At 44.2% G+C, this 270,334-nt stretch overlaps 2 protein-coding genes and 1 long non-coding RNA gene across 5 annotated transcripts; 2 read left to right on the top strand and 1 right to left on the bottom strand.

Annotated features, from left to right (window-relative positions):
• The first annotated feature begins 40,862 nt into the window (after positions 1 to 40,862).
• Positions 40,863 to 213,187, top strand: LOC125078876 (uncharacterized). 3 transcript variants are annotated; one of them, XM_047692105.1, is made up of 3 exons: positions 40,863 to 41,011; positions 125,289 to 125,534; positions 212,748 to 213,187. In XM_047692105.1, exons 2-3 carry the CDS (start codon positions 125,317 to 125,319, stop codon positions 213,130 to 213,132), a joined length of 603 nt encoding a protein of 200 aa, XP_047548061.1. In that variant the 5' UTR covers positions 40,863 to 41,011; positions 125,289 to 125,316; the 3' UTR covers positions 213,133 to 213,187. The 3 variants fall into 3 exon arrangements, with proteins under 3 accessions (XP_047548061.1, XP_047548062.1, XP_047548063.1); XM_047692106.1 differs by lacking the exon at positions 40,863 to 41,011 and adding an exon at positions 57,232 to 57,343; XM_047692107.1 differs by lacking the exon at positions 40,863 to 41,011 and adding an exon at positions 71,316 to 71,336.
• Positions 213,188 to 218,071: 4,884 nt separating this feature from the next.
• RCN1 (reticulocalbin 1) lies at positions 218,072 to 230,617 on the bottom strand. Its single transcript, XM_047692104.1, has 6 exons — positions 230,182 to 230,617; positions 225,990 to 226,183; positions 224,712 to 224,890; positions 222,964 to 223,024; positions 220,061 to 220,260; positions 218,072 to 219,249 (listed from the first exon to the last, which is right to left on the bottom strand). The coding sequence occupies exons 1-6, from the start codon at positions 230,433 to 230,435 to the stop codon at positions 219,142 to 219,144; spliced, it is 996 nt and encodes a 331-aa protein (XP_047548060.1). The 5' UTR covers positions 230,436 to 230,617; the 3' UTR covers positions 218,072 to 219,141.
• Positions 230,618 to 242,291: 11,674 nt separating this feature from the next.
• Positions 242,292 to 248,694, top strand: LOC125078877 (uncharacterized). Its single transcript, XR_007120994.1, has 3 exons — positions 242,292 to 242,585; positions 246,861 to 247,012; positions 248,346 to 248,694. It is a non-coding gene; the product is annotated as an uncharacterized LOC125078877 (long non-coding RNA).
• Positions 248,695 to 270,334: the final 21,640 nt, after the last annotated feature.

Below are 270,334 nucleotides of genomic sequence, written 5' to 3'. Positions count from 1 at the left end.
ACGTCCAAGGGAATGGGCTGAGGAGGAAGCTGTTGGTTTCTGGCGATGGTTGGGGAGAGGGAGTCCTGTGGATGTGTCCCGTACATAGGACTGTCCCCACATCTCAGCAGGCAGCCTCCATTTTTCTAAGATGTCATTGGGTCCTTACTATCCAAATGAAGAGGGCCAGGGACACTGTCATAGATGCCTCTTAGACCAATTTTTCCGAGGTCTAAAAATATAACGACCGATGTCCCTGGCCTCAATTTGGGACACAGCTTTCCTTCCAGCCTCAACCCTAGCAAACCTCTCCCCTAGCCAGGGAGGAAGGGCACGGCGATGCTTGGTCAGAGTTTGTGGAGATCTTATGGGGGAAGATAATCAAGTGGGGCTGCGTGATAAAGATGCCTTTGAATTCACTGTGTGGATAACACAAAATTCATTCTGAGTAAGTTTCCTGATGCTGCCTTCTGGAAACAAGCTGCCACCACTTTTCGACAGGGACCCCGAGCCCTCAGAAGAGGCAGCTGAAGAGATGTGAATTTTGAAAGACTCCTCCATTCCCTAAGTGTTCTAGCAACATCCAACACTAGAGGCAAGACAGAATGGTTCTGTTTGCTGATCCAGCCACTCACCTCTGATGAGAGCAGCCCAGAAAGGCCCAGAGCAGAGGATGAGGGCTGTTGAAGCAGACCGTGGGGTGAACATGTCCTCCAGCAGGCAGGAACATTCCAGCAGCATGACACAGCCGCTAAGAGCACAGGCTCTGCCTTCACACCTGTGAGACATCAAACACCTTCTGAACCTCCTGCAGGTTTGCCAGAAGACAGAAGGTGACCTTATAGGTGCTTAGCCCAACTACCCTCAGTCAGAGGCAGCCAGGTCTCTGGCTGTTCATCAAACAGGCTCTGGGGTACCCCCACCAGCAAGTTATGGTCCCGCCCCACTGCACAGAAGAGGGGGGGCTGCCCTGGGAGAAGCTGGCCAAATTCCTCTTATCACACAATTGTCTCCATTTTCCTTGTGTGATCCATGAAACTCAGGAGGTTGAAGGGACTGGTGATGTAAGGTCACTTCCCCACCTGTCAGTCACCTCAGAGAGGAGGGTGTGGGCAGGTGGGACTGGGCAGGACCTACCCTCATCATCAAGGGTCCTGTGGCATCCTTTGTATAAAGGTCCTCTCTGAACCCATCGAAGTGCTTTCTGCAGGTTCAGCTTCCCAAATGAAAGGGGAAAAGTATTCAGAAGACTTCAACACAGGTGTGTGTGGGCAAGTGCGACAATATCAAGGAATTGGAAACTCTATGGGTTTGCAGGCCAGTTGGGGGCCTCGGAGACAACTTGCCATCTAAGTTGCTGGCTGCATTGCTTGGTAGGTGCCCAGATGAGCAGAGCAGTAGCTCAAATAACCAAAATCAAATAACCAAATAACCAAAATCATCAGTGATTAAAAAGCTCTGGAACTGGGTTCTGGGATGAATTTATGGCATGTGTGTGTTTAATCCATAATGGTAGATTCAGCTCTCAAATTATGGTCATCTCCATGACGCTACCAAACCTGGATGAAATGGGGCACCTGGGTGGCTCAGTTGGTTAAGCGTCTGACGTTTCAGCTCAGGTCAGGTTAGGCTCCAGTCTCAGTGGGGAGTGTGCTTGATATTTTTCTCTCTCCCTCTCCCTCTGCTCCTCCCCCTGCTTGTGTGTGCTCTCTCTCTCTCTCAAATAAGTAAAATCCACACACACAAAAAAAGAACCTGGATGAAACTGAAAAATTTACTCATTTATCTGACCATCCACTGCCAAATCACCAGAAACCTCATTTCATTTTGCCCACTTTCCTCCACACTTGTCTTTTAGGCTCTGTGAATAGATGACACATGGTTTCATTCCCCAGATCTGTCACTTACCAGCTCTGTGACTCTGGACAGGTTGACTTAACCTTTTCTTTGTTCATCTGTAAGGTGGGACTATAGCATTGCCCTCATAGGACAGTTGGATGGGTTACATTGGGCCAAGTGCCCGTGTGGTGCTCGGCCCATAGTAGGAACTTAATATACAGCAGCGTTTGCTCTTGTTTTATCTTCGATACCGCGGGCACCCCCTGGGTTTCTGGCTATCGGTCTGGCTTGACGTGCTGGGGGAAACCTCTTGGCTTTTCTCGGCACTGCCCCCCAGTTGGAAATTAAAAAGTGGGCCAGAATGACGGCTAGACGGGCCAGTATAGACAGGGCACTCAGTCCTGGGTGAGTCTCAGCCCTTGTCCTGCGGCAGGCATTCCAGCCTACAGCTCTGGGAGATGGAATGCAAACACCAGGCGAGTTCGGTACCATGCCCCAGACTGCCAGGATGCACTCCCAGAAGCAGATATGTGCAGGCTTCCCCACCCCCACCCCCACCGCGCCCCCTGACGCCCCCCACCTCCCATCAGAAGAACTCATTAGGACGGTCTGTGATAGGGTGCTGAAACTGGAGGCTCGTTCCGGCGGGCCAGGCATGGGGAAGTCTCGTCCCTGCTGAGCCTCTACAGCTGATAAAGGCAGCCTCTGCTGGCAGATTTCATTTTTCACCCGGCCATCTGCATCCAGTCAAGGGTAGCTTGTCTTTCCGAAAAACCTCCTCATCAGCGTCAACCCTGCACAACCTCTCCCCTGGGTTAGCCGCCACTCCTGGTGCCCCAGGGGGCACGGGGACGGTGTGGTGTCAACGAACCAGCGTCGCCAGACGGTGCACAGAAGCAATGACATGGACGGGCTGTTTCTATGGCGGATGCCCTGCCGCTTTTCACCAGGCTGAGTTATTGCCGAGTTAGCGCTGTGTTAGCTGCTCTAGAAATCTCCAGAGCAGTGTTTTCATTTTTTCACTTTATCGTTGCTGGGATGCACTGTTATCACTGGTGCATGGAGAGAACGCTGCTACTCTCTCCTGTCACTCTTCTTCCTTTCTCTCTTGCTCTTCCCCTTTCCATTTCTTCCTTCAACTTCCCTCTGGCAGGTTGGAAGTTCCCAGTTTGAGATCGTCAGTCTGAGATCACCCTGCCCTCTGATGCTGGGCTTCTCATGGCAGTCCTGAGGGGACACCCTGCATGACACTCCCCCGCAGTGGGGTCCCTATAGAAGCCTCTTAGGTTTGAGGGGAGGGTACTTAAGAGAAGGACCAACTTTGAGCCTTAACGCCTCCTACCTTTTTTTTTTTTTTTTTTGGTTCACCCTGGGTCTTCCCAGAATATCCCTTCAGAGCTGGGATGGGCCACTGTCACCCAATGACTATCGTTACAACAGCTTTCATGGACCTTCTGGAGAAACAGACATTCTTTTTTTTTTTTTTTAATCCTTTCCTTTTTATTTTATTTTTTTTTATTAAATTTTTTTTTATTTATTTATTTTTTATTTATTTTTTTTTTAAAAGATTTTATTTATCCACTTGACAGAGAGAAATCACAAGTAAGCATAGAGGCAGGCAGAGAGAGAGGAGGAAGCAGGCTCCCTGCTGAGCAGAAAGCCCTATGTGGGGCTCGAACCCAGGACCTGGGATCATGACCTGAGCCGAAGGCAGCGGCTTAACCCACTGAGCCACCCAGGCGCCCCAAATTTTTTTATTTTTTCAGCATAACAGTATTCATTATTTTTGCACCACACCCAGTGCTCCATGCAATCCGTGCCCTCTACAATACCCACCACCTGGTGCCCCCAACCTCCCACCCCCCACCCCTTCAAAATTCTCAGATCGTTTTTCAGAGTCCATAGTCTCTCATGGTTCACAGTCATGTCACTCACTGCTGAATATGAAACCAGAGAGAAGTTTATAATTTTATTCACTTAGCAAACACATATCGTGAACCTTCTATGTGTCTGACCCCTAGTTCAGAGATGAAGCAAGGATGGCCTTCTCCCCAAGAGCCTCATGGTCTAGTGGGAGAAGCAGGAACTTAAACAGATGGTCCAAGCATGGGCAAAAGATCAAGAATGAGCTTTGCTTAAAGAGCTTTGGGAAGGTTTAACAGAGTGTTTTTCAGCCTGGTCTTAAAGGATGCATAGGAGTTTCTGAGAAGGAAGAGAAGGGAAGAACATTCCAGGTTCCAGGCAGAAGGAACTGCAAAATTAAAAAGACAGGGAATATCTTAGTATACCTAAAGCCATAGTGGGGAAGTGGGGGGGCAACTGGGCCATTGTCCAAAAACACTGCTGCTTTCTCAAGATGGCGCACCCTTGGATCTGGTTACACAGTGGTGTGTAAAGCTGGCTTCCACTGGCTTGTGAGCCAGGAGTAAATATTTAGAATTTTGTTGGGCACCTGTGTGGCTCTGTTAGTTAAGCAACCAACTCTTGACCTCAGCTCCATTCTTGATCTCAGGGTTGAGTTAAAGCCCTGCATTGGGCTCCATGCTGGGTGTGGAACCTACTTAAAAAAAAAAAAAAAAAAGATTAGACTTTTGCAAGACAGTTGTTAAAACATTAGTCGCTTGGGTTGGGAGTATTTATACCATAGAAATTGGCAGGTGCTACAAAGCGGAACTGCTTTTGTTAGTTTGTTTTCTGGAGAGCCATCTTACAGCACCAAGTGTATTTGTCCTCGGTTCAGTTATTCCCTTTTCCCAGGAAGGCCCCACTTTGGTTCTTTGTAAGCTTCTGGCCTTCAAAGACGGGGTCAAAGACAAGTAGAACAGCACTCTGCTTCTCTCTGTTTTGAAGAGGGCTTGGTGTGTGCAGGCCTTGTGCCTGCCTCATACCATATTCTTTGGCTTCCTCCAACGGGCCTATTCTAAAGCCTCACTGGGGCCCAACCTAAAGTCAGCCCCGATGGGACCGTTGTCACAGCCCCGGGTTCCTCCCCCATGGGCGCAGCCGCCCTTGCCCAGAAAGAGCTCCTGCTGGGATTCGGGGCCTCGGACCCACGCAGGAGATCGCAGCTCAGCCAATGTCAAGGAAGGACCGACTTTTTAAAGAAACACTTTTTTTCTTCCTTTGCACCAAAAGGACCAGTTATTTCATTGTCGGTGGACACAGCCTTGGCCTTGATAAGTCTATGTATGATTGCTCAGGGACTGAAATCTCTGCCTCCCAAATGTCCTCCCACTGCAGTGTGATAGAAGGAGCAAAACAAAACACATTCCGAACGCGACTTAGCTGCTGGCCGGTGGTGTGTACAAGTGTGTACACGTTTCTTAACCTCTCCGAACCTCATCGTCCTCATCTGCATAATGGGAACGGCAAGCTCACCTCCTGTGGTAGCTGGAAGGATTTAACTCGACCATGTGCCTAACGGACCCGGCTGTGCCATTTCGTCTCTTTCCTCCACTTCAGTTCTCACCACCTCCCGGACTACTTCCACCCATTGCCTTATCCTCAGTTAGCTAGCGGAGTCTGATGCTGACTTTTTCTTGTTTAAATCAATGATGGCTCTAATTTCACATTTCTTCTGCTGGACCCTATTTGGAACGTATTCATTTGGTTGGGAAAAAAATCAGTGACCCAACTGGGGAGACAACTTGTGGCTATGGCTTTATTACTTCCAGGTTCAAACCCCTCTGAACCTGTAAAATGTGAGTTTTTCTAGGTTTATTTATTTATTTATTTATTTATTTATTTATTTGTGTTTTAAAAGATTTTATTTATTTATTTGACAGAGAGAGATCACAAGCTGGCGGTGGGTGGCGGGGGGAGCAGGCTCCCCACTGCGCAGAGAGCCCGATGCGGGACTCCATCCCAGGACGCTGAGATCATGACCCAAGGAAAGTCAGAGGCTTAACCCACTGAGCCACCCAGGTGCCCCATAGGTTTATTTATTTAATTTTAAAGATTTTATTTATTAGGAAGAGAGAGAGAAGCAGAAGCAGGCTCCCTGCTCAGCAGGGAGACTGATGTGGGGCTTGATCCCAGGACCCTGTGTTCATGACCCGAGCTGAAGGCAGACGCTTAACCGACTGAGCCACCCAGGCGCCCCTACCTTATGGGTTTATAGTGAGAATCAAATGAGACAATGCATTTAAGGCAGTTGGCGGTTTGGCAGGTGCCCCGTGAGCCGTCAGTGATGGGAGCTGCCAGGGTTTCACTTGCTACGACTAAATGGAGTTGAAAGGAGTCTGTGTGTCAAAGAACCATAGAACTGGAAGGAAGCTTAGAATCCAGTCCTTTCATTTACAATGACTTGAAGGGCCACAGAATGAGTGGCAAAGCCAGGACTCAAATCTAGGGATCCTAACTCACAGGTCAGAGTTCACCATGTCTCATCAGCAGGAAATGGTTAATCCTCACACAGGACTTTTTTTCCCTACTGAAGTTGGAAGACCAGAACAACCCTTGAGGAAGATCATTAATATTGGGATTTGTTATTTTGAGGGTAATTAGGACTCACATTGTTGTGATCCCCAAGGGAGAAACTGTAAGAGGAACCTGGGGCCTCATTTCTAGGAATATGGAAGCTGTTACATGTTCCCTCTGAGCGCCCTGGTGGGGACCTGCGCCCCTGATTGCTGAATGGACATACATCATCCAGAAACCTGGATGCTCTGAGCCAAATAAGAGTACAGGCAAGACCCTCAAACTGGGATTTTAGTTGTCTCTTTAGGGAAATGAGGCATTTTATCAGATTAAGACAAAACTGGGAAAATTGGCAAAAATCAAATATCAGTCTCATAATAAGTGTATTTGGAAAGATATTGACCACATGTAATATGCGTGAAAGTGATTTTTAAATACATTTCTTTTTCTTTTTTCTTTTCCTTCATGTTTATATTGGCCCTTCATTTGAGATGACCATTGACATTCATCACTGTTGGAAACCTTCCTCTAAGAGCCGGCCTTTTTTTTTTTCTTTTGCATTTTTGGCCCCTGTTTTAGTCTGAATACTCAAGACATAAAAGCATGGGAAAGGAGGGCTGAGGGGAGGTCAGCCCATCTCTCTCCCCCATGTGATGTCTTTACACCAATCCCTAGTTAGTTCAGCAGAGGGGTAGAAATTGAAGGCTTTGGAACCAACGGGCCTGGGTTTGCGTCCAGCTCTGCTGCATTCCTCACATGTTCCAAGGAAGTCATTTTGCCTCTGCTCATCGCATTCTCTTATCTCTAAGAAGGAAATAATAGCGGTACTTGCCTATATCAGTCTGGGTCCAAGCAGGAGGCAGAAACCACACAGTGACTTGAACAGAAGTGGTTTAATCTAAAGAAGTATTAAGCGTGGAGAGGTCAATAAGTAGAAAGATGTGAAGAGAATTCTAGAGGGTACACCAGAGCTGAGGGAAGGTACCCAAGGGAAGGACGATCTTGGAGTGGGGAGGCCTTCCTGAGGCTGGGGTTCAGACTCACTTGGAGGTCGTAGCCCACCAGATGGCAGAGACATTTGCTGGGCTGTTTGGCCCAGAGCTGGTATACGGTGGCCAGAGACAGGTGAGCCCAGGTGGGTGGGCAAAGGGAAGTAGGATGCTGGGAGTCTTCTTCCTGGCAGGTGAAACTTGGCCTAGGATTTGTGGTGTCGGTGTTGGGAGGGCCATGAGAGACCATCCTCCAGGGCACAGACAAACCTGGTCTGGTGAGCAGGTGCATAGGGGAGCTAGGGAGCCTCAGGGAGGCCTAAGTGTTTGCAGCAGGAAAGACACAGCGAGGTGGTCACTGGGCTCTGGGCAGGGGTTGTGAGGCTGCTTAGGGACTGGGTACCCTGGGTAGAGCAGAGCACCCCTGGATGGCCCCCACATGGGGAGGGGTGTAATGCCTGGAGCAGCGGCAGCCAGCAGAAGCCAAGAAGCACAGCACAACCAGGAAGAGATGCTTCTTCCTCCCATCACGTTCCTCCATTGCCCTCTACTGACGGAGTTTCACACAGTGGTCACAGTGAAGAAGACAGGCTCAGAGTCCCGTCAGTCATTGCAAGGCAGGTACTGAAGGGTGAGTTTGGAGCTGAGTGGCAATACACTGATTGACTGGCACACAGGTTCAAAGAGTTTTTTGAGGGACAAAATGAAAGAGGTCACAGAGGATCCTTACCACAATGCCTGGTAACTTTCAGTAAATGGAATCTGTTCACTTGATTTCTGCTGGGGGGTATCAATCCACATTTCCCAAAATGTGTACCAAGGTCTTCAATTTATATGGTAATAAACTCCATTGTTAAAAAGAAGCCAGCTCAGAAGAATAGCTTGAATAACCAATAAAAGCTCCAGCCGAAAGTCATCCCAGAGGCCAGAGGCTTTGAATGGTGAGAATTAGCAGGCAAAACCTTTAGATCTGCTCTCTGGGCACCTGCAGCCTGGGCACCCAGGGATAGGACTGCACCTGTCCCCCATCCACCAAGATTCACGGTGAGGCTGGGGTGCCCCCCAACAATGCTACCCGTTTGTGTCCTTATATCCTCTTCCCATCTCTGGCATGGTTTCCTGATGGTTCTTTCCCACATTTCCCTGCATGTAAGCAACTCCATTGGGTCCCCAAATCTTGTGAATGGCTTCATTAAAAGAGACTTTAGAGGTCACCTGAACTGACTTCATTTTCCTGATGAGGCATAGAAAGGTAAAGTAGATTTTCCCAGGTCATTCAGCTCCAGGCAAGACAGGGACTGGAATGTTGGTCTTCTGAGTGTGAGGCCCGTGTTTTATAACCGCAAATGGTGTTTCCAAAGGTGTGTCAATATAGGGGTGTGTATCGGCTTGGATAGTGGCCCCCAAAAGTCGTGTCCTCCCTGGAACCGCAGAATGTGACTTTATTTGAAAATAGCCTCATGGGGGATGTAAAGTTTGTTAAGACGAGGTTATACTGGAGTAGGTGGGTCCTTAACCCAATAGGATTCCTGTGCTCATCAGAAGAAAAGGAAAAGAAAAAGAGAGAAGAAAAGATGGAGACAGAGACAGAGACACAGAACGTCACATGGAGACAGAACAGAGATTGGAGTCATGACAATCCAAAGGACGTCAAGCATTGCTGGCATCTGCGAGAAGCTAGGAGATAGGCATGACAGATTCTCCCTCTGAGCCCCCAACTGGTCCTTCTGGCACCTTCATTTCAGACTTCTGGCCTCCTGAACTGTGAGATAAATTTCTATTGTTTTAAGCCCCTCCATGGTGGGAACCTTAATCCCATGTTCAAAGACGAATGTCCAGTGGTTTAGTGTGTCAACCCGCAGTTGCTTGTCACATTTCACAGAAAACTTTATCTTAAGTCATCAGTCTTGCCATCAGGATTTACCGGGTGTCTGTCCTCCATCCATCCCTTTGCTCTGGGATGAAGGAGAGGTGAAGCTGAAGCATAGAGAGGTGGAGAAATTTGCCAGGTCCGAAGGCCGGTGAGCAGCCTGCTGGCATTTGGAGCTGTTCTCTTTGCATCCCAAGCCACTGCTCTTTCTACGTCACCATAAATAATCCTTTTTATTACACAAGGTCTTCCAAAATATCAGAGGTGGGCCTGTTAACTGAAGCTATTCTATGAATTGAATTTGGTTTTGATCTTTAAATTGAGAAGGACACAGCCCCACCTTGACCCTGTTCCCCCTACCACCAAACAATTTCAACTAATTTTACATGGGAAAAGATGCAAAAGCGGTATATCAAATTGTGTCTGTGAGAATAAACAGCACATATGAAAAGAATTGTCCGCTATGTAAGACGAAATTTAATCTAGGAATAGAAGATGTGATTTGTAGAAACTATCAACAGTTTCCTATTTAACAAGAAAAATAAATATCTTCATAAATTCAAATGCCTTAATAAAGAGTCTATCATTTTCCTTGGTCATACTTAAAAATTTGATAGGAAGACTTTCTTGACACACGCACATACACACTCACATACTTACACTTGCAGATTAATCTCAAACAATTGAGATGCCATTTCACATTGGCTAAAACAGTGAAAAAAACCCTAACAATGCCAAATACTGACAGAGATGTGGAACATCTGGAATTCTCATACACTGCTAGTAAGAGTTTAAAATGGTAAAGTCATTTTGGAAAACTTTTTGGCAGTTCCTTATAAAGTCAAATATACACCTATTCTCTGACCCAACAATTCCACCCCTTAGTATCCACTCAAAAGAAATGAAAACATGCATCACCAGGAAGAATTACACGAGAATGTTTATATCACCTATAATCACAATAGTGAAAAATTAGAAACAACGCAAATGTCCATCGACAGGAAAATGAGTCAATAAATGGTGGCAAATTCATATAAGGGAATACTAGTCAGCAATAAAAAGGAATGAATGACTAATCAATGCAACCATCCAGATGAATCTCAAAAGCAATTTGAGTAAAAGAAACCAGACACAAAAGAGAACATACTGAATGATTCCTTTTTTTTTTTTAAGATTTTTTTTTTTTTTTTTGACAGAGACACAGTGAGAGAGGGAACACAAGCAGAAGGAGTGGGAGAGGGAGAAGCAGGCTCCCTGCAGAGCAGGGAGCCCAATGCGGGGCTCGATCCCAGGACTCTGAGATCATAACAGGACCCTGGGATCATGACCTGAGCTGAAGGCAGACGCTTAATGACTGAGTCACCCAGACACCCCAGAATGATTCCTTTTATATGAAGCTCAAGAAAAGGCAAAATAACTCTATGGTGATAGAAATCAGAACCGTGGTTGTCTATGGAGAGAGGAGATTAGCTGGAGGTGGGCATAAGGGAATTTTCTAGATTGATGGAAATGTTCTGTATCTTGATTGAGGTTTTGATTACTTACTTGTATACATTTATCAAAAATCATCAAATTTTTCCCTTAAAAATCTGTACATCTCATTGATTTTACCCTAGTTTAAAAAAAATCCTCATGTCTGCGTCATTATCCTTGAGGAGGAGGGAGGGAATAGAACATTTGAGATAGAGTCAGTAAATAAAACAAGAACAGAAAAATGTTAAAAATTGTTGAGGTTGGGTGTTGAGTACAGGGTGGTTTAGGATCCCTTTCTCTCTACCTTTGTGCATGTTGAAACTTTCCACAAGAAAAAGTTTTTTAAAAATTAAATGCAAAACCCAAGCCATCCTTCATGTAGAAGGACTGAAGCAATTCTTCTTGAAAATGAAAGCGGACAAAGATGTCTCTTGCTATAATCTCTGTTTCACAGGGATTAGGATCCCCTGGCATGATCTATTCGCACGGCACCTTAAAAAAAAATTGCAAAACCAACCTGTCAACTCTAATAGACCACGTTTTCTTAAATTTTACACTTAAAGTCCCAAAACATGTACTGATGTCTTAATACAAAAATGTTAATATTTTTGCTTGTTTGTTGAATTCCCTTGCCATCTCTATGCTTCTGTATGAAAAATCCTCCAGGTTTCAGAATTAAGGAAACTTTTACCACCTGAAGAAACAACTTCATTACTCCCAAACATTTTTGGGGTTACCTTTGGTAGGGTTGATAGAGTCTGGATGCTGACTACGGGACTGTCCACTGGACTGATGGGATTCACCAAGCTTTATCTCTGGTCCTGTATCTCAGTGTCTCCCCATGCAAGTTACAATTCCCAACTGTTCTCTGTACACACAGAATTCTGCACACCTCCCAGCCAACTACTTCATCACTTGACTGGATTTTGCATTTCTTTGATTCTTGAGATATTTAAATGTCTCTGCTCTAGTTTGAAAGACTTTTAAACTTGGTAGAATCCTTCATTCTTTGAATATTTTTCCAGTCTTGGAGCCCAGCAACACATGAAATCCACGAAAACAACAACCAACTGGATTCTGGATATTTCTCATTGCATTGCCTGACCTTGTACTCACAACTTCGAAAGTTATCCTAGTGACAGTGAAGGCAGGCCAGGAATTTGAAATGCTGTCACTATTTAGAGGTTAATGTTCCTTGAATTCCATTTTTCTCTTACGAAGTTGCTACTTTCATAATGGTAATACTTAAAGGAAATAAATTTCCTCCAGTAGCTCATAGATCATACAGTGTTTCCTTGTACCAAATGGTACTTTTGCCCAGAAAAATTAATTCCTCTCTCTGAGGGGCAAGTACTAATTAATTGCTCTCTGTGAGGGGGAAGTATGAATATTAAACTACTGGGAGAAATTGCCTCAGTCTTCTTACAAGTGCCTGTGTGCCCAGATGTGCAGACAGAGCTCTCTTTGATGGCAATGCTGGGTCAAAATCAGAACTAAGAGGAGAATCAACTCATGGCTGCCATTGCTGATGCTGCTCCCCCCTGCCCCCCAACAGTTTCCAGTTAAAAACCAACCAACCTGGACTTCATCTTAGTGATCAGCTTGAGGAGCTTCCCTTCCAATTCCTCCAGGGACCATCGTGCACTCAGGGTAGTTTTGTTTTCTCTGTATTTGGCTAATGCTAATTGATGCCCCAACTTCAGCGGGCAAACTGTCTACCTTTTCTCTCTTAATCGATGGCACTCAGAGTGAGAGCATGGACATGCATGCAGCGGCAGAATCACCCTTGTCCCTGATCTCCTGCATTTACTTGCTTTCCTTTTATCCCCGTCCCCTGCCCCCAGTGGCTCTCAGGGCATGGTTTACTGAAGCACAGCCCAGAACTGGATATAAAAGTAATAATACTAATCCCTCACATTTACTGAGCGTGTACTTTGTGCCAGCCACTGGGCTAAATGCACTCCATGGACATTTCATTTACTCTTCACACGGACACAATGACACCTCTGTAGCCAACTGCTTCCCAGGCATCTCCACTTGGTTCTCCCACAGGTACCAGCAAGTCAACATGTTCAAAATGGAACCCATCATTTTCTTCCTCAAGCCTCCTCCTCCTCCCTCAGTGGCTCCAGCTAGAAACCTGGGAGTCATCCTGGTCTCCTCCTTCTTCCTTATGCCTTCACCCAACATCCAATCAATCACCAAGCCCTGACAGTCCTAAATCTAAATCTTTCTACACTGTCTCCACTTGTCTAGGGAACCCCACCCCCATCATCTGTCTCTGGATTATTGTAACAACCTCCTAACTGTTCTCTCCACTACCAGTCCTGCCCATTCCCATCTATACCAGCACAGCAGCCACCCATGAAGAACTTCTCTAAAATGCAGGTCATCTCGTCTCACTGCCCTTTGCCCTGATGATAAAGCCTAGACATTCCGGGGGGTTACCAGGCCTTTGAACACCTGACCCCTACCTTGCAGCCTCGCTCAACAACTCACAGCTCCAAAGATCGACTTCATTTTCTACCACCTTTTAGCCTTTGCTCTAAACTTTGTCTGGATCCCTCCTTCTGTAGCTTCCTCTTCCCATTCTCCCAAATCTCTCTTATTCATCCTCCAGGTCCCAACCTAAACAGAGAAGCATTTCCTGAACTCCCAATCTGCCATCCCTGAGATGTTTCTCCTATAATCGCCCCTACCACAGCAACTCCAGACTCTTACCTCCTATTGCAGGCAGAGTAATGGCTCCCCAGATCTCCCCCTGGAGCTTTCATGGGAATGCAGCTCAGATGATACACCTTGATTTTAGTCTAGTGAGAACCACTTTGGACTGCTGATCTTCAGAATTGTAATGTAATACGTTTTTGTTGTTTTAAGTCACTGAGCTTGTGGAAATTTGTTATAGCAGCAATAGAAAACTAATACAAGCTCTATGTAGATTTTGTTTGTCTCTGTATCCCTAGCACCCAGAGCAATGACTGGCCCACAGTGTGTGCTCAACAATATGTTGGCCGGAGATACCGCTTTGGAAATATTATCCTTTTTATTTTTCTCCAAGCATTCTGCTCTCCCTCTCCCGACTCTAGTTGCTAGTTCCTGGCTTCCTTTCCTCAGGGAATAGGTATGATAGGAAGAGATGGCTGGCTGGTAACTTCTTTGAGTTTTTATGTATTTTTGTATTTGTATTTGCTATGGAGTGAAAGAAATCATGGAGAGAATGACTTAGAAAAGAAATCACCACAATTTAAAAGAAAGAAGGATTTCTTCTGAAGATCAGTAAGTCATTCCTTTAGGCAGGAGGAGGAACTTGGGAAGGGAGATGGCAAGACTCCAGAAAGAGATGGCTAAGTGGTATGTCTTGGGTAGACAGAGTGGTAGGGCGCCATAGACGCCCCAGCTGAATGTCTAGTGCCCTCCAGGCCCGAAGGGGACAGGCAGACAGGGGAAGTGTCTCAGTAAATACTTGTGTGCAAGGATTGTTGGAACAGCAAAAAGACAATATTCCAGGCTTTGGCAGTGAGTCTCCTGAAACTTGCACTAGCCCTGTTAATATTAAACAAGATTGTACCCCAGGGACATGGGACTTTGACATAGGAATTAAGTTCCATTCTAGGAAAATCAAGTTATATTAGTTCTCATGCTCTTGGGTGTGGATTTCAGTTCAGCTCCCCCCCCTCCACGTATCCATACTCCCAAAAGTCAACTCTGTCACTTTAGTAACTGTCTGACCACGACTCACAAGTCTTTCTTAGCTGTGGAAGGAAAGATATGTTAATAACCCAGACCACAGCAAGTGTTTTAAGTCGATCTGGATTTTTGAAATGAAAATTTGGATCTCTGAGGCTTCTATTTTTGTGTGTCCACTCATTGCATACATTCAAATAGTAAGATCACCCAGGACAGTGCTTCAGGGCAAGCACTCTGCTGGGTTCAAGCTCCCTGCTCAGTGACTTGCTAGTTGTGACCCTTGGTCAACTCTCTTAACCTCTTTACAAGAAGCTTGTGAGTTAAGCTAACCCATAACCTCTTATCAAGATTACTTGAATGAGGGGCACCTGGGTGGCTCAGTGGGTTAAAGCCTCTGCCTTCGGCTCAGGATATAAAATACTTCTATTTGGGTGTGATGCCTAATTTACTTTGTGTTGAACTTTTTTTTAACCTGATAAATGCATACAGATTGAACTAATGTCCCTTGCTGTAATTGGAAAAGGAGATGAATTCTTCATACAAAAGCACCCCTCTGGCACTCAGGCAGGCATGTAAGGGCTAGTTGTTATTAGCCGATGCAAGCCCTGTTCTAGGTCCTGGAATGTCAATGGATAAAACCAAAATTCTGCTCCCACGGAGCTTCCACTCATTGGGGGAAACAGACAAAAACAATAACAACAAAATCAAATGAATATTTATTAGACCAGCTGAAGAACAATAAACAAGGATAAAGGGGATGGGAACTCCATTTTAAATAGGATCATTATATGGTTAGAGACCCAAAGTAAGTCAGGGAGGAGTGAAGAGGGAGCATCCCCGTACAACAGTCGAGTGCAGGAGCCCAAGGTGGGGCATCGCAGCATAGGAGGTCAGGAGGAGGCTGGTGTGCTGGGGCCAATGGGCAAGTAATAGGTGAGTTCAGAGAGGTTGCACGATCTACCTTGTAGGGAATTGTAAAGACTTTTGTTTTTATTCTGGGGTGGGAAACTGCTGGAGGCTTTTGAGCAGAAGAGTAACTTGATCTGACTCAAAGATGAAAAAGATCATGTCCCAGCAATTCCAATCCTAGGTAAGTTCCTCAAGTATTGAAAACAGGTAGTCAATGAGAATGTTCACAGAAGCACTGTTCACAACAGTCAAAAGGTAGAAACAACCAAAGGTCTGTCAGCCGATAACGGGATAAATTAAATGTGGTATAGCCACACAATGGGATATTATTCAGCCATAAAAAACAATGAAGTACGGATATACACTATGAATGAATGAGACATGAATACACGGCAAGCGAGAGAAGCCAGACTAAAATGGTCTCATATTGTATGAGTCCATTGTATGAGTGTCTGTGGGCAAATCCATAGAGACAGAAAGCAGACTCATGGTTGCCAGGGGCAAGGGAAGGTGGAGAGTGGGCAGAGGTGGCTTTAGGGGTACCGGCTTCCTTTGGGATGATGAAAGTGTTTTGGATCTAGACAGAGGTGATGGTTACACAGCCTTGAGAATGGACTAAAAGCCACTGGATTACATACTGTAAAATATTTAATTTTATGCTATATGATTACTACCTCAGTAAAGAAATAAATGGAAGGATCCTTCAGGCTGCTATGTGGGAACAGGCTGAAGTGGGTGAGGACAAAGACCGGCGGGATGGTTCTTGCAATAATCCAACTGAGGCATGATGGCGGCTGGGACAGGAGGTGGTGAGAAGTGGAGAGATTCCTGATATAGAATTTAAAAGAAAAGTGCCTCCATGTCCTCTCTGAGGCTCAGTGCTCAGGGGACCCCATGTGTTCGACACCTCCTATGGCCGTCGTGATTACTCTCGGCTCTGAGTAGGACAGGATTTAGGAAGCCTGGGTATTCTCCATCCTAAGGCCAATACTGAGCCTGAGGATGACCACAGGGAATGGGGTGTTGTGGGCCACGGAGACAATTTGCCTGGGACAGTGTGTTGTGATTCACACGACCCCCATTGAAGGATTACACTCCACTTAAGAGTGGATAGCATGTTAAACCTCTCTATAAACTGTTTTCTTCCTTCCCATCAATAAACATTGCTTGAGAGAGAGCCAAATGCACTTACAGGTCTTAATTGTTCAGAACAGTGACTAAGCCCCACTTGGTCAAGATTTTCTTGACTTAGCAGCTGTCCAGAAAGTGACAAATTTATGATTTGAGAGCAATTTCAGTTTTTTTCCCCCCTGAATCACACAATAATTTGTGGGAATTAGCCACCTGATAAGATAAGGGGTGGGGGTGGAGAGGAGGGAGGGGAGGGGAGAGGGCATTCAATGCCTCTCAGTGTTCCAGGGAGGGCTGTGGAATTTTCAGAGTGGCCAGGACGCACTGCAGGGACCATTAAAGGATTAACGGGCCCTGGTCGGCGGCTGCATAGCGGTGAGGTTAGTAAATCATGGGAGGCCCGGTCATTATCCTGGGAATTAGTTCAAGTTGTATTCGCCGAGACAACAGCTATCAATCGGAGTCTCCAAGGAGAACACCAAAACCCGAAGCTGAACTCTGGGACTCGAGGGGCCAAGATTTCCAGGTCACAGGCAATCCGGCTCGCTTTCCCTTTCTGGAACAAACCTCCCAAACCTTCAATTCCTCCGTCACTATCAGCACATTTTTGAGGGGGGCAATCTGTTGCAAGTGTATTTCCCTCCACCAAATTGTATTTGCTTTGCGCTGAGTTGCTTTAGGGGAAAAAAGAGATTGTTGAAACATGAGAAAAAGCATTCATTGCATAAAAAGAAAGTTTCTTCCACATTTCTTCCAGTGTTTGTCAGCAATGGAGGCTTAGGTTTTTGCTTTTTCTCCTTCTTTGTAGTTTTTCTTTTTAGTCAGTGGAGGTGGGAGGGGGAGATGTATTTCACGTAAACATGGAATTGTTTTAAAAAAGAAACCAACCCACCCATAATCCATCTGGCCTATGGAATATGGAGGTTCTTGACAAAGGCAATAAGTGGAAATAAAAAATGTACTTGAATTGCTTGCGTTTCACTCCCCAGATGCCCAGCAAAACGGCAGCAAATCTTTCCCCCGACCCTCCTCGGGACATTTATTAATTATGCTGCCGAGTGAGACTCTGTTTGAGGAATCTGTCTCTGCGTCCTCGTGGAGTTCCCCGCCATCTGAAAGAGCAATTTTGCAGAAAGAAGGGATTTTATGTTGCTGGTTTAAGGGCTCTTAGACCCCTAATGCGCCATCGCTGAAGTGCTGTTAACAGACAAGGTGGAAGTATTTGGCTTGATTCAATCAACTAACCCGCTACCAAGCAAAAGTTCTGGTGTCAGGACTTGGGGTGGGGGCCGGATAAATGAACCAAGGAACAAGCCCGCTGGGGGAAGGCGGCAGGCGCGGTGCCTGAGAATCCGGACCTCTACAGGGTCGCAGCCTGGGCGATGAAGTCTTGGCGTGACCACTTTCTGTCTGTGACAAGACACTGGATGCTCCCTGAGCCTCAGTTTCTTCATTCGTAACATGAATAATGGTACCTTCCACGTAGGGCTCTTGTGAGAATCAGGAGATAATATTTATGAAGTGTCTGACATAGAGTGAGAGTTAAGAACATGGTAGCTAGTTATTATTTATTTTTGTTTTGGGGGGGTAAAAGATTGCTTCTTTTGCTGGGTCCAAGAAAAACAGAGCTCATGCCCTGGGATTCTCACTGGTTGGACTGTGCTTTGTGGTTACTTGCCTAACCTAAGCTAGTAGAGGGGAAGGAACACTGGACGTGGGGTCAGAAGACCTGGCTTCAAGCACCTTCTCTTCTTCTATTGAGATGATTAGACCTGGGAAGAATTCCTTATTTGCTACAAGCCTCACTTTTCTAATCTGTCAAGTGGGCCCACTCCTCTGGGCTTTGCTGATATATCGTAAAGATCAAAATAGAGAACTAATTCACGTGGTTCTGTTGCATGGCCAGAAAGCACACTGTGAGTATAAGATGATGGCAGCTACAGTGGCTAATAATGAAGTCATGTGGGTTGTTAATGTTGTGGGCTGTCCTGGAACCCTGTGATGGTCTTGGTCTCAAGATAGGTGAGGTCAAAATGATCTCAACCGTGAACATGCTTTTACTCCCTGGAGGTGGGACGGAAGTGTCACTTCCACCCACAGAAGCCAAGGTCTTCGCAGGGCCAGTCTCTGTCCTCGAGTATCACTAAAATCATGTTAATAATAGCTAACTTAACCACTGCATTCTCCTACCTCCCCGAAAGAGCTATTTTGAAGTGTGGCAATCAGCCCTGCCCAGCACAAGCTCAAGAGGACTGGCCAAGGGCACAGTAGATGGAATGACTCCAGGAAATGAAACGGGCCTCCATTCCCCACGGCTGGGAGAAGTGGAGCAAAAGTTGGCCCAAGGCTTTTCTCAACATCGTTGGTTTCATGGGGGGAGGAAAGCAGCAAAGACAGGCCAGGATTTAGTGCAGAAGAGAAAGAAACCAAAGTCTCTTTCTTCCCTGCATGGCAAGCCCCCTTTAGTATACCATGTGATGGACGAAGCTCTATGGTTTTGTAAAAATCTACCCTTAGAGCCGTAAATGATTCCTGAACGCAAGGTGCTTTACTTAGTACTTTTCTATGTTCTACTTGCTACCTTAGCAGGGAGTACAGATGGGAAGGGTGTCATGATCTGAAACATGATAGACCGAATTTCTACACTTCCTTATTGGGATCCCAGTGTGCATCACCAAATACCCTCAAATGTTAGCTTTCCCAGTGATCCGGGCCCTGGTATGGAACTGTGGGAGTTGAGGTTATCGCTCCCCTTGCTTATTTCGGGTTTGCTCCTTTCGGATGAGGACTCAGCAGAAGACTGGCACCGATTTCCAGGAATAGAGATCTTTGATCCTAATGCTTTATGTGGTAGACCTCTCCAATGTAACCTAAAACGATTTGAGGAGATTATTCGAGACTAATTTGCTCTTTCCTCATTGGGGACAAGTTCTTTCAGAAATACATTTCTAGGACATCTGGGTGGCTCAGTCGGTTAAGCATCTGCCTTCAGCTCAGGTCATGATCCCAGGGTCCTGGGATCGAGTGCCGCATTGGGCTCCTGGCTCAGCAGGGAGTTTGCTTCTCCCTCTCCTGCTCCCCCTGCTTATGCTTTCTCTCGCTCTCTCTGTCAAATAAATAAATAAAATCTTAAAATAAAAAGAAATTCATTTTTAAATTATTCCATTTGCTACCCATTTGAATCTTTAAGTCCAGCAAACTTACATCTAAAAGGCCCTGAGATAGACCTTCCGCATAACCTTGTATTCAGCCCCTTATATTCTGGTCTACACTAGAGCCTTCTGGAAGCATTGGTTTCAGTCAAGATCAATCTCCCAGGAAGGATAACTGCACTGTCTGACTCGTGGTCATGATTTCTATTTTTTGAAGGCTTAATTTTTTAAAAAAATATTTTATTTATTTATTTATTTGATAGAGATCACAAGTAGGCAGAGAGGCGGGCAGAGAGAGAGAAGGGGGGAAGCAGGCTCCCTGCTGAGCAGAGAGCCCCATGCGGGGCTCGATCCCAGGACCCTGAGATCATGACCTGAGCTGAAGGCAGAGGCTTAACCCACTGAGCCACCCAGGTGCCCCTGAAGGCTTAATTTTTAAGAAGATTACTACCAAAATAATATGTTTGCTGTATAAAATAATTCAAAATGAGGTATGCAAAAAAAAGGGTAAAAAGTAAACTTTTCACTTGATGCCACTCCCTGCAGATATCAAAGTTCATTTATACATAACATTTAAAAGAAAAATGGAATCATGCTGAATATACTGTCTGCAACTTATTTTTTTGCACTTAAAAATATCTTGGACATCTTTCCATGAATATAAATTTTAGAGCAGGAAACTAGGGTCCATGGATCCCCTGGGAGATCCATGGATGAACTTCAAGAGTTCATGGACCCTGAAATTTTATGTGAACGCAGATGTGTGCATTTTCGGGTTCACAGTGTTCCATAGGTCTTGGGGAGTTCTATCACCCACAAAGCATAGAAGCAAAATCACCCCAATCCTATGTTTAAGGCTTTTCTGTACTTGCTGCTCCAAAAATCACATTTAAAACCTTTAGACGTCATTGTTGAATTGCCATTGTGATATATGAGTCTAATGGTGACTTTATGAAATTGCCTTTAAATGCTAAGTATCTTCAAGCATAGAAACTCACTCTAACTCAGTAACTTGCTCAGTAGACCACATTGTACCTCTCCTTGCTCTGTAAATTTTGCAGCAGCCTCAAGCCAAAAACAATAAAATTTGACCTGGACAAATCCATGTGGTAACAACCATGCTATTAATGGGGTCCCTGTGCTGTAGGGCTGTGCAACGTTCTATCCCAACCAAATGGAAACTGAAAAGAGGACAACGCAGTCCTTCGTCAGGTAACCATTTTGGAAGAGGAACGATTAAGGAACTGGAAGCCGAGATTGCAAATCAATATCTAATTCTTTGCTTTCTCCAACCACGGTAAAGGTTAATGATCGTTCGAAATGCTCCAACCCACCTCCAACCCTGCTTCGTCACGTGCAGGAATTACCTGAATTTGTATGTTTCCTTGTTTATTATCTGTCTCCTTTGACACCCCCCAGAATGGAAGTTCCGTCATCAGTCTCGGTATATCTTCAGCTGCCTAAGGCAGTGTCTGGCAAAGAGCATTTAATCAAATCACTTAAATGAATGAATAAATTGATAAATCGGTGTGTGGACGCTACACTGTGAACCCTTGGACACGCAGGTTGGCGTGTGCGCACACTTCCTAACTTCCCAAAGCTGTGTGAGGCACAGGCCCGGGTTCCTAAAGGAGGAACCAAGCTAGAAAGATGCCCATTGGAATTCCTAACCCAGGCCTGCAGCCTCTCAGCTCTCAGCAAGTCATTAATTCCCATTGTGGAGAGGATAACAAAGACAAACATCTTTTCCATTCGCCGATTACAGAATGGGAGAATGCTGCTTTTTAAAAAATTTTTAACCTCGTCTTCAGTTTTAGGATGACAAAATGCACCAGCATGTACCATGCAATGATTTCACCCTCTAACACAAGCCGAAGGGTCGAGTGCAGACATGAAGCAGCTGCTGGGCTATTCCCTGGCATTCTGACCCTGTTCCGACCCAGGACGGGCAGCAGCCTGTCCTCTCGGCCTGCCCTGCAGCCCGAAGCTCGGAAAGGCAGCCAAGGCTCTGGAGGGAGACGAGGCCACCCCCTGCCCCCCGCCGCCCCCTCTCTAGCACAGCCTTGTCGTTTCTTGGACTCATAAATCCTGAGCCAGTATTTGATCCCACAAAGCAAGATTGCGGTTATCTGGGTGGATGGGCCTGTCATGGGGCCTGTAGACAAACCCCAGCCAGGCTGGGCCGTGCAGCATCATTAGTCACCAGGACAGAAGTTCTGCACTGGGTCAACCCCAGGGCCAGTCCAGCTCTGGCCTCAGACAAGGCCCCAGGAGGACAGCTCATTATTGTTCTCAGGAACTCACAGTCAAGCCTTCCCGTTCTTTTTGGGGGGGGGGGGGTAGGTGAGTAAATAAATCTCTTGCATCTGTGTGCAGTGCCTCTTAGACCCCAGTGTACCTGGGAATTCTCCTACAGAGGGTGTTATAAAAGCAGGTTACCCAGAGATTCTGATTTGGTAGGCCTAGTTCTAACATCGACCCATGACCACCTTGTGACTGTGTGAGCTGCATCCCTGACATGGGTTTCATGCTCTCTAGGCAATGCTCCCCTGAATCCTTCCCAGCAGCCACTGTGCAGGAGGCTAGAGGCCAGGGAGAAGGTCTCTGGGTTTCTGGAACAATTCAGTACTCACCTTGTTGCTTCAGGGACAGAAGGTGACGAGCACTGAGCAGCACTGGGACGAAGGAGCAAGAGAGCAGAGCCTGGAACGCCCCCCTCATCCCCTCCCCCAGCACTGGGAGACAGGTCAGCCTGTCAAGTGACAAGACTATGGATAATAGTCACGGTGGTCACCATTAACCGAGCACTTCCGCACGCCGAGTACTGTGCTGACCGGTTTCTCTGCCCCCTCTCTTTCATAAGGAAAAACCCTATGTGATGGCTTCCATCTTTATGTCCATTTTACAGATGAGGTACTGAGAGGTTAAGTGACTTTCCGACCTCAGCAATAGGCCTATGGAGACTGTTCAGTGTGGACTGAGACCTAGCACCAACGATGTCTGTGATGGTTTTAAAAACACGGTCACAAATGTGTTGATTCTCTTCCTCTCAAGTTGGTAGAGTTTCATTCCTCTCACCTTCTGTGTGGCCTTCTGACCAATAGAACATGGCAGGTGGGATGGCGTGTCACTTCTGGGGTTATGTGTGAAAAGACTGTGGTTTCCGTCTCGGGTGAAGGAAAATCCCAGGTAAGCAGCCCTCTGGAGAGGCCCACGCCGTGGAGGACAGGAGCCTCCTGCAACAGGACCCAACCGGGACACTCCTGGAAGCCAAGGGCCTGGGCCCTTCAGAGACTGCAGCCCACCCTACAGCTTGCTTGTCACTTGATGAGAGAACTCATGCCGGAATCTTCTGGCAAGGCTACTCCCAGATGCCTGACCCTCAAACACAGTGTGAGACTATAAATCGTTGTGGTTTCGCACTGCTAAGTTTTGTGGTAATTTGTTATGCAGCAATAGATAACTAACGTGGTTATCATCTGGGAGCTTTTTAGAAATGCAGGCCTGAAGCCTCACCCCAGATGTACCGATTCAGAAGGTGGGCGTTCGCAGACTCCCCCAGGTGATTCACAGGCCCGTTAAGTTTGAGAAACAGGAAGCCACTCCATTCTTGGTCAAGAATGCAGATATACATACAAGTGTCTATCTCCCAGGGCAAGCCTTTTATGTTAGCTCATCTGTGTCTTTCCTTTCCCCCTCCGTCTTTTTCCCTCCACCGAGGAAACCAGAGCTTCTGCCCATCGCCCCACCCTGGAGGCCATGTTGGACATTGTTCCGCTTTGCCCCAGACCCACAGGTGACAGGCCTCCTTGTCTGAAGATATCAGTAATGGCTTATGGGAAACAACTTGAGGGAGTGCTTTTGCTGAGAACCCATGGAGAGGGGAGTAGGGAGAGAGTGGAAGGGGTGTTTTGGTTTCAAGTTATGAACAGAGGGTCACCAAGAGAACCCACATTTGGATGAGGATTGTTTTTTTTGTGTCATGATTTACGCAGTGTGCCTGCTCCAGGTTTGGGGCCACAGACACTTCCTAGGGGACTGAAACTGGCTGGGGGCCTTCAGACTCTGGAGGCAGCCTCGCTAGCTAGCGGTGGGAATCGAGGGAGGAACCTTTGCAGTTTCTCAGTCCCCAGATGGTGGCACACGTGGCAAGGGACTGTTACTCTTTGAAATAATTCTTCCTGACCTTGTTGGTCAGGCCACCCTGCCAGGATTCTTGGGAGTATTTCGTTCAGGTCAGAAACACCACGGAATAGTTCGAGCAGGGAGGTGATATGTGGCTGCAGGTAATCTTTTTTAGCCGTATTTCTGGCCCGTCTCCATCATGGCTGTTTTTACTCCAGCCAAACAGAACACGTTCTATTCTGCAGAAGCACTCTGGGTTTCACACCTAGACCTTTGGATATATTACTCCCTCTGCTTTGCAGTCTCTTCCTTCTTTTCCTACGGGAAACTTCTACTCATCCTTCAGTGCCTGACAGAAGTGTCACCTCCTGGGGGAGGCCACCCTAGATTCCTCCAGGTCTGGTTTCTATCCTACGTGCTTGGATAGTCCCGTGCTCAGTCCTTCCTCCTACCGTTTATCACTCTGTAATGGCTGATTTCCTCCTCCCCCCTATGCAACTGGAAACTCGGTGAGTGACCATGCCTCATTCATCGTTCTATTTATCCCAGTGTCTGGCACAGGGTAAGGGTTCAATATTTACTGTTGTATGAATGAACGAAGGAATATTAGCTGTGCCGAGAATGGCCCCTGGTACATGTTCAGTGAAGGTGTTTGGGATGACTTGGTGTCTGGCAATTGCTTCTCTGGAGAGGTTAGAAAGGTGGCTGAGCTCTTGAAGACAGAACCCACATCCCCCCCTTGGAAGCCCCCAGAAACTCATGCAAACCAGGAGATGCTCTGCCTCATCCCTCTGTCTTCTAGGAGGGCTAAAGTTTTGGCCTCCACCTCAGCTTAGCCAATGCCCTGCTTTCATTAGTGCCTCTGCTTCTCTCCCTTCTCTTGACTTGATAAATAGAATTGAACTTTCTGGTCTGAAAGGTGCTGCCTTATTGATTCAAAAGCTGGCAACAGTGACCCCAGCCCAGAAACATTTCCTGGGGATCAAATAACCAGTTCCTCTCAGCCCTCATCAATCTGCAGCCAGGCTACATGTCCACTTACTCTAGGACTTACTACCTGAACCCTAACCCTAAGTCCCCCAGGCCAGGGGATGGCCCAGATAATTTACTATCATCTTGATTTCCCAGGGTTGTAATTTAGAAGGGTTTGCTGTCTGAGGCAAAACAAAGCTATACTTCGGTTCACTCGGGGTTCGGAGGGATGCTACTTCCCTGGGTTTAGATAATCCCGAGTCAGAAATACTTTGTACACAAATTTTCTTGCCTGGGTTATATAAAAAGCTAGAGATAATCATTAATATCTCCAGTTCATAAATAAGGAAATAAGCTAATAGAAGTTGAATAAGATGGTCCTCTGGCCAGAGATATAATAATATTCTTAGTGATACTGATAAATAAAATAATAACAGTTATTTCTTTAGTGTTTAGTATGTGTCATTTAATACTTCATATAGATCATCTGATTAAATGTTCACACTGATGTTATAGATTATGTATTACTATTAAAATTTTGGGGGGGTGAAAAAGGGGATTAAGAGTACCCTGGTCATATGAACAGACATTTCTGCAAAGAAGACATCCAGATAGCCAACAGACACATGAAAAAGTGCTCCACATCACTTGGCATCAGGGAAATACAAACCAAAACCACAATGAGATATCACCTCACACCAGTCAGAATGGCTAAAATTAACAAGTCAGGAAATGACAGATGCTGGCGAGGATGTGGAGAAAGGGGAACCCTCCTACACTGTTGGTGGGAATGCAAGCTGGTGCAACCACTCTGGAAAACAGCATGGAGGTTCCTCAAAAAGTTGAAAATAGAACTACCCTATCACCCAGCAATAACACTACTGGGTATTTACCCCAAAGATACAAACGTAGTGATCCGAAGGGGCACGTGCATGCAAATGTTTGTAGCAGCAATGTCTACAATAGCCACTATGGAAAGAACCTAGATGTCCATCAACAGATGAATGGATAAAGAAGATGTGGTATATATACACAATGGAATACTATGCAGCCATCAAAAGAAATGAAATCTTGCCATTTGCAACGACGTGGTTGGAACTAGAGGGTATCATGCTTAGTGAAATAAGTCAATCAGAGAAAGACAACTGTCATATGATCTCCCTGATATGAGGAAGTGGAGATGCAACGTGGGGGGTTAGGGAGGTAGGAGAAGAATAAATGAAACAAGATGGGATTGGGAGGGAGACAAAGCATAAGTGACTCTTAATCTCACAAAACAAACTGAGGGTTGCTGAGGGGAGGAGGGTCTGGAGAGGGGGGTGGGGTTATGGACATTGGGGAGGGTATGTGCTATGGTGAGTGCTGTCAAGTGTGTACACCTGGCGATTCACAGACCTGTACCCCTGGGGATAAGAATACATTATATGTTTATAAAAAAATTTAAAAAAATAAAAAAAATTGACTATAAAAAAAAAAAGAATACCCTGGTCATGATGAGCACTGAATGGCATATAGACTTGTTAAATCACTATGTTGTACACCTGTGAAACCAATATAACACTATTTGCTAACAATACTGGGACTAAAAAAAAAACCCTTAATTAAAAAAATAAATTAAAAACACCTTCACAGCAAAAGTGAAAAATTTTTTTGAGTATAGTTGACACAGAAATTATGTGTTGTTGTGATTTTCATCGGACACTTGCAGATACTGGATCTTAGACAAGTTAAGTTGACCACCCAGGATCCTAAAGCCCATCAGTGGTAGCACCTATGGTCTACCTCTGGTCAACGCAGCTCCTGAACCTGTTCTCTGAGTCATTTCTCTGTGAACCCCACTAGGACAGGGATCGCCGAGCCCTCCACTGTGTCCTCACTACCAGCCAGAGCCAGCACATGGTAGGGCGTAAGTGCCTGCTACCTCTCCTTCCAAATCGAATGTTCTAGGCAGACCTGTGCCGTGTGTTGGGAGGCTAGTCAGGCCCATTTCCCATCTGTCCCATTTCATCCTCTGAGCCTCAGTGAGCTCAAAGTCAGAAGGGTCCTAAGCAGAGCCCCCATGTATCAAGTATGAGGCACATCCTCAGCACATCCTTGCCCCTCTGTGGGCAAGCTCGGATCCGGTCCTCTGCCCCGCCCCGCAAGGGAAACTGGATTATTTCTGAGAGAGGTCGCTTGTGATTCAGACAGTTGTACAGTAACAAAGTGGTGGAGCTGAGTAGATGTGGAACCCACATCCAGGCCAAAGATAGACTCCACGATGTTATCTCTCTTTTTAAAAACAGTTCTATTGAGATATAAGAAACCATCCAGTAGGCCTATATATTAAAATGCACTGGCTTTTAGTATAGTCACAGAGCTGTGTGTAACCATCACCACACTTGGTTTGGGAATATTTTCTTTACTCCCACTTTGGCTCTCTACCACCCCAACCCCATCATTCTCTTTCAGCACTAGGCAACCACCAATCTACTCTCTGCCCCTATAGATTTGCCTGTTCTGGGCATTTCATAGAAAGGGAATCATACGATATATGGTCCTTTGGGACTGATTTCTTTTTCTTAGTCTAATGCTGTCAAGGTTCGTCCCTATCGTGGCACGTTTCAGGCCTTCGTTCCTTTTTTACTGCTCCGTGATATTCAGTTGTATGGTTATATCACACTGTACTTCTCCATTCATCAGTTAATGGACATGGCGGCTGTTTCCGATCTTATCTCTCTTACCTGACCCAGTTGCCTTCCAGGGATGTCCTGAGGACCAAATAAAAATTAGACAAGAAAGCATTTTCTAACTCCCAAGTAGGAGGCAACCATTTTTATTGGGCTGATGGAAACAAATGAGGGCGAGTTGGCTTATGGTTGTTTATTTGTTTCCAATGAAGCACAGAGAGAGCATCCTGCCTCGGGAGTTGGAAATCGAGCACTGGTACGAGAGCTGTTTGTGTTCTTATTGCTAGTGCTTCTTCGGCATGCTGTTTGGTGATAATGTTTTCTATCTTGACTTTTATTTTTTACTGTAAAACAAATGAGAGCAAGTGGCTCTTTAAGGGAAGGGTTTTTATTTGGAGTGATTCAAAAGTCTGGCATCTAACTTTAATGGAAAACAGATCTATCTTCTGCCACTAAACTAGGGAATTGTTGACTGGAAATAATCTTACTAAACCAATTAAAAAAAAAACTCTTCACGGATCTTTCTCATCAGCAGTTCAGGAATTCATATATCTTTCAGATATCAGAAGGGGCTAATCTTGTGTGTGTTACTAAGGAATCCAATGAGTCTATTTTGTAAACACACTTAGATGAATCCAAGAAGAAAACCAGGACAGTTAGGAAACTTGCATCCTCTTCTCTTCCTTATCCTGGGGTGAAATGAAACAGAAGTGGGAGATTATGTTCTCTTCCCCATCTTAATTTAGCAAACCAGGAATTGTTTCAACCAAGTCCTATAAAGGTTGCGTGCACAGATAGTCCTCGTGTACAACACACTTTGGGGATAGGTGTTTCAGCCGCCAATCTGAACGCAGTATGCAGATATCCATGTAGAATCCTTCCTATTTGCAGCAAAAGAGTGCGTCCATTCTTTTTAAAAGGGGCTCTACACCATTCAACAGATTTATTGATTGCTGACTGCATCTGGCAAAGGACACAGAGACAGGCATACAAGAGGTACCAGCCAGACAATGAGAAAGGTGATCACCCAGACGGGAAGGAAGGACCTGAGTAGGGCTGGCGTTGCAGGGAACGGGTCTGTGGTGGCACAGCAAGTAGAAGGGCCAAGATGGGCAGGAAACACTACGAGCTAATATTTTTGTTTGACATTTACTGTTTGCTAGACACAGTGCTAAACACTTAACCCATATTTTCTTACCCAATCACTGCAATTTAATAGTGTTATGCCCCCACAAATGGGTAACACGGTGGGTTTCACTATTAACCCACCCCCCCTTTAAGGTGGAGACTGACTTACCCAAGTTATACCCTTAGTAAGTGAAGGAATTCAGGCCAAGTTTCTAACCACTGCCCAAAGCTCCTCTCAAGCAAACAGAAACCAGTCTATTCAGGATGCCTCATATCAGAAAGTAGATAATTATTTTTTAAAAGGAAAATGAAATAAATTTTCTCACTACAAGTTATGCAACTTAGTTCTGAAATCCAAGTGTTGAATATGAAAAGATCAGAGTTTTACTTTTTTTTTTTTTTTAACCATCTGAGCATTTTGGGACTGAACATGTCATTTCGGTGGCCCCAGGCAAGCCTGGGAACAGGATTACTTCTCTCTCTGATACTTCTACACCTCACCCCTTCCCCAACATGCAGGCCCCTTCTGTATCACCTTTCAAGTTACCATCTGGCTGCCTGTTCCATCCACGCTGTCCTACGTCCCAAATCTGATATTCGTTTTCTTAGATAAAGCCAGAAGGAGGCTCTAGAGCTGGAAAAGACTGGGAGACGTGATCTGGTCTCTCTCCCATTTTGTGGAAATCTGGAGCCCAGAGAAGTGAATCACCCCAACTCACAGAGGTGGATAATAGGTCTCTGGTGAATTGCAACAATTCTTATGTGCCACTGTGTTGGTTTTTGGAGAAACATGAAAGGGACCCACAGAATTCCCCAGAGCCTGGGATGAAGACCATGGGTGGTTCCATAGATAATTTAGATGATGTTCAATAGCTCTTAACTTCTCTGCCAATCCTTCTGGTTTAGGTCAAGGAGACAATTTCCATTTGGCCCTGTCTTTAACACCTAACACCTGGTAATCTCTCTTTTTAACAAAAAAGAGAACAAAGCTGAGGCACAGAGTCTTTGACAGACTACTAGCTAGCTAGCACCTAATAACATTGTTTTGTTTTCATGGTGTTTATTATTATGCCTCTATTTTTCACAAATGACACTGACTTTCCATTTATACTATTGATGCAAACTTTTCCCTAAAACATATCTGTCTTTAAAAATAGATATAAATTATTAAGCTAATAATATTGCAGATGGTTCACAAATATGACAAAAATCTTCACGATGGAAAGCAAATGCCTTAAAAGCAAGAGATGTTGTTGTAAGCCATTTGAACGGCAAAGAGCAATGATTTGGAGCCCCTATGCACGTCCCTGAGGTAAACATATCTCAGATCACACTGCCCTAGCCCCTGGCCTATTTTGAGAAGGGTAATTTTTGCTTGAGGATTGGGGATAAATGGATGAATCACTTAGCATCGTCCATCCCCCGCCCCATGATGTTGTCATTCCCACAGCCTGACTTCTCCATGGTATGCTCATCTGTTCCCCTGCCCCCTCACTCCCCACGTCTCCCTCCAGTCCTGCAATGGCCTCCAAATTTCCCTCACTTCTCCCCATAGACACTGACACTAAAGATGGCAGACAGCTCACAGGGAATTACTGAACGTTGAGGAACAGTGGTTCACTGTGGCATCCTTGAGCACGCTTGGGTGAATGAAAAAAATGCTGTGTGCCAAGGTAAAACCATGCTGGTGTGGGGGTTCCCGGGTACTTAATGGGCCTTATATGGCAAGTTGCTCTGTCTCTCGGCCTCATTTTCCTTTCTTAGCAGCCGCTGTCCCATCAGCCCTAAAATTCCGAGTTCCAACAATCTGCCCCCCATTTACTTTACCTCTCTGCCTGCAGGACGGTGGGTTGAAGAAAGGAGGATGAAGGAGAAAGGATGTGGTGAGGACAACGGAGTTTCCTGACCTGTGAAATGAGAGAGCTGTGTGTAGCCTGTTAGAAGTCCAAATGCACAGAGTTGTTGTGAGGATTAATTAAGATATCGTCTGAAAATGTCTTACCACAATATTCAGTGCACAGTATTATGTCATGGTAGTTAGTCTTACTGTCATGGGTTTGCTGAGGAGGTGAGTCAGCTTCTAGAGAGAGTGGAGGCCCCTGAGGGGCATCAGGCTTCACCCAGGGACGTTGTATGATGGAGGAGTCACTCCGTAGGCCTTGCTCGCCTCTCCCAGGGCTGGACTGGGAAATAGGCCTATTCCCTTCCACTGGGTCTGAGGCACAGTCAGAAAATCACAAAACAAAACAGGGACAAATGGCACAGTCAGAAAAAAATAACACCAGGGAGAGAGTAAGGGAAATAGAGGCCCCTGCATAGAGGGGAAAAAAAAATGACAAGGAACCAGTCAAAGGTCAGGAAATCAATTTTTTTCTCCTTACAGATCTATAAGTTTAGAGGCTTGTAAAGGTCAATGTTGTCCTTTTAAAGTACCTCCAGGATTTACATCCTGAGTAACACTTGGTTTCCTCCATGGTAAACATGAAGATCCAATTAGTTTTCCCTATAATTCAAAGAGATCCGAGAAACAGGGACCTTTCCGGTTGGGAGTCAGTTTGGCTATAAAGTTTCTTGCTACACTATTCTGAGGATGAACTTTAATCCATATCTTATCTCCTGTTTGAAAATGAACATCCCTTCTCTTCTTATCATAATGTTTCTGCTTTCTTTTTCACTTTTTTTCCCCCTTTCCTGAGGAGCCTTGGACATATTCCTTTTTGGCAATTAGAGTAAATTCTTCATACATGGTTATTTGCTGCACTCAGTTACCTTAAGAATTTTTCTCCCTGACTTGACTCCAGAAGGCATTTTAAGGTCCTGTCAAAGCAGAATGTTGCTGGAACCCAAGCTTTCTGGGCCCTGATTCTAAGTCTTTTACAGCGATGTGGAATGGGGATCACTGAATATTTCTCTTTTTTATGGCATCCCTGACCAGGGATGAAATCACCAAAGCAGCCGTTCCAGGAACCTTGTTTACAGAGGCTGCTTCTCAGTGTCCAGGTTTCTCCCTCTCCCTCTGGATCTACGAATCCATCCTGGTCTTTCCCCGGCGGACTAAGGGGTCAGGGGGCAGCAACAGCCAAATATAAACATGCCCCAAGCTGGACTTTCTTCTCACGCAGGGCGTGGTGCTGGTGTGCTGTCAGGCTGGTTCTGGATTCCCAGGGTAAGAGGATAGATACAGTGGGGGAGAACCCCCTTTTCACAGAGAGTAAGAATCAATAGCATTTAAGTGCTCCGGGTCCTTCTGAAAGGCAGGAGTGAGCTTTGATTAAGAGATCTGTGTGTCGGGGCGCCTGGGTGGCTCAGTGGGTTAAAGCCTCTGCCTTCGGCTCAGGTCATGATCCCAGGGTCCTGGGATGGAGCCCCACATCAGGCTCTCTGCTCAGCAGGGAGCCTGCTTCCTCCTCTCTCTCTGCCTGCCTCTCTGCCTACTTGTGATCTCTCTCTGTCAAATAAATTAAAAAAAAAAAAAAAAGATCTGTGTGTGAGCTAAGGAGTTGTGGGGCCTCTTTAGAAATCCGAAGGATGGGGCTCCTGGGTGGCTCAGTGGGTTAAAGCCTCTGCCTTCGGCCCGGGTCGTGATCCCAGGGTCCTGGGATCAAGCCCCACATCAGGCTCTCTGCTCTGCGGAGAGCCTGCTTCCTCCTCTCTCTCTGCCTGCGTCTCTGCCTACTTGTGATCTCTGTCTGTCAAATTAAAAAAAAAAAAAAAGAAAGAAAAGAAATCTGAAGGAATCTGATTTTGCTCTCTTTTGACTGAAAGAAGAGGAATGAACTCTTCAACAAGATGATATCTTGTTCAAAGATCATTGGGAATATTGGGCAGGAGATATTGGTCTCCTCAGGGCAATCCCTAGTTGACAGAGGATTCGTGATCATCATCATAATCAACATCTACTGAGAGTCGATTATGAACAGGCCCTGTCAGAGGCACTTGACATGCATTCCCACATTTAGCCCCCAAGCCTCTCTATGAGACGGGTACCATTATTGCCTCCATTTTACCTGTACAGACACCAAGACAGACAGGCTAATTATTTGCTAAAGCCCTACAGAGTAAGTGGCATGTGACATTACATGGGACAACTTGATGTGTCGTATTTTTCTCCAGCTTTGGTGAGTGAAAAAAAGGACGAGTGACCATACATCTACCTAATATGGTGGAGATATGGAGGGATGCTTTCACTTTTGCTTCTTAAAATGCCTCCATTTGGTATTTCTTCTTTGTTGCCCATCTGTCCAGATAGGAGATGTGTCAAATCAGAATGAGAACAGAAAATGCAACTCAAACTGACTTTAATAAAGGAGAGTCATGAGCTCATGTAGTGGTAAAACCAGGGTGATCTGGCACCTCAAGGACATTATCATGGACTCAGTTTCTTTTCATCTTTCTGTTTTGCCTTCTGTTTGCATTCCAGGCTTCATATGTGAGTAGTTCAGAAGGTAAGAGACCACTCCTTTCCTAGCATTCCAAATACAAACCCAAAGTTCTCCCCAGTTGGACAACTTAAGTTGCATCTAATCCTTGAATCAATCACGACTCAAAGCCAGGGGCGTGGAATTTGTTGATTGACTTAAGTCAACCAATGATCGCCTCTGGATGTGGGGACAGAATCTGTATCCACTGGCTACATGAAATACATAAGAAGACTGGATACCCAAATAAAAACCCAGGTAGCATCAGAAAAGGGAGAGCAGGGGCGCCTGGGTGGCTCAGTGGGTTAAAGCCTCTGCTTTCGGCTCAGATCATGATCCCAGGGTCTTGGGATTGAGCCCCGCATCGGGCTCTCTGCTTGGCAGGGAGCCTGCTTCCTCCTCTCTCTCTCTGCCTGCCTCTCTGCCTACCTGTGATCTCTGTCTGTCAAATGAAATGAATAAAATTAAAAAAAAAAAAGAAGAGAAAAGAAAAGGGAGAGGAGAGGATGCTTAGCAGGTAAATAATTTATATCCCTGAATAATTTAAAGATAATGGGGAGCCTGGATGGCTGAGTTGGTTAAGCATCTGATTCTTGATTTTAGATCAGTTCATGGTCTCGTGGTTGTAAGATTGAGCCCCGAGTTGAACCCCATGTAGAGATCTGTGCTGTATGTGGAGCCTGCTTAAGATTCTCTCCCTCTGCCTCCCCTCCTCCATGCTCTCTCTCTCTCTCTTTCAAAAAAAAAAAAAAAAGATAATTATGTCTTTGGTTAAAAGTAATAGAATGTCCGCTGGCTGAAGTGTAGATTACTAGTCACACTTAGTATGAAATGTGCCATTCTAATTGGTATTGTGGCTCAAAGATGGCCCCAGGGACCTGGGCTTTTTCTGCTTTATCATCCTCAGTGTTTCAGCAATGGTTACCAATGGCTGCTAAAGCTCCAGGTGTTACATTCTCAAATGTGACCCACAAAGAAGGGAGCAGGAAGGACGGACACAAAAGAGCTCTCTTCCCATGCATCTTGTCTTACTGAGATAGGAAAATCTTTCCCCAAACCCTCTGTCTTTCTCTTCCATCTAAATGGCCTCAACTGGATCATATGGCCATCTAGCTACAGAGGAGGCTGGGAAAATAAATACACGGAATTTTCAGTCTCTGTAGTGAGAAACTGGTGAGGAGGAAGTGGATTGAGAATGGCCTTGAGCAGTCATCCAATAATGTCTTGTTTGGGTAATTTTGTGCTAATGAAGTAGAGGCCATGTTCTAAGATTTTGCTAGTGCCCATTATGGAGAATATTACCAGGATCTTTTTAGTAAAACTCAGACTCCTAGGTAGTTAGCTTTCATCCATATTACCTTCAAATACAAAATTCAATATAACCTTAGGTATACAAGTGTTGACATCCCTGAAACGTTTACCAGAACCAAATTTCGACAGTAGCCTACTTCACATTGTCAGCAGTAAATGAACGCTGCACACCTAATTAAAATTCAGATGTCTAAAGTAGCCTTATAAAAACTGGAAATCCCAATATAGACAGTTAATTATTCTGAAATTGTTTTTTTTTCTTTAGATGGCAAAAATATTTCTCTGCTAATTAATTGCCTAATCTTTGGGGCTATAAACTCAGTCTCAAAGTACGTTACAAATATCCTATCACTCAATAAATTGCAGCTAGTATCAGAAAAACATTTTTGGCTTATTGGAGGACTAGAGCAACAAGGCCAAGAAAGTGACTCAATAGATTAGGGAAACGGTAGAGTGAAAGATGCTGAGAACAATCTGATTACACACACACATACATCCATTATGTTTTCAGTTTCAAACCATTCCAACTTTGGACATTTTTCCCCCCCTTCTAACTTCCTTTGAAAAATGACATGAACAAATTTTTCACTGCAGTTGGAAGCAGACTCTAGGAGAAGAAAGAGGCCAATATTCGGGGAAATGGTGACAAATGAATCTGCTAGGAGGAAAGAAAAACTTAAAACATTCAGAGAGCTAAAGATCCAGGAGTAATTGCAGTTTGGCTGGGCAGGGCCGATGCAGACTTACATTTCATACTGACTCACAATCTACATCTCATGGTGCTTTTAGCATTTATGAGGCATTTTTACTTATACTGCCAATTGGCCCACGCTCTAATAAATCTCCTCTAGAGCATATTTGGTATGTACAATTACACAGGGATGTAATAGGTTTTATTTTGGCACCCCAGTAGTTTATTCCCCATCTTTCCCTTTTCTGGCAGCCAATTCAAGGCTGGCTTATCACAGTATCCATTCACCTGAACCGCTGGAGGACCAATCTGGGTCTTCCCCTGGGATGTGGATGTAGAACCGGTCAAGTTATCCACCCACCCCATCGGCACCCTAAGTGGCAAAGCTCCAAGGGTTAGACTAGAGCTGCAGAGGGGAGCCATGGAGATGGAGAGCACTTAGCACCACTTCTGGACCCAGGATCCATCTTTGCTGGAAGTTGCTGGATGTCCTAGTTGGGTGGACCCAAAAAATCTACTTTCAGCTTAGCTGGTTTGGTTGAGTATCTGTCACTTGCATAGAATCCTGATCAATACCACCATCTACACAAGCTACCATCCATCTTGACAGGTTCAGCTTGAATTGAGCCTCTTGGATGGAGCCTTCCCCAGGGACGGCCCCCTGCCCATCACTCTTTCCAGGTGTCACCCCATTCACTGACTCTTACCAAACAATTGGCATGGTGTTGAGCACAATCACAAAACCCTCCAATTTTTCAAATGCTTTTTCAGCTGTATTGTAAAATCTTATGGGAATGGATAATATGGTCCCCAGTAAATAAACAGAAGTTCTGAAAGTCTTTTTTTTTTTGGAAGTTGTTTGGTTAGGAGCTACACATCTCTGGAGAAGTAATATAAGCAATGGTTGCGTTCCCAGGTTAGCTTGCAAAAGCTCATCTTATGAAAATGTGCGTACAGTGGAAGAGAACGATAGAGGAGTCATGCAGAAAACCGCTGCTTGAAAAAAAGTGAGTTCGATTTGAGAAAATAAGGAGAAACAGACTTTTCTGGATCATCTAGAGGAGTTTCAGAATTGCGTTTGTCTTTTTTTGGTCTGGTTTTTTTTTTTTTTTTTTTTTTTTTTTTTTAAATTTTTACCTAACTTCCATGCCCATGTGGTTTGAAGAGTCAAATAGTTCAACAAGGCTTATCACAAAAAATAGCAGTTTCCAAACCACTCTGCCTCCTTAGTTTTCTGCTTTTTTAGAGACAACTGCTTTAAAATCTTTTAGTTGTTTATTTTGGTACTTAACATATGTGTCTAAGCCACTTTTTGGTTTTTCTTTCATAAGTATTATCGACTGATTCCTAAGAATTTGGTTTTCGTGATTATTTGCCCACCCTGTTACACACCACTCATCTTCTCAAAGAAGTTCTATCATAATTGTGATTGGATCAGTGTTCCGAGGTCAACATCTTGTGATGAGATACATGCAATTCATAGCTGAGCCACATAGTATGAGTACCAAGATCATTTTTAATTTCTGTGCCAATTTGAGGTTTTCCCAGAAATGACGATCATCTTGTTTGTTTGCTTAGGTTTTCATGTCCTTGTAATGTAGCCTCCAATTATCTCCCAGTTAGTTATATAAGTTCAATAGACATTCTGTTTTTCATTGATTCCTCTTTTTAGAGATGTCACTCCTAGAACCTTCTGACCTGCTGCATTGTGGAATGTTGTTCTCTGTGCCTCCTGGACAGCTGCTATCCTTGGACCTCCCTCCATCGTTATCCTGGGGATCCTTCTGCCCTGCTCTTGAGTTAGATTTCTTGCTTCCTGTATCCCAACTTTTCTCTTTCTTGTTCCACTCCCTCATTTGGATGGTGTACCTTCTCCTCTAGTAGCTTTTTTTTTTCCTTTTGGTAAACATAATCTAAAATTTACCATTCTAACCATTTTTCAGTGTATAATTCAAAGCATTAAGCATATTCACATTATTGTGCAACCATCATGACCATCCATCTCCAGGACTCTTTCCATCTTCCCAAGGTGAAATTCTGTACCCATTAACCAACTCCTTATTCTCACCTCTCTGCACACCCTGTAACCAATGTTCTATGTTCTATCTCTGTGCATTTGACTATTCTTGGTACCTCATATAGTTGGGATCATATATTTGTCCTTAAGAAAGGGTACGCGAAAGGTAGATTTTTAAAAAAAACATGCATGTCTAAAAATATCTTTATTTCTCACTTACTGATAATTTGGCTGGATGTATAATTTTGTGTTGATGTACTTTTCATGTCTAATTTCGAAAGCACTGTTTCAGTATATCAATGAGATCTCAGGCTTTGGAGCCAGACAGCCTGGATTCAATCCTAGCGCTTACCATTTATTACCTAGGTCATTCCGGCAAGTTTGTAGTTTGTTCCTTTGTACCTCAGATTTCTCACCTGTAAAATGGAGATAAGAAAAGCACCTATTTCATAAGGTTGTGGTAAGGATGACTTGTAAAACACTCACTATAGTCCAATAGAGCTAAAGTTAAGTCTATAATATTAGCTACCATTGTCTTCCAACTTCTAGTGTTGTTGTCAAGAAGTCTGAAGTTGTTTTTGATTCTTGATCCTTTCTAGGTCACTCATTTTTTTTTCTTTAGATGTGGTCCAAATCTATTTGTACTACTATTCTGAAATTTCATAGCGATGTTCCTTTGTCTAGGATTATTTTAAACCATTTTTTCTGAGCACTCAAGATGTCCTTTCCATCAGGAAACTCATGGCCTTCAGTGGGAATCCTACTGATTAAATAATTAATTATTTAATGATAGCCTCCCCTCTATTGTTTTCAATCCTCTCTCCCTGGAATACCTATTGTTTAGTTGATCTGGTCTTTCCTTTATTTTCACTTATATCTGTTATGCCTTATTATTTTCATATATATAATGTTGAAGAGCTCTGTCTTTTCTTAGTTCCCTTGTCTTTTAAACAGACTGTTCTTGTTTATAGACTTATATCTTCTTTTATCTCTCTGAGAATCGTAATTTTAAAAAAGCGTTTTTCTTTTTCTTTAAAGATTTTATTTATTTATTTGACAGACAGAGATCACAAGTAGGCAGAGAGGCAGGCAGAGAGAGAGGAGGAAGTAGGCTCCCTGAGAGCCTGATGTGGGGCTCCATCCCAGGACCCTGGGATCATGCCCTGAGCCAAAGGCAGAGGCTTTAACCCACTGGGCCACCCAGGTGCCTTCTTTTGCATAGTCTTCATTTCTTTCTGTTTGCTCTTACCACTTCTTTGACATTAGCATTTTCCTTCTAATATCTGGTGATTCTTGGTATCTGCCAAGTGGGCAGAGAAACTCTGATTAGAAGCTTCACGTGTGTGGATGGGTTTTGTCAATTGTGGGCTTCACCAGAGAGCAGTTTTATGGGATCTGATCAGGAACCCTTCATGACATAGAGAAGAAATCTTGCAATCCCTTCTCTGGAGGATGCATGTCAAGCTTCCAGCTTGCTGGGGAAGAGGGCTACGGTAATATTTAAATTTTCATCGAATCCTCTTGTTTTTGATACACTCACCCTCTCCAGAGAATAAACCTTCAGGGTTTTGCTGCTGTGGGGGGCAGCAGATGACCGGAGAGCCTATCTAATTGATTCTTCAGTAGATTTAAAACTAAAGCTCTGTTTTCGGCTCTGTTTCCCAGGTCTGCAGTTCAAAATCGGGATTCTTTTCCATGTTCGCAATCCCCCCCTTAGGAGTTTGCTTTTGCGGGTCTTATGTCAGTTAGCACTAGACTTTTTTTTTTTTTTTTTAAACAAGAAGGGAGCAATTGTTCATGTTGCCTTCTCACTTTACTCAACAAGATCTTTCCAGGTCAATAAATAATCTCTAAACTCTGTTAATAGTCGTCTTGTATTCCTTCATATAGATGTGCCCTCATTTATTTAACCAACTTTCTACTGCTGGCCAAATTTGGGTTATTTCCAATTCTTAATACTGCAAGCAAGAAGGTGTTAAATATTTTTTTTAAAGATTTTATTTACTTATTTGACAGACAGAGATCACAAGCAGGCAGAGAGGCAGGCAGAGAGAGAGAGAGAGAGAGAGAAGAGGAGGAAGCAGGGCCCCTGCTGAGGGGAGAGCCCGATGTGGGGCTCGATCCCAGGACCCTGGGATCATGACCCGAGCTGAAGGCAGAGGCTTTAACCCACTGAGCCACCCAGGCGCCCCAGTGTTAAATATTTTTGTTGCAAAAATTCTGTTTACCCCCTTAATTATTTCCTCAACTTTAATGCACTGCTCTTTCTGACAGTACCACTTGTGATAACTCATTAATTCCATGAGATGCTTTGTAAAATAAATTTTCTGCAAACAAATATGTTTGGGATTACTGACATTCTGTGTGGGTCAGTAGTCTAAGAAGCTCCACAGATGACTTTATTGCACAGTGCAATTTGGAAACTGCCGTGATCACAGGCTCAGCTTCCATTTTATCAGGAAGGCTGTGCTGATTGAGGCCCGAGTGAAACAGAAGAAAAACCAGCAGGTGTCTTAGCCCATTTGGGCTTGTTAGGACAGAATACCATAGACTCAGTAGCTTATAAACAACAGAAATTCCTCACAGTTCTGGAAGCTAGGATAACACTGGCAGATTCGGTGTCTGGTGGGAGCCCATTTTCTGGTTCAGCCATTCATCCACGAGCTGTGTCTTACATGGCAGGAGGGTAAAGCAGCTTTCCCAAGCCTCTTACAAAGTCCTGAATCCCAGTAGGGTCATCTGACCTGATCATCTTCCAAAGGCCCCACCTCCAAATACCATTAGGCTGGGGATGAGGTCTCACCATGAATTTTAGGGGACGCAAGCATTCAGTCAATAGCAGCAGGACAGGAGTGGGTCGGGCTGAGAATGACAAACAGCCCAACATTAGTAGAAGGCACTCAGCATCATCCACTTACCTAGTGTTTTTTTTTTTTTAATTATTAGGATGTGCTCAGAGCCCTAGACAGTGGGAAGTAAGGCTTTGACATATTTCTTTCTTTTTTTTTTAAATTCATGAAATAAGGAACAGTTTGTTTGGAAGCCAAATTTTGTGGCCTACAGAAGAAGAAGAAAAAAGGAAGAAGAAGAAGGAGAAGGAGCAGAAGAAGGAGAAGAAGGAGAAGAAGAATGTTTAACACTGTTGAGAGTTTTGAGGCAGTGCTCCACATGGAAAAACAAGCACCATTTCAGCGGTGTCAAGTAAAGGGCCAAGTCCAGTAATTCTCAAACCATACTGAGCAGAAACCTTGAAAGACAAGCTTCCAAAGATGCAGATTCCTGGGCCTCATCATTCTGAATCTAATTCATTAGCTATAGTGTAGGCCCTAAATCCTGAATCTCTACCAAGGATCCCAGGATGTAGGTGGTCCCTGGACCACGATTTGAGAAACTGGCTTTAGATAATGTTTTACCAGAAATTACTAGGGTTGCTTCAGTCTGGAAACTTCTCTAGAATTCCCTTTGTTGGCTGTCACAGGATCTTGGGGTTGGGGCCGAGAATACTTTTCCCCATCAAACAGGGCACCACGCCCAGAAGATATGCTGGGGTGACCCGATTTGGAGTTTTCATGGGACCAAATGTGCAGGCCAACACTTGGGATGGGAGGCCTTCTCACCGTCTTGTCTGGCTGGCGGTTTCCTGGGGTTACTGAAAATTCATGCAGGGCTGTCGGAACCGAAGCTATACAGAGCCTAGTTAACGCGCTCTTAAAAGCAGTAGAGAAAAAGAAAGAAAGAGAAAATGTCGGTTTGTTGTTTGGTCCAAGGAATAGTAAGTGGCTGCTCTTACAGGCCGTTCCCTGTTCTCTGCCCCTTAACCGTTTGTAACCCAATAATGCTCCTTTTTTCTCGTCCCGCGGTCTCCACTTTGAATAGCTCTAGGGTCTGATGAAAGCGCCCGCACTCAAATCTCTGACCCCCACAAGTAACCAACGCCGTCATCCCAGAGGCTGGGCCCCAAGTGGGGATCCCGGCCCAGCAGGACCAAGGTTTCCCAAGCTCTCTCAGGAGTTTCCCTGCCCGCTCAGGAGGGGGCGCGGTGTTGTCCTCCCAGGCCCGACCGCCGGTCAAAGGTCGCGGGCAGAGAGGCCCGCAGGCACCCCGCGCCGCGTTGCCCCGAGTGCGGCGACCCCAGCTCCCAGCGCGCCGGCCGCCCCGTCCCGCGCCACCTCGCCCCACCCCGCGCGCCCGGCCGGGACCCTGGACACGTGAGCGCCACCGGCCAGTCGACGGTAAGCGCCGCGCGATCCGCGCGAGTTCCGGCAGCAGACGGCGGCCGAGCTCCGCGGGTCGGGGGCTCGGCCGGCCTCTCCGCGCGCCCGGCTCTCACGCTCCGATCTGCGGTGGCCCCGCTGCCGCCCTCCCGCTCTTCTCGGCCCCCGCGGGCCGAGCTGTGGTTCTGGGGCTTCCCCCGCGCGCCGACCACACTCCCGGCGGCGGGGGCGCAGTGTCCGTGTCCCCGGCTCACTTGGTGCCCCTGCACACTTGGCCCTGGCGCAGCCAGGCCGCGCGCGGGTCCGTCTCGACCACACGCCCGGTTTGTCCGCCCCGCAGGAGTTGCCAGCTTTCTCTTTGCTCAGCTCTCGAATCCCTTCTAGAAAACACACCGGAAGGGGGAGCTTTGGGCCAAGCGAAGCCTTTTCTGTGCAAAACGCCCTCCTCCCGCGCACCTGGTTTTAATAAGGGCCTGGGGGGAAATACGGGATCCCGAAGGATCCCCAAGAAGTTCCGTCCACGGATGCACAGGGATTGTACGTGAGCCGACGCAGTCACTGTACGAGGGTTTGTAAAAACCTCTTGCACGTCTCAACTTTATTTGTAGCTGGGAGAGGTTGTCAGTGGCGGTGATGTTGGAAATGGGACATAAACAGCAGTTAAAAACACATTTATTCACATTGAAGACAAGAAAATTGCACAGTTAGGCACAATGTATCTTTTCCCCCCAGTTTTAATAATAACAAAGGAATATTGAAAAACAACCGCCACCCCTTCCTAGTCTCCCATCATCTTAATCCTTGTGCACACACATTTTTTTTTTTTTTTTACATAGTTGCAATTAGGGGTACGTGGTATTCTTATTTCAAAATCTGGAACAAGGGAGGTAAATTACATCCGGACAGAACGGATGTCCTCATTAGTTCTAGGAGAAAGATCTTTCAGTGCTTGAGCTGGAAGAGAAAGATTGTATCATGCTTTCAACCTATATTACAAAAGTTTAAAGGATAAAGGACATGAAAGGCTTTTTAAAAAGATCCTTGTGAGACATATAAATGTAAATATATATTCACAGACATTCTTTTTGCATCTTCATTTAAAGCCAAGGACAAATTTCTTTCCAACACGGCACTTTGATCTTTATGCTCTTAAGGAAATAACTCTACCCTGTACTAGAATTTTGAGAGCACTAGTTTTTCATCAAACATTTTTTTAAACCCCTAATCAGCGTTTAATCAGAGGCCTCAGGGTCTTGCACTTCTGTTCTCTCTGCCTGGAATGCTTTTCCCTTGCCTTTGCTTTGCTACCTCCTCCTTTAGATCTTAGTTCATATTCATTTCCCTGTCCACCCCCATGGGACAAAGATATTTTATTTTCTTCAAAGCACTAATCACGGTCCGAAATTATTAGTTTGATTACTGCTGTCCCTCCCCCACCTCAATAACGTAGGGGACTTTTGCCGTTATATCCTAGAACCGTACCTCCAATCCCAGTATCTCAGGGCTGGTATTGAGTAAGTAACTTTACTGAAAAGCCAATCTTCGGGATACGATTATAGCCTCGGGAGCACTCGCTGAATGTGACCCTGGAGGAAAGATCTTTCTTTAGTATCCTGTCCCCCACCCCTTGCTTCTTTCTCTTAGTGGCTCTGGTGCAGCTGCTTTCAGATCTGCTGGGCCTTCTTAGGGCCCCACCCACTGTGACCCAGGTCAGCCCCAGGAAGTAGGCCCTGGAGGCAGCTGGGGCCTCAGGCAGTTATTCTGGGGGCAGATTTTGGACTAGAAAGTGCCCGGGATTCTCCCCCAGAGGCCTGGGACTGTTGGCCGTGCGAACCCCCGACCCTTTAGCACTTCTCAGTGCTGGGCTGCATGCATGAGGCTGCAAGGTTCATGGTGGGAGCTGCTTGTGAAAAACGCTCTGTTATTGTTGGACTCCAGGCACAGAGAATAATTAGGGGAGTGACATGCGCTAAAGTTGAGGCCTTTCCTTGTGGGCTGGGCCACGAGGCCGTAACTGGCCTGCTTGCTGGCAGAGGCTGTGGATTCCTGCGCAGTCCTACGTGGTTCACATCTCAGAGGAAGCCTTGATGAGGAAGAGGCCGGGAGTGGGGGCAGAAAGTTTGGAATTTCCCGTGATTCCTTGGGGATTGATTGTTGTCGAGACCCACCCTGGCCAACACCAAGGTGAAGTGGCTGGGCCTGCTCGCCTGTCCTCAAGGCCACACACAGCTCGAGGGCGCTTCTAGGCTGCCTGGGCCTGTGAGAGAGCTGGAGTCAGCACCTGTGGAAGGAACCAGTGTTCTGGGAACTGTCAGGTGCCGGAGAGGAAGAAGCTTTTCCTTAAACTCTGCAGTGCCTAGTCCAGTGCCTGGCACATGGTGGGTGTTAAGTCAGTGTCTGTTCATGGAGGGAGTGTGAGAGTGCCCTTAACACTGTGTGTCAAGCCTGGGTGTGTGGGAGAACAGGGACTCTGGAGGCCCACTGCGTGGGTTCAAATGCTGGCAGCTCCATGTACAAACTGCCTGGGAGCATGCTGTCACAGTTCCTTGTGCCCCACGCTCTGCATCTGTAGATTGCCAACGAGAATGCTGTCCACTTCATGGGGCTGTGGGGAGGGTGAGAGGTGGACATTTTGGAAGGCACTTTGGACAGAACCTGGCACATAGTAATAGGGTAAGTGCTAAACAAAAATTAAAAATAAAGTATGGCAAAGGTCTGTTCCCTCATAGGGGAGGACAGGGAACGGGATCAGGGAGGGGTGCACTGGGCATTTCAACAGTAATTGCCAGTTGGGAACACAAGTTCCCTTATACTGCTATTCTTTATGCGTTACACATATAAATGTTTTAATAACGATTGAGTATATAATAAAACATTAAAACTGCACACCTCAGTGTATTCTATACCACATTTTAACACACTGAAGACTATTGGGGCATACATTTGTCCAACACTATCTTGCTCTTGTATAGCCTTATGAGGGAAGAACCATTATTATTTCCAGTTTTCAGATGCAGAAACTGAGGCCCAATAACTTGCTTAAGGTCTGCATTGTTAAACAGAGGGGAGCCAGGGTTGGGAGCAGACTCTGGGTTCTTTTTTTTTTTTTTTAAAGATTTTATTTATTTATTTGACAGAGAGAGATCACAAGTAGATGGAGAGGCAGGCAGAGAGAGAGAGAGGGAAGCAGGCTCCCTGCTGAGCAGAGAGCCCGATGCGGGACTCGATCCCAGGACCCTGAGATCATGACCTGAGCCGAAGGCAGCGGCTTAAACCACTGAGCCACCCAGGCGCCCAGACTCTGGGTTCTTAATTGCTGTGTATGGCTTTCTTAATGTGTCACAGATCTAGCAGGTTGTATCTGAGCTTTAAAAAAATAGAATGCGTTACCCTGCCGATGTCCACTCACATGAAGTTGCTCACTGTGACTTAGTGATGTGAGTCAGGATTTTCTGAATCATGTGAAACCAATCAAAACCCAGAAATAAGCTGGCCGTGGAAATGGCCGAGTGCAAATCACTACTCGTAACCCTCTACTTCACATTTTATATTCATCGAAACAGCCTGCTATTCTCATAGCTCACTTAATAATAGGAAATGCTATAAATTTTAACTTAAAATAAATGTACATAAAGTGAGATGCCACTTATATGTGCTTTACTCTGTATATAGAACACATATAAAATCTTCCCGTGAGACATATATTGGGATTCCATCTAAGATTTCATTAGGAAAAACGTCTGTGATGTAAGAAAGAAAAAAGAGCAAGATCACTGGCTTAAGGATATAATTGAGGTTTAGGAATTTGATGATGTGTGTTAAATATTATTCAACAGACATTAAATGTTTTTTATGTATAAAGCATCACGTTAAGCATTTGGGGAAAGTAAGAGATGATAGCACAGTTTTATATTCAAACTTGTTTGTGGTCCTCCAATATGGAATACTTTAATATGTAGTTGACTTTTGAACTATACAGGTTTGAACTGTGTGGGTTAACTTAAATGTGGATTTTTAAAAATAAATATGGTACAGTACTGTAAATGTATTTTCTCTTCCTTAAGATTTCTTTTAAAGATTTATTTTTTTGAGTGAGTGAGAGAGAGGTAGAGAGCATGCATGCTCGCAAGTGCATGGAGGGGAGGGGCAGAGGGAGCGAGAACACCCAAGCAGACTCTGTGCTGAGTGTGGAGCCTGGCCTGGGGTTTGCTCCCACAACCCCGAGATCACTACCTGAGCTGAAACCAAGAGGTGGAGGCTCAACCAACTGAGCCACCCCGCTGCCCCCGCTGATGATTTTCTTAATAATGTTTTCTCTAGCTTGTTTTAATGTAAGAACACAGTATATAATACATGTACCATACAAAATATGTGTTTATAGACTAGTAAAGCTTATATGGATTTTCGACTGTGCAGGGGGTCGGTACCCTTAACCCCTGTGTTGTTCAAGGGTCAACTTACGGTTGACTATTTTGAAACTTAGGACACTAAGCCAAGCTGAGTATATTATGAACTATGAGATTCCTACTGTTGAAGTGTCTGGGAGAATTCAAAGAAAAGATCAATGATTTCACAAAGTCCCCGCATTTAAGCCAGACTTCAAAGATAGAGGAAGACAAGGAGAGGCATGCGTGGGTGGCTCGGTTGGTTGAGCGTAGGACTCTTGGTTTTGGTTCAGGTCATGATCTCAGGGTTGTAAGGTCAAGCCCCGAGTCAGGCTCTGTACTCAGCAGGGAGTTTCTTGAGATTCTCTCTCTCCTTGTCCCTCTGCTCCTCCCCCTACTCTCGAGTGCTCCCCGCTCCCAGGTTAAATAAATAAATCATTTTTTTTTTTTTTAAAGACAAGGAGAAAAGGAGGGGGTTCAAAACTGATTGAGGATGAGCAAGTGGCTGGTGGCAAGGGAGGACGGGGTGTGATGGGAAACCTTGAGATCCATTCAGGGAATGGAGAATTTTTGACTTGACTGTAGGGTTAGTTTCCCTGTGGTGGGAGACATGGCTAGGAGGGCAGTTTGGAGTGAGAACCACAAAGAATCTCACATGCCAGACTAAGGGGTCTGGTCTTTTTTATCCAGTGGGTAAAGGGGAGCCACTGAAGTTTTTTAGGCATAGTTGTGACATGCTCAGCACAGTGATCTGGAACATTCTTCCGACGCAGGCTGTAAAGATGGAAGAAAACAGATAGGAAGACTAGGGAGGAGGCTACTGAGATAGTTATAAGGACATAAACTAGTATGATGGCTGGGGACAGGGGAAAAAAGGGGAAAAAAAGAGATATTGTTAGAGCTGAATTTAGAGTTTGATGACTAATGGAATGTGTTGATGAAAGGAGAAATAAAAAAGACTAAAGATTTGAGATTGGATGCTACTTATAAAATAGAGAAATCAAGAGGGGGAGGAGCTAGGCATATTTTAAAAATGATCAATGGGTGAGGATTTGCAGAATTCAAATTTCTGTCTTACAGGACTCCTCTGAGCCTTTAGAGAGAAGGTATCCTCCAGAATTTCCCAGGTTATCCCCAGAGACCCCTTCTCCTCCACCCCAAACTTCAAGCCTTAGACCTTTAGCAACATCAGTCCTACGTGATAACAAGGAAACGTCTCGCAGGAAGCCTTACTCCCAGGACACTGTGTTCTAGTACCCGGGTGGGTTTGCATTTGCCCGTCTCTTCAAGCAGTCCTTCTAGGGCCTATTTTGTCAAACCTAGGATTTGCAGCATTGGGGAAGTGCATTATCGATTTTGAGAGGGAAAGGAGTGAGGATTTCACACTTGTGTCTGAAGGGTTGGAAACTGTGGAGGAAATTGGAATTTTCTTAGGAAAAAGGCCGGGAGGAGGTGGAAGCTCTTTTCTATTCTCCATGCTGCTACCGTTCTCCTTTAGACATTGTTTCCTTTGGAATAGGCCTTTGGCTTTTGAAACATCCTTTGTGGATTTAACACCAGGTCCTCCAAATGGACTTATCTCTAGATCTGCTACAAGCTGTTCAAGTGACATTGAAGGACACCATTCCAGTTAAATCAGTCTTCCCTTAGCAGAAAGCCATCACTGTGATTTTTTAAAAAATCAAATTATATACCTAACCTAAAATTTATCATTTTAATTTTTAAGTGTACAATTCAGTGGCCTTAAATACATTGACCCTGTTGTTTAACCATTCTCCAGAACTTTTTCATCTTCCCAAACCGAAACCCCGTATCCACTAAACAATAACTCTGCACTCCTCACTCCCCACTGGCTCCTGGTGACCTCTATTCTCTTTTCTCTCTGTGAATTTGACCACTCTAGGGACCTCATTTAAGTAGAATCACACAGTATTTGTCCTTTTGTGACTAGCTTTCTTCACTTAGCATAATGTCTTCCAGGTTCATCCATATTGTAGCATGGGTCAGAATTTCCTTTCTTTTTTTTTTTTATTTTTTATTTTAAAGATTTTATTTATTTATTTGAGAGAGAGACAGTGAGAGAGAGCATGAGCGAGGAGAAGGTCAGAGAGAGAAGCAGACTCCCCATGGAGCTGGGAGCCCGATGCGGGACTCGATTCTGGGACTCCCAGGATCATGACCTGAGCCGAAGGCAGTCGTCTCTTTTTAAGGCTGGATAAGACACCATTGTATGGCTCGATAGACCACACTTGTCTGTTCATTTGGACCTTTGTGTTGTTTCCACTTCTCTGTGATCTCCAGGGACTTCTTTAAGCAGTCTCTGCATGGAACTTCCCTCCCCACAAGTTGGAGATGCCTTTTGAGTTTGTTTTAGTATTCTATTAGATTAGTATTCTATTAGAATAGTGTTCTAACGTATTCTATTATCAATTACCTAATTGATAATAGAAAATCACAAGCCATCACATTAAATCAAGATGTGAGACTGAGCTCATTAAACTTTAGGGAAAAATACTCCTTAATCTAGACTTCAAGTGGATTTGGATAGCAATAGTTCTATACTTGTTGGGGGGAGTGAGGGGCTTGGTCCCAGGAGCTCACCAGGGAATGATGAGGGCCAACTCAGTTAGCAGTTGAGTCTCTCTCTGCTCTCCTACATCTTTGTGCTGTGGGGCCTGCTGTGCTCTCCTACATCTTTGTAAACCCTCAGACTTTGGGGTGGAGGGGCGGAAAAGTGAGTAGGTTGGTTGGAGATCCTAGACACCACAGAAAAGAATTTGGGTGTTTCCCAGGAATATGCTGCTTTGGAGATTGCTGTAGTTCTTAGTTTTGAGTAGGAGAATCATGGGCAGAGGAATTTGGTGAAACAGGGATGTAGAGAAACCACCAGAATCCAGCGCTCAGCCCAGCTTCCCACACCATCCTTTTCTCCTTCCCCGAAGACTTCAGTTTAGAGAAAACAAAAATTGTATTGATTGAGTTATTAGTTTGGAATAACTTCAAGTCTAGTTTAATGAGTTTCTCCTCCTTTGCCAACCTTACAGGGAATCAGTTTTATCGTTTGAATTTATTGGTTCCCAAAATGTGTGCCATGGCGCCCAGGGGCGCTGGAGTAAACACGCATGGATACCGTGAGATAAATTAAATTTTTAGGGGACACACAACTATACTGGGTGGTTGTGGGATGCCCAAGAACTATGAGTTCAAGGTGCTCATAGTTTCAACATTAGGTCGCACTGCATTCCTTCCAAGATAGTGCCCTATCTTTGTGAAGATGGATGTTAGGTGGTTGTAAGCTGTGCTAAAAACTGAGTACCTAATGAAAATCAGTGTGGAGTAGGGGATGAGAGTGCCAGTGTCCAATCTGGTTCCAAAGTTTAAGAAGTTGTATGGTGCCCAAGAGGGGTACATTGTCCATTAATAAGTAATTATGGCCATTTAAGGATGAAATAAAAATACATTTTTTCAATTTATGTGTATTATTCTTTCAAATGGCCACGAAATTGTTAGGACATAAATACTTGGTAAGTTGTTTGGATTTTGACACTTAAGAAATGGAACTGTTAAGTATTTCTTTCATTCAAGGGGTGCCATAAAAAAATTACTGAGACACTAAGGGCCCCATGTGCCAAGAGAATTTGGGATTCTTTGCTTTAATTCATCAGAAAATTCCTAAAATATTTACTTTTAAATACATCAAACATGGGGCTGGAGGTGAGGTAACAGAGAGAAATAAAATAAACGCTTTGCTTGAAGATTTCTTAAAGGAAATGGCTTTATTTTAATGATTATAAAATTTAATATGTATTGTTTATTTTAAAAAACCCAAAAGGTTCAGAATAGAAAATAAAACCTCCATACTCCCATTCTCTATTCCTCCCCCGCTTCCCAGAGATGACCGCTGTTAACATTTTGGTGGATATTCTTCCAGACTTTTATTTCTCTCACGTGTATTTAAGATTAGATGTTATACAAAAATTAGATCATAGACATTCTATTTTGCTTATTCCTTTTTAAAATTCACTATATCACAGCTATCTTTCCATGTCAACATGAATAGATTTGTAATCATACATAATGCAAATAAATTTAAACAGATTTACAAATAGACCTTCAAGAGAAAAAAAACCTTTCAATTCTAAAACCTAATTTATTAGTAACTCTAGGAGGATTCCACTGTTACAGTGGCTCAATCGTGCCCCCTTGTGGCTTGGCATGATATGTAACATTTTTCTTCAAAGATTTGCGTGTAGGGCCTTGTATTCTGACATGGAAGATACAAAAGTGAATGAAATTGGATCTGTTTTAGAAACTCACAGTCCCTAAGGGGAGATGAAATGTATAGCTAAATAACTATAGGAGTCAATAAGAAGTAATTAGGCACATCATAAGAGAGCTACAGTTAAATATCCCATAGGAGCAAGGGGTTAGTCCATCTGTAAAGATTAAGGACTTCATGGCACACTCACAGGGGCAGCGGTAACCACAACAATAACAGAAAATGTTTAATGAGTGCTTTTAAGCCAGGCACTGCTCTTTGCACTTTTTATAGCAAAGATGGAATTCCTCTCTTCTAAGCTTTACCCATGGGAAGGATTTCGACTCCTTGGGGTGATGATGAGGAGATGGAATGAAGGCAGGGGATAGTACCCTAGGTGAGGGAGCTGCAGGAGCAAATGCAGTCTGTACAGAGAGGATTGGGCCTTGCAGACTGCCGGGAATGAAGTGGGAAGGGACATCAGAGAGAGGAGAGTGCCTCAAACCCTAGGCTAAGGACTGTGACCTGAATTCTGCGGACAGGCAATGGTAACCAATGATACAAGTTTTGTGATCAGGGGAGCCATTTTATTGGAGCTGGACTTTTGGAAGATTAACTTTTCAGCAGTGTAAAGATGAGAGGCTACTGCAACAGTCCAGGCAAGATATAATGTTGCTCAGAAGAGGTGCAGCAGAAAATGGAATGGAGACATGAATCTGAGCTTGGTTAGGATGGCGGCAATGACAGTGTCTCTTTCTTGAATTTCAGTCTAATTACTGATGTAAAGCCACAGTAACATTTGGTGAACTTTGAATGGAGGTCTTCATACCCCATGGTTCATAGATTGATTTGCCAGGCCTCACATGCTGATTTCCTCCTTCTCCTCCAAACTAGTTATTTTAGGGACACCAGCTAGAACGCATTATTCAGCCCCTCATTTGGTCATTTTGACAGAGCTCAGGTCCTCTGGTAGGGCGTATGTACTATTCCTAGCCATTTGCTTAATATGGGATCGTGGCATGGTATGTGGAGAATGGTGTTACAATATGTTTCTCTTTTCCAATGAATGTGACAGCAGAGGGAATTTGCTGAACCTGAGCAAACAGGGTTTGGACTAGGCCTGAGGAGCTGATTCTAAGGATGGAAGATAACTGGAGAGAACTGGAATTGCAGCGGTCAAGTGCAATTTTGTGGCCATTTAAAAAGATGAGACCGTCAAATGAGATGATGGGAGTTTAGTTTGCCTGCCAAAATAATCTATTTGATTTTTCTTATAAATGGTTATCTAAGAAATCCAGATCCTGCCTTTAATATTATAAGCACGCAGGGCGGTAATCTCAAAGCAAGGCCACCAGCTCAGTGGTGAGCCATCAGGATCTTCTTGACGGGCTCAAGCGTATCCCATAAATGGACAGGGTGCTATTTTATAATAAAAAGTAAGGCGCATCAGCTCACATTTATCTCTAATAAAGCTATAACAGATGATTCAGATCGCTTCCTCCCAGTTTTTGCTCCTCTCGGGCTTTCCCATGCCGATGTGGGAGTGTCCCTTACACAGCTCGGGGCTCGCTCATGTGGAAAGAAGTGACCATATTGGTTGCTCTTCCCGCATTTTCCCAGTAACTGGTGAACTCCTCTGCACTTCACGGGTCCTCTGGAATATTGTTCCTTGAGAAACTGTCTTGCGTTGGATCACATTTGCAAGATAAGTAAGTTGAATGAGGGAAAGTTATGTCAGGGGTTCCTAGGTTATCCAGCACCTAGAATTCACAAAGCTTCATCTGGCTCTCCTTTCTGACTATGAGGGGATATGCTTTTGCCGGTGGGTAAAGAGGTGTGACCGAATAGAAATATATAACAGAACATAATGCAGTTCTAGAATTTGTGGGTCACTAATTAACATGCTTGAGCCGTTTCAGACTTCGCTGGAGTCATAATTCAAAACTGGTTTGTCATCGGTGTCCAGCAGTATCATATTTCAAACCCTATCAGATTATACTTGTGTACTTTATCACTTTTTAACCATTTAAATTACATTCCTGTTAATGGGATCTATGTTTTAACATCAACAGGCGGACTGGTGGTTTGCATGGTTCATGTCTAGTTGAGTTTTTATGGCTAATTGGGCACATATGTACTAAACTAACCCCTCTCTTCAGAAGTGAAGGATTTTACTAAAAATGAGCACATTTTTATTACAGACAGTTTAGTTTCATCTGCTTAAGTAGTTTTTTAAACATGAACCATTTTTCAGTACAAGTGTGCTTAATGTGTTAACTATATTTTTTAAATGCAGATTTCTTTCACTAACTTAATGGGAATTCACAGAAATCATAGCCTTTTAATTAAAGCCAATCTGTTTCAGTGCCAGACATTCTGAAAGATTCCAGTGAACCAAAAAAGAACACATTTCTGCACTGGAAGTGTGCATATGGGACCCTTCAGAAGCTTGACAGCAATGCCCGATGGAAGGATTTGAAACAGGAAAAAGATTAATAAAAAGAATGTCAGAGTAGTTTTCAGAATAGCTTAAATAATGTGTGTATTGAAATAATTTTCTACACCAAAGGATGACTTGATGGAAAAACTGTGACTCTTGCATGATCTTAATGCTGTAAAGCCTAAATCTCACTTCAGAATGTTTATAGGAAAAAAAGAGCCCACAATGGCAATATTTTTCAAACCTAAAATTGATATAAGTGACTGTATTTTCAGAACTGATTCAAGCAGTCTGACAAGTCCAATTTGGAAGACAAAGGAACAGAATATTTAAAATAGAAAGGATCCTGGAAAATCTGGAATGTACAGTCATTGTAATGGCGGTTGTAAGGAAATCAGGATACATTGGGTACAGTTTGGTCAAAAAGAAAGAGCCAGGGACCAGAAGTCAGAGGCACTTAACTAGCTATGAGAGTGGACAAGTCCCTTAACTTTGCTGTATTTCTATTTTCTCTGTTGTAAACAGTGATTATATCTACCTTAACCATTATTGTGAGGATCCTAGTGAACTATTGGGTGTAAAAGCTTCTGGAAAAGTAAAGCTGAAGTGTTATACAAGTGGAATTGTTTCTGTGGTTTTGAGTAACCATGGCCAGGCAGGGGACATGTTTTATTTGCCATGGCCTCAAGCAAGTGCCTGGTGTAAGGAAAGGCTCCTTACTGAAGGATGGAGCTGAAGGATGGACGGAAGGAGGGACGGAGAGACAGAGGGATGGAGGGAGGGAGCGAGGGGAGAAGGAAGGAAGGAAGGAAAAAAAGAAGGAAGGGTTCTCGTTGCTCTTGTTTTATTCTCTCCCTCAGAGACCTGGGCCAAAAAAAATAAAAGTAAATGTGTGGTTTGGGATTCTTCAGAGTTTTCCGCAGGTGCGCTGTGCTGGTACCCATCCAAGTCTGAACCACATGTATAAATAGAGATAGAGTCTGGTAGATATCCTAGTCGTACATGTGTACAGGATATTTGGTGGGATTTCTGTCTGTGGTACTAGAAGCATGGTCACAGATGCAACATTTTAAGGAAAGTCAATGATAACGTGCCCCCTTCTCCTTCCTTTCTGCATCCCTTACCTTCCACCCTACTGTGGGGGCAGCCTGCTACATCGTCCTACCTCTCGTCATTGACTCAAGCCTTCTCTCATCCCGAAGGCCTTTCATGGAGGTTCTGGGGGAAGGAAGAGAGGGGAGAGTCTTGTTGGCTGTAGCCTTTTGGAGCAAGAGTGATCATCATTTCCCCCCTTTTCTATGAGGGAGCGGCAGAGGCTGGGGGTAATTCCTTCAACAAATTGAGGGGAGAAATTCCCTTTTGCTTGCAAGAAGGGAAAATTGGCTTTAGATGACCCGTTGGACACCCGCTTGGGTAGCAGCAGCCTTGCAGACTTGTCCCCTGGCCTGCTCAGCAGAGGAGACGACCAGAGACGGACGGCATGAGGCTTCAGGGCTGGCCGCCAGGCAGCCTGGTCGTGTGCTAGGTGAGGTGGCAAGGATGCCTGAGTTGATTGTGGTCAGGTGCACGCTATGGGGCAGGGCTGTTGGGTTTGACTCTCTTGCTGGTTTTCTGGCCCCGAAGAGCAGCCTGCTGGGTGAGGAAGGTTGCTGAAGACCGCCCTGCAGGGGAGGGAGGTGATGAGATTTAAATTGAGTCACACCGACATTTGAGACTGAACAAGCGCTAAGTGACAGTGACCCAGGAGATGACAGAGCTTGCTTGAGACCCACTACTCCAATGGTGAAGGGCAATTTGACAGGACACAATAGAAAGCAGAGATTAGAAGATAAACAGAAAACAACGCCAAACCCAAACGTTCAATGTTGTGCATCACTGAGCAGAGACGTTCATGGAGTTATTACATTAATTAGAAACTGTCCTCATGGGGTTTGACTCCAGTTCCTTAATCACAGAACCAGACTCCAAGCAGATAAGACCTTAAAGATGATTCCTTCTAGGCTAGTAGATTTCAAGATGCTGTTCCAGGAAGTCCGGGGTGGGGGTGGCGGCCTTCAGAGGTTGCCCAGGACCCCTGGGGAAGGGATGAGGGTGGGTGTAGACAGAGGCGGTGAGGAAGGGAGGGAGATACGCTGAGAAGGTGGGACTTCTGGTCTCTCTCCTTTTAGCTAGAAAAAGTTTGCTTTTATCTGCTCTATACTTCAGGCTTCGTTGCAAGATTACTTTTGTCCAGAGGGTTCCCCGGTTTAAAGAAAAAGCGCCCTTATAATCTAGCCCTCTTAATTCTGAGATTAATAAATTGAAGTTCAGTCTGGGGAAGTGACAAGCCCCAGGCCACGGAGCCGTGAGCGGCAGTCAGGATCATTGGCCATTTGGTTCTGAGCCCTGTCCCGAACCAAAGGGTGACACTAGCCTCATGAATTCAAGGCACATTTATTAAGCAGCTACTAGACAGTCATGCGGTAGGCTTTTTTTTTTTTTTTTTTAAATTTCTCCTTCCTAAAAGATTAATGCAGTTACTGCATCCATTTGGTGCCTTTACTGCCGGAAAAATAACAGCCAGCAGGGGCTTTCTTGGGTTACCTTGGTAAGAGATCTCTGCAAGTCAAACACTATTAACTTTAATGAAGCGGCTTTGATGGTGGGGAAGAGACAGCTGACACCACATTTCCCTAACAATAAACCACTCTGACAGATAAAAACAAACAAGCTCCAGATAACATATAGCATTTCGGAGAACAGGGCCAATAATGAATGTAGACGGATGTGAGCCGGGCTTTCAGGCTTTCGTCTAAAGCTGTGTCCCTCCATCTGTTGTGGAAACTTCTAAAAGGCCAGGCACGATGATCTAATCCGGCTTTTTACAGAAACCACTGCCTGGGTTATTATAAGGATGGCCCTGGAGGGAAAGAAAACCTAGTAGTAAAAAAGTAGTAGTAGTAGTAGAAAACCTAGTAGTGGAAAACCTTCGTAAAGAAACCTAGTAGTATGCTGGGCTGTTTCTGAAGACCCGTTCTGCTCTGTGTTTGGTATCACACCTGAGCACTGATGGTTGGCTTGGCCAGAGCTAGCCGCTGTGGTAATTCTCTTCTCCACCTTCCTGGCCCTGGCGTGGCCTCACCCACAGATGTCCTCTCCACGGGGCGTGCTCTCAGCCTCCAGGAGCGAACCCGAGATCCGCAACCACTAACAGAGGGGCCTGCCGGGGCTTTCCTCCGTCTTGGCAAATCCCAGGAGAGAACTTGGCTTAAAACAGCAACAGCAAACAGCCATAAAAACCAGCGAGCGGTGGACCAGGTTTGGTGTTAATGCCTGTTGGAGTCCACAAAGAGGGAAATGGTGTATGGTTTGGAGCTTGGTCATGATGTGGTCGTTAGTCATTAAACCCAGATTTCAGTTAGACTAGGATGAATAACACATATTACTTTACAAAAGGCTTATTTCAGTTCCCTCACTGGGCTGTGCCTTAACAAAATACCCTATGGCATGGCTTGTCATTGGGGGCAGCTTGTATGTGTGCAGTGGGGGGGGGGGGATCGTTATGATTGTACTTGTGAATTTTTAAGTCATCTTCTCCATGTATTTTGTCATTTGGTCTTTACAACCTTCCTAGGAAGGTAGATTTTTTTTTTTGACAGACAGAGATCACAAGGAGGCAGAGAGAGAGAGAGAGGAGGAAGCAGGCTCCCCGCCAAGCAGAGAGCCCGATGTGGGGCTCGATCCCAGGACCCTGGGATCATGACCTGAGCCGAAAGCAGAGGCTTTAACCCACTGAGCCACCCAGGCGCCCCGGAAGGTAGATTTTTGATAGTCCCTCTGATTTGCCCAGGGACATACAGGGAGTACACAGATGAGTCAGCCCTGGAGAAATTTCAAGGCATGTTCATCTCAGATGGAAAGCTCGGAGAGTTCTCTCTCTTTCTGTCTGTTGGAGGTGGGGTGAGGGGTAATGGCTAGCAAGCAAAGAGCCCACTCTGAATTACTACTGGAATTCACTGATCATTCCAGAGCCCTGGGGTACTCTTAAAAACCATGCTCTTTCCTTGGGAGTATCTTTACTAACACAGCAAGTTGCCCAGGTACCTGCTTTCATAATGGCAATAATTATTAATGGGTCTCTAACTCAAAGTTTGCAAATAAGAGAAAATTCCCATTGCCTCTTCCCACATCCTTGGCTGAGATCAGATTTCTGTCTGTTAGCCACACCAGACATGGGTTAGTGAGGACCCTTCCTGCAGAAGTGGGTGATGGGATGTAATTCGCTTGAGCCCTTGTGTTCGGGTCCTCCGACCTGTGACAGGGGCTGCAAAGGGACTTAGGGTCCCACAAAGACATTCTCTTGTCTTCCAGCTTGAGAAAGCCTCTCAGAGGCCAAAGAGACTGGGTTTTGTGGAAGCCCTCAGTGGGCTCCAGTCAGCCAACGACTGATTCAGGGTTGCTCCAAGAATTTCTCCTGGCTCCTTTTCTCTGCATCACAGCAGCTCTAAGGGTGCTCCCTTCATCTTTGACTCTGGTTGCTGCAGGCTAACAGCCCAACAGAAGACGGAGAGTTTTCAGAGGGGGCTGAAAATAAGGGATGCTTTGGGCCCAGAGTTGATTTGCCGCCTCTTCTCACTCAATATTATTATTATTATTATTATTATTTTTTCTTACGTAGGCTTGCTGCCAGTTGTGGGGCTTGAACTCACTACCCCGAGACCAAGTGTCTCATGCTCCACCGACTGAGCCAGCCAGACCCCCTCACCCAGGATTTCCTATGCCGATGAAATCATAGTAAGATGAACATCAGGGGCTTGGTCAAGGGAAGGACTACAGTGAAAGTAGCCTCAGGTGCGGGAGTGGAGCGTGCGGTTTAGGAGACAAGGACGAAGCTGGCTGGCTGGCTGGCTGAGCCGTTGCTCCGTCTTGGTCCCTTTCACTTGGAGCGCCCCCTTCTGGGCGACTCGGTGTCAGGCGGTTTTGAGCTCCCCGCTGCCACCGCCGGGTTTCCTTCTCCCAGGGGAATAAGGGCCCTTCGGAGGTCTTGGCGGGCTTCGCGGTTAGTCATTTCCGAACATCACAAAGCTCTGCCCTCTAGTGGTTCTTTGGGAAACATTCACAATCTCTTTAAAAAAATAAATAAATAAAAGAAGAAACAAAACAAGACGGCGTTTAATGCTCGCTGTATTTGAAACAGAATGGCCAGAGAGCAAGAAGACTGGAGAGAGCAGAGTCAGCTCCCCAGCTGAAACCCCTTTCTGCTTTCTGTTGTCACTCCTTGGCCATTGGTAAGTTTAGGAGCCATCCAGATCCATTTAGACTGTTTTAGAGAAAAAAATGAAGCAACACGTCCCTGAAAACAAGGCTCGGTTTGGATTCCTCGGTCTCGCTCAGGACAGTGCCTCCTGAGCCCTTTCACGTGTGGTGCCGTTTGTTTACATTACTGACCACAAGAGAGTCGGTTCTGGGATTGCATCAGCCTCCCCTCTGTTTCTTTATGAAGTATCCCTTTGGCATTTCTCACCCTCTAACAAGTATTCCGGTTTTCTTGCATGTGGGGAAGAAAACGCCTTTAGTAACGCAGCCTTTCTCATATTCAGTTTTCTCCGTTTCTTTAAAGTGAGGACAGATCTTAATTTATATGGCAAGCTGAACTGTGTGCTCTCTTCCGAAAGTTTTTAACTTTACCCTGAAGTTGACTCTTGCTTACTCGGTGACCTTGCACCCTAATTTTCCCGTTTACTTCCTGTACTGCATTTGAAGTGCCTATAAATCACCTCTTGGGTCAGCCCTTTCCTTAACATGAATAATATTTGTATTCTCGCTGTGCAACACAATTTTACAACAATGCCAATTTATTTTTTTTGGCAGTCTAGACTTTCTTTTTTCTTTCCTTTTTCAAAGCCCTATTGAATTTCAAGCCTCTCTCTTAGCTCTTGTGGTGATTACTGCTTTAAGGCACTAACTTTTCACCTCTCAAGGCATATCTGGAAAATGTCACGTGTGAGGTTCTAGGTGGGCTGACCCAATTTGATGTGGGTGTAAAAGCAGAACTGGGCCCAGTCAGGCTGTGACGTGGAGGTAGACTGGGAAGGCGGGATGGTGAGAAAGGCCCAGGTGAGTCTCACCCAGTGCTTGGGTTGACCACTAGCAGACTTATTGCCCCTCTCCTCTCCCCTTCTACATGGGACCCTCCTTTAATTAAAATAACATACTTTAATGATCTCGTAATCATTGGTTTGTTTCCAGAAGCTATCAGGTTGTGTGTGGAAAAGTCAGTGGAGCAGAAACAAGATCCACTGACCTCATCTCCCAGGCTACAGAGGAGGGAATTTCAGCATTTTGGCACAGGGAGGGTAGAACCAGATAGAATGTTTATCCCCATCATATCTTCCACGAGCCTAGCTGTTTATGATAAACTCTGGCCATTTCCCTTCTTACCATTCCTCCCCCTTGTGAAAATCACTCAACTGCAGTTTGTACCCATTTTTTGTGTGTTTCCTTATACTGTGTGTGTGTGTTGAACATTCTCTGTTGGAGGGCTTAGAATTCTCAATTCTTTATGCCATTACACAGGGTAAAATGCATGGGGCACCTGCCCAGGCCGTCAGCAGTATCTACAAATCTCTGGGCACTCAGAACTGCAGAGTGTCGTCCCCTGGCATATAATTAGTATTCTGGCCCAGCTTGTCTTTCTGGTACATGTAGCAAAATGTGAAGCAGTCAAGGAGACTTCCCCGTGTGATGGTGGGTACCTCATATCTCCTTTCTAAGCCTCATTGTTTTCACCTGTAAGATGGGAGTAAGAGGAACAGAGGTGAAGAATAAATGACAAGTTTCATATAAAGCACTTAGCAGCACGTGGAATTCAATAATATTAGTTATTATAATTACAAAGCTGGAAGATCTTTTTTTTTTTTAAGATTTTATTTATTTATTTGACAGATGAGATCACAAGTAGGCAGAGAGGCAGGCAGAGAGAGGAAGGGAAGCAGGATCCCTGCTGATCAGAGAGCCTGATGCGGGTTCAATCCCAGGACCCTGGGATCATGACCTGAGCCAAAGGCAGAGGCTTTAACTCACTAAGCCACCCAGGCACCCTGGAAGATCTTTATAGGGGATCAGTTTGTATGGTATAGATCTGGACTTGTGGGGTCAGAAAGGCCTGAGTTTGGGTTCCTAACTCATCAGCATTAGCGCAGTGACCCTGGACCCTTATCTAACCACATGAGCCTGTGTGTTCTCCTTCATGAGTTGATGACCGTATCTGTTCCCCCCAGGCCTATTGTGATACAGGATGTACGTGCGTGGCCGATCTCCTGTTCTCCACGTCTTCTGAGATGTTGTGTGTTGTCTCCAGTAGGCATTTCAACCCTCGTTCCACTTGATATGAGTCAGAGATAAAGAAAAAGGGATCTCTTAGAATGACACCACCCCCACCCCATATTAAAAACAACCATTTAATACTTTCTTTCCAATATCTTAAAAAACCCAGGATTCTTCGGTTCCGCAATTTAAAACACTAACTCAGCTGCAACAAGTATTGCCATTCTGCTAAAATTAAATGAATGCAACTGTTGTAACAGAACAATGGGTTGAAAGTTCTCCTCATCATTCTGTAGGAGAACACAACTCCCTGATGGGGAAGGGTACATGGTGCCACCGAAGGTCCTCGGGGCGCCGAGTGCTTTGGATGGATGTTTACAGTCTGGTTGGAAAGAGGTCACGGCATGTACCTTCTGAGTGCCTGAGTCTCCTGGCTTGTGCCTACGGACGTAGCTCTGGGCAGAATGTTTGCTTGAGTGTCCCAAAGAATTTTTTTCTTTTGTAAATAAAGTATTCCGTTTATAATCTGTGCTTTCTGGGGTTGCAGAGGTGAGAGAAGAGGTCGTCCATGGACATGGGAGATATACGTGAAAGCATCGTTCTGCTCTGCTCAGACATGGGGCCTGTCGGCTGCACGGGCAAGTCCATGAAAAACAGCAACACCCACTTTGGTGTGAGCAGTCCATTTTCTGCTTACATATACAGACTTGATTTATAATCCCAGTCCGGACAGCATCTGAGTCTAATTACCTGGGTCTATGAAAGTTCGGGAGATCTCAACTAAGTTTGCAATTCAGGGATGCGCTTTACCAGAAGCAGATGGAAAAAATAAAACACTTTAGTTTATGACTATTTTTCTATTTGGGGGAAGGAGAAAGAACAAAAAGGGTTGCCAAATTGATCCTTGTCAAGCACTAATTAAATATTATTCATGATTAATTCTGATGTTGATGTATTCAGTGTTTTAGCGGTGTCATAAATATCTGGAGGAATGAAATAACTCACTTTGTGTAGCTCTAACAAATCATGCATACCACAGTTCCCATGTGGCTTCGTGAGCCTGCCCCTTATTATTATTATTTTTAATGCATACACTTGTTAGTGACTTTTATGGAATATTATTAGAGATGTGAGGCAATCATTACCTAATTATACCTTGCATTTGCCACGTCATTCAGTTAGCAAATACTTTTAAAATTATGAAGAATGAACAGTTTCTATTGTTTAGAGATAGATACTGAAATATTTACAGATGAAATGTCTGGTGTCTGCTTAAAAAAAAAATACATGTTGTCTGAAAGGGGGGGTGAGTGGGTAGGAATATAGATGAAGCAAGAGTAGCCATGAATGGATAATTCTTGAAGCTTAGAGATGGTACATGGGGGTTCATTATAATATTTTCTATTTTTGGGTATTGGAGGAATTTTCCATAATGAAATATCTGAGTGATTTTTTTTCCTTGGGAAGACACTCAAGTTTATTTCTCAAGGAAAATTAGACTCATCAGTTTTTGTTTAAGCGTATGTTCCTTAAATTACAAATCATGGATCAGAAATTGTTGTAAATTCTGTTTGGGGCTGATAGACTGATGATGATGATGAGGAGGAGGAGTAGGAGGAGGAGGAGAAGGAAAATCCCAGTTGTGGCATCTACTTCATTGAACATCAGCTGTGTGCTGGTCATGGGGCTGTGTGCTTTACACCTTTCTTTCATCATCAAGATAGCGATGCTTGAGATTGTGATCTTGTAAAGCTCACATGCTCTAATGACAGAAATGAGGTATCCAGGTTCCCAAAGCAAATTCTTTCTTTCTCTTTTTAATTTTTAAGGAGACCGTACTTGGTGACACAGTTGAGCTGGAACTATGAATTTAAGTAATTTGAGCAGGAGGGGACCTTAGAGATGCTTTCTTTGGAGATGGCAAACAGATGACATGCTGAGTCCCTGCTCCTGGGCCCGTGGTAGCGGACATGGCTAATGAATGGATTGTGGCTCAGAATCCCACTCAACACAGTGTCCCAAACAGGTCAAGAGGCTCAGAGTTGGCAATTATTTTAGAAACCTATTCATCACCTCTCATTCATCTGACCACCTTACTGGATGAGAAAACTGAGGTGTGGGGAGAGGCAGGATTTGCTCAAAATTTCCCGGACTTCATTTCTCCTGGCATGGGTCCAAGGCTCTTCCCCCACAGTAGCTGAGGGTCCTCCCAGGTCCAACTTTCTATGATTCTACATGTGTGCATACATGGAAACTGCTTAGAACAGTGCCTGGTACATGCTAAGGACTGGATCAATACTGGTTGTTATTATTATTATTATTATTATTATCATTATTTGTTTTAAGGAGGCAAAATATAAAATACACCAGCTCTCAGGTATAAGAATGGTGACTAGGGGGCACCTGGGTGGCTCAGTGGGTTAAGCCTCTGCCTTTGGCTCAGGTCATGATCTCAGGATCCTAGGATCGAGTCCTGCATTGGGCTCTCTGCTCAGCGGGGGGCCTGCTCCCCCCCCCCCTCTGCCTGCCTCTCTGCCTACTTGTGATCTCTCTCCATCAAATAAATAAAATCTCAAAAAAAAAAAAAAAAAAAAGAAACCAAACCCAAAAAAACGGTGACTAAAACCAGGTCAGTTTGCAAAAGCATCTGCTAGTTTCCTAAAATGGTAATAGAGCCCCAGGCGGAAGCCAGCCACAGAGCTGCAGCCCCAGGCACCTCCCCCTCCCCCTCCGCCAACACAGACATGCTTGGCCTTCTGTCCCCAGTCACTGCTCCTCAGGAATGTGTGAGGAGAGCACTGTTTTGAGGGCTCCGTTTGGGGTAGATTGATGATGCAAAGCAGCAGACCTTAGCATTGCATTTGAATGGTGCCAGCAACAACCCCCCCCCCCTTCCCCGCCTCACCTCTTCTGGGCCTGGCCGGTCCATAAACCACGCGGCTGGCTCCATGAGGCCCTGTTCTGACATGGCACCCAGATCTGGGCTCAGCTCATAATCGCGGGTCTCCCCCTCCGCCCCTGAAGACTTTTGAATCGTTCAATGACTCTGACCAACATTCCTTCCGCCATCCATGGCAGAATTTTCGTATAGACAGAAAATGTCCTGCTGCCATAGTCTTTATTCTTGGGTGGTTTCGTGGGTTGGTTCTGCTTTCCCCAGGAGCTTAGGAATGATGCAGGTATTGTGAATAGAATTTTTTTTTTTTTAATCTGTGAATTAAACAGCTAAGAAGCCCATGTAATTTGTGTGACAAGTGACAGCGTGTGTGAAAATAACTTACCCATATCCTGTTACACATTTGCATCCATTATGCTGGGTAAAGCCGTATGTCACTGGTAGACCATTAAGTCGTAGTCACCAGTGTTTTCCTAGGTGAAAGGGTAATTATTTTTGCTGTTTGTTCATATTTATTAATAGTCAGTGAAGAACATTAGGGTAAAGGATTATTTCAAACAAAGTGACAGATCAAATGTGTGGAAAGCATAGTGATCTAGCGGTTGATAAGAAAAGCTATTAGCGTAAAGATAAGCTTTCGGTTGGGATCTGCATTTGCTACTACTGACTGGCATTTCAGATAAAATAGTTGCCTCCGGAAGATTGAATAGAAACTTATGGAGAATACCAGTAAATGGGTTTGCTTTGGATGGAATCAGCTGTGTTGTAGAATAAGAGCAAATTCCCTATAATGTTATATGCATGCTGGAGGTAGTTTGCAGAGTGATTTTAAGTGGCACATGAATATTTGTTCTTTTAATAGTTATTATTTATCTTTTATGTGCCAGGAGAATGGTGTAACTTATAAAACACATATTTCTTGGATTATTTATTATTTATTTAAATAAGATATTAAAAAATGAGTTAAAGAAAAGGGAGTCAAAGAAAAGAAATAAGTGAATATTAGTAGAGGTGGTGGTCAAATCTGACAACAATTGAAATAATGATACGTGAATAAGTGATGTTTAAAGAACATTGGACTAAAGACTGGTTGGAACTTTGGGATTAGCTTTTGCTCATTGGGGATGGCCCCATGCCTCGACATAACATGTCTTATGGAGAAACCATCTGGAGCTCTTACAATATTCCACCTATGATTTAAATTTTCAGCCTAATATTATACTTTAACTTGGGAAGCAAAAAGCAAAACAAAGCATGGAATGTGAATCAGAGCAGGTGGTGGGAGGAATCTTTCTTCTGAGTGTGAGATGAAAAAAGATGAAAGTCTTAAGTGTGTCCTTGGCTTAAAGAAAAACTGAGGTCTTGCACAAACTCTGTCCCTCACTTCCTACTTGATCTCTGGGATGACCTCAACTTTTCCTGGACCTCAGTTTCCACATCTGTAAAAAGAGGACTTGAACTGATCTCCAGGTTACCTCCTGGCCCTGAGTTTTTGACTCATTCAGAATTCTGAGAAGTGGGAAAAGTGAAGCCACCCTTAGTGGCCTGATGTCCTGGGAAATTTAATGTATTCCTTAGCCATTGAAGAAGGGGCTACTAACATCAGAAACTCAGTTGCTCTCTTCAAGTGGACTAAATAACTTCTTTAAAGAGGACAGCACTCATCTGGAATATAAATTTGAGTGTGCTTGTTAAAGTGAAACGCAGTCCTACTTCTTCATCATCACATGCGGGAGCCTTCTGGTAATTGGTGTCCCCAACCGGGCTCAGGGACAGGGTCAATGAAGATTTCCCAAGCGAGCAGAACTCTAAAGCTGATTCTTATAAACAGAGAGGAAGTTAGAGGAATGGGAAAGACAGCTCAATCAGAGAGGGTAGTTTGAACCAAGACCTGGAGAAGGAAAAGAACACAGTTCACTTAGGAAAATGCAAGTACTCATGGATACAGCATGTGATCGTTGTGGCACTGACCTCCCCTGCCCCAACCATGCCAGGCATGTGACAAGTGACCAGGACAGATGGTTGCTTGGCTAGGCTGCTGTGCTTGGTGGCAGCTGTGGGGGAAGAAATGAGACGTTGGTGAGTGGGACTGTCTCCTGAAGGGGCTCCTGAAGGACTTCTGAGGCCTTGCTGAGGAGTGAAGGGTTTGCTACTGCTACTGCCCACCATTAAGGAGGCAATGGTTAAGGGACACCTGGCTGGCACAGCTGGAAGAGCACGTGACTCTTGATCTCAAGGTTGTGAGTTCGAGCCCCAAGTTCAGTGTAGAGATTACTTAAAAATGGAGTTTTAAAAGAACAAACAAAAACCTTAAAAAAAGAAAAAAAAGAAAGAAAGAAAGAAAGAAAGAAAGAAAGAAAGAAAGAAAGAAAGAAAGAAAGAAAAGGGACATCTGGTTGGCTCAGTTGGTTAAGCATCTGCCTTCCATCATGATCCCAGAGTCCTAGGATCAGGCCCCTGGCCATGAAGCCTGGTTCTCTCTCTGTCTCTCTCTGTCTCTCTCTCAAATAAATAAATAAAACTTTAAAAAAGAAGAAGAAGGCTTTGAGATCAGGAGCATTATGGGAAGGATAGAGGCTTTAGGATGTACGTGCCCTCCTCCAACAGCTTAGTCTCTGTTGGGGCCTTTCCTGTGAGGGAGTCTTGTCACTTGAACGCCCCCTTGAGGCTCTAATGATAAACGTCCTTCCCCCTCTAGTCGGAGGCCCTTGGAGCGCCAGTGACTGTGCCTAGCAAGGGTCCCACAGAGGTCTCAGACGCTGATTCACAAATCCCCCCCCACCCCTTCTTTTTTGGTGAAAGCAGAGTCTTCCCTTTGAGCTTCTTGATTGGACAAGGACGCACAATCTCAGGAGATATTTCTGTGGATTAAGAAACATGGACATGTTTCTTCTTGTAGAAATTCTTCACTTTGTAGCTAATTTGCACAGAATGTGTAAGTGCCATTCCAGAGTCACGTTGCTTGTTCCCTTCTGCTGATTTCAGACACAAGCAGCCTGTTCCTTCCTAACAAGCAGATCTGGGGAAGCCACCGCCAATTTGGTCACAGTACCGCGTTGGAGCCCAGGAGACTCAGTGCTGAGCCAGGCACGCAGGGGTGGGCGTGGGCTTTCTCGTTAGCTCCGATGCAGAGAGAGGAGATGCAGCCTCTGAACCGGCCCCATCTCGCATGGAGTCGCACAAGCTATTTGAAACTACAGTAAAGAGAAGCACCTCCCCAGACACGCCAAAACATAAAGAGTTCCACCACCCCTCTTCATTTTAAGCTTTGCATTTGATGTCTATTCATTTGAGGATAGACTGGCAGACTCGTTGGACTGCTGAAGGTCAAAATCTGTCCCTGCTGCTTGCTAGCTGTGGGGCCCAGTGCAAACGGAACAATAACATGCCTTCTTTAGAAGACTTCGGGGTGGGGGGAATGTAAGGAGCTTGGCCAGGCTCTTGGGAGGTGTTCCATGAATGGTAGCTCTTGTTATTACCTGACAGACATTGTCGTTTTTCTGGTAACGATCACCTTTCCCCAGACGCTGAACCCCGTAGTAACCATTAACAACTTACACGCATGGAGTATAGAGTTTAGCAAAGTTTCTATGTTTTTTACAAATAGGCATTCAACTGAGCTGAACAGTAAGTAGGGCAACTGTTCCTTCCTTTGTGTGGGGGAGTAAACAACAACTGGAGCAGTTAACGGATATGACCGAATTCCTGGAGTGAATAAAAGATGAATCAGCACACAGATTCAGTCTTCTGATTGAAGTCCTGCGCTTTTTATTGTGCCACAGTTTCACTCTTACGCCAAGAATGTCTCCTCGCTCCTGTAAGTGAACCACCGTTGCTCTTAGGTCTCAGAACACCACGAGACGGCTGTGCCCTGATGTGACACACTCATCTGCTTTCCCGGTTTCAGCGGCAGGCAGGGTGGGGACGGGGGGGGGGAGAGAAGTCAGCAGGGACTTGGCTGTTACAATCATGCCTGTGACAAATCTTAAAAACCCAAACCCATGGGGCACCTGGGTTGCTCAGTGGGTTGAGGCCTCTGCCTTAGGCTCAGGTCATGATCCCAGGGTCCTGGGATTGAGCCCTGCATCGGGCTCTCTGATCAGCAGGGAGTCTGCTTCCCTTCCTCTCTCTGCCTGCTCTCTGCCTACTTGTGATCTCTCTATCTGCCAAATATATAAATAAAATCTTTAAAACAAACAAACCAACCAAGAAACCCCAAACCCAGTATTCCATTCCATTTGCATGCAGGAGGGGCTCCTTGCTGCTTTGTGGCTGCCTTGGGAAAACGTACAGGTGACATCAGCTTGGACAGTGAATGTGATTCAGCCTTTGCAGGGGCAGCAACAGTTCCAGTGATGCCCCCTAACCACCCCCTGTGTAATTTACAGTGGACATTGGGTTTGGGTCTGAGAGTATAATACTCACCTCTCTCAGAAGGCTCCAATTCAATCCGCACCCCCCAGCATCATTTTTTGTTGGTTCATTGTGGTTTGTGGAACCAGGTCACCTGTACATTGTAGATCCTAGTCCTTCAGGTTCTTTCTCGTTAGAATGCGTCTTGGATTCCATAGTTTTGTGTTATTGCTTAAATGCCATTTCTTCGCATCTGCAGAGACTAATTTCACTGCAACTGAAGACTTCAGTGTGAGCTCTTCTTGACGTCAGAGAGCGGGCAGGACTGGGAGCACCCCTGCCTGGGTCCTCATCTGGGTCAGCTTGCCGGGTGGGAAGGATCCTTCATCTCCGAGGCTGACGTTTCATCTTGTCTATGATGGGAGAGTTGACTCTTATCCAAATCTTCAGCTTTTAGAGTCTGTGATGTTTAAGCAGTGGTTTAGGAACAATTTAGAAGAATTGATTGGAACACCTCACTAAAACTGACAATTGCTGAGTTGTGGAGACATGAATATTTGTATTCTTTTAAAAATTTGGCTTGTAGCTGCACCAGGGATTCAAAAATTATATTATTAAGCAGTTTCTATGTATTGCCTTTGCATGGAAGCTAAAGGCTTTTTTTTTTTTTTTCAATTAAAAAGGGTGTTATTCTTATTTCCTTCAAAAATATCTTAAGAGGGATTGTCCTCCCATCCAGAAGTTCCTATGCTTGGTTTATGGTCAGAAACATGGAGGACATATTTAAAAGGTGCAGGATTCCTAGGTATCTGCCAGACCCATGGAATTTGAATCTCTGCATTGGAAAGCCCAGCAGTCTATATTTCAAAACAAGCAGAGACACACACAAACTTTCTGGGTGATTCTGATGAACAGCCAGGTCTGGGAAATCACTGCTGAGTCGGCTGACGTTGTGTGATTTCGGTGGAGTCGGTTTCTGATTCCTGACTCTGCCTTTCTCCTTCTGATAGTTTTGGCATGCTCAGGGTGAGCTGCAGGAATGCTCTGGGTTACTGATTGGTTGGTGTGTATGAGCGGAGCAAGGCCTGTGCGGACTGATCATTTGGCTGCATAGCACACCCTGTCTTTGGTGCCCTCTCCCCAGGGACTTCCGACTCCCACACGTGCCCCTGATCCAAAGCAGTTCCCTCCTCATACACGTCAATAATCCCATCCTGCTTGGATTGCTTTCTTTCATTTTGGGATAACCGTCTCATTGCGGTGTCACTGACATTTCATACAGTCCACCATTTAAAGTGGGTCGTACTGGTTTTTAGCATATCACAAATAAATGCAATCATCTCTTTTTGAAGAGAGCCTGTACCCTCGAGCTACCATTCTTCCATTGCCTGCCACATCCCCCAGCACCAGGCAGCCACTGATCTGCTTTCTGTCGCAACAGATTTGCCTCCTCTAGATGTGTTCTATAAATGGTGTCATAGACTATGTGGCCTTTTGTGACTCCGTTCACTTAGCATGTTTCCAAGGTTCATCCATGTAGCAGTGTGTATCCAGCCCTTCATTGCTTTAGTTGGTCAAATAACATTCCACCGTATGACTAGCCTGCATTTGATTGATCTGTTTGTCCACAGGTGGACATTTGGGTTGTTTCCACGTTTTGGCTATTATGAATAATGCTGGGTGAACACCTGTGTACAGATTTTTACGTGGCTCTATGTTTTCGTTTCTCTAAAATATATACTGAGGTAGGATGTTGTGGGCCAGATGGTAACTTAATGTCAAACTTGGACTGTTTTCCAAAGTGGCCACACCATTTTACATTCCTTGCCAGCAGGATAGGAGGGTCCAGTTTCTCCTAGTCCTTGTCAACACTTGTTATTGTTATTGCCACTTGAATGATAGTGGAGTGATATCTCATTTCTTCCTTTTTTTTTTTTTTTAAAGATTTTATTTATTTATTTGACAGAGAGAAATCACAAGTAGGCAGAGAGGCAGGCAGAGAGAGAGGAGGAAGCAGGCTCCCTGCTGAGCAGAAAGCCAGATGTGGGGCTCGAACCCAGGACCTGGGATCATGACCTGAGCCGAAGGCAGCGGCTTAACCCACTGAGCCACCCAGGCGCCCCATCTCATTTCTTCCTTTTTAAAGGGGATTCCTGCCAAATAGAATTTATTTAATCCATCTACAAAAGGTCTTTTTAAAATCAAAATTAACTTTTAATTGTTCACTGTTAAAACAAAAACAAAAAACAAACAAACAAAAAAACAAACCCTAGAAAATACAGATAAACAAATAAGCAGAAAACCCCAATCACAATCCTACCACCTAGGGAAAACCAGTGTTACACAATGGAGCATCTCCTCTTAGATTTCTTTTTTATGTAGTATTCACTCTTTAGAGGAGAATTTGGTAGACTCGGTGAAACCAATTGGTAGGATTACAGGGGAGTTTTTTTTTTTTTTAAGATTTTATTTATTTCTTTGACAGAGACAGATCACAAGTAGACAGAGAGGCAGGCAGAGAGAGAGGAGGAGGCAGGCTCCCTGCTGAGCAGAGAGCCCGATGCAGGACTCGATCCCAGGACCCTGAGATCATGACCTGAGCTTAAGGCAGAGGCTTTAACCCACTGAGCCACCCAGGTGCCCCTTTAAAGGTTTTATTTATTTATTTGTCAGAGAGAGAGAGAGAGAGAGAGAGAGAGAGAGAGAGAGAGTATGTGTGTGTGTGTGTGTGTGTGTGTATGAGCACAAGCAAGGGGAGCGGCAGGCAGAGGGAGAAGCAGGCTCCCAGCTGGGCGAGGACCCTGATGCAGGACTTGATCCCAGGACCCTGGGATCACGACCTGAGCCAAAGGCAGCTGCTTAACCAACTGAGCCAGCCATGTGTCCCACAGGGGAGATATTTTTGAGCAAGAAGAACCCTGACCTTTCCCCTTCCCCCCTGAGATGAGAACAGGGTTGGGCCCCTTGGCTGTAGCCCCTCGAAGGTTCTGACTTATGTGGAAAATGGAAGAAATAGTCTTTCTGACCCCCACGGTCTGTTGAGAAATGTATCTAACTTTTAGCAATATAGCTGTTAGCAGTTGCTGAAATGAAAGTCCCTAATGCCACTTAGACTTTGAATATGGCCTTGGGGTGTGGGTTGGGGGTGGCGAGGTTCTCTAACACCCTGACCCTAAGAAACTTTTGACACATGCTGTGAGAGGCCTACTTTCTTTTTTAAACATTAATCACATCGGACTCACTGGATAAAGGAAAAGATCATGTGTGTTGCAACCCTGTCTTTGATACATGACCCACATGTTGGTATTGATTTTAAAAAGGCAATCTTTTTCTAGCTGATTAAGAGTTCAGTGGTAACTTCTTATTTTCATAACAACTGAAGTTGTCAAGAGTTCATTTAGGGGTGCTTGGGTGGTTCAGTTGGTTGGGCATCTGACTTCTGCTCAGGTCACGATCTCAGAGTCCTGGAATAGAGCCCCGCATTGGCTCCTCACTTGGTGGGGAGTCTGCTTGTCCCGCTGCCCCCTCCCACTCATTCTCTCTCTGTCCCTGTCTCTTTCTTTCTCAAATGAATAAATAAAATCTTAGGAAAAAAAAAGAGTTCATTGTAAATCTGTGATTTTTACCTTAGAATATATTCTCCCTTATCAGCAGTGGTGTTCTAACTGGCAGCCAGGTGCCAAGGCTAACGCAATCTATTTTATATTTTAGCTCCAATAATAAAAACTAAATATTGTGGAGCCCTTACTGTATGTTGGGTGCCCTCCAGTCTTTTACACAGATTATTTCACTTCATCTGCACAGCCACCTTATGAGAGACGATTAATCACTCTCCCTGTATTATGGATAAGAAAGCTGAGGCTACATGACTTGGCTTGGACAAGCAGTCTGCCTGTGCTCTCATTCCAGAAAATGGCCCTTGTCTAAAACTCAGAATGAAACAAAACAGGAAAACAGTACGATCAAAGACAGGTTTGCTTGTCTGGACTGCCTACACCACTCCCTGAATGTAAGGCTCCTTCTTCTGTTTTTCTGTTGGGTGTCGCACACTGGGCGACCTCAGGGGAGGGTTCCCTCTGTCCTACGCCTACTGCTTGGAAAGGAGGTCTAGAATTAAGTGAGGTAAACCTCTCTTGGAGGGGCCACCACTCGAACTATATAGTTTTGGCCAATTAAGCCCTTTTTCTGGGAATGCATTTGAGGAGTGAGAAGAACCTAGAATTGGTTCAACTTCTTTTTGTTGATTTCACCATCCTGAGACACCAGGTCATGAGAGGGATGAGAGCTGTGCTCTGGGAGCCTTAGGAGGGTGGGGTGGTAGCTCGGGCATGGGAGCCCTGGGAAGGGCCTTGTTGGGGAACTGGAGCTCTGTGAGTGGTCCAGGGCATGGGGGCCGGAAGGCAGCGTTAACCGCCAGCCCGCCGTGAGCCAGGTGCTGGCCTGGGCTCTTCTTGGAGATTGTGTCATAACAAGCACCATTGTCATAAATAGCTAATAAAATTCTATTTCATTCGGACCACCGCTCAGTGAAGTAGGTGTTATCAGCTGCCTGAAACCCTTTTGGAATAGAGCTGGTGTGAACAGTTAAGACTGTCATCCCTGTTGAATGGACACGGTTTGTAGGCTCAGAGAGTTGAAATAATGGGATTCCCCATCCCCGGATGACAGAGTCAGCACTCCAGTTCTGCTGTGACTCCAGAGGCCCCGTGAGTATATGGTTAGTTAATTTTCTGGAGCCTATGAATCTAAGTCCTGAGCGCTCGGGTGGGACCAAGGGGTGGGGCTGAGCGAGCGGTCCTCTAGCTTGGTGGGAAGGAGGCCAGGAGTCCGTGATTGCTGAGTTCCTGTCCCACCTTTTACCCAGAACTAATTGGAATGAGTTGGGAGTTTTAAGCAGTGTTTCTAAAGCCATTAGTGGTTAGGGACTCAGGATCAGGGTCCAACCTGGGTTGGAATTCAGACCTTGGGCTACTTATATATACTCCGTTTGCTTTTATTTGTGAGGAGGGGATAAGACTGCCAATTTAGCAGAGTCGTTGGGATGATAATGCTTGGTACCTGGTAAACGGTCAAGAAACATTAGCTGTCACTGTTGTTACCTCCGGATGCCCTTCGTACTCTGGATGCCCTTTGTACTCCCCTGATGCTTTCTTTCTTTCTTTCTTTCTTTTTTTTTTTAAAGATTTATTTATTTATTTATTTGATGGGGGCAGAGAGAGAGAGAGTCTTAATCAGACCCTGCGCTGGGCGTGAAGCCCATGGGGGGGCTCGATCTCACGACCCTGGATCGCAACTCGAGCAGAAACCAAGAGTTGGCTGCTTCACCAACTGTACCACCCAGGCGCCCCTCCCACCACTTTCTTATGGTCCCCGGAGGGGCCTCCTGGACGCCCTCTACCATCCACGTCCACTGAGACCCACAAGATTCAGTGATTTTATGGAAAGTTATTTGGGAATTCCATTGATTCTGCCTTTGTTTGGAGTTTGCTCTTGGATGCCTTCAGGCTCTGGGAGACTCATTTGCTGCACTGGGTCTCCCAAGGCTGTGTGTAGCTGCTATATTGACACCTATCTGGGGCCAGAGCTTCTCTATCAATTCTTTATTAAGACCAGTTATTTTTTATTTATGATGCTTGCGTGTTCATTAAAAATGGCACTCCCTGTTGGGGATACCATAAAGGCTTTTAGCCAGTTTTTATCAGGTTGTTAGAGTAGATATGAATATTTTAATAGAGAGAAAGAGCAAAGCCTTCAACAAACTTAATTTGTTCTGGAATCTAAGTGACAGGCTTAACAGGGGTGCCAAGTAATTCAGTATAATCAGCCCAGATAGTGGAATAAGAAACACAATTAAATGGACCAGGGAGCTTCTCCAGAGAGGCCATGAGGGGGTTTTCCACCCCTGAGTGGCTGTAAATCACTGTATCCTGCACCCTCTGAGTCCAGGTAAGATCTTGCATAGCCACAGGCAGCTTCTAGCCCCCGTCAAGTTCCCAGGAAGCCAGGGGGAGTGTTTTTGCAGATTCCATTTTATAGAGTTCTTTTCCCAGGGTGCTGATCTTATTAAATTATGTACAAAATGATGGATAAGTCAGGTCAGCGTTGCCCATTAAAAGCATATTTGGGGACTCAGTCTCGATTGCCATCCTAGATACCCTGGCTGGTTTCTTGGTGTAGTTTAAAGATTATCCACTTGGGGGAGCTTTATGATTGAATTTTAAAATCCATATCAGATTTTTATATGCGATGTGAGATCCCGATGAATACCACCCCCCCACCCACTCCAGTGACAAGCTACTGAAGCAAGCAATGGTTGCAGAAATACAATGATAAATCAATGTGAGTGGTTTTACTTTATTGGCAATTTCTCCCTCTGGATTTTGAAGTTATTCTTGATTTTTAAAAAGCTTCCCTTTCAAACTGAAATAGTTTAAAGATAAAATAAAGAGCAGCAGTACTTTCTGCTGTTTCTCGGGTGAGTGTTCCGCGTATGTGTGCAGACATCAATGCATACTTAAATAAATGCTTGTCCCAGTTAATTTGAAATAGCCAAAGGACCAGAAAAATCTTCTTTGAAGTTTTATGAACATGGTCAATTGCAGAGAAGATGAAATCATGTAGCCAAATGTCTGAGCAGGGAATGCTGCTTTCCAGAGTATTCTCCTCCCAACTCTCCATCACTCTGTCTCTCTTTCACGTAGGTGGGACATGGAGAGGTCTAATGAAGGACAGTCCCTTGCTGCCCGGGCATATGTCCAGGTTCCAGATGGTCTTTGGGGTCTACCCAGATTTGGATAGTTTTGAAATAATGGAAAGCTAGTTAGGGTTCCTAATTAGGACATTTGCTAGAGAATGTTGTCACAATATGGACGCACTATTAACCCATTTTGCTATGGAATAAAATGAAACCAATTATAAACCCACATATACAAGTGTGACTCTATGTGCCCACCTACCCGCACAGAGGGAGCGGGAAAGTGTTTCTCAGAGGGGGGTGGCTTGCTCATTGTCTGAAGCTCAGTGTTGTTTTGTTCCCTTCTTTTTTCCTCTTTGTCTTCTTTTGAGTTGTCAAGGCATTTATAGATTCTCCCCTCATTTACTTAGGGTTCTATTATTATATTAACATGGCTCTGCTATTTTGACAAAGCCTCTTTCTCATTTTTCCTTTTCTCTCTCCGGAAGAGGAAGGGAGGAATGCCAGAGGAAGGTCACCTTTCAGCCTTTTGTCCCTCCGGTGAAGGGCATCTCTGACTCCGAGCAGCTGCTGCTGGCCCAGCCTTCTCTTCCTTCGCTGCTCCCTCACCCCAGCGCGCTCAGGCTCACCTTCTCCTCCTCCCCTCACTGGGCAGCCTGGCCTGTCTCCACACGAGCATCAGAGCATCCTGCTTTGTGGTCTGCGAGGACAAGTCTCAGGTACCTGCTCTAGTGGGGACCCCGCTCTCCTCCTCCCCTAAGTCACTTGTTCACCATCGTCATTGGTCACATGGATATGACTTCCACGGTCTGCTCAGTGGAGGAGAAATCTCGCTTCCTCAGGAACCCTGTTGCTCCCACCAGGAAGACTTTTCTCCAGGAGGAAAAAACAATTGCTGCCCACTCCTATTTTTATTTTCTGGTCTTTGGCTTTAGCAGAGTGGGTTTCAAACTTTTCTTTGTTAACCATGGACTTTTTTTTTTTTTTACATAAATCATACACAGAAGCCCAGACCAGCCTTTGCTGGACTTCCGAGAGCTCTGTGGAAGGTTGTTTTCTGAGGCAGCTGAAACCATTTCTGCTGCCGTCTTGTGCAGTTGGCCTCTGCTGCTTCTCCCATTCGGGGGTGGAATCAGTTTTTCCTCCCCCTGAATCTGGTGGCCCTTTCACTTGCTAAGACCATCAGAATGGGGCGATGGGGTAGAAGCGGTGCTGACCAGGTCCCAGCCCAGCTTTGAGCGGCCTCGCAGCTCCCACTTTCATTTTCACGGGTCCTTGCCCTAAGACAACCAGGTGAAGAAACTGCCCCTTCTGTCCTCTTGGGTCCTTCCCCTCAGCACACCAGGGGAAGAGGCTGCTCTGCTCTGCCAGAGGACGAGAGCCAGTGGGGAAGAGAGCTCCTGAGTGCTGGACACACAAGGAAGCATCTCGAACCCTCTGGTCCAGGTGACTCCCCAGCTGATGGCAGGAGGATGAGTGAGCCCACCAGAAAAGCAGAGGAACCACCCAGCCAAGTGCAGAATCAAGAGAAATAGTCAATTCTTAGGATTTTAAGGCACTAAATTTGGGCTTAAATAGATGACTGAACTAGCCATAGAAATAGATGGCTGAAAGAGGCGCCCTTCAAGAAAATCATATGTGAAGTCTGCAGTGTGTGTATAAGCCAGCTTATTTTTAATTATGAAATCAGTTTCTGCACTATGACAGTGGAAACGGAGAAGAGACGGCTTCCAGCGGCCCCGTGTTGCTGCCCCCCCTTCTCCCTGCATGCCACACCACATCAAGGCTCAGCTTATTGTGTATGTGTCTACACCGTGAGCATTTTATAGATGCTTTGTGGAGGGCTTCACATAAAATTGGGCTTATGTTTACAAAGTCTTAATATCTCTTTCATCTCTTACATTAGCCAAGAGATCCTTGTATCTAAGGGCACAGAAAGGTCCGTCTGCTCTGATGGCATCAGGGTGAGGATCTGGGCCCCCACAGCCCAGCCTAACCCCCCTCCCTTGCGGCTGGGAAGGCTGCTGGCTGAGCACACTCCAGTGCCTGTTGGAAAACTCAAGAGTCATGAAGATCAGCCAAACAGACTAGGTAGATGCAAGGTACATATGGTACTTTTCTACTGCAAGTGTGTGATTTTTTTAAATTCTAAGGAGATAGCTGCTAGGGCTACCGTTGCACATTAACTTATCCTTGAACGTTGGACTTGGTGTCCATTTTGCTAGTACTGCCTGGGTAATAATTGCCATATTCCGACTCCTTACTGTGTGTTGGGCTTTGTGCTAAGCACTTCACATACATTGTCTCGTTGAGTTTTCCTACCTGTGAGGCAGGTAAAGCAGTGAGGACTCACAGCCCAGAGACTTACCCAGCAGGGCTGGGGCACCGCACAACTCCAGGGGGCATCATTCACATGGTTGTCTGTGCATGCGGTTCACATGGTGGCCCAACCCGAGGTAGCAGCCAAGGGGGTGCAGAGCTGGGATTTCAGACTCCCAAACCTGAGCACTTCATTTTATGTGACTTCACTAAAACTTTTCACTTCTCTAGGCTACTTTATTTCTTCTATCTCTAGCTCTGTGTCCCAGTGTCAGTCTGTCCAGCCATCAATCCATCGATGACCCATCCATTCATCCATCCGTCCTCTCACCCATCTGTGCCTCCTTCTTTCTGTCTACCACTCACCCAGTCGTCTGTTGAGTTGTGTCAGTGAAGATAGTGAGTGTCAACAATTAAGGTCTGAATTTCCAGTATCTTGAAATATACATGGACACGTAAATTCTCTAATGTGCCTTCTTATTTTTAAGTTCATTTGAAAGGCAAACATTACTGAATGTTTAAAACAACCAGGAAAGAAAATCATTTTCTAGAAACCCATGTGTCCACAATACAGATTTCATATTGTGCCATATTTGCTTCAGATTTCTTTTGTCTGTTTTAAAAATGAACATAGAGTGGGGCGCCTGAGTGGCTCAGTGGGTTAAAGCCTCTGCCTTCGGCTCAGGTCATGATCCTGGGGTCCTGGGATCGAGCCCTGCATCGGGCTCTCTGCTCAGTGGGGAGTCTACTTCCTCCTCTCTCTATGCCTGCCTCTCTGCCTACTTGTGATCTCAGTCTGTCAAATAAATAAAGTCTTAAAAAAAAAAAGAATAGATGAACATTTAAAAAAAAATGAACATAGAGTAATGAGAGTCAAAGCTCTGCCCCCCTCTTTCACTCCTTTCCCTTGCTTAAAGATGGCATGTCATACCTATGTCACACTCCCAGGCGTGATCCTGTGTATTTACCGCATCTGTGTGTGTCTGTAAATAATATTTAGTATTATTTTGAATTTTATAGTTTGCATTTACCATGGATATGCTTTTGCCCTTCAACACTGTGTTTTTTGAGATTTATTCATTTTGACATGTATACATCTAACTGATGAGCCGTTAAGTTGTTTTACTTCTTTTGCTATTACGAATGATGCTTTCCTGTTCCTTCCGCTTTCCTGTTCAAAATACTCTTTGAAGTGGTTGTGGCTGTTTACCCCCAACAGCGCTCTACTGCAGTTTCTGTTTTTCCCCAGGCTTGCTACCGCCCATGTTATCTAGTGTGTATCAAATGGTATCTCATTTTTTATTTCCCTGAGCATCACTGCATAGTTGGGTAGGTCATTCAGATTTCCTTCTTGCGGAGTGCTTCCTCATAATATGCTTTGCCTATTTTTCTAATGGATAGTCTTTGCCTCTCTTATTGATTCATAAGAAGTTTCTTGTTTCTGGTGTCGTTGTTGTTAAATCTTTTCTGGAAACAGATCCTCTGTCAGTTAATCGCATTGCAAGTACCTTCTATGTCAATAAACACAGTTTGGCAAGCTCCATTCAGTCTCTTGTGACCGTGGGTCTTCTACGTCTCCTAGGTAAGCGTTCAGAATGTTGTAAGTCATTACATATTACTGGTAGTTACCGATGACTAGGTCAGTCAGACATGGCCAGAAACCAACATGGTAAGGATTAAGGCATTGCTAATGACCTCATTTACCCGACCTGTATTTCTCTTCTCCTTAACCTGTGCCTATCAAAACCACACTCTAGCAGCTGCTAAGTTAGCACAAGGAACTAAAAAGGCTTGTTCCTGGTGGTAACCAATGAGTCAAATCAATGAAAGAGAATTAATTCACAATAAGTCTATCTTACCTAAAACAAGCCAATCCTAAGCATAAATAACCGACATTATAGTTCATGTGTCCTGGAGAGAATAAGTTCATTTAATTGAATCTTCTCAGCCAGCTGCATGAACAGCTTCAGTAATGACCTGCAGGGTAGGTCGCGGAATCTGTATGTTAAAAAGCTGCTCCAAAAGATTATGATCTGTGGCCATATTTGGAAATCTCTGAATTAGGCCATCTGGTTTTCTGGGTACCACTCTGCCTTTACTGTGTGGCTACCTTCTCTGGAAGAGGGTATTTTTTCTGCAAGATGAGGCAGGAAGCAGATCCAGGGATGGAAAGAGCATCCCAAGGAAGAACAGGAGCTTCCTCCCTATCTCAGGTACCCCGTCCAGACTAGCTTCCTGCCTAAAAATCTGTCTGACTCCCACTGATTGCCATCAGGAGTCTTCACAGCTCTTTCCGTCACTCTCGCCTAAATGAAACAAGCACAACAGAATACAATCCGTTGCACTTCCTCCAAAGGGAGACCAGAGGTGGGAGCTGGGGGATTGTTTTCTTACTGCTAACCTGGGCACTGGTCCCCTAATACCTAAGATTTTTTATTTTGTTTTTAGAAGTGTGCTCTAAGTCCATTTAGAAGAATGGTCGCAGCCACTCAACCTCTTGGAGCAGAACCTTTAAGACTTGGTGTGACTCTGTGTTTTGTTAATATTGTCGAGATGAACCTCCTCGCTGGTCACTGGTCGGTTCCAGAGTCAGGCAGAAGGAACCCCTGGGTGGGTCTGAGGGAGGATATGGGTAATTATTGAGTCTGACGGTGCCTCTTGCCGGGCCTTTATTGCCTGCAGAGCTCTGTGACTTTCTGAACTGGTTGTTAGGACAGGGATGGACTCAGGATTTTCTGTGCTACCTAAGCTAAGGAAGCATTACATTGGAACAGGTTTTAAAGTTTCAGTTTAACAGAGTAACAGGACCATCCTAATCCTTGATTGCTTTAGTTCTCCCGGGAACACAGAAGCCTCCGAGGAGTCGGCCAGTTACATGGGACATGGGACAATGAATCTGGCCCTTCCTTCCTGCAAATCAGGTTTCCAGGAAGGTGAAGGGGTGCTTACACCCTTTCCGTGTTCTGCTTACACAGTCTAGTACTATGGAGTCTGGCATCAGCTACAGAACACACTCTTCATGGGGTTGCTTTAACTCTCGGACTAAGTCCATGGCCTTGATTGCATTACTTAGGAGCTGGTGCCCAGGTAGATGAAATGTCTTAGTTTCCTAGCTTACTTGGCTGTTTGTTCTCCCTTTTCTTCTTCTCTGTCTTCCTCTCTCCGTTCTTTCTATAGTCTCCTATGGAAAGAGCCAGTGTTCAAATCCTATCACTTGCTAAGTATGTGACCTCAGGCAAGTCCTTAACCTCCTAAAGCCCCAGTTTTCTCTTCTTTAAAATAGGAGGAATAATAGTGCCAATCTCATAAGGTAGAATGAGGACTGATAATTTGTAGGGTCCAGTATAAATGAAAGTGTGGGGCCCTTTATTAAAAAATTACTAAGAATTTCAAAATGGTGATTGTAGAATGTGAAACCAAGAATGAGGCCCTTCTAAGCACAGGACCTTGTGTGACTGCGTAGGTTACACACCTGTGAAACCATGGAATCAATGAGATAAGTAATATTACTATTACTCCTATTGGTTTGTGTCTTCTGTTTCCTTTTCGTGCTCTAGGTTTGCCAGGAATAGCCAAACATGCCCTCCACTGAAATACGCACGTGTACTCATTATCATTTGTTCTTAGGGCCCCTTAGGTCTGTTGCATTTGCTTTTCTCTTTTTCTTTACTTGAACCTAATAACAGAAAGCATTAGGTATAAGGTTCTGATTTCATTCAGAATGCCTCTGTTTGTATATTCCACTTTTCCTCTGTCCTTCTCCATGCTCGTATCTGAGTGTAATTACACCCACTACTTTTGTATCCTCCTTATTTCTATGTGCTTCTGTGGTTTTCCTAAGTTTTTAAAAAGAAAATCATGAAATCAGAGAGGGAGACAAACCAAAAGAGACTCTTAACCATAGGAAATAAACTGAGGGTTGCTGGGGGGGAGGTGGGTGGGGAGATGGGGTGGCTGGGTGATGGGCATTAAGGAAGGCATGTGATGTAATGAGCACTGGGTGTTGTATACAACTGATGAGTCACTGACCTCTGCCCCTGAAACTAATAATACACTACACTATTCGTTAATTGAATTTAAGTAAAATAGAATAAAATTTAAAAAAATAAAAAGAAAGTCACTTTAAAAATTAATGAGAGGTTAATTCACTGTTAACAATTAAAACAGATGCTCAAGAAGGAGACTGGGGCTAGCAAGGGAGGAAATGGGATGCAACCGAGAACTGGAGAGCAAGACAGAAGAGATTTCTAGGGCTTGAGTGTTTTGGTGACTGGGGTTTGGTTCATAATAATTGCAGCTGATACGCTGTGCTGAGTGCGTTCCAGAGTTCATCTCATTTGATCCTTGCAATAACCTGAGAAGGGTAGATGGGGTCGTTGTCACTAGTAAACAGGAGAGAAATAGAGGCATTGCGGTCAAGTAACTTGACTTAGGTCACAGAGCTAGTCAGTGTTGGCTCCAAATAGGAACTACTGAGGCAGAGAAGCGCACACGGAGCTGTGTGTGTTTTGTTGTGGTGGCTGTTAACTGTGACCGCAGCGTGTTGAAGTCCGTCCTTGTCCTTTTGTCATTTCACCCCTACGTAGTTCATTATGCATTTCTAGAAAATATGTATATTTTCTTATGGAACTGTAGTACCGTAATGATACTTGATGAAATTAGTAGTAATTCTTTGGTGTTACATGTAACCCAATCATATTCAGATTCCTCTGATTGTCCCCAAAACGTAATTTTTAAATCTTGATCCATACACACTAGGATGCAAATAAGGATCTCTGTATTGCTGTGGTTGTTATATTTCTTAACTTTATTTTCATCTAGAGCAGACTCATCTTTGAAAAAAAAATGCCATTCACTGAAAAAGCCTAGTCAGCTGTCCCATAGGAGTCCCCAATTGGGGTTTGTCTGTTTGCTCCTCCCTGATATTACCTGACTTGCAGAACTTGTTTTTTTAATTCCTACACTATATGTCGCGTCTCTTCGAGGTGTTATTCTGGGTCATGCGAAAATCAGTCTCCTTTTTTAAATCTCTTTGAAAGATATCAAAAAAGATTAAATTTATTTCTCAGTGCTTTTCCTTTGGATTTTTGGATTTGTTTTTAAGTATCAGTCTCCTATTTCCCCTAGGAATGGTCATCATTTAACTCTTTTCTCTGCTGTTTTATGTACAGCTTTTCCCTTCTTTAAAAATGCTTTAGGGAACATCTTTGCAAATATAATACTCTTATTTTATTTTAAGATTTTATTTATTTGACACAAAGAGACAGCGAGAGAGGGAACACAAGCAGAGGGAGTGGGAGAGGGAGAAGTAGTCTCCCTGCTGAGCAAGGAGCCCGATGCGGGGCTCCATCCCAGGACCCTGGGATCATGACCTGAGCCGAAGGCAGACGATTAATGATTAAGCTGCCCAGGTGCCCCAAATATAATACTTTTTACCATTTCATTAAAATAATTTTTGTCATTTTTAACCCAGAGTTAGGGTGTTAAAAGTTATGATCATTATAGTGGTTCAGAAAATTACTTTCCATAGGAATGTTTGTTTTTTTTTTTAACATTAAAAAATTGAAACTTTAGGTTTCTCAGATTCAGTTGGAAGATCCCAGGGGTTCTCTGGGTAACCACAGACTCAGGGGTGAATGTATAATTGAGGATTTGTCCCTACATCTTTCCTAATATTTTTCAAAGAAAAGACAAAAGAGATTGCATTGCATGACCCATAGCAACATGTCCAAGAGAGGCAACATACAGTGTAGGGTTGAAATGAAGATAATTGAAGTATTGTCCAGACATACTGGCTTAGTATGTCCCATCGTTGTAATTTTGGGCTCATTTCAGTACAACTTTTTTTTTTTTTTTAAGATTTTATTTATTTATTTGACAGACAGAGATCACAAGTAGGCAGAGAGGCAGGCAGAGAGAGATTGAGGAGGAAGCAGGCTCCTTGATGAGCAGAGAGCCCAATGCAAGGCTCAATCCCAGGACCCTGGGATCATTACCTGAGCCGAAGGCCGAGGCTTTACCCCACTGAGCCACCCAGGTGCCCCTCAGTACACCTTTTTTAAGGATTTTATTTTTAAGTAATCTCCATACCCAACATGGGGCTTGAACCCACAACCCCAAAATCAAGAGTCTCTTGCTCCACCAACTGAGCCAGCCAGGTGCCCAGAACACTTGTTTTTAAAGGAGATTTTGTTTTGGTATGATCTAGTGGGTTCTAGGTTGGTTGTTCCAATGGATTCTACCAAGAATCAATCCATTTCAAAAAGATTCTTCGTCTGTTTAGGTATCTAAAGCAGAGTAAAAACAAGAAATGAAAAATCCCAGTATGTGCAGTCTGTTACATCCCAGATGGTTGGTTTTTGTTGTTTTGCTTTTTTCATTAGATGAAGTTTTGCAGTTGTCTTTTGTAGAGAATCCTTTATTATGTTTAGGAATTAAAAATATATTACAGTGCTGATTTCATAGAGAGGATACAGTAATTAGAATATCAGTCTTCCTGATTCTCTCACATCCTCATGTCTGCCTTCTTACCTAAGTCTGTAGCATCTTTACCTCATTCATGTGACACTTGTTGGCGGTATTAATTAGAGATCAGTTAAGCTGCTGTAACAAAGATCCTCTAAAAGTACAGTGGTTTAAATAATGTAGAAACTGACGACTTTCCTCTCATATAACAGTTCCAAGGTGGTCCAGGTAAATGGGATAGCTCTGCTCTATGTCATTCAGGAACTTGGGCTCTTCCAAGCTTTTAAATCTGTTATCCCTTAGGATCTAGCTTGATCCTTGATATTGTGAGTTCCAGTTCATGTGCATGAGAGAGAGGAAGTCTGGGGTCAGGGAATTTCTTTTGTCTTAGAAGTTGCACATGTTATTTCCACTCATATTCCTATAATGAGAACTTTGTCAAATGACCACACCTAAGTGCAGAAGAAGCTTAGCAGTGTAGTTTTTGGTGAGGCACACATGTGCCCAGGAAGAAGAGGAGAATAGACTTTGGTGGGCAAGTAGCTGTGTGTGACATATTATTTATGACAATGGGTTCTAGAGTCAGACAGACATGAGTTCCAGTCTTGGCTCTGCCGCTCACCGTCAAGGTGACTTAGAACAAATAATTTATCTTCTTGATTTTTCTCATTAGAAAAATAGAGACGATAACTTCTATTTTCTTGGGGTTGTTATGAGAATCAAGTTGAATGAGCAAGTTCATGCAAAGTGCTTAAGAAAAAAAGCACTGGTTGGTAAGAGCACAGAATTGGAATCAAATTGGTTGAGTTAAAATCCTGATTCTGCCTTTGCTGGCTGTGTGGCTTTAGAGAAATTATACAAAATTGCCTGAGATCCACTTTTTTCGTCTATAAAATGGAGATATTATTAGTACCTACCCATTGAAAAATGTGAACAGAAAATTTTCCAACGAAGACACCCACATGGCCAACAGACACATGAAAAGATGCTCAACATTACTCATCATCAGGGAAATACAAATCAAAACCACAATGACATACCACATCATATCTATCAGAATGGCTAAAATTAACAACTCAGGAAACAATAGGTGTTGGCAAGGATGTTATGAAAGGGGCATCCCCTCAACGCTGTTGGTGGGAACACAAACTGGTGCAGCTGCTCTGGAAAACAGTGTGGAGGTTCCTCCAAAAGTTAAAAATATAACTATCCTACGACCCAGCCACTGCTGTACTAGGTACTTAAAGGTTGCAAAAATGCTGAGTCAGAGGGGCACATGCACCCTAATATTTATAGCAGCACTATCAACAATTGCCAAATTATGGAAAGAACCCAAATGTCCATTGACTGATGAATGGATAAAGATGTGGTGTGTACACACACACACACACACACACACACGTGCGTGTGTGTGCACACACGATGGAATATTACCCAGCCATCAAAATGAATGAAATCTTGTCATTTGCAGTGATGTGGATGGAACTAGAGTGTATTATGCTGAGAAAAATAAGCCAGTCAGAGAAAGACGAACATATGATTTCACTCATATGTGGAATTTAAGAAACGAAACAAATGAAATTAGGGGAAGGGAAGGAAAAATGAAATAAGATAAAAACAGAGAGGGAAGTAAAGCATAAGAGACTCTTAAATATAACAAACAGGATTTCTGGAGAGGAGGTGGGTAGGGGGATGGGCTTAAACAGGTGATGGGCATTAAAGAGGACACTTGTTGAGATGAGCACTGGGTGTTGTATGTGGGTGATGATTCTGCTCCTGAAACCAGTGCTGCACTGTATGTTAACTAACTTGAATTTAAGTTAAAATGAAAAAAAAAAAAAGAAAGAAAGGATTCAGTGAGGTCCTCCATGCTGGATTTATTAAATGATTTATTCAAACTCGATAAATCATGATGGTCTTCTTATAGTTATTACTGTGTCTGTTCATTTTTTGAACTCTTGAGTTGATCTCCAAAAAAGAAGTAGTAAATTTTCATGGTGTAAGCATGCATCTGTCATGAGTTGCTGCGTTCTCTTAAGTCTCCTATTAGTGCTTTGGTCCTGCATCCTGTTAATAGGTTTCTATGTTCAGATTATATACTGGTTCCTGTTTGATTTCTTTGGGAAGCATCTACTGATGACTTTCTAGTCTAAATCACATAGACTAGGCTAGTGAGTGTGACCTCTATAGCTTGTTTCAGAAGTTGAGTACATTTGTTTTCATAATGGCCTCAATCCCCTGCAGCCTTTTGAATGGATCAAGCTGGCCAGAAGAAGTCTCTCTGTGGATAGCTAGGCAATGAAATAAAAATGGAAAACACAGGGATGATACAGGGCTGCTTTAATCTCAGGGTATCTCTCTCTTGTATCATTGCAATGACCCTGGATTATATTTTTCAGGTCTAGGTTTGGGATATATTTATAGAATTCTGCTTCCCTGGTTTCATGCAGGTAACCTTAAGCCCACAGTTGCTTCTCTTCTCTTCCAGGAACCCCTCCGTGATTCCCATATAACTGCAGGGACACTTCCCTCTTGCCCCCCACTACTTACAGAGCTGACACGCTGCTGTGTGTTACCATTGTGCTATCCCGAGTACGTGACATTCAGCCTGGCGCCAATGACATGAAATGAGGGGTTATGTATGCCTTTTTCAAACTTGAGACTAGCAAAAGACAAAACCCCCTTTTGTTTGAAACCATTGGAAGTGTAGTTTTGAGTTCTTGTTCTTTTAGAGAAACTGTGGGGTGGGCCCTTTTCTTCCCTACACCCCCATCCACTGGCTGCTGTAGTTTTGCATGGAGTAATTGAGCAAATGAAATACCAAACCTATAAAAGGTAGCATTATCAAAGTGAATGAACGAACGCTTACCTAGCAGAACTACAAGACATGGAAAAATGGGAAGACAAGTTAATGATCTAGAAATTGTATAGCTTTGCTGTCTTAGAATCATGGCAAATGGAACATATGGCATTGGGTCATTTTTTGCATTGATATGAAAAGAAAATGAGTTTATTTTACAAATAAATGGAGTTTGTGTTTCTGTTTGCTATTCATGACTGTAATGTTTACTTCTCTTGAAATAGAAATATGTCACCTAAATATTAAATATAGAGAAAGATTTTTTCAGCTATTAATGAAGAATTTTTTCTTTACATGCCATGACTTCATCCACTTCAATAAACATTTTAAGCTTTTTTCTTCATTTGCTATTACGTTGTCTGATGAGGCTGTCTGTGAACAGAGGCATCTTAAGAAAAAAAAAGGTGGGGGGGATTGGTGAAAAGACAGACATGTTAAAATTGTTATTTGCATGAGTAATAGAATTTCAGATTAAGGCCTAGAATCAATTTACTTCATTTTCTCATGGATTTTAAGATATAACAGTATTTCTGTTTCCTATTTTGAAATTCAGAATAGCCCCAGAATTCCATTAAGGTTGCCATTAAAAATTTACCACATTTATTGTAATTGTAGTGAACATTTAGTATTTTTTTTTTTTTTATCTCCACAGCATCCCTTACTTCAGAAGCCTTCTTTTCCTTGTAGAAACGACTCCTGCCCTATTCTCAGTTCATGTGACCCAAGCCTGGCCAATCAAAGTCCCCAAGTTAGTCCAAGTCAGTTATAAGACTTTAGAGAAAAAGGAGTTCTCTGCCCATTGAAATTGCTGGTCGAGATGCAGTAGGAAGCTGGCACAGGTGATCTAGGCTTCTGCATGGTGAGAGTCTCCTGAGACTGAAGCCAGCTCAGAGAAAATTGACCCAAGAGATGGAACAAGATTTCTGGCCATATTTTTTTGAATACCCATGCCTGAAGTGATATTTATAACTTACTACTGAATTTCTTATTTTCCCCCTCAAAATTTTCTGAGTCGGTTTCATCCACTTAGAGTTGGAAGAGTTCTGGCCGATATGGTCATCATCATTTTCCTCAGGGTGTGTTTTGTTCAACACTTGGATCACTGCATATTAATCACTTCACATATAATAGGAAGAGAGAGTATTCATTGAACAGTAAAATTAACAGGATCATGTGACAGCTTTCTACCCAGTGCAGAACTCCCTTCCTCAGGATCCTTCATTGATAGTCACGCTAGAATCAAAATCATTTCGTTTCTTCAAGGATTTCAAGACACACTAGTTATTTGTTTTCTATTCTGAGTTTCAAAATAAGTCCTGAATTCCATTATGGTCTTTACTTTAAAAAGTACACCCAATTCACCATGCAAGATAGCTTACTATCTTACAAAGTAGTGCATTCCAATTTGGAAGTTCTAATTCTCAGAAGGTTTTTTTCTTCTATTGAGTTGAAAAAGGTTTTATACTTATTTCACCCATTGGTCCCAATTCTGCTTGAAACCACACAGATCAAAGCAAAATCCCCCTTCTACAAGATAATGCTTCAGATATTTGAAATACCAGTCTTATCTCTGCTCTGTCTTCTTTGCTCCCAGCTACATAAGTGCAGTTTCTTCTCCCATCCTTCATGAAATGGAGATGTCCAGACCACCATGGTTTCCCTCGTCTCAATTTCTATTTGTTAAGTGTTCCTTTGATATGGGATCAGCACTGAGTTGGCACCCTTTGTTTTCCTCTAGATGCTTATTTGAGTGCAGTCTTATACTGAATTATATTTTGGGGCTTCTGTTTCCCACTTGCCGTTTCTGATTTATAATAAGTTTGCTGTGACCTAGTACTCTCTTTCCCTCCCCCCCCCCCTTTTTTTTTTTTTTTTGGTCCAAACAGTTTTTAAGCTAGGTCTGTGTTTGAGTTTTGATTATTTGAATCTGTACTAGGTTTTTGCAAACAATCATAAGCTTTCCTTTCCTAAATATCCAGCACCATGTGAAGTGTATCGTTTTGCCCATGTGTTTCTGCCTCATTTGTGACCTCCATTGTGTGGAATGTTGGAAGAATTCAAACGTTGACACTTGGGCTACTAAAATAGCCCGCTGACTAGATAAGAGTATTCATTTGATCAATTAGGAGCTACATTCAGATCTGTGGGTAAGAAAGACTCTAAAAGAATGGCTTAACTACAAATAAGGTCATGTGGAGAGAGCTGGGATGATGTTTGCCTAAAGACATTAAGGACTCAGGCACCTGTGTTAGGTTCCACCCCCGCAATGTCTGGCATCTGCGCTCTCAACATTGCCTTCTAGTCCAAGATTGTGCTTTCTAACATCCTGTCACATATATATCCCATATATTCCAGATGGTAGGAGGGACAAAAGGTTGCTTTTCCCAATAAAATAAGCTCCTATTAAAGAGTTCCCCCAAGTCCCCACAATCTTTTGTTTCTATTTCATTGGCTAGTATTAAATCATGTGGGCATAACTAGCTGCAAGGGAAGTTGGGAAGTAGGACCTTTATTCTGGGTGGCAGCATAAACAACCAAAAATTGGGATTCTGCTACTAATAAAGGAAAATGGATATTTTAGAGCCCACCAGCCCCATTCATGGGAAGCCATATTGAAATATTTTTCTTCTGGCTGTGGAAGGAAAAAGTAAAGAAAAGATCTACTTAATTTGGATAATGTCTTTCCTCACTTTTGGATGGCCTTTGAGTTTGGAATGCTTATTTTCCTCTCCAGGAATTTTTCTGAAGGCCTGTGTGCAAGGTCACAATTCACTTGTTTTGCATTCCTTCCTCCTCCCCTCCTGGCTGCCTAATTTAGCGTGAATCTGCAGACTGTGGGATGGCAAAGATGAAAATTGGTGGAGCCCAGGACATGTTTTAATTAAACCCAACCCTGCCTTTTTTTTTTTTTTTTTAAGATTTTATTTATTTATTTGAGAGAGAGTGAGAGCATGAGCGCACAAGTGGAGGGCAAAGGCAGAGGGAGAGAGAGAATCTCAAGCAGACTTCATGCTGAGCCCAGAGCCTGACACAGAACTCAGTCCCACTACCCTGAGATCATGATCTGAGCTGAAAGTAAGAGTCAGACATTAAACCGACTGAGCCACCCGGGCGCTCCCTGCCAATCCCTTTTTTAGTACAGTTAAGAGTGAACTCTAGTCTTTCCTTCTCTCATAGAACTGTGGAAGTAATTAAACTTGACATAATCTTTAGCACACAATGCTTGCTTGGATAGCTTTGATATGCACAACTTTCAGTTACCCTGGTTTGCAGAAGACCAGTCTCCTAATGATACCATTCTAATTTTGGTTACCAAATGTAGTAACAGAAAAGTAGCATAAAGTACCAGAAACTGTGCTGCTAGCTTTTTAGTCCATAAATCATTGTGTGAGTGACAGATGCTCATGATCAGTGACCAGTCATGTCACCACCTCTAGTCTGTCAGTGAATGGTCACAGTGCTCATGTTATTTAGCTCAGAAACAGACAGCAATGTATGTATTTTGTTTCCTCCTTGTTCCCGGGTGATAAACCCATGTGACAGTTTATGAATAGGGACAATCAGAAAGAGAACTGGCCAACAAAAGTGAAAGTGCAGCAAAGAAATAAAAGTGATAATGCTGCGAGTGAAGTTGGAATCAAACATAAATGGAACAGAGAAGAAATAGCTGGTGTGGGCATATTGACACTGTTGCCTTTTGAAAGACGAGCAGTCAGAGGAACTTAGTGGAGGCAAATGTATTGACATAAAGGAGGAAAGCAGGTGTGATGACAGGATAAAAATGTCCCAGAGGAGAGGACACCAGCAAAAACTTCACATAAACGGAGCTTTTGGAGATATTTCATGACACTGAAAATACAAGCAAGGGATAAAAGTTTGTAAGCAGAGGCAAACTTAGAAAGGAAGGGGACAATTTGCTGAGGCACAGAAAAGAAGCTCACTCCACAGTATGAGTTATATGATGACAAGAAGGCAAGCACTGTTGAAACGAATCTTAATTTTTTTTTTTTTTACAAATAAATAAATCACTATTTTCAATGTTTCTAGTATTTTGGTGTACTAAGCAAGCAACATTCCCCCCACCCTTTCCTTTACATTTATAAACAATAGTGAGGAGAATTTTAATGTTTTGACAAAAATTTTTGGAGGTCATGGGACAAGTGTAATGTTTTCCATTCAGAGTCTTACACAGTCTTACCCTGCATGCTCATTTTAATTGCCCTGCACTTGCCGTGAGGGCTGCCTGTAGTTCACTCTAATATCCACAACAATTTTACAACTTAGGCAAGTATTATCACCCCCATTTCTTCCACTCATTCATTCATTCTTTAAATGAATGTCACAGAATGAATGAATATAAATGAATGTCCCAGAGATCATGCAGGTTCCACATTACATAGTTGAATAACGGGCAGGACATGAACCATGATAATTTCCCTTTAAATTCATTGCTTCTTACAGCCCATTACCATGATACCTATATTCTTTCCAAATAATCTCATTAATATGTGAGGCATGAAGAGGAAAAATGTTCTAAATGTAGAGTCCTCTCAAATCTAATGTGTCCCGTGTCAGAATTCTCTGACTGGGTGGATTAGTAATCATTCTTGGGTTGCAAGCAACAGAGACTGAGTCGAACGTGGTAGATTACTACAATACTGGTCCCCAGTGAATCCCGTCTCCCTGCGGCCATTTTTCATGGCAAAGTTTCTTTGCCACTTCTCCTTCCCATTAACAGATGAATTCCCTTCTCCCACCCCTGGAATTTGGGCTGGTTTTAAACTACCTTTGATCAATAGAATGTGCTGGAAGGGAAGTTTCATCTTCTGCTTTTGTTCTCTTGGAACATTTCTACATCATTTAAAGAAGCCCAGTTTAGGCTATTGGAACATGAGAGAAAACATGGAGAATGAGGTGTTCCAGCTCATGGCTCCTGCCAGTTTCCAATAAGTGAGTGAGGGAGGCAGTCTGAGATCAGTCAGCCCCTGACAGATGTGCCTACTGACTGGAGATCAGTTCCATTCCTAAACCCAGTTGACACAGAGCAGAGACACACCATCCCAGCTGAGCCCTATCCAGATTGCTAATCTACAGAATTGTGAGTAAATAACTGGTTGTTATTTTAAGGCAGTAAAAGTTTTGGAGTGCATTATTAGACAGCAAACCACTTACCAGTAGAAACAGAATATATTGGAAGGATATGGGGTTGTTTGTAGGATTGAAGAAATCCTTGTAGCAGGAATTACTCAACAGTCTTGCCTGGGTATCGCTTACAGAGTGAATGAACTCTAGCTGTTTCTTCTGTTCTTGTGTTGTTCTGCTAAAGATTCAGAGTCCTGAGAGAGAAAATTTGATGGGTCACATGCCTATCTTATGGGTGGATTGACTGACGAAAGGAGAATCTACAGAAGGAACTTCTGGTTTCCTTTAATCTCCTGTAGTTGGGGAGGCAAATACTAGAACTTGTCTCCCCAAAGTTGTACACAGATACTACCACCAAAAGAAATCAGGGTGGAGAAGGAATGAAAGATGGACATCTTCAAAATGACACTGCCCACTACAGTTACCTCTCTTTCTTGATAAGGATTCAAAAGCATTTAAGCTAGATATTTTGTTATTTCATGGCAAATAAATTTGTGGGAAATCAAAGGAAATTTATATACACATAACAGGTATATAAGTTAGTATATGGAGAAAAATTGCATATTGAACTCAGGAAGTTGAAGGTCAAAAGGACTTTGGAGGGGCACCTAGGTGGCTCAGTTGGTTAAGCATCTGCCTTTGGCTAAGGTCATGGTCTTGGGGTCCTGGGATCAAGTCCCACATTGGGCTCCCTGCTTAGTGGAGAGCCTGCTTCTCCCTCTGCCTGTCACTACCCCTGCTTGTGTGCATGCTCTTTCTCTCTCTGACAAATAAATAAATTAAAAAATCTTAAAAAAAAAAAGGACTTCGAAGCTCATCAAGGCCAAGAACCTCATTTTATAAATAAGACTGAATCAAAGGTGATTGAGCCAAGGGTACATTAAGTTTGTGACAAAATCAGGACTAGAACTTGGATCTCCACCCCCCCCCCCACAACTGTCCATAGCCTTAATTGTATAGAGGGAATGGACAAAAAATTGACTTGATATGTTTGAAATTCGCATATTACCTTCCTTTTGGGTATTCTCATAGCAGGGAGTCTGGGAGGCCTCTCTGACCATGTGTGACATCCTCCTTATCTTTCCTCCCAATAAAATACCCATCATCTCTTTTCTATTCCCAAACACATTCAGAGGTACTCAGGCCAATATTGCTCTGGGCCAGCCTACACCCAAAAAATCAGATGAGGTGGATATTGCAAGATCCAACCCAGTGGGTACGTGAATCAGAACCACATTGTCGGGCTAAGATTCAAACACTCTTAGAACTTCGGTTTGGTGATGGCTATACATTGTATTTTCACTTTGTTTGAAATAGCTTGGTTTTGGGTTTGTTTGTTTTTTTTTTTTTTTGAAGATCATTTAGGTAAAAATAGCATCTTTGTATTCTTGTCTGATTCTGATGCATACTGTTCCTTTAAAGTCCTAATCCTGTGAGACTTGTGGATTAGACTGGATCATCGGGGATTATGGCCTCAGAAGAAACAGCTCATTGGAGCTACCAATGAGCTACCAAGGAGAAACGACCCTGATTATTATTAATGAAAAACTGTTGCACAAAAACAAAACAAAGTAAAATAACAACAACAAAAAAACAAGGGCAAGAACACAGAAGAGGAAAATTTTTATGAAATAGAGTTTAAAGAATATTTAGATCTTTGGTGTGGGAGAAAAACATAACAAATTGGTGATAGTAGATGCCTCTGGAAAGAGGAGTGGATGGTGGGAGATCTAGGTAGGAGAGACACTTTTCTATTTTGAACCATGTCTTCGAAGGCTTACCAAAATAATGAAAGGAAAACAACAAAATAAGTGCTATAAACTGTTCCTTGACCAGAAGTCTGTGTTTTGCTTTGAGAACTTCCACTGTTTTTTAATGCTTCAAGCAAATTTTGGTGAACGAGTTATAAAGACATCTCCCTTAGCCTTATTCTCTTGACTTAATACCGGGTTTTCTTTAGCTAAAATTTCAATTGTTGCTAGCCTTAAGGGATTTTTTTTTTCCACCCAATACATCTTATCTCAGTATTTTCTGTCTTGGTATTCGTTGATTTTTATCATCCTAAACATTCAACACATTAGTAACACTCCGTTTTCCATCTTTCTAGTCTTCTTGCCCAATAATTGATATTTGGAAAATAGCTCCCAACCCACCTTATTTTCATGACATTTCTCTTATCCTCTTAAAATGTGGTCCTTTCATTAATGGACCAATTTTATTCACCCAAAAGATGGATTATTGTGCCATTTGCTGGCTGTTTCAGTGTGTAACCGATTAAATCGGGGTTGGTAACTAAAGGTTTCACATTGGCAAATAGGGAGATAGCAGTTCTCAGCGGGTACATCTTAATGGAGATTTTTTCCATTTTGAAAGACATGTTTTTTTGACGGCTCTGCCATGGTTTTGCCTCCTCTGGAAATAATACCAGAGTTGCCGTTATTTGTGATAGGAGAGAGACTGTAGAAAGAAAGGATGTTGGCTTCAAGGTAAAGGTTTTGGCAGATCCAGTGCCATCTCATTGGTTACAAAGCTTTTCTGGAAAGCGTGCAATTATTCAGCTTGTACAGCACAATTAAGTAAACAATTCATTTAGTCTCTCTATTGATACTCCATTCCAGAGGGATTGGGGTGGCTCGGGAGATTGGAAATGGGAGCTGGAGCTTTTTCCCTCGACGTAGGTGGTTTGGATTTGTTCCTTAGGGTAGTGACCACATAGTGTCTCCATCTGATGGCTGTGCAGTGACCTGTGGGAAACAGATTGGTGGTTTCAGGCCCATGGAGAGGCGGTCACATCTCAACATCCAGGATCCCAGCTGGCAGAAATATGTGAGGATTATACTGACATGATTCTATTCAGTTTGTGCTTTAGTGAAATTTATATGGTGGAAATCCTACTTGCAGGAAAGTGAGCTTTAGAATATCTTCATAAAACTCGGAAGGAAGGTATCGCAGCCTTCCACATTTGTCCGATGATTAGCACACTTGGCCTGTTTATTTTGGCTTCGAGCTTTCACGAATTTTTGGGGTCGTAAGACTTCTCCCACATTTGTGAATGTCGAGGATAATGTATGTATTCACAGCTAGCACAGACTTCCTGAAGAAACACAGGACTTGGGTACAGGATTCTCTTTTCATGTTTTTGTAAATTGTGGCACATCTTGGGACTTTTAGACTGAGTGAGGCTTCCTGAAATGAAACAGATATGCTTATAAATTATAAAGATGTGCTTATAAAGTACCATTCAGACCTAAGATATTTTTTAACCTAGGTCTGGGGGCCATGTTGATTGGCCCACTGTTCTACCTCCAGATTTTCCCTTTCCAATTCTAATATTTCATGACCTTTTCTACACACACATGCACACACATACAAAAATTACTACTTATGTTACTTGTTCTAGTTGGAGGAAGGAACCCACGCCTGGACCTCTGGTAGATAAGCTTTTCAAAACCGAATGCTGTACCAAAAAAAAAAAAAAGGAATACGTATGTGTAAAGTCCTAGGGTGCCATAGTTGCCAGTAACATCTGCATAACCCTGTGATACCACAGACAGTTGCCATTTATCTCAAGATTCTTTGAAGACTCAGAGTTAACCGCAGTGTTGAGCAGGTGAAGTATTAATAAAAAATGGGTAATAAAATTCTCTTTAGCGCTTGGGAGGAAGACATGGGCCCATGCAGAGGAAAGTCTAGCCTCTTCTTTTGCCCCAGCTCACCTATCCCTAATATTTTGCTGTGGTGTAAGGGTTTTCCTAAGGCTTGAATGCCTCTTGGTGAGGACATCAGCTAGGTCTAAGATTTCTGGAATTTGATTTGTCAATGTCAGGCATCATCTTTCAGATGCAACGTGCCATCAGATGCCCCCTCCCTGCAGGCCCCAGCACTTCAACGCGTCCCTTTCCCACGTGTGCGACAAGAGGAAAAGATGGAGGAGGCCACAGGTGAGAGTTAGTGTAGCCGAAGTTGGGAACGAGCTTTCTGTTACCAACCATGATTCGTGTCCTTCCGAAGAGCCGACCTCGTGGGGGCGTTGCTGGAGGGCGGCCCGTGATTGGCCATCTGACGGACTACTTCCGTGTTGGGCCACATTGCGTGTCAGATCAGTGCGCACCCACCGGGTCTGGTCTAGGCAGTGGGGTAGAGTGGTGGGGCTGATGGGCGAGTCCAAGTGGGGAATGTGCCTCCATGGAAGGGATATTCGCCTAGTTGTAGCTAGTGGTGGTATTTATTTCTCTATGTTGATGATAATGATGGACCCTAACTCTCTTTTGGGTCCCCGTGAGTAGTAGACTACTACGATGAGACTATTTTTAAAACCCCTTGCTTTCTTGGCAGAAAAATGGAACATGCTGGAGAAAGGCATGGGAAAAATAGCAGGCTTGGACCTTTCATCTTCTCCCTTTCCCTTTTCTGCCCAGCCTGATGGTGTCAGGGGCCCACGAATCCCTTGGGCGTGGGCAGAGCCCACTCTGCGTAGGTCCTGAGAGAGTTTGGGCATGTGGTGGAGTTGAATTTGTGACAGCTGTCTTTGTTTACGACATGCTTAAAATGTCAGGGTTTGCTTTATTTTGTTGCTTGATTTAAGTTTATTATTTAAACTTCAAGGTATCACTTAAATACAGAACTGAATTGGAAGAGGGTTAAGTTGGATCTTTTCACTGACAAGAAAATTATCAAGTTATATCTTCATCACTGAATTACAGAAACACAGTTGGATTTGGTTTTTTTTTTTTTAACTCCTTTGGTGAAGATTAATTCTTTTTGAAAATTATTTGAGAAGAATCTTGTGGGAGTTTATAGAACTGATTCACTTGCTTTCAGGGAGACTGATTTGACTTTCCTCTCCTGAGGTTGGCAGTAAATGCTTTTTTTCAGTTCAGAGGAGAAAGGCTTTATAGCCTCCTCTTTTCCATGACTCATAACTCTCTGAGCAGTCACATTGGGCTTTACAATGAGGGGTGTAATGAGAGTTTGGGGAAAAGTGTTACCTGAATTGAGCCAGCCATTTTGAGTGCAGAGCATGATATAAAGAAAGAGGGGGCAATTGATCTTTCCTTTCCAAACTTCGAATCTGCAGTGTGCCCAGGCTCTAAGAACTAACCTCTAAGAACTAACCTATTAAGAGGGAAAAAAAATTTTTTTTGGTGGATATCTTAAACAGAATTAATTCTGGCTTTAAAGCTTTCATACAGACATTTTCAACTTGCATAGGCTATCCATAATTTCAGGAAAAGTGGGTAGCTTCAGGCTAGATTGTTTTCTCTGTTGGTGGGTGTAAATGTGTATGGAAGCTATTTGTTTCTCATGTAAAATTGGATCTGTTGACATAAGCATTTTTTTTTAAAGCTTGGAGATGTAAGTCTGCATGAAAGACTTCACTCAAAGTTGTCCTCCTGAGAACTTGAATTTAGTCAAACATGTTGCTGTGAGATGAGTCACAATTTGAAATATTTTACATAGATTTCTCTCTGAATTTTGTATCAGAATGGGTTTGTAAAGGAGAGTTAAAAGTAAATGTCAGTAGATTGAGGAGCGAAATGGAATGCCTCTAGTGTTGAAATGTCATTATTTGGGAGGGGAATATCCCAGCTAAAATAATGATATTTTGCATTTATCATCTTCTCTCTTTTCATTTGTTACCTCTTTCTGAATTCACAATCTGTTCCTTTCTTCATATAGGAAAAGAACTAGAACTGGACCACTAGAAAAATGTAAAATCCAAAAAAATCTATCCTTAGGCTTAGGAAATTAAAATATTAAAAATTTCACACAGATTTCATTGCCATTTGTAGCCTGATAAAGCAAAGGAGGCATCACAGGTTCATATAGGTCCAAATTTGTTTATTTTCAACAACATAATTGAGGCTAAAATTTTTAGCTTTTTTTCCTCCCTCTCCTCTGTCTGCGTGCTTGCCTTCTTTCCTTCCTTCCTTCCCTTCACCTCTCCCTCCTTCCCTTCCTTCTCTGCAATAATACTTAGAACTCTGCGGTTTAGTATCCCTTAGCATATGTTTAGCAGGCTCTCTTCAAAACAGGATGCAAAATTTTATGCTCTCCTCCACCAATTTGCATTCAAATTTATTAAGAATTGGTGGAGGGAGGAAAGGAAAATGTAAATACAGGGCTATTAAGTCCATGTCATTATTGTACCCATTGGTCATGCTGCCTCATTCATATTTTGCCCTGTTTCTAGGACAAAGATTCTAGCCTCAGTTCTGTCATTAACTGGCTCTTTAACTTGGTTGGGTCTTGGCTCCTCAACATCTCTGAGTTACACTTTTCTCATCTGTTAAAGTAAAGTGGTTGCAACAGATGATCAATAAAGACCTTTGCTGGATTGTATGCATACTCTACAAATTCTCAGTTCTCTTTCTGCGGGCATTTTAGCCCATTTCCTGTCTGACTTCCCAGTTAATGGGGGATTTCACCCATGGCTGACAGGATGAAAAGTGAGAATTGAGTTCTGCAGAATTTTTCTCAAGGCAACTGGGAAGCTGCTTTCTCAAAACCAGAGAGATGGGTCACACGGAAGCACACTGCTCACCAGGTTGTTAATCCAGATACACAGAAGTCATCCATGTAGAAGTCATTTCCCTCTCTCTCTCTCTCTCTCTCATTTTCTCTCTCCACCTCTTTATCACCCCCCCACCCAATCTCTCCTGTCATTTCTACTTCCTAAATATTTCTTGCCTCTGACTTCTGTTTCTGTTGACAATGCCCCAGATCAGGCCACCATCATCTCTTCCCTAAATGACTACAGCAGCCTCATAAGTGGTCTCCCTGCTGCCAGTCCTGCCCTATCCATTTCTCAAGCAGTAGCCAGTGAGATCTCATTTGATTCCACTCTCTGCCTCAGTGGTGGCCTTCTTGATTCCTATAGCATGCCAAGCTCTTCCTCTTATCAGGAAACATGCTAGCCCCTCTATCTGGAACATTCTTATTTATTTATTTATTTATTTATTTTTACACATGCCTGGAACCTTCTCTTTCATCTCTTCTCAGCTTAAATATCACCTCTTTAGAGAGACCTTTTTTGACTAAGCACTTCTCTTTACTGCCTATCACTTTTCTCTTTCCTTCTTGGCACTTATTACACGTTGTAATGTATGTATTTACATGTGTAATGAGTAAACTTAGGCATACAGAGAGATGGGACGCTATTTCTCTATAGCTGAACCTGAGCCAGCTCATGAATCTCTCTCTAAATAATTTCCTCTCACCCTTCTTTTCTTCTCCCTTGAGGCAATTAAAATTCTGGAGGAGCTGAAGTGTTTTCACATCAGGGATGCAATGTCCATTTTGTGCCATTTATCATTGATGGCCTCTAGTAGATGTATAGTGAGTTTTGAAAAGAATCAATAAATAATACTCTTCTTCCCCTCCCAAATTCTGGTCAGTTGAGCTGTAAGCAAAAGAAGGCAGCATAGGGAGATTGAAATAGCACCACTATCATTAATAAAGCAGATGTTAGAGAATGTGTTTTACATTTGTGGGCAAGTGGATTTGCTCATCGAAGCTCTAGCCTGAGAACAAACACATTCTTAAAATAGTTGCTAACTGTAAATGCTGAGGTGGTTTTAATTAGAAAAGAACAGTGGTTGTCTTAATCTTTATTCTCCTGCAACTCTGCTTGTGGGAAGAGGAGGTTGGTCATGTTCTTGGTGAATTTTTACGATACAATTTCAGTTACTCCTTTTAAAGGAAAGTTCCAGAGCAGTGAGTGTGTGGTCCTTTTCAGCCCTCTGTAATATTTGTTGAAAGAAGTAAAGTGCTTGTTATCCAGCAGCATGTTCTTAAATGAGTTCATTTAGTGTTAAGCCAGAAATGTTAGGAAATAAGAATTATTTTCTAGGTGTTCATTTGTGTGTGAGTGTGTGTGTGTGTGTGTGTGTGTGTATCCCTTGAGGCACAGAAGGGCAACATTGGAGATAGGTAGCCTCTAAGGTGGCCCTAAGTGATCCTTGCCTACTGGTTTGCAAACCTTTGTGTAATTCCCTTCTGCCTGAGCATAGGCTGGACCTGCCGGTGACTCACGTGTAATGAATAGACTATGGCAAATGATGAGATGTCATTTCTGAGATCAGTGACATAAATACTGCCACTTCTCTCTCTCTCCCCTGTCATTTTCTGTCTCTGAGGGAAACTGGCTACTACAGGATGAGCTGCCCCGTGGAGAGACCCATGCAGCAAGGAATTGAGGGAGGGCTTTGGCTAACAGCCAAGAAGGAACGGAAGCCTTCGTTCTAACAGCTCTCGAGGAACTAGACCTTGCCAACAACCAGGTGAAGGGGCTTGGAAGTGCATCCCTCCCAACTTGACTCGAGTCTTCAGATGAGGCTGCAGCCCCATTTGACGGTTTGAGTGCAGCCTCTTTTTTTTTTTTTTTTTAAGATTTTATTTATTTATTTGACAGACGGAGATCACAGGTAGGCAGAGAGGCAGGCAGAGAGAAAGGAAGGGAAGCAGGCTCCCCGCTGAGCAGAGAGCCTGATGAGGGGCTTGATCCCAGGGTCCTGGTATCACGACCTGAGCCAAAGGCAGAGGCTTTTTTTATCCACTGAGCCACCCAGGCTCCCCTGGGTGCAGCTTTTTGAAAAATCTTGAGCTAGGGTCAAGCACAGCTGAACTGTGCCCAGATTCCCTACCCACAGAAACAGTGAGGTACTAAATATTTGTTGTTTTCAGCTGCAAAGTTTTAGGGTCAACCATCACGCTATAATACATAGTAATACATTATCCGTGTGAAGTAGGGAAAACAGAATGTATCCTATCCAGCATCTAGTGGCAGAAAGAGAACACTGGGGAGGTGCCCAGTAATGCTTATTGATATTAGTAAGTGATAGACAACCAAAATATCTGTTAAATTATTCTAGGAGTTAAAATTCTCATGTTGCCTTTTGGGGAGAAAGCAGACAACTGTAGAGGGGTACTTCTGTATCTTTCATCTGGGTTTATTGTTAAGTGCATATTTCTGAATTAATAGCTGCTGCTAAGGTGAGGAGGGCATGGAGGGGCATATAAACAATTACAGCACATCACAGTAGGTAGAACATGAAAACTGATACCTGCAGGAGAAAATCACATTGAAAGGTGGGCCAGAAAATCTGGTGGCAGAAAAGACAGCTAAACCAAGTTTAGATGGACTTGGGATTTTGACGAGGTTAACAGATTTAAGTTGAGGGATAGTCTTTACATACATCAGTCCTAACGGTCTCCTGCCACTGCCATATTTTGTTAATGCAAAATATTTTTATCATGTTCTTTGCCATTCTGCAGGGACTTAGAGGATCCCAGTATTATAGTAGATATCCTCTGAACTAAGGTAATACATGTGGAGTGGGAAAGCACAGTGGTGGGTCTTGGAGTCAGACGGGCAGTGCTCGAACATTCTGAGCTCCCCTGTTCTACTCACTGAGCCCCAATGTCCTCAACTTTAAAATCATAATGGTATCTACTGGGAGAAATAGAAATCCATATAAAGATTTACCACGGTATTTGTCATATACCTGAACGGTAGCTGTCAGTCTTGTTACAAGTACGAACACCATGGTTGGCACATAGACATGCAGTAAATATCAATTTCCTGCCCCTTCTGTTTTTCCTCTATTTCCTAAAATCTAGCCCGTATTTTTTTGATTTCTGTTTATTGATTTTTTTTATTCTCCAATTCAAGAAATATTTTGATGCAGGAATTCTTAAAAAGGCTTTGCTCGTTTAAAGCCTCTTTGCTTTCTCTATTTATTCCTAAAGGTTTTATTGTTAGCAAAGCCTTCCGAGAGCTTTCAACATAAATAGTTTGAAATCACCAGATAACAGAAGATTTTTTTTCTTTAAATTTAGAGATTAGGAGCCAGCTGAGCTAGAGGGGAGATATTTATCATGTCATTATTCTGGCTATGTAGGATTGAGTGCCATTTTGTGTCTTCTCTATGAGATCAAATTAGCAGGAAGGGCTGTAGTTGTATGAAACTGGGGGGCGAGGGTAAGACAAGTGAACTCTGCTGTATCAACAGGATGGAGTATTGTAGGAAAATTAGAGAAGAAAAATGCACAATAGGGGGTTGTTTTAGACAGAAGGCACAACGGTTAACAAGGGTTAACCTACACTACAATACATTTTAATTTTTCCTATTAAATAAAACTTTAATTTCAATTTAACAACATTGTGACTCTCAACAAGTTCTCAAAAATAATTCTGCTTTTGTAAGCTGTTGCATTTAAAATAACTCCTTTGAAAGGAGTAATTTTTCATCTCAGCTCAGTGCTTATGATTGAATTGAATTCATTACTGAGTTTCTAGGAAGGTATTAAGCATATCAAAGACAAAAAAATTATGGTATTGCCAAGGAGCTGAAAAGTGTACAGAATTCTCCATGGTCAGGTTTTCATGACATGTAAAGGAACAGGGGTGGGGAGGGATTGTTAGGATACTTAGCAGTGAAGAAGAGTTTAAAATGCAAAGTAAATGTAATATAAGGAAATAACACCTTGAAAGTGAAATCCAACAAAGTTGAGAGTTGATTCAAGTCCCTTCAGTACTTCTTTTGTGTGGAAATGATTTTGTTTTTAAATAAAATCTTATCCTTGGTCATGTTCAAGTGTCTACGGATTATCCCTAAGCAAAACCATTGTGGGTTCACTTCTTTGCTCCTTCATTCATTTGTTCACTGATCGATTCATTCAACAAATATTAATGAGTACCTGCTACTTGCCAGGCCCTGTATTAAGTCCTGAGATATAGTGGAGAGTCACACATGCCTGGATTTGGGGAAATGCTGCCTTTTCTATTGAATCCCATTCCCCCTCTGCAGAAATATTCACAATGCCTGTTAACACATTAAAGGCTCTGAGAAGTCCTGCAGTGAAGAAACCTGTTTAACCTTCTTTGATACAATGTTTCCTAGATCTTTGTATCCTTAAGGGACTCTTCTTTCTGGGAACACACTGTGGGAAATCTAGTGCAGAAGGACAGGATGACATTGGATAACAAGGCAAGTAAAACACTGCTTTAATTCATACTTGTTGATTCCAGGGGCTCTGTCACCAAGCAGCTTGGCCCTACACTTAATGAAGAGGAAGCATGGACTGCCTCAATTTTGTCCAAGACCCTTTCTATTCTCTGTATTTCCAGTGGCCACATTTTTCGGCTCAGAGAATAATACAAATTCAATATGACCAGCGAGGTTTTTTAGTCTGTTCACAATGGTCCTGGAGCTAGCTGTTGGCCAAAAGAAACCTCCTTACTATTCACAATGCTTCATTTAGGGGAAATAGATGAAAATTTTGAATATATGGTTAAATAGGATTCTTTTAAAACCATTCCAATACATCTACCATCTGAGATGAGGTAATCTTTGGATTGCCCTTTTTGGAATTATGTACTTTCATAAAGTGAAAATACCCCTCAAAAAAGTATATGAGTGTACTACAAAAAAAATTAATACGTGGGAAGTAATGTAAGCACATGGTACTTTTAATTTCTCCGTCGCCCCGGGGCACCGTTATCTGCTCTTTTCTGGGAAATCACTCATCATGTAGCTATTGGGGAAAGGGAGCACTTCGGCCCCCTTTCTGGGAGCAATCCAATGCAGTATGGATATTAATTAAATTTATTAAACAAATAACACAGCGACTCGGGGAAGCAGGGGTCCATCTGCTCGTTCTGCAGACAGATCTCTGCAGAGACGCGAGCTGAATGGTAGTTAAAGCGAAGTTGCCGAGCTCAGCAGATGGGCTCTTGTCTCCAGTGGGGGAGATTTGGTGGCGGTCCAGCAACTCTTTCCCCCCTCCAGGTTTTTGTTCCTTGCAACTGTGTTTGAAGAAGCCCTTTTCTGTCTTTTCCCAGCCTTGTGCCCCTCTCTCCCACCCCACCCCGCTTTGTTTATGTGAGCAATGTTTAAATCTGAGTGATTTGTTAGAGAGGCAAGTCCCGGCTGATCTCATTTTGTGTATGTGCTGTAAAGCTCAAGCAGAAGATAATTAGGAAAATGTAATCCCATTGACTTTACACCCCACTTGTGTACATTGCAGCAACTCAGCCTCGTGCCCTGGAATAAAACCTCTGAACAGATTTGAATTTAGTCAACATTCCCATTCCCTGCCTTTGGAAGTTATTATTCTGAGATTTAGATGCTTATGGTTCTTAACATCGTTCCTTGGATTGCCTTCAGACCTAGGTGCCTTTTAAGCCATGCAATTTAAGGATTCTTGTTTGTTTGCTTTTTCCTTATGTCTTCATATTCTGTTGGCAAGAGTCTGGGTGCCTTAAATCCCGGTGTCTCCTTCACTTGCCATCTGGGATGAGATGACAGTGTTAGATCAGCACATTCGGAATCTGCTGTGTCTTTTAGAAACCCACCTCCCCACCTCCCCACCTACCTCTTCCATGAAAAAAGATGGTGAATTTGAAACCTTTCTGTAAGAAAGAACCACTTTGCTTTCAGTTGATGATTGCTTCCCCGTATTTGGTGTAAGTTTTGACAAAAGCCCACTTGGACAGAATTTAATGCTAGCATGTTAGGTTAATGCAAATCACTCCTCCCAGCCTTTTATCCCTAACTGAATCTTTGCAATAATTATTTTTGTAGAAGGCTCTGTCATTTCTGGCATTTCATGTCCCCTCACCTGAGACCAGGGCCTTTCTCGGGGGGAAGAGTGGGGGGCAGACGAAGCCTGCTAGGCAGACTGTGTGCTCTATTGATGGTAAAGTTTTCTAGATAGATGCCACCTTGGGCTGAGTCCTGAAATGCCCTTGTCTCCGAGAGATAGGTCTGGTTCCAGCCAAACTGCCAGTGGGACACATTTACAGAGATAAAGGCACCTCTGTGGGATAGAAACTCTTCCCGTCAGTGTGTTCCCTCCCTGGCCCGCCATTCTCGGCCAGCAGAGGTCTCTGTTGATTACAGAACCCAAAGACAGAACCGATGAATCTGGGGTTTCCATTATCCCCAGGTACACAGAGTTTTGTGGGAAGATGGAGGCCAAACCTTTATTCCAGTTTGTAAGGAGAAGTTGGTTGTTTCTGCTGCTCATGAAGGTGTTCACCAAGTCCAGCCTTGATATTGGGCCGTGTTTGTGCTTTTTGATACCGAACCTGAAACCCCAGTCTCATCGGGTTTAACCAGGAGATGCAGTGTTTTAGCTGCTGGTGCCAGTCCCTGCCCCTCACTGGGGATCCAGCAACCTCCCCCCCCGCCATGCTAATATTCATAATAGGAAGGCTTCTGTTACTATGGCAAATTGTTGGAATGAGGTGGAGATTTTGTTTTTCATTAGAGCCCTGCCAGTGATTACTGTGAACTCTGAGACTTATCGTTCCATCCCAGTTTTTTTATGGAATTTAAAAAGGCACAGCAAAAAAGACAGTCATGAAGTGGCTGGTGAAAAATGTTTGTTTACCAGCAAGTCGTAGGTGAACTGCCAATTTATTTCTCTAATTTGTTGGAAGTCAGAATTGGCTGGGGGCAGGGAAAGACTCTACATTTTGAATTCATAGGCTATTTACCAGTGTCTGCTCCGCTTCTCCTTCCACCCTGGTGTACCTGGGCTAATTCTGTTCTCTGATTTAAATCGCAATCTACTGGCTCTGGCATCTCAATTTAAGGGAAGATTGGATGTTGTTTTTCAAAGGGAATTGCAAGTGTTTTACTCTTGTCTGAAAACAGATTGTGGCTTTTTTCCCAAGGATAAGCTTAGGAATTACATATAAATCTCAGGGTTTCATTCTTAGCAAAATGTTTTCAACCCTCTTGTCCACACATGAGTATAAATGAATAAAACAGAGAAAAAGCCTGAAAACACCCTGACAGACAGTGTGTGAATATTTCTGATCTGCTTCCTCAGCCTGCCATTCTACTGAACACATTTTGTTTACTCTACGGCTTCTAATTGCTTTATTGCAGATTTTGCAGGCAACATGACATAAAAAAGGCATAAAAAAAGCTCTTGATGGGCAACAGAAGTTAACACTCATCTGTAAGGAACCAGGGAGCAGCTTGAGAAATAACAATTTATTTTAAAATTATCTGATAAGGGCAGGTATTTTTCAGATGTACTTGTTTATTTGGCTATGTTGTACCTTTCTTCTAGGAACTCAAATGCAGACTTTAAAAATATTCACTCTGGGGCTCCCCGACTACTTCTTACTGTTTGTCATGCTTCTGATGATTGTTTAGTCAAGAAACTGTGTTTGGGAAGATCACCAACAACCTTTTGTAGCCACTGTCTCAGAATGACGATGTTGTAGCTCTTCAAAGCATGGAGCTCGCTGTGTAGGACAGAGACTGACGAATGGTCTCTCCAAGCGAGACCCAGGCCTGGCAGCTTGTACCTGAAAACACTGACGGTTGACCTGGGCCTCAAGGGACACAGCCCAGCTCCTGAGAGAAAAAGTAAGATTCGTGGCCCTTGTCATCCCTAATGATCCCCCAGCCTGTTCCTGTGACTCTGTCTTATTTCTGTTACATGTCTAGAGCTTTTCATAATCCTGGATGCAATAAATATTGATTGATTGTTGATTAAATTTGCATTTGGTTTCCAGGAGCCACGCAGAATAAGCCAGCACACTATGTTTTGGCCTCTGGCCATCTGAGTCTTCTCAGGTCCAGGAATCCCTTATCTTTGCTGTGCTGCAGAAAACAGCCTTCCATTCTTCTGATCTAGTCTTCTGAGGTCAAGCTGACAGAAGGGCCATCCTAGGGCTCTGTGATTCTTTGTTCTCACTGTACTACCGTGTATTTTAATTCAAATTCAGAGTCTTGTGGTAGGAAGGGAATTTATAGACCCGTAGCTCAGCCCCCTCCCAGTGACAGCCATGATGGAGGGATCACGCTACTTATCCATTTGTCCCTTTATCCAATGACAGATAATTTACTCCTGCGTTGTTGCAGTTTTTAATTTTGTGTTTTAAAATACTCGAGATGTTAGAAGCTCATTCTTTAAATTCATGAGTAGAAATCACCATCTAAGGAAACCCGGACTTTGTTTCGAGAAGTGATGAAAATAAAATCCCAATTCAGCTCTGTGGTATCGTGATATCCTTTTTTACATACTATGTCTTCAAGTAGGCTTACATATATTTAATGTTCCTACATTCATACATTTCCAAATATGCATATGTTTAATGATCACTAGCTACCATTGCTAGTTCCTGGGCTAAGTGCTTTATATGCATCATGCCTTTTAATCTTCCCAACGTACTGATATTCTTATTTTAAAGACGAGAAGATTGAAGCAAGGAGAAGCTAAGTGAGTTGCCCAAAGTCTAAGGAGTCTAAAATAATCTAACGTAGCTCATAGCCAAGCCTGGAGTTGCAGCCAAGTCCGCGGACTCCCGTATGGCCTCATTTAACTGCTCTGCTATGTTGCTAGCCTGTATTTACTCATTTCTCATTTCCTTAGATCCCTAAGGAATCTGAGGCCTGTTCAAACAAAGGTGCACATAGAATAGCGTAGTTCAAAGCCAGAGGAAAAAGAGAAATCATATGAGAACCCTTCAGATTTTTGGAGGAAGCAATCCCAATCCCATTGTGCCTAACTTTGTACTTTCTAAGTCAACGTTGCCAATTTCTGAAGCTTTCTGCCTACTGGGAGGAAGGTGGGTTCCTACACTGGTAACTCTTCAGGGGCAGAGGCCTTGTCTTGCCACCACTGTGTTCCTGGGGCCTAGCTGACAGCGTTACGATTGGAGGAGAGGACTGGGGACCATGAAGCTGGTTACCGAGGTTTGATTCAGGCTGTTGCTGCTGAAGCACGCTCATTCAGAGCGGGCATGGGGTCAACTTGGATGGCATTTGTGACTTGGGAACCCAAGGCAAAAATGGGAATGGGAGGGGCGTCTGGGTGGCTCAGTGGGTTAAGCCTCGGCCTTTGGCTCAGGTCATGGTCTCAGGGTCCCGGGATTGAGCCCCGCATCGGGCTCTCTGCTCAGCAGGGAGCCTGCTTCCCCCTGCCTCTCTGCCTGCCTCTCTGCCTACTTGTGATCTCTCTCTCTCTGTCAAATAAATAAATAAATAAAATCTTTAAAAAAAATGGGGATGGGAGAGGAGGAGAGTTAGAATAAAATAATATTTTATCTTTCTTATCTGTTGTCCACTGTATGCTATTTTGCATTTTTTGTATGTATCACTGTAAAACACCTTGAATCCCTTTTAGAATGAGGCAGGACATTAAAAAATGCTTATATATTATATAGATGCACATACAAACACAGAAAATATTAGATCGAATTGACCCGTTTAATGACATCCTTTGTTGTCTGCTGACATAGATAGAGAAAGGGTGGAGTCATCCCCAGGAGGAGGCTAAGGATTGCTGGCTTTGCAGACTAGGTGGGGAGGCAGAGGGGAGGTGATGAGCAGGGGCAGGCTCTCCGCGTGCTGTGGGAGCCATCCCGGCGAGCATCCCAGGGAGTGTGACTTCTAGGCCTTTGTCATGCAGTTCATCTTCCTCTGGAACTTGAGAGTTTCCCCCCAAAACTGAATGTACCTCAAATTCATGGAGGAAGAATAGACATGTTCTTACTTTATTGCAAGCAATGGTACTTCCATTCACGCAGCTGGGGATCGTACTGAAAACAGTTGCATACATCACATGCATGTCATATTGACTTTAGTCAACTCCCCCCCCGCCCCACCGGTTTTCATCACAGATTCCCTGCCTTAGATTTGTGCATCTGACGTTTTACACCTAAGTTCGGGGCTTGGCGTTCGTTACTCCCATTTTGTGGGAGAAGCAGGTTCAAGGAGGCTGGTTCAGTCTCCCTTATCCTGTGTGGTCCTGCCTTTTCTCTCCTGCCCTTGTGGCCCCTTCATTTTTATTTGTTTGCTCCCAGTCCTCAGCGTCATGTCCCTTTCTGTGGTTGATTCCATGTGTTTGTGACCAGATGGTACCAGAGCCCGGAGTGATGGGTTTTGAGGGAATTTTCACAATTATCTTCTCTGGGTGGGGAGTATTTGTAAAACATGGTAAGCAGCCCATACTGGGTGTCTCTCATACTGCCTCATAGTATGCTAAAGTGACTGCCTGCCTTGCCCTATCATCTTCACGTGCTAGGCCTCCAGCCCCTGGAGGAAGGGGAAGGAAGGAAGAAACCCTACACGGTTCGATCAGAACTCAACAGCCCAGTCATCACCGGGTGCCCTCGGCACACTCTTGCTTTGTTCTCCCCAGAGAAAGTTGGAGGGTGAGTGTGGCAGGCCTGTTCCACAGAGCTGCACTTGGCTCTCCTTGTCTAGTAACCAGTGCTGCTTGGCCGCGTTCAGGATGTCCAAGTCAGGTGGTGAGGTTTTGTCGTGTTACATGGGAGCTCGTGGTGCACGTCACTTACTTTCTGTCAAGACAAGGAGTTGGGGGGGCGCCTGGGTGGGTCAGTGGGTTAAGCCTCTGCCTTCGGCTCAGGTCATGATCTCAGGGTCCTGGGATCAAGCCCCACATCAGGCTCTTCACTCAGGAGGGAGCCTGCTTCCCCCTCTCTCTCTGCCTGCCTCTCTGCCTACCTGTGATCTTTGTCTGTCAAATTAATAAATAAAAATCTTAAAAAAAAAAAAAAAGACAAGGAATTGGTTCCTGGGTGGCCCTTTACAATCCAAGCCAGGTTGGATAAGTCTCATTCAACCTAAGAGTCTCTCAGACATCAAGACCTTTTGTTTAGGAAGAAGAAAATTTTGGGATAGGGAAGGACCTGATGAAAAAGATTCTTTCCTTTGGATAGGTTGCATCACAAAGAGGAAATTGTTTTCCTGTCTCCTATAAGCCCAAATAGACCAGGGCTGCTGTTTCTCTGCTGGCATGACTCAGAGAATAAGAGCATCTTGACTTAAATAATGAGTATAGCCCTTTTCATCTCTGACATCTGTGTTTTTCCCAGCCCTTACCAGGGGTCACTGAGGTGCAAAGACAAGCTTTGGTTCAGTTCTCCAGAACTTTTACTGTTTGTAATACTTGTCATTCATTCATTCACCAAATATTTGTTGAGTGCTTTCTAGAATCAGGACAAACTAAGAAAGCAACAACAATGGGTCCCTGCCCTCCAGGAATCTCTGTCTAGAGGAGGAGAAAGAGATCAGTTAAAGAATTGATTACAGCAACAATATTGTAATTACAAAAGTGGTAAATGATTTTAAAGAGACTGGACAGAGAGACCTCATTAGTCTAGTGGTTATGTGACAATTCCAGTAATCCCATCCACGAATGTGGATACCCAGATGTGGGTTGGGGGCGGGATGGGAGTCAAGAACTAGTGTGGGTGGACAGTAGGGAACAAGATGTTGAATAAGGTATTAGTAACTCTTTATAAAGGCAATGAGTTGATATGTTTCATGTAATCCTCTTGTAGAGCTGGAATGTTTTAATCAAGTGTATATTTCCCTTTCATAATCAAAACTTTTTTTAGGGCGCCTGGGTGGCTCAGTGGGTTAAGCCTCTGCCTTTGGCTCAGGTCATGATCTCAGGGTCCTGGGATCGAGTCCCACATCGGGCTCTCTGCTCAGCAAGGAGCCTGCTTCCCTCTCTCTCTCTGCCTGCCTCTCCATCTACTTGTGATCTCTCTCTGTCAAATAAATAAATAAAATCTTTTAAAAAAAAATTTAAAAAAAAAAACAAAACTTTTTTTAAAAAAAGATTTTATTTATTTGACAGAGAGAGATCACAAGTAGAGAGAGAGAGAGGAGGAAGCAGGCTCCCTGCCTAGCAGAGAGCCCGATGCGGGACTCGATCCCAGGACCCTGAGATCATGACCTGAGCTAAAGGCAGAGGCTTAACCCACTGAGTCACCCAGGTAGCCCTCATAATCAAAACTTTTAAAATAAAAACTAGAGAAGATGGATTGTTGGCTTATACACACAAAAAGTTGTGGAGGTTGAGAAGTCCAAGATGAAGGTGCCAGCAGATCTTGTGTCTGGCCAGGGGTGACTTCCTGCTTTATAACAATTGTCTTCTCAGTGTAGATGGTGGGAGGCGTGAGGAAGTGCTCTGGAGTCTCTTTTATAAGGACACTAATCCCATTTCATGAGACTCTCCCCTCATGACCTAAGCACCTCCCAAACTCCCCACCTCCATATACCATCCTGTTGGGGATTGGATTTCACCATATGAATTTTGGGGGCATATAAACATTCAGTTTATAGCAGTGTATGATGCGTAAATCTGCTTATTCTTGGCCCTGTCCAAGGTGGGATGCCATTCTAGAGTGGAATCCTACTTTTCCTTAGGACATCTCAGGTCCCACTGTGAGCGAGGGTGTCAGCATCAACCCATATAACATATTCCAGTGACACATCATTTGTCTTTTAGTCTTGATATTAAAAAAAATAAATACGAGTGAAAGTTCTAGTATTTTCTTCCCACCTCTCCATGCTTCTCGTCATTGGATCATCCTGGATAGGTGCTTGAATGTATATCCCACACTTTGGAGATCACTGGACTAGAGGACAGGAAGATTGTTAGGGGATACTAAAGGCAAACAGAGTAAAGCATCATTTAAAAAATGTAGGGGTGGAAGTGAGTGATTCTCTGTGCAGCAGGTGAAGAGTTTGTTTCTTTTATTTGTTCATTCAACAAACAATAAATTGAGCAATTCTGCCAAGTGCTGTATTATACACTGGGGAGAAAAAGATAATTCACTTAGTCCCTGCCCCTGGGGAGCTCCCAGCTTCACGAGGAAGACTGAAATGCAAATGAGAAATTGCAGAATAGTATATGGAAAGAGTTAGTGCAAAACATTCAGAGGCCTTCACCTTCTGGGTGTCTTTGTTACTTTTTTTTTTTTTTTTAGATTTTATTTATTTATTTGACAGAGAGAGATCACAAGTAGACGGAGAGGCAGGCAGAGAGAGAGGGAAGCAGGCTCCCCGCTGAGCAGAGAGCCCGATGCGGGACTCGATCCCAGGACCCTGAGATCATGACCTGAGCTTAACCCACTGAGCCACCCAGGCGCCCCTCTTTGTTACTTTTTTAATGGACTTGACTCTGACCACTGCTTTCAATTGCACTGCCTCTTCCATACAGCCTTCCCCTCACACGAGAGATGTTACCATAGGTTTTACCCTACGTGCCACTTACCACCTTATAACATTCTCTATAATTACTTATTTATTATATTTATTTTTACTGTCTCCCACCCACAAGAATATAGCTTCCCAAGGGCGGGGATATTGGTCTGTTTGGCTCATTAAACTGTCCTAACTCCAGGAATAGTTTGTTGACTGAATGAATGAATGAATGGAGCAATCATCCATCTCTGTCTGATTGTTGAAGGTTGTAGACAGAGGTGGGGCATGGGTGACCAAGGAGGATGTAATAAAGAAGGTGATGTTTGAGTGGGCTCTTAATATGGGGAGTTGAAATTTTAAGAGGAAAAGACATGTTGTGCAGAAGGAACAGTATATACAAAAATACAGAGGTGAGAAATAGCCTAGTGGGTTAGGAAAAGACAAATGGTTCAGTGTGGTTGGGACTTAGGGTATATGGTGGGAAGCAATGGAAGATGAATTCAGACAGTTGAGGAAGATTGTGAAGCCCCTCATATGTGGTATTTATCATTGGGGAACTTCAGACAGCAGAAGTACCTGAAGATCTGTAAAAAGAGAATTTGATAAAACTAATTTGTGTAACATACAGAAAATCTTACTTCCTTTATTTTCAAGCCTGATGTGCTTGTCCAGAGCATCATAGTCAAGGAAAGGACTTTAATGATGCCCTTGGGCTTTGGATGAGGCCTGAGAAGAAATGGAAAATCTAGGTTAGGAAACAGGTTGTTTCCAGCTATATCACCTAGCCCATCACCCACTCCATAGTAGTTGTTCCCGTAAATATATACAGAACTAAATGAAAGAATACACTTGCTAAGCAGTGTCCAGATGACCTCTAAAGTGAAAATGATAACGCTTAGGTGGAGTCTGGTTTCATCCCATTGTTGCTAATTTGAATGCCCCTGGATGTGTTTGTAGATCATCTCCAGGAATCCTTCCTGATGTTACAGTTTTGTGATTAAGAGCATGAACTTTGGAGTTAGAACAACTTGAATTTGAATCTTGACTCCTTCACTTGCTAGCTGCATGCCTTCTGTAAGTTCCTTAACCTCTCTGAGTTTCACTTTCCTAATGGAAGAATGTCAGTGTCTATGGTTGCTTGAGGATTAAATGACGTGCTCTGTGGAAGAGTTTCAGGTACTTACGGGAATGTAGTGGACATTCAACAATGGGTAAAGGACGATTCATTCCTTATATTCATGGGAAGGAATGAGGTGTTTTGGGTCAACCTTGATAAGCATGTATGGGGTTGAGACACATTGATGTTTCATTGTCTTTAGTCAAAAGCAGAGTAAAATGAACATGACCCATTCCATTACTTAAAAAGTTGGTAAACATTTCCTTTGTGCCAGACAGTATTGATGGAAATAGAAACTCAGCAATAGAATTACAGAAAAGATGCAGTTTTTCTAGTGACCCATAAGGACTGAACGCACCAGGTACTGTGTTCCTCTTCCATGCTGACACTTTGGGGTACAATGTAAGAAAGAGAGATGGTTAAGTTGGGATGATAATAACAAGGTCAAGGTTGTAAGTGTGATGTCTGAAACCAACCAGTCAGTGCCACATAGGGAAAGGGCCAGCCCTTTCATTCCACATAGCTCTGGAATGTTGAAAATGACACAGGATGGGTAGGAGGAAGGTTGACTCCTCACTCATGGAAAGGTCCTTGAGCCTTATGCCCTCTTGGTGGTTATTAATCTCAGCTACAATTTGATCTTGGTCTATCAGGCCCTGTACTACCTGCTTTCTTCTGATCATCTCACTGTCTATGCATAACAGCAATGTAAATATTATTTCCCCTATTATGTATTCATTTGTGAAGCTTAGAGAAGTGAAGAATCTTATCTAGTTTCCCTTGAGGAACAAGTGGTGGATTTGGGACTTGAATTTCTTTCTCGTTCACCCTGAATTGGTAACCTCTAAGCTATGCATTTTTGCTCCGAGGTACAGCTATCCTGTGCTTCTTTGTTAATGAAGGTTAACCATTTTCTTAACATGCATTGGAGCAGTTTGAATTCCTGTAAGACACAGATAAATGTCTTTTTTCTTAGTATCTGGTGTCTAATGACTATGAAATGATAGCACAGTCATTTGTGAAGGTGACCTGGACAACCGTCCCTCCAATGAGCTCAACAATAGACTGTTCTCTTGCTATTCTGTGTGTTCATTAAAACAAGCTTTAAAAAACTGCATGTGTTCATTTGGATACTGACTTCAGAGGGTAGGAAGAAGTGACATACTTCAAGTATGACTTGTAATCAGTTTGACTTGTCTCGTGATGTTTTGTGCGTTTGGGTATAATATGCTTAATTTATGTGTCATCAAGCTAAAATAAATTTTAACGTTCCTAGTTTCAGATAAGTATATTTTATAATAAAACATTAACTTAAAAAAATCAATGAAATGATCATTTGGGTAATAGGCTGGATTTAAGATACCCAAAAGATCAGATTACTGTAGTTGAAATTCTTCGTGGAGCATGAATCAAGCATTTTGGGAAGTGGCATTAATTCTGTTAGACTTGTTCAGGATAAAGTTTCAGCGGATTAACACAAGGTTCAAGAAGTCCAAACCATCTGATATTCCTAAAAAGCCTGGACATCAGCCTGGGCTGAAAGTTTGATTCTTACACAATCCCTTAGCTTTATGCTATTAACATGCCCAGGCCTGGCTCCCACCTGGACCGGTTATGAGCTACACATTGGCTTTTGATCTTACCAGGCACTTGGTAAAATAGGGTGAATTGCTTGTGTAAATTTATCACCACTTCCCAAAAGGAGCGCGTACTGCCCCCCCCTCCAAGCATGCGCTCTTTTCATAAATTCAGCGACTCTTTTTAGAGGGAGTAAGTGATAACAGAAAATTTAAAAATGTTACCATGTTCTAGAATTTGGTCTTTGTTTACTTAAACATTATTCAGCCACAGTGTAAAATACACTGCTGGGGCCCTTTAAAACATTTTTTTGAGTTAGATTTTTAATTCAACTATAAAGACAATTCAAGTGAGAAACTTCAGTGCGTTGATTTTCTTCTTTGCGTCATTGCACTGTAATTAGCTGAGTTGTGTTTTAAATGCAGCACAAGAACATCTTTCTTGTCTGTTTATGTCAGAAAAAAATGGCTAATGAGCACTTATCAAAAAGATGAACATTTTTTCATTAGATTAAGTAAAATCAAAAGAGATTAATAATGTACTATTATGTTTCAGCTTGGAATAAATTGAGTAAAATAGCTAATATCTTCACAGCTTCTTGAGAATTTCTTCGCATGGCAGGATCCTCCCCCACCTACTTAGGCTTCAAGGATGTGCCCGTTTGTGGTGACTGGCTTTGTGAAGTCAAGTCACATTCCCAAAGGATTTGGAATGCCCTTAATATTATTTGTAAAATCCAAGTATCTACGAAGCAGGTGTCAAAATTGATTTCCTTTGGATATGCTCGTGTTCTTTGCTGCTTAACAATACAGTTCTTTAAAATTGTTTGAAAAAAAGGATTTCCCTCTACTTTCTCTCAGAGATCAGTCACAATGCCACCTTGTACTTAGAACATGCAGAACATTCTTTTATTTTGAGATTTTTGGGGTGTGTGTTCACGTGAATGACTACTAGCCTCTGTGTTCCCAAAAGGTACAGGTGATGAAGGTTGATTCCTCAGGGAAGTTTTATGTAAAAATGTACAAGTTTAAGAACCTTCTCCTTGTAAATGTCACTTAGATGGCAGGGTTTTTTCAGATCGTCAAAGGTTCTAAGACATTGCTTTCTTTTTTACTATGTGGAGAGAAAATCCATTTTTATCTGTGTGTGCTTGGGGGCTGTATGTACATATCTACAAAGCAACTGATATAACAAGGCCTTATATGGATAAAGAAGAATTTAACTTTCTCAAGTTTTTTGAGTTAGCATTAAGGTAAATGGACAAGAAATAAATTCTCTATATAAAAAATGAAAAATGAACTGCTAGAGACTTAGTATAATCATGTAACTTCTGTTCACATAGCATACTTTTTTGGAAAACATTTTAATTGAAGTACAGTACATTCATAAGTGAAAGAAGCCTGATAGGTTTCTACAGAGTGATACACCCATGTAAACACCACCCAGACCAAGTTGTAGAGCCTTACTAACCCCGCAACAGCATTCTTTACTCCCTAGTTGTTATCAAAAGTAGTAATTGTTCTGATTTCTGTCACTGTAGCTTACTCCTGGTGTTTTGGAACTTCACACAGAAAGTACTCTTTTGTGTTTTGCATCTTTCCCTCAAAATTATTTCTGTAAGATATCGTAATGTTATTATGTGTATCAGAAAGTCATTTTTCGTTGTTGTGTAGTACTCCATTCCAGCAATCTACCCCTGTTTATTTATCCATCCTTCTATTGGTTTTGTTTCCAGTTTGGGGCTACATGAACAATGTTGCTGTAGATATTCTTGTATGTGTCTTTTGGTGGACATATGAATGCATTCCTTTTGGATACATGCAAAGCAATGAAATTGCTGGGTCACAGGGTATATGTGTGTGCAATTTAGTAGCTACCGGGAATTCTGAGTTGTAGCTACCATTCACATTCCCACCAGAAGAGTACTAAACTTCTAATTGCTCTACATATTCACCAACAAAATAAAATTTTGGCCATTCTGAGGGGTTTAAAAGTGAAATCATTGTGGTTATCATTGCATTTTCTTGATGGCTAATGATGATTAGCACCTTTTATCATGCTTATTGGCCATTTGGATATCCTCTTTCATTATGTGCCTACTTAAGTCTTTTGCTTATTTGAAAAAAATGAATTGTCCATTTTTTTCTCATTGATTTTTAGAAGTTCTCTATATTTGGGGTATGAATTCTTTGCTAGATATGTGTATTGCATATCTTACTGGTATCTTTGATAAATATAAGTTCTTAAGTTTGAGGAAGTTATATTTATTAATCTTTTCTTTTTATGGTAAATGATTTTTATGTCCTGTATTCAGAAATTATTTTGCTCACCCCAACATTAAGAATATAGCCTGTGTTACTTTCCAGAAGGTTTAGTGTTCTTCTTTTTACATTTACATTTACATGTAATTCATGTGGAATTGCTATGTATGCGTGCTTTGAGGTGGGTAAAAATTTCATTTAAAAATGTCAGTTATTAAACATACCATCTTTTCCCCCATGGCTTTGAGTAGTACTTTTTTCATAAATTAGGTGGTCTTATAAGAGTGGTCTATTTTCTAGACCCTCTATTCTGTTTTGCTGATTTATTTGTCCGTCGTATGCCAATATCACTATTTTAATCAGCCCATACTTTATCATACATCTTGATATTTCATAATGTAAATTCTTTAACTTTATTCTTTTTCATGGTTTTTGTTTTGTTTTGTTTTGTTTTGTTTTGTTTTGTTTTTTGGCTATTCTAGCTCTTTTGTCTTTCCATGTAAAATTTTAGGATCAGTTTATTAATTTTTATAGAAAAACCAGCTCAGGTTTTGGTTGGGTTTATAATGAACTTCAAGATCAATGAGGAGCACTGACATCTTTGTAATACTTAGTTTTCTAATCCATGGACACAGCTATCTCCACTTTTGTAGCTCTTCCTTAATTTCTCTCAGCAGTGCTTTGTAGTTTTCAATGTATGGGTCTTACACATTTTTCGTTAGCTTTTTTTCCTAGGTATCTGGTATTTTTGATGCTGGGGATTCTTAGATAGCTTACATTATAGTAATGTAAATGGTATTGTTTTAAAAGTTCATTTTCCAGTTGTTCAATGTTAGTATATAGAAATATAGCTGATTTTTAAATATGATGTCTATATCCCATGATGGCTAAATTCACTTTTTAATCAATAGTTTATTTGTAGATTATTTTGAATATTTTATGTATATAATCATATCATCTGTGATCAATGACACAGATTTTTCTTTTAAAACTTAAAAAATTAATTTTAATTTTAATTTCTTTTCTTTGGACCACCATGCTTAATAGAAATACACTGATGATAATGTAACATTATGATGCCTAATAGAAGTGATGATTTCAGATACCCTGTTTCATTCCTAATCTCAGGGGAAAGGAGGTTTCCTTCCATTACTAGTTTATCAAGATTTTTAAACATCATGAATGGGCATTGAATCTCATCAAATGTTTGTTTGGGGGTATCTATTGAGTGACTATAATTTTTCTTCTTTAGTTAATGGGGTAAATTATATTGATTGATTTTCAAATGTTAAACTAGCCTTGTTATTACTGTTATAAGTTAACTTGGTTGAAAAATCTTCTTTTTTCTGTATCATAGGACTTGATCTGTTAATATGTTTGATTTTGTCAGATTCCTTCATCTATGTTCATGAGAGAGATTGGCTTATACTTTTCCTTTTTGGTAATAATTATTTTTTGGTAAATTTTGGTAATTTTGGTAAGGGCCTCATAAAATGAGTTCAGAAGTGATTTTATTTTATTCATCATATGAAATAATTTATATAAGATTTGTGTTGGTTCTTTTTGAAGTGTTTAAAGAATTCACTGATGAAGCGATTTGGGCCTGAAGTTTTCTTAGGTAGACTTTAAATTACAGTTTCTTATTTTTAATGGACATAGGACTGTCTGGATTATCTATTTTTTTCTTGTATCACTTTTGATAAGTTAGTATTTAAAAAAAGTATCTGTCCATTTCATCAAAATTATAAAATTTATTGGTCTAAAAGTTATTTATAATGTCTCTTATGTTTTTAATGACTGTAAGTTCTGTATTGATGTTCTTTTTTCCTTTATAGTATTACTAGCATTTTATGAAAATTTTTTTTATTTAAAGAGTCAACTTATGGTTTTGTTGTATTCCTCTATTACAGGGATTGGCAAAATATGGCACCTGGTCAGATCTACCCATCACTTGTTTTTGTAACTATAGTTTTATTGGAATACAGCTAAATCCATCCACTTATGTATTGTCTGTGCTTGGTTTTATACTACAATGGCAGAGTTGAATAGTGGTGATGGGTCATGTAGTCCACAGGGTCTGAAATACTTACCTTTGTCCTTTTACAGAAAAAGTTTACAGACCTGTGCTCTATTATACTTTTTTCTATTTTAATTAATTTTTGCCCTTATCTTTTATTACTGTTCTTATATTTTCTCTGAGTTTAATTTGCTGTTCTTTTTCATGCTTCTTGTTAGGCCATTGATTTTCATCCTTAGATTTTCATTTAACTGTTATATTTTCTCTAAGTACAGATGAGCTATATCCCACAAGTTTTTTTTTTTAAGATTTTATTTATATATTTATTTATTTGACAGAGAGAGAGAGACAGAGAGAGAGAGAGAGAGAGATCACAAGTAGGCAGAGAGGCAGGCAGAGAGAGAAGGGGAAGCAGGCTCCCTGCTGAGCAGAGAGCCCGATGCGGGGCTCAATCCCAGGACCCTCAGATCATGACCTGAGCTGAAGGCAGAGGCTTAACCCACTGAGCCATCCAGGTGCCCCTCCCACAAGTTTTTATATATCATATTTGTGTTATTATTCTGTTGAAAATGTCTTATTATTTCTATTGTGATTTCCTACTTAACTCATAGGATATTTACAACTTTATTAATTGATTTTCAGGCATTTAAAGATTTTCAAAGTTTTTTCCTTGTTATTAATTATTAGATTAATTCCACTCTGGTGAGAGAGCATGCTCCGATTTTAATTCTTTGAAATTTGTTGAGATGTGTTTTATGGTCTGGTATATGTTTTATTTTGGTAACTGTTCCATAGATACTTGAAAATAAGATATCCTGTAATCATTGAGTGCTATGTTAAGTTTGTTGATCATGTTGTTCTAATTTTCTATATTTTAACTAATTTATTTTCTGCTTGTTATTTTAGCTACTGAGAGAAGTGTGTTAAAGCTTCCCACTGGGTTTGCGAATTTGTTACTTTTTTGGTTTTGTTAGATTTTACTACATTTGAGACTGTGTTATGAGATCTTCACGTTGAATTGACCTTAATCTTTACCAAATTTTTCTTTATATGTAGTAATACTTCTTAAAATCTATTTTGTCTGTTTTTAGTACATTTATACCAGACTTTTTTGGGGTTAATGTTTGTATGTTTTCCATCTTTTTCCTCTCAGTTTTTCTGTGTCCTTACATTTAAGTAATGTGCAGTTGGGTTTAAAAAAAAATCCATTTTGACAATCTTTACCTATTATTTGGGGTATTTAGTTACAACTAATGTAATTATTGTTATTTTTTCCTCAAGTCTACTACCTCACTTTGTTTTTTGTTTGTCTCATCTGTGTTTTGGTCATTTCACCTTACATATTTCCTTCTTTTGGATTTGAAGATTTTTTTATTGCTTAGTTTTCCTTTTGTTAACCAAATATACATTTTCTGTTATTTTTGTGATTATACCAGAGGTTACAACATGCACCCTGGACTTACAGTCAACCTTAAATTAGGATTGTTAGCACTTACTGAAGAATGTGAAGACCTTGGAACACTATATATATATATATATATATATATATATATATATATATATATACACATATATGTATATATATATATATAACACTATGTATAACACTGAATTTACTCTACTATCCCTTTGCTACTGCTGTGGAATATTTTAAATATCTGTATATTTATATCATATTTATATTATATATATTAAATACCATAAGATATTGTTATTATTATTTAAGGATTCAGTATTAATTTAATCTTACCTACTTATTTGCCCTTTCCCCTGCTCTTCATTCTTTTCTGTATTCTTATGCTTTCATAGGAGGATCATTTTCCTCCTGCTTAAAGAGTACCATTCTGTATTTCCTTTAGTGTAGGTCTGCTGGGATGAATTCTCTTAGGTTTTGTTAAAATGGCTGTTTATTTAGATTTTATTTTTGAAGGTTATTTTCTCTGGGTGTAGAATTCTAGCTTTGCAATTATTTACTTTAAGAGCTTTCAAGGTGCCATTCTTTTGTCTTCTGTTTTCCATTTTTCCATCAAATAAGTCAGCCTGTTGTTGCTTTGAAGGTAAAATATCTTTTCCTTTTTTCTTCAAGATTCTCTTTGTCTTTATCTTTGGCTTTCAGCAGTTTTATTATGTTTGCTTTTCTTTAATTTAACCAACTTGGAGGATAATGATTCTTGAATCTGTGGTTCCATCTCTTTCAATTTGGGAAAATTTTTCTGTCAGTATCTCTTCAAATATTGCTTCTTACCCATTATCTGCTTCCTGTTTATCAGAACTTTAATTACAACAATTATTTCACTTAAAAAAAAAGTTCTGTCCTATGTGTGCCAGTTATGCTTGTTTGTATTTTAAATCTTTTTATCTGTTTGTACTTCAGTCTGAATATTCAAACTGACCTATGTTCCAGTTAGTTATTTTTTTCTTCTACTGTGACTAATCTGTTGTTAACCTATCTACTGAATTGATAATATAATGATTATATTTCATAGATTCCAGTGCTCTGGTAAAATAGTTTTTTAAAATCTGTTTTTGAACATATGAATGATAGTTTTGGGGACAACTTTAATTTTTTTAATTTCAAATTTACAGAAAACTTGTAGGAACGGTGGAAAGCATTACTGTATATCTTCTACCAAGAGTCACAAATGTGTTACATCTTTTTTCCCCATTTGCTTTATCATCCTTACCTCCACACACAGGTGTTCTCCCCTGCCACATTCACACACACACTGTTTCTTTCTGAACCATTTGACAGGATGTTGTAGATGTCATGCTTCTTTATTCCTAAATTCTTCAGTTGAGTTTACTAAAAACAAGGAATTCATCTTACATAATTACAGTACAGCTATCAAAATTAGGAAGTTTAATATTGATACAATACTATTGTGTAATCTACAATCTAAATTCAAATTTATCAGTTATTCCAATAATGTCCTTATAGCCACATTTTTTTCCCAGTCTAGTATGTGATTTAGGATCATGCATTACAATTAGTTGTCAGCACTATTTAGTCTCTTTTAATTGAAAAGTACCATCATTTGTCTTTCATGATCTTGATATTTTTTAAGAATGTAGAACAATTATTATGTAGAATGTTCTTCAATTTTGGTTTTTCTGATGTTCCATTATGATTAGATTCAGATAATGCCAGAAATAACACAGAAGTGATATTGTATCTCTCAGTCTTTTGGTTTGTTATTGGTGTTATTGACTTGAATAACTTGTAAAATCATACTGTCTTTGTGTGTGATCCACCATAAAGCTACTGTTACTGATTTGTAATGAGTGAATAATTTGTGGAAGAAATATTTGGGGACCAAGAAATAGTATGTTCCTCACCAAACTTGTACCTAGCTTATTTTAGCATTCACTAATGATTCTTTTTTTTTTTTTTTTTTTTTTTTAGATTTTATTTATTTATTTGTCAGAGAGACAGAGGGAGAGAGAGCAAGCACAGGCAGACAGAATGGCAGGCAGAGGTAGAGGGAGAAGCAGGCTCCCCGATGAGCAAGGAGCCCGATGTGGGACTCGATTCCAGGACGCTGGGATCATGACCTGAGCCGAAGGCAGCTGCTTAACCAACTGAGCCACCCAGGCGTCCCTCACTAATGATTCTTGACTGAATCAGTTATTACTATGATATTTGCAAAATGATGATTTTATAAATCTATTATCCTTTCTACATTTATTACTTGGCATACTTATGTAACAAATAACTTTTCCTTTAACCCCATCTATTAATTTTGCAGACTTAAGAATTCTTATTTAATTGAGAAGATTATGCTCCATCAATCTTTTTCTTTTAGAGAGTGGGGGGAGGGGGCAGAAGGGGATAGATAGAGAATCCCAAGCAGGCTCCATACCCAGCATGGAGCCTGATGCAGGGCTCATTGTCACAGCCCTGAGATTATGACCCAAGCTGAAATCAAGAGTCTCATGCCCAACTGATTGACAACCCAGGCACCCTCCCCACTTGATCTAATTTTTAAATCTAATGCTCAAATATTCCAAATTTGACTATTTCAAATCCCCTTAGGCAGGGTCCTATGAATTTTTGCCATCTTCTTTGAACGTTCTTTACCTGCTGGCACAACAAGATGTTGTTGTGGATCATCTTTTTTTTTTTTTTTTAAATCTGCCTCAGCATTGGAATCAGTCATTTCTTTAAGGCATCCTGGTTTCTTTTATTGGAGAAAGGTGTTTAGAATCTAAGACCTGGACACTTAAGTAAGATCGTTTTGCTACTGGAGTGCTGTTGTGTCTAGGCTCAATGGGGATAAGAAATCTCTATTTCTATTTCTAAACTATGAGTTCACATTGATACTCCAAAATTTAATCTAACACCAGAAGGTTCATTTTAGTTTTTTCTCCTTTCTATTTGTAAATCCTTTCTCCAAGTGAGAAACCTGGCTCACATTATCCTCGACATATCTACTCGTTTTCCCAGTCTTAGAGTCACAGAAAACAGTTTCAGAATTGCTAGCTCTCCCACTATAAAAAAACATATGCACAAACCAGTGTTTAGAATTTATTAAAAGATTTTTGTCTTTAGCCTGAGGGTATATAGTCAAAACTCTGTATTCAAAAATAATTATTTTCCCCTTCAGTCTGATTGTTAGTCATTTGAAATACAGTTGGACTCATTTGGTTCTGTTTATATTCCATTTTATATTTCTTTCCCTTCCATCATTGTTAATTTCATTGTCATCATCATCATCATTATCACCATTATCATCATCATCTTATGTGAGTATGTAAAACATGAACATGGTCCCCAAACCCAAAATCACCCAAAAAGCTATATTCGGAGGAGTGTTACTTCCCTTCTTCACCAGCCCCCCCACCTTGTTAATGCACCATTAGTTTCAGGTTCAACCTTCCTAAGTTTCCTTTTGTAAATATAAACAAATAATTATCTTATCTTATTAAACCAACCTAAGCCAACCCTCAACCTGAGGGATAGGCATCGAATCTAACACATCTAGTAGCCTTCTGAACTGTCTAGGGATGGAGACTGGCTGGTGCCATCTTTATGCCCTCCCTTTGCTGTGCTCTAGAGCACCAGCATTTCCTGGAAGGGAGCTTTTATGTGTGTGGTGCCCTGGTTCTTGCAGCTGTTGCCCAGAGGATACCCCCTGATCCCTTGGCTCTAGTCGCCCACAATGGGGTAGGGGTATGTATACCTGGGTCCCAGGAAACTATGGCAGGCAGAGAGACACTTCTTGGCAGGGTGTCACCCCCAGGACATTGCACAGATAGCAGACTGAAGCACACCTCCCTAGTTCTGTGACTGGCCTTTTTGCCAGGCCTGGAACTTGGGTCTGAGGAGCAGGCTCCAGGTCTGGCAGACACCTAGTGCCCTGTAGAGCTGCTTTCAAGACACACCGGCTGTGGATATCACCTTGGTGCTCTCCCTCTGCCTCGCTCCAGCTAGTTAGGGTCTCCCAGAAAAGAGCTTGTTTTCTCTTCTTTCTTATACGAAAGTAGCATACTGTGTATATTTTCTTGCCCTTCGCTTATTTTGACTGACTGCAAATATATCCTGGAAATCCCTCCTTATATGCCTTCTTTAGTTTTTTTTTTTTTTTTAACAGCTATGTATTATACCATCATGTGAATGTACCATAGTTTATCAGCCAACCTTCCCTGTTGGTTTTATCCCAATATTTTTTCAATAATAAATAATGATGTTCCTTATTTATATGTATTTTTGTATTCTTGAAGGTGTACCTTCAGGTAACTTCTTAGATATGAGTCAAAAGGTAAACTCACTTGTGATTTTATTAGATATTGTCACATTCTTCTCCCAGAGAGGTAAAGGACATTCCCACCCGCAGTGTGTGAGAGTGGCTCTTTCCTTAGGGTCCTGTCAAGAGAATGTGCTGTCAAGCTTTGTATTTTTACCAAATTTAATCACTGAGAAACAGTAATACAGCATAGTTATAATTTCTCATATTTGGACCGAAGTCCATCTTTCCATATGTTTAAAGGTCATTTAAAAACATTTGTGAATTGTCTCTTTGTGACTTTCACTTATTTTCCTTTTGGGTTTTTAAAACTCTTAACTCCCTCAATTTTAGAGTTCTTTATGTGTTAGGGATGGATATTAGCCCTTTCTCTCTGATGCCTAGTAATCATGGTTATTACAAAATTTGTGTGAGTCTCTGAGTCTCTTTGTTGTCTTTTTTTTTTTTTTTTTAAACAATTTGGGGTTTTGGTCGTTTGTCTCTCTATCCTGATAGGTTTTGACTGAGTGCAGACTTTGTGCATGAAATGCTACTGAGGCTGTAGGTGGTGTTGTTTCCCTCTAGAGGTGATTTAGTTTCCCACTGGCTCACAGATGATGTTTGGGTAGGTGAGCTTGATCAAAGCTGGTCAGTTTAAGGTTTGTCCTCCCTGAAAGAGAGGAGCCCTTCTCGGATTGAACCTGAAAGTCCGGGGTCTTTGCCCTCCTCCTCAGCATCCCTGAAAGCTGATTTGTGTATCCACAGCAGTGAGACTCTTACTTTCTCCTTAGTTTTTTTTTTTAGCCTTGTAGTAGTTGCTTTCCTCGGGTTTGTCTGTCTCCTAAGAGTACCTGCTGTGTAGACGCAGCAGATGCCCTCCAGGGAACCTGCACCTCCAGGTTCACTTCTCTGCAGCTGGCCTATCACTGCTTGTCCCCTTTTCCAACACGACAAGACTGTCATGAGCTGTAGACTGCTGCTGTCTCGCAGGCTTTGTTCCCCACATAGTGAGCCAGCATATACCTGGGTGAGGAAAAACAGTGGCAAGTGCTGGGCTCCCTTGCGTGTGTCCCCCTGTCCTGCTGCCTTGATTATTTGCTCCTAGCTTCAAGCAGCTCTTCTACATTTTCTGTAGCTTTGATAGTGCTTCTCAAACAGAGGGGTCACTCTGATACTGGTTATTCTATCAGCTGGTGGCACGAGTCCTCTCTCCACTTAGCATGTTTCATTGGATTTGTGTAGAAATGAGAGAACACAGTCAAATCGACAAAGCATTTTAAAATTGACAAGGAAATTGACCTGCTCATACACCGCTGGGGAGGGTGGAAGCTGGTACCACCTTTCTGGAGGGCACTGATTTACATCAAAGTCTTTAACAGTTCATTTGCTCTTGAACTCAGCAATTCTGCTTCGAGGTGTTTATCCTATGAAAATAATCGTGGGTGTGTGGGAAGATTTATTTACCAAGATTCTAATCCCAGTCAATAAAATTGGAGTCAGAATCCTAAGTACGCAGCAACAGAGGGTTGATAAATTGTGCTGCTTCAATACAATGGAATGTTACCAGGAATCCAACCTTACAAATGATGTAGAGAATATGTACACATGGTAACGACCTACTGTTAAGCAGAAGAGATAATGACACAGCATGTGCAATATGGTCCAACTTAAGAATGCATATCCAGATACATGACTATAAAACTGGAATAATGCATATGGTTGGTGTCATTGGGTTGTTGGGTATCCCCTTTGTTATGCATATTTAAAATTTTTTCCATTTTTGGAAATTACCTTTGTTCCAGGGAAGAATATTCATAACCTTAAAAAAGTGCTGATAGTTGGTAGACCCAGCTGATGATATTTTCTGGCAAGCATTTTATGTTATACTCATTGCCTGAATTCTCTCTTTATACCCTTAGTGGTGTTACAGATTTCATCAGAAATGCACCCACCTCAGGGTGCCTGGATGGTGACGTCAGTTAAGTGTCTGACTCTTGGTTTCTCGGGGTCTTGAGGTTGAGCCCCGCCTGGGGCTCCATGCTCAGTGTAGAGTATGCTTAAGACTTTCTCTCCCTCTGCCCCTACCCCCACTCTCAAATAAATAAATAAACAAATGAATAAATAAATCAGAAAGGAAGGAAGGGAGGGAGAGAAGAAGGAAGGAAGGATAGAAGGAAGGAAGTTGCCTTGAAAATACTTTATGGAACAGAAGATCTTCTTACAAAATATACTTAAAATTCCCACTAGTCAGATTTAAACAGAGGCTTCACTTGTTTCTCTCACTGTTTGTGAAAGCTTTTTTAGTAAGGAGTCCTTTAAAAAAGTAAATAGGTTTGTGACGAGTACTTGGATTATAAGGGAAGATTTATTTCCTAGGAGAAAAATCGAATTTCCTTTTGAAACCAATGGCCAAAATTGAATGAAATTGCTTTTGTAAACCTGAAATCAAGATTTCGGCACCCTATCCTTATCCTTTGTTGCTTGCTTCTTGAAGGTCGGCTCCAAGACAGCAATCAGCAGCTATGACCTGCTGGGTTTCCAGGTTGCTTCCTAGGAATGTCCGTTCCTTGAGCACATCACCAAAGAACCAGAGATTTGCGGATTGTTGTCGGCACCATGAGGGCTATGGGTACTTCTTACCCATCCAGACGAGGTGGCAGGACAATGACCAATACGGCCACGTGAACAACGCCGTGTATTACAGCTACTTCGACACTATTATCAACTACTACCTGATCAGGTAGGCTTGGCTTCCCAGCCCCACGTCCTCCTGTCATCCCTCCAGCGTACCCTTTGCCGGGAGTCCATGCGGGGCATGATGGGAAGAGATTCCTTCCATTTTCTCCCGCTAGGGCACCCTTTTTTTTTTTTTTTTAAGATTTTATTTATTTATTTGACAGAGAGAAATCACAAGTAAGCAGAGAGGCAGGCAGAGAGAGAGGAGAAAGCAGGCTCCCTGCTGAGCAGAAAGCCCGATGTGGGGCTCGAACCCAGGACCTGGGATCATAACCTGAGCCGAAGGCAGCGGCTTAACCCACTGAGCCACCCAGGCGCCCCTAGGGCACCCTTTTGTTGAGCCCACTGAAAGTCACATGATTCAGGAGGGGAACAGGAGGACCCACACGTGAGTGAGAAAGCGCCGCCCCGCTGCTCCGGCAGTCTCAGGTGTTCCTGTATCTTGGTCCTTTGCACTAAATTGGCAGCAAATGCGCGGGCTTTGAATCTCAAATGAGCGTCTACACAAAAAACCACATCTATTTAAACTTGAGCAGACAATAACATCAGCCCTCAGGCCTTTTTGTGAGAAAAGCAGCTGCTCCCCCCCAAACAGGGTACATAAGGGGGAAGGAGAGAGTAAGGATATAAAGATGTTGTTATAGCCTCTGAATGCAGTGATGACATGATTGCCTTTTGATGTGTGTTTGCAAGGTGGTTGGTATATATTTGGTTAGTATAATTCTCTATATGAAAGATTGTGTTGTAGAAAGAAAGATTATGTCATGTAGACAGATCTGAGGAAATCCTACCACCACTTTGCATAAGCTGGGCCATTTTTATCAACTTATTTAATCATATTGAGTCTTCTATAAAAATAACTACATCTATTGAGAGCTTTCTCTGTGTCTAGCGCTGTGAAGCATTTTATACAGACTTAAAATTGAGGGATAATTGACATATAACATCATACTAGTTTCAAGTGTATAATGTTATGATTTGATATTTGTATACACTGTAATCACCGCACTGAGTCTGTTACTATCCATCACCATGCAAAGTTACAAAACCTTGTTTTTTTCTCTTGTGATGAAAACTTTTAAGATTTACTCCTTTAGCAACTTTCAAATATGCACAACAATACTATTGACTAGAGTCACCGTGCTTACATTACATCCCCATGACTGACTTCTTTTAGAACTGGAAGCTCGTACTTCTTGAACCCCTTCACCCATTTCAGTCACCCTCTAGCTCCTTTCCCCTGTGGCCCCACCACTCTGTTCTCTGGATCTGTGACTTTCAGTTGTTTTTAGATTCTATAAAGAAGTGAGTTCACATGGTATTTATCTTTCTCTGACTTAATTTCACTCATCATAATACACTCAAGTTCCATCCATGCTGTTGCAAAGGCAAAGATTCATTATTTTTTATGACTGGGTAATATTCCTGTGTGTGTGTGTGTGTGTGTGTGTGTGTGCGCATGTGTGTGTGTGTGTGTGCATGTGTGTGTGTGTATGTACTCTGTCTTCTTTATCAGTTCATCCATCAATGTGTACTTAATGTTGTTCCTGTATCCTGGTTATGGTGAATATAACTGCTGTGAACATAGAGATGCATATATCTTTCCAAATTAGTGTTTTCATTTATTTTGGATAAATGCCCAGAGGTGGAATTGCTGGGTCATATGGTATTTCCATTTTTAACTTTTTGATGAACTTCCATACTGTTTTCCATGGTGGCTACACCAATTTTAAATCCCTACCAACAGTGCACAAGTGTTCCCTTTTTTCCACCTCCTTGCCAAAAGTTGTTATTCTTTGACTTTGAAATAGCCATTGTAATAGGTATGAGATGACATCTCATTGTGGTTATGATTTGCATTTTTCCCTTGTGATGAGTGATATTGAGCATCTCTTCGTGGTCTGTTGGCCATCTGTATGTCTTGTTTGGAAAAGCAGGTATTTAGATCCTCTGCCCACTTTTTTTTTTTTTTTTTTGGAGTGTTTGCTTTTTTCTGTTGATTTGTATGAGTTTTTGTGTATTTTGGATGTTAACCCCTTATCAGATCTATGACTTGCAAATATTTTGTCCCTTTCAGTATGTTACCTTTCATTTTGCTGATGGTTTCTTGTGCTGTGCAGAATCCCTTTAGTTTGATGTAGTCCCACTTGTTTATTTTTGCTTTTGTTGCCTTTGTTTGGAGTCAGATCCAAAATAGCACCAAGGGCAATGTCCTGGAGTTTACCACCTACATTTTCTTCTAGGAGTTTTATGGTTTCAGGTCTTATATTCAAATCTAATCCACTTTTAGTTAATTTTTCCATATGGTGTAAGTAGTCTCGTTTCATTCTTTTGCTTGTGGCTTTCTGGTTTTCTCAAAACCATTTATTAAAGAGACTATCCTGGGGTGCCTGGGTGGCTCAGTGGGTTAAAGCCTCTGCCTCCGGCTCAGGTCATGATTCCAGGATCCTGGGATGGAGCCCCGCATCGGGCTCTCTGCTTGGCAGGGAGCCTGCTTCCTCCTCTATCTCTGTCTGCCTCTCTGCCTACTTGTGATCTCTGTTAAATAAATAAATAAAAGTCTTAAAAAATAAACAAACAAATAAATAAAGAGACTATCCTTTCCCCACTGTATATTGTTGCCTCCTTTATTGTAAATTCATTGGCCAAATATGCATGGATATATTTCTGAGCTGTCTATTCTATTCCCTTGATCTATGCCTCTGTTTTTATGCCAGTATAATACTGTTTTGATTATGATAGCTTTGTAATATAGTTTGAAATCAGGGAGCATGATATCTCCAGCTTTGTTCTTCTTTCTCAAGATTGCTTTGGCCATTTGGGGTCTTTGTGGTTCCATACAAATTTTAAGGTTGTTTGTTCTCTATCTCTGTGAAAAATTCCACTGGGATTTTGATAGGAATTGCACTGAAGCATCCTTCTTCATCAGTGACTGGTGGGAGTAGGTATATAAATACCCCAGCTTCCTCACTTCTTGGATGAGATAACGCTGAGCCACACACTTTACATAGGCTTCCAGCTTCTCCAGTGGGATTAAGCTCCAGTTCCCAGATTGGCATTTTTTTTTAATTGAGTTAAAATTTATATAACATAAAATCTACTCTTTTAACTATTTTGAAGTGTACAAATTCAGTGGTTTTTAGTATATTCACAATGTTATGCAACTATCACCACTATCTGATTCTAGAACATTACCGTCACCCCCAAAATGGGACCCCATACCTTTTAGCCGTCCCTCTCATTTCCCCTCTCCTCCCTTCCCTTGGCAACCATGAGTCTACTTTCTATCTCTCTAGATTTGCCGATTCTGGACATGTCATATAAATGGAATCGTACAATATGTGGGCTTTGGTGTCTGTCTTCTTTCACGGAACAAGATGTTTTCAAGGTTGATCCATGCTGTAGCCTCTAATATACTTCCTTCCTTTCTATGGCTAGATAATACTCAGTTGTATGGCTGAGCCACATTCTGTTTATTCATTCCTTAGGTGATGGACATTTAGGTTGTTTCCACTTTTTGACTTTTACGAATAATCTCATGATGGGGACTCCACCCTCATGACCTCGTCTAAACCTAATTACCTCCCAAAGGCTCCATCTCCTAATACCACCCTATTGGGGGTTATGATTTCAAAATATGAAGCTTGGGAGGAATATAGTCATGTAGTACATAACATAGCATCTTTGTGGCTTTTGAATATCTCTCATTTATGAATCTGGGAAGTCAATGTGCAGGTTGCAGTGATGATGATTGAGTCCTCTATCCATGGAGGACTGTGTCTGTGTGGTTCCAGTTGTTTGAAACTGTTTCACACAAGATCTGTTTCTGCCAGTTTGGAGGGGGAAGGATAGAGGTTAGCAGCATATAAGGAAGAACTCCTGACAAAACAGAGTGTCCTTTCTCACGCAGGGGTCTCCAGATATTACACGTTTTCTCTAAAATTGTGAAAATACTCCAGCCACCAGGGACTTCCTAGTCATGACATACTTTTTCTCGGAGACCTGAGGATGGTCTAAGAGGTGGCTCACTGACTGTCAGAAGCCAAGTCAACACCACATAAAGGTGTGAGAACATGGGGAAGATGAGCTGAGGAAAGCCAACCTCTTGTCTCACCGGCGTGAGGTAATATGAGGAAGGGCAGCTGGTCTAGTCAAAGCAACGTGTCCCAGCCTGGCTGGCACACTCCCCTCCTTTCAGCTGGCTCTCTGTGGATGGGCAGTGCTGTACGTGCACCAGACACCCATGGGATAGTCAATGAACAACATCCCCAACTAGAACATTCTGTCTTTGAGGGGGACTTTCTGTAGGAGACGGGACCAGGGAGTTGTGGAAGGCATGGAGGGGGAGGCTGAGAGAGACAGGGAAGAGGCTGCAGCCAGCCCAAAGTTCCCATCACTTTGACACACGGAAGGGGTTAAGTCATTCTTGAACAGTTTATCGCTCATCAATTGTAATTAAATATGTTTATATTAAATTATGTTCTGTAATTAATGTAAAATCCTTTAGCCTGTGCTGTTATTAGAACCAGATGCTGAAGTACCAACAATATTTCAACATGACTGTGCTGCCTCGCCAGCTGTCTGACTGTAATTACTTTAATCTCAGCTTGTTATCTAATTATCACCTTTGTAAAGGGAAAAGTGCTCTCTAATGCTTACTGATTGTTTCAGAGGATGATGAGGAGCGGGGAACAGCTGTCAGAGAGCGTGGGCCCTGCTTATCACAAGGAAGGAACTTATCCTGAAGCCTATTCAGGGCAAAACTGCTGGGGGGCGGGGGGGGGAAGCTGTCCGGGGCGGGAACAGGGGCCTGGCCCGCAAGGGGAAACAGTTGGAGCCTTGGTGAAGGGTGCAGGCCCCGTGGGCAAACTGTCAGGTGACACCTGCCTCTTTTGGGATGGCTGGAGGACGAGTTACTCTGTGTGACGCTGTTGCTCCATCACATGGAGGCGGTCACAGTGCTAGAATCTACCTCAGGGGATGGTTGGGAAGATGCAGGGGGATAAGGGACCTGAGGAAGCCCCCAGCCCTGTGCTTGCCAAGATGCACATATTTAGTAAATGTTAACTCTTCTTCTTCCTTTAAAAAAAAAAAAAAAAACCCACTGCTGGTTTTCTCCATCTTAGCCTTTACAGCCAAATCTGAAACGACTGAAAATGGCTATCTACATGCCAGCAACTTGGTATTACCAGGTTGTTTTTCAAATTATGTGTAAGTTCTGTCCTTTGGGGGCTGAAATTTACCTTTGCATTGCTTTTTCCGAAGTGGTTCATCTGAATCAGTCAAGAGTATAGATAAGTATTGTCGGGGAAATCATGGCGCTCTCAAGGGGGAGTAGACTGGTTTGGAGTATCTTCTAGTACTTTGTGTACCTGCTCACATGTCAGCGGCTGATGCGGTAACTGTAGTTCATTCTGAAATAATCCTTACAGCATGTTCCCTTAAGCAGTTGATGGAGCTTTTACTCTCCTCCGTCTCTACCTCTCTGGAGCTGCGCTCCCGTCAGAGGGGAATGGGCACCACTCGCCCTGCCTTGAGAATGGCAAGTCCATCTGTCCCGTTAGACTCTGAGCTCCTCAAGGACAGGCGGTACCTTCGTCGTTTATCTAGACCAGGTGTATTGTCTTGCTGGGCACATATTTTTTCCTCAGTGAGGGTTCCCTAAAAGAGTTACACAAAATAGCTCATGATTGGACCGTGTGGGGTCACTCAGGTGTTTTTCCTTCCCGAAGGTGTGAAGAAGGTCCCCTCACAGGGCTGTGCAGGAGGTCTGGCTCCATGATTGTTCTTGCCCCCCCCCCCCGTTACTGCCACGTTCTTATATCAGGAAACAGCAGAGCAGGCCTGTCGGGCGGGGGGGCTGTCAGAGCACCCGGTGGGGTCTGACCGTAATGGTGATAAGCCAGCTGTGTCTGGAGCAAGAGGCCACAGCTGGCCTACTCCGAGATATGCAGCCCAAGGAGGGCAAACACTGTAATGGCAGGAGAGCCCAGTTGCAAAGGGGGCTGCTTTATGAGCGGGGCTCCCACTGTTCATCAGAAGAGCATCCGCGTTACGAACTTCATGTCAACTTCCTTCAGTTGAAGGTACAAACCAGGCTCTGGAGTTACTTTTCCATTAGGGCATGCTTGCCTCTTAAAGGAAGTATCTCCAAGTGAGAGAAATAACCCAGTGTTGATTTCCTTCAGGAAATGTCTGCCCATAGTCTCATCTCCTGTCGCTTCTGTTGCGGTTCTTTCTCTCGTGCAACAGCGAGCCACTGTGATTCCTTGCCAGCAGCTTGCTGAGGCTCCGCTGTGCCTTTGGTCCACCTGTTGCCTCTTCCTGTCCTTGTTCCCATTCTTCAATGCTCTGGCTCTTCCCAGCTTTTGGTGACCATCCCACCACCGCCTGTCAGGTAGACTATGTGCCCATTCTCGCTATTTCCATAGGCTCCTGGATTTTCTATGTCAGAGACCCACAGATTTTCAGTGAACAGCCAGCTACTAGATATGTTAGGCTTGGTTGGCCGTGGGTCTCTGTTGCAACTACTCAGCTCTGCTGCTGTAACGGGAAAGCAGCCATAGGCCACGTGTCCGCGAACACATGGCCGTGTTCCGATAAAACTTTATGGTAGCTCCCTACTTACTCTGCTTTTTCTGTGCTCTTGTGTTTTTATAGCTTGAGTCATTGTTCTGGCTACTCGGTCATGGATTCTTAATCTCCCATTACTGAATTGTTCCTCTTGTAATGACCTGTCACCCTCCTCAACTCCTCAAACTAGAAACGTTAGTGTCTTCACCTTGATTTCCCCACAAAGCAGAGCTGAGACAAGCTCTTCACTACGAGTAGTGTGCTTTAGAACTTGATCCCAAGCAGCAAGGGTGAAGATCTAGGAGGTATGGAAAGCCAGCCTGGCGTGCCTAAGCTGATTAGCAGTGTGGACAACCGTGGCTGAATTCCCCTGGGGTCCCCCAAGGAGCTGTGTAGAGGGGGCCTCAGAATTGTCTGCCCACAGGACTGAAACGGAGAGCCCTTACCTACTGGTTCCATCCCTCATTAGTCAAGGCTTGCCCCATGTGGTGTTAGCTCCCTGATTTTTCTAGGTCTGTGCAGGTGTCAGAATTGTCAGGCAGGAGGTTGGGGCAGAGACCCCTGGGGGCAGAAGAGACCCTTCATGCTGCCAGGGCAGGGTGCCGTGAGGTCATTCCTCAGCATGGACAGTCGCTGCAGCAAGGCTGGAGGAGAAAGGAAGCTTCGGGGGATGCGAGGCAGCATGGCAGAGGTGTCCCACATGCGTGACATACATTTTCCGTCACCTAGCATGGGGACTTGTGTGTACCGAGCAGCACTGGTTAAGAGGACGCCTGTTGGTACCAGGCTGCCCACGTTTCGATCCTGGATGCGCTCCTTACTGAATGAGTAACCCTAGTCAAACTCTCTCTGGTCCTCATTCCCTCGTCTCCAAAGTGGGAATAATAGTACTTACAGCAGAGCCTGTTGTGAGGTTTGGAGTGCTTAGAAAAGGACCCATGTCACATGCTCAGCCGATGTTAGTTATTAATAGGCACTTAGTAAATACTAAAGAACTTTTAACAGTGGTCTTTTGTAAGTCAACATGGCTATCTTTGCTTATTTATTTTTTCTTGTTTTATTATGTGCCTTTATTTTATTCATTTATTGTATCTATGAAAAAATGGAAAAGCGAAGGACAAATAGGTAGGGCTACATGTCTACAAGAAAATGAGAGGAAGTGTATTTCTTTGAGGATGTGAAGAATTTTCCCGTGTGTTTTCTTTTTTAAAAAAGATGCTTGTTTTTAAAGTGTAGTTGGCATACAGTGTTAACACTATTTCAGGTTATCTTTGCTTATTCTTTCCAAATTGAACTCGAAATACCTTACCAAATAAGACACATATAAATCATTCTTTTTTAGTAGAAATAGAAAAATAAGAAGATAGAAGATAAGGAGGAAAAAGACCTAAAAAAGCAACCTAAGGCTGGTGTTTTATGAGGTTACTGTGCGTGACCTTAGTCTCTGAGCTTCCTGGCACCCAAGGAAACAGGAGAATGAGATGAGCCACGCAATTCTTATTACCTGCTGGAAGAAAACATGGTATTTCTTCCAGATAAACAGACTATTTTTTTTCCTCCCACATTAAATTTTAAAAGGAATTCAAAGGAATTTCCCAAGCAGGCTTGAACCATAAAATCCTATGTGTGTAATTAGCCTAAAAGAAGGGTTTTATCTGTTTGGGGCTTGACCCATGCTCAGTGCATATGGGGACTCGATGAGTAAAAGAATAATGGGAAGTGTTTCAGTAGCAGATTTGTTAAGAGGCCGCATGGTGCCGCGGATGACTGATATACAGGGGAGCTCTGCTGGTAAGGTTTGAAGCCATGGTGGAGGACAGAGGTCAGTGGGTCTGCCCCTGGGGGTGTGCTTGGGAGCTTGAGGAGCAGCTGGTAGGTCTTTTCGGCTGCCCTCCTTGCTGACCCCCGTCAGCCTCTACTGCTTTGTCTGTCCCGTGGTCTTGTTCCTTATTCCCCACCTCGGGCTCGACAAGCAGACTCAGCCGAGCAGCTTCCTCCTGTGGGCAGGTGAGAATAGCCTTCCTGGGACCCTCAGCCAGCACCAGGTTGCTTTGCTGGGGAGGCCATGAGCTGCCCCAGGCAGGCAGGCAGCCTAAGGGGCTCTGTTGTCACTTCTGCTGAGTGGCATCTCCCAGAGCCCAGCCAAGGCCACACCCCCTCTTGAGTACATTTGCATCTCTGGGCCTCTATTAACAGATGGATCCTCTGTCAGTCGGAAGCCTCAGTTAAAATACTATGATCTGTCTCCTTGAGCCCAGGGAAATCTCATTATAAATAAAGTAATCTCATTTGCGGGTGTGTTCTCTAACCCACAGGCCCGGGAATGTACGGATACAGTATGCCTGGGAAGGAGGGCTGTCAGATTAATACATTGTGTGAAAATTGGGGCCAGAGGTCATCAGTCTCCTGATACACAAATCTCCCTCTGAGAATCTCATTTCATTCAGACTATCACTTAGATTAGAAATACCCTAATTATCCCACTGAAATTAAATTACTTTATGTTCGGGTGATATAATGAACAACCATAAAGAGGATATCTACAACCAATCATCTTATTAGTCACAGCAAGACCAGACCAGACACTCACCGGACCTTGCTGGTTATTGTCAGTCAGGCTTTCGTACAAAAAAGAAGGGAAAGAGGAAAATGAGAGAGGTCAGCGCTGGTTGTCTTTCTGGCGGGTCATGTGTTTTTCCTGGACAGCTATGGGTTCCTCCTGTGTTCTTCCGCTGCGTCGCTAAGAGTTTTTCCCCAAAGACACCCCCTGCCCCCAGTCATGAATGAAAGAGCTATGAAAAGTCCACTGCATTCTTGACCTTATTCCCTGCCATGGTGGTGTGAGGCCTACTGACTTAACGGATAGGACCGAGTGTTCACTGCCCTTTACTTTTTATCCCACAAACCTTCACAGGACCTGTCAAGTGATAGGACTCCGTTGCTAAGGTAGAACTAATCTCTCTCACTTGTATTTGTTGATCATGCTTGCTGCTGTAATTACCCGCAAATCTCAATACATAACCCAATAAATACTTATTTCTTGTTAAAATCACTACCTAACACAGGTCAGTGCGTGTGGTGTGAGTGTGTGTCCGTGCAGTCATTCAAGAACCCACCTTGTGGCTCTGCCCCCCTCTAGCTCAGAATTCACAGTAGTGGGACTATCAACGTTTTTGGGGTGGTCTAATTCCTTGTAATGGATGGAGGGCTGTCCTGTGCATTGTAGGATGTTTAGCTGTGTCCCTGGCCTCTCCCACTAGACGCCAGTAGGACATTCTTCCAGTGTGACAACCAAGAATGTCCCCAGACATTGCCAAACGTTCTTGGGGAAAGGGGGAGAGAATTTCCCTCAACTGAGAACCGCTGCTCTATAGCAGTGGAACCGTCTGTGTTCACCAAGGGGTTGGGAAAATATAGCAAGGAGGATTCTGCAAGAGGTTTTTATAAGCCACGCCCAGAAGTGGCACACATCACTTCCATCTGTTGTCTGTGAGGTAGAAATCACATGGCCTCACCTAACTGAAAGGGAAACGTAGTCTAGAAGTGTCTCCAGGAGAAGAAATAAAGGGAGCTAGTTCAACATGAGGCATTTCGTGCCACACTGACCTTTTTCAAGGACAAACCAAGGATACACCAGAACTTGAGATTTGGTACCTCCGTTTACCTGCACATGACACCTCAGGACTGCTGGTTGCCACAATGGGAACCCATCCAGGCCTCACTTTTTTTGTCTCCACCTTCCTTTCCGCCTCCCTATCAAAGCTCATCTGTCTTGCCTTCCATTATTTGTGCAGAGCCCTGATTTCTAACTAATTAAATAATCTAATCCATGCTGATGTGGTCCAAAGAAGCTGATGGGCTTGTGTGAAACTCTTCTGTGGAGCATAATTATAAATTTTTAACAGAAACAAAGAGAGGGAGAGTATGGGAGCCACTCTAGCAGATTGGACTGAGGGGAAGGGGCAGAGCTCTGGGTAGATTCTGTGCAACTTGGTCATAACAGGATTGTTATAGAAAAAAATATTGAAAATAGTTTAAAAATTAATACCATTATTTAGGTAGATCTTTTTATTAAATGATAAGCAAATAAGAAAGAATTTAACAAAATGAGCATGCTATGGACTACATGTTTGTGTCCCTCCAAAATTCCTATGTTGCAGCCCTAACTCCCAATGGGATTGTATCAAGAGGGCCTTTGGGAGATAACTGGGTTTGGGTGAGGTCATGAGAGTGGAGCCTTCATGAGGACATGAGGACATAGCAGTAGGGTGGCCACTGTAAGCCAGGAAGAAAGCCCTCACCAGAAGAAAATCTGCCAGTGCCTTTACCGTGGACCTCAAGTCTGCAGAGCCATGAGCAGTAGATATCCGGTAAGCCACCCAGTGCATGGTATTCTGTACTGTAGCTGCCCAAACCAAGATGGAGCACACCGTACCCTAACTCTTAGATACATAAACCTCTAATGAGGTGAGCCTGTGTTCACACACTTTGGTCCTTTGGGTGACCAGTTCTCTTCCTCATCTCAAGTGCATAAGCACATAGATAGTGACTGGAAGTTAAATGGTTTTTACTCTTATCATTTTTGAAGAGCACATACTTGAACTTCTCTCTTAGGCATAGGATATGTCGACAGAGATAGTTGGAAAGAGATCACCAGGTGGGTGCTGCTTTCCCATTATTTGAGTCAGTACCTTACTGTTTGATTATTAGATTACTTATTACTGTCAGTGCTGTCATCTGGGTCCCTGGGTTGTTTTCCAGAGAGGTCTAGGGACGTGGTGCCCGGTTTACCAACTTACTCCCAGGAGTAAAACTGTGCTACTAGGTAACACTGCAGTAGAAAGAGTTCCGGGGTAGGAGACTGGTACCCTGAATTCCTGAGTTGGCTGTGCCATTTCCCTTGTGGTTGTGGGTGAGTCAGATTTCTGCCATGGCAGCTAGGGCTCTGAACACCTTCTCAATGGGTTTTTGGCAGACAGTTCACAGTCGTCTCCCCCCCCCCCCCCCCCCCCCCCGCCCGCTACCACCTCCTGCCACACCTCCTAATATAGCCTCCATGCTGCAGCCAGAGAGACATTTCCTAATGGCGTGATACTTACTGTCTTTCCACCCTCGCTCCCACTTACAACTTCTCCAGGGCATCAATTTGCATTTCAAATAAAGACCTAACTCCTTTGGTGTCCTGCAAAGCCCTGCAGGGTCTGGTCCCTATTTAGGCTCCTTTGGTGCCATGTTCCTCCTTGCTCACCAAGCCAAATGATCCTAGACTTTTCCCCAGTCCTCAGCACAGCCCTGCCCAGGGGGGGCTCTGGCCCTGCCATGCCCTCTGCCTTGAGGGTTTTCCCGTCTCTCTTCTGTTGTTAACTTTTCCTTTTAGTTCTCAGCTTCTTCAAGACATCTTGCCGATGTGTTGACTTGGCCTGTTTCCCCTCGCTGGGCTCTCCCAGTACCACCCACTACCTGACCTAGAGCATTGTCAGAGCTGCAGTTTTCATTTGTTGGAATAAGTATGTGAAAGCATCCTTTCTCCATCTTTCGATTGCAAGCACCATGAGAGCCGTGACTGATAGCTGTGTCCATTGTTCTATCCCAGAGCTTGGCACATAGTAGGTGTGAATACACTTTCCTTGCATGAATGCATTAAGGATTTGCTCTGTCTGGAAATATTAGTCAATCAGGCTTGACACTGAAACGCAACCTGTTTGATTCACTGCGAAGCTGCTGACAATTGGGAAATGTGATTTTTATGTTTTGGAGGGGCACCCAGAAGAAAGCAAAGGTAGTTGGTGAAAAAAAAAAAAAACAAAAAACAAACGGTGTGGCATTCATTAAATCTTTGTCACCTTGATTTCATTGTTTCTTTTGGAATTCTTAAAGACCCCGGAAACCCCATAGTCCTCCAAAGCCTTTTATTTGAAATGCGTGCCCCTGGGCCAGACTTATTATAGCCGGCAACCCCAGGAGCCTGACTCTGGTCAGAAAGCATGGTTTGCAGGTAGATAGCCTGGTTTGGGGTAGGAGAAGACTGCAAATCATGGGGCAGGGACTCCAGCCCTCTCAGTTCACTAATTCCTGACCCAGGTTAAGGGATGGGGTGAGCATCCCGGCACTGTGTAGATGCAGATGTGGGAGGAAGGCTGGGCCGCCCTTTGAGAGCCTCAACCTCTTACGATTCATGCCATGCAACCACCTCTCAGCTCTGAACAGAGTGAGGTATGAAGTCATTTCCAAAGCAGCGTCTATGAAATTCCATTACACGGTGCTTTTCAATTTAAGGGGAAAGACCTTTGCAGAAACTAATTTGCAGTTGCTTTAATCATGGAGCTCAGAGACCGCACACTTTCCCTATCGCTGCTGCTAAAAAAGGCTCACACCGGTTTTGCAGATCGGGTCTCCCTCCCCCCACCCTCAGCCCCACCTCAGCTCCTGGATTCCTTCTGTGGTTGTTGTACATCCCCTAAGTTTTGCAATTTTTGAGACACAAAGGGAGTAATTATATTCGTTCCCCCTGGTGAATGTAAATGTTTTGGAATCAGAACTCAGTTGAAAACACTCAGAGTTAGATCAAAGCAAACGGAGTCACTCTAGGAAGGGGATTATCTTGGGCTTGTTTTTTCCCCCCCTGGCAGCCTGTCTTGTGTCCCAGGGACTGTCTGTTGGATTCCCCTCATTCTCTTATTCATGGACACCACTGTGATTGTCCTTGAGACCTGCAGAAGGATGGCCAGGGACTAGAGGAAGTAGAAAGCCCTTGATCAGGAGTCAGGAAACCTGTGTCCTGGCCCAGCTCCCCTGTTTGCCAGATTTAGTCCTTTGGAAGACATATTCAGCCTTTCAGGATATTTCATTTAGCAAATGAAGGCAATAACACTTCCCTTGAAGATCACATGGGGTTTGGGGGAGGATGGGTGAGGTAAAATCCGGGGAAGCCCGTGAGTTCTCTCTACAGGTAAGAGGTTACTAGGGAGTCAGTGATACTGGTTTACTAAGGTTATTTCTTAAAGAGCGGTTGCCTCAGTGGAAAGACTTCGTTACTGACCCCACACTCCCCAAGGTGAATTGCATAGCTGCTTGAAATTGTGCTGGGTTTGAAGTTTTATGGCTCCTGGAATCTCACGTGAAAATATACAGACTCAGGGGGCGGGGTGTGGGGGGAATCACACTAAGTAACCCATTTTCAGTTATCAAACATTAGGAGAGATTTCTTTATCGGATAACCAGTGACTTCTTGGGGGGAAGAACAGAGACACTGACATGTGGAAATAGGTGGATTTTCCAGACCAGAAGTTTTGTGGGGGTGTTGGGGGGGGAGGGTGGAGGGAGTTGGGGATGTCTTTATAACGGGGATGTCTTTTTTTTTTTTAAGATTTTATTTATTTGTCAGAGAGAGAGAGAGAGAGAAAGACAGCGCGAGCGAGCACAGGCAGACAGAGCGGCAGGCAGAGGCAGAGGGAGAAGCAGGCCTCCTGCCAAGCTAGGAGCCCGATGTGGGACTCGATCCCAGGACACTGGGATCATGACCTGAGCCGAAGGCAGCCGCTTAACCAACTGAGCCACCCAGGCGTCCCTGGGGTTGTCTTTATAACACAGATAAGGTACAATGAGATAAGGGACAGGACAGTAACACATCAGGTACTAGATGAAGCATTTCGTTTGCTTAATGCACATTAGTTGTTCTTGTTGGCTCTTAGCAACTAAACACACTTCCTATGATGACAGGAATCACCTCCTCCGCAACACGCAGTACGGAGGCTGGAAACGCCAGGTACTTGTTTTCCCAGCCTCCTTTGTGGCCTCCTAGCTGCTGGCGAATGATCCAGGCTCTGCCAGTGCATCTGGCCCAGGCTGTGACCTAGCGGCGGCTGACGTATTGAAGTGGGGACCGCGGAGGGTGGGAGAGCGAGGGCAGCTACCAGGAGGTGACCGTGTTTCTGGTGTCAGCCTCCACGGTGTGTCTGGGGACGGCGGCTGTGGCAGAGGTTTCTTCCAGGGACTTGCTCTCTGATGTGATTTGGGGTGTCATTCCTGGCAACATCGGCTTTAAACCTGTTTTTCAGCCTTTCTAGAGATCTCTGGGCTCTCCAGAATCCTTCCAATAAATCCCTTTTCATCCTAAGTTAGCTGGACTTCATTTCTGTGGGTTGCAGTGCAAGATCCTGATTATAATATATATCTATGTCTGTATCTATATTTATATAATATACTTAAATCTTCACAACCACCCGATTGAGATTGTGTATATGTTGCTTGCATTTTATGATTGTGAAACTGAAATGCAGGGGTGGAGGGGTCAGGCAGAGAGGAGCAGATATTTCAGGGCAGAACCATGGAAATGTTGTGTGTGGGCCCGTGAGCCTGAGGCTGCGGAGGAAGACCCCACAGCCTCCCCTGCTGGGGGCCCCGGGTGGGACCTGACTGACCTGGTGCAGGAGGAAGGAGCACTGGGCCCTGGGCCAGGCCTGCTAGTCTGCAGCAGCACCCCTCACCCCCAGGGGAGGCATTCTGAGGCCCTGCTAGATGTCTGAAACCACGGCTAATACTGTGTTTTTTCCTATACATACATACCTTTGCTAAAGTGAAATTTCTGAATTAGGCACAGTCAGAGAGGAACAACAATTACCAATAATAAAAAAGAATGGTTATAACCATATACTGTCATAAAAGAGATGTGAATGGGGTCTAAGTATCTTACCGTCCTGTACCCTCCTCTTCTGGCACTCCCCCTTCTTCTTGTGATCATGTGAGATGGTGAGATGTCCACGTGCCGAGATGAAGCAAGGTGCGGGACGTAGGCGTGAGGACGTAGCATGAGGCTCCTACTGACCTTCTGACCCTCCCTCTGCTTGGGGACTGCAGCTGACCTCGGGGGAGTCACCCTGTGGAAAGCAACATCATAGATAAAGGGACTGCCATATTTGAAGTTCTCTGGAAGCTACAGGAGGGGCCGTAGAAATGTGTTGGAGCCACAAGAGTAGTCACTACATAATGATGATGACGATGGTGGTGGTGCCTGGTTAGGGGGCACGAACAAAGGCCCTGATGATTCCCTGACACTTTTCCCAGGGACAGTGAAGCAGTCATTTTTACAGGAGAACTCAGTTTAGCCCTCTCACCGCAGGGGGGAATTCCTGCCTCTTTTGTGGTTGGGCCCAGCAGCAAGAGAGGAGGGGCCCATTCCCTGGCTGGTTTGCAGAGCCACCGTGGGGGTGACCTACTCTGACTTAAGACACAGGCTGGGTTTGCGTTACCCCAGAGCTGATTTTTCAACTTGTCTCACAGACACAATCCTTTTGTTTTTGAAGACTTTAGATTTGGTTGTAGTGAGTGCTGTAGGGGCTCCTACCTCTCCACCCAACCTGACACCCCTCCCAAACCCAAACTGGAACTAAAAGTGCCCTTGGTAAACTTTATGACTGTGTGATAAAATTATAACAAAGGAGAGTCATAAGAAAGTGTGCAGGTGACTTGCCAGTCCAAAGCCGTGGCCGTGCGAAGCTCTGCTTCTTACTTGGGGAGCGTGGGAATGATTCATTTTACCTGTGCGTGTGTTTCTGAAGTAAAACATTTGTACGTGGACTTCTCCGGTAAGGCCAACTCCGGGAAGACATTCATCCCAAGTTGTGGGGTATGTTAAAATAACTGACAGAGCAAACATATTTTCTTTTCCCTCACTTGGCATTAGAAATAGATTTGCATTCCGTTGTTAGCCCCTAGGGCTTATTTTTATTTTTTTTTAAGATTTTATTTATTTATTTGACAGAGATCACAAGTAGGCAGAGAGGCAGGCAGAAAGAGAGAGGGGAAGCAGGCTCCCCACTGAGCAGAAAGCCCGATGTGGGGCTCGATCCCAGGACCCTGGGATCATGACCCGAGTCAAAGGCAGAGGCTTTAACCCACTAAGCCACCCAGGCGCCCCGAAGGCTTATTTTTAAAGCAAGTTCCCCTCAATGGCTGCACGTGAAAGCCTTCTACTGAGCAGGGAGGCTGATGGGGGGCTTGCTACCTGCTGCCTGGGCAGGGGGTGTGGACACACTTGGTCACACTTCCTCCCCCTCTGCCTGGGACTGTGTTTCTGAATCTCTAAGAGATGGAAAGTCAAGGGTAAGAGGCCCGTGAATAGAATTGTTCGAGGAGCCCCTTTGGGAAGAACAGCTCGTCTGACAAAGGGAAGAGAACAACAACAACAACAACAACAACAAAAGTGAAGAGAACGAAAAATTGTACACTGCAGTTATTTTCTGCTTCTGTAGCTCGTTTTCCTCTCCCGCTGTTACCTGCAAGGGAAGATCTCATCGCGGATGAGAAGCGGTGGAGGTCTTGCTCCATTTCTGATAGGCTTTGTAAGTTTTGTAATTATGCAGAAGGATTCTGATAAGGGCAGGAAACCCAGGAAACGGGAAGACACTTGTTTTTGCCACGTCAGGTAATGGAAGCGGTCAGTGCAAGTCCTGCAGCAGACCGTGTAGGTCGGAATCATGGCGGACAGGGCAGAGGACTTAGCCTCCCCGTGCCTCAGGGGCCGCATCTGGAAAGGGGGGTTAATAATGACACTAACCTAAGGGATTCTTGGGTGGAGCACTTAGAGGAATACTTGGTACATCCACAGACCGTGCTGGCTGTGTGTTCGCTGCTGTAGCTGTTGTCATTCATGCTCTCACTCTCGTCCTCTGCATGTAGTGCCACACACCTGCTGTGCAGTTTGAGCTGGGGGTAGAGGGGCGCATACATCCCCTTTCCGGGTCACACTTTACTCCTCTCCTCTTCTCACTGGCTTTCCACATTGCCTAATTCCTGTGCTTCTGTGAGAGGGGCCCCTTTCCAGTGACTCTGAGCTTCGTCCTCAAGCATGGCTCGGCCTGTAATGGGAATGGGATACCACACCAGTACCTGGGTTTGGGGAAGGGGAACCACCGGTCTGAGAATGAGTGGCTGATGAACCACTGACCTAGGCCAGTTTGCTCTTTGGATCAGAACTCAGGATACTCGCCTTCCTCCAGGAGACACAGTTGGGGACAGGAATTCATTACTCAGGCATTACTAGGGACTCCCCAAGTTCCTCTTTCCCATCGCATCTCTTTGCATGTGAGTAGTGTGTTCCATTTGTCTAAGATCTCCTCTTGTATGATGTCACTTGAATTTCACAAAGACTACACGAGGTGAGAAGGCAGGTATGATCATCCCATTCGAGAAATTTGAGGCCCAGAGAGGTTAAGTAGCGTCCAGGGTCACGTATAATTAACTACAGAACCTAAACCAGAATTCAGGTCTCTTCTCACGCTGCCGCTTGGATTTCCAAAGGTGGGAGCCACTGCACTATAATGACTTAGCTTCTGTGTGGTCTTGTGTTCCTTTGCACTTTGACCATGTTTATCCTGGAAACATCACCCTGAGAATAGTCCAAATGCCCTTGCTAAGGAGTTTGCTACTTCCTTACACGCCAGCCTGTGCTTTGTAGGGAAAGAAATGATCCAATATTTTCATACTCCGCTTGCTTCCAGCTGTTTGAGTCTAGAACGAAACCTCACACGGAGGTTCAGGACCCTGCTTCTGGCCTCCTGCAGGCTGCGCTCCAATCCTAGATCTTTCGGTTCCCTATATCACTTTGGGTGATTTATTTAGCATCTCAGGTTTCCATTTCTTTATCTCTAGAATGGAGATAGGAATAGTCCCATGTTATAAGTTTGCTCAAAATGAAATACGATAGGGATTGTAAGAGAGGTGAGAACAAAATCAGGAGGGGGTGGGGTCATGGGGGCAGTTTCAAGGAAGGAGTAACAAGGGTGAATACTCTCTGAGGCCAAGGGGTTGAAGAATGGATTCCTTGACATGAGGTCACTGGAAATGTTAACTGGGAGTCCTTGTGCAGTGTTGGGGTGTAACTTTTTTGGGGGTAGGCTGGGGGTTTAAGAGTAAATGCTAGCAGAAGGGATAGGAACAGAAAGTGTAGATGAATTTTTTAAAAAGATTTTATTTATTAGAGAGAGAGAGAGAGTGCGCATATGCACAAGCAGGGGGAGGGGCAAGGAAGGGGAGAAGCAGACTCCCTGCTGAATAGGGAGCCCAATGTGGGCCTCAGTCCCAGGACTGAGATCATGACCCGAGCCCAAGGCAGACACTTAACCGACTGAGCCACCCAGGCACCCTAGACAACTCTTTTAAACAATGTTGCTGGGAAGTGATTAAGAGATCATTTGAGAGTAAGGGAGGGTGGGTGTGATCAATACACATATTTTTTATCATTAAGATGAGAAAGACACAAGCATGTTTAAATACTGCTGTGGACACAATTGAGAGGGAGAGGTTGAATTATGAAAGAGAAGAGATGACTGATTATCATCATTCCCTGAAGGACAAGTGGGAACATGGACCCAAAGCCCTGATGGAAATCCTGGCCAGGACAGGATGGGGGACACCCCCATGGAGTCCCTGCAGGGAAGGGAGGAACAGGCTGGGTGCAGACGTCACGTAAAAAGGTTACGTAGTGGAAGCTGAGAGAGAGTTCCCATATGCCCCCTTTCCTCTCTGAAATAGATCAAGTTGTCTGCCGAGAATGTGGGATCGGGTGACTAGGCAGGTCCGAGATTTGAGAAGAGTGGAGAAGATTTAAATATCAGGTCAGAGACCAAGAGTACGAGTAATATGTTGGTTAGGTGGCTCTAACAGGAGTCTCCCAAGTGCTGTGCTTTACCCAAGCAAAAGGTTTATTTCCCTCTCAAACATGGTGGTCCAGGTTGGGGGTCTGGGGCTGATCGGGAGCTCAGCAGTGTTGAAGGGAGCACTAGAGCTAGATCATGCAGGACTTTATTGGCCCAGGGAAGGGCATTGGGTTTTATCCTGAGTGGGATCGAAGGTACCAGTTGGGATGCATCAGAAGGCAGTGGGCGGACATCATGAGGGCAGTTGGGGAGGGCACCTGGGACCCTGTGTCTTACTAATACCTAGAAAACTGAAAAAGTCTGGGAAAATGCAAAGGCAGGAGGTCCCTCCACCTTTGTCCCTTGAGTACAGGGGTGGTGTGGGCACTTGGCTGCATATTCCCAGCGCTTGGACCTGTTAGTGGAGAAAGAGAGGAGAGAGTTTGACTTTATTCTGTGTCCTTCCTGCTTCTCGCACAGTTAATGCCTAGGGTGCTTACATTTTATGTTAGGTCATCTACACACACACACACACACATAGCACAGGCTCTGGAATCGGGCAGACGCAGGTTTAAGCCTCTGTGACTGCACATATGCACTAGGTGTCTTTGGGAAGTGAATTAACCTTTTGGAGCCTGCACTTCCTCCTCCATAAAATGGTGATATGAACAGAATATCCTTCACAGAGGTGTGTGAAGACCAGGTGAAAGAGGGCGGGTGAAGCATAGTTCCTGGCATGTAGTAAGTGCTCAATAAATCGCTGCTACCATTATTATCCTGTGTGATCCGTAGTCGCTATCAGCACCACCATTTTACTTTTTTCCAAGAAATGTCTTTTATCTATTAAAACAAAATGCTCAAACAACTCAAAAGGTACATTTGCATTCCAAACAAACAAAAAATGCTCTGTTTGGAGCCAGCCCATGTCTTCCTCTCCAGGCCTGACCAGGCAGCCTGGGGTCTGGAGAGAAAGTGATAGGTGATGCTTTTTAGTGGGAAACCACTTGCCCACCCTTTTGTGTTTTCCCCAGAGAAATCTGTTGTCCTGGGAAGTCTTTTTTCTTTGGATGGCGATTTGGCTGCTAAAATGAAGCCAGGCTTCTTTGTTTCGAGCACACACTGGTTCCAGGGCTCGGCATGGGGATGGAACAGCTTGTTGTTGGCAGGTGATGGTGGAGCTTCCCGCTGTGGCCCCTTCTCCTCCTCACAGCCACGTGAAGTGCTGCCGTCTGTTCGTGAACACCTCCGCGTGTGTGTACATGTGTGTGGCAGCCGCGGCAGACTCCCTCAAGGATCTGATCTTAGTCTTGTCTCTTGCTTCGAGAGGCCATGTGACTATGTGTCACAGATATAGACAGAATCTTCCCTTGTCTTCCAGGAGTTAGGACACTCTGTTTCTCCCTGGGAAGGGTGTGAGTAGCTCCAGGTGAGGAGTTTCAGAGTCTCGGTGATTCACCCCTGCAGGTTGAGGGGACCCCCTGTCCTGAGAGGCTGTCTGATACAGAGAGTAAGTATTCGGGTCTCTGAGTCAGACACTCTCATGCTCAAATCTCAGCTCCAGCCCCTGGTAGGTGTCTAACCCGGGACAACCTCTCTGAGCCTCAGTTTTCTTCTCTGTAAAATAAATGCCTGGCACATAGTAAGTGCTCAGTAAACACCAAGTCATTTATAAGACTTGCCTATGCCATTAACTAGCTGAGTAGCCTTGCCTGTGTTATTTAGCCTTGCTATTCTGGTGGGCAGAAGCTGTGGGGAGCTCAGAAGTCCCCTTTCACTCTGGGGTTCTATGATTCTACCAGCAGCTCCTAACCTAGAGGTCTTGGTTCCTTTGGCCATTGCCTATCCCTCCTGAATTACTCCTCTCCACATCTCCAGTGGATATTCCTGGAGTGTAGATCCATGATCCACTGTCTCCTATCTTTAAAACATCCTTCACCTTTTAGTATATGTCCTTCCCAATAAATGTCCTAAATGGTTTCTCCTCTACTCAGTTTTTTGTTTCCTCTGGGAAACAGAAAAGGGAAAACAAAAAGATGATGTGAAGGCAGGAAGCTGCACAGAAGTCTTACCTTTCCCAGGTCTTAGCCAAGGAGATGTTCTGGAAAGATACCAACTTTGTCTTTCCTGTGTGCTTATAATGTTCATTTTATGTCAACATGGCTGGGCCATGGTGCCCAGATATTTGGTCAAACATTATCCTGGATGTTTCTGTGATGGTATTTGGGATGAGATTTCCTTTAAATCAGAGGACTTTGAGTAAAGCAGATTGCTCTCCATAATGCAGATGGGCCTCATCTAATCAGTAGAAGGTCAGACTAGAACTAAAGACTGATCACTGCTGAGCAAAAGGGCCACCTCTGCACTAATAGAGTAAGGCTAGATGTAAGGTGCCCTCTCTTCTGTGGTCCCCTTCTGTGGTGCCCTCCCTTCTCTGGTCTCCTTGGGGCAATGGCACAGACATGATTTGAATGCAGATAAAGCAAAGCCCCAGGAATACAGAAAAAAGATGCTGCATCCTGCCCTTTCACTTGATGAGAAGACACTTGATTTGTTTGGTGTCCTAATGGATACCTTTTGAGGAATTTTTGCTTTGCTCTGGGATGAGCCTTCTCCTTAATTTAGAACTGTCAGACCATACTTTCAAAAGGAAGTTCCCTAATTGCAAGTATCTGGGAACGTGTAAAGATTTCCAGCCATGTGTCCTGCCTGGCTCAACATTCTTCAAAAAGCTTAACCTGATTCATGAATGGAGAAACTAGCTTTATCTCAGATCTGTTTTCAGCACAGAGACACATAGAAAAACCACATTGCCTGATGGCATCACTTCCCTGTACTGACTTCTCATCTGTAGGGTTCGCAAAGTCATTGACGCATTTTTAGTGCAAGGCTGCTAGATATGTTCGTGCCAGTTATTATGGAGATATAGAAAGAAGAAAAGAAGAAGACATGGCAACCTGTTCTCAGGGAGTGTGGGGGCTTCTCACTTTGAGGTAGCTTGTCCCCTTATCATATCCCACCTTTCACCCTTGGGCACCCCATCACCAGGTGGCCATACAAATTATCATCCATAATGGGACACTTTCAGGAATGGAAGTTGGTGCTATTAATAGTGGCATCAGGACGACAGATATAAATTGAGGAATCTGGCCACCATATTTAATATTAAGAGCATCAGTTAGAGAAGTGGAGTGACTGGGGCGTGATCTAAGCACTGGTCCCATTAGCTTCGCAGATGGACAGACTCCAGCCATTGCCTATCCCGTCACAAGGCATTCTGGGCTGAGTCGATCCAGTACCAGCACAATTGGGTGAAATCGCTCCCCAGCACTGCCGGAACTGGAACTGTGGGCTCAGAATGAGGATAGTTGAGCAAAATGAGTGAAGAGACTTTTTGTGCTCGTGGATTCTAGAAGCATTATCTGACAGCACCCAACTCCTGACGGGGGGCCAGAACCCTCCCAGAAGCTCGAGCGGCTGTAAGTTCAGGACAAGTTTCACGAGCGGCTGAGCATTTCTCCCCTGTTCTCGGATAACAGTTTTCGTAAGTGACATTTTGTTTCAAAGTCTTGTCCATCCATCAATCCTTGTCCATCCTTCTGTTGCCTCCCCAAGTCAGCCGTGCCTCTTCCCAGCCCACCTGGCACCAGATGTTCTGTCAGCCACCACTGTGTGTCCTGTGTCCTCCGAGTGGCAGAATGCGAAATCTCTGGCGACGTTCCCTGGAAGCACTTAGCCCTCAACAGCTGCAGCCCCTTGATTACCTTGCCTGCCTCGGCAGCTCTGTGCCGCCACCGTATCAATTGCTTGTCAATTCGGTTTAGCCATGACTTTGACTGACTGGATTGAGGGGAGTGGAAGTGGGGTGTAAGCGAATGGTTAAAATTAATTGCTACATAAGAAAAAATTGAAAGATAATTATTCCTGCTTTCCTGTCAGTGCTCGAGGGTAGATGACCTCATTAACTTGCAGCTTGTACACAATTCAATTACTAGGAGATGGAAAATACATTTTTAATTACCTCGGTGGCCTGCATACCATTCATCTCCATTTGCACGGCTCTTTTTTTTTTTTCTTTCTTTCCTTTTTTTTTTTTTTTTTTTTTTAAACTGTTGTGCTCTGAAGAAGTAGTACCATCTTCGGAAGGTTGTCATAAAAGCTGGTTCCTGGTTCCTATTATTCCTGTTTAAAGGAGGACAGAAAATGTGTGAGATTTAACCCCTAGATGCTGGGTGAGTTGCAAGGCAGTCCTAGTAATGTGTTCTGAATTAGCTTGTGAGGTCAGGAAATTCCCAGTTCCTAGCGAGAGAGAATTTAAAAGGGTAACATCATGTATTTGGTTTCCAGTCATTGAAGGAGAAATTAAAAACTGTGGAAAGCATGGAAACCAGGAAAGTGGGCCAATACCAAACTCTATATGGATCCCGAAAGAAAGTTTTGGTGCTGTTTTTTTGATGTCTGTTTTTTTTAGTGATTGAATTAAGCAATGACTTCTTATCTCGTGTGTATTGCTTGGCATCCCCTCACTTTTTTTTTTTTTTTTTTTTTTTTAAATTCTAGGCACAACGTAGAGAACTCTCTAAACTTTGGGTGGTTTTGCAGCCAAGTCAAAAATATGTGTTGCCTGTGATTGGTCTCAGGATCACTTGTTCTGGAGAGTAGCTGTTACCGCTCTACATCTGTCTCCTGTCCACAAAGTGTCCTGGGCATGGGTTCCCAGATTTCAGAAATAAGGTAGACGTAAGCCCCTCTGGATAGAATTGTACGTGTGGGACCTGCTCCCACTCCAAATAGCCTCTCAACCACTGATAGGTTGCTCTTCCCTCTTCTCTACAATATGGAATCTGAAGTGGTGAGTCTAGTACAGTGTCTTTGTTCATACATTTGGGGATTTAAGAGCCATATCTGCAAAGGCAGCTTATATATTTGTAGGAACTCCATGGATGTTGCTCATTAATGGTGATAGTCACGTGCCTTGCATAGTAGGAATAACAAATATACATAGAGTATTTTGAAAAATGTGGATGACTTTTTGAATTGACTTGCTATTGCGTCCATTTGAATGTAGCATCACAATCAAAACATTGCTCTTGAACCCTAACAGAAATACCTAAATAACAGGTGAGACCTGTTAATTCTGCCCGTTCCAGGTTTGTAAAGGTGATCCTTTCCTCTCTACTTCTGTCAGTTCAGGCACTCATACACGAGCCCAAGAGTATTGAACACTCGCTGGGCAAGGCCTGGACCAGAGACACCCCAGTTTCCATGCAGCTCAAGGTGTAGCAGAGAAGACTGGCGTGTAAATCAGTAGCTAACCATGTCATGTGGTAAATGCGACAACGAGATATTCACATGGAACTGAGAAGAGAGTGTGGTGAACATCTCTCAAGGTGCTCAGGAAAGCACCTGTTTCGCCAGGCTTGTTTTGTTTCTAGCTCATGGTCCAGGAGTGAGTTTCCCTCTATTGAGTAACCTGTGGTTAGCTCTCGGAAAGATGGGCCCAGAGTTCACATGACTTTAAGAAGCTGGGAGCTGAGGCCTGTGTTTGCGGGAAGGGGCAGGTCTGAAATCTCTCTTCCCCAGGGGGTCACTGGGATTACTGAAGATCTTGTCTATTTAATAATGAGAATTTATCATTGAAAGAGCTATGTTAAGTGTCCATAGTCCTAGGCAGTGGGATGCTTTAAATGTTTAACGAGTGACTGTCCAGGAAAAAGAAAGTTTACAATAAATTTTATAAAAGAGGTATATAAGCTCACAACTTACAAATAATATTAACGTAGGCAACACACTTTATTTGTAAGTCTCAGTATCACAGAGTGCTCTCATTTGTTTTTGCTGAACTCTTGTATCCGTAGCCAACCTGCGGTTGCCGTCCAACCAGTGGAACGAAATCAGACTACAGATAAACAGGTGAAGGCAGTCTGGGTAAGCAAAGAAGTTACTCACATCCCTGATGAATGAGCACAGCTCCAACACGAATGACCCAACAAAGACACATATCAGAACTCGACTTGTTTGTCAGTGACTTGGGCTGCTTCTTTAGTGAGGTGGATACTAGCTTTCAGATACCAGAGGAATATTTCTGCAATTTTTTTGTGCTAGTCACAATGTGACAACTACAAGGATGGCACAGTTTAAGTCTAATCTATATTATTAACATTTTCTTCATAACCTCCTGAAGTCTAAACAACAAAACAACAAATCAAGCCCTGATTTCTAGTTTTGGCTGATTTCCATGGTGTAAATACTATCACTGTAGCTGGTTTCAAGCTACCCATGAGATGTCGTGGAAAGCAGAGTGGGGAGATACACAGCAGCATACATTTCCACTGCACAGATAGGAGTGTCATTGTAGAAAAGGTAGTAAATAAATTAGGAAGTGAGGAGTTTTGAATGCTATATTCATTACCCTGGCCTTTAATAAAATTTATTTGATTGTCACTGTTGCTACCTATTCCCTTATATTTGACAACTTCCCGGATGGAGGTTTTCATGCCAGTCCCAGGAATTTTGGAACACCTCTTTGATGCAGATGCATTTTCTATAAATATTAACAAACCGATCCTAAGAAGGAAGAATTGTCTATGAAAACTCAAGGCTTTGGTGTCAGACAGACCAGAGTTTGAAACTCTGTTCTTTCCATTACTGGTCGTTGGGGATTGGGTCAGTGCCTTGCATTCTCTGGGTCTCGGTTTCCTCATCTGTAAAATGGGAGTGCTGGTCCCCAACTTCCACGGTTGTCAGCAGGATCAGTGAGATAGTGGGAAGGTGCTCAGCACAGAGCCCTGCGTGGAGACCACGCAGAATAAGCAGCAGCTCTTAGAGCGGAAGGGTTAGCCTACACACCCTAGGTAGGAACCGACCTCAAATATATATATATATATATATTTTTCCCCACTGAATGAAATAGCAGTGATGGTGTGCAACTCTACTTGCTGTTACCCAGCCTTGAATTCTTTTTTTTTTTTTTTAAGATTTTCTTTATTTATTTGACAAACAGAGATCACCAGTAGGCAGAGAGAGAGGGGGAAGCAGGCTCCCCGCTGAGCAGAAAGCCTGATGTGGGGCTCGATCCCAGGACCCCGGGATCATGACCTGAGCTGAAGGCAGAGGCTTTAGCCCACTGAGCCACCCAGGCACCCCTCCAGCCTTGAATTCTGTGCCTTGGAACAAGCCAGGTCATAGAAATGAGTCAGGGAAAGCGGCCAGCCATGTACTTGTTCTGGGTCTTGACCCTGGCTGGGAGGAACACTTAAAATTGCTTGTATTTTTAAAGTAATAAATCATTATTATAGAAACTTTAGAAAATGTAGATAAGCCCAAATCACGAGTAATTGCACACTCATCAATAATCAGTAGCCTCTCTGAACACTTTGATGTTTTTCTTCATGCATTGATTTTTTTCTTCTTTTGTATGAGTTGAATGATACCATAACACTACTTCATAGTTTAATTTCTTTCACTTCACAGTGTCAGGAACATCTTTCATGTTAGTGTTTGTCCCTCAATACTAATTGTAATAGCTATAGTGTGTGAGGGGAGGGGATGCCTTCATAGATCTACCGTACACCCTGCTCTCGGACATTTATGTTACTATAGTATTCACTGCAGTCACATGTCTCTTCTTAAGAATTTTCCAGATCAAAGGGAATGCACATTTTAAATTGTATGTTAAAAATAAAAAGCTCTGGGGGTGCCTGGGTGGCTCAGTGGGTTAAAGCCTCTGCCTTCAGCTCAGGTCATGATCCCAGGGTCCTGGGATTGAGCCCCGCACCGGGCTCTCTGCTCGGCAGGAAGCCTGCTTCCTCCTCTCTCTCTGCCTGCCTCTCTGCCTACTTGTGATCTCTGTTAAATAAATAAATAAAATCTTTTAAAAAAAATTAAAAAAAAAATAAAAAGCTCTGTTCTTGTTGAGGCTGTTCTGGCCTCGTCTTCTGTGGAGAAAGAGGTGTTCACCCCGGGCTGGTGAAAAGGTGTTGCAGACTCAGTGAGGTCGGGAGCTACAAACCGTTCTCTAGCTTCTGTTCATCTTCCTCTGCATTTCTTTCTCAGGATTCTAGCTTCCTGAAGGGTGTGACAAAGGGAACAAGGGCTCCCAGAGCACTGACTGCCGGTCTGAGGGGTTCCTCATCCCTAAAATGCCTCCTCTGTCTCCAGGTGTTCCTCTCTGCGCTCATGACGTATGGATGGCTTTTTATCCTCTCAACACACCTTCCCCTTCACAACTTCTCCCTGTCCTCCTGAGTACAAAGAACTTCTCTGCCCCTCTGTAACCTGCACTTGCAGCAAAACTTTTCCCTGTCGCCTGCAGTTGGCGACACCGGCCCACTCCTGTGCTCACTCCCCTTTGCCAAGCTTGCCTGTGGCAAGCACTGTTGCTCTTTGGTGCGATCCTTCTCTCCACCAGAAGGTGGAAGGTGGGATGTCAAGGCCATGTCACGATGTCTGGTTTATTTTCGTAATGCTGCTGCCAGCACAGGGAGCATTGCATACAGTCAGTGATTAATATGTGTCTATTTAGTGCACCCGATTGGTGGTTGGAAGTAGGCATGAACCAAATATGGTGCGGTACTGTGTTTAAAAACATTTTTTTTAAGAGTGGAATCCTTTCATTCCAGTAAACCCTTAGCTGGGGCTGCTCAAGCCCTGGTGGATAGCAGGTGCAAGCCCCAAGGTTTGCCCCGTGAATCTGCCCTTCACCCTACCCAGGACATCCATGGAACCCTCAGGATCCTTCCTGGACTTGAGTCAGAAGAACTGGCCTTGAGCCTTCATTCTGCTATTGTGTGACCTTGCACAATTACCATCTACACATGGGATGTGTTCATTCCTACCTCCCAGGGGAGTTGGGAGGACTAAGTGATAGGACTTAACCAAAAGCAAATAGCACAGAACTTGGTGCCTGGTGAGCACTCAGAAAATGTCACCCTCTTTATTTCCCTCTCTCCCTCACTCTTAATCTGCCTCACTTTGCAGTCTCCTATTCTCTTCACTTGACTAACAGAACTTCTTAGTCTAGGTTTCCAAATGGAACGGGCCCTACCAGTTCAGGTGCTGACCTACCCAACCCCCTCTCTGTCTGCAGGGAACCCACCTCCTGGGACCCTCTCCAGCCCCGAGCCAGTCTCTGGTTCATGGACTCTTCTGCATCTAATGAAGAGATTAAAGCACAGGGGGCAAGCATGGAGGTTTCCCATGCTGCACTCTGTCTCTGACTCTTACTGTTTTTATTTTAAAGGCTTCAGTGTTCCTTTTGGCTTAGAGACAAGGCCGTCTTGGGGGACTTTGTAAACCAACCACCACTTGTGTTAGGCAACAGTAAGTGCCCCTACCAGGGGCTTCTGTCCCTAACAGCTTGGTGTAGTGGTTAAGGATGGAAGCTTTGGGATCAGAAAACTTAGGTTCAAATCATGACCATCTCTTTTAGATCTGTGTCCTTGAGCAAGTCACCTAAGCATGCCATGACTCTGTAAAGTGAGAATGATAATTGTAATAGCACCACCCTTGCGAGATTGTTGGGGGAATAAAATAAGAAAAAAGTATGTAAAATGTTTAACAAATACTCACATTCTTTCAAAATGTAATCCTATTTCAAACCTAAGAATGTAGATTCCTTTTCAAACTAAATGATAAGCTTTGCCAGATGACTGGTGAGTGCCTGCTGCCAGCCCGGAGGAGGCGGGAGCACGTAGAGGTGTTCTCAAACAGTGCCTTGCACAGCATCAGTCTTAGCTGTTATTATTGTGCAAATATTTATAAAGAACTTAATAATTATATAGTATAATACAAAGAATAATCACACTATACAATAAATAATCGTACTGTGTTCTCATATACTTAATACAACATAAATAATTATATTGTGCAATAAACAATTGTATAACTGAACTGACCAAAAAGATGCTCAAACTCACTAGTAATAAAAATGGGGATTAAAACAATGAAAAAAAAAATTTTTGTCCTTTTGTTTTGGCCAAGATTTAAAACAATGGTGGTACTAATGTTGGTGAGGATCTGGAGAAACAGACACTCTTTGGCGCCGTTACTGGGAGCAGTTAAAACTGATATTAAGTATACCCTTTTGAACTAGCATGCTACTTCTCAGAGTTTATACTGAGGAAATGATCATTTTTCTAAGCTGTAATTTCAATGGTTTTCATTGTGCTTACTAAAAAAATTTTAAACAACTGAAATTTCCATCAGTAGGGGAATGATTAAATAAATTTTGATATTCTAATGCTATGCTGCCATTACAAATTATAATATAAATTTATATTTCTTTACATAGGGAGATTACATAATCTGTTAAATGATAAGAACAGGTTACAAAACAACAGGTTATGGCATGATTTCTCATCTTTTGAAAATGTGTCTGTGTATCCATGTGTTTGAACATGTGTGTGTACATGCAGTAAAAATTCCGGAAGCATCACACAAAAAATTTAGCAGTAGGGGAGTTTTGGAAGATGTATTTTATTTTCTTTTTAGACTTATTTATTTTGGGGGGAGAGGGGCAGAGGGAGTTGGAGAGAAAAACACAAACAGAGCCTGAGAGGCCACCCAGTCCCACAACCCCGAGATCTGATGCTGAAACCAAAAGGGCAGTCAACTGACTGCACCACCTGCGAGTCCCAGACATACGTTATTTTCAAAATATCTCCATAGAATTTGACTTTTTTTTTTTGCAATAAGTAGATACTACTTTTATGATCAGAAGAAAATAATAGTTATTTTCTCTCCTTCATTAAAGAAAAGGAGACTTTCTTTTTGAGAGAGAGGGGGTGGGTAGAGAGAGTGAGAATCTCAAGCAGGCTTCAAGCCCAGCACAGAGCCCAACACTGGGCTCAATCTCACAAGACTGACAACATGACCTGAGCCAAAATCAAGAATCTGCCATTCAACCAACTAAGCCATCCAGGTGCCACCAAAAAGGGACCTTTTATTTGCAAACCAGGGTGCTGTGTGTGAGTGGTTAAGATAAGGGCCCACTCTCAGGACTAGACAAAACTATAGGGAGTAGGCAGTGGTGTGCAGTGGGGAACAGAGTGATGAGAGACTTATTCCAACTCTGTGGGTGAGAGGAAGGGACATTTGAACTTGGCCTTGAAGGATGAGAATCAGTGGGACATAAGAAAAAAGCATCAGGATTGATAAAACCCACTGTGCATAAGCTACTTATAGTCTGAACTAAAGCAATGGATTTTCCCCCAAGAACTGCCCCTCAAAAAAAGAAAAAGTTGCCTTATATTCAAGTCTTGTAAGTTCCCTCATGTTATGGGATTCTCTTTCCATTGTTTTATTTTGAAGAATCATATTAGTCTGAAAGGGCCTACATCAAGGTTAGTTTTCGGTTCCTATAGACGTTCCCAGCGGTGATTTAGGAATTATTCCATTAGGTGTGACTTCACAATGGCAACTGTTAGAATTTGCCTTCACGCACCTTTTAGACATCATGCTACACAGCACTGTGGTTACACAGTGAAGGTCATGAATATACGTAAAAGCACAAATACATGAAGGAAAAAAACCCCAGTTCACTATGTGAACATAGTACTTGCGGATTAGGACAAAATTTTCATGTCAGCATCACTTACAGATTCAAAAGTGTGGCATCTCTAACAACTTAGATGGAAACGAAGGTGAAGTTCTCTTGAAAATGTCTGAGGGGAAAAAAGCTTCTAAGATTGATGAAGACTGATGTTAGAATACAATTATTTCATGAACTATGAAACTAGAAACCGCATTTCTAAGATCAGCATGTGGTTTTCTTTTGCATGTGATTTTACATGTGTGTGAACTAGGTTAAACTGAGTCTCGCCGGGAGACATTTGGCTACTTCCTCTCTAGCCCTGAAAGTTTCCCCCTGGTTTTCTCATTAGAAAAATGGGAGATTGTCATTTAGGGAGTTGCTTTATATTCAGACAATATGATAACTCCTGTGTTCTCCATACACGTGTATCTGCTATCTGTGTCATGTTCCACTCCTGGCACTCTGATCCGTAAGCCCAACAATGGCCAACTTCGCACTGCAAGGCTCTCTGTTAGTTTCCTGCCGTAACAAAGTACGCAGCACTATGTGGCTGAACTGACAGAGATGTATTGCATCACAGTTCTGGAGGCTAGTGGTCTGATATCAAGGTGTCGGCAGGGTTGGCTCCTTCTGAAGGCTGTGAGGGGGACTCTGTTTCTGCCACCCCCCCACCTCCTGGTGCTTGGCTGGCAGTCTTTGGTGTTCCTTGGCCTGTAGAAGCATCACCCCGGTCTCTGGCTTCATCTCCACATGGCGTTCTCCGCGTGCGCCTGTCTCCAAATTTCCCCTTTCTGGAAGGATACCAGTCATATGCAAGCAGAGCCCACCCTCAGGACCTCTTTTAAACTAGAGTGCATAGCCTTTCCCCAAGTAAAGTTACAGTCTGAGGTACTGGGAATTAGGACGTCAGTGTACGAATTTGGGTGGCATGGGGGACACAGTTCAGCCCAGAGCAGCAGGTGGATTAGTGCTCTTCTGCACATGGGAAGAGGCAGACTTGAAGTTGTAGTGAGGAGGTTGTAGAGCTAGGAATGGAACCCAGCTCGGTTGGGAGCCAGTCCTGGTGCCTGCTTGGCCACACAGCCTTCCCCATCTGTGTGCCCTCACGGGCACTGCCTTACGGAAATTCTCTTCGCAGCCGTGTGGGCTTGCCAGATTTTATCTGAACTTGATGCTACCATTAAACTCTTCAGTCCTGATGGCTTTATGTCTAGTTGTGAACCAGAGTAGAAGCAGATAAGCTTTCATGTTTGTATAACTAGTCTTCATCCTTAGGATGAAACTGAGGTTAGCTAGAACCTGAGGTTGTGGTTCTTTCCTTTGTTCATTTACTGTTTATTAGGCACCTGCAGTTAGGTTGGTAATGCTGAGAAAATATAAAAAGACAGAACCCTGGCCCGCATCCATTCCTGTTGCTAGTCTGAGAGGTGCATAATCAAATTAAAATTTAAAATGCGGAGCCCACATGTGAGAATAAATTTGGCTTGGAAATGGTGGCAGAACTTTTGATTTTTAATTAGTTTCAGAGAAATAAGCCGATTCCATTCTCCGGGATTTAGAGTTTCCTCTGGCTTGATAGTGCTTTTTTGAAGAACAGAGGGGTTCCGGGAGGAAATCGTGAGACCCCTCAGGATTCTGAAAGAGCTAACAGGTTTTTACTCGTTTTAAGATGGAAGGATGAGAGCCTTTAATTGAACTGTGTGTCCAATTCTGTTCCAGGAGCTTGATATACACGGTCTCGTTTAATTTAATTCTTGCAACAACTGCTGTCCTAGGTGCTAATCCCTGCCCCCATCTGAATAGATGAAGAAACGAAGTTTGAATGAGGTGAGGTGAGACAGAATGGGTGGCTACCTAGGGCTTTCTAGAGAATGGAGTGTTTCCCAAGCACGGTCCCCCTGCAGGCACTGAGCACAGTGGCCCAGGCCCGGCACGGTCCCACCCTTGGGGACTGCACAGGCCCCGCCACTAGTAAAACAGAGAGTAGAGTCGGCCTCTGTTTTCCAAAGCCCTGTGTGTGACAAACACAGAGGAAAAAATGCCATTCAAGTTAAAATCAGGTAAATGGGTCCAAACCCAGTCAAGTCCACTGATTGGATAAAAGATCATCACACCAGCCAGAATGGCATCAGCTTGCTCATGATCTCGGCCAACACCACAGAGCCGCAGCCTGACCCCACAGAATGCTAGCAGTGGGGTCCTGAAACGCCACCCCATGAAATGTAGGGTCATGCTATTGCTTACTGAGAGGTGAATGGAATCTCGGGGGTGAATTTGCTGCTGATTGTAGATTGCCTCATATCCAAATCAGCATTATCCTGGGGCTGGGACCACAGGGTTTTACTGTAATTTGTCTAAAATCATAAACACTACTCAGAGGAATATCATCTAGCAAAGTGTCTATTTTAAGTGTATTTCCTCAGTCTTGTTTCTCTTTAGTTTTCTGTTTTTTAAGTTTTTTTAAAATTTATTTGAGAGAGAGAGAGAGAGAGAGAGAGAGAGAGTGTGTGTGTGTGTGTGTGTGTGTGTGTGTGTGTGTGTGTGAGTTTGAGCAGTGGGAGGGGCAGAGGTAGAAGCAGACCCCCCAAGTTGGGGCTCGATTTCAGGACCCTGAGATCATGACCTGAACCAAAGGCAGATCTGAGCCTGAGACCTGAGCCATCCAGGTGCCCCTTTCTTTAGTTTTCTTATGGCTCTAGTCCAGAGTCTCTCAGTTTCAGCTTTGCTGGCATTTCAGGCATGTTGTGGGAGGCATTCATTTTGGGAGGTTGCTGTCTCATACATTGGGGGAGGCATTGAGCACATCCCTGGCCTCTACCCTCTGCATGCCATTAGCACATCCCCATAGCTGTGACAACCAGAAATGTCTCCAGAAAATGCCAAATATCCTGTGGATGGGGGAGGGGAGGGAAAAATCACCCAGTGGGGCTGAAGGTTGTAAACTCCTTCTCTAGCCCTATGATACTTTGCATTATCAAAAATCCAGCCAACCATCAAATGTTTACTGGGTTTTACTGTGCTGTGCACAAGGCAATATACTAGAAGGCACCAGGCCCACAGTCTGATTGGAGTCATGCTGGGGAGAGAGATCTTGTGTTTGTGGGCAAACAAGGAAACTGGAGATCAGAGAAGACACAGGTGGTGAGCCACACCCGTTGAAGGGGGCATCAGGCAGATAGTGAGTGTGGCTGGGCCCTGGAGGATATGGGTGTAAGGCATGGAAGAGAGTGAGCAGGGATGCTTGTGGTCTGTTTGGGTCCCAGGAGTGTTATGTGTAAAGCAAAAGTAGAAGAGAAAGCAGGACAGGGAAGTTGGGGTTGGAGAGTCTTGAATGGTTACACACAGCTAGAGCCAACAGGGTCTTAAGGAGCGCTCTCAGAAAACAGGGGCTTCTTGTCAGGATGTGGGATCTGTAGTTGGGTAGGGATCCCATGGATTCACTGTTGTCCCATTTCCAAGTTCTCGTCCTCCGTACCTGGAGCTTGAGGTCTTCGCCTCTGCCCTCTGTCAACTAGGGAGATGCTACTCTGTGTGCTCTCTGCATCTTTTTCAGTGTTTTCTTATTCCCAGTCCTCTTTCCCATTGGTTTGCATCTCTCTGAAGTTTTCTGCTCACGTCTGGAGAGAGGCTGAGTCTGACTGACTTCACTAGTTACCATTATCCATACAGAGCGAAGGGTCTGTGTGGGCCGCATTGTGGGTCTTGGAAAGCCTATAGTTGGACTGCTTTGGGGTCAGGCGCCCACCTGTGGTCCAGTTAGTGGCTCTGCCTTTCTTGGGGATCAGCCTGAGGCTGCTTCCCACAGTCAGGGGTATGAAGACGGAACCAGGGTTGACAGGTCTGCAGTCTGGCCTCAGGAGTCCAAATTCTAACTCTGCAGACATGAGCATGGTCTGTACAGTTGGGAAAGAGTGAATCCGGCCCCAAAGGCTTCATGTTGAAGGGGATGGTACTCTGGTTAAGTCCTGGCTGTGTTTAAACCCCAGCCTGTTTACTTATTAGCAAGTAACTTCAGGCAGATTGAAGTATGCCCTGAGTCTCACTTTCAAGATTGTTGATGATGACCATAGCACCTACATCTCTAGAAGGTGGGGACTTTGTCTTTTTTTGCTGCTGGATCCCCAGCAACTAGCACAGTACCTGGCACATAGCAGGTGCTCAGTACGTGTTCATTGGATGAGAATGGCTATAGTTACTGAACACTAACAACATCCCAAAGTGCTGTTACCTGTCCCAACTCATTCATCCTCACAGGGGTGGTGAGAGACAGATACTGTGACTATCCTCTTTTTGTAAACAAGGCAACTGAGAACCAGAAAGTTTAAGTCGTATAGCGAAGACACCCACAGGTAATCCAGGCACCCTGGCTACCAAGTCCAAGCTCTCAGCTGCTTTCCTGTGTTCCTACGTGGTTAATTGATATACTGTATGAAAGGGGTCAACCCTTAATGAATGGTAACCTCTTAAAAAAATACAAACTTCCCATTAAAAAGTAGTTCCTAAAATCAGTGAGAAGGAAAGTACTTCAATACTAGATATTACATAAATGGTTGTTAGATGGACAGTGTCCATCCCTGTCTGGAATTTAAAAATAATAGTGTTGTTATAGGGTTTACTATGTTCTCAGGATTTTATGTATACTAACTCAGTCAGTTCTCCTAAAGATTCAATAAGGTAGGTATTTACTATGCTTTCTCCATTTATAGGAGGAAAAGAATGAGGTGAGAGGTTATGGCATTGCCCAGTGTCACCAACAAGTTAAGTGGTGGTGCTGGGATTTGAACTTGGGTGTTCAGGTGCCTAACCAACAGGCAGCACTGCCCCCGGAGAACTTCCTGTATGGACTGATGGTGATTACACAATCTAACAGTCATGGGCACCAATACGAAGACTTTTAAGAGAATCTTTGTTTCTCCAAAGCAAGCTGGTAGAATTTTAAATCCTAGAGGTATAATTCAGAACCAAGGCATGAAAACACCTCTATGGGCTTCATAAATTATATGCAATCTCTGCTTCATTTTTGCATGCACGTTTGAAGAACATTGTGTTTCCCTACATTGCTTTGTGGCTTTTTATGTCTGGACAATCACCTATATTATCTCAAATATACTGCGAGCCCTTGAAGAGCCATTTTCTCCTCCAGAGCTGCTTTTCAACATGATCCTGACCATGGTGCTTTTCAAACCCGCGTGAACCTATTTCAACACAACTCATAACTTCGATTCATTTGCTTCATTTGCAGTTAATGGAAATACACTGAGCGTCTGTTGTGCTCAAGACGGCCTAGAGGATTCGAGGTGGATGAGGCGGGATTCTTGCCCCCAAGAGCTTGCCATCTAGCAGGCCAGTCTGTGATGAAAGCAAGCAAATGTAATAATAGGCAGAATAAAGGAGGGCTCAGTTAACACATACACTATGCGTTGCAGAAATGCTTTGAATGGAGGGATTGATTTTACCCAGAAAGAAGGGGAAATTATATCTGGATTGAAAGGAACAGTGATAATTATGTTAGCAAGGAGGGCGAGACCCTTGTATATAGATGCTCAGAAATGAGATGACAAAGATAAGTTGGGATAAATCATTAGAGGCTCTTAAAAGGCAGGTGAAGGAGTTTGAACTTTATTCTGTAGTGGGGAGCCACTGAAGGATCTTGAGCAGCAGAGTGACAAAATCACCTTGTATTTTAGGAAAGCAGTCAGCTCATAGGAGGTCACTTCCATAGGTCACTTCCATCAGGATGGTGCAGGCCTCCTGAGGGCAGTGTAAGTAGAAATGGGAAGGGGAGCTGGGACGGAATAGGCCTGACTGTGGGGTGAGAACATCATAACCTAGTTACCAATCAGCTGTCAGAGGTGAGGACAGGAACAGCAGGTGAGGAGCTTGGTGTCCACCAAGATGAGTTTGTGGGGACAGAGGACCAACACAGTGTACCTACGTAAGACAGATGCCGCATCAGTGCTAGAGGCAGAGGTGAATTCACACCATGCTCTGTGTTGTGGTGGAGGGGGTGGGGGAGACATGATCACACCATGTAGGCGTGCAAGGGTAGAGGAAAGATGGCAGCCGGTACAGTAGCCCACACAGATGTTGGTGGCTAGCCTTCTGGGGCAGGACATGGAGTAGAGGCTCTAAAGTCACTGTTGGGGATGTGGAGTTGACAGTGCTTGGTGACAGTAGCTGCACAGGAAGAAGGATACTGAGACGGTGGGTGTCTGGCGCACACCTCACCCGGTTGTAGGATCTGCCTCCGAGTCGCCGGTCTGCCGTGTTCCTCTTCAGGAAGCTGGTGTCCCACAGAGGTCACTGCTGAGACCCTTGCCCATCCCGTCCGGTGTCCGTTGCGGATCAGGAGAGCTTAACAAAAGCAGCCTTGGTAGACTGCCAGAGGAAAAGGCATTTCATTGTCATCTCATGAATCAAAATTGCAGTTTCAAGAAGACTAGATTTTAGCTTGTGGTTGACGAAGGAGTCAGAGATAGCTCCCATAGTCAAATGACGGCAGCCATTCAGGACTGGTGCTCTCTGGTCCCTCACAAAGCCACGAGAGGGGTCTGTCAAGAGGATTCTATGTGGACAAAAAATGAAGCAGGGTTGGAGGAGTGGTCAAAAATCAGAAACAAAAAACTCAGGCACAACTCCAAGCCTGGCTGTGGAGTTGCTAGGAGGCCAGGGACCGCTGCCGGAAACCGTGCTTTCTGCTTGGCTTCACCCTCTGTCATGGCGGCCATCCTGTGCTTGGCCCCGTGGGGCCCAGTCTCCCCACCAGTGGGCACCATAGCCTCGGGCATAGAGGGGCTTACTGAGGTGGTCTCAGAGATCAGTGTCCGAAGGTCCTGTGAAAAATCTCTCTCTCAAGGCTCAAGAGGTGGCGTGACAATAGACCTGATCTCTGTTTTGCTGATGCGTCATGTACTGGTTTCTGAGAATGTCCTGGGAGAAGTTAAGGCCTTCTCCTGTCCCATATCTGCACATCCTTCCCAGAGAGGAATGTGTGCCTGGTACATAATGAGGACTCCGTAGGGGGCAGCTTTAACCCTAAGCAAGAGTTTAGCCAGAAGCTTCTGAGGAATGCTGCGGACAAGCTTCGTCATGCGGCTGAGGAAAAGCCTTACTTGGTTGTCCCCTTTATGGCCTCAGCCCCAGCCCTATCTTCACTGTGAGTCTCTGGAGGCTCTTCAAGGATGCCCTCTGAATCCTGTTCTGAGTTTGGAGCCATTGTCTTCTGGAATCCGAGCATAGGGCTGGGCCTGCTTCCAGGTTGCTGTTTCTTATGTTTTTTTTTGTGTTTTTTTTTTTGTTTTTTTTTTAGCTGCTGTTGGTTCTGTTTTGCTTCATAATCTTTGAATCATACTGCAAGGCCTAGGGTGGGCAATTAGCTTCCCTAAGCCTCGTATCCTCACTTATAAAATGTACATGTCCCCACCTCATAGCACTGCTCTGAAGGTTACGTGTGATGGCTCTTCTAAGGCGCTGATCAGCCCAGCGCCCCTGCATTGTAAGGACTCAGTAGGCAGCAGCTGTTATGATGAGAGACTGGCCTCAGGGGTTATGGGAATGCCAGAGACAAGGCCCTAACTGAGCTTTACCTGCAGGAGGGGACAGTGGACTTGAATAGGTCAGGCAAGAGGGAGGTGCCTGGAAACTTCCATTTGGGGAAGGATGTGGTTCAAATGTCACCTTGGAAGACTTGTCCAGCATCAGTGTTATGCTCAGTGACCGGTTCCTTGAAGGGCATGATTAAATGTTCCCCAAAGGGTCTTGGGAGTTAATGCTTTGCCTCCTGGGGACCTCAGAGTTTGGAAATAATGACAAGACAAAAGCCCCACAAAAGCAAGAAGTGTCGTGGTGGTATTCTGGCTTGTAATTTGCATTAGACATAATTACATTTCCTAGACATAAAAGGAAATATTTGTGGTCTGCAGAGAGGAGGCTCTAACAGACAAAGGCAGGTCTCTCTTGGTTCCCTGACCCATTAAGTGACAATCACAGTACCCGTGTTCAACATCTTCTAAGTGAAACAACTTGCCATAGCTCTCTGTGGCTAATGCTGGCCAGAACGGCATTTCCTCCACCAGTTCCATAAATGTCAGCGTTTATGATTTTAAATAATGGCACGTGAAAGCCCAGCCCTGGAGTATTTGCTGGCTTTCTTTGCCACCCCAATTAGACTTTCAAGTCCTTTTCCTCCTTTATTTTTCCCCAGCTAGCTGCTGACCCACTGTAGCAATGAGGAGTGGGGTGTCTACGCAGAGCAGAGATTCCTAAATAACGGGTCTTGTTGGAACTTCAACCCTTGCAGCCGCAAGTGGGAGGAAGGCGGGAAGGACCGAGGGTGGGCAGAACTTCCGGGGAATCTGCTTCCTCGAAGAGTTTTCTGGGAGACCTACACGGCACTTTTGTGTCCCTCTCATTGGGCAGTACTTAGTCTCTGGGTTCCGCAAGGGAGGCTGGAGATACAGTCATTTAGCTGAGTGCTTGCCACCCCGGGGTAACATCAGGCTTCTGTTACCGAAGAAGGGAAGAATGGGTGCTGGGTGGCAATCGGTCTTAGCCAAGTATGGTAACGGTTTTGTAAAACCCAGGATCATATTTGGTAATAAGAGATGGGAACAGCTTTAAAGTTGCATGATCAGCTTTTTAAAAAATAATTACAAGTAACTCCTATTGTCTTTTTCCTTTTTCAAAAGCAACACAATTTTATTGTTAGAAAATTTAAAATGGCAGATTAGTGAAAAATTTTCGAAATTTTTCAAAAATTAGCAAGATTTTTCGCAGATTAGCGAAAAAAAAATTACAGTGGAAAGACCCCGTGACTCCATCACATGGCGATAACTGCTGTGAACATCTTGGTAACTATCCTTCCAGAACTTTTTGGGTCCATTCACACACGTAGATTTCAAAAAAAAAATGGGATTATACTCTAGAAATGTTTGTTCTATGCTCCTTTGATTTAATAAGATAGGATGAGTGTTTTTTCTGTTGATAAATATTATGCTCTTGTAGACTGCTGGTATTTTATTGAATAGATGTCATAATTTCATTAACTAATCAATCTATTATTGAGCGGGTTTCCAGCTTTTCACTAAAAGATACCATAATGAATGTCTACAGAGCTACATCTCTGAACACATCCATGATAATTTATTTGGCATAGATTCCTAAATAAACTGAGAATCCTAAGAACGCACACCTTTTTAAGATTTAAGTGAGTATGCCAGACTGCCCCCCGGAAGTCTCTCCCCATCAGTGCTGAGGGGTGCCCTCGGGGGTGGTCAGCTCAGAGGTCCAGGGCAGCCATCTTGCCTTTGTACCTCCGATGGAGAGCGGAGCCCTTTACTGGCTCCATAACGGCTTTAGCAGCCCCTCGCCCCCCCCGCACTGATGTATCCGATGGCTATGAAGTGTATATATTTTTATTCTGTAGAATAGCTCTTAGTAGAGATGGGCAGGAAGGGATCAGAGTGGGAGCCCCCAAAGCACGTGACAGGATAGGATTGGCCTCTTCTGTCCGCTGGCTTGGGGAAGCGAGGCACCCAACAGAATAAGCCCAGCAGACAGACCGAAGCCAGAGAATTGGCGGTGTGCCTCTGAGCAGCTTTTGCTTACACCCTCCTCATCCAGGAGTGGAAAACTATCCCCGTGAACATATTTGGCTTGAAATGTTTGCATCTTCCTGAAACCTGTGGAAAAACAGTGGACACAAGTGGTTAATGGAGAATAAGAGGAGGAGTGGAAGCAGGCCAGGATCCCCGAGACACTAAGACGCCATCTCCTCTTTGTGAGGGACAGGCTGCCAGTCTGTGAGCAGCATGAGGCTTCTCCCTCCTGCCCTGCTAGCCTGGGCCTCGTGAGCCTGACCTGCATGTGGTTCCTAGATCCCAAGCTCGCCAGTATAGCAGGCTTGGTCCTGTCTCCGATGCTGGAGCCAACCCAGGCCCTGTCTCTGTCACCCTGCCCCCAGCCTGTTAAAGTGACCCCACTACTGCTGGTCTGCTCACTCTGCTGAAGGGCTGGGCTTTAGCACCTTTGGACCTTGGGCCTTTCCCAGCTCCAGGAAACAAGGCCAGCTGGTCAAAGTGTCTGTGAGGAAAGAGGCTGCACTCGTGGGTCCTCTCGACCACTTTATTTTTCTCTTTCTGGTTCCTTGTATCTGTCCAAAGGCAGCAGCTGCTGCTGCCTATTCTCCCCCTCCTCCTCCCCCTCCTCCTCCTTCTTCTTCTTTAAGATTTTATTTACTTTTGAGAGAGAGAGATGTAGGGGGTCAGGAAAGGGCTGAGGAAGAGGGGAAGAGAGAATCTCAAACACACTCCCTGCTGAGCACAGAGCCCGATGCGGAGCTCGATCCCTTAACTGTGACATCACGGCCTAAACCGAAATCAAGTGCCAGGAGCTCCACCAACTGAGCCCTTGCCAGGCTTCTTTGGTGAATAAAGGCTCCTGAGAGAAGAGAGAAGAAAGCAGACAGATACATGGACAGTTGGTCAGTCTGACAGACTGTGAGAGGTCTTCCCACAAGAGCAAGCAGAGAGGACCTCTTCCTACCACAGAGGAGACGCCCGAGGGACACAGAGAAGCAGAGCCCTGGAGCCCTGTTGCCTGGGAGCTTTGAATCTGGTGGGTGTGCTTGTGATTGAGGATTTCCTAGCAATGTCATGCAACTAGCTCTATTAAGTGCCGGGCACTGCTAACCACAGGGGACTTAAAAAGAAGAAGAAAAAGACATGAAAACACTCAGCCTGTCATTGAGGAGCTCCCAGCGTGGCAGGGGAGATGGAAGCCGACCTAAATATTCACAGTGAATTGGCGGGTGTGGAAGAGGTGAGGGCCGAGCGGCGGGTAGGTTGGAGGAGACCTGCCCTGTCGGGGGGAACCCTCCAGAAGAGGTGTCAGGTGAGCTGCATCTTGAAGGAAGGTGTGCTAGGTTGAAAGCAGAGAGTGGCCAGCATGCAGAAGGATGATGTGGGCAAAGACGTTGGTCATGAGTTTGGGGAGAAGCAGGTGTTTGTAGCCTGAAGCTTGGGATACGTAGAAGGTTACTGCAGAAGCAGGGGTTGGGGTCAGATAGTGAAGGGCCTTGACTAGTTATCGTGCAGAAAATCAATCTTTGAGGAGAGCATAGAAAGGTTTGGCGGAGGAAGGAGGATTTGAAGATGAGGGAAGGCAGGCCAGGGCAGAATGGGGGAATGGCGTGAGCAGGGGTTTGGAGGCATGATGAGGGGTTGGTGAATGACCAGCGTGGTTGGGCGGAAGATTTCTGTGAGGCAATGTTGAGGGACGAAGCTGAAAGTAGATCCGTGTGGGCAGCAAGGACACCCTGGAGGATTCTGAGCAAAGGGGTATATTAAAGCAAATGATTTAGAAGGATTCATTTCTTAGCTATGTAGAGATGGTTTAGAGACGGGGAGAGACTGAAGGCCATCCAGTCAGTTGTGAAGTTCTTAGAAAGATGCTGTAAATGGTGGGTGAGGAAAAAGTCCGTTTTGCTTCCTGCTTGTCTGGATCCTAAAGCTACTATTATTATCAGAAGGATTCTAGAAAGTTCAGCAGAAAGCATATACCTAGACTGGATTATTTTAATACCCTACAGAAATTGTTTTGCCAGTTTCAATATAAAGTTTTGTCCTTGTCTATTATGGAGTGTTCATATGAGAAGTACTTTCTGAAGAACACTTTAGTATCTTTCGCTAAGCCATATATACACTGCCAATCCCTTTTACACAGTGGCCTTCTATAAGCAATCACACAATCAATCTCTCAAATTCACACCAAAGAAGTAAACATATTCTATTCAGACAAACTTGTATGTTACCTTTAGGACGTCAGATAATGAGAACTAGATTTCCCAGTGCCCTTACCACTTTCTCCTTGGCTACCAGGAAGCTCAGGACTAAATTAGCTTTGTGAAGGTGGTAACTACCTTATGCTGTTGCTCTCTGTTCTCTTTCTCACCGACTTATTATTTAAAAAAAAAAAATGCAACACTTTTGTATTGATTCTGTTTATGTGTCTTCGAATAATGTACATATCTCAGACACATCTGGGAAATAGACTGGGCGTATAATATGATTAAATCTTAAATGAAATAATTTCCTCCTCCCTGGGAAGGCAGCTCTTACTATGTTTTTTCATGCAGCCAAAAAAGCCTCTCCCCACTCCACTCATTGGCCCCGGCTCCGGTCCGGTTGTGGTGCCCAACCTGCCTCTCCAATCGGTTCAACCTGGCCAAGCTCCTTAGGAAGATACACTCACTCTAAGCCCATCCGCCTCTGTTCGCTGGCCCTTTTGGCTTGAGATGTTTTCTAGCCTTTCTATATTTCAAAGCATTGTGGTAAATAATCAATTCAAACCAGCACCAAGTCTCTCTTTCTGTAATTCTAAAAACCCATTAAATTATATTGTTGGGAGGAAACAATAGCTGTGCTAATCATGCCCTGTGCATGCGCATCTTAATTTCCCTAGAGGCCTGAATATGAATTTTTACTAACATGTTAATTTTGTGTGTTAATCAGTAGCTGTAGGCCGAATGAATGGATTGACTATGTAAAACTGTTTGATATTGAAACAACTCCTTTTGACCCCCTCAAATTGGCTTCATTCCCCTAAAGACGGTTAAAGTTAATTAAGCACTCAATAGGTTTATGGTGTTTAAATTAAAATATATTACTCCTCATTGTGTAGTCATCAAGTGAGAAAGACATCCTCCTCCTGGCTGCCTGGCTGGCTAATGGGCTTATCAAAATTCATGATGTAATAAGAAGGCCGACAAGTGCATAAGAGACTCTGGCTGTCACTCAAAGAAAAACAGTGACCACTTCTGTCCACTAGAGGGCACAAGAGAGCCACAAATGCCTGGTGGGCTGGCGTGTTGGTTTTGGGACTCGAATCAGGAAGGGCCCCTTGTAGGCCTGATTCTCTCATTTGTAAAGAAAGCAATCTGTTATTCTTTTTTCCCCATAAATGAGGAGCTCTCTCTTGATTCTGTAATTCCCTTCTTCTCTTCCGTGTTTATATTTTACACCACTCTTCTGTCTTCTTGGGTTTGTTTGTGACTCTGTAACAGCAGCATGCGGCAGGAAGCAGCCTACATAGCTCCTAGGAGAAAAAAAAAATGTTGTCTTTCTTAGTCTGGATAAGTTTTCTATGAAATTTTCATGGGGGGGTGGGTGGTGGGGGAGAGAAAGCCTGAGGCTTGTGCTTCCCGAGAAAAATCACTGACATGGTGCAGAGAAAATATATAAAATAACACTTAAGTCTTCGCTCCAGAAAGACACATGAAAGCTATAATTGTGCCTGCTGACTTTCCCTCTGGGCCTCTCAGGGGCTGGGGGGTAGGGAATGCAGCTTTGCAGCCTGCCAGACAGTTAGCATTTAGATCTGGGGGAAGAACTGCTTAATGAAATGGGCAGAGTGCAAAGAGGAGGAGGTAGTGGGGAATCCTGCAGGAGCACTTACTTTGAATTAAAGCTGGGCCTAGGTGAGGCTGATCAGGGGAGCTCTGCTAACATGTCCCACCCCACCAGCCCCTCCTGTGTCCAGCAGACTCTGAGACATTAGTCAGCTGGGGACAATTATTTGTAGTCACTTTGGGAAACTTGGCTGGTGGTAAGGAACATTAGGGGATTCCAAAGCATTCTTATCAATGAATCTGTAGCTCATTCTTCCTGGACTGGTTTTAAGAAATTTGTACTTTTATCAAGCTGATTGTGTGTGTGTGTGTGTGTGTGTGTGTGTGTGCACGCGCACGCGTGCACACATGCGCATGTATGTGTGTGTAGGGCTGATTCACAAAATGGATAGAAGATAATTCTTTTAAAGGTTATATAACCACAGGTAGAAGACAAGGAGAGAGGAGGGCGGTAGGGTGAATGAGACAGGTGGCACCATGAGGATGACGGGTTGTTGTGAGAAGAGGTTTATACTCAGAGGAGCAAGTCTGCCCCTCCTTGTGTCTGATGAGAATAAGCACTTGAAGGCCATAGTGGGCCAGCTTCTGTTCATTATATGTGATAGCATGGATTTTATTTTCAAAATGCTTTGGATGAGCAATTATCAATAGTGACTGTTAGTGGAGGGGGATGGTTTTCAGATTAGGAAGCTGGGAACTGACCTAGAGCATACGGCAGAGGGGGTAAGGCTCAGACTTTCCTCTCTCCTACGTGTTGGGGCTCCACTGAAGACAGCTTTTGGAACAGAGGTGCTGCTGCTGAAAGAGAGAGAGAGGGAGAAGAATTTTTAAACTTCTTGTTTATTGCCTTCTGGGTTACAAAATGTTCTACTTTCTCATTTGAATCTTACAATAGCTTTATTCCGTTTTCAGAAAAAGAAGCAAAGATCAGGGAGTCAAGAAATGTCTTCATTGTCACTCAGGGAAATGGCAGAGTTAGGACATGAACTTGGGTCTTCAGACTCCAAATTCATGACCCCTACCCTAGAGCAGGGTAGGGTGAGGGCCTCAGACTAGACTGGAAGAGGATCTTGGCTTGCGCAGGCCGGACTGAGTGAGGGTGGTGATGATGAACCAGACTGAGGGAGAAACCTGAGATTTAAAAGGCAGGACAGCAGGAGGCAGCAGTGGCCCAGGAAGGGATGAAGGTCCGTGGGGCCTCCCAGGGTCTAGGGCCTGCGGATGACTTGAGCCCTCCTCCCAGCCTGGCCTCTCTGCTCTGGAAGGGAGGAGAGTCCTGCCCCTGGCTTCTCCTTTCATTTGGGGATTGTCAGCCTCATTCCAGGCCTTCAATGGGTAGGGAACTGAGTCCCAGAGGGCCTTGGCTGGTAGGGAATCAGCCCCACAAGTCTTAAGGCCCAGCCAGCAGAGGTTCCCATGTCTTTCTGGGGGAAAGGGTTGATTTTGGGGTGTGACATGTGATCAGTTATTACCTGTCAGCTCCATGTATTTAGGACAGCCCCTCCACTTCACCCCCTCCCACCTCCCCACCCGCAGCCTCCTTTCCAGAATTCCTCCCACTGACTCCTTTGACAAATGGGCTGGTGGGGCCATTTCATTCACTGTATTAGGATGCCCGCCCCTTTCCCCAGTGTGTCCAGCTCTTTCTTCGAGTTAACCAGTAACTGGTCTTTTTGTTATCCCATTTCTGTGTGAGGAACCCTTCCAACAATTCTCATGGAGGAAGCACTTCTGATTTTTGTCTCCTTTCTCTTTCGAGTCTGCAGAAAACCTTTCATGTCCCTTTGTGTGAGAGATCTTCACACTGGCCCCCAGGATGTGCTTAGCTGCCTTGGTGTTCTCCTTGGCACTCCTAATGCTGCCCTTAGCCAATCCCTTAACATGCCATCTCGGGCAATAAACCAGGCCAGGGAGATTTAGGGCTCCTCCAATAAGACGGACTTGTAGGAGACTCTCTTGGGAAGGAGCAGCAGGCAGAGAGCAGGGATAAGTACATCTAAAGTTTGTGTAGTTTTCTTCCTTTGTGTGGAGTTCCTTCCCCGAAGAGGGGCCTGATAAACAGCAGAAAGCCTACAGAACCAATTGGCTGGAAAAGAAATGACAATAAAAGTCACATAGAATAAAGTCTTCTGTCAGCACCCATTTAAGTAAAACAGGTTTACAAGTTGCAGCAGAGAATTAACTGTTTGATTTCCTAGAAGCCAAGAGGATTTTTCGGCACTTAGAGGGAGAAAAAAAAATCATTTTACTTTTAGTTCATGTCTTAACCCCCACCCCCAGCCGGGACCTAACTGCGACATTTCTCCCGTCCAGGTCAGAGGTGTTCATTGGAAAGTCCAAATGCGAGGCTCTCGGGCTTGCTGGACGGGTCTGTGGTTTGCAGTCTGGGAGCGTGCTCTGTTGCAGAAACCCCTCCGTGTCATCTCTCCTAATTTGTGCACTTAATTGACAGCTTGTTAACAGTTCATTAGGAACACTGAAAACCATGTGGCAAAAACAGATCTATCTAGCGGAGAGGATGTGGTCCCTCTTCTGAACCACTCTTTATTAAATTTCACCAGAAACAAGATAGCATGGGAGAAACAACCCACTGCCTCTTCAAAAGCAAATACTTTCTGTCTGTACCTGCTAAACTCTTCAGTTCCGAGGACACTGGGTTGTCTCCTGCCTGGGGCTTTGTTCTAACGGATTGGGACGCCGTGGGCCTGTGAGGGGGACATATGCAAAGGTTCCTGGGGCAGCAAAGGGAGGAATCGCTCATCTGTGAAGACACTTTTAAAAGGCTGTAGGGATTACATGGCCCCTCTGATCTTCCTGCCTCCCACTCACCACTCCTCTGGGTCTCTGGAGACCTTAAATATTGTCTTTGTGGAGGTTGCTGGTAAGAACAATTAGAAGCCGAAATTCTTCCTTGTAATCCTCCCTTATCCCGCTAGGGAAAATTAGTTGCCCCTTCATCTTTGTCCCCATAACACTTCACATCTCCTTCTGTTATCTATGCCCTTGTGTTATTGCTATACAGGTGTTCCTTTTGCCTTGAACATCTATGAACTTGTGTTATTCCCATCTCGGATTCCCACACTGAGCAATCTGGGGTTGAATTGTTGGGATGATTGCTTTTAGGTTACCTTTAAGCATTCTGTTCTTGACCACTCCCTGACCAGCGTCATTACCTGCCTCACCTCAGTCCCAGCCACCTAGAGGAATTATATTAGAGTAGTGGAATAGTCTTCAGGCCAAGGCTGTGTGCTTAAAATAGGTTGGCTTCTTCCAAATAAATTCAATCTGATTTCATTGCGTCAGATACATACTGAATGCCTACTGGGTTCCACGACTTGGGTTCATGGTGGTGAACAGAACAGACACAGTTCCTGCCCATATGGATGTCACTGATTATTAATTACAGTAATTGCTATAGATTATAAACTTAGGAGAAGCAGTCCATCTTTCAAATGAATGTGATATTTTAAAGCCTTCTGGAGCAGAAAAATGCTAAAGGATACTGGAGTGTCAAGATTTACTCTTTTTCAAAGTGTATCCCTTGCTTCCTACTTCTGGGGCTCCCCCTCCCCCCTTAAACGCATGGTGCCTTCTTATTACCAGAAAGAACTAGCACAGCGAGCTCTGAGCCTGAGAAAAAAATTATTTGAGGAGCCCATCACAGAAATTTGACATCACAGGCTTCCTTAAATCTTTTCACTCGTTGTTGAAAGATGAGCTAGCCTCGTGCTTACACAGGCTCACTGTGTCATCTTAGGGTACTACCTGATGACACCCGAGCTTTGTTCATAAAATCTTTCCATAGTTTTTATCTCTTGTGAGGCATTTATGTCTTTACTATCCCTGGATTATATTCAGGATTTCAGTAGAGCGCTCTGGAAAAACCCATCCAAACTGGGGGCTTGCTTTCTTAAAAGCTTTGTGCCAGGGAGATTTTTCTCCACCCAAAGAAGTCTAGGAGTTATAAGAGTTCTCCGGAAGGACTGAAGTAAATTGAGTGAGACACAGTTGAGGCTACCCGAGAATCCAGCAGTTCTCTAGGTCAGTCCCCCAACATGAGGCAAGTAACAACCTCGGACACATCATGTTGATTGTAGTGGACGTTTGTCAGGGACCTTTCCAGTGTTCCCCTTCCGCTTCTCACATGGAGTGACCTTGACTTTTCCTGTGGGGACCGCACCTCCTCCATTCTCAGTGTACAGTTCGGGTGGGACGAATCCTGCCTCTAGCTCCTCATATGGGTTCTGATTGGCCTAAGCCGGTTGGGGAAATCAGGTATCCTCTGTAGTTATTGGCTCAGACATGGACATGTGACCCGGTTCTGGCCAATGGCAGACGGTGAATCCGAGGGTTTGTAGGGAAACTAGCGGAGAGGCTATTTTTCTCCTGCTGGGTGTGGGGTTGCTGCGGTTGAAGTCGCTTTGAGACCTCAGAGCGTTTCCAGGTTTCCTGGAGCTGCGGGGGACCACTAAGTGACGTCCGAAGATTGTGTCAGTGTGGAGGAATGCAGAGTGGAGAGATTGTGAAATGACGCCGCTTCTGCTGAAGCTCGCCCTCTCTGGGCCACCGTACTTCCGCGAACCGGGAAAGCGCTTGTTTCCTTCGTCTACTTTTGACTTGAGTTAGTTTGGATGGGTTTTTCCGTCACTTGCAGCTGAAGCGTTCCTAACTGCTGACTTTACTAATACCCAGAGTCGTATATTTCAGAATCAATCGGCCAGAGATCAATAACATAATGAAATTTAGCCAAAGGTAGAAACTATGAAAGCGTTGGGGTAGCATCGCTCCGCTGTGGTCCTCTTTACCCCTTATAGAAGGTCGCCGTAGCAGCAATCCCAAGGAGGGTGATGCTGTTAGGGGTTGGGCAGTCTAAGGTGCTAACGGTGCCTGGCCCTGGCCGTGTTCCACTTTCGTGGGTCTGTTCCATTGCCTGGAGTAGAACAGTTAGTCCACAGAGCAGGTAGCCTTAAAGGGTAGCCTAGGAAGTTCACGCCGGGAAGTCCTGGGCCACCATCCCTGGGTTAGGGAGGAGACAAATTCTGAGTCTGAACATGACTTTGTGTTATGGAAGGAGTGGGAACAACTTTCAGCTCCACTCGCCTGTAGCCTCTAGAGCTGCTCTGTCCAGTAGTGGCCACTAGCCACCAGTGGCCACTGAGGAACGTGGCTAGTTTGAACTAAGATGTGCTATACATGTAAAATACATGTGGGACTTTGAAGACATAGTGTGAAGAAAAACGAAAGTATCCCTCTCATAATCATTGGTATTAATATTGAAACCATAATATTTTGATATATTTGAGTTAAATAAAATAAACTATTCACATTAATTTCACTCATTTCTTTTTACTTTTATTAATGTGGCTACTAAGGTGGAAAATTTAACTTTACCTTTTCTGTTTCTGTTAGACAGCACCTCTCTTGAGGTCAGAGACATGTCACTTGCTTCCTGTGCCAGAGAGAGTTCTCCGTGTTGTTTTTAAGTGACTAGACCATGACTTATACGTGCCTTTGAGAGCGGCCATCAGCAAACACTCGCAGCCTGTGTTTCCACTTTGTTGGTGGCCTTTATGTAGATGTTTCCAGATGTGGGGACGTCCTGAGTAAGGTCGCACACCTGAGAGTAAAAGGCAAAGTCTCCACTGAGGAATGAGACCATCCTGGAATGGAAACAGGAGGAGTCAGACAGGAAAGAAACCTTGGAAGCTAGTGAAGGGAGCCCTCTCTTTGGATCTAGACCTCAGGGGTTCTAGATATGCCTGAAGATGCTTCTGGGGGTGGGGATAGGGAATGTGGCTTCTGCCACGGAAGAGCAGACTGAAAGCAAGCAGAGAAAGGTTCAAGGGACCCAGCTGGCAATGAGAGAAAGCTGACCCTTCTAATCGAGACTCTCTGGCCATGTGTTACTCTGTAGTACTATCCTTGAGCAAAGCCTGATCTACATGCTGTTCTTTGGCCTCCGTTGAGTTGGGTCTACTGGTCAGGACTGGGGTGAGCCATGGTGGTCGCAGCAGCAGAGCTGAGTGAGATGTCCACGATAGAAGGAGACCCCCGAGATGGGCTGCTCCTCTGTAGTGTGGGCATGCTTGCTCCATGGACAACCCCAGAAATGCAGGTCTGAAGCTTGTGGGAATTATCTTTCAAGCCATACCCTCTGAGTTAATGTCTGGTGGGTCTATCCCAATGAAAGAAAAAATGATCTAGTGATGAGGAAAGATGTCCCCAGCACATGCTTGCTCAGGCTGATTCACAGAATGACCTCCAGGACATGCCTAAAACCCATGGCACAATACCAGGAGTCACTTCTAGAGTCACTTCCCATCCTACTGGACAGAAGGATGTTTCCTATACCTTGTATGTACTTTGGTTTTGGCATTATTATATGCTAATATATTTGTTAAAATGGCTTTGTCCTCTCTACCAGACTGTTTCCTTCCCAAGGGCTCATCGCAATACCTCCTGGCCATGGCACCATGTTTGACACCCAGCAGGCATTCAAGTAATAGTTTTTAGAAGAAGGCAAGTGTGTGGTTAGGGCTGTGGGCTTATACAGACAGACATATGTGGATAGTGCCAGGCACTGGCATCAAAGAGTGTAGGCAAAGTGCTTAGCACAGTGTCTGACACGTAGCAAATGCGTTACTTTCTACATTATATATCCATCTGCATTGATGACCACATTGTCCTTAATAATCTTGATCTTTGGTTCTTGTTGGAAAAATACTGCCTCACTGCCTCACCAGACTAGAAGTGAGGAGACCCTGCATGTAAATATACTTACCTTGCCCTGATTTGAAATGAGAATGTTGAGGGGACAGATTGAGAATCTGTGGCTTGGTATAATCTGCTGATTGAGGTTGGAAATGTAGTTGAGCTCAAGCAGGTGCTTTACTCCCAGGGTTGTCTGAATTGGCCTAAAGTTTGGTATAGACAAGCAAATGACCCAAGTCACCACATATTCCTGAGAGCTGCAAAGCCAAGGAATTCCTTATATTTTACTCCCAAAGGAGAAATCAGATTTGAATCCTTTTTCTGGCTTCTCTACAGCCCCAAAGGAGCTCAAGTGGGCTGATGACCCAAGAGTGATCTTTTAGGGAGAAATGATTTGGACAAAGTTATTGATACTTATCAAGGTCTTATAAATTTTCTGATGGCCAGCATTGGCCCTTCCCACAGTTTTCCATGGTAGAGTGATAGGTTTTAGTTATTTGGGGACTCTAAGGAAATTAATAACAGCTATTTATTTTAAAAGTAGTTTTCAAGATTAGACATTTTCTACAAATTATTCATGAAGTAAACAGTGTAGCTTCTTAGGAAAATCAGTATGAAAGTGGCATCAAATGGCACCAGAAGTTCCAGAAATTCTGGGTGAGAGGCTGGTGTTTACTTTTCAAGGAGGGCTGTTGAAACTTGCAGCTTTCAGGTTCACTGGTACATTCACGGAATCAAGATCTTTAAGGTTGACACTAAGAAAGATTGACAGTTTAATAAGGAATTGGCATTGATTCTCAAGATCAAATCGAGTGCTGCTGTCATTTTTATCGATGCCAAAAGACCCTATGCCCCAAATTCATTTTAGAGTTCCATTCTTCTGTTGCCAAAGACTGTCCATCTTCCTTGATTTGGTGTTCCAGCTTCTGTCCATTTCTCATTCAGTCTGTCAGTATCTAGTTTTATAACTGGGTGGGCACTCCTCTGTCCCCACTGAATCCTGCTGAGAGATCTCAATGACATTACTTTCTGGAATAAATGAGCTTGTTTTCTGATCTTTGACTTGAAGCCTCAGAATCTTAACTTCTAAACAGATACCGTCTTGATTCCATCCTTTTTTCTTTATTTTTTTAAGATTTTATTTATTTGGGAGAGAGAGAACACATACAAGCAGAGGAAGCAGCAGAGGGAGAGGGAAAAGCAAGCTTCCTGCTAAACAGGGAGCCCCACATGTGGCTCCATCCCAGGACCCTGGGATCATGACTTGAGCCAAAGGCAGACGCTTAACCAATGGAGCCACCTAGATGCCCCTGTCTTGCTTCCATCCTGACAAACTCTTCTCTCCTCTTTAGAGTGTGGGGTCTGATGCCAAGCCCAGTGCCTCAAAGAAGGGTCTCCCCTCCTTCCTGGTCTTGGTTGCTCTGGAGTATCTGTTTCTTTCTGAAATCTCACATATCAAGCATGCTTTCCAGGATGCAGGACTTGGTAACCTTGATCAGTTTTTAGCAGCATCCCAAGAATTTCAGCACTTTGGTTTGTTTTTCAAGGAAATATTGTATTATCCTTTATCTTCCACTCTTCCCAATTTCTGCCTGTCACACTGCTAGTAACACGTGACCAGAATTGGGAGGGGCACCTGGGTGGCTCAGTCACTTAAGTGGCAACTCTTGATTTGGTTCAGGTCATGATCTCAGGGTCGTAAGATCAAGCCCTGCACTGGGCTCTGCATTGGGCATGGAGCCTGCTTAAGATTCTCCCTCTCTTCCTCTCTTAAAAAAAGAGGCTTCATTTTTCACGCTTCTTTGTCCTTGATGATGCTGCCATCTTCCCTAAACTCTCACCTTCTTCATGGTGGAATTGTCAAACTGTATATATTCGTTTTTGAGAACTATAGATTGGGGACAAGTTCTGCACTTCTCTTAGTGATTCTCTTCATGCATACTGTGAGAATGGTTTAGTATGTATTCAAGTAGTTAGTTGTCTAGTGTAATGGAATTGATTGGACTCCATACTTGTTCAGTTACTAGTTAGTTACGTGATTTGATTTGAACTAGTTACATTGCTTTCCCGAGCCTCACTTTCCAGGACTATAAAATAAGAATAGTGGTATTTACCTCATGGAATTATTCTGAGCCTTACGTTAGCTACCTACTAGCAAATACCTGGGAATAGTGAAGTGATCAATAAAATTAGATCTTCTCACCCATTTTCTTAATGCTATATTCCTAAGAAGTTCCAAAGTGAAATGTAATTACGTAGTGACTTAAAAAGACTCCAGACATCCAGCATCACAAGGCCGTGTTTTCAGAGAACTGCAAAGTCAGGGTACCCCTTTTCTGCTTTCCTTTGGTGTCTCTTTAGAAAAATAATTATTTTGTGAAATCTACAAACTTTTGAATAAAATGGAAAAGAGACTAGATACTTTATATATTTTTATGAACTTTGCAAAACATTCTGGATTGAGCTGTGCTTGCATAAATTAAAATTTTAAATCAAAGTAAAATTAGAAATGGAATTTTTAGGAAATTTTCAAATGTTTAGACAGAAAGCCAAACTATATACCATTTTGCAAGTTTGAAATTTTTTAAAGACCTATCCTTGCTCAAAATTGGTCAAAATCATTATCTTTGGAATGCTAGGTTCACTCCAGAGGTTATCTGTACATTTGCATTGCATATGAAAACAAGGGCTATTTGATGAAAAGCTTCTGTTCACAAAAGAAAAAAAAAATCTCACGACATCATCTTTTCCTATATAGTATTGGCCTCCATTGTAAAAGAGAGTCACCCACAGACCCTCTCATTCATGGTAACAGCTGCTTTGCATTCTGTATGTGATATAATTTCAGGCAAACGCACCCTGGTTGTGAAGGGATGAGGAAGGGGCTGGCAGTTTGCTCTCCATGACTTGACTGAGATGCTTCAAGAAGGTTCATCCGTTCTACCAAGGGACAGTTTTTATGGGCTTGAAATAAATACTTTGGGGAAGACTCATTTACAAAAGAGAATACAAAACTACAAATACAAAATTAGATCCAGGGCCTGAAAAAGACCCCAGTGGGTGAAGGGACTTGAAGGTAAGGCTTCAGGAGCTCATGTGAAGAGATCTCAACCAGATCAGTATGAAAGGTGGAAGGAGCTGAAATCCTAGATACCGAGGGGAAAGCTCAGTATAAGGCTGGTAGTGGTGGTCCCTCATCTCTGGTGGCTGAGCAGTTGTCAGAAAACTGGGAATTGCAAAAGATGAATTTGAGGATGAACACCAAGACATTTTCTAGTTAGAATTTGTGTTTCATTACACTGGGCAAAATGTCGATGCTAAAGTCATTTTTAAGCTAATAAAAGCACCAAGAACTACTACGTAATTTGTTTTCTATATGCAATTTATCTAACTTCCATAGATGCATTATAGTGCCGTATGTGGTCTTTCAAAATAACTTGCAAACCACATGTAACAGAAATGGAGTTTTTCGCTAGAGATCATGACTCGGAGGCCCAGTGTGATTTCTCAGCTATTGAAAATATTTTTGTAGAGGGTGAAGGATAATTGTTCCTGTGAGTTCTTTCAGTAGCATAAATATCAGAAGGATGATTTTGAAATTTCTTTTCATAAATTAAAAGTCTTTAAAAAAAACATGTTTTTTTTTTACCTTATTTTATTTTATTTTATTTATTTATTTTTTAAAAGGAGCGCCTGTGTGGCTCAGTCAGTTAAGTGTCTGCCTTAGGCTCAAGGTCATGATCTCCAGGTCCTAGGATGGAGCCCCTGTCAGGCTCCCTGCTCAGCGTGAAGTCTGCTTCTCTCTCTCCTTCTACCTCTTCTCCCCGCTCGTGCTGACCCTCTCTCAAAAAAATAAATTTTAAAAAAATCTCTTTAAAATGTTTAAAAAGAGATTTCTTTTCAAACTCAGGATGGGACATTATTATTTGGCTGTTTTAATCTTCATGCTTGTATCGGTATGCTAACTATCATCAAAGTTTGTCATCTATTTTAATAATTTAAATGGTATATTTCCCTTTTTAAACATCCCTTGAATATAACCATATGGATTCTAGAGTCTGAAGACTCAGATTTATTTTGGGCACCCTCCTAGGAGTTTAGGAATAGCATTTGTTTTTATCTTTTAAATACTTTCTTGGTGGAACATTTTGCTACATGTCCTGAAATGGTTAAATTGGCCTTCAAGCATCACAGGGCCGTGATTTCAGAGAACTGCAAAGTCAGGGTGCCCCTTTTCTGCTTTCCTTTGGCGTCTCTTCCTCTGGCCCTTTCTTGCCTGGATTCTGTGGAATAGCAGCTTGTTCCAACCCCCCCCCCGCCAGTCTCCTGTTTTGCTCTCAGGCTTACAGCCTGCTTACAGCCGTTGTGATGTACAATTAGCACCGAAGCACATGCAGATAATAAGAGAATCACCATAAAAGCACTAAACAGAGCAAATAACATTTCAGGCTGGATTTAATCCCAAATACTTGTTCTAATGCTGGGAGGTACAGACACCCAGAAGCCCAGTAAGATTATACTCCAGTTAGCTGTGGAGGGATGGGATTATATATATATATATATATATATATATATATATACCCACTGTAATGATCAAATTCAGACATTAATCAGGACTGCATGCAAAGTGGGTAAATATCATAAATTCGAAGCTAAAAAGAACCAGGAAAAAAGAAGGTAAACCTTTAGGTTTAATGTAGCATTAAACTGGTTAACTGGTTCTTCTGGCTTAAGGATGACAAGCGATGCATTCAGATTAGATGGAAAGAGTGAAACCTTCGTGAGGTCTTGGACAGACTTTAAACCAGGGAGCTGAGCTACCGCCTTGACCTTGGCCTGGCTCTTGACATCTCCGTGCGTCAGTTTTCTCTTTAAAATATAAATAAAAATACTCACATGCATTGCTGAACAACTTCTACCAAGCAACCGAGATAATTTTTCCTGATAAATCAGAATCCACCAGAGGATATTTCCTGATGGTGAGATGCTCTTGCTTCTTTTCTAAATAAGTTCATTTAAATCACAGTAATAGCTGATAGTCAAGTGCTTACTTTGGAGTGGGACTGAGGTTTGGAAAGGTAAAGTCACTTTCCCAAGTCATAGCCACACAGAACCTGCGTTTGAACCTGTTCAATCTGATTCTGATTTAAGGATGCTCCTGGAGCTTCCCAACCAGGTCTCCTCCTTCCCTCTGGGCTTTCTTGAGGCTGTCATCAAAGGAGGGGCATTTGGATGGGCCCTGGAGCCCCACTGGGGTACTTGAGCTTTTCCTTCCCCTTTCCAGACGTGTGGTTGAGATGGGTGGTAAGCCAGCGCTTGGAGAGCACTCATAACAGGGTGATGCAGGGACAGTTCTGTGTGCTTGGAGGGGAGGACCGCATTTGTCCAGGTAAATCTAAGCACCTTGTTTTCCAGAGACATGGGGATACTTAAAGTCTGCAGGGCAGTGCTAGGGGCTGATACATAATAAATACAGCTTAGTCTTTCTTTCTCGCTTCGGGTACGCTTTAGACATCAGTGTGCAGGGGCTGAGAGCTGATGATTTATTAATTACATTTTCCAGATGGAATGGCAGCCTAAGAGGTGATTTTCTACCTAAAATAGACACCGAAAATGCAGAGATGCTCCAGATCTAGTAACCGACCTTAATACTTTCATCTTTGCAACTAAACCTGTAAAGGCTGCCAAGTTGGAGGCAACTGTTCCTTTTCTGAGAGGTTGGTTTCTTACTGCGGAGAAAATAGTTCTTTATGAATAATCTGCAGCCTCAAAACTTCAGTTTTTACCAAATTCAATCACAAGTCTGAATTATATTAAAAACTTACTATTACATTTATATCACAAGGTCTTTCCAGTTTAACTTTTAACAGAGCTCAGAGAGAGTGAGCTGAGGATAGAGTACAATTTCTCACTTTGGAAGAGAACTTGTTTGAAAGTCTGAATGATCTTGGTAGCTTAAATGCATCCAGGGATGTTTTTGCCCAGTTTTAAAACAATATGTTGGATCTGACTTCAGCGCACTCGGTATTTACCTCCAAAGTCATGAAGCTATTTTGCAAAGTCCAAGTGTGTGTGTGTGTGTGTGTGTGTGTCTGTTTGTGTGTGTGTTGCATCCTTTCTAATCTCCTGATAAAGCTTCTGAGCCTCAGAAAACAAATCACTGGCCTCCAGAGCTTGCTGGAAGTTATTATTTTTGTTTGTTCAACGTGAAGATAGCTAATCCCCCAACACATCGCACTGTGTGTGTTTTTCTCCTCAAGTATTTGGGTATTAACTTCAGCATGGTATATACTTATTCCCTGTTTTTCCAGTTTTCGTGGTGTGCGTTTTAATAGCGGAAGGGGATTTGCTGTTGATTAGGAAGGAAAATAGAGGGAGAAAAGTTCTTATTATATAAAATGATCCTTTGCTTGCATCAAGAGGATTCTCTGGGGCTTCGTTGGGAAGAAAAACAAACAGGAGGTAAATGTCCTAGATGTTTACAGGTTAAAACATTCCATAAGTGGCTTGGAATCAGCCCTTCCTGGCAGTCTCGAGGTGGCTAATTGCTTGAGCGTCCAAACCATTCTAGCGACTTCATTTTCCCCGGGGATCGACACTCACAACAGGATAATGCTTACCCTGATGGAAGTGTCACAGTGGGGACCCAGCTTAATTTGCTGATATGATATCAAAAATAGCATAAGGTAATTACGTTTTGCACTTGTAATATTTCACAGGCAATAATACAGTAGAAAATTGCACTTTTTTTTGGGGGGGGGTAACCCGGTCATTTAAAACTTTAGCTGCAGTGAAGCTGACATATTTGATGGGTTGTTGTTTCTTAAATGTGTGCTCAATTTATAAATGCATAAATGCAGTCATTTCTCCAACCATTTGACTGAGATTAAAAGAACTGAAAGTAGTAAATGGGAACTGTTTCAACGGGTATCGTAAGAGGAGTCTTTTTAATTGTAGTAGCAGAGAAATGAGAAAAGATAAGAGCCTCCTTTGCCAACGACAGTTTGGTATAGTAGAAACACTGCCTGAAGAAGCCAAAGACATGGGATCCAGGCTCTCTTCCCCTATCCTTGCTGTGTGACCTTGTGCAAGTTCTTGAACCTCTCTGAGCTATTGCTTCAAACAGTAGTGCTGGATGGACTGATCTTTTGCAGACCATATCAGCTGTAGTATCTGTGATTCCAGAAAGAATTAAGTTTTTTTTCAATTTATTTATTGATTTTTTTTTTTGAATTGCAAAACATTTCCAGGGCTTTCATTTTACCACAGAGGTAAATTTTCTTTTTGCCAAGGGAGCATCACAGCCGGCCGAATATTGGGGCTCACACTGTGTTTTCTTCAGACTGTTGAAATTTTGGCAGTGGCTTCAGGTGAAAAATGTTACTGAGTTAACTTCACTGAAGAAACCCTCATCCTTCTGTTGTTCCAAGTGCACTTGGTGAGGATTCGCAAATGTTGCCACTTTCTTAAACCGCGCGTGTCACTACTTTCTCATCCAGGCATTTATTTGGCAAAACCTCGGGGCGCCTGGCTGGCTCAGATGGGAGAGCGTGTGACTCTTGATCTCAGGGCTGTGAGTTTGAGGCCTATGTTGGGTGTAGAGATTACTTTAAAATAGATAAATTAAAAATAAATATATATAGTGTTTCATTATTTGGCAAATCTTTATTGAGCAACTATTATGTGCTGACACTGCTAGGCTCTGAGCATACGTAGTGAATGAGATACAGCCCCTGCCCTCCTGCAGCTTAATCACAACTTGTGTATATGTAATGTATAATGTATATGTATATGTAATGTATAATGTATTTATGTATAATACATAATACATATATTTATGTATTACAACAGGATATCTTTAATCTCAAGAGACAGAAATCCACTCATTAAAGCTAATTAAGGGAGTTTCTCAGAAGGAGAGTGGGACATCTACAAGCCTATGGCAAGAAGCAGAGCTGGTTGTTACAGAGAGTGGAGCAAAGAGCCTGATACTTTTCGGGACCCAGGCAACATCTCCCCCTTTCCTTCTCCCTGGAGTCACATGTCTCTCATTACTGCTGCTTAGTTCTTTCCTTCTTGTCTTTGCAGACCACAGGTGTCTGCCTACATTCATCTACTTGCACAGAAGACTCACTGCTAGCTTGCTTGACAACTTTGTGCAAATCAGGAGAAAGGGCCGCTGTCTGAACACACAGTATAGCAAGCAGAGTTTGGGGCTCACTTGCCCCCCAGTCGGGTGCTCTCGTGCATTTAGCCCTATGTCCACATGGCCTTATCTTAGTGAACCCAGCAAGATGTCTTCAGCTCCCAATTCCACATGACCTTCTAGTTAGTTTCCCCACAGGTCAATGACCATGTCTTCATGACCCAAACTCAGTTTCCTCAGAGAGAGAAGTTAGTTGGGCTGGGTATCCCGTGAAGACAACCAAATGTGTCCAGAGTGAGTGAGAAGCAGACCCATGATAAATAGGATTCTAGGGGGAGACGCTGTACATCTCTGGGAAACACACCTCTGCCTGGGCTGGATGTTCCTTAGAGGGGAGACACTATTGGGGACATGTGGCATCTGAATCAGGTAAAGCTGTGTGGCATGCTACAGGGACCCGAGCCTTGGTCTTGCCCCTAAATCATTCAGACCCAGTGGGTTTGGAAGAGCAAGATGTTGGATGACAATGACAGCTGTTCGCCATCCAGTGTCAGAAAACCCTAGGGTCTGTTGTGAAAAGCGGCAGATTAAGTGGGACAATCCTTTCTGCACTCAGCTCCTAATATCTCATCTGAAATGGAGACCCCAGCCTTGGACATTCCAGAGTAGTCCCTTTTCCATATAGCAGTTCTCATGGGATCACCAAGACATAGGAAGTGGGAACATATGTCACAGGGAGGGAATCTGTATTTCTTGCGAAATGCAGTTCTCAAAAATCTCCACCTGAACCCCTTGTATCTTATAAATGTAGGAACTCCTGCAAAAAGTGCAGACATTCATCAGGGGTATTTTTTTTTAATACCTGCCCCTACATGCTTTTTGGATGGAGATCTATTGAAAGGCTTATTTTGGCTGCTGAAAAGTAACTGAGAAGATTCTGTCTAGGAGGTAGGATCTCATTATACCGTGAGTTGTGTCAAAGCGTATTGCACAATATCGGATATCGTGTAATATTGGATATTTTTATCCAAAAATAAATAAATGAAAAGGGCCAAAAAAATGGTTGATTCAGGTAGACTCACCCCAGTAGGAACTTGGCCTGGATCAGGGTGGCTCAGTGTGTTGTTTATGCTTTTGCCCAGTATCTCTGCTCCACATCCACAGTAATGAGAGATAAAATATGAAAGTAGAAAACCAAAAAGTTATAAAAGGCTAGGCTCAGAAATAAGATAATTATGTGGACGAGAAATGCAACATGAATCCCCATGAGTCCTTGGGCTTGTTGACGGGGTCTGGAAGTCAACAAGGGTGATGAAGTGGTCTACTTGGGAGGAGTAAAAAGGATGAATAGTGTTCACTGGGCCACGTTCAGGGCTGCTTGAGCTGGGAGCTAGGGCACAGCTCTTTTGTGGAAGGGCTAAAAGAGCCGACGACTGACTGACGCTGTGCCAGCGTTTCTCACCTTCAGTGCTGTTAACACTTTGGACTACATAGTTCTTTGTAGTAGGGTTATTCTGTACACAGTAGGGCGTTTAGCAACATCCTACTCGTGACCTTGACCCACCAGATGCTTGTAATAGCAAACACCAACCTCCTGTTGTGACAACCAGAGATGCTCCAGACATTGCTAAATATTCCCTGGCGGGGTGGGGTGGGGTGGGGGGAGGAGGTGGGTGCAGATCAGCCCTGGTTGAAATCACTGGACAGGATTATCACAGGAAAATGATAGAGGTTGGAGAACACAGAGTCTCCCAAGTAAGAACTTAATCAAGTTGCCCACTCCCTCGTGACTGAATCTGTTTTCCCAATAATACATGGGACAGGATCCCTGAAATACCATTAAAAGTTCTGATTGGGGTAGCCTTATGGAGGTAATTGCAAAGCTGTCAGACAAGGGGAGTTGAGCAAGCAATGAAAGGCAATCAGTCAATCAGTCAATAACAAATTAGAAATATTGGAAATAAATATAATCACTGGAAAAAAGTAACAGGATAAAGTCTAGATTTATACACAGTTGAAGAAAGAGTTCGTGACTTGGAAGATAGCACTGAGGAGATAATTCAGAATGTGGCACTAGCAGAAAGGACATTTAATAAAACAAAACAGTAATATTTTAAAAAATTAGTTAACAGACATGGAGATAGATCAAGGACTACAACATAGGAAAATGGCACAGATATAGTATCTGAAATGAAACTGAAGACATGACCTCCTTAGGTTCAAAGTGCATGTCAAATTCCAAACAGTAAATAAAGAAAAACTCATATCTAGACTCATCATAGTAAAACTGCAATACATAAAGTATAATTTCTTATAAGTAATAATAAAGGCCAGCAGACACTGAAGTAATGTGTCCAAAGGGACAATAACTGTCAACCTAGAATTTTTCTACCCCATGAAACCATTATCCCAAATCAGGGGTCTGCAAATTTTTTCTGAAAAGACCAGATAGTAAATATTTCAGGTTTCAGGGCCCTATGGTCATTTTCACATACTAACATCTGTGTTACATTTGGGAAGAAGATAGAACTACTGAGTAATTTGAGACTTTTGTGTACAAATATACAGTTAAGTAGGCAGGTTAAAGTATTAAGGATAACCATTACAAGAATAGCATTATAATCTATTGCTTTTAAACCAACTGAATAAACAAGAGGAATTACCAAAAATTTTGTCAATCTAAAAGAAGCCAGAAAAAGAGAGGAGGTAAGAAGCCAGGAAAATGGATTAGCTAATAGGAAAAAAAAGATATGAAGGCAAAAACAATTCAGTAATCACAAGAAATATAACTAACCCATTAAATGACAAAGACTATCAGACTGGACCAAAACTAAGTAAAATTAAACACCACCAAGCCGCCAATTTTAAAAGACCATCTATCATAAATTGCATTAGAAGGCAGAGACTTTCAGATGATTCCCATGCAATGGCTAATGCCAGTTCCTACAGAAGATTTAATATCTTGGGGTTAGATAAATTCCAGTAGTCCCTTTTCTGAACTGAGAGCTCAAAAGTGAGAGAATTAGATTACAAGATACCTCAAGTCTTCTCAACTCAGAAGTTCCAAGATTTAATGCTTTTCTAGTGTGACATCTTTGTGGGCAGAGCTCTATACTGGCATTCTGGAGAATTAAAACTCTGGATAACACTGTCCACTGTGATGGAGGCTGGCCTTGTCACTTAGCCATTTAGCATTTTGATTGCATTCTCAATTCCAGTTGTCACAAGTCTATGGTAAGGAGCCTTTTGCAGAAGGACAGATGCTTGTTATTACCATATGCTTAGAGGCAGTATGGAGATTGACTTGTGAGAGGCAAGAGAGGGCTTTTTACTCCTAATATGTTATGAAAGTTTGATCAGAGTGGGAATTTTCTGTCATGGGTGATTAGAATCAGCTCAGATTAATATTCACTTTCCCTAATTCAGTATGAAAAGTGCCAGCATAAGAACACTTTGCTATGAGATGGAGAGAAAATGCAGAATGATGCTGGTCACAAGGTCTAGTGTCTCCTTTCTGAAAAATGAGAGCCTTCCTTGACCCCCTGTTTTTTCTTTTTTTAAAAAAATTTTTTAAAAATATTTTATTTATTTCTTTGAGAGAGCAAGAGAGAGAGAGAGAGCACATGAGCGGGGGTAGAGGGAGAGGGAGAAGCAGGCTCCCCTGGTGAGCAGGGAGCCTGATGCGGGGCTCAATCCCAGGACCCTGGGATCATGACCTGAGCTGAAGGCAAATGCTTAACCGACTGAGCCACCCAGGTGCCCCCCCATTTGTTCTTTTATAGAAAAGCTTAGCCTCCTTTTTTAGTATTAGTTTTATTAGTTTAATATTAATTTAATATTAGTTTAATATTAATTTTCCAGCTTTATTGAGTTGGAATTGCCATGTAACATTGTATCACTTGAAGGTGTACAGTGCAATGATTTGATATTTGTATATATTGCTAAATGATTATCACAATAAGATTAGTGAACACATCTATCATCTCACATAGTTACAATTTTTTATGTGTGGTGAGAACTTCTAAGATCTACAGTCTTAGCAACTTGCAGATACGTAGTATCATACCCTATAGTCACCATTATGTATATTACATCCCCAAAACTTATTCATCTTCTAATTAGAAGTTCTTACCCTTTGACCACCTTCACCAGTTCCTCTCGCCTCCCTCCCCTGGCAACCATCAATCTACTCTCTGTTTCTATTAGTTCAGGGTTTTTTTAGATTTCATATATAGATGAGATCATATAGATAAGAGTATTCATTTTTCTCTGGTTGACTTATCTCAGCATAACGCCCTCTAAGTTCACCCATGTTGTTGCAAATGGCAAAATTTCCTTCTCTTTATGGCTGAATAATATTCCACTGCACATACAGACTACATTTTCTTTATCCATTCATTTGTCGATGGACAACTTAGATTGTCTCCGTATCTTGGCTTTTGTAAATAGTGCTGCAGTCAACATGGGGATGCATTCATCTTTTCAAGTTAGTATTTTAGTTGCCTTTAGAGAAATACCTGAAGTGGGATTACTGGATCATATAGTAGTTCTAGTTTTTTGTTGTTGGTAGTGTTTTTTGTTTTTTGTTGTTTTTTTTTTTTTTTTTGAGGAACATTCATACTGTTTTCCTTAGTGGCTGTACCAATTTACATTTCCTCCAAGAGCACACAAGCGTTTTTTCTCCACATCCTCACCAACACTTGTTATTTCTTGTCTTTTTGATAATAACCATTCTAACAGGTATGAGGTGACATCTCAGCATGGTTTTGATTTGCATTTCCCTGATGATTAGTGTTACTGAGCACCTTTTCATATACCTGTTGTCCATTTGTATGTCTTCTTTGGGAAAACGTCTTTTCAGATCTTTTGCCATTTTTTAGTCAATTGTTTGGGTTTTTTGTTTTGTTTTTTCTTTGTTTTGAGTTATAGGAGTTCTTTATATAATTTGGACATTAATTCTTCATTAGATTTGTGGTTTGCAAATATTTTCTCCCATTCTCCAGGTTGTCTTTCATTTTGTTGATTTTTTTTTTTTTAGTTGTTACACAGTAGCTTTTTAGTTTGATGCAGTCCTACTTATTTATGGTTGCTTTTTTTGCTTGTACTTTTGGTGTAATATCCATGAAATCATTTGGAAAAGAACCGCATTGAGATGGCTTCAGGTAGTATGGACATTGTAATAATATTAATTCTTCCAATTCATGAGCAGAGGATATTTTCCCATTTATCTGTGTTTTCTTCAATTTATTTTATCAATGCTTATAATTTTCAGTGTGGATCTTTCACCTTCTTGGTTAAGGTTATTTCTAAGTGTCTTATTGTTTTTTTTTTGTTGTTGTTTTTGTGTTTTTTTAAAGATTTTATTTATTTATTTGACAGAGATCACAAGTAGGCAGAGAGGCAGGCAGAGAGAGAGAGAGGGAAGCAGGCTCCCTGCTGAGCAGAGAGCCCGATGCGGGACTCGATCCCAGGACCCTGAGATCATGACCTGAGCCGAAGGCAGTGGCTTAACCCACTGAGCCACCCAGGCGCCCCTGTCTTATTGTTTTTGATGCTATAGTAAATGAGATCACTTTCCTTACTTCTTTCTGACAGTTCCTTGTCGGTTTATACAAACACAACTGATTTTGTATGTTGATTGTCATATCTTGCAACTTTACTAAATTCCTTTATTATTTCTCATTTATGTTGTTAATCTTTTTTCTTTTTTCCTATTCTATGTTTCATCTATTTCTGCTCTAATTTTTATTATTTCCTTCTTCCTGCTAATGTATGGCCTAATTTGTTCTTGTTTTCCTAGTTCTTGAAAATGTAAAGTTATTTGTTTGAGATTCTTCTTTTATTTAAACTTCTCTTTTAGAACTGCTTTTGTTGCATCCCACAAATTTTGTTATAATGTGTTTTCATTTTTATTTGTCTTAGTTTTTTTTTTCTCATTTGATTTCTTCTTTGATCCATTGCTTGTTCAGAAGTGTGTTTAATTTCTATGCACTTGCAGATATTCCCACTTTCCTCCTCTTACTGAATTCTAATTTCATACCACGTGGTCAGAAAAGATACTTGATGCAGCTTTTATCTTCTTGAATTTGATGAAACTTGGTTTGTAGCCTAACAATCCACTCTATCCTAAAAGATGTCCCATATATACTTGAAAAGAATGTACATTCTGCTGCTGTTGGATGGAATGTTCTGAATATATTTGTTAGGTCCATTTGGTCTATAGTGTTGTTCAAATGCACTGTTTCCTTATTGATTCTCTGTTTGGATAATCTTTCTATTATTGTGAGTAGGGTAGTAAAGTCCTCAACTCTTATTGGATTCTATTTATTTCTCCTTTAGTTTTGTATTTATTTTATATATTTAGGTGTACTGATGTTGGATGCATAAATATTTAGAATCGTTTTATATATATATTTTTTTCTATATACATAATGACTTTTTGTGTCTTGTCATTTTTAGTTAAAGTCTGTTTTTTTAAGTATAGGTACCACTGATTTCTTTTGGTTACCATTTGTTTGAAATATCTTTTTCCATCTTTTCACTCTCAATCTTTGTATGTTCTTAAAGATAATGTGAGTCTCTATAGGCAGCTTATTACTGGCTCTTGTTTATTTACCCATTCAGCCATTCTATGTCTTTTGATTGGAGAATTTAATCCATTTACTTTTAAAGTTATTATGAATAGGCAAGAACATACTATTGCCATTTTTTCAATTGTTTTCTCTTTTGTAGGTATTTGTACCTTGCTTTCTCTCTTGCTGCCTTCCTTTGTAGTTTGATGGGGTTTTTTGTTTTTTTTTTGGTGGTGGTTTGCTTTAACCTCTTTATCATAATCTTTTGTGTAAACACTAAAGGTTTTTTTGTTGGTGTTGTCACCATGACACTTACAAAAATTATCTTATATTTATAACATTCTGTTTTAGGTTGGTATCATCTTAAGATCCATAGTATACAAAAACTTTGTACTTCTTCCCCCTCATATTTTAGGTTGTTGATATTACATTTACATTTTTATATTGTGTATCTAATAACAAGTTATTATAGTTGTTTTTAATATGTTTAATTTAGTTTTTTAAATTGTTTTAAAAGATTTTATTTACTTATTTGATAGAGGGAGAGACAGAGCACAAGTGGAAGGAGTGGCGGGCGGAGTGAGGGAGAGAAACAGGCTCCCCACTAAGCAGGGATCTGGATGCAGGGCTTGATCCCAGGACCCTGAGATCATGACCTAAGCCAAAGGCAGATACTTAGCCAGCTGAGCCACCTAGGCATCCTATGTTTAATATAGTTTTTTAGATACTTTTTAAACTTTTAAACAACAGTTGTAAGTGGATTATGCATCACTATTACAATATTAGAGAATCTGACTTTGACTGTATATTTACTCTTACAGTGAGTTTTACACATTCATGTGTATTATGTTAATTAGCATACTTTTATTTCAGCTTGAAGAACACCTTTTAACATTTCTTATAAGTCAGGTCTAGTGTTGATGAACTCCCTCAGCTTTTGTTTTTTGGGGAAAATCTTTATCTTTTCATTTCTGAAGGACAGCTTTGCCAGTATAGCATTCTTGGTTGACATTTTTTTTTTCTTTTAGTATTTTAGTTTAAAGTATCATTCCACTTTCTCCTGGCCTGAAAACTTTCTGTTGAGGAATCTGTTGATAGTCTTATTTCCATTCACAAATTAATAAGAATAAGAATAAGAATGGGAATATTGATATGTAACAACCATATAATGAGTACTTAACTATGTACCAGTAATGGGACTAAATCATTTATAGCTATTAACTCCCACTGAATTCCCTCCAACTCCACTATTATCTCATTTCATATATGTGGCTCAGGGGTGTTGTGGCTTCACACAACACTCAGCCAGCAAGCTGCCATGTAGGATCCTAGTTCAGGAAGTGGGACTGGGATTCAACCATTGGGAGCATTGCTGTACCCTTTGTGGATGTGAAGGCTGTAGGTGTTTGTTTGTTAGTTTGTTTGTTTGTTTTTGAGGATCTTGTAGGCTCTAGACCAGGATTTCTCGACCTTAACACTATTGGCATTTTGAGCCAGAAAATTCTTTGTTGTGGAGGCTCTCTTGTGCCTTTTAGGATGCTTAGCAGCATCTTTGGCCTTTACCCATTAGCTGTCAGAAGTGCCTCATCCCACCCTGACCCCACCCCTCTGCAACCCATGTTGTGGAAACCAGAACTGTCTCCAGAAATTACCAGATGTCCCTGGGTAGCAATCTTCCCTGGTTAAGAGCCACTGCTCTAGATAAAGCTCTTCCACCCTCTGCTTCAATGTGTCACAGTCTGAGGTAAGGCTCACTTCCTTCCTGCCTCTCTATGTTGTTAGGGACTATTGTTTGCAGAGGTGGGAGCAACTCCAAGTTTTATTTCAGTTGAGGGTGGGTTTCCTGACTCCTGAGCTTTTTTGGTGATAAAGGCATCTGGGCTTCTACTAGTCCAGTAAAAACGAAAGACTTCTTTATGTCTCGTGGCAGTCACACTGGGTTGTCTGCCCAGCTCCTCCTTCCTAGGAATTGCACCACACGTCCACAGTAAGCTGTGTGTCTGGCCATAGCTGAGGGCCCAGGGTGGGTATCATATTGCAACTGAGCCAGTCAGTTCTGTCTCCCAGGAAGTTGCCATGGCATGAGAGTGAGTCTCTCCTGGTGACTAGAGCTGTGGCCTGCAAACGTATCCATGCTGGTGGCCATCTTCCCGCCCTGTGCACTGACAGGGAGGGAGCAGAGGTTCTCTCTGTTGGTGCTCAGACCAGCCACAGCGGCATTGCCTGGGAATGGCTGAAAAATGCAGATTATCAGCCCTTCCTCAAGCCTACTGATATGGACGCTCTGGAAAGGGGCCCAGCAATCTGCATTTTAACAAGTCCTCCAGGTGATTCTGACACACACACTAATTTGGTATAGAAGGTGAAATAGACCAAGGAAATGTGATCCATGAGAGAAAAAGAGAGCTTCTGGAGATGGGATGACTTCCCAGTTCTTAGTTCTCTGCCTCCTGATGGCTGGCTGGCCATGGGCCCTCTCCTGGCTTTGCTGAGATACTTCTGTCCTCATAACAAAATAGACCCTGACTTATTTTTCCCCCTTAGTTGATTGAAGTCAGTTTCTTTTGCTTGCAGCTAAAGATCCATACTCATTCATCTCACAATATGACTATATGCAATTCATGTAGAGAGGAAATTATATGGAATAATATCACTCTAGCTGCTCAAGAAAGACTATTTTTATCAAGGACTCTTAGAAATATTTTAAAAGCTACAGATAAAATACCCATTTTTTTCTTATCTTTTGCTTGTGTACACACACAACAGCAAGAATTTGTGTGTGTACATGGGTGTCTACTTACAGAAGCTTATCTACTAAAGAGAACCCCACCTTTTCCCCCTCCCCTCTCATCTCTCTTTGTAATTTTTATTCATCATGCTTCAAGGCATGGAGTTTTCTTGACTTCTCTCTAACTTGTCTATCCTAGGTTAGCCTATAGTTAAGATAAATATCAGTCAGCTGACAAATATTATCGAAGGCCTACGATGGGCCAGGTATTTGGAAGGTCAGTTGGTCATGGTTCCCAGGTAGTCACCCCTCAAAGAACTTACAGTTTGGTAGGAGAGAATGCAGTCTCAACTACATTCTTTCCTACAATGCAGTGTTAGAAATCCAGGATTATGTTTGTGTACAAGGTTCAGAGGAAACCCAGAAGAAAGCATGATGAACCTTCAGAGTAAGGAAGTTCTAGGAAAAGGGGAAGGAAGGGTGGTGGTCAGAGAGGGCTTTCTGGAAGAAGTTCCACCTGAATTCAAGAACTTGGAAATATGATTAGGTTTCCACCAGGCAGAAAAGATGAGGGAAGGAGGGTATTTAGTTTGTGATTTGGAAGTATCCCAAGGGGCGAATTGGATGTCTTGTTCCTCACCCTGTTTTGATTCTGACTGACTTGTATGGCTACTGTATGCACATAAAGACTGAAAATAAGACAAAGAACTTTCTAGTTTCTTAAGGCCTCTAGAAACTGTCTCCATTATAGCATTGGCAGTTCCTCTTCCTGGACTTAATTTATTAACTAGACTTTCAACATGATGTAGCTGAACATAACTGGCCTTTTAAAGTCATCCTTGTAAGGAGAATGACTGTATGTTGGTTTATCTCGACCAGGAGAAAAATAAAAAGTATGAAGGGGAAAAAAATTCCCTATTAAGTTTTATAATTATAATATGAAAATTCAGTTAATTTCTTTTATCATGGTGAGTCATTAAAGACTGAAGTAGGTTTCCAGCCTTTTGTTTCCAGAACAATCCCCTAGAGGCTTAGTGCTCCGTCATCCGAATGGGCCTGATTAAAGCGGGGAACCTCTATCTTCAGATTACTGCCCTCCGTCATTAGCATTACGTTATCTTGCTCTTCAGACTGATTTTTAATTTTTATGCTTGCAATTATAAATGATTTACAGGGACATTCATCGCCCGACCTGTCCTGAGTCATTAAATTCACCTAGGTTGAATGGCCCGATGTGCACCTGAAATTAACCAAATCAGTGACATTATCTTGCTGGAGTTTTTCAGAGGCTTTAGAAATAGAGGAGACTCCTTTCTCCCTCTCAACTCCTTGGCTTAATGGGAAAATATTTTTAATTGATAAAAGAGGTAATTAGCCAAGGCTAAGAGGTGCACACTAATTGTGCAGTATATTTTGCAGAGTTAGTTTGGCTGTGGTTTCTGGAATAGAAAGGAAGATGACCCAAATACGGACCTGGCCGTAGTCACATGAAGCTAGTTTGAATGAGTTTCATCTCCCTCAGTGAAGTTCAGGGGAAGAACTGTGCTAACGTTTATTGGGCACCTACTATGTGTCAGAAACAAGAACTCTCACAACACTCCTTTGCTCCTCTCACTGTTGTAATCTGTTCTGTTCTGTTACAAGGAAGGGAAACTTCACAGGGAATAGAGACTGGGATGTCACTCAAGCCAAGGAAAACCAAACCAAGGGCAGGCTCTCCCCTGCTCTTTTTCTCATTCAGGAGCCACGTCATTGTTCTCATTCTGATTCTTTCTTATCTGTTTATCTCAAAGCTCTCTTTTCTCATGCCTGGCTTCCTCTGCTTATCTCTTTTGTGCTTGGGCACAAAGAGCTGTGCCAACCCCATTCATTCATCCAGGGCCTGTAGCACCCACCAATGGCTTGGTAAGAGAATTACTAAGAATACTAAGAATTACTAAGAATAGTTGAAATTCTCTGTAGAACATCAGCGGTTTCTGATCACTAGTGATTTTTCTTCCCTTGGGTCAGGAATATATCCCTGGTCCACTGTGGCCAGAAGGGACAGAAGTTGTAGGCAAAACCACTAGAATGAGGATAATGCATCCTTAAAACAGGTGTGGTCCTTCCCATTTTCCAGATGAGGAAACTGAGGCTTATTTGTTAAAGGTCATATAGCTAGCACAAATCAGAGGCAGGAACTAGGGACCAGCTGGTACTGACTCCAGTCTCCTGCCTTCCACTTGATGTGCTGAGTCTGCAACATCCATTTGTTCCACAAGGTATAAGAACAAGGATGTTCAGGAGCCTGGTGGAGTGGAGGTTAATTTGGGTAGGGACCCTGTGACCACTTTGGCAGTGTAAGCAACACCACCTTGCCCCATTTTCTTAATTCCATCTCTGTTCAGGGACATTGAATTAGCACATCCCATCCTCCTCAACTCAGTGATGAAAAAGGAGACATCTTGTACGTCTTGAGCTGTGGAAACAGCCTAAAAAAAATCTGGTTGGAGGGTCACAGAAGATACCTGTGGGGCTCTGACAGTGAAGCTTGATTAGAAAGGGGACAGGAAATCAACAGTTTTCTCACTGCCAGAGAATGGAGAGCTGTACCTCCATTTACTGGCTCCGACACTGAGTATCTGGGTGACGTTGGGCAATTACTTCACCTTCTGATCCTCTGTTACCTCATCTGTAAAATGAAGCTTATGTAGTTACAAAAACTAGATGAGTCAGTGTGTGCACCAGCAAGAACCGTCTCTCACTCGGTAGTCGTCCTGTGATTGTTAATTCTTCCCTCCTCCCTGTCTTATCAAGACCCTAAGGCCCTGGCCTCTTAATAATTATAGCCTTGGTATTAGCCATTGCTCTGGGTCTGAGAATCCCCTGGAAAGTTCTGCTAATCAAGGGCCTTCAGCCTTTATTTATCCAGCATCCCTTTCCTCCTTAGGTAGCAGCACCCCCTTACTTGGTGAGAAGTGCCCCTTTCTTCCATGGGGTTCTGGCAAAGCTGCCAATTCAGTAGGACACCAGGCCTGGGCGGCCATGACACCCATCTGCCTGGCCCTGCTGATTGGACCAGAGATGGCCACATGACTGGATGTGGACCAATGAGAGTTTATATTCAGACATGGGCAGGCTGCAGCTCACTCCCTTTCGGTGAGTGTTGAGCTGGGACGATATGGCCTTGCTGCAGGAGGACATGTCCCTTGGAGCAAACGGAAGCAGAGTTAGATAGGAAAGCAGGACAGGGCTAATTTCTGTGAACATTGCTTCAATCCCCAGTGTCCTGAGGCTGCTCTTAAACTTCCCAGTTCCATGAACCAATAAACTCTCCTTTTCTACAGCCTTTTGAGCTGACTTTCTATCACTTTTAACTGAAAGAGCTTTGAGGAGAACAGGCTGAGTTTCTTCTGGTCAGGTGCTTGGGTGAGGTTTATGTCCCAGTGATAACCTTCCCAGACAGAGCCTTTTGGCTGCTGGAGTCCACAGAAGGCCCCCTGTAGGAGTGGTGCTGCCACGGTGATGTTCTCTTTGCTGTCGCTCATGCTCTTCCAGAGTGTATGCCCGAGCTCTGAGCCCCTGCCGTCTTCCTTACCTCCCGAGCTATAACATCAGCTCAGTACCTTCTAATCCACCAGCACCATTGGCAGCCATGGTCCAACACCTCCTATTCATCTCTGCCTGGATACCACTTAAAAAGTATGCTCCATTTCCCTCCGCAAAACCATTTAATTGGATTATAGATGCTTGCGCTCACAATTTCTTCATCATTACGAACCATCATTGATGAGATGAAATGTGCTTTCAGTGGCAGCACTGGCACTGGAAGTTCTCCGATCCCACCTCTGTGTCCAGATGCTTGCTCTCAGTTGCATTACAAACCCGTACCTGCGTATGTGCCCCAATCACAGCCTCCACTGTCCTTCTCATGGGCCGGCCTGCCTGCCTGCCTGTCCTTCACCTGGGTATTGAACCATCTGGAATTTCTCTTTTCTAGCCCATTTCCAAACCAATTCTCTTTCATAAATCCACTACATTCTCCTGAACCAAATCCATGGTTTCTTCGTGAGGCTGTCTCGAGGGATGGACTTTGGAGTCAGATAGACTTATGTTTAGATTACATTGCTATCTGTTGCTAGTTATGTGACTCTAGACAAACCTGTTTTCTTACCTATAAAATGGAGATGTATTAGGGTGCCCAGGCAGGCCTGAGAGGAGATTCAGATACATTTGGCTTGTGATGTCTGGGAACAGCTCCCTCCTCCTGGATCCGTCGCTACTCAAGTATTTCCAGTGGAGCCCTACTTCCTCTCTCATTTTCTCCTTCCGGGCTCCTAGGAAATCATTGTCTCCTGGATATTCTCACACTGCTTGGACCCCTCAGTCTTGTTCTTCTCTGAGCTTTCTTCTTTGTGTGCCTCTGCCTTAAGTTGGGTTCTCCTAGAAGACGACTTTGGAAAAGGGGTTGGAGTGTAAGTGGTTTACTTGGGAGCTGATCCTAGGACAACCAGGTAGAATAGACATGTGAGGCTGTGAAGTAAAGGAAGCCAGAGCAGATAGGAATGAGGAGGTAACTGCTGTGGGCAGTGGGGGCTCCATCTCAGGGAGACCCTGGGAGGTGGTGCAGGACACACTGGAGTGAGGAAACTAAGCTAGTTCCCCTCTGCCTCCCATCACAAATGACCCAGGCATTTGTGGCTGTAGCAAGCTCAGCCCGAGAGAAGGCCCTGGGAAGAGAGAGTCAGCAAGATGCCATGAGCACATTTGGATACAGGGAGCGCGGAGCAGAAATGGGCAGGCCACTGAGGGCATCTGCCATGGCCCCCGAAGGGTTTGCCCTCTCTTCTCTGCCTCCATTCTGTGCTCTCCATGAGTCTGCCACACGCTTTATGACTTCACCAGCCCTCTATGTCCCAGCAACTCCCCAAGTTCTGGCCCCAGCTACACTCTCTTTGGGTCCCACTGCCACCGAGCCTCTTCCCCGGGCTGTCCCATAGGCATCTTGAAGGAAGTACCGACAAAGCCATGCTCATCATCCTTTCCTTGTGACCCTACCCCAAGCCAGATCTTCCCTTTATAGTTCCATTCTTGGTGGACAGCATCACTCTATTTCTGTTCTCCTAAGCTAGAAATTTCAGAGTCATCTTTTTGCAGCAGCCCTGTGATTCATCCTCTCATCATCAGATTCTTCTGCTCCAGCCTGTCCTATGTTTAGCTGCCAGAACTCTGTTCATACACACGGCTCGCACCACGTTCCTGTAAAATTGTCTAGTATCTGTTGTAAAAGACACCCTTGAGCTATCTGTCTTGCTCTGGTAACCCTCGTAACTTACCCCAAATGCACAAAAATGGGCTGATAGCCACCATATCATCCCTAAGATTATCCCCATTCTCAACATCACGGTTCACTTGACAAGCAATTCATTGGTCAGATTCCCCCAGGGATTTTGAATTGGAGCTAAAAGTTCTTAACTAGAGAGAAAGAGTAACTTGAGCTGGGGATGGCAGTATTTGCTTGGACACATGGCCCAGGCTTGGCCAACCAGGGTTCTCCACTCCTAGGCTACAGTGATTGGTTCAGAAGTGGTCCGTGGCCGAACACCAGGCCAGTTGGTCATCCCCTGAACTCCTGCTGGAACTTTCAGATGACAGTCTTGCTTCTGGCTGCGAACATTAGCTCTGCAGATGATTTCAGTGGAGAGTGGCCATCTTTGTCTGCACTTAAGGAGAGCGTTTTGGAAAATGAAGCCAACACAGAAAGTGAAGTGAAATAGAGTGTCAGGACCCCGATAATGTCCCTCGACCCCTGCATCTAGCAGTACCGGAAGGTGTGTGTTCATCTTAGATTCCCCACATTTTTTATTGTGTTAACCTGTATAACATAAAATTTAACATTTAAACCATTTTTAAGTGTATAGTCCAGTGGCACTAAGTACACTCCCAGTGTTGGGCACCGGGATCCCAACCACCCCAGACCTTTTTCGTCTTCCCAAACTGAAACCGTTAAAAAGCAATTCCCCATGTTCCCCTTCTCTCAGCCCCTGGCAATTACCATTCCACTTTCTGTCTCTGTGGTTTTGACAACTCTAGGGGCCTCATATCTATGGACTCGTACAATGTTTGTCCTTTTGTGAGCAGCTCATTTCACTTACCACGTCTTCAGAGTTCACTCAGTTGTAGCATATGCCAAGACTTCCCACTTTTGAGAGCCAGTTCATTTCTTTTGGCTTGAACTGTTTTGAGTTATGTTTCTGCCACTTATGACCAAAAGAATCCTGGGTAATACAAAATAGATGTGAAGAGAGAAAGAAAAAATAAGACAAAAGGTAGAGGAGAGTTCCTCTAGAAAGCTTCTACCCCCTTTCTAAGCCTGACCGTATGAGGCCCTTGAGGTCTCTCAAGACACATGACCATCTCTCTCTCTCTCTCTCTCTCAAATGAATTCATTTCTGTTTAAATGGGGAGTTGTACCCAACACGCTTCCTTGTTCCCTCTAACATAAAGCCGGAACTCTTCCAGCATGGGATAAAGGGCCTCCTTCTTCAAGTCCTATCACCTTCAAGAGGATCCTATTCTTAATTCTCACCAAAGCTCTTAGCATTTATCAAATAATTGAGCATTTTTTAAAGATTTGTATTTATTTATTTGACAGAGAGAGTGAGAGACACAAGCTGGTAGAACAGCAGAGGGAGAGGGAGAAGCAGTGGGGAGAGGCTCCCCACTCACCAGGGATCCTGATATGGGGCTCGATCCCAGGACCCTGGGATCATGACCTGAGCCGAAGGCAGTTGCTTAACCAACTAAGCCACCCAGGTGCCCCCTAATTCAGCATTTTTGATGCCTCCCTGCCTTATGCTGTCCTCTCTACCCAGAATGTCTCTCTTTTTCTAGGCAGAGAACTCCTATATACCCTTCAAAACCCTGCTTCAGTGTTACCTCCTCTCCAGTTTCTCTGACTTCTTTTTTATTATTTGAAGCCACAGATACTTTGTACTGCAACTGTTAATAGATTTCTTAGTCTTAGATTAAGAGCTCTGAGAGGGCATGGGTTGTATTTGCTTCTTTATATCCTAGGACATAGCCCAGTGACATTTGTTGAATAAATAAACATAAAAAAATTACTTGATCAAACTCAGTACTTGATATCTAAATAATTAGTGCACCGAGGGCTTTAAAAACATTGCTTACCATCTAAGTAGGTAAAATATGTTCCCTGAAAACTTTTTTAAGAAGTTGTTATTTTTCGGGGCGCCTGGGTGGCTCAGTGGGTTAAGCCTCTGCCTTCAGCTCAGGTCATGATCTCAGGGTCCTGGGATTGAGCCCTGAATCGGGCTCTCTGCTCAGGAGGGAGCCTGCTTCCTCCTGACTCTCTGCCTGCCTCTCTGCCTACTTGTGATCTCTCTCTGTGTCAAATAAATAAATAAAATCTTAAAAAAAAAAAAAGAAGTTGTTATTTTCACTATTAATAAAAATCCAGAGTGAATCCTAAACCCAGTACAGACAGATTTAGCAAATATTTCAAAGAGTGGAAACCCAGATAAATGATTCTTCACCATATTTGGTCAGATGTGGAATAGCATTTTTCCATCGTCTAACTTGCACTTTGGAGTGTGTGTTCTTTTTAAGGATATACAATGTAGATTACTTGCTAATTACACTGGATTATCCCTAATCCTTATACTCCTGGGTGAACGCAAGAAATGATGGGTCATGACATCATGTAATAATTCACCCTCTGTTGCTCTCTGGCATTGTCTCTTTCTTTTCCATATCCCTTGCCTTTGTCTCCCACTGATGTATTGGGAAGACATTTGAGCTGGACAGTCCAGCTGAATGAGACATTTTGTTAATGTGGTGCCTTCTCTTTAGGTTGCTTTAGAGTAAGATATTTTTGTTCTTGTGGAACACATAAAACCCTCTTATAGTCCCCTCTGGCCTACCACAGCTTTTGAAAGAAAAGATCTTTGCCATTTGGTAGGGGAGAGTGAGAAGCAGTCTCCTCTCTAAGCAGGGAATCCAACACAGGGCTCCATCCCAGGACCCCAAGATCATGACCTGAGCCAAAATCAAGAGTCAGATGCTTAACTAAGTCACCCAAGCATACCTCACAAAAGTAACTTTTTAAATTTTAGTAATATATATTCTCATTTAGGTCAATTTGGAAAATTCAGAAAAAGATAAACAAGAAAGGCATCATCATTAACAATCCTATAATCCCATGATGAGAGCCTGATTTTATTAAGATATTGGTATATCTGCTGCTGCTAAGAGATTGGTTTATCTCCCTCCATTGTATTATTATTTTCTAAAACAGCCTCATTATCATGGCATAAAATAAGCTGTGAATACTGAAAGCATACAGTTTTTTTTTAATTAATTTTTTATTTTTTCAGCATAACAGTATTCATTATTTTTGCACCACACCCAGTGCTCCATGCAATCCGTGCCCTCTACAATACCCACCACCTGGGAAAGCATACAGTTTGATGACCTGGGGGGCATAATTCCACTTGTGAAACCGTCACTGCAACACACATAATGAACGTCACCCCAGAGTTTCCTAGTGCCCCCTTGCTCATCCGTCTCCCCACCCCCAGGTATCCACTGATCTGCTTCTCTCACTAGAGATTCAGTTGCATTTTCTGGGAATTTTTGCAAGTGGAATCATACAGTATGTACTCTTTTTTTGTTTTGTTTTGTTTGGCTTTCACTCAGCATACAATTATTTTGACTTTCATCCACATTGTTGTGTGTTCATTCCTTTTTAATTGATGGCTGATATTCCATAGCATGGAGGCACTGTGATTTGTGGACCTGTGGACCAACTCTGGGTTGTTTCCAGCTATTATAAATGAAGCTGCTGTAAATACTCATATACAAGAATTTATGCACATGTATGCGTTTGCTTCTCTCAGGTGAATACCTAGCAGTGGAATGGCTGGGTCGTACAGTAGGTGCCTTGTTCACTTTGTTTCAGGAAACTGGCAGAGTATTTTCCCAAGCAGTTGCAAAGTTTTACATTTCCATCGGCAATCAGGATTTACATTTCAATCCTCTGCATCCCAGTTGCTTGGTATAGTCCATCTTTTTTAATTTTAGCCATTCCAATGGGTGTGCAATGGGTATTTCCTTATGGTTGTAACAGTCATCTCCCCAATGACTCATGATATTGACTATCTTTTCATATTTTTATTGCCATTCATATGTCTTCTTTGGTGAAGTATCTGTTCAAATCTTCTGCACATTTTAAAAGTATAGTGTATGTCTTTTTATTATTGACTTGCAGGAATACTTTATATTCTAGATCCAAGTCCTTTGTTGGAGTGGTTTGCCCAATATTTTCTCCTAGTCTGTGGCTTGCCTGTTCATTTTTTCTAATAGTAGGTTTTGAGGAGCAAAAGATACTGATTTTGGGGGGCACCTGGGTGGCTCAGTGGGTTAAAGCCTCTGCCTTCGGCTCAGGTCATGATCCCAGGGTCCTGGGATCGAGCCCCGCATCGGGCTCTCTGCTCGGCGGGGAGCCTGCTTCCTCCTCTCTCTGACTGTCTCTCTGCCTGCTTGTAATCTCTGTCTGTCAAATAAATAAATAAAATCTTTAAAAAAAAAAGTATTTAAAAAAAAAGATACTGATTTTGGTAAAGTCCTATTTATTGATTTTTTTTCTTGATAGCTTGTACTTTTTGCATCCTATTCAAGAAAATCTTTGCTAAACCCCAAACCACTAAGATTTCCTCCTGTGTTTTCTTCTGAATGTCTTTTAAATTTCAGATCTTAAATTTTGATCTATGATCCACTTTTTAATTTTTGTATATGATGTGATGTATGGATCCAAGTTCGTTGTTTTGTTTTGCATATGGTTCTCCGGTTCCAGCATTTTGAATAATTTTATATCATCTCTTTGTACATGTGCCATGATGAACTTGGTATCTCTGCTGTGCCCTTGAGTAGTTGTGTGGCTTTTTACAAGTCACTCTGACTTTCTGGATCTCAGTTTAATGATCTGTAAAATGGGCATATAGTTACTGGCCCTATCTATCTGACAGTGGTTATAGTGATCGGCTTGAGATAAGTAATATTGCTCGTGATTTTTTTTTTTTCTCTGAAATGTTGGAAACTTGAAAGTCAGCCCTGATTCTTCCTTCACCATCATGGCCACACTCAGGCACTTCTAGATATTTCTTGAATCCATTGTCTTCTCACAACTCCCACCCTCATTATCCTCATCAGGTCAGTCTCTTTTCTCATCCAGACTATTGCAATATCCTACCAGCTGGTCTGCTGTCCCTGGATTTTCTGCCTTTTGACCTGACCTCTCTGCTGCCTCCAGAGTGAGTCATCAGGCCTTGTTGGTCGGGTTATCTTCTGCTTACGCTGTATCATCTTCAGACTCAGGTCTGAGCTCACACCCAGGGACTCCGTGCTCTGCCCTGCCTCTACTCCAGCCTCATCTCCCACTGCTCCCTGCTGATAGTGTATGTGCAAGAACACACTCCCTCCCAGCACCCCGAATCCCCGAGCCCCCACAGACACGTCCCTCACCTCCATGCGTCTTGACTCTAGCTGTGAGACTTGCTACTTTTCTGTGCTTCTGTTGATCTCTGGGAGTGACCTCCGTACCCGGAGTGTCACGTGGCCTTCACCACACTGCGCTGTAAGTACCATTAGTGTCACTCCTTTCAGAAGGTAGGTCGGTCAAGGAAAGGCACTGTTGCTTTATGCATTGTTATTTCTTGACATCCAGCATAGAGTCTGGCTCAGAGTAGAGCCGAGAATTATTTGAAGATCTAAACATGATACCGGACAAGGGATGACTGTGTTTGTGAAGAATTAGGGCAATTCAAGGCAGAAATGGCTCTTGGAAATCATCCAGGTGAGAATTTCCTCACCCAGATTCAGAGCCGGTGACTGTAGAAACTTCCCACTCATGTCTCTGGAAGGAGGGAAAGGTAAAGGGGAGAGGGCTGGAGGTAATGTAGGGCATTACTTACTCTTTGGTCTTGGTGGAGATCATTGGTGGATACTAAATAGGAAGGTAGGAGGTGGATGGAAAGTTATAAAGGACAGTATTTGAGGATGAGACTAAGATAATCTCAGTATCTCCCCACAAAGTAGTTGTTAAAAGGAAAAATAAAAACTAGAGTAGAGGCAGGCCTGGATGGCTTAGTCAGTTAAATGTCCTGACTGTTGATTTCAGCTCAGGTCATGATCTCAGGGTTGTGAGACTGAGCCCCATGTCAGGCTCCGTGCTCAGCAGGGAATCGGCTTGAGAGTCTTTCCCTCTCCCGCCCCCGCCCACATGTGTGCACGCGCCCGCGTTCTCGCTCGCTCAAATAAATAAATAAATAAATCTTAAAAAAAAAAAAAAAACCCAGGACAGATATACAAGAATGTAAATATATTTACTGCCACTGAACTATACTTAAAAATGGTTAAAATGATCAATTTTGTGTTGTGTATAGTTTACCATGAAAAAAAAAATAAACTATCTAGTAGAAAAACTGGACAATAAATACCTTAATTAAAGGGTCAAAATTAACATGACTGATCAAAGGCAAATGGACACCGTGGGCCTGTGGATGTGATGCCTGAGAAGGACCCAGTAGCTCTTACATAGCATTCCAGCAAAAATGCAAACCCCAGTCCAACCCTGAGGAGTCCCCAGGGAGAACCCCAGTTAAGGGTCATGCTGTGCAATAACTGGCCCATATTCTTCAAAAAATATCAGTGTCATAAAAGGTAAGGCCTGTCCCAGGTTAAAGGATGACAACTCGATGTCATACATGAGCCCAGATCAGGTCCTGCACCAAAAAAAAGAGAAGTTTTTCTTCTTCTTTATTTTATTTTGTTTTGTTTTATTTTTTTAATAAAGCACCTTAGAGGGACAGCTGGCAAACATGGAATATAAACTATAGATTGGATAAACTGTGTTCCTTTTCCTTTCCCTGAGTGTGGTCACTGTGTTGTGATTATGGTAGAGGCTCTCCTCATTTTTAGGAAATACGCACTGAACTGTGTGTTTGGAGGGAATGTGCCACAATGTGTACAACCCCCTCTCCAGTAGTTCACGAGTCCTGTGAGTTAATGAAAGCAGCTGTGGCAAAGTGTTACCAGTGGATGACTCTGTAGAAAAGATATGCAGGCATCCTTTGTACTGTTCTTGCAAACTTTTCATTAAGTTTGAAAGTATTTCAGGGAACCTGGGTGGCTCAGTCGATTAAGCATCTGCCTTCGGCTCAGGTCATGATCCCATGGTCCTGGGATCGAGGCCCACGTCGGGCTCCCTGCTCAGCGAGGAGTCTGTTTCTCCATCTCCCTCTGTCTGTACCCCTGCTCCAGCTCTCTCTCAAATAAATAGGTAAAATCTTTAAAAAAAAAAAAAGTTTGAAAGTATTTCAAGACAAAAAAGTTTTTTATAAGCAGCAGTGATTAAAAATAATTGTAAGAAATTTAGTGATTGATGTGAAAACAAATTCATGATATATAATTGAAGAGAGCAAGTTGCAGTATGACCTTGGTTTTATTCAAAACAAAACAAAGATCTCCTGTTCTAAAGAACAGTCTGGAAAGATGTGTACCAAAATGTCAACTCTGGTCATTGCTGAGTTAGGAAATAAAGGATAATTTAAATGTTTTTCTTTGTGCTTATCTATGTTTTCTATTAATGTGCATGCATTAATTGTACCATAAAATTAATTATTAAATATTGTGAAGAAACACATGACCAAAAAAAAGTTTTAAAGTCATGCCCGTGCATGGACTGATGGGGGTCCTCTCAGCTGGGTTACCTACCTTCTTCAGTAACCTCTTACTTGGCAGAAGCTTGACATTCTGTCAACTTCCAGCATCACCCTGTGGTGATTGAAAAGGAAGAACTCTATATCCCCCACCCTCTGTCTCCCGCAGCTCTACTTCCTCAAGACAGAGCCTCAGAAAGCCCCTTCTCGTTTATTTGGTATTCTAGCTTGCTCTTCGTGTGTTCTCAGTGTTTCCTGCTACCTGGAGGATTTCAGGGAGGTTTTTCAACTGCTTTCTAGTCTCCTGCAATTTCTCCTGATAGCAAGATGCTGGATGTCAGGTCCTTCACTGAGTGCTGTGCATGAGGGAAGTATCACCCTCCTCCTCCTAGTTCCACTCGCACCTGCTCTCAGCAGGTGCAGGATTGATCACTCCATCCCTGGCCTGCTGAATTTGAAGGATTCGAAGATGGAGCACTCCCTTTTCCGAGATGCCTTCTTTGGAATCTCTCTCTCCAGGAGCAACTCCAGCAAGGATAAAAAACACGACAGTTATAACATTGTTAGTGTGTAGATTAAAAATTTCTCTCTACCCTAGTCTGTCCTGCAGGGCTATCTCTCTCATGGTTGATTCGGCTTCTGGATGTCCGAAAAAATCAGATCATCATCTACCACATTTACCCTGTAAGACTGTGTTTTCCTGTTAATTGAGCATCATGTCATGGTTTTCTTATTTTTATTCAAAATGTTTTAATGAATTTGTTACACTTCCTTTGTTTTCTTGTCTTGAATTCTTCATCAGACCCTTTAACGTTCAGTTTCTGAGCATAGGTTTGGAGATTTTTGCTTGTTATATATTGTATCTTTTGAGACATGTTGGATTTTCTTGTCATTTTGACGCTGATTTACCAGAATGAACTTCCTGAGAGAACACTGTTGTGGAGAAATTGTTCTGCTCTGACAGTAGATGATTGTCATTCGCTTTGCTCAGTCTGGGGACCCAGACGCTGTGGAAATTACAGTGGTGATGATCTGCGGCTCACTGGGTCTGGCCATTTTCCTAATGTGAACCACTGCCAGCTCATTACATCAGCTTCTTGAGGAGATAGCAACCTGGTTTAGAAGTATCATTTTTCTTATTTTTTTTTTTTAATATTGCCAAGTGACAAGATAAACATAGTAGGGGTAAAGGCTTGCTTAAATATTTGTTCAGGCTCAAGTCTTCCTGGACCTTAGTTCTAAGGAATCTTTCTTGTTGCTTTTTTCTTGACATCATTTGTCCTTTAAAATAAAGCCAATATTTCAGCTAAAACTAATCAAAGGAAAAACTCAGTATTCTTCAGGTCAAGCCTGTTCAAAATATCCCTTTCATCCCTCTGGAAAACAAAACAGCTTACAGGTTTGCAAATGAATTTATTTACATGGGCATTCCCTGGAGGTTTGGAATAATATTCTTCCTAAAGTACTTGGAAGACTTGGACCTAAAATTATACTTGGCTAGAAAGTGGGAAAATAGCCCCAAAGGCTAGAAAGGAGTCGGAGGAGGCCTCGCTCTTGCTGTAGGTGCTGTTACCACCAAACACTGACCTTTGTGAGAGGTGGAAGCCAATTAGCCTGGAAGACCCAGGTTTGGGTCCTTTGAGCCCCTCCCTGAATGTGTCTGGAGCCACAACTTTCCATCTCAGCGCCGCCACCCAGCCGGGTTCTCAGCATCCCCTAGTGTCCTCCCTGGTCGCTCTTCACCCACCCTTGCCTTCCCCAGCCTGTTCCCTCGAGGGCTGCGCTTGAAATGCAAGAGGGATCATGACTCTGGTTCCCCTCCTAGAGCACCGCAGTGGGCTCCTCACTCTGTTAGGGCTGAAAGCCAGCTCGTGCAGGATTGGGCCCAACCCTCGTCTCCCTCCACCTCCGCCGCCACGCTCCCCTCCAGCCCTGCGGTCCCTCCTCGGGTCCTCTCCAGCCTCCCTTCCATTCCTTAGAAGCTCTGCGCTCCCGCCTTATTTAATTTTCACAAAAATCCACTCAGGACTGTGTTCTGAGTGTTCATTCCTGTTTTGGAGATGAGAAAAAAAACGAGCCTCTGGGACACTGAGTGACTCACTGACACAGCAGCAGGGCCATGAGTCCAACCCCAGTCTTACGATGTTAGCTCTCATCCAGTCTTCTACGTGCAGGCTGTGTGGCGGGGCTTGGCTGACACGGGGACTTGCTTACTATTAATTTCAGTTAGCCCCAGTCTGAAATGGTCCTGTAAAGGCAATATTCAGATAGGCTCAACTAAAGACAGATTATTTCTAGAAAGACACATAGTGCATTCCTAAGCGTCCTTTCCATCATCTTAATCTTTTAACTTCATACGTGCTCACATGTAAGGTATTTTCTCCCAAGTCTAGATTTCTAAATGTCTGTATTTCTCCTTGTAGCCACAGGACTTCCTAGCGCCACCCAGGCAGGGACCTCCTTGTACAGAGTCCCAAGAGCTGACACTCCCTTCAGCTGCCCACGTGACGCTCCTGGAGGACTTGGCATGGTCATCGGGTCATGATGCCAAGCTTGTGCTTTTCTTAGTTTCAGGAGTGTGGGATAGACTTTTTGCCAGAATCCTGCTCTGGCATTCCAGGTAACTGACCATAAGCTAAGGCCCATTCTGCTATTTATAGTGACTGCCGAAAATAGCCTTGTCCCTTTGAAAGGTGTGCCTGTGCCATATGCCCAATGGCCTCCTACCATTTGAAAGATGCTTCCCTCCAGATGTCACATGGCAGCAGGGCTTCTGACACAGACCCAGAAGCACCAGAGCCCGGGGAGATGCCGGTGTGGGGCCTCAGCACAGGGCTCAGGGTAGAACCGAGTTATGGACTAATGGAGGCAGGAGCTTAGGAAGAGAGGAATGAGGCAAAACTGAATCCAGCTGTTGGAGTGGGGTACAGAGTCAAGGTAGAAACATGAGCATGGCTGGTCTCATCCTGAGCCATGAATATAGCAGAGACCCACCAGTCTTTACCCCTGGCCTGGGACTTAGTCTGGGTGTGAAGGGTTAATGGACCCAGCTGAAAGGGCTGGGGTGACCAGTCGAGTTAGGCAGACCATGTTCCTTTCTAGCTGCACGCAGGGGAACAGCCTACTGCATCTCTCTGAGCCGTTTTCTTATCCAAAGCGGTGGGCCCAGAGGAGCCACTGCTGTGCTAGGTGTGTGCATCAGAATGCCCTAGAAGCATGTTAGAATCAGGATGCTGGAACACTCCTTGCAGACTGGTTCTCCAGGGGGGTCCGGAAGGATCCTGGGGATCTGGAGGTTTCCCAGGTTCCCTAGGAGACTCTGGTCCACACCAGTGTGGGAGAGCCCCTGTACTAGATGGACACGAGGGGTCTTCCCTAACAGCCCCGTGTTCTCAAGTTTGCCCGGTCGGCGGTAAGAGAGAACAGATGGTAGGCATTGGCCTCACACAGTAGTCAGGCAGCGTCAGAGTCAGACACTTCATCAGATGCTCGCTGCACCCCAAGAAATCACCAGTCGGGAGCTTCCCCTAAGCCAGTTTTTCACGTGTGTGTTCACCCACTTCTGCTTTCTCTCCCAGGCGACTCCTCCCTCTCCCATGGCTTAATTACTGTCTCTCCCAGAGGTCACAAACGAGGGGTCAGAAAGACAAACCTGGGTTGGCCACACATGAATTTTATTTAGTCTGCCCAATATTTTTTTAAAGTCTGCAGCGGTGTGGGGTCAGCCTGCGTATTTACTTCCCGGCTCCCCACAGGCCCACCACGCCCGAGTGTGTTACACCCATCCAGCGTCGTGGCTTTCCTTTCCCTGCCTAGACCCCGATTTTAGATTTAATGCAGCATCTCAGCTCCTGTCCCCAGACCCAGCCTCTTTCTGAGCATCAGGCACATATAGCCACATGCCTTTTGAGACAGAATCCAGCTGTGTACTTAATGGGAGACCTGGCCTGTAGTGCAGGCAGGGTAAACATAAGTGATGTTATTATCCCAACTCTGCACCTCCTCTCTGGGTCTTGTGGGCACCTCGGCTCCACCTACAGTGTTAAAAACAGAGCCCAGCACTTTCCTCACCTTCACCCCCAGCCTCTCTGTGTTCCCTCTTTCCACAAATGAATCACCAGAAAGTGTGTAAGACTGGAAGCCATCCTGGGCCCTTGTGTCTCCCTCAATGGAACTGGACGTCAGACCTTGTGCAAAATCTCTTTTGGTTCCGTTTTCTCCATCTCACGACCACCATCCTAACTCACGCCACCATCGTCTTTGCCAGGACTGTGGTAGTTGCTGGAATATTCTCCTGCGGACATTATTGTCTTGGTCTGACCTATTGCTCATTTCAAAGCCATGGTGCATCTGGCCATCTGTGTTCTAGACATCTGGGGCTTGTGTTATCGCTGGGATGTGCCTACTATCCTCTCTGGCCTCCGGGTCCTCGCACATGCCTTTCCTCCTCCTGGAGGGCTCTTTCCCCTTACTGTTCACTTGAATAGTTGCTACAGTTTCTTCATGTCCCACTTCGAAGTCACTTCCTATTAAAGTCTTCCATGATACACAGATCAAGTCAGAGCCCCTGCTACGAGCTCACCGAGCCCCTATGCCTTCCCTGGTATGGCACTCCCCACGCAGCAGCCTGACTGCATGCTCTCTGGACCAAGGCTACGTGAGGGCAGGAGGGGTCATGGTCTGGCTTGTTCCCTGCTCTCTCTTCCAGGCCTAGCACATGCTTGGAACAGAGAAGTGTGCAAAGTTTGCCGAGGAAAGGGAGAGAAAAAGAAGAAGGAGAGCGTGGAAGGGGAACCAGAAAGGAACACAACGAGCACCTCCTTCTTGCCAAAGGGAAGACAAGAGCCGACACAGCCCACCTCCAACCCCAGTCTCCTAGAGTTGAGCACTCAAGAGAGCAGGAATTCTTTTATTCAGTGCTGTGTTCTCAGTACCTAACAAAGAGTAGGTGTGCCATGGAGGTCATTCTAAGAACTTCTTGACCTAGACGATAGCCCATAGCAGAACCAGTCAGAGAACTACTACTTTTTTTGGTAAATATATATATGTATATATATATATTTTTTAAGATAAAATTCATATTCAGACTTTTTTTAAATAACATTTTTTCCTTATTTCAAAGGCAAATCGTGTTCATTCTGGAAAATTCACACAAGCCAAAAGAAGGAAAAAGTTAGCCAGAAACTCCCTGGCAGGATGGCTCCTGAAGACTTTTTTTGGAGTCCATTCTTTCAAAGTTTTTTCTAGGCCATAAGTATGTCAACCGATAGGTCTTATATGACAAAAGAGATCAAATGGTACCTACCGCTCTATAGTCTGATCTTTTCTCACGGAACAGCTTCTGTGTCAGCAAATGAACGTTATCTAATGTCCCCATGGGCGACATCAACAGGCACCCAGGGCAGCTGGAACAGTACTCACCGTGCCCTCCCTGCGTGGGGGCTGACAGTTTGTTTCTGTGGACAGTGACTCAGTGAATGACTTTGTAGTCAAGCCTCTATACCACCCCTGATTGTTCCGTCACAGTGAATTCTCACATTCAGTGTTAATTTTCTCAAGAAAAGAAGATAATAAGACAGCACAGTGAAAATGTTTAGGTTGCAGGCGGGCCTCTTTGGTGGTGGTTGGGGGTAGACTGTAATTTGGCATTATGCTTTTATTTCTGATCCCATTCAGCCTCCAAGTTTATCTCAAGTGCAGCCTCATTTCCAGTCCCCCAACTTAAAAAATAAACAAAACACAACAAAATCCTTTAGAGAGATTATAATCTGATAGCAGAGATGAGAGACATGGTAACCATCTATATAAGAAGTGAGTTTTCACTCCCACTTTAACACAGAAGTTCCTGGCTCTTCACAATAAGAAGCGAGGATAAGATGGAAAAGATAATGCTAGTAATAGCTCATGTTTAATGAACACTTACTATGTCCAGGAACCGTTCATGTAGCGCACGGTACTGTAAGTGACACGCACCGCTGATTCTCACTGCTAGCCCACGGGGTAGGGATTACAGTTATGAACATTCTATTGTTGTGAAAACTGAGGTCCAGGGAGGTGAGCTAACTTGCCCACGTAACTCCGTAACTCGGCTAGCGAATGGTGGCCCTTTGAGGCTAGAGCCCTTCACTCTGGAACATACATCCTTGGGCTGGGAGAGAGGGTCATTAGGCCTGAAATAAGCATTGCGATTCAACCTTCTAGATACTGCGGCCTGAGGACCGGCTTGCTGACGTCCCCCATGGTGGGGTTCATGGTGACCAATCAGTGTACCTTCCACACACCCATCGGCTTTCCTCAGGTCCCAGTGGCTGCTTTGGCCGTGGAGAAAGTGGGTCACTCCAGTGTGTATTACCGCCTGGCTCTGTTCCCACCCAAGGCCACCAACGAGCTGCCTTCTCTAAATCACTGTGACCTCAGGGATGGCTTTTTCTTTGGCGACCCCAAGCTGGCCCATTTTGACGCTTTGGCCTGTACCACCGGGTCTTCAGTCCATGTCTTTGTGAATCCAGCCACAAGCAAGCCAACGGGCCTTCCAGAAGACTTCAAGAAGGGCCTGCAGAGGTTAATGAGCCCAGCTTCCATGTGAATCATCTGTATGTGGCATATCGCCTGTCAGAAAATAAAATTCAGATGATTTTCTAAACGAGTTCTTTGGATTCCGTGGCATATCTTTTAATTCTTAAAATGACTGTTAGTTAAAAGCTTTTAGGACAGAGTCCTCTGGCCCCACCAAAGAAGTCAGGCCAGGGGTAGAGAGCTTTACACAGTGTCTCCCCGAGCCCTCTCAGCCACCTAGCAGGGCAGGTCTGGCTCTTTCTGCCTTTTTTAGGAGAGGAAAAGGAAGTTTGTAGAGTAGAAGCAATGGGCCTGGAGTCATCCAGTGGGCGAGTCTGTCTGACCCTCGGTCCCCCCGGGGAGCTGTACACGTGCATCTTTATGGCTAATGTCTTCACAGCCCGGCCATACACTTCCCTGATTTGGGATCACTGATCTGACAGGACTCGGTAATAACCATGTGACCTCTATTTTTTTTTTTTTTAAAGATATGAACTTCAAAAAACAAAACAAAAACCCCCGCCTTTCTTCATTGTCCTTAAACAACAAACAAGCCTCTGACAATTTTCTGATCCACAACCTCGGTTGCTCACTCCTGCCATGGGCAGAGGCCCAGAAGGAAGCACCAATACATCCACTGTCTGCTCTGAACGGTGGGAGGCCCCTGCTGTGGCAGACTAATAAAAATGGTTACCGTGGGCTGCGCGCTGGCTTCCTGAAGTGCTTTACGGGCATTGCCTTGATCGATCCCTCTTCCTGTTCTCCAAGGTAGGAATTACTATTGCCCTTTTTCTGATGCGGTGGTTGAGCGAACAGCGGGAGTAGGGAAAGGAGTTCTAGTCTAACCTGTGCCTCAGAGCAGAGGAAGGAAAACCAGAAGCTGACTCTTTCTGAGCCTCAGTTTCCTCCTCTGGAAACAAGACCCGGAGTGACGGTTTTTCAGTTGGGTCTCTGGGTGGTTTTTTTTGAAAGTGTAGAGGCTCTTTTTTTTTTTTTTTTTTAAAGATTTTATTTATTTATTTGACAGGCAGAGAGTAGAGGCTCTTTTGATCTGCTCTCAAATTGAGTTCTGAATCGTTGCCACTTAACACACAGAGCTTTGGAATGCTGTCACGGTGATAACAACAGTGCCGAGGGCAAGTCCTTTGTCATTTCACCCAGTCAGTTTCCTCCGGTGGTAGATCCGTCTTGAGAACGCTTCACACAGGGAGAGAATGTGAACCAGCCGCCTGGTATCTGCAGGCCTGGCCTGTCTGACTGCAGCCATGTGACCTGCTCGGAAAGGAAAAACTTCTCTATGTGTGTCACTTTTCAGTCCTTGTGGTTCCTGCATGTGCCTTATCTCATGCATCTTTGTGACTACTCTGAGAGCTGGGTATTATTATTATTATTATTATACATGTCAGAATAGGCCTTTCAGGAGGAAGGTGACCTACCGAGATGACAGAACTGTGTAGTAGAGCTGGAACTCAATCCAGCCAGACTTCTGGACCTGTCTTTCCATGCTACCAGCTCTGCATCTTACCCCAGTGGTCCTGAATTCTCAAATTACACCATGCGTAGCCACCAGTTTTTAAAATGGTAGAATATTAGCAGTGGATTTACCAAGAGGCTTTTTAACTGGTGGCAACATAGTGGGGTGATTAAGAGGGCGGGGTCCGCCATCAGAAGGGGACCTGGATTTGTATCCTGGCCCTGCCATTTCTAACTAGGAGAACATTCTTTGACATGTGGCACTGTCACTCCTGACCACACCGGCTTGCCTGTGTTTGACTCTCACCCCTGAGCCCCCACACCACAGCTGCCGTTGACGACTGGCCTAGAGCAGCCTCTTTAAACCACTGAGGTGGTAGGGTTGTCTGTTCCCACAGCACAGCCCAGCTTATCCCTCTTTCCTACGGGTACCAGCCTCATAGGTTGTGACGAGGGTTCCAGGAGAAATGTGTGGAAGAACTTGGCTTAGTGGCTGGTTATGGCTATTAGTGTAAGAGAAAAGAAATGCTATGTGCTCTCGCTACACAAGCACCTTCAAGGTGGGAAGTAACCAAGCCTTATATTCATTTTCTTTCCCACGCCTCAGTGGCTAGATGCACACTGTTTTCTATTTTATTTATTTTTTTTAAAGATTTATGTATTTACTTGAGAGAGAGCATGAGTCGGGGAATGGGCAGAGGCAGAGGAAGAGGGGGAGAGAATCCTTAAGCAGACTTCCCATTGATCGTGGGGTCCCACGCGGGGCTCGATCCCACTACCCTGAGATCATGATCTGAGCCAAAGTTGAGTCTGACATTTAACTGACTGAGCCACCCAGGCACCCCTATTTTCTATTTTATATGAGAAAAATGACAGAGGTACTGAAAGCACATGGGATGCCGGGATGCCTCCTACCTAGGGTATGAGGCATTGAGTACCTTGAGGGTACATTGAGCCAGCCTCGGACTGTGGAACTGGCCCGAATTGAGAGTGCAGATGGATTCCGTGCAAAGAGCTCCAAGTTCAAGTAAACTGCAGGAGTTTAAGTACCGAGGGCACAGTCTTTCCCCTGCCCAAGTTTTTAATACTTCAGCGTGAGCCAAAGCAGTGAACATTACAGCGCTCATTGGTTTTTAGTGGGAAATTCTAGCATTATAAACTTGTTTTAAGACTCCAGAGAGAGCCAAATCCTAGTTGCATATACTTGGGAGGAAGCCAGATTTTATTATAAAGGTGGCAGAATCAATCTAGAAAGACTTTTAAAAACATCCAGTCAGCTATCCACCACTTAACTCCACAAAATATTTTTGCTGGGCGGCTAACAAGTAGCCGTGTCAGTCTTTTTTTTGCTGGGCACGTCTGAGCAGACAGGATTCATGCCTTTGCTAACAAGAAACAACTACAACAATCCACGCAGGTGAAGAAAACCTCCAGGTGTTGCTGATTTCCTAACTACACTTTTTGTTACACTCGAATTCATTCAAAAACCTATAGTAAAAGACAGGCGGTACAAAATGTGTGTTCATGTTTTGCTTGGACAGATTTTGGCTCCTAGCAATTAATGCTTTCAGTCACATTAAGCATATAAATAATGCTTTGTGACACTACAGTATTTCCCATTACAGATCAATTTTGTAGCATTTGTCCATAATCCAACTTGAAATGTTACCTAGGAACAAAATATGTTTTCCTTGAAACAGTCAGACCCTATTAGAAATCTAAGGCTTTACAAATCACCATGTTAACAGTTATGTCCCCTAGCTAAGGTTTTCATTCTTTTAATAGTGTTAAATTCAGCCCCAGAAGCACTAGTCTCTGTGAGGGTTCTCTTCTTATGTGCACTGACTTGAAAGGAAAAATTTAGTGTTCAAAATATATTTAACATCTTACTATGCATAACTTCATAAATCAACCAGCAATCCCTTTTGGGGTAAAAATAATGTTAGCACCTTTTACAAGTGTTATGCTTCTAATTAGGTTACAAGATATTATTTTCTCATTTTCCAAAAGACAGGTTTTCATTACCAAAAAAAAAAAAAGGTGTCAGCCTCGTTCTGGGCAAGAGGAGTTATTCTCATTCCCAGACCATATAATCATACACCATGGGTGAGCAAAGAAATAAAGGGGATATGTATCAGCTCTCAAAGTTGGAGCTGTAAGGCTTAGTGCTACCTGGTGGAGATCTGGGGCCAGGAGCACCTGGGTTTGATTCCAGCCCTGCCATTTAATCATTGTGGAGTCAGGCAAATTACTTAACTTTTCATTCAGCAAATGTGAGCTATTTTTTAATTATTTACACACTTTTCCACCATGAAGAACATTCTCTCTGATGAAAGCTAACAACCTCTCATCCATTCAGCGGGTAATTACAGAGCACCTGTTATAGATTAGGCTCTCATCCTCTTGGTCCTGGACAACGGCAGTAGATAAGACAGACCAGACCATTGCTCTCCCATTGCATTTTGGGAAGATGGACAGTATACAAATAAGAAAACATCAAATGGTACAGTTGGCTGCAGGTGCCTCCCCCCCCACCCCCCGCCACCAAAAGACAGGTCTACCTCCTAACCCCTGGAACCTGTGAATGTGACCTTAACTTGGAAAACCAGATTTAAGTAAGGATCTTGAGATGAGGGGGTTAGCATGCTGGATTATCAAGGTGGACCCTACATTCAATGACAAGTGTCTTTGTAAGTCACACAGAGGAGACAGAAAGAAAAGGCCATGAGATGGAGGCAGAGAGGGGGGTGATGAGCCACAGCCAGTGAACAGCTGGGGCCACCAGAATCTGGAAGCAGCAAGGAAGGATTCCTCCCAAGAGCCTCCCAGGGGGTTAAGCCTGGCCTACACCTTTGTTTCAGACTCTGGCATCAAGAACTGGGAAAGACTTAAGTTTCTGTTGTTGTAAGCCTCCCTCTTTGTGGTAATTTGGACATCAACCCTAGGAAACAGTGGCTTAAATGGCAATGTGTACCAAGAAGAGAACAGGGAAATGGGACAAAATATAAACAGGGACTCAAATGGGACCACCATAAATGATGGGAACGTGGGAGGCCCCATTGTGGAGGCACCATCTGAGTTCCCTGAGGACGTGGGAGATGGGTGTTCTGAATCTCCGGGGCAGCAAGTGCGAAGGGCTCAAGCTGGGAATGACCTTGCTGTGCTGGAGGACTAGAAAGTCAGTCGCTATGGGAGGTGGAGGGGAGAGCAGTAAGGAGATTCTGATACAGGAAGGGACCAGAGCCTGTAGGGCCTTGTAGGCCTTGAAACCTGTCTCAGACTTACAGTTAAAATGACTCACAAATGCCCCTACTAGCAGAGAAAGAAGGAAGTTATGCACTTGTTACATAGGTAAATGTGAGCATATTCTAAACATTTTTGTAGTCAGATTATAAGCTGAACCTTTATCATCTTAATTAATGTAATCCCATCCCACTGTTAATTCTATATGAACAAGAATGTCACAAATAGTACATCAGAGGTCAAACACCACAGCACACAGTAGAAAATCCTCAGTGGGATCCTTTATTTTGTTCACTATTTATAACGTGAAATTTCAACCTTTAAGGGCGGTTTTCTACCAGTTCAGCCAATGACTTGGAACACCACCTTTTCCTAATTCCCTGGTGTAGCAGTCCCCAGGGCACGTCCAAGGGTCGCGGATTCCCCAGGACCAGCAGGAGTGGGTTCCAGGGCTCCACGACGCCGGCCTCCCCAGGATCCCACTGCCTCATTCCTGTCGGTGATCAGCGAGGAAACGGATTGTACTACTGTTCACTTTTTCAAAGCTCAGACCTACCTCATTTACATGTCAAGAAAATGTTCTCAAGTATAATAAAAGTGTTCATCATTTTCCTGGAGTTCTTCGAATGCCGGACATTCATTTCTTCCCTACCGCTAAACTTCCTTTTTCACATTATCTTTCTTGACTGCTGCTTATTGTAAAAACAAACAAACAGAAAAACACCACAAAGATATGGATTTGTTGCGCACATTAGCAGGTCTGTACAGAAAAATGCACAGAAGTTTTATATACCATTTACAGTGACAGCTCAGAGTATAAGGTCAAGAAGGAAGACTCGGGAATATTAGACGTGCTCTGAAATAAACCTGCAGAGGGGGACACCACTGTAGTTTCACCAGAGGCTTCCCTCACCCGCTGTTCAACAGTGGCAGACCCAAAAACTGTGCAGTTAAAATACACAGCAGTCGCTCCATGTACTGCCCCCAAGCCCCCCAACTTCTGAATCTGGGGTTCTTTCACACTCTCTTGCTCTTTCATTTATGCGTAACGGAAAAAGCTAACAAATCATGTTTTAGCAACGATCCCCATAGACTGTCGCGACTGACCAAGATTTTAATGTGTTTGCGGAGAAGTCTTACTGAAACGAGTGCGATGACTATTTTCCAGGAAACAGTGAGTGAAAAATCATTTTAACCCCAATCGGTCAGAAACTTACTTTTTGGGGGTCCCCAACTGCTGTAAGCGAGACAACTGTAGCAAACCCTCTAAGACAATGAGAGAAAGCCTGTGACAGTCTGCTGTATGCACCATGGGGAGGAGGTATCAAAGTTCATCGTGGTTTTTTGTGAGATCTTCCCCGTAATTGGTAGCCTGGCTCCCGACGAACATGTTCCAGTTCTCCAATATCTCCTCCTTAGTTAGCTTTTCATCCTGCAAGAGAGAGGAAAGATCTCTGTCACAGAAGTTCTGGTAACTCTGAGGAACGGTTCAGCGTGAAACTCCCCTAATTTCATGGATTCTCAACATTTAAAATAGTGCATGTCATAATTAAGAGAAGCGGCCAGGCACCCCTTCACCCACCGTCACCACCCTGCAAAATCCAGACCGCGGCGAGAATCTGGTTATGTCCACAAGCAGTGCTGGTTTTCCCAAAACAGGCGCCGAAGAAGAGATCCACTCCCCTTTTATGGCCTGACTACAGAACTCTCCTGTCTCCCAGGAACGTGGAGCAGCGATTAAATTGGGAAGAGGCAGGGCTTCTTTCTAAATCTCGTTTATTTATGTGGATATTTATCAAAAGATACTCAAGGGCTGGGCGTCTGAGTCAGCAGGACGAGCTTGCTTGGGGATGTGCACCCTTGTGCCTGACACATTACAGATGTTTGCTAAATGTCTGCTAAGTGTCAAACCGGTCCTCGGACAACTCAGGGTACACCTCTGAAATCCATGCCCGGTCCATAGCCAAAGAAGTGACGGTTTCTGCAATCCTTAGGGGAGGGAATTAAGTATGTGGCCCTTAGCGGACTATCCAGGACTGTCTGGGCCTCTAATGAGTTCATCGTGGGTTACCACGGTATTGGCTTAAGCTCCCAAGTCTCTAATATAGGGCAAATAGGCAAGAAGTCGATAAGGACACGGCTGTGTGGGCCACGGGCCAATGCTATCACCAAAGAAGCAAACAGAACCCATCTTGTATAAACGATCTCCCTTCAAGGAGTGATTCCAGGAGACCGTGAGCTACCTTGTCTTTGTCTGACTCGTACACCAGGTGCCTGGCCTCGGCCTGAGCATGGTCGTAGTCCTGAGGGAGGATCCAGTGGCGAATCTCATCTTTGTCCAACTTCCCGTCCTTGTTCAGATCCCGGAACTCATTAAACTGCTCCCGTTCCGACAGAACCCAGTCTGGCTCGGGGCCGTTCTCCTCGTGGGAGAACATATCCGCTGGAAGGGAAGGTGGTTCTCGGTTAGCAGGACAAGCAGGAAGGCAAGTCAAGGAAAACCTGAGCTGCTGAGGTTTTGGAGAGATGATGGCCCATTGGGACCCCGCACCCAAATGTCTGGCGGGCAGTGTCCGGAGGGTAATGACGTAGTGACTTAGCCGCCGTGCAGGCCGCCTCGTGGAACAGAGAGAACGGAGCTCAGGAGCCAGAAGATGAATCCTGGCTCGTGCCTTAGTTCAGGGACCGGGATCATGTTACTTACTTCAGTGGGTCTTAAGTTGCCTTGTCTGTAACTTGGAGGTAGTAATTTACAAATCAGAGTTTCTACAAAGATTAAGAGGATCCTTTCCGTGAAAAAAACTCTACAAGCCAAACTGGCACATGTGTGGGTGGAAAAACAGTAATAAAGACCAACATCAAGCACTTCCTATAGTCCAGATAGTATATATAAAATACTTTACACATTTTTTTTTGTTTAACTTTCATAATAATTCTAGAAGTAGCTACTGTTACTGTTCCCATTTTATAGATGAAAACACTGAGGCACAGCCTTAACCCAAGGACCCACAGCTAGTATGAGCTCGAGCCTACATGGGAACAGGGCCACTCTGCTCCCACCCCTGGTCTCAACCACTTATTCCTATTGTTGTTTGTATCATCTCCAAAGGGCTTCCCCAGAGATCATTTTATTTTATCCTTATAACAATTCTGTAAGATGAATTATTATATTTTATGAAATGACTGGGAAAGGGGAAAAAAAATCAGGGTACATTGCTTGCTAAGTCACTAGCTCTCCTTTGAAAAGACAGATACCCTATGGGCAGTTTTCTCTTTAATGGAAACACAGCTTGGAAATGCCAAGTGGTAGGGAGAGCGGGTAGCGAATGAAGGAAAAAGAGAGGCAAGACCCTTGGTTCTGCTACAAGGCAGAGCCACACCTGACAGTGCAGACTGTTTTGGAGCAAGGCTGTCACATTTATTAGCTAACTTGGGCTTCATCAAGTACCGCAAGCGTGTGTGCTGTGTATTCCCATTTTCTGGATGAGGAAACTGAGGCTTATCAATATGATGTGACTCCCACAGGGTCGCACAGCTACTAAGTGGAGAAGCCAGGACTCCCAAGCCCGGTGCTCTTTCCACCGCACCAGATCACCACCGGTTTTCTGCTCACTCCCAGCAGAAAACAAGGCTCCTCTGTAAATGAAGTCACTTGCTGGGCAAGTCCAGACACAGAGGCCTTCCCTCTGCCTGAAAGCCGCTCAGAATTGTGTTTTCAAGCACCATGCCCCGCATCTCCCTCCCTCCCCGGTGTCAAGAATGGAGTGTTTCTTTCTGGCAGAGTCCCTCAGAATTTTGCCCCTGACTTTGCACCGGTTCAATGCAGAGTTCAGGAGGGCCAGGAAGAGCACACACTTTTAATCAAAAGCGCAACATGGCTTGTTTCAACGCGTCAGACTTTTCTGTCTAATTCTATCACCACCGTCAAGGCGAGGCGTCTGCAGCTCTGAGCTGTTCCTAGCTCGCACCCCAGGCATGGGGAAGCTCGCGCCCACGAGGGACCTGTCAGTATGTTATTCTCCAGAGGTCGTACCACCGAGATCGCTTTAATTATCACGGCGAGAGCGACCTGTCTGTTCCACACACCCGCGGACAGCGCACGGGCCTTCCGATCAAAGATCACCTCTGCTTAGAAGAAACTTTGCTCGTCATTACAGAAGGCACGATTCTCGGGCCTGGGGTGGCCAAGCAACGCAACCACGGACCAGGGACCAACAGCGATGTGCGTCTTGATCTTGTGCCGAAAGGTAATTAACTGCCTCTATTAACGGTGGGCACGAAGATTATCTGCATCCCATCCCTCAGATGACTTTCCAGCATTTACTTTATCAACACTTGGGAGTCGCCAGGGGAGGGCACTGCTTTAGGGAGCCCTGTACCAGAGCTCCCACGTGACCGCGGTGAGGGTGAAATGGAAAGTTCCAGCTGGCCTGCCCCAGTCCTCTATGCTGGGAGGCCTACCGGCTGCTCGGAAGGGCTCTAACCAGCAAGGCAGCTTCTGACCCGGCTGCGTGAATCTGACTCCTACTCCCGCAGCGTCCAGTACCCGAAAAACCCACTTCCTGACGCTTCAGTGGAAGCCACGGGAGCAAAAGGCGGGCTGCGTTACTCCCAATGAAAGCATCAAAAACCAGAGGCACAGGATGACCAAGCATGGGGCAGCTGTGCCCTCTGTACAAGGAGTCACCTCTCTAAGGAGGAGGCCATTCCTGCAGACGCCTGGGCCTGTAAACAGTCGCATTCATTCCGGCTCCACCTGCTCAGTGCCTCGAGGCCCCATGGACCCACCATCTGACTTTGGGGTCTTTCCCCTGACCCAGTCTGCTCTGGCCTCACTGGAAATCTGTGGGATCTCCATGCCCATTTTGCAAAGGTAAAACCAGACAGGGGAGTGGGGGCCACCTCTCGGAGCCGTGGGGCCTCCTATTGGCCCCTAGGTGAGGTCTCCCAAGTGCATCCCAGATGCTGTACCCTGGGACTGGTATGACAAGTCCCTCTCCAGTGGGAGGGCAGAGGAGTGACAACTTCAGACTTGCAGCTCTTGCTAAAAGAGACGTGCACGGAAAGCAGTTTGAGATGTGGGTGGAGTAATGGTGCCCCTTGGCATGTCCGAGGACGGCCTAGCAAGACCCCAGGCCACACTTACCAATATACTCATCTTGATCCACAAACCCATCCCCATTCTTGTCAATGTCCTCCAGGGTTTCCTAGGAAGCAAAGGGCAATAGAGAAGGCAAGTTGGAGGCGTGCTCTAAGTAAATCTGAGAGTTCTACCTACTGTCCTCCTCTGTCTGGCTTTTATGGCTGAAAATGCTTGGAAACTTTTGGCTCACCTCCTTACCTCCCAGGGCAGTAGTTTCTTGTCTGTGAAAAATAGGCAGTGGCTTCTGTTAGTCCTTCTTCTTCCCCCAACTTTAAGAGCAGAACACTCTCTTCAAATGCAAATGTAAGTAAAAGCCCAGAGGGACTCCGATTTTTATCAAGAAGCCCTGCCAGGCCAACCATGCCCACCATCCAGCCAAATCATCCCCTGGGGTACTGTGAGGAACCCATATTGAGAACCACTGGACCGGGTAATCACAAACAGTAGATTCCAGGGCCGAGTGGATGATGAGGACTAAGTGGATGTCATAAAAATATGAAACAATAGGCAATTAAGACGTAAAAGTATATTATACTTTTGGACGTATATGTGCTACACTTGGTGCATTTGACTTCTTAATTAGGTTTATTACTCGGGTGAGTAATTAAATGACTTTCCTTTGTCAGATGTGTCCTGGGCTGAAGCGAACAGCCAACCTGAGAGCAGGGAGCCAGTCCAGAGGCACGTAATGTACTTAGGGACAATTCCCCCATCTTCACAGTCCCCTGGCAAAGTAGCTATCGCCACATGGATGGTGGGTGGTAGAAAGAAATGATTCTGAGAGCCACTGCCCAGTCCTTGGTGTCACGGTGATCACGAGAGGGAAGCACGAGGCAAGAGGGGACCCCATCCACCAGCTGGGCAACTAAAATAGTCCAGAGCTAATTACGAACCACAAACTCTAGCCCCTTATTTCCCAGGATCGAAGCAGTTAGAACTGGCCTGGGCACCTGCCCAAGAAATAGGTGATGGCATTTATTTTACTGTCACGGAAAATGAAGACGTTTGGGACCCCACCAGACACTATGGAATGCCCAGCCACCCCCCAGAGCCTTGGTCAGACCCATGTACCCTCCCAAGCCCCACTCCTAAGAGAAGTGTCCTTCCAGCCAGTTTTAAATCCCCCTGTGGTTTAACAATCACTAATTCCCTTTCAGTGTCTTTTTCTAGTTCCCGCAAGGCTGAAAAATGGGACAGAGACTAGCTAGTGGATCACTGAACCCATCTGCTCTTTCCTGGCACACATCTAAACTGTATCTCCCTGCCTCGTCCTATCCAGAAGGAGCCCGTGGAAGGTAAAAGGGAGGGACAATCTTGGCCACGAGAGTAATAGCAGACTGTTGCCTTCTCTTCATTCCTCTTCTTTTCCTTTGTGTCTCCCAGCTGGTTGTTCCAGGATGACCAGGAGGCCACGAGATGGGAGAGCGTCTGGGTATAAGGTGTCTGAGTATCTGATAGTACTTGGGGAAGCACCCAGAAGGCCCACATGACTCAGACCATCTGCACGGGACTTGGTAGAAGCAAAAATAACCTTTGTTTCCCACACTGGGATTGGGGCTATTTGTCCCACAGCAGCTAGGTGGCCCTGACTAATCTATCAGGTAGACAAGGATTCCCAACGTAGTCCACTTCAGAGTTCTTTTCCAACTCCCGTCCGGCCAACAAATGCGCTCTCTTTGCAAGAAGGGACAAGTTTTTGGTACAGATTTAGCTCTGGTCTTTTCCCAGCTCAGGTTCTTTAATGATCTTACCAAAACCACAATTTCCTTCATATGCTCAAACTCCTCGGGGTGCAGAAAGGCGGTGAACTCCTCCCGAGTAGCTGTCTGGTCACCGTCGAGGTCTGCGGCCTTGAACCTTCTCTCATCCCGTGGCAGCATCTTTTTAAAGGTGTGATGATCTGAAGTATCCTGAAACTCTGCGGGGTTTCCTGCAGGATGTGTGCAAAAAGGTCTGAACTGGGCTGCTACGGAAAGCATTTCCTTCCAGACCACTCATCCTTAATGCTTAAAGGGTACACACGGGACAAAAGGTCCCAAATCCACTGAGTTCTTTGAAACATTTCAGAATGCCTTTATCTGTCCCTTCATTCCCTCCCCTGCAATAATCCAGGCCCTAGCATTTTATTGGGGGCATTATAGCAAGTGGTTAAGAGTGCTGGCTTTAGGCCACATGGTCATACTTTTCTTTGCAGAACCCTGCTTTCATATCATTGTTTGATCTAGAACACACACAGGCTCCCCAGTACCCACAACATTCTGTCTAAATGTTTCTGTCTGGCTCTTAAGATCTCCCTTAACCTAGCCATGAGTGTGTGCATCTCCGGCTCTCCTCAGACCTATCTCCTAGCTCTCTCTCCCACACACCCAGTGGGGCCGCACACTGTGCCTGCACACATCCCTCTATCATTCCCCACAAACAAGCATGTCTTCTATCCAAACCCTGTCCACTGCTGAATACACTCCTGTCCCTTTGCTTCCCCAGCTGACCTACCTTCCCCTCTTGTCTCTCTCCAAATAGATATCCATTCTTCAAGACCCAACTCCCAGGCCACCCTCCCCCAGGAAGCCTTCCCTGAGGGCTCCAGCCGTCTTTGGGATCTGAAACTAGGCAGCATTCTGAAGCTGTCCCACAGACACGCTTCATCTCTACACCGTTCTCTTTGTTCTTTATGCCTCCGAGATCGTAAGCTCAGATTGGGCAGCAACCGAAGTCACATCTCGCGACCCTGAAATGATGGCCTGAACCCGAGTCAAGATTCGGATGCTTAACCAAGTAAGCCACCCAGGCTAAGTCACTCGTTATTGGGCCCTGGACTCCTCCCACTACTCACCACCTACAGCCTCAGTCAGAGTAAGCAGCTCTGTACATTCTTACTAAGCAGAGGAGGGTGCTACACAAGGAGGTTCTGCTTAGGGGGTTGTGACATCTCCCCGAGGCAACAGATGTGTCGAGAGAGAGAACAGGTTCGAGCAGGGAGCTTGTTCTGAGGGCCCCAGCTGTGCCAAAACTCGGGCAGCACCTCTTACCTAGGTAGTAACCATAGGTGGCTTGTTTGTATTCTTCCCAGGAAATCTTATCGTCTTTGTCCCGATCATAATCCTTCCAGACTTTGGCAACATTATCATAGATGTATCTTTTCTGCACTCGTTTGATCCAGGTTTTCAGCTCCTCAGTGGTCACAAAGCTGTCCCCATCACTGTCAATCCGATCAACAATCTTCCTGTAGTTAAAAAAAAAAAGCCAACACCAAACCCGCAAGTCTATTATCAAGACTTAACATGATCCTGATCCAGAAAAAGAGCAAACACCATAGAATCTAAAATGAATAAACAACTGAAATAAAATCAATGATCTGATCATGCTGGGAGGTATCTTAAAGTTTATCTTTTCTGACGATAATATGCCTCTCCCGACCCAGTGCCAATGGCAGACACAACCAGGGTGGGCCATGCTCTCTGTCCTGATAAACCCAGATGTGCCTAGGAATCCTTCTCAACACAGTGCCCTGCAGCTGGACAACTGATCAGAGCTGATTTGTAAGATGAAACCTAGCAGTCCTCTCCAGGTGCATTCTGACTCCCTCTCTTTAGAGTGATGGCACCAAGGTTGAGGGAAATGAGATGACTTTTCTGAGATCACACAGCTGGTATGTGCTATGACCGGGTAACTGGGCTCTAGGGCCAGTGCAAAAAAACAAACAACAACAACTTGAAGCTTAAAGCAGAAGGAGACCAGACCTTGCCAGTCAAAGCCTAAGACGTCAGGGGTGAAAGCCTTCACGGCACAGAAACTATTCAAGAAACTTGACCAGCTGAGCACCCGCAGGAGCCCACACCCCTGTCCTCAGGGTACAGATGCCTCAGTCCAGTGGTGTTTCCTGTTCGACTCTACTGAGGTACCCCAAGCCCGAGTCCAGAGCAAACTTCAGGTCGGGAACTCCCCAGTGTCCACCTTTAGGCCTGAGGATCCCAAGAGAAGGAAGCTGTCCCTGTGGGGAACTTCAAGGACACCCACAAGCTATTTCTAATGCTTAAAAAAGTCTGACTCTAGTAGTCCATTCACCTGGGATGGGGTCACCCAGGCTAATTAGTGATTTGGTTCTTTGCTTTGTGCTGCAGCCTGTCACCTCACTGGTAAAACTTTCTTACTGTCAACTGAAGTTCTGACTGACAGTTACTCTTTGATTAATTAGAAATGGGTATGAATTCGTTAGTACGCGTAAAGTCTCCATCGCCTACCTGAGTCTGGGTAGGGAGCTGCTCCTCTTAACTCAGGAAAACGTAAGCACTCCCAACAGCTTCCGGGTGTCCTCTCCTCAGCGGCCATTTTAACAGGTCTCAAGACTGACAAAGCCTCGAGGCTTCCTTCCTTCCAGCCCCTCTGGGTCTCAGTTTCCCTGACTATAAATTGGAACACCTGTTCTGCAAGGGATGTTGTGGTGAAGAAAGGAGAGAATGTGTGCCTGGCCTCACTGAGGACAGTCATCTAGATCACAGGTGGATAGAGAACTCAACCGACACCCAGCGAGGAACAGAGCGAGCAGAGACCCCCGGCAGGGCCTCGGGCAAACCTGGAGATGTGCTGCCGCCACCTGCAAGGCTGCCCATCTCCGCTCCAGACGCTGCCTAACACGTGGGAATAAAAGTCAACCGTGTCAAGAGAAACTAGAAATCAGGGTCTGTATGTGACATCACTTGTATGGTACTTTACGTTTTCTCCAAGACCGTGCTGCATGTCTGTGACTGCATGTGGCCCGTGGGCCTCCACTTTGCAGCTCCCCGGCCTATGTGTCCCTAGTGGCTTTAGGACGGTCCCCTTTTCAGAATCTAACATCAGGCAGTGATTGCCCAGATCCAGCCACACTCCCCCTCAGCAGCCCAAACTCGGTGGGGGCGGGGGACAGAGAGGCGGCTGTTCCTGTTCCAGTCTGTCCCAGGTGGCACCCACCGCTCCCAAGCCCTCCCCTCTAGCCTAGATTTACCTGACGGATGAGTGGTGTGTCCAGTCCCCATCCGGTGGTTCAGGCTGCAGACCGGCTATCCTGGGTTCCCTCCCCTTCTCCACCCCCATGCTAAGCCAAGAGCAAGCACGCACAGTTCTACCTCCCACGTGTGTCTGGATTCACCCTCTCCTCCCCTTGGGACCGGCCGGGCCTGCTTCAGGCCCTCATGGCCACTCCCCTGTCCCTGGTTTCTCCATCCGTGTCTCGGTCATGTTCTCTGTCCTGCTGCTGGTCTCATGTTCCTAACAAGTTTTGAGGATGCTGACGTTTTGATCATGTACAGAGTAATGTCCAGTCTCCACCTCACAGAGATCCTTTCTGCTCTGCCCTGTCCCTTTACTGTCCCACCACTCCTCACCCCCAGAACAGGTCTCAACACCTTTGCAAGCAGGTTGTTTTCACTTCAGGAAAGACTCGCTCTGCTGGTCCCCCCGGCAAACTCTGACCATCCCGCTGGTTCTGATCAGATGGTGTCCCCAGGCCCCCAGGCCCGTCGGGAACCTGCAGCCCTAGAGGCTCCTTCTCCCGATTGTGGTCACCGTGGTTTGTAGCGGCACCATCACAGCAGATACACGCAGTGTCTGCTTGTGTCTCTCTCCTCTACTCCTGACGGTAAGGACTTGGAGTCCTAGCTTACAAGGTCTTAACTTTGTATCTGCCTGGTACCTAACACAGTGCCTGGCACACAGCAGCCATTCAAACGTTTGCTGCATGACTAAATGAGTGACGTGGGGGTATGCACACAGGGACCAAATGCAGACCAACTGCCTGCACTAGTTCTCACCACTAGGCTCGCCTGTCATGATGAAGGCACTAAAACCAGAAGCTGTTAGGACAGCAAACTACAGAGTTCCCTACTCCACATCCCAAAACCTGTCCTCCTGCTCTCTGGTGGCAGTGCTGCAAATGGCGGCCTCTCAGGGTCCCAGAAGAAATCAGTTACCAAGTGCTTCAAAGCGATACAATAGACCAAACCCATCAATGGCCCCCATTGTTAAGTGCCAGACAAGAAGAGAAACTACTTCTCTGCAAAATAAAAGGTGATTGTTTGGGGATGACTTTGAAGTTCAAATATCTTTTTATCTTAGAAGGCAGCTGGTGCACCTACACAATAGGTATAATTTAGCCTCCTATTTTAACCGAGCACATTGGCCTTTGGTAGCCCTGGCAGCACAGGGATGGCTGTGTTCTTTTTCATGTAGCAGGACAAGAAGATCCTCCACCCCCAGGAAGCAAGTTCCGGGAGGCCTGGTGCCCAGTAGGCCAGGCTAACGGGAGCCCCCCTCCCCACCCCAACACACACACACCAGAGCAGCCCAGCCTCCGCCTGGGACCAGGTCTTGGGGCTGATTGCTCTGTGGAAGGGTTTCCAGGTACCTTTGCACGAGCCCAACGGTATCCCCAGGGGACCTAGAGAGAGACTGCAGTAATGTACCAAAGTTTTGTGTTCCAGATTTGGCTCCTGGTTCAACTGCCTTCACCAGTGAAATCCACAATCTGCCACCACACCCTCCAGCTTTTTGCCATCGTTGCCAAAGGACTGGGTGCCTCCGCAGACAACTGCAGGAAACATAAACTGGGGGACCAGTTTCCACTCTCACTTCCCACTCCCTATCCCCTAATGCCCCTCTTCTCTTGACAGGATCTTTATACCCCTATTCCTGCTATTCCTACTATTAGCCGGATGGCAAGAACATCTCTGCCGCGGCCCAGGAACTCCGGCCCGGAATCAAGTCTCTCGTTCATCTGCCCCTAAATCTTTTATCCATTTCTGTTCATCCTGGAGACCTTCTTATCAGTGCCACAAACCCTAAAACCCCGGGAATGGGCGCGGGGGGGACTGGGAGGGTGGGGAAGAGCTCGTGTCACTAAAATGCCACGGTGCACAAACTCTTTGGTACACCCTCCGCCCTCCCTTCTGATGCAACCGAGGGTAGGGGGCGGGCCCTGACCGCCTTGGCTCCGCGGCCGCTGCCACGTTCTTGCCTCCCCGCGGGAAGCCACCCCGGCCCGGGCGCGGTGGCGGTCTCCGCCGCGGTCCCGGCACACCCGGGCAACTCCGCGCGACCCCGCCGGCCGCGCCCGCCTGTCCCCGCCCTCCGACCGCGCACCCGATTTCGCTTTCGCTTTGCGGCGCGAGTCCCGCGTGGCGGCCGCCCCGGTGTCCCCGCGGGCACCTGCGACGCCCCCGAGCGCGGCCCAGACCGCGGCCTCACCCCAGCCTCTCCTTGCTCTCCTCCGAGGTGAGCTGGTCGAAGGTCTTGGAGTCCTCTTTGCCCAGGAAGGCCTCGTGGTCGTACTGGAAGCTCTGGTTGTCTTCGGGCGGCCGCTCGCCCAGCTCCGAGTCGGGCCGCACCACGCGCTCCTTGCGCACAGTGGGCTTGGCCCGCAGCGCCTGGGGCGCCAGCGCCAGCGCCAGCAGCAGCCCCAGGGCGAACCCCAGGAGGCGGTCGCGGCCGCCACGCGCCATCGTCAGGGCAGGAGAGTGGCCCGCGGGGAGGCACCGAGCGAGCGAGGAGGACGGCGACTCGGAGTGGGGGCTCCCAGCGCGGCGGCGGCGGCGGGGGAGGGGACGGGCCCGCCCCGCGCCGGAGAGAAGGGGCGCGCCCCGGGCCGCGGGCAGGGAAGCTTCGGGCAGCCGGGCTCACGCGCCCATTGGCCGCCGGGCTGCGGGGGGAGGCCGGGGCAGCCGAGCCACGTCGCCAGCCCGGGTAGTGGGCGCAGGGCTCGGGTTTCGCCTCGGCCCCTCCCAGCGAACTGGTTGCGAGGGGCGGGCCCAGGCGTACTGGGCTGGGGACTGGAGGGCTCTTAGGAAGACGGGCAAGAAGTTCTTTGTCAAGCAACAGATGTTCGGGATAAAATTCTCTCTCTCTTCTCCCAGTTTCGGAGAATGAACGGAGGGAGGGAGGGAGGGAGGCGCCGCCCCTCCCCAACTTCCAGCGGGGCGCCCGAATCCCAGCCCTGGACCCCGTCCCAAGATTTGCTCCTACACCAAATTCAACCCCACTTACCCAAACTCCGGAGTCTGGTTACAAACACAAGAGACTGGAAAGAAACCAGGGTGGCCGAGGTCCCCTAGAAACAAGGGTCTCAAACCCAAGTGTCGAGGAGGGCCAAGCAAGTGGCTTCAGTATGACGGGGGCCAACTAAACTGAGCAGTCCTGCGCGTTCCAGCTGCCACGAGTGCAAGGCCCCAAACTGGGAGATAGTTCCGCTTCCCAAAAGAAATCAGAATTTCAGATGTCCGATGTTTTTACTTCTGAACGATGGCAACTCATTTTACAAAACACCGAGTGATTTAAACAAATCTTGTCTGTACATTAAATGCAGAGTAATGCTACCGACATTGAGAAGCTCTGCAGAACTTTGTGCAATCATGGAAATGCTCTCCATCTGGGCTGTCCCGTGGTGGTTATTGAGCACTTAGTGTGTAGCTACTGTTACTAAGCCTTTGAAATTTTAATTTAAATTTACACTTAAATAGCTACATACCGTTAGTGGCTGTCATATCGGAGCATTTGGGTCTAGGGCAATGATTCTGAGTCACAGCCTTTTGAGACTCATTGAAATCCATGGGCCTTCTTCCAGAAAAAGGCACATACAGCTATTGGCAGGAATGGTTGATAAAAGTGTCAGGAAATCACCGATCTTCTGAAGCCCTACTGATGAGCCTCAGGTGAAGCATCCCTAGAAAACTAAAGGTGTGGTTGAAGAGAGGAGAGATCTTTTCCTTTATCTTGTTCAGTCCCCCATCCTGACCATCTAGAAAAGATCACTGAGCTGCCTCTTGCAACAAGGACACCAGGACATTATCAACATAGATCCAAATACTGTTTTTATGAGGACTTCTTTCATTCTTTTTTTTTTTTTTAGATTTATTTATTTATTTGACAGACAGAGATCACAGGTAGGCAGAGAGGCAGGCAGAGAGAGAGGGAAGCAGGCTCCCTGCTGAGCAGAGAGCCCAATGCAGGGCTCGATCCCAGGACTCTGGGATCATGACCTGAGCTGAAGGCAGATGCCTAATGACTGAGCCACCCAAGTACCCCTGAAGACTTCTTTCAATCAATGAATAATTCATGTGTGCCCATCATGGCCTAAGCTCTGGACGGGATGCTGAGGATACAATGAGGGACAAGGTAGTCACGGTCCCTGCAGAGCTTAGTGTTTTGTAGACCAGTCAGTAAACTAAGCACCTGCTAAATGACAAGACTGTGATGGCTACTGGTTTACTGAGTAGCAAATCGGCGTGACAGGTGCTGAGGGAGGAAGGCATTCGGTGTTATGGGGGTAATCAGAGGGTCAAGACCCAGCTTTGGGGATCCATTGAGGAAGGCCTCCCAAAGAAAGGGACATCTAAAGAGAGACTGAAGGTGAGTAAGCTAAGCCAGACAGCAGGGGTGTGGGTATATACGCGGAGGACAAGGTCATGTGTGACCTGGCACAGAGCAGTGGAGTTTGAGGTCATATCCTTGTGATCCCATACATTCCCACCTGTCTGCAGTGAGATGTGGGGATATAGTCCTTGGTGCCTCACCAAACCTGAGCTGACTTCTCGTGGGGCAGGAAGTGTGGTGCTAGAGAACACACATGCTTCCCATAGTCAGTTTAGAGGCTTGACTTTCTAGCAATAGAGAGACATCACATATTCATAAATACTTTGGGTGTAGAGGAGCTCCCTACTAAAATGTGAGGGCCCTGAGGTGGGTGGCTTTGTCCCTTCAGTACTCATCACACAAGCAGAATGTGAATTGGGTTGGGGGGTGGGAAGAAGGAGTTGGAGGGGGCCCAGAAAAAGATCAAGGCTAAAGAGGAGGAGGATTAGGAATGGACTAGGGAAGTGGGTGGAGATTGGAGACAGTCTCTGCTTTGCTTATTCACAACTTTGCCACAGGCAGGCCTGGGCCCCTGGGTTTGATCCAGACTCTCAGGACTGAGGATGGCACATCGTTTGCCCTGTTCTAGTTAGCTTTCTGCCAGACACTAGTGGTTTCCAATAGTTAGACTGTTCCAGAGGTAGTCTTGGCTCCTGTGGGAATTACCAGAGAATTCCACTGCTGTGAATCTGGAAGAGTTTATATAATTTCCCCCGGGATGGCAGACACTTTTTTTGTTTCTTCTGGTGGAAGCTAAAATGTCAAAATACGCCCCCCCCCCCCCCCCCCCGTTTTTAAAGTACCTTGCTTATTTGGAGTTTAAGTTTTCTTTACCATTTCAAAAATTCCATTTATTTAAAGTAAAAAAATCCAACGAAACAGTTCACTTACATTGAGTCCCACGTCAGGCATCCCAACTTTTAAGACATACATTTGAGAGATAAGCCTACAAAATGTTAACTTTGAAAACCGACAGAGCTCATATCCCAAGCCCCACAAGCCTGTAGGGAGCCCAGGAACCGCTGTTAAAGGCCTGGAGGGTTCAGGCTCATCAGCTTCCGGGCCCAGCTCGGGAATGGTCGATACACCCAGACTTAACGTGAGGGAGGTTCACCTCTTTATATGAAGGCATCCGCCGGAGCCACAGTATCTCCTGGAAGGGAGCTTTTATACACACAACGCCCTGATTTTTGCTGCTGTGGCCTAGGGAGTCTCTTCATCACTTGGCTCTGGAGACCAGCTTGCAGTCCCTGTCCTGTGGGACTCTAATAATTGGTGTCACCCAGAAAGGAGCTCATAGTTGTATCTGGTGCCCTGAGTTTTGTGGCGGCTGCCAGGGTGTCTCTACGTCGCCGGGCTCTGGCGGCCAGTCGGACTTATATGCTGGGTGCACAGGATTATAACCAAAGGTGGCAGAGTTCCTAAACAGATGCCACCCCTGGGGCCCAGCAAGACCCAGGAACTCAGTCTTTCTGGGAAAGAGACCAGCTGATCATCATCAGGCTGAGACTTGAGGAGCAGACTTATAATTAAACACGCATCTAGGGACTGACTGCAATCCTCTCGAGAGACATTGGAAGGCAGGATCTACCTTTAGGCTCCCTCTCTGCTGCAGTCCCGAGCACCAGTGTCTCCTTGAGGGTACCTGTGTCTGGTGCCCGTTTGGGTGGTTGCTGCCAGGGGTCCCTTTACCTTGCTTGGCTCTGGAGGCCACTGGGACCTATGTTTGTGATCCCACAGGACTATGTGTATTTGCATACTTGTAAAAACTGATACCTGAGGGTCTGGCTTCCAGTAAGTCTGAATCTGACTGCTGAGATCCTCCTTTTTGGGACACTTCAAGTCTTGGTACATCCTCAACTACAGGGAGCCCTTAAACCTGTCATTGGCTGCTTGGACAAGTGCCAAGGATTGAGAGACAACAAAGAGATGAGGCAGGGTTGAGTGACAAGTTTCATCCCCTACACAAGGCCACTCCTTCAAGACTAGGAGAAGACACATTTTCATCTACTATATAGAAACCAACACAGAGAGTCAAACAAAACAAAAACATACAAAAATAAAAACAGAGGAATATGTTCCAAAGGGAAGAACAAAATAAAACCTCAGAAAAAGCTTTAGTGAAATGGAGATAAGTAATTTATGCTTGTCTTTGATAAAGAATTCAAAGTAAGGGACGCCTGGGTGGCTCAGTTGGTTAAGCAGCTGCCTTCGGCTCAGGTCATGATCCCAGCGTCCTGGGATCGAGTCCCACATCGGGCTCCTTGCTCATCAGGGAGCCTGCTTCTCCCTCTGCCTCTGCCTTCCATTCTGTCTGCCTATGCTTGCTCTCTCTCCCTCTCTCTCTCTGACAAATAAATAAATAAAATCTTTAAAAAAAAAAAAAAAGAATTCAAAGTAATGGCCGTAGGGATGCTCACCAAATGAGGGAAGAATGGATGATGACAGTGAGAACTTCAACAAAGAGATGGAAAAATAAAAAAGTACCAAACAGAAGTCACAGAGCTGAAGAATACAATAACGCAACTGAAATATACACCAGCGGGGTATGTGACAGCTGACCATATGAAGCAGAAGAAAGGATCAGTCAACTCAAAGATGAGTGGAACGCACTCCAACAGAGCAGAAAAAAAAAAAAAAAGTGAAAAAGAGTGGAGATCACTTAAGGGACAACATCAAATGGACTAACATTCTCATCATCAGTCTCCCAGATGGAGGAAAGAGAGAGAAAGGGGGCAGAAATCTTATTTGAAGAAATAATGGTTGAAACTTCTTTACTTGGGGAAGGAAATAGACATCCGGATCAAGGAGCCCAGAGTGTTCCAGATAAGAGGACTGCAGAGAGACCCACACCAAGACACAATCAAAATGTCAGAAGTGGCATGATATAATCAAAGTACTGAAAGAAGAAAACCTTCCAAACAAGAATACTCTACCTAGAAAAGTTATCATTCACAGTGAAAGAGAAATAAAGTGTTCTCCAGAAAGCAAAAGCTAAAAAAATAAAGTAAAATAAAAATTAATAACAACAACAAAAGCTAAAGGAGTTCACCAACAAACTGGCCTTATGAGAAATGTTAAAGGGCTCTCCTTAAGCTGAAAAGAAAGGGTGCAAATTAGTAATAAGAACACACATGAAATTGTAAGCCAGCTACTTTACCAGAGACAACCAGGAAAAGACAGCTAAGAAGAGCTCACCTGGGGTCAGAGCATACCTCAAACATGGATCTCAAGAAACTACCCTTACAAAAGATTATGAGTTTAATGGGATCAGACTGGGGAGCTGTCTTTGCCCCAGGACATTATCTAAAACCATAGAGTAATTAACTGGCAATTCATGGTGCCTAAAGTTGGTTGCAGCATAGGGAATCGTCAGAGAGCTCTGCTTAGAGACTGTCGTTCCAGGGTGACCACGTGCTTGTTTGAGGAAGCACCTCCCAGGGAGCAACACCAGAGGCTTCACAATGTGGGGAAAGAGATTTCCCTAAGAGTCCAGCTAGCAAATAAACAAGCCAACAACAACAGAAGACCTGGAGGAAGAAGGCCAGGATATAGTTGTTATGGTGTGTTATCTAAAATCATCCAGTTTCCAAAAAAAATGACAAGCCATGCAAAGAAATATGAAAATATGACTCATGTACAGGAAAAGAAGTAGAGGTGACAGAAAGTGTCAGTGAAAGAAACCAGATCCTACAGCCAGGGGTCCTGTAACCAGCAAAGCTACCTTTCATAAGTAGTGATGAAATAAGGACATTCCCAGATAAATAAAACCAGAGACTTCATTGTCATAAACCCATCTTATAAGAAGTATAAAACTTCTTCAGGCAGAAAGTAAATGACCTAAGAAAACAATTCAAATACACACACATGTACTTGCACACACACAAGCACCAGTAAAGATAATAACATAATTATAAAAGGCAATGTAAATACCTATTTCTTCTCCCCATACTGATTTTAAAATGTGTGTGTAAGAGCGCCTGGGTGGCTCAGTCAGTTAAGCGTGTGCCTTCAGCTCAGGCCATGATCTTGGGGTCCTGGGACGGAGACCGACATGGGGCTTCCTGCTTGGGGGGGTTGTGGGGGAGCTAGCTTCTCACTTTTCCTCTGCCTCTGCCCCGCTCATGCTCCCTCTCACTCACTCTCTCTCTCAAATAAATAAATAAAATCTTTAAAAAAATAAAAGGTACATATAAAATATGTATATAGTTGTATTGTTAGACCTATAACATATAGATATGTAATATACTTGGCAATAACAGTATACAGGAAGTGGGTAGGAACAAAGCTATATTGGACTGTATTAGACCAGATGATAATTCAGATAAAGTTGAGTCCACAGGACAAATGAAAAGAACCAGAAATGGCAAATACAAGGTAAATATAACAAAAGCTATAAATATATATTTGCTTTATTTTCTTTTCTCAGCTCCTTTAAAAGACATTGAATTATATAAAGTATTAATTACAGCAATGTACTATTGGGTTTGTAACATAGCTATAGATGTAATATGTGTAAAAATAATAGCACAAGGGGGAGAAGAGAATAGTTACGGAGAATGGACATTTCTGTATTTCATTGTAATTCAAAAAAGTAGATTCTAATGAGTTAAGACTAACAACATAAGCCTTAGTGCAAGGACTAAAGAAATAACTAAAAAAATACACAGTGAAAAAAATCACTAAGGGACTGAAAATACAACACTAGAAAACATTCACTTAATGCCAAAGAAAGCAAGAAAGGAGGACTAGAGAGACAAAAAAGGCAGAAGGAAAATGTCACCAGCTGGGAATCTGGCTGAGCACATAGAAACCAAAGGCGACAAAAATGGTCTCTGAAAGAGTAAATATATAAGGCCTTTTCTTCTTATTATTTAAAACATTAAAAAATGTAACTGACTTCTCAAGCAAAGACAGTAACATTGTATTGTGGGGTTAATAACGTATGCATAAATACAACACATAATGATAACTGCATGTAGGATACAGGCCATGAGGAGAGAAATGTATATCCACTGTTTTAAGGTTCTTCTATTACACTTGAAGTGGTGAAATATCACTTGATGGTAGACCATGATATATTAAAGAGTGTGCTGTAACGGTCAATTCCAGTGGGCTAGGAATTAATCTGAGCCATTTTGCTAAAGTTTCTGCATAGTAAAAGCATGACCCCTGGTAAAGGGATGAAATATACCCATTCATAGTATTGCCTTGAAACCTAGGGTCCAAGAAATTTGGGAGCGATTTTTACAACTTTCCAGCATCATTTATTGAGACTACTGGAGGAGTCTATTGCCGTGTAGCAAGAATATGACTACATGACTGGACAAGGTGGCATTTGGGGCTACTTGGTTCTGAGATGTCGTGTACACACAACAGTGGTTCCTGATCCAAGACATACATTTCGTTTGGCCATGGCCTTTATAGAAAAGGGAGGCAATAGAGGACTCCTTCTGACATTTCCAGAACCCCCATTGTGATGGTTGTGATGCATATTTTTACTTTAATGCTGTTATGTATTTATTATGATGTTTTATAGCTTTTCCTTTAGCTTTGTAAGCATGGCCATTTTGAGTCCCACAAGTCTTAGTCTTTAGCAATTGACTCTTCAACTTCCATACTCTAAACCCTAAAGCAACACAAAACTATCAAAGCAAAGAGTTAAATGAGCCAACAAAGTTCGTAGAATGGAGTCATAAAAAGCACTCAGTTAATCCCAAAGCAGGCTGATAAAAGAGAAAAAAAAAGAACCCAGAACAGAGGAGACAAAAAGAAACAAATAGAAAGATGATAGACTCAAACATCATCATGTTAATGGTCATATTAAAGATAATTTGTATAAAAACTGCAGTCTAAAATACAGAATTTGTCAAATTGTGTAAAAAAACAATACCCACGTATATGCTGCCTACAGAAAATGCATCTTAAATGTAAAGACACTAATGGGTTAAAAGGATAGAAAAATAGACCACACTGACACTAACCAAGAGAATGTTGGAGTGACTCTATTTATAGCAGACAAAGTATATGTCAGAGCAAAGAATATTGCCAAGAGTAAAGAAGGTCATTTCAAAATCACATAGGGGTCACTTAATCAAACAAGTACAACAATAACAAATGAGTATAACAAATGTTCATGCACATAATAGCAAAACTTTAAAAAAATGGAGAAGAAAAAACAACAAAGAGAAATAGACAAATACACAATTATAGCCAGAGATTTTTAGAAAATGCTCCCTCCATAGCTAATGGAACTAATAGCAGATCAGCAGAAATATAGTAGACTTGAATACCTCTAGCAATGCTTGCCCAGACTGACGTCTTGAAAAAACCTCCACCCAGCAACAGCAGGATACACATTGTTCTCAAGTGTACAGAATTTACCAAGATAGAACATTCTGTGGCTCATAAAACAAGTCTCAGTAAGTTTAAATGGATTCAAGTAATGTAAAGTGTATCCTTCAGGTGGAGGGACCTGTTACTACCAACTGTTGGATTTCATGGTCAAAGCCAAACTGGCCAATGAAAGGGCTAGCCTCAGGCAATAAAAACCTAGCCTGTCTCACGACTTCCAGTTTCAGCTTCAACAAACAAAGAGCTTAGAGGTTGTCACTCCTGACTTTAAAACAAGGAAAAAAGCTGAACAAACTGGGAACCAGTGACTTTTCTTGATCCTGCCAGAAAACTGAGATTGCAGGACAAACAAGCACGCTCCAATCTGGACAGATAGGTGATCACAGAGCGCTGAGTGCCAAGGTCAGCTTACCTGCAGCAGAAGCTGCTGGAACCCCTAACGGATAGGAACACTCAGATGGCAATTTTGATGAGTTGTTGGAGGTAATGTGTGGACTACAGGGAGAATGAGACTGTCCCGGGTACTGGAGTCATGAGGTCAGGGGTCAGGCTTTTACAGGTTTCACCTCCAGGAGCCCCACTAGGTTCTCATGGGGAAGGGTCAAGAGAAAAATCACCTTCTGTCTCTGGCAGGTAGAAGGGGGAAAGCAGCCATTCTGAACCCAGTAACTATAAGTAACCATGACGCCCAGAGTGTTCTCCATTACAAAAAACTAGTCTCCAGTGAAAAAGACTTTCCAGAGCCTCGTCTCACCTGGGGGAAGGGCACTTCGTGGTCTCCATCCCTCCAGTTAATGATGACTGTGTCAGGAAGGGTAGATTCAAGCTTCTGTTCTCAGGTTTGGTAGAGGGATTAGAAAAGTGTGTTCTGCTACTGCACTCCTTAGTGAGTCTCGAAAGAAGCGATATTTCCAAGTTTCCTGCACCCAATGCTGTAGAACAATTATGCAAGTAACATGTGTTTTTACAGAATAACTGTAAATGCAGATAAATAAAAAATGAAAAACACCCCAAATTCTACCACCCAGAGATTACCACGTCAGCATCTTGTTATATATCAGACCTGATACTTTCATTTGCAGGTGCAGACATGTATGTTTTATGAAAATGGTGTCCTATTCTTATACAATGTTTTGTATTCCTTCTGAAACCTATCCGTCTATTGTGAGCATTTCAAGTCAGTATACATCTATACAACGTTCCTGATGGCTGTGTGATATCCTACCATCCTTTGATTGTTGGATCTACTGCAATTGCTTCAGAGAGCCACGGACACAACAATACTATGTAGCAACCACAAAATCACAGTGGCACACAAGAATAAGCATTTGTTCAGTTTACAAGATTGCAGGCGATCAGCTGATCCCGGTTCCCTCACGCCTTGGCAGTCAGCTGCCTATCGGCTGAGCAGTCCTCATTTTGACTTGTTCCTGTGTCCGGACAGGCTGGCCACTGGCTTCTTTAGGAGGCTCACGGCTGGGACAACCAGGGCGATTCTAACCTGTTCCAGGTGAGTGATCCTCCAGGAGGCTGGCCCCGGCGTGTTCTTATGGCTGTTCAGAGGAGCCACAGCCAAGCGGAAGTGGGCAAACACTTTCATAAGCCTCTGATTGTGGCATATTTGCTCTCATCCTGGTGGCCAAAGCAAACCACGTGGCCAACTGCATAGAGTAGAAGGGCTCAGTACAATTATGGACAAATGGTGTGGATCCAGGGAAGGGTGAAGAATTTCTTTTTTTTTTTAACGGTAAATTCTTATACAAGTATCTTGAGTGCCATATGTGGAATATAAGAAACAGCACAGGGGCGCCTGGGTGGCTCAGTGGGTTAAGCCGCTGCCTTCGGCTCGGGTCATGATCTCAGGGTCCTGGGATCGAGCCCCGAATCGGGCTCTCTGCTCAGCAGGGAGCCTGCTTCCTCCTCTCTCTCTGCCTGCCTCTCTGCCTGCTTGTGATCTCTCTCTGTCAAATAAATAAATAAAAATCTTAAAAAAAAAAAAAAAAGAAACAGCACAGAGGATCATAGGGGAAGGGAGAGAAAAAGGAATTGCAAGTCATCAGAGAGGGAGACAAACCATGAGGGGCTCTTAACTACGGGAAACAAACTGAGGGTTGATGGAGGGGTGGAGGGTGGAGGGACAGCATAATTGAGTGACAGGCATTAAGGAGGGCATAGGATGTGATGAGCACTGGGTGTTATATGCAACTGACAAATTAATGGAACACGACATCTAAACTAATGGTGTACTATATGTTGGTTAATTGAATTTAAGTAAAAAATAAAATATACTTGCTGCTTAAAAAAAAACAAAAACAAATGTCTTTGAGTGTTAGCTGATTATTCTGTGGAACAAACCCCTACAAGTAGAATTGCTAGGTATATCCTTTTCTGAAGACTCTGAAGATAAAACTACCAGCTTGCTCTCCAGAAGAGGCATACAGCTTTCCATTCCCATTAGTGGCAAGTGACAGTGCAGATTTCTCTATGACTATGATGTATAGAAAAAATATTGTGCAAACTATGGACATTCTAGGGGTCTGTGGTTAAGTTGTATGATGTGCCCCAAAGGTTCACAAACATAAACCAGGAAAAATAAAGTCTTCTCGGGAGTTGCAGGAGAGGTACCCCAGTGTGGTCCTTTGGAAATGCATGTCCTATTCCTTCCTTAAGAAGTATTGGAAAAACTTGAAACAAACGAACAAAAAGAAACACCCACAAACAACAGCAACAACAACAACAACAACAGAAGTATTGGAAAGACTCTAGACAATGTGGAGGGACAGAGAAGGTAAACATAGCTCCTGGTTTTCATGGAATCGTCTTGGTTCACCCAGTTGTCTTGGTTTACCAATTAAGCAAACTCCCCTTTCACTCGCAGAAGATTTCCATTTTGGACTTACAGATTTTACAATGCCCAGGGAAAAGTCATCTTAACAAAAATTATTCCCTTTGATTTCAAGCTCCTTCCTTCATACAGTCCACGATGTTTTAAGTTCTGTGTTTTGGGGGTTTTGTTATGTGTCAGACATTGTCCTAGGCACTGGTGATCCAGTAGTGAACAAAATCAGACATAGTCCCTGCTTTCGGTCTGAAATGTTTCAGGGGAGAACTAATGATGGTTTAATCACAGAAATCAATGCAGAAGTGCAGCAGTGGCGAAGGTTACAAGGGAGAAATTCACGATTCTAAGAGCATTTATGTAACAGGAAGATTTGATCTTCTTGCAGAAGGCAGGGACGAATCCAAGGGGAAGTAATGCTTTAGCTGAGATCGGAAGGATACTTTGAATTTACCCAGGGGGAAGGATCAAGTGAGAGCATGTAAGAAGACTGACAAAAAGGAAGCAGGTACAGACAAGGATGTGAAAGACATTTCCTGTAGCTGCAGTGGAGAGGATCCCGGGAACTTGGACTGAGATCAGAATGGAGACCCCACCCAGTATTCCCTACACCTCCTTCTTCCCAACAGAATCCCCATTTTGTTCAGGAATGCAGACAACCCCCAACACAGTGCTCTGCCTTGGGGGACACTAACTTCACTCCCAGCCTAAAGGAGTGACCCCTTTCCCAGCAATTTGGTTTCCTTACCAGCTTGTGCCCTGATTCTTGCAGCTGAGAAGAGAAGGAAAGGTCCGTGGACTTCCAAGGAAAGTTACCTTTCTCCTAAGAGTGAGTCAAAAGAAAAGATGGTCCTTAATTGTTCCTCTGAGTTTTGTCAAATCTAGATGGGAAGTGGGGGGGAAGCTGCAGTCGTCTTCTCCTCCTGAAGATGGAGCCGGCTCCAAGGATGATGGAGCAGACACATGAGAACCTTTCCCCTTGATAAAGGCTGAGGTGCTGAATCAAAGTTCCCCAAAGGCCACTCTACCGCAGGACTTCCTGTTACATGGGGTATGTAATTCCTGAAATTTCTTATTGTTCAATTGAGATTGAGTTCAAGTGTCTCTTACTTGTGGTCAAAATGCCATAGCAAGAAAGAAGAGATAGACCATGTCTCTTATTGATTTTGGAGGTTATGTTAAGAATTGTTTTTTCTCTGCCTTTATCCCAAGATCGATTGGAAGTCATTAGAGAATTTTAAGCAGAGTGCATGATCCAAAGGTTACTTTTGCTGCTGCACGGAGAAATTCTAAAGAGACAGGAGTGGATGCAAGGAGACCAATTAGCAGGCCTTTCCCTTGGATAGAAAATACAGAGGATCTTTCTCAGCCCTACACAGGGTGGGAAGCTGCAAAATGAACATCATTTAAACAACATCACTAAAATTCAGTTATTTAAAGATTTTATTTATTTGTCAGAGAGGCAGCGTGCACGAGCAGGGGGAGGAGCAGACAGAGGGAGAAGAGGGAGAAGAAGGAGCCCAATGAGGGACTCAGTCCCAACGCCCTGGGATCATGACCTGAGCCGAAGGCAGATGCTTAACCAACTGAGCCACCCAGACATCCCTAAATTCAATTTTGATGTTGCTATTTTTAAGAATATCTCAGGGGATGATAAAAGATGCCTATGCAGAAAGGCTTCCTCTCAAGGGCCAGCATTTTCAATGAACTCTGCACTGGCTTGCGTTGCCCTGGGTTTCACCGTCTTCGAGGGAGAGCCCTAGAGGTGACATTTGTGAGATGGTAGCTTGGATAGTAGGTGGTGATAATGGAGATGGAGGTGGGGAAGATGGGGCAGAAATATTCTAGAAATAATGTTTTGGTGAAAGGATGAATAGAGCCAATAAAGGAGAGAGAGAGAGAGAGACAGACAGACAGACATTGAGGATGAGCCTCAGGTTTCTGTGCAAAAAGAGGAAATGGTGGTTCCATTAGGTGATATAGAAAATTCTGGAAGAGGCCCCAGTTGGGGGCAGAGGTCCATTCAGAGTTCAGTTGGACATGCTAAGTTGGATGTACTTTTGGATATTCAAGGGGAGGTTTCAAGAAAGTGGGGGATGGTGCTCAGAGGATAGATGGGGTTGGAGTAGTTAACATTCTCATCATGCACATTTTAGGAATTAGTAAAAACTGTGGACAATGAAATGGCTTTGGGAGAGAAGAGATTTAGAAGAGAAGAGGCTTAGGGCCAGCCTGGAGGACAAGGGCAAAGGAAGATATGGCATGCAAAGACCATGGAGAGACTTTTGTCAGAGAGGCAGAAAGAGAATAGAAATGCAATGTGTTATGGGAACAAGGGAATAAAGTATTTCAAAAAATAGGTAGTTCACAACGGTTCTGATAATTGTTGAAAAGTAAAAGAAGTATGACAACTAGTCTCCCAAGATGGTCCCCCAATGAGTGATGCCTCCTGAAATTCATACCTTTGTGTGGTGTCCTTCACATTGAATGAGGGGTGGCCCAGTTCAACCAATAAACTGCATGGAAGGGGCACTATGTGATTTTTGAGGTTAAGTCATGTGAATCCTTGCAGTGTCCACCTTGGTCTCTTGAAAGGCTTGTTCAGAGGAAGCCCAGTCACCATGTAAGAAGTCATTTGGCTCTTAGACTATCATGTTGTGAAGAAGCCCAAACTAACTGTGAAAATGACTCATGGAAGGAGACAGGCAAGAGAGAGAGAGACCAAGCAGAGAGAGAGATACTGGCCAGACCCCAGTTAATCTAGCTGTTCCAGCCTGGGAGTCAGCCATGTCAGGAAAGAAGCCATCTTGAATGTGAAGATGACTCCAGCCCTTTGAGATACCCCAAGTGAGAACTGCCCAGCTGTTCTCAGTCAATCCACAAGATCAGGAGAGATAAAAATAAATTCTTATTTTAAGCTCCTAAGTTTTATACTGGAACAAAATAGGAATTGAAAAAAAAAGTCTCTGATATAGAGGTCATTACTGTTTCTAGGAGCAACAAGGGCAGAAGCCAGATCTGAGTGGGATAAAAAGTGGGTAGAAGCTAAAAAAAGTTAAACAAGTGAAGGAGCTGCTTTTGGTAAATGCTTAACTGTGGATGGGGAGGAGATAGAAAAGTTTATAGTTAGAAGAGGATATGATATGAAAGAGAGTTTTTCTAAAAGTGGTCTCTACTGTGTCATGTTTAAAAACTCTGACCTCTGAAGTACTTTTACTAAAAATAAGACTGAACCCAAATCTAATGAAATCTTTTGATGTAATTACCAGTTTACCAGAAATGTGAGGGATACAGACACAAGTTATCAACACTGTAAGGATATGATCAACCAAATCAAGAATTTGAGATAACCTATGTAAAAAATGGCCCAAGAAATAAATATTTAGAAAAAAATAAAGGCAAGGAGACTGCTACAGGATAAAAACAACTTGAGACATGACAATGAGATACACTATGGGAATCCTGACTGAATCCTGATTTTGAACAAGCCAACTTGCAAAGACATCTTGAGACACTTGGGAAGATGGAATATGGACTGGATATTAGATGATATTAAGGGATCACTGTCTATTATCTAGCTATGATAATGGATGGATGTAATGTTTTTTTGAAATGCCCTTTTCATCTGGAGTTGCATCTTGATACCTAAGATTGACTCTAAAATATGTCCATAAACTGGTGACAATTGCTGAGGCTGGGTGATGGCTAAGTGGCAGTTCCTTACACTAGTTTCTCTGCTCTTGAATACATTTGAACACGTCTATAATCACAAGTGTTAAAAACTCTACGGAATCATATTCTTCATTCTATTGAGGATTTATGGACAACATAGGATATGTCCTTATTGATGCAATTATTCTCCAAGCAGGATATGGGAGACAACCACCATACTAATTTTTTACTCTAGTGATGCTCTACAATGGGAAAAGAAAGCCAAAGGGAAGGGTTCAGTTAAGAGAAGGTGACTAAAAACACAGGAGAGAGGAGGTGTATGAAAGTGTAAGGTTCTGAGAAGCAGAGGAAGGTGGGATCCAGAGTCAAGGTGAAGGATGGGGCCAGTGGAGACAGGTGTGTGTGTTTGTGTTTGAGTGTGCGTGTGCGTGTATGTGTGTGTGTGTGTGTGTTGACTTCTAGAGGAGGAGAGAATTTTCATTGAGTAGCCTCTAAATCCTTGGAGAATTAGGGATTGAGGTCCAATGCTATAAGGTTGTGGGGCTGGTAATTAGGAAATTATAATTTGCAGAGAATAGAAGAGATTCGACAACATTATTGAGGTGTGTGAAGAGTGAGTTTCCTGGGGACACAGAATAGAATTGCAAGGCGCAGTAGAATTGCAAGGATGATTAGAATAAAGCAATGGCCCAGACACCCTAAGTTGGAGAAGGGCAATGGAAAGATAATGCCAATATCCTGGGAGAAAAAAGAAGCCTTGCTAGTCTGACTCCACAAAAATGGTGTTGAAGCATGAACCCACCTTCTGAGATTTGGGCTCAGGAAGCACAGACTAGAGACCACGTATTAATGCAAAAGTAGGTAGTTCTTGGACCATGATTGGAAAAACGCCACCCTAGTGGCTGGAAAGGGAGCGAAGCCCGCTTGGGGCCAGAGGTGTGTCATGTGCCAATGGGGCAGCCTGGTGGACAGACGACAGAACCTGGGTCTGCTGGTTGTTTCACGTAGCTCTGTAGCTTTCTTGGCCCGAGGGATTTCAATTTGTCCAGTGGGCTGCCCTTCGCAGAGTTCTGGGAGGGGATCAAACACAGAGATGGGCACTGTTCAAAGTTACCCTGTCTGCGTTTGCCCCAGGGGCTTCTCATCTGTGGACCACGCAGCTACTGGGGGTCTTGTTTGTTGTTTGTTTTTGCAACTTTTGATTCTAGAAATAAAAATGGGCTTTCAGAATCAACCAACCAGCCAACCAACACTCTCGAAGTTGGCACATTTGGGCTAATTGTCTCCCTTTTCATTTAGACTTATTTCCCACAGAGTGTGAGGTAATACTTTCACGTAAATCTTGGTAATTCCCAGGCATAAAGCAATTGCCTTCATTTCCCAGCGGGACATACTAAAGTGGGTTCATTTGTGGTAAGAACAGGAATAGCAGTTTTTACAGTTTAGGTCCTATATAAAAAAAAAAAAAACCTGCCCCCACCCCCCCATCATAATCCACTCATGCTTTAAAAACGCATCTCAAAAATCAAAAGGACTCTGAATGTCTGGAATGTGCTAGGAGGCTGTGTTAAGACACATCTGATTAGCCAATTTATTTATTATCTAGAAAAACTTACCTCTCATTTCTCCTCTTTCATAACTTCCTTAACCACAGACCCTGTGAGTCGCCTGGATGTCAAAGAATTAAGCCTGTCTTGAATGAACAGAAGTAACAGGAGTACGGAGAAAATTTCTTTCTCTTTTCCTGGTCCCAACCGTGATTCTCTGATTTGAATTTGCAGTGGCAGAAAAGAAAGGAGAGGCGAGGTGGGTGCTCTGGGGAGGGAGCATAGCCTGAATAAAGACTAGAGGCCAGCAGGTCAAGGGGCCCCAGTCTGGACAGCTTGGCTGAAGCAGTACAGAAAGAAGGCGGCTTGGTGTGGGAGAGCTGGATTAGAGAGGCTGAGTGGAGGGGCTTTGAGTGGTGCCTGGGGAAATCCTGAGCCATTTAAATGAGCCATTTAAATCTGACAGACAAATTGGTGTTTTAAGAAGATTTACCAGGCAGTGATGTGCAGGATGAGGGTTGGGGGGCGGGGGGCAACAGGAGGAGGGGATTACAGAGGTAGGAGGAGAAGGAAGCTAGGAGAAGAAGGATTCTGCTTTGAGTTAGCAAAGAGTGATCGATCACCTACTGTGTACCTTACCTGGTACTAGGCACCACGGTCAAGCATCCTTTCTCTCAGTGCACAGAACCAGCATCTGCCCTTCTGTCCAAGCCAGGACCTAGCATCCTTTGGCATACCTTCTTCTCCTTTCCCCACCGAGCCATCATCAGGCTGTCCTGTCCATGCTGTGCTCCTGCAGGTCTGCTCTCCCTCCTCCCCACTCCCTTTCTCCTGCTTCCGAAGCTGAGCCCCTCCCCCGGCCTTCAGGTCTTCCTGCCTCCAGCCTCCCCTTTAACTCCTCTGCCTAGCAGCTGTTGTGGGTGGGGATAGCCTTCCGAAACAGTCAGGCCACTTCCTCCAACAGAAACCCTTCTGTGGCCTCCCCATTGCCTTCAAGGTTAAGTCCAAACCCTGCAGCAGAACCAGTAGGCCCTTGACTGGGTCCTGCTTAGCTCTCCTTCCTTCCCAGGGCTCTTGCCTCCCCTCCTGGAATCTCAGGATGTGGCCATGCAAAGATGCTTCCAGTACCTTTTGTCTTCCTTGCAATGATAATAGCTTCCATTCTACCCCTGTCCCCCCTGATTTGTTCTTCAACAATTCATTTAGAGATCCCTTCCTTCCAGAAGCTCTTTCTGGCCCCCAGGTGCCTCCTGGGTGCTTTTAAAGAACTGTCTCTGGCTATTCTAGGGCTTACCACAGTGTGCAGTCACCCGCTTCCTTTCCTCTGCATGGGAGCAAGAGGGCAGGGGCGATACCTTCCTCCTTGCCCAGCACCGTCTTGATGCATAAAGGGCTGTTGGTAAACAGTCATCAAATGGAAATAGATGAATTTATAGGAACCTAGGTGGCAGGAGGCAAAGGGCATTGGTCCCATTTTACAGATAAAGAAATCGAGGCTCACAGAGTGTTTTAATAATTTGTCAAAGGCCTAGCCTAGAACGCACTTCAGGGTGGCTGAGTTCTTACCTAGGGCTTTTTCCTCTTCCTTGCAGGCACAGAACGGAAATCATAAAAGAAAAGCATCCCATCTAGTGCCTTCGATTCTGGCTGATCATTCGGAAAGCCTCCAGGGGGGCCACTGGGGGAATGAGTATGACAACAGATGAAGAGGCTTTGATAGATTAGTAAGGGATTTCATAAGCTGGAGTATTATTAGCTTTGGAGATTGCAAAAGGCTAGGAGTCCAAATGAACAATTTTCCAACATAATTTGAACATTTATTTCACTGAAGTTATTATTCACAACACAAATCTTCCCCGTTTTCTGAAAACCGAAGGATACGGTTGCCTGTGTTCATTGCTGTTTTTATTTTATTTTTTTCCCCTCACTCCAATAAATGCTCTTTGCCTATGGGGTTTGTTTTTTTTGTTTTTTTTTTTTTTTTTTTGATTGGGAGAACTGCCTTGCAGAATGATAGATATTGTTCATTTAACCCTAGCAATTACTTTCCCCCTAAACTAGAGCTCTGTTCGTGATTGATCTGACTTCTCCCCCATTTAGCGCCCATGTAAAACATTGCAAAAGATCGGGTCTGCAGCTCGGATAGTATTTTTGCAGCAATCTGTTCAAGCCGTAGCAGACACGCCGGGTACCACGGGGGCTCTTAATGAAACGTCAGGGGATATTAGGGGTTTATGGCCTGGAAAACAGTACAAATCAAAACGCGATGCTTCCTGTTTATCTGTTTAGAACATTTTTATTTTCTAAACCTAGCCATGTTCATCTTTTTCTTCCAGCATTTCGGTTTGGTTCTTTACATATTGATTTTCCCATTGGCTGGCACGCTCCGATGGAGTTGGAGCACTCAGGTGTGCTCTCTGTATGAGCGCCGGCTGGGTGTCAGCACCAGAGGCAGCCTCTGTCTTAGACCCCTCAACTCAAGGGCTGGGAGAAACTACAGCTCACTGATTAAAAAAAAAAAAAAAAAAAGATTGCTACACATCTTTCTCCCCTTTGGGGTCTCCCCTTGGGCCAGTAGGGTTGACCTTTTGTATAAATATTTACATACAAATCTCGCCGCAAAAGTAGCACTCTCTTCTTAAATTTTATAAGAAAATGCAGTAGGGTCCCAGCAGGACAAAGTCTGTCACAGATGGTTCTCCCAGGGGTCGGGCATTTTTCCTGTGAAGGACTAGATATAAATATCATGGCTTTGTGGGTCGCAAGGTCTCTGCCACAGCTGACTACACAGAGCACCTAAGTGATGGGTGATGGGCGTGGCGGAGTTCCATTCTGATAAGACCGTTTTTACCCAAAGAGACAGGGACGGGGGTTTTTGACTTGTGGGCCAAAGTTTGCTAACCTTTGGTTTAAATGAAAAGACTTGAAGGGACCATGTACAGGTCCTTATATGGACAGGATCAAAGGAACAAAAAGGGGGCACTGGTACCCAGAGATATAGCAGTGGGAGGCTGACCAGGCAAGAAGAGGCATGACTGGCATCCCGGTGAGAATGGGGGCCTGAGAGGCACTAGGGCAGGGAGGGAGCAGGGAAGAAATACCCCCATCTCTTTTTCCTCCCTCTCTCCCTCAGATCATGTGCCTGTGCCTCTCACTGTCTGATCCAGTCAGGGCCCGCCCAGCAAGCGGCCTGGGGATGAAGTCCCTACAGGGCAGCATTTGAGAAGGGAGAACAGATCAGGAAAGAGGCTGGCACTGGGAGAGGGAGAATGAGCAGCATGGGTGATGTCTCTTTGGGAACTAACTTCTTAGCACCCACTCCTTTGGGGATTAAAAGTAAGCTTGGCTGGCCACATTCCTTGACCCTGACCATATTCTAGAGAACTAAGCCTCCCCCTACCTCTCCCGCAGCTCCAGGTTCAGCATGCCCCTGGTTACAGTGAGAGGGTCAGGGATAAGTGCACGATCTAACTCAGGCTAATGAGACCCAGGCGCAGAACTTTTGTTTGTCCGAACTGTTGGGAAAGATAAGCTTTCTTTTTTTCTGGTGGATCCAAGACTATAACTTTGGCAGTCAACCGACCATGTGGTGAGGCCATCACAAGGGAGAGCCTGTGCCCAGTAATCATGGGGGAAAGCAGAGTGTCAGAGGGGTGGGGAAAAAGCTGAGTCCTATTATAGTCACTGAGCCTGATCAAGCTATTCCTGACACAAACCCTCCATTCTCAGTTGGGTGAGCCAATTCACTCCCCTCTCATTAAGACCCATTTTCTGCTTCTAGCTATTGAAAGAATCCTGTCTAAGAGAGGATTGATCTCTGGAACCAAGGCCTGCCTCCCCACCACTATGTGGACTTCACGTGAGGCACATCTCATCACCAAAGCATGCAAGCGACGATTCTCCTGTGTGCATGAATGTTTTCACATCTGCCGGCGGTTGCATTCCAGTAATGGTGTTTGTTGCTCATGTGTATGTTTCTCAGACACGAAAATCTTTTCTGAATATCTGCATGGCACGGGCCTCATATGTCACACAGACAGCAACCTCCTAGGTAATTACATAGGTATCTGGATAACCATAGCAACCCAGCAGTTCTGAGATGTCACAGGGATCGCTGCAGCTCGGGGACACTGCTGTTCATACACAGCTCGCCCGGCTCCATGTTTTGCATGTTTTCCATGACTTCTTCTTTGCTTGAAAAGAGGGTTCTGACCAGGCAGCACCTCCCATTGGTCAGGAATTTCCAAAGTTATGAATTTTACAGACCTGAAAGATGTCCCAAACAGAGAACCGACAAAGTTGCCCACTTAATCTTGCTTGGTTGAGAATGTGTCACAAAAGAGATAAAGCAAACAAGGGCCATCTACTATTACCATCATTTCATAAATGAAAGGACATTTTCACATGTCTGAAAGGAGAGACTAAAAGAGGGGCCCTTAAACAGAGAGCACAAATGCATGACACCATTGGTGGGAATGCCAACTGGTGCAGCCACCATGGAAAACAATATGGAGGTTCCTCAAACGATTAAAAATAGGAATAGCATATGATCCAGCAATTCCACCACAGGGTAGTTTACCCAAAGTAAACAAAAACACTATTTTAAAAGATACATGCATTCCTATCTTTACTGCAGCGTTATTTACAATAGGCAAGATAGGGAAGCAACCCCATGTTTATTCACAGAGGATTGATAAGGAAGCTGCGGCATATAACAGGGGAATAATACACAGCCATAAAAAAGTTGAGGTTTTGGGGCGCCTGGGTGGCTCAGTTGTTAAGCATCTGCCTTTAGCTCAGGATTCTAGGATAGCCCCACACTGGGCTCCCTGCTTGGTGGGAAGCCTGCTTCTCCCTCTCCCACTCTCCCTGCTTGTGTTCCCTTTCTCGCTGTGTCTATCAAGTAAATAAATAAAATCTTAAAAAAAAAAAAAAAAGATGAGTTCTTTCCGTTGACAACAGCATGGATAGACCTAGAGTGCATTATGCTAAGTGAGATAAGTCAGACCAAGAAAGACAAATACCATATGATCTCACTCATAGGGGTCTTAAGAAATTTTTTTTAAACAATAAATAAACACAAAAGCAAAAAACAGAATCCGACCTTTAAATACGGAGAACAAACTGGTGGATGCCAGAGGGAAGGGGTTGGGGGATGGGCAAAGTGGGTGAAGGGGCGTGGCAGACGCAGGCTTCGCGTTCGGAATGAGCAAGTGCAATAATAAAAGAGCAGCATGGGGGACAGAGTCAATGGCATTGTATTAGGGCTGTGTGGGGAGCATGGCGTCACGTATAGAGAAACCGAATCCCCATGTTGTGCATCTGGAACTAAGGTGACATCATGTGTCAACTCTATTCAAATAAAAAAATTTTTAAAGCATGATTAAGGGGATGCTGCCTCTGAAAGGACCCTTACGCCCAACCAGGCCCCTGGATGAAGGGAAAACAGGCCCTCAATCCAGTCCTCGCTCAGCCAAACCATGGGCCCCGCATGTGCTTTGTCTACTGGGACAAGGGGACACTTTTTTCCTTACACAAAGGGGCCTCCTACTTGCCAAGTTGTGTGCCAACCAGGTCGTGTCTGCCCAGAAAGGGCAACTTTTTCTAATCTTCACAAAACACTTCTGGAGCTGGCAGTGGCCCTGCACTATATTGTTCTACTTGAAAACATTTCACCGGAGGGGTGCTGGGGTGGCTCAGTCGTTAAGCGTCTGCCTCAGGTCATGATGCTGGGGTCCTGGGATCAAGTCCCACATTGGGGTCCCTACTCTGTGGGGAGCCTGCTTCTCCTTCTGCCTGCTGTTCCTCCTGACTGGTGACTTGTGTGTTCTCTCCCTCTCAAATAAATGAAATCCTAAAAGATAAATAAACGAAACATTTTACTGGGACCTGTGCTCTGATCAGCGCCTGGCCCTTAGGAGGTGCTCAACAAATGTGTTCAGCAAACATCGAAGGGCCACTGACCACCCCAGAAAGGGCCATTGGAGGTCTGCAGGTTGACCTTCGCTGCCCGCCTACGAGAATCACACACAGCACAGACCATTTTCTCCTGCTCCTGGTGTCCAGCTGGACAGGGGTGGAGAGGAGTCTGAGAGAAGCGCCTGCTGTCTTCTCAGTCCCTTGAGAGGACCAGGAGAAAAGCTGCTCTGTGCTGGGTAAGGCACTGCGTCATCTGTATGTCACCACATGAAGCACATTTACAGCTCAGGGAACTGAGCCTTCGGGATTCCATAACCCGCTGCAGGTGACCCTGAGGCAAAGCGAAATTCTGACTGCAGAGTCCGATCACAAGGATTTGTGTGGTGTTACACAAGGGCCCTACTCTCAAGAAGGACTACATGAAAGCAGGGACATCTGTCTGACGAGGAAATGGCCCCGCAGGGTGCTGGTAGCCAGCTTCCCCATCTCCCTTCTCAGCACCGCCGTCGCACCCCCCCGCACTGTCCCAGCCTGTGTCTGGGGTCGTCCACACAGACTCCTAGAGGCTGCGTTAGTTCCTAGGGCTGTGATCACAAACTGTCATTTATGGCTTAAACTCTTAGCTTAAAATAACGGAAATGTACTCTCTTGCAGCTCTGGAGGCCAGAAGTCTGACAGCAGTTTCAGTGGACAGAACGCAGGTGCAGGCAGGGCTCTATGCCTTCCAGAGGCTCTAGGGGAAAATTTGCTCCCTCCGTCTCCCAGCTCCTGGATCTCCATTCTTTGGCTCACGGCCCCTCCCTTCATCTTCAAAGCCCGTGGGAGGGTGGATTCAGATCCCTCTGCTTCCACCATCATTTCACCAGCTGCCTCCTGTGTGTGGGCATCAGCGCCTGCCTCTCTCTAGTCCGGATGCTTGTGACGGCAATCAAGGCCCACCCAGCTAATCCAGGATAATCTTCTCATGACAAAATTCTTCATTCAGTCAAACCTGCAAAACTTTTACCACATAAGGTTATATTCCCAAGTTCCAAGGATATCTTTGAGTGGCCATTTTTCAGCCTATTACAGAGGGTTAGTGATTTGCCCAGGTCCCATAACAAATGTGGGGCTCAAACCCAGGCAGACTCTCTCCAGAGCACACCTGTCCCCCCACCCCATCCTGCCGAAATGCCAACAGCTCAAACCAGTGCTGACATTAGGGAAAGCAATGACTTGAGAAGCAGACATGGCTGGTTTGCGTAAAGTTATTAAATTGCCTTCAATATTTTTGAAAGTAAAGCAGGCTGGAAGAGGGTTCCTCTTTTTGTTAAAAAATTAATTTAACCAGCTTGCCCCTCTTCGCAGCTAGGCTAAGTCTCTGTCATTTCATGAAGTAACTATGAGGAAACACTGATTTGTTTGTTGTTTGTATCTCTGTCATTAGACTTGGGATTTATGAACACATTTGAAATATCTCCTTAAAAGCCAGAGAAGGGGGGGGTGCCTGGGTGACTCAGTGGGTTAAGCATCTGCCTTGACTCAGGTCATGATCCCAGGGTCCTGGGATCGAGCCCCACAACGGGCTCTCTGCTCAGCGGGGATCCAGCTTCTCCCTCTCCCTCTGCCTGCTGCTCTGCCTATTCGTGCTCTGTCAAATAAATAAAATCTTTAAAAAAAATAAAAAAAAGAAAAGCAAGAGAAGGGGAAGGGAAAATGGCATTAAAGAGAGATAACGATAAATACCCAAGGAACTTGTTTTCTTCTCAGCCGCATCTTTATTTCTAGCTGCAACAGTGGAGTCTGGTGTCAAATAAGAGACCTTAAAACTTCTGAGTGCCAATGTTGGACAGAGGTGTCCGGTGATCTGGTCAATGCTTGACTAGTCTAGAAACTCCCCTTCATCAGACACGTCTCTTTTCCTTTGTTCGCAAGCCACAGAGCTGAGTAAGAAGAGTGACAGATGGAATGTCGTCTGAATGGAATAAAGATTCTTGTCTTAGAAGAAAAGAGAACAGAAGAACAATTCATACCTAACATTTACTATGCACTTATATGTGCCTAATATATTATATATTAATTTTCTTTTATCCCACTTTACAGATGAGGGAACTAAGACCTAGGAAGGTGAAGTAATTTGCCTACAATGAAATTTCTAGAGGCGCCTGAGTGGCTCAGTTGGTTAAGCATCCAACTCTTGGTTTTGGCTTAGGTCATGATCTCAGAGTCGTGAGATTGAGTCCCACATTGGACCTGGTGCTGAACATGGAGCGTGCTTGGGATTCTTTCTCTGGCCCTCTGACCCACATGCACACATTCTCTCTAAAAAAATTAAAACTAAAACATTTTTTTAAAAATATTTTCTTCATTTTAAAAAATGAAATTTCTGGGATCACCTGGGTGGCTCAGTGGGTTAAGCCTCTGCCTTCGGCTCAGGTCATGATCTCAGGGTCCTGGGATCGAGCCCCACATCGGGCTTTCTGCTCAGCGGGGAGCCTGCTTCTCCCTCTCCCTCTGCCCGCACTCATGCTCTCTCGCTCTTGCTCACTCTCTCTCTCTCTCACTCTGCTCTCTCTCTCAAATAAGTAAATAAAATCTTAAAAGAATAAAAGAAAGAAAAAGAAAGGGCATGCCATGAGGGACCAGAACAAGCAAAGGTCCTGAAGGGGGACACGCACATTAAATGAGCAGCTACTGTTCTCACTGCAGCCCAGACACGACCTCTTCATCCATCCACCTGCTCAGCACTCTCTGTAGGAAGCCCCTGGGGCTGAGTCACAGACAAGCCTGTCTCACCCTCACCTAAATAGAAACCTCGCTGTGTGAGACTCAACCACTGGATTGTTGGCTCATGGCCCCCGGGCCCCCCAGCAGGGGAGTGCGATTCACCGTTGTTGACTGGGGGAGGACAGGACGAAGCAAGCTGGAACGACGGGAAAGTAAACGCTGAGGAAGGAGGAGGACATGCTGCAGAAGAAGGGGCCCAAGAGTGAAATGGAGAATTCAAAACTGAAGAAGACCTTGATTAAGGGATAGCCTGTTGTTGGGCAAAAGTCCTGTCATGATTTGATTGTTTTGGCCTGGCCCTTGTCTGCCTCCACACTTCTGTCTGGTCTGGGGTTCCATGGCAAGGGACCTGTGGTCATGGGGCTCACACATGGCCAGCAAAACACGAGCAGAAGCAATGAGGTCACTTCTGGATAGACGCTCCGAGAACGAGAGTAGGTCTCCCCACGCTCCTCTTTCCCCCTCTGCCATGACAGTTGGTAGCGTTCCAGGGAGAGAATGTTCTGACGGCAGGGGCCCTGGTGAGAAGGACACGGAGCAGAACCTCAGGCAGCCACAGTGGGCATGTAATGCGAGCGAGAGCCAAACCTTAGTTTTTATCAGTCACCGAGATTCCTAGTAGGCTGTTACTGTGGCATAAGCTACCTGTCCTGTCTGACACGAGGTCTGTTGTTCCTGCATATCTAAGCCCCTTTTCCCAGAAGCCCTCCCTCTCAGTGACAGGCGACCACGGACACCTCTAGCTGCCCGGCTCCCCCCCCCCCCCGCCCCTTTCTCTAGCTCTGAAGGGACACAGGTTATTTTGGGCTCCCCTACACCTCACAGCCGCCTGGGTGAGGGTCTGGGCTGCAGGAAATCCTGATCCGGCATCTTGGTCCACGTAAAGGAGGGCCAGAAGCATCGATAGAAAATGTATTGGTGAGTTCTGATGTTGTGAAGTGAGTAGAAGATTATTTAGATAAACGTATTAATCTGATTGAAATGGTTCCCAGAAGTAAATGTCAATGAACCAGATGTAATAATTTCTTGCTCATGAAGTAGTGTTAGTATGCATGTGATCTGAAGTTTATGTTAAAGTACGAGCACGAGATTGCCTCTTGGGCCGTGGATGGTGTAAACAGGGGATTGGGCCACCAGGAATGGGAACTGTTTGTGTCAAATCTGGTTAGCTCAGGCAGGGTGACGGGCCAGAGTCAAGGGTCCTAGAGTGTAGTTGTTGAATCATAAACAATAAGTCAAGGCCAGAAATGTATCTTTTGTGTGGAAATTAACATTGGTTCTCTGTAAACATCTGCTAAGCGAATTCCGAGTGGCCTCTCTGTGCTAGAGGTTTTGCTTCAGTGCGTCAGGAGAACAAGAGCTGCCTTCAGAGGGAACAATTGCCCTCTTAGAGTGTGTGGGGGGGGATCTTAGGAGAGAAAGAATGAAAGAGTGACCCAGTCACGTGTGCACGTTCTCCGAGCTTGGTTGCTGTTACAAAGTGTGCTCCAATTAAGAGTTCTGTGATGAGCTAACAAAAAATGGAGAACAGACTGGGTTAAAGTTAAAAGACGTTTCTTCACTGCGGAACTTCTCAGAGACGCCAACTCGTTAATGTCAATGTCATTGTCCAGAAGGGGCTATTACAGTATGCAGCAGTCACAGCTTCCCAAACTTTTATGACCACAGAACTCAGAGAGATGGATGATAGATAATAGATCGATAGAGGAGTGGAGGGGTAGAGGGATGCAGGGATGCAGGGGTGGGTGATATGGGCAGAGGTAGCATTTCGCTGGCCTATTTGTAAATGAGGAAGAGAAGTAACGGAAACTGTATGTATACCTGTGACGAGATAAACTGACGTCCTTTGATGTGAGGTAGCACAGTGCAAATTAAATCAGCTAATTAGATTAAGATGCTTTTGGATTCAGGGAACAGACTTCCATTTAAAGGGGCCTTAAACAATATTATGTAAGCAATCTGGAGGCCAGGTGACTTCAGAAGGGCTTAATTCTTAAGCAGCTCTACAGTAGCAGTAGCGTCATGAATTCAGACTTTTTTTGTTTTCTGCTCTGCCTTCCTCAGCACAAAGACGATGTCTTTCTTCTGATTGCAAGATGTTGCTGTAGTTCCTGGCACCAGCAGATGCAATCCTCCAGAGTTGGAAAGAGCCATTTCCTCCAGGGTGGCTCCTTTTTTTAGGAGAGAAACTCTTTTGCAGTAATCCCGCACCCCATTCCCCAAACTCTCCTTTAGGTCCACATGACGAGATGGGGTTTGCCGGTCTGTGCCCTGAATGAGAAGCTGAGGAGGGGAGTATTGGCATTTTAAGTCTTCATAGTGGGAGGTGGGTCCTATCAGCAAGGGAAGTGGGGTGTCTCAGCCAAGAATGTCTATTATGTAATTGTGTGATCTTAGTATTTTAGTCTGTGTTCTCCGGAGTAATAGAATATAATAATACTATGCATGCACGCACGCGCGCTCACACATACACACACACACACACACACACACACACACACACACACACACACACTTCAAGGAGACGCTGAGTTAAAGTTCAAGAAATCTGTATATGACTATGAAGAGACTTATTACAAGGAAATGGCTCATGTGATTACAGAGGCTGAGAAGTCCCAAGGTCTGCCAAGCTAGAGACAAAGGAGAGCCAATGCTAGAGTTCCAGACTGAGTCCAAAGGCAGGAGAAGACCAGTGTCTGACTTGAGACACTCAGAAAAAGAACTCTCTTATTCTACTTTTATTTTTTGATTCTGTTCAGTCTTTCAATGGCTTGGAGGAGGTCCACTCACATCAGCAGAAGGCAATCTGCCTTCCTTGGTCTACTGACTCAAATGTAAACCTCATCCAAGAATACCATCACAGCCACACCCAGAATAATGCTTAACCAGATATCTGGGTGCCTCATGGCCCAGTCAAGTTGACCCGTAAAATTAACCATCACCTTTAAGTAAGCTACCTCTTCAAGCCTTAGTTACTTCCTTCATAAAATAAGATATCTGATTGGATTGCTGTGAGAATTACACAAAATAACATATTTAAAGTCATGGCACAGGATCTAGCACACAATTTACTCTTAATACAGATTTTTAGAGCACAAAATTGGACTCCTTATAATAGTAGCCACCCCATTTTCATTGATTCTTTCTCTTTTATGAGGCTACCTGTTAGTCCCTTACAAATGCGGTTAGTCAAGGACCCCTGGGATATCCCATATAGACTTAAAAATTAGTACATCTTCTGTAAATTGCCTCACAGCCATGATACTTCTTTCCTACGCTGGCCGTTGCAGATGTCAATTTCCTGTAAAGTCCCTTGTGCTAAGGAGGCTGTTGTCCATGCCAACAAGACATCTCTACTCATGCTGGACAGTGCCCTTGAGCTCTCCGGAGCTGGGTTCTAAGCAGAAGTCAGTGAAAAGCTCTTTCAGCTGCATAGAGTCTTCTGTGAAAAACACTCCTTCAGCTTCTTCTGCAGCTCCTCTCATCATAGCTCATTCACTTTGCCAATAACTATTTATTGAGCATCTACTGGATGCTCAACGGGAATGTGCCAGGGAGTGGCTCACGGACAGCTGGCAGTTGGGCTGAACTACAGGGGTCTATGGAGGGTCCGGGGAAGATGCTGTGTCTTCCCCAGACCCAGAGTGCCAAGAGGCCACAGTATTTGTGCCCTCCTGAAGACTTGGCACTTAAAGGGATGAGACATGGGGGTAGTGGGAGGCATAAGGATTTGGCAGTGATGACCTTCGAGGTTAAGAACCATTGTTTCTTAGAGTAACCATTCTCTACATTGGATTTTTGCACTTGGCCTCTGGCCACAATGGGCCATTTTGGATTAGAGGTGGACACAAATAGCACTTCTCCTTCTCCTTGTTTCCTCTTCTGTCTGCCCTCTTCTGGGATTTTCTTTCTATGCCTGAGCCTGAAAATATCAGAAGATAGAGCTCTGAATTTTCTTCCTCCTGCCACCCCAACAAGAGTGTATTTTCTAAAGGATAAACGAGGTTCTGATGTTGGTTAACATTGCCAGCGATGTCACGGCTAAGTCAGTTGGGTTCTAAACCCAGTGAGCATAGTAAAGATCATCTACCATTAAAATAACGTGTAGGAATTCGAAGTCCCACAGCTACGGTTCTGCAGTTTCCAAGCTATAGCTTAGTATGCCCAGCACAGCGGGCTTTCTCTCAACACGGGAAAAGATTGCTATTTTTGGGTCTGAGCACCAGATCGGTATTTGGCTTGTGTTTAGGCATCACGATGAATGCAAACTAGTTGTGTTTTTTGTTCTCTGTTCTGTATTAGCGGAGGGTGAGCGGTTTGCATATATTTAAATAAGTGTGTGGCTGATGCGAATGTGTAGCAGAGGCCCCTGCTGATAAAGAATGTGCCAGCCATTTGTGGGGCTGGGAACATTTTTACAAATAATCTAAAACCATTTCTGTTTCTCCTCAAGTTTTTACTTTGGAAAATTTCAAACCTAGAAAAGAGTTAAAATAATAATATAGTAAATAATAAATACTCATATATCCTTCACCTAGATTTATTAGTTGGCAATACTTGGCCACATTGATGTTATTTTTCTCTTCCTCTCTCTAACAGACACACACGTGTGCATGCACACACACACAGAGGGCACTAGCTACAGCAGATTTCCCCAAACTGAATTTACCTTAATAACCAGCAAGATCAAGAAACAGAACATTGTCAGCAACCTGGAATTCTCCTTTGGGCCTCCTCCCTGGCTTCATGCCCAAGGAAAACCACTGTCCTGACTTCTCCTACCCAAATAGGTTTTGTCTGTTTTCTAACTTTGTGTACATGGAATCACATTTTATAAACTCTCTTTTGAGTCTGGCTTCCTTTGCTCGGCACTATGTATGTCAGATATGTCCAAGTGGCATGCCGTAATCTGTTTTTGAAGTATCCCTAACTCTCCAGATGTTCTTGTTCGGGGCATGGACTTTTTTGAAGAGTCTGGGCAAGTTGTCTCGCAGAATGCCCTGGGATCTGGAATGCTTGGTCATTTCCTCCAGACTGGACAGCTTGGGCATTGTTTGCAAGAATACAGCAAGGGTGAGGCTGTGTACTTCCCCTTGCACATTTGAGGAAGCTCGAGTGCCTGTGTGTCCTGCTACTGGTGGTGCTAAGATGGATTGCTTCATGGAACAGCTGCTGGCAGATCTCTTGAGCACAAAGATACCTTCCGTTTTGTGATGATAATTTCCATTTTATAATTAACAAGTTATCTTTGGGAGGATACTTTGAAATCATGCAAATATCCTGATGGCCAACCAACTAATCACTCAATGGTTTTAGCAACTCTGGATGATTTTTGTTTGAAGTCAATTATTTCATCAATGTTGAAATTCTTAGGAAATTCTCTTATAAAATCAAAACATTCTTGGATATCTTCACTTTTCCTACCCTCTAACCCCAAAAGGATACAAAATGAACATGCACGTCGGACTCCCTTTGTTTCCTGAGTTCCACCTTCTGCCTTATCTGCTCTATTCTGTACCTCAGGAGGCTGATCTTGAACACCGTACGACCTGAATTCACTTGCAATTGGGTTTCTGGTTGGGTGAGGCCCATGGAGCATGTTCCTGGCAAGACACCCAAGAGCAGAAAGGGTAAAAGGAGAGGGTGCCCCACCTGTGTCTGCTTTGGCTCTCCTCGCTGGCAAGAGCTGTGTCCCTCGTGCCTGAGTCCCCACCTGGTGACTCTCCATGAAGTAGCTCTTCCTGGCTCTGGCAGCTGTGTTTCTTCCCTTTGGCCCTTCAGCCTTATGGTGACAAGAGATTCCTCCTCTTCTAGTCTGGGTGCTTTGGTAGTCCTTATTTCTACACTTAACCCTGACCACTTCTCTATAGAATCCTTTTATTAAAAACCTCTCTACTTAAACCACCTGAGAAATTCTGCTTCCTGCCAGGACTCTGACTGATTCAGTGAATTTCACTGGAAATCACCAGGGCCGATCCGATTGGTGATTTTAAAATTTTGCTTTTGTCGGTGGCATCATAGACAAGGCTGCATTTAACGGTGAAGACAATGGTCAGGGAAAAACAGAAAAGAAGTGGAACAGAGTGTCTTCCTTGTGGCCGATTTCTTGGAGGCCAGCTTCCCCGAGCCCAGATCCACAGTTTGGGTCGATGAACTAATGAAACTGGCTTTGGCTTGAGCCAGTCTGAGTTTGTGTCACCTGAATCCGAAGCATCCTGACATCTGGGGATAGCACAAAGGGTCAGGAGTTGGCATGTGCAAAGGGATCAGAGGTTCTAGAGACACCCTGTGTCCACTTCCATTTGCCTGAAGAGTCTAACATGGCCATAGCTCTTTATTCTGGTCTCAGCTTTCTGTGGTTGTTTAAACAAAATATCAAAAGATTTACTATCTTTCCCTCTTCTCTGTCCAGTTCCTTGAAAGCAACCTTTGCCTGGTTGTACTTCAGAGCAGGTCTCCTGTGTGTCACTCATTGGTCAAAGGCAGACTGTAGAGAAATTGCGAGAAGGGGGAACACCAGGCTCTGGGGCTGAAGCAGCAGGGAGGGGGCAACTATTAAACCCGGAGACAAGGAGGCCAGCGTATCAATTGACAGGAGCCTCGCTCCTCTGTTTCCTGCCATTGATCCCACTGGCCAGACTCAGCAGATCCACCAGCTTTTCCTATCTGGCCCCGAGCAAGTGCAGAAGGGGGGAATGGATGGGATGATATCTGGTACAGCGGTTCTGCTTAGTTCCTGGCCCAAAATGTACATCACAACCAAACGTGCCAGATTTCAAGTGGACTAAGCGGCCCAGATGACTTAGCCTGGCATTGAAGAGCTGTCTTTGAGAGGAGCTACATGTTATGATGGAAAGCAGCATTCTCCATCCCAACCCAACCCAACCCAACCCTGGAACCTAGCCCATGTGAGCCTCATCTGTACAAGTTGGGCTGTTGATGGCGCCTGCCTCATAGCCGTGCCCCAACATTCACCAAGTTCATACCTGGAAAATGCTCAGCATGATGCTAGATACACTGTGAGAATTTCATCTCGGGTCACTGTTCTTAATATTGTCCTGACCCTTGCACATCACTCTGGAGTATCTCAACATGGAGCAAACTTCCCCAGAAAATATCTTGAGGCAGAGAGAATCTCCCTCGACTTACGATGTGGTTACGTTAAACTGATTGTTAAGCAGAAAATGTAAGTCGAAGAAAATACATTCCGTACACCTAACCTACTACTACACATCCTAGCTGAGCCTAACCCACCTTAAACGCGCTCAGAACACTTAGAGTAGCCGACAGTTGGGCAAACTCCTCTAACATACAGCCTCTCTTATAACGAAGTATGGAATATTTCATGCAATTTAGTGAATACTGTACTGAAAGTGAAAAGCAGAATTGTTGTGCGGGTACAGGACGGTCGTAAGTGCGTCACTGTCCCACCACCCCCCACCATGGGTGTGGCTGACTGGGAGCTATGGCCACGACTGCATATCATTGGCCCAAGAAAAGATCCAAATTCAAAATTCTGAGGACAGTTGCTACTGACTGCGTATTGGTTTCGTGCCATCATAAAGTCAAAAAATTGTTAAGCCAAGCCGTCATCTGTGGAGGACCATCTGCACTTGCTTTGCAACTGGAACATCTGGGTCCCAAGACTCTACCCCTCCCCCCACCCCCCACTATGACCTTACTGTCTCTGAGCCTCAGTTTCCTTACGGTAAAAAGAGCACAACTCTCCACTTCACAGACGTAGATGCAGACCAAAGCAAATGAGACAAATGTACAAGAAAACGTTTTCTAGAGTGCAACAGCATTCTGCTAATGGAAGGAATTGTAATTATTAACCCAGCGAAGACTGTTCTGTGGCGAGCGTTTTTCTGATGATTTTCTTTGCCGCTCTCTTGTTGACACTGTGCATGTCAACAGATGACTCCATTTCAACCTAAATGTCCCTTGCCCAAGCTAATTGCTAATTTAGACTTAAACTGTGCCCAGCTCACGATTAGAATTCAAACCTTGGAACCCCATTAGGGATGCATAATGCTACATTTTCCTTCACTGAAATTAATCAGCTGCAAATGATTAAATCACTATATATAGTGTGAAACACAACAAAGCTGTAATTTTTATATAAATTCCAGAATGTTACATTATTTCCCTTCAGCACTGACATTGGAATAATTCTTCCACAATCATTGCTTTGTCTTCTGTAAAATAAAATTAAAAAACCCCGTTGCTCTTCGAGCGTACCGAAGTCTGCATTCAATATTTAATATGATTAATGTTTACTGTATTTGTTGTGGGGTTGTCTGCTAATTGTGGCGTTAAACCGCACCCCCTTCATCATCTTTGGGGGGTGAGGGATGTTGGTTCAGAACCACTGTTTGAGAAAGTATCAATTAAAATTCAGCTCCATTGAACACATGAATCTTTTTTGTTGTTTGTTTGTGGTGCCCGGCTTCTCTGGTGGCAGCCCTCTCCTTTTCTCCCCCTCTTAGCTGCAAAAACAGACTGAGATGCCAGGCAACTACGGGATATAGCCTATGGAGAGGCCCCACACTCGCTCAACAGGCAAGCAGGGGCCACAGATCCCTAGTTTGCCATCACAGCAGTATGCTTCTCTGGCAAAGCCTTCCATCCCTGAAGTGCAACGTGCCATTTAAGGAAGGCCTTGTCATGGGTGAGGTGGGTGAGGCATCTATGAGCTAAATTTAAGATGGCCGACTGTGCATCTGCAGGACCCGGAGAGTCATTTCCAGCACGTTCAATTCTGTGCCCCAGCCACCTCCTTCTTCAGGGCCTTGCCACCTTATGTATTACACCCCATGAGCCCCACTTGCATCCCACTCTGATTAAAAGTATCCCGTTGAGAGGGCAAATGAATGATGACCCAGTGTGGCCTGACACCTTCATGATAGACCTTGACTCTGTCCCTTAATCTCTTTGCTTTCTTATCTAGAAGATGGGAGTAAGAGTTGGGGTGGTGGTGGACTGTGCTTTGTGGACTATAGGATGCTCTCCAGATGTAAAGGTCATTGTCATTGAGTGGTGTGCACTTCTCTGGTGGGCTGTCCCACAGCAGCACGCCCTCTGGTTCCCTCCTCAGAATGTCTGAGGGAAACTCTGGGCCAAGTCTTGAAAATGCTGCCAAGGGAAGGTGTCTCCCTCTGCTGTTGCTGTCCACAGCTTCTTCCAGATGTTGGGGCCCTAGTCTTCTACTAACTTGGAGGCCAACCTGCACCAACTCTAGGCCACTTGGCAGTTGTGGCATGATCTCTTAACTTCTTCCGTTCTTGATAGTTCCAAAGGACAACTGCCTCACTCTCTCATGGTCTCTCAAGGATTATGGGGACAAAACATTCTTCCAGCTCCACTCTGTAGCCCTCTCTCTCTGGAGCCCACACACGAGACCACAAAGGCTGTCTTCAGATTCTTTCCTCTCCATGCTCTCTTGTTTTTTCCCCTCATCTTCCTCACCTTGGTGAAATTCACCCCCAGATACATGATCACTCCTTTCTGACCAAAGGTTGAGCTCCACACGAACCCCTGGCCACACTGAGTATTGAGCGGGCACAGTGTTTTGGGGGTTACACAGAGTCTGGCATGCTCCTCACCCCAAGAGCTCACAACCCATGGGATGTTCCCTTATGAACCTGTGCCTCACCAAGCCCACATCAGAAGATCCCTTGTGTGTTAGTGGGCTCTCCGTTCATTCCTCCTGAACTGTTGACAGTCGAAGGAGTTGTCTGAATATTTTAGCCTCTTCCCACCACAAAAGATTATGAACCAACCATATGCCATTTTGATTTTGTGTTATCCTTCCAGAACTGGGGAGAGATTTCTCCTAAATCAATTCACACATCTTTCACTGATCTCTTTTGCCAAAGAAGGCATATTTATAAATGGGCTGTCCAGACTGGCTGATGGATAAGGGGACGCTCACGTGAGATTGAGACTGAATCCTATATCTTGATCTAGAACCGATACTGAGGCTGAGTGCACCAGCGTGTCCACGCAGGTTATGAACATACTGAACTTCTTCTGTAGCAGTTGGTCAGTAGCCCCTGCCAAGTGCCCCTCTGCATTCTGGATGCCCGGTTCCCACCCTGGATTCCCCAGATCTACCCAAAATCCAACAAAGGGGCCTGGCATCCAGGGGTTCTCTAGGACCCTTCTCTATCAATTGGCTAACGTTCTTTCACATTGAATGGTGTTCCTGCCATGCTGGTTGGTAATTAGTTTGACAATCACCAGACCCTCCTGGCTAACTCATCCCACAGAGGTCCCCAGGCAGTGACTTGAAGAGCCTGTCTCAAAAAGGGTGTTGGGGGGCGCCTGGGTAGCTCAGTGGGTTAAAGCCCTGCCTTTGGCTTGGGTCACAGTCCCAGGGTCCCATGATCGAGCCCCACATGGGGCTCTCTGCTCAGTGAGGAGCCTGCTTCTTCCTCTCTCTCTGCCTACTTGTGATCTCTGTCTGTCAAATAAATAAATAAATAATCTTAAAAAAAATAAGTGTTGGGATCTGCTTTGAAGCATACTAAATGTCTTTTAAAAATTACTTTGGTGGGCGCTTGGGTGGCTCAGTGGGTTAAGCCTCTGCCTTCCGCTCAGGTCATGATCTCAGGGTCCTGGGATGGAGTCCCGCATGAGGCGCTCTGCTCAGCAGGGAGCCTGCTTCCCTTCTCTCTCTCTGCCTGCCTCTCTGCCTACTTGTGATTTCTTTCTGTGTCAAATAAATAAATAAAATCTTTAAAAAAAATTACTTTGGTGACAAAAATCTTGTCACTGACCCTAACTGCCCCTGATGACATTTCCAGTTAATTGACAAACTCTACTTTGGCGATCTCAAACTGCCCCTTCATGCTCTGATTTTGGGTCACCGCCAGGCACGGCACCAAGAGCTCCACGTGCGGGGTCTTGTTGGATCCCCTCTGTGTTATGGTGCCCTGTAGACATTATTTTTGTCATTTAACAGATCTGGAGACTAAGACTCAGAGGGTTGAGGTAATTCGTCCAAAGTATCACAATAGGAAGGGGTGGGGTTGGGCCACACGCCCAGGCTGAGTGACTCCAAAGCTCTTTGAAGCGAAACTGATATATAGTCTCATATGTGTTACTTACCTTCATCTTCCTGTTGTTATGTGATCTCCACTATTCTGCGCTGAGGAATGCCCATGTGCGTGCATACGTGTGTGTGTATGTGTGTGTATGTGGCGGGGGAGTCGGGGCGTTAGGGGGTTGGAGAAGGGCCAGAACAGTAATGGACATCTGTAAGATGAAGTTCTGTGTACACACACAGTTAGTGTCATGTCCCTGTTCCCCATCATTTTTGTGGATCCTTTTGATTGCCTGGGTTGTCTGAGACTGAAAAAAAACATGGGTCAAGAGCTTTGATTCCCTTACCCAGCTGGGTGCCACGTGCAAGCCAGTCCTCTGTTAAGGCATCCAGATCACAATGAGGGTGAAGAGGAATAACAAACAGTAAGTAAAAACTTCTGGGACTGGGCAGCAGGAGCCTGTTAGCTTCTTTCTGCCAAGATGAGCTGTGATTTCCTTCTCCTTGCTTTCCTCCCCTTCCTTCCTCCCTTCCTCTTCTTCATGTCAACCAGCAAAAGACAAGAAAAGCTTATTGAAGAGCTATGAGAAATAGTAAGGGCCTAGAACATTCCTTATCTCCAGACTGTGCGTGTTTGTGGGTCTGGAAGGAATGGAGATCATTTTGGAAGATTCTGGTGGGTTTTTGTTTTGTTTTAAGATTTTATTTATTTATTTGACAAACATTGATCTCAAGTGGGCAGAAAGGCAGGCAGAGAGAGAGAGGTGGAAGCAGACTCTCCACCAAGCAGAGAGCCCAATGTAGAGCTTGATCCTATGACCTGAGCGGAAGGCAGAGGCTTAACCAACTGAGTCACCCAGGTGCCCCGGGTTTTTGTTTTTTGTTTTTTTACCTTGAATTCCATTCAGAGTGTTTTTCTTGGGGGCAAACAGTTTAAAAGTCAAAACAAAAGTAAAAAAGAAGACGTGGAAGTAATTCCTCTGAGAGCTCTTCCCTTTCTGTACCCCATTCATCCCTCCTGGGTGTGTCCAGGCCTGGAGAGGCTCTATCCCATTTACTCCCTGGAGGCTGGTTAGCCAGCTGTCAGGATCCTTGCCCTCCCATCCCCATGGCTGACAGTGGCCAAAATGTCATTCATTTCTGCACACACAGTTTGCTGTTCATTAAAGGTCCCCTGAACAAATAGTGCTGTGTATATAGAATTACCTTTTTTTTTCTTTTTCACCTTTGAGCTCAAAATTTCACCTATCATGAGGTTTTGAATGAGCTACAAATCCAATTTAATCCAGAAATGCCCACCAAAAAGTTGAACTTGAATTTTTCCCTAGGCTAAATTATGGTCCAGAGAGTAGGTGGGGGGAAGAGAGAAAATGCATCTCCTTGCATTTCTAACAACATTGTCTTTCCTGGTGTGGGAAGAATGGAACTCTGGGGCCACGGATCTGAGTGTGGGCAGCCCCTGGGTCTGGGTGTTTTCTTCCCAGTGCCTCCACCTCGGGGGGGAGGAGGCGGCGGGGTGCGGGGGGGGACGCCCTCTGCCGCAATGGTGGCCCCAGGCAGGAACCTGTCCTGGCCTGCGGACAGCAAAGCATGAGATTCTGTACATTTGCAGTGAAACTCAGCCGGAGGCTGACATTGCCATTGCGCCACCTGCTGGAAGTTTGGAAAAAGACTCTGAAACTCCCAGTTTGGCTCTAACTAGTAGTAGTATAATCCTAGTGATTATTTTTAATACTTCTCATTTTGTCTTATGATACAACTTACACAGGTTTATTGAAGACAATTTAGGAAGTTCATATAAGTAAGACAAAGCACAATCACAAAAAAATCACAATCCTGTCCCCCAGAGATTACCAGTTTTAATGTTTTGTTGGCTTTTTTTCTAGTCTTTTTTCTACTTGGATATGCGTAAATACATGCACCCTATTAGTCTCATTCAACACGTTATTTTATAGCCTGATTTCCAAGTTTCACAATATGTCTTAGGTATCTTTGTACATCATTAATTATAATCTACGACCTGACTCTTCCTAGCAGTTTTTACATCGCTCTACCATGATTCTAGGACATTAATTACAATGTTGTCTATGTTTTGAGTTTTTACTAAGCCTCATTTCCCATCTCCCCTTTTCTCCCTTTCTTACATTCTCTTTCTTTCTCTCTCTCTCTCTCTTTCTTCCTTTCTTTCTTTGTTCTCCTTCATTCTTTCTTTCCTTCCTTCCAGCTTTTTGTCTTTATTTCTTTATTTTCCTCTGGTAGAAAAGGTCTCAGCAAATGTTGTTTGAGACAGTTTCTTGCAGTATCTCTTTCTCCCCCCCCGCCCCCACCACTTTCATACAAGTGGCTCCAGAGACTTCTGGAGGTTCTCTACTAGATGGGCTCTCTCTGCTGCCCTGCCTTGGAAGAGGAGACACTCTATATTCTGAATCAAGGTAGGCAAGACAGATAGGACCTTAGTGTAGTACTCCTTCAGTAAAAAACAAAAAGCTTCCTACTCTGTGCCAGTCAGCCTCCATTCTAAGAACCTTACATGAACTATCACGGGTAAGCATCATAAAACCCTTGTGAAAGAGAGAGTCCTTCTCCTTCCTTCTTTCCACTCACTAGACAGCTGAGGACACCATACTTGAGAAAAGCAGATGAGCTTACCCAAGATCATCAGCTTCTAGTCCCAAACTTCAGTGTGCAGTGACTGCTATTAAAAGAAAACAAGGGGTATCTGGGTGGCTCAGTCGGTTAAGGGTCTGACTCTTGATTTCAGCTCAGGTCATGATCTCAGGTCCTGGGATTGAGCCCCAAATCGGGCTCCCTGGTCAGTGGGGAGTCTCCTTGTCTCCCTTTCCTTTTGCCTCTCCCCCTGCTCACTCTCTCTCTAAAATACAAACAAATCTTTGAAAAAAATAAAAGAAAGGAAACAAAATTAAACAGAAGAGATTTCCAGATTCCCTTTAAAAAAACTGGACACCTAACTAGAGGGTATCATGCTTAGCGAAATAAGTCAATCGGAGAAAGACAACTATCATATGATCTCCCTGATATGAGGGAGAGGAGAAGCAACATGGGGGGTTGAGGGGGTAGGAGAAGAGTAAATGAAACAAGATGGGATTGGGAGGGAGACAAACCATAAGTGACTCTTAATCTCACAAAACAAACTGAGGGTTGATGGGGGGAGGGGGTTGGGAGAGGGGGGTGGGGTTATGGATATTGGGGAGGGTATGTGCTAAGTGTGTAAACCTGGCAATTTGCAGACCTGTACCCCTGGGGATAAAAATATATGTTTATAAAGCTGTAAAAAAAAAAAGAAAGAAAGAAAAAAGAAAGGATGAATACCCAAGTTTTGTAGCAACATGGACGGGACTGGAAGAGATTATGCTGAGTGAAATAAGTCAAGCAGAGAGAGTCAATTATCATATGGTTTCACTTATTTGTGGAGCATAACAAATAGCATGGAGGACAAGGGGAGATGGAGAGGAGAAGGGAGTTGAGGGAAATTGGAAGGGGAGGTGAATCATGAGAGACTATGGACTCTGAAAAACGATCTGAGAATTTTGAAGGGGTGGGGGGTGGGAGGTTGGGGGCACCAGGTGGTGGGTATTGTAGAGGGCACGGATTGCATGGAGCACTGGGTGTGGTGCAAAAATAATGAATACTGTTATGCTGAAAAAAAAATAAATTAAAAAAAAAACAGGAAAAAAAAAAAAACTGGACACCTGGCAACATGGGTTTGTGTTCCCCACAGCAATAACCAACCCCACTGAGTAGTGGTGCCCACGTGAGACCAGCAAGGACTCTCCAGTGGTACCATCTCCACCTTTCGTACATTCTCCCTACCACGGAGGCTTGTCTCCT

The sequence above is a fragment of the Lutra lutra genome, chromosome 10, assembly GCF_902655055.1.
Source record: "Lutra lutra chromosome 10, mLutLut1.2, whole genome shotgun sequence".
Lineage (NCBI taxonomy): Eukaryota > Metazoa > Chordata > Mammalia > Carnivora > Mustelidae > Lutra > Lutra lutra.
The sequence above is the reverse complement of the archived record's forward strand: the minus strand, read 5'-3'. Positions and strand labels throughout refer to the sequence as shown.

Excerpts from the sequence above, each read along its gene's own strand:
- LOC125078876 (XM_047692105.1), top strand. The coding sequence starts at position 125,317 with ATGACCTGCTGGGTTTCCAGGTTGCTTCCTAGGAATGTCCGTTCCTTG. Across the intron at positions 125,535-212,747 it reads ATCAACTACTACCTGATCAG|ATACTGCGGCCTGAGGACCG; the intron begins GTAGGCTTGGCT and ends TCAACCTTCTAG.
- RCN1 (XM_047692104.1), bottom strand. The coding sequence starts at position 230,435 with ATGGCGCGTGGCGGCCGCGACCGCCTCCTGGGGTTCGCCCTGGGGCTG. Across the intron at positions 224,891-225,989 it reads CACCTATGGTTACTACCTAG|GAAACCCCGCAGAGTTTCAG; the intron begins GTAAGAGGTGCT and ends CACATCCTGCAG. Across the intron at positions 223,025-224,711 it reads TGAAGGAAATTGTGGTTTTG|GAAACCCTGGAGGACATTGA; the intron begins GTAAGATCATTA and ends TTTGCTTCCTAG.